This window comes from Rhamphochromis sp. 'chilingali' (genome assembly GCF_963969265.1).
Source record: "Rhamphochromis sp. 'chilingali' genome assembly, chromosome: 6".
NCBI classification, from domain to species: domain Eukaryota; kingdom Metazoa; phylum Chordata; class Actinopteri; order Cichliformes; family Cichlidae; genus Rhamphochromis; species Rhamphochromis sp. 'chilingali'.
Window position 1 is genome coordinate 11,679,385 of NC_137933.1, and position 288,358 is coordinate 11,967,742.

A 288,358-nucleotide genomic window follows, 5' to 3' on the forward strand; every position below is an offset into this window, starting at 1 on the left:
TCGTCATGGTCCTTCAAACATTCCTCTGAGATTTTGGCTCATGTTGACACGATAGCATCACAGAGTTGCTGCAGATTTGATCTCTCACCACATCTGAAAAGTGCTCTGTTGGATTGAGATCTGATGAGTGTGGAGCCCATTTACAGGGAGTACAGGGAACTCACTGCCATGTTCAAGAAACCAGTTTGAGCTTAGTGATAACATCCTGCTGGAATCAGAAGATGGATACACTTTAGTCACGAAGGGATGGACTTGATGAGCCGTGACACTCAGTTAGGGTGAAATATTTAAACATTTAAGGGGCAATAACTTTGCCAAGAAAATGCCCTCACCATTACATCCCCCACCAGCCTGAACCATTGATACAAGCCAGGATAGATCCACGCTTTTATGATGTTTGCACTGGGTCAACTGACTCTTTTATCTGAACGTGGCAACAGAAATAGAGACTCATAGGTAACCTTTTTCCAACCTTCTGTTGCCCAGCTTTGGAGAGCCACAGCAAACTGGAGCATCAGTCACCTGTTCTTCGCTGACTCAGACCAGCCCAACACCAGCAAACATGCCATGTTCAGAGTCTCTTGCTTGATTTGAACATCAGCACATTGGCCATGTCTGCGTGGCTAAATGCACTGAGTTGCTGCCATGTAATTGGCTTACTACATATCTGTTTCCCAATGAGCCATGACAGTGAGCCATGATGCACAATATCCAGATACAGTTATGAGCTTTCAGCGGCTGCAGTTAAGTTGTTTTTATTAAATATAAGCCAACCCCTTCATGATAAGGGAAAATATCAGATACACGTAGTAGATTAAATCAGTAATTTTCAATGAAATACTATTATAAGTGCCGTCTTTCCAGTGAATCAGTTAAATTTGTTATATTCGCCTTTTTCTTTTCCATGACAGCTATTTTCAATTGGGCCAGCTGGGAAAGCACAGGTGAACAAATTTCATTCATGGTGGATCAGTTCCATCGAGTGTCTCGGAGAGCTGTGACACAGAGCCAGCATACACAATACTAAGACGCTGGAACAGGCTCAATGAAATGAAATGCAGTCATTTTTAATATTATCAGTTACACCTGTGCTTTTGCTGTGATGAGATGCTGCTGTGGGGGAAAAAAAAGGTCTAGGCACCCTGGCCAACTGGGACTGCTGTCATAGTGAAGTGGAAATGTCTGGCAGGTATGAGGCTCAAATGTGAGGCAGGCAACATCACAGACAGCGAGAAGCACTTTAAAATGATAACACACACACACACAAATACACTAGACGAGTTAGCATCAATAATAAATGTTAGTAAGTAGTCGCTGAATTTCTAGCAAAGATGTGTAAATAAAAATCAGCGATCAGAGAGCAGTATTAAAAAATGAGGAGGTTCTGATTTATTCATAAATATCTGTGACTCATCAAACTCACCACTTTCTTCATGAATCATGAACTGGCACAGAAATTATATAATAATGACTTTTTTTTTTTCATTAGTCGGTGCCTCAACATCACTTTTGTACCCCGGAGTCAAGTAATACATCACAGTGAGTTGACGCCAAGTGTTACCTAATTACTGCTCGATTATCTTACTATTATCATCCCCTGTAGGAATGTGGATGAACTGGAACATCAGCTGTGAGCCAGCGAGTGAAAGTGGGCCATGATTGGGCCAGAAGTAGCATCTCCCCCTGCAGCCAGATTCTAAAATAGAAAAGCAAATGGAGAGCCTCCCAGAGGAGTGGAGGATGATGCAGCAGCAGGTTATTTCTTATGGTTTTGGAGCAAGATCATATGTAGGTGTAATGTTTGGGTGAATGAATGCCGATGTGAGATACAGAGGATCCTAATCAAATCACGTAATCGTGGAGGTTTTTTTTTTTTTTTTAACACTTTGATGCAACACATTTTAACATCTGGCACGCAGAACATTTAATTCAATTCAGTTTTATTTATATAGCACCAGAGCAGAACAAGAGTTGCCTCAACGTGCACTATATTCTTAAAAACAAACAAAACAAACCCTAAAACAAAAAACGCCTGTTTTATTTAATTATTAATTTTTAAAGCTTTAGTTTTTCACTCTGTCAGTTTTCTTTTTCTTTGCAGTTTGAGGATAATGATCACCACCAAGGTTAGAATACTTTCTAGTTTCTGTATGGTTGGAGGTTCTGAGCCATTTTAGGCAAAAACGTTCAATAGTACAGAGAAAACCCCAACAGTCTTGCACTTGGTCACAATGGGAAGGAAAAACTCCCTTTTAACAGGAAGAAACCTCCATCTGCAGCCGTCTGCTACCACCAGTTGGGAGTGAGGGGACAAAAGACACCCTGTGCTGCATCATATTAGTCTGTTTTGGATTTGCATTTTTAAGAATTTAACAGCCTGAAGTTAAACTTCATTTATCTTACTTTGTTCTCTGGTGATAGAATATTTTGGATTGTGCCTCCTCTTTCTTGGAGGAAACTTAGATAAAGGTGTCAGAGTCTGGCGGAGGGAGACTGTATGTATTGTGAAGAGTGGACCCAAAATACAGACTCCAAGGAACAGGGAACAAAACTTGAATGTTAACAAAAAGCGAGCTGTTTAATATGGCTGGTAAAAAAGGTACAATCAAAGGGCAAGGCAAACTGAAGTAAAACTAACATTAACCTAAACTGGGAGAACTAAACAAACAACAAGAAAAACCTTGACATGAAACTTGGAAGCATGGCGTGGACAACTGACGACCTGACAATGACACACTGAAAACAGAGGACCTAAATACACAGGAGGTGATTAGGGGAAATGGGAACACATGGAGGAACAGCTGACTGACATGAGCCTAATGACAGGACAAGGGAAGTGAAACTACATACAATGAACAAAGAACACACGACTCCTTCAAAATAAAACAGGAAACACGAGACAGACATAATACAAACCTGATAACATAAGACACACAGCATGAAACACAAAGGGTGAGGGAAACTTAAATACAGGGGAAGAAAACACAAGGAGTCGAATAACCAAATGAACTTTGCTAATCTAATGAACTTAAACATAAACAAAATGCAAATAAACTAAAACTTAAAACGCTGGGTCAACAGACCCAGGAACATGACAAAAGGTTGGTTTCTCTAAGTGTGTGACAAATACAAGGACTTCCTTTTGCTAACCAAATTAGAGACGCAACTCACGCTGGTGAGAGATGGCCTGGATTGTAGTCATTTTCTCCCACTTTGAAAAGGCCATCCTGTTTTATCACCTCAGCGGGGACTCAAGGATTTCGCTCTGGGAGCGAGACAAGAGGATTGAGGGGTGTAGGGAGCAAGCACACAGGTATGTTTTATTGATCAAGCACAAGATGGGAGAAAGTCCACGAACATGAGCGTGAATAATGCATGTGAAGGTTTGGGGGGGGGGCAGAAGTGCTAAAATACTGAGGTGAATTTGTGAGGAAACAGAGGGACGAGGAGGTGAAGAGGCATTGGGGTTTGGAGAAGGCTTGCTGTGTTGAAAGCAACCACATTTCTCTGCTAATGGAACTGGCACGTCGCACCACGCTTGTTTTAGCATTGCTACACACACCTGTGGGCTTTTTGCAGCTGCTGATTTGTCACTTTCTTTGTATCCAGACTATTGCAGTCTGACCGTGGACAGAATGTGACACAATGGGCTTCACAAAAGCCCTTGACTCTACTACACAGGTGCAAGAAAGTGAAAGAGACACACACACACTAAAAAAAACAAGTGTTTTCTGTCTTTTTGATCACATGTCCCTCGTCTGATCCTCTGACGTGAATTTGTAGTCATTTTTCATTTATTTTTGTGTGTTTTTTCCAACTGAAACCTCAAAAAAGGGCTGTCTATCCCCTGATTTATTTTGTTTAAAGTTTTAAAGATTTAGTTTTTGGAATTTAAACCTAGCTCAGCATGAACCTTGCTTTTACACTTTACCAACACACTGTCTTTTCTTTTTCGTTGCGGTTTGAGGATAATGATCGCCACCGGGGTTAGAATATTTTCTATTTTCTGTATAATTGCAGGTTCTGAGCCATTACAGGCAGGGAGCGGGAATTTTAATATCCAAATTGTTTGTTGAAATAAGGTTTCAGCCGTGGCTGCTTTCTTTCACCGAAGGACCGAGGACTATAATTTTCATGTACTGTTTGCATTCATTGTTGGTCCAATAAAACCTACAAAAACAAGGTAATAAAGGTCCAATGTTTATAACTGACAAAGCTGAAATCAATGTGTAAAAAATCTAGGGATATTTGTTTTGATATTAGTGAGCTGAGGAAATTCCCACACATGTCTAACCAATTTAACAACATCTTCGTTCTTGTAAGAGCAAGTCAGGCAAAATGTTAAGGAGCGGCTGTGTGCAAGCAGGAAAAGGACCCAAAGTGCAGACTCCGGAGACAGACGTGAACTCAAAACAGCTTTAATGCTGAACTCAAAAAATGTAACAAAACTGAGACTCCAAAAACCAAACTCAGGCAAACAGACAGAACACACAGCATCGTAAATGGTAGATCACAACACAGGCAAACTGAAACACAGGGCTTAAATACACAGAGGAGTAATCGGGGAATGGGTAACAGGAGGGAAACACAACTGGAGCAAATCAGGCCTAACGAGACAAAGGAAGCACAACCAGAAGCATTTACATGAGACAAGGACTTTCAAAGTAAAACAGGAAACATAACACAGACTGAACTTACAGACATAGACTCACAGGCAGGCACTGCAACAGAGGGAACAGAGACGTGGGACCAGGGCAGACACAGAGACATAAACCATAAGATAGAACTCTAACAAAGAAACCAAAGACTAGAAATGATAAATGATATAATAAACTCAAAACACTGGGTCAACGACCCCGGCATCCTAACACACAAAAAAACAAACAAACTCAAATACAAGCCCAAGATATGAGATCTTACTGTGGTCCACTGTTTCCAAAACCGCAAAATTTTCAAACTTACATAACACAGAATCCCGAACCGCTGTGTGCTGACACCATTCTGAGTCTCCTTGTATTCTCATATGTATTAAATTTCTTATTGAAATGTCACATTTGCGTGTCTTTGACATCCTGTCAGTATTATCGGTGTCCTTGCTGGATAGTTAAGTTCAATTACATGTTCTAGAAAAATGGAAGTGCTTGTTGAAAGTGTGCTTTGTATGAGATTTACTTGAAAATGCTTCAGTTTAACAGGGATATACCACATGAATAATAAATGTGTGAATGTGTGAGTGAAAGCTGCTTCTGTCTCTATGTGGGCCATGGGATTGACTTGTGATTGTTCCATCGTGTTTCCTGTCTTTCACACATTGCATGCTTGGATCCAACACCGCTACTGGAGTGCATACTTTTGACATAGTTCTCATGCACTATTTATGTGTGAAAAGCAAGCAGCAACCTCCAGGGCTGGAAAAACAAAAGCTGCAGTTCCTCTAATGGCCACTAGAGGCTGACTCCAAAAGCAAGTGAGTCAGTCATCATAGACTTGCATGCTGTTACAGCATGCTACAGAGATAATTTTGGTCTCTGTGGCTAATTTTCTTCTTCATAATGACTAGCAATGGGGATTTTGTTAGAACAGAAAGTCAGGATTATGTCTTAGGGCTCATCTCCCCTAATTAGAGACATTGAACTGAACCTCTAATATGGTGCTTATCACTCTTGCCCAGATATTGGGTCCAAAAGTCAAATGTGGTGATGGCAAAAATGCTAATCTTGAGGCTTCAAAGTGAGGAGGGATCACTCAGTGATATCCTAGCTAATAATGTGTAAAACCCCATCTTTGCTTTCAGAACTGTCTATATGCTTTGTGGCATCTATTCCACAAGAGGCCGGAAACAATCCTCACCAGTCTGAAGTGATGTGAGCTTTGTATCATGATACGTTATCCTGCTGGAAGTAGCCACCAGAAGATGGTACACTGTGGTCCTAAAGGTCTGGCCACGTGCAGCAATGAGATTTAGTCTTTGGTGTTTAAACACTGCTCAGTTACTAACCTGGGCCCAAAGTGTGCTAAAGGAAATATCCCCACCACCAATACACCAACAGCAGCCTGGATTGTGGATACAAAGCAGCATGTATTCCTGCTTTCATGTTGTTTAGACTAAAATTCGTACCAGGCAACATTTTTCTGTCCACCCTCCTATTGTCCAATAGGAGATTGTTCTGTTCTTAGCTGCCAGGAGTGGGACTTGGGGTGGTCCTTTGCTGCTGTAGCCAAGCTGCTTCAATGTTCTGTTTTCTGCATTCAGAGATGCTATTCTCCATACCTTGGTTATAATTTGAGTTAGTTTAGCTTCTTTATGAGCTGGAAGCAGTCTCGCTTTTCTCCTCTGACATCAACAAGGCATTTTTGCCCAGACGACTGCCTTTCACTGGATATTTTCTCTTTTTCAGACCATCTCTCTAAACTCCAGAGAATGCTGTGCCGGAAAAATCCCCGTATATCAGCAGCATCTAGCACCAAGGACCATGCCACGTTCAAAGTCACTTAAATCACCCTTTCCCCATTCTGATGATCACTTTGAATGTCAGCAGGTCACCTTGACCCTGTCTGCATGCCTAAATTTATTGCTGCCATGTGATTGGCCGGTATATATATATATATATCAGTAATCAGTGAATATTGCTGTACATTCATATCAATTGGTAAAATAGCAAGAATTGTAGTATTTACATGCCATTTATGTGAACTTGGGGCAAGTAATGCACGCTCAGGTCCATTACATGGATGCAAATGGAAGAATGAAAAGCGAGCCATGACAGGACACCCAGTTCTGACATGCATTAAAAGGTCCACAATATACATTTTTGTCGCCGTATTACTTAAAGATTTTATTTCTTCTCAGAGCCTTAATGCTATCTTTAAGTTCAGCTTCTTCCTCTCTGTAAAATAGTGCCCGTTTATGCCTCTCAGGTGCAACCATTATCTGCAACTCTCTGGTGGGAAAGTGGTTTAACACTAAAAGCTGTTTTGAAGATATCTCCAGAATCGTTAAAGGCTCTGTCAGTTTATTGCATTTCCTATTTCCAACATTCCCATAATCCTGTACATATATGGTAAAAGAAACACTTGTGTATATGTCTGAAAATGGTCCATTTGGATTCATATGAAAACAGTAATGAGGCCTGTAGCTCTACCTAGCTGCTGACTGTAATTTCTTGGGTTGATTTCAGGAGGGCTATTTCCACATATTTGATAATGTTAGAACTTTTGCCCTTTGAGGTCATGACTTTGTAATTAAAGAAAATAAAAAGAAGCAATGGACCAGAAATCACAATGAAAGCAAAAAAGACTTCCAGCACCTGCAGCACTTTAAATTACAGATGAAAACAAGTCTTAAAGCGTTTTCCCCCTTTGGGGTTATTTAATCAAAGGTTGTCTCTGGTGTACACACTCGGTGTATTTCTTGTATTATAGTCGACGGTCCAAGGTGAGGAGAAAAAAGGAACTTAGGGAGTCATAAAAGGGCGAGAGGAGACTTTAAAGATGAGTCTTTGTCATTGGTGCGTTGATTGGTGCTGGAAGGGAAATTGCCCCAGGGCAGTCTCAAGGCTCCTTCTACTGTACTGTTCATTTAAATTCCTCCTTTTATTCCCGTGTCTCATGAAAAACTCCAGCCAATAAAAAAATAAAAAAGTCACAAGCTTCAGACTTGGTCACAGGTTTCATTAAAGTATCTAATTAATGCCTGATTAGTTAGGCGCTACAAAATGTTTTAATGCCGTGGCAGAGAGGCCAAATTAACAATTTTACGTGGCATTTTTTCCCTTTTATCCATTATTGCTCATGTTTAGTATCCAGGATACCAGGCAGAAAAAAGCATGACTACACATTAAACCAGAATGGTGTTTTCTGTTAAGGAATGACAAGATAAGGTTGAGCCAAAACATTTAATACACATCATTGCAGGAGACATGCACTTAAAGCACTTTACACAGTGCACACTGCTCAACTGTAGCTCTCGTTTTGAAAACACATACAAACCATAAAATAATTTAAAACCGAAACACAGATTTTAAAAAAGGGGTTACACTGGATTTTGTTTTGTTTTCTTTTTTATACATGTTCGTAATACTGTTTCATAAAATGTATCACAGAAATTAGCTTTCGACACAGAGCAAACCATAGGAACTCAGGTATTACACTGACACTGTGCTCGTTGATAGTTAGCAAGAAAACTGACCGGTGACATCCAAGAGCGAATGTCACAGAGAGGACAACCGCTGGAAAGAAGAGGGGGAAGGGGGAGCAGGTGGAGAGGCAGGGAGAGAGGAACGAGGAGAACAGGGTGGGTCTATGGCCGTTCCTCTCTGATGAATAACAATCCAAGTGCGCCAAAGGGTGGAAGGGAAGGGTCGATCGCTAGGCGTAGAAGGTCTCCACTTTCACTGCCTGACAGAACATTGTCATGGAGAAGACCAGACCCAGGATCTGCACAAACACAACAAAAACAGGCCGGCCATTAAAGGGTTCAGAGATCTGGGAGTGAAATATAAAAGGAACTTTTCATCTCACTTTTTGGATCGCTGTGTACCTGCTCAACCATACATGACAAAAAGATATTCTCCCACTGTTACAGCGAACTCTTAGTGTAGCTAACTTAACTTATTGGACAAAGGATGGTGAAGACAGAGCTGCTAGGGAAGAGAGAACGATCACAGATCACCTAGAGGGTTCCTGTGACAGAGAAGGATGCTAGTAATAGACTGAGGAGGCAGATGTGATGATTCGCTGTGGCGAGCAGCTGAAAGAAGAGGAAGTGTATCTCTGATAATGATAAGGAGACAGTCCCAACACTCAAATAAGTGTAAGATATGTTGGCTAAATATTCTGCTTTATCTTTTTTAAGTAAGACAAAAACAGAGGTTGAAAGTCAATATCACATATCGGTTATAATATGCTTATTCAGGCACCTTTTCCACTCACTGTGTGCTTTTACACCTCTCTACATTTAATCATTACTTATTATTAATCTCTGGCTCGCTTCCACAGCATGTCTTTTGTGCTGTCTTCCTCCCCTCACCCCAACCGGTCACGTCCAGTGGCCGCCCCTCCCTGAGCCTGGTTCTGCTGGAGGTTTCTTCCTGTTAAAGGCGAGTTTTTCCTTCCCACTGTCGCCAAAGTGCTTGCTCATAGGGGGTCACATGATTGTTGGGGTTTTCTCTGTTATATTATTGTATAAAGTGCCTTGAGGCGACTGTTGTTATGATTTGGTGCTGTATAAATACAATTGAATTAAATTAAAAATGATCACTTTTATTCTTCAACACAGTCTGAGCTCTCTTAGTCAAGTTTTGTCATTTCTTTAAGTAGTCTTCAGGATGTTGGTTGACTTTTTGTTCAGTTCTTTTTCAACACAATCCCACACTCCTTCAATAATCTCGAGTGTCGAGCTCTGGGAGGCCAATCCATGACTGATAGTGTTCCACTGTGTTTTTCTATCCAGCTATGCTTTTATTGTGATGGCAGTGTGTTTGGGATCATTGTCATACTGAAAAATGAAGCTGCTGCCAGATGGTATTGCACAGTGAATGAAAATCTAACAGTACTTATCTGCAATCAGAATTCAGTTTTGAAGAGATCATCAACACTACTGGCTGAAATGCTTCAGAGAACAGCTTAGTTGAAAGTCCAGTGTCAGCTATGTGTCAGATTTCTGCTGGATTTTTTACTATTCATTTAGGATTAATTATAAAGGACACACTGCATGCCATTCTAAGATATTTCAAGTTTCCAGCTATTAGCTATTTGGGAATCTCATTGTTGGAGTTGAAAATACTATTTCAAGTCTGTAAAACTATGCTATCTTTGGTATTTTTCATAGATTCAGCTAAAGAAATGAGAACAGATTATAATTTTTTGTGACCTGCTGCTAGTAACAAAGTGCCCAAAGATACAATTTAAAATGAGTTGTCTGTTATTTGTAGACACAGCACCATCCCCTGAGTTAGATGACTTATTTATTCTTAAATGTTCGTCTAACAAAAAACATTGCCCTGAAAATGGTCAGGTATAAGGACTGGACTCAAAATGAGTACAAAGAATAACTATAATAGAACAATGACTCGAAAGTTTGGCTCCTTGTGGGCAAAATATAAAGAAATAAGAGGTGGCTCGACACGTTTGTACATGATATCTATGATGCAATACATCATACAATATGTATCCATAGAGTCGTTATTTTATACAATACAATCTACAATTATAGTAACACAAATGATACTAATAACAATGAAACATCACAATAATTATGATGCGTTTGATACCAGTAAAAAGTAACGATCAATTTACAATTCACTGACACTGGTATAAAGTGTTATGCAACCTGAGATCACACACATTATCCCACACAGACTCATTATGATGCATTATAGATATGGCTGAACCTGTGTGGTCCTTTACACAGCGATAAAGCCAGTCAGCGGAAAGTTATTCAGCAAATTTAGGCAGTGCATTTGTTCTCAGCCTTGAAAGAAACTTTGAAAAAAAACTTTCAAGTTAGGTTTGAAAACCTCTGAAGTGATTCATTATTAAAGGACATAGTTCTACTTCTGATGACTTTGTTCTTGTACCACTAAAATCAAACTTGTGCATCTCAATGGTTCTCCACTTTTTTCAAGGTGTAACACATCACTTGAGGATGCAGTCTGTTAATTAAGTGGCAGTTGTCTTCTATAATGAATTCACTAAGTGTGAATTCACTTTAGAGCGGGAAACTGGCATCTAAAGTAAAATATCAGTGGATTCACTGGGTAAAAAACCTCACTTTTGAATGAGACTGAGTTGGAAAGACTTGATGATATTCGGGCACTGTTAGCGCTCGGTTATTTGTGCAGGTTTGCACAATTTTTCAAGTTTTTGAATCATTCACTTGGTAGTTATAGAGCCAGTATGCTTCTCATCTGCATGCCAATAAAAAACTAGTTAAAGTAAACAAAGGTGCCTTAATTTAAAGTTAAAGACTAAAATAAATTCTCGTGTTTCTATGTAGGAGGACGTCCACATTAAGCCAGGTAAATTGTAAATGTGTCTCTTTCTCTCTGTTTCAGCTCTCCGCCCAGACATTCAGACTAAAAGAGCCTTTTTCTCCCCTGAAAACAGACCTTTTACTAAATTGGTCTCTGGAGTGTTTAAAGCTTAAAATGCCAGAAAAGTCGTTTCATTGTGCACGGGGGACAAACAGAGATGTTGCAAAATGGTGGCATTCAGACATTTCACTGTGGACACAGAAATGACACCGCAATGCTAATGTGTGCGCAAATCACTTTGGCACACACACACAAAAAAACTGCTTTTCAGATTTAAATGGCTCAATGCAGATGCAATCCAAGTGTGCATTTGCCTGACTGCGAGTGAATTAAATGATGCAGCTCCATTAACATAGTTCGAACTTTTTAGAATAATAAATCAACATCGTTTCATTATACAGAACTGGCCCTTATTGTTTCTGATTTGTGGGAGAGTCATAATTCAGTGAGCTTGCTTAATGGCTGCTGTTACCAGTATCTGTAACCCATTTTAAAACGTTCCTGTAGACCCTGCTGTGTCGCACGCACCGTAGGAAACCCTGATTAAACACTTCTCTCGAGCCTTGACCATAAAACTTCCCTAAAGGTATCTTGTTTGCCGGAATACGAAATGAATTCCTTCCAGGTGTAATTTTGAAAAATTTCAAATGTCAAAATACTGAAATAATTTCTCATTGTGTTGCTGGGAAGAAAAAAAAAAGTGCACTAATACTTTTAGATTTTTTACACCCTGCAGAACTATTGTGGAATTGGATTACTAGAAGATTGCAGTGTTGCTTTCCTCTCTTGCCTTTCCAATACCACAATTATCCGTAATTGCGTAGGAAGATGGAGACGTGTGCGAACGCTGACAGGGAGATGTGAAGATTTCAGGCAAATGCACGGAACACATGATAGCCCAACTCAAAAGGAACGATGAGTGCTCCTCTGTGTACTAGTGATAAGAGCAGCCATCTCTTTCTTAAATTAGAGGCAGAAATGAGCACAGCTTACGCCGTGAAATTACACTGAAGATAAAATTTGATGGAAAACTGTTCTTGAGACCACTAATGCACGCCCTGCACAATCATTTCCGCCCGATTGTGTTAATGATGCAGTGCCTCTAATCGCGTTAACTTCAGATGGGACTGGTTTTGATGCTCGGGTGTACTGCATGAAATATTCAAATTGAGGTGCCCTACATTAGGCAGCAAATCTTTTTTTTTTTTTTCAGTTTATTTATTTATTTTTAGTTGACTGGAGGCAAGTGTCTGATAACACCGATTTTCTCTGATAACCATGCGGAGATTGTAATCTGGTAGTAGTCGTGCACTCGCTCAACAGCAGGGAGACAAACAAGAATCACACAGCTTCCTGTGGCGTTGGCTTTGTGTTCATGGCTGCAACCAAATTGTACAACAACAACAACAACAATAAAAAAGAAAAACTCCAGAAAACCCTAAGAAGGCTGAGTTTTCAGCAGCTTTAGCCCTCCACTGATTGACTGACTTTCTGATTTCTGCTTTATTATTCAACCCGAGAAGGACGCGACTGCTCATTCACATTTCAACATTTTTGTCAAGACATGTCAGCAAACTGGGGCATTAGGAGAAACGCTGTGGAAGCATCAAAGCTGGCATGACTTCTCCACCGGGAATCTTAAATGTCTGCACACATTTTCATTTTCGTCCATGCACTCATCGAGGTGCTGCAGTCTAAACAGCCCGGTGGAGATGGACCCTGCCTGCTCTGCAAATAAGACAATTCTATGAATTCATGTCTAGGAATTATTTTTTGTGACAAAAGCTGTGACCCCTTCTCACTTAAGGGTATATAAAAGTTTAACATCTGCCTTAAATTGTGCATGTGAGCCTGCTTGCACTCAGCTCAAGGGTCTCCTTAAACGTTTATATCAGATGGAAGGCAGTACTCAAAAACCTGAAGGTGCTCTGCTCATCAGCTAAGTATGCCAAACCTTTATGTAAATGATCTCTGAACCACATCATCTTAATATGTGAACAACAGGAAGTGAAGTTGAGACACATTTTAAGCCACAGAGCGACATGAAGAAAGTTTTAACCGCTTGCGACAGAGGAAAAGTTTGTTTTTGGTTCATCTTATATTGATTCTGTCGTCTGACCTCACTGCAGGATTTTTTTGGTGGGCCACTGGCGGTCTGTGCCGTCTCCAATTTATCTTCTGACACAGGTTAAAAATAAATAACTAAAATAAAGAAGTGCTTCAAAGATGTGTGGTTCTGAAATGGGAATCTCAGCAAATTCTTTAAACTGGAAGCTAAATTATATTTGATCTTTCTGTTCAAAGACAATCATTTAGACATTTCCAAGCTCCCTGCTGTCTGTAACATCCACTGTGTTCAAGGAACAAGAGAAAACTAGAAAATCCACTTACGTTAGTCAATCTATGCTCCTGTTACTGTATTTGTCACAAATTCAATTCTGTTCTATTTATATAGCACCAAATCACAACAGCAGTCAAGTCAAGGCACTTTGTCATAAGATAAAGAGAGAAAAGCCCCAACAATCAGATGACCCCCAGTGGGCTTGCACTTTGAAATAGCAGGAAAGAAAAACTCCCTTTTAAGAGGAAGGACCAGGCTCAGGGTGGGGGATGGGTAAGAGGCGGGACAAAAAAAACACACTAGGGAAGCGAGCAAACAACTAATGTTTAAGTGCAGAGTGCTGTGTGAACATATGAGAGTAGTAACAAGAGTAAAGAAGAAACACCCCCAGCAGCCATTGCAGAGTAACTGAGGGATAATTCAGAGTCCAGTCGTAACTATAAGTTTTATCTAAAAGAAATGTTTCAACATTAATCCTAAAAGAGAGTGTGTCTGTCTCCCCAATCCAAACTGGGAGCTATTTCCAAAGAGGGGCCTGAAAGATGAAGGCTCTGCCTTCCATTTTACTTTTAAATACTCTGCCTCTGAGAGTGAAGTGCTCTGTTTGGATAATAAAATACTATGAGGCCATTAAGATATGATAAGGCCTAATTATTCAAGACCTTGTATGTTAAGAGAAGGTTTTTAAATTCAATTTTGGACTTAACAGTGTCGCACGCACCGTAGGAAACCCTGATTAAACACTTCTCTCGAGCCTTGACCATAAAACTTCCCTAAAGCTAACTTTTGTGCACAGCCAAGATGGATGAAAATATGGTTTGTACACTCTCATAATTCAATTTTAGTCAACATGGTGTCTTAAAATATAAGTACCTTTAAAATTTCAGTTGCCTGTGTTTATATGAACTACTATTATGATAATCCCTCATTTATCCGAACTGTCTAGTCACTGGTTTGTTGAATTTATGGATATATTTGGGTTTATGTATAAGCAGATTCTAGGTTTTAAGTTGCTTTACTGTCACGATTCTCTGTCTCTAATGCTATGAGTAAAAAAATATCTTCTGGGGTTTATCTAAACCTCATCCACTCCTAAAATGTTTATTCCTAAAGTGCCTCCTAAAACACGCTGCACTTTAAGGGGTTTTCAGACATCTCTCTCGAGCTGTGTGCAAGCTGTGTGTTGCTAAATAAAGAGATGTCTGCGAGCCTTTAAAAAAACTATGCAAATCTTGCCAAACTGCAGCCACTGATGTGAATAATATCCACTGATGATTAATGAAAAATCTTGTGTAACATAAGCAGGCAAGCCTTTTGTTAGATCAAGCAGTAATATCATTAATATCGGTTGTGCTCCATCAGTTCATCTAATGTTTACTAACATCAACTATCGTAAATAATTATATGTACCCACAGACTGTAGATAAAAGATGGAGGTCTATAAACATGGAGCCAGTGGAGAACTTCCTTATGTGGCTTTGTGGTTGGTAAGAGCATGCAGTGCCTTCGGTTTCTCAAATCAATATGGTAACAGCCAAAATGCTGTAGCAAAGTCCACTGTTTATACTGGACTGAGATCTGGTGAATGTGGATGCCGAGAAACCAGTTTGGAATGATCTGAGCTTTATCCTACAGGGAGGAGCCATCGGAAGATGGGTACGCTGTGGTCATTAAGGAAAATGAGTGATCGTCATTTGGTTCGAAGGAGCCCAAAATATGATTTCATGATGTTTACACCAAATTCTAACCCTAACAAACTGAACTGTGTTCCAATCCTCCATCCGGTCGTTAAGTCTGACGTCACTAGCCGTGTCTGGGCCTAAACTCCGCTGCGGGTCCATATATCAAACGATCACTATGGCATTACTGAGAGTTGAAAAACTGTCTAAAGTCTTTCATCTTTAATAAAATGATCAGCGTTCTGCTCTACCAGGTGTAACAATTGAGTTTAACATCCAGGCATCCATGAAAACGGAATTTATGACATTTAACGGAGTTAGAAGTTAGCAGGGAGTTAGCTCGCTAGCTTCTATCTAAATACAATATAGCATGTCCTGACTGCGGGGTTTTGGAAACAAATTAAAACGTACAGCTCTGTTATCACTTCCAACATAAATGAAGACAGAAAACTAAACAGCAGTGACGTTTGTAGGGTTACTGAAGTTTGGCTAGCTGATATATAATGATGTGCTACGTGACCGCTAGCGACACAGCTATGTTAGCATAATATAAACAAGCTAACTTTTTTTCCACTCGATAAAAGTTAACGTGAGTGTTCTCGGTGGTCAGGAACAAATGTAATCGCATGGCAGGATGCTGTAAAAGGACCAAACTTCAGCCAGGAGAACAACTGAGATAATCCATCCACAATACGAGGTTAGTCATTCATATACTGCTGCATGGGCTGGGCTGTAGTTACATCCTAAGGTTTTAAAAACTGAGCTCTAATAAATGATTAGCGGTAATAAAAGCCGAGGGAGGTCAACAGTGATCACTGACTGTTTTAGGAGCTTTTTGAGATTAAATAGAAGAAAATATAAAACATTAAACATGTTAACAACACAAAAGCCATATTAAACGCAGACTACTTTAGGCCCGGAAGTAGGATTCGTCACGTCATCACTTAATGACCGGATTGCCCAGTTTTGGTGAGTTTGTTTGTAAACTGCAGCCTGTGGTCTTCTGCTGCTGAAGCTCATCTGCTTCAAGGTTTGATGTGTTGTGCATTCAGCGATGCCCTTCTGCATGTCTTGGATGTAATAAGTGGTTTTCTGAGCTACTGTTGCTTGCCTTTCAGCTTGAAGCAGTCCACCCATCCTCCTCTGACCTCGGACGTCAATAAGGCTGTGTGTGAAAATCCCACAGGAATCACTGAAATCACTTTTCTTCCCGATTCAGACGCTCGATTTGAACCTCAGAATAGAGTTTGCTGAGTTGTGGCGATGTGATTGGTTGATTACATATCTGTGTTAACGAGCAGTTGAACAGGCGAGCGTGGAGTCTATGATTACACCACAAGTCTCTGCACGTTCTGTTAGATATTCACTCGGTTTTTCACTTGTAAAATTCTTACTTGCAATTATTTAAACCGTAAATAACTCCTTGTGTTGTACTGTACCACAGATTATTTACGACAAGACCGGAAGCTCTTCATTCTTCGATCTAGTTTTCATTTTGCTCTGTGTAGGTTTATCACGTAGGATGTTGCATGCAGGGTTTTCAAGGGCACTGAGACTCTAATGGGTGACTAAAAATCAGCCTACAGCCACACAGGAGCCTCGTGTGATCGATGTTCTCAGGCAGAGCATATTTCTCCACCCAGATTGTGAAACCACATCACGTATCACTTGGCTGGAAAGGAGATAAAAGAATTTTATGGAAAGTCAAACCTCCCTATGTGGTCTTCAGCAGTAACACAAGAGGCTTATATGGGCTCAAGCTGTCCACAAAAATCCTGCGTTCCTACGCTTAATGCAAAGGAAACAGGCAGTATTAGATTTATTTATCTCAAAGTAGGAGCCTTTTTCTGAAGCAGTGCCATAGATAGCAAGGATGGAGCTAAAGGGTCTTGGGGAAAAAAAATAAAAATCACACAGCTTTCCAGCTGTAATTACCTGAGTAAGTGCTGTGCATAGTGCAAAGATCCAAAGTGCCACCAGGTTCTCATTAAGCCAGTCCTTTACCCGCTCGTAGCACGGCTGCGGAGACACACAGAAAAAAAATATGCACATGATGAGCAAACATTAGCCCCCAAAAGTAAACTCACTATTAAGATGTCTTGTAATAAATACACAGGCGAAGGAACCCTTACAACGACTCTTTTCCTACTGTATAAAGAAACCATGATAGAAAATACTCCTAAGCTAAAGGATCCCATGTGGCAACATCCTTATCTACTAATCCTTTCTCTCTGACCTAATATTCTTTGGGAAAACTTTTTAAATTCGAAGCCCTGCTGTCTCTGTCTCCCTTCAGCAGTACAAACAGCAGTAATGTGAGTACAGGAGCAGCACATATGCCGTCTGTATCACTTCGACATGAGAAGGGCCTGAATTTTTCATGTCTGACGTTGCTTGAATTTATTCTGAAGGCAAGTTGACAGAAAAAAAAGGAGAACCCTCTCTCTACCCTCTCACTGCTTCGCCGTTTTTTGTTTTTGTCTCCAAGACAGTTTCAACATCCAGACTAGATTTAAAAATCACTTTTGAATGTACAATCTTTGTGTACCTGAGAGGCAGGAAGAAAAGAAAGTTAATTATTAGTCTTAGTTATTCTGATGCTCAGAAGTTTACGCAAGTAAAGAGAAGGAGATGGATTATCAAAAGCAAAGGAAGTGGCTGTCTCTGTGCAGATGAAAGCGGACATCAGAAGTAATGGAGTGGCATTTGCAATGAAAGCTATGTGGGCACTGCAGACATTTTAAAGCCGGGTGGTGAGCTCTGTGTGTGTCAATATGATAGATACACAGGAGAAAAGCCTGCCTGACACACTGTAGTAAAAGGGTAAGTGCTATCATAACAGGCTACAGTGCTGTTCTAATTTAATTATTCATTTCTGCAGACTTAACTTCCTGATTGTGCTATTTTATAAATGTCCTTACATCAAGGAGCTGAGTCAGAGCCAGAGAAAGCAAACACAATCAACTCTGCATTTCACTGGTACCGAAAAATATATATATTTTTTTTTTCCTTGGTGTGCGGCAAAAGAGTTCTCGGCTGGATCAATATGGAAAGTCATGCAGTAAGCCAAAATTTCAGACATCTTCGAAGTTATTCATCAAAATGCTGCCCGAATGTAAACCCCTTGGACCAGAAAGCTGCATCTGAAAATATATAAATTCATATTTTTATTGTCTGACATCCACTGCAGACTCTCATAAAACCTAGGGGGGGGAAACCCCACGTTAGTAAACCTGAACCTGCCATGCCAGACACTAAACCCATCAACAACGTTCCAGGGCAAGCTAAAAAAAAAAAATGTAAAAGAAACCGCAATCAATGTCTTTGCAACAATTCTTTGGCTGTTGTAGCCACTACTTAGTGGACTACACCACGAATTTCACTTTCCTTGCTCTTAATGTGGGATTTGGCAGCTTTGTGGCTGCTTAGTTGGCCAACACAGAGGAGGATTTAGCAGGTAAAGTTATTAGAATAGAAAACTATGACTGCTCAGCTTAAAAAACACTTATATGTCCAAAAATCCTTTATTGCAAATTTAAAGCCCCATTCAACACATTTAAGAAACACTGTGCATAACAAGCACAAGTACCACACTGTCTTAAGTAACAGCAACAGTTTAGTTTAGAAAAATCCTTACAGTGGCACTGAACTGTAAGGCTGTGACCTGTACGTTCATTACTACCCATGCTGTAGTGGCAGGCCTGTGATATTGCCTGTGGGGATGTATGAGTGTGCCTGTGAGAGGCTCTAATGAAGAATCTATGGATAGTGTGTGTGTGGGCAGTCGTGATAACGAGAGCATTGTGAGTAAAAAGAGCTGGACTGGAAAAGTGATGCGTGTGTGATCACAAGTCATTGCATGAAAGTCCTGCCAAGGTCCACGTCACCTGCATTTTCCACTCATCCTGGTTCATGAATATCATCCATTTCCAGCGAGCGCTGCAGCAGGTTTACATTGATGTTGACAGACAGTCTCTTTTTCACAGCTCTGGCCTTTTCAAGAATTCTGTGGTGTTCAAGTGGTAGGTGTTAACTCTGAACTCTGTCTAAAAGTGCAGCGTGTGCCGAATTTGCACTTTCCGTCCTGGTCTCAATGGATTCTCATGAATCTTGTTTTGGACTGTACTTTCCCCTGGACCGCCTCCACCTTCATCTCTGCATCATTTTCCTCACTGTGAAAAGATGCTCTAACGTGTCAGTTAAAAAAGGACTCAGCTCAAATACGAACTAGATGATGTACAGCTGGGTTCAGACTTCAACTTCTGTCCTTAAAATAAAATCAACAGACTCTAACTGCCTTTCAAAAATTCTTTAACAGGGTAGAAAAAAAAGAAGAAGAAGAAATGCACATCTATTTTCAGTACATCTCTCAGGTACCCAAACATACTCTATGAGTAGTTTTCAATTTCAGTTGATTTTTAGTCAGTGGCAGGATTATTCCTTTGCTTACCAAACACAAATGAACTCACTTGTACACCTCAGAAATGGTTCAATTTACCATATTCTCAAGTCGATCTAAGAATACAAAAAACAGTATATACACATTATCATGTGCCAGCATGCTACGCCTGGCTGAAGTTAATCGAGGCCGGCCTATCGGCACGCTGGATGCTTGCATGCGTATCTGAGATGTAGCTGCAGCCTTGCATGTCGACGAGAGCAGCATCTTTGATCTGATTGTTCTTGGTGGAAATCTTACTGGACTTAGGAACCGAGACGAGGTGCTTCAACCTGACCTTGTGCCACTCTTATGGTTGCACAGCGATGTCACGGTAGCACAGGCCTTTTTGGATTGGGAGTATATCCAGACACTTCCTCGGCCACTATTTAGTCTTCTGTTGATATATATGATATTTTTGTATTTTCAGCATAAAAGTGATAAAAAAAAAAGTGATTTTCACAGTTAAAAAAAAAAAAAAAGAAGATTTCTACATATTATGACTGTAAAAGTTGAACTGATGTATTTTTGATTGATTTATGGCTATTAAATGTTTCTGCAATGGCGATATACCATTTTGCATTTTATGGTCTAACACCGTTCCCATTGAATTCTCACCGTAATTTTAGAAATACTCTTTACAGCCAAACAGAGAAAGTTTGGCAGTTGCACAAACAAGTGGTGAAAAAGTTTGCTTGCTGTAATTTTTCCTTCCCTTTGTACTAGCAAAAGAATATACATATGCATATATATATATAAATCCATTGCTAGTGTAGAATCATAGATGTGCCAATAACAGGTGTTAGCGGTTACTCAAATATGGCTTCTACCTTCTTTTGGTTCCTTTGGCTTTGAACTTAGTTAAAGCCTCTGCTACTTGTTTCCATTCAGTATTTTTATTCCGTTTGTGATTTTAGACCTCAGACCATCACATAAAACGTGTTTCCTTTTCTGGGCTTCTACAATGATTGTCTGAAGTTCACAATTTGTTGAAATTGCACTCCGGTGCTGTTGTTTCCATTGCCATGTCTAATAACCTGGTGGTGGTGCAAACAGAACCTGTCTATGCCAGCAATTCATTTACTGGCGACGGCCTCTGGGCTGGCCTCGTTGTCCTGTCCTTATTTGCTGTGTCTTTCAATTTCTTACAGGAAATTGGTGGGTGGAGCTGACCTGGTTAGAGATACAGCACACCTAAGCAAGTTGGGCTCAAAAGACTCTAAAGCATGCTGGTTGACTGACTGACATTCACACACTACTGTACACATTATTTACTCTGCATGATTAAAACACTGTGCAGTCTCCTTTATTTGTCACGTAGGTTTGAGTCTAACAGTGACATTAAAGAATCTCTGAATCCATTCATCCACTGGCTTCGGATCAAGCCAGTGGAGTGGATATCTCAGCCTGTGTGGCTGAGATATCTAAAAGATGACCCTGTGCCTTTGTAATTCTGACAAAAGCAGAGTTTATTCAACTCTTCGCCCTCTCGCATAAACAGTTGCAGCTGTGATGTAGTTGTCTACAAAGGTTTTCATAGATCTTAAAAATTTTCAGGGCTTTTAAAATGTGACTGCGTCTTTGTGTGTGAATGCTGTCGAGCCTTTGTTTGAACCTGTCATTCCAACCTCGTTTCTGTTCGCCTGTCAGTGAATGCATAGCGGGATTTTTTTGACATTGTTTGACACCGTGAACACTTAACCGCCAATGACAAGAGCCACAAAAATACAAACCAAGACAAAGCAGCAGACCTTTATTCCTCCAGTATTACATGCATTATTGAAATATTTACTGAACGGTACTAAGAGGCATTTATAAAACTTGAATGTGGGGAAAAGAAACACTCCCATCTGCTCCGAGACACTTGAGCAACGCAAACCTGCCGGTGGCCTTGAACAGCATCTGATTTGTACTTGTCGCTTGGAACCCGACAGAAAAATCACTCGAGTATAAAATGTGTGACTTCACACTGGGAAGCTGTTGAAACTGAATTCAGTTGGACAATACTAACACACTGAGGGCAACATCTGAGTACGCGTTCAATTGAAGCGAGGTATGCAACAGATATCCACATTCAGTGCAGAAGTGAATGCAGGTATTATTGGAAGAGAGAGCTGCTGTGCTTCACTGAGAACTACAGGGACAGAATCCTTGATCTGCAGACAAACATGAATCAAAATATAAAACAAGCCACATTAATTTATTGTCAAAATGCCTTTCAAGCCGCAGGCGCTAGTGAAATTCAGAAGGCCAACAAGCAGTCACCTGAAGGGCGTAAATATGCCTTATTTTAAAAAAAGCTTTCAGTGGTTTATGCAGAAGCTGAGCTCACAAAGAGAAATAGGAAAAGCTTTCAAAGGTTGCACGTTTTCATTTTGAAACGTGAAAACCATTGTCGTTTGTCAGCTTGGCCCTTTGTGCATAATGGCACCGAATTCAAATTCTGCAGTTTACGAGAGGAAACCAAGATTTATTGGTGACTGCTGAAGCTCATGTCTTCAGTTCAGTACCTGTCATCTTCTGTAAGAGTCTTTGTTTCACAGTTCACATTTGACAACTCTATCTGTAAATCCTCTTCCACTTATCCAATTCAGGGTTGCAAGGGAGGCTGGAGCCCAACCCAGCTGCCATAGGTTACCAGTGTGTCACAGGCCTGACAGAGAGACAGACAACCGTTCACACTCATGTTCACACCTATGGGCAATTTGCAATCTGCATGTCTTTGGACTGTAGGAGGAAGCCAGAGAGAACCCACGAAGACACAGCGAGAACACACAAACTCCACAGAGAAAGGTCCCAGCAGCAGGTGGTGGAGTCGATCCCAGAACCTTCTTACTGTAAGACAACAGTGCTAACCTCCAACATTTGATAAATCATAAACCAATAAATATAAATGTAATCTTTCTTAATATAATGACTATATTCTGTAGAATGATAACAAAACATTTATCTGACCATTTAGTGGGAAATCAGGAGCATTCTGTGCATTCTGGCTGGCTAATGTCCATCAGCACATTCATCTAAAAATTGTGGAAATTTAACGTTTTACAGTTTGAAAAAGTTCAGAAAAATGCTGGTTTGAAAAGCAATCATTTTGAGGAGCTCTTATAAGTACTTTCAAGGAATAAAAGGTTTAGATCAGAATATCAAAATTATACTCCTGAACTTGCAACACTAGCTATAGATACAAAATAAAGTCACCTCACAAGCTTTGAAATGTTCAAGAGATTCACAGCACTTGTTCTACAGCAAGAGTGGGTAATTCATTTCCTCAAGGGGCCACATGAGAAACCGGGACTGTTGTGGAGGGTCACACAAAGAAGCTTAAAGGAGACTAAATTAATACTGAGCAGAACTGAGCTCAGCCCTCCACAATAGTCCCAGTTTCTCGTGTGGCCTCTTGGGAAAATTTATTGCCCACCTCTGATCTCGAACCATGCAATCTGTGGCTGTTTCTGCAGGCAGCATCTGGCACCCTTGATATGATTTCTGAAACGGCCCATTTGCTATTTTGTTGCAATAACTTAATAACATCAGACGCCGAACGGAACAAAAATCGTTGCCATTACTGTTCATCGCCTTCACTCCTAATGATGTTGTATGACTGGCTTAGTGCTGCTGGACTGCAGGAGTCTCGGTGTGTGAGGTGACCGTAACGCTCTCTGTCCTTAATGATGACGATCAACTTCAAATCTTATTTTTATCTCCTCCATATAGGATGATAATAATCAGATGCTGCAGTTGGCACACCTGTTGTCTGCTGGGAGCTGCGCCTCTCTTTTCTTCTTTTTCATTAAACATAATAGCTTCATTACGCTTAAAGGCTCACACCTTATACAGCCACTGAGACACTTTGCCAGTGCCAATTATTCCATTTATATTATTTGACATTTTCTTCCCATTAAAAGCTACTGAACCCTTTCTTTTGCAAAGAGCGGGTGCAACAATCACATTTGATGGATATTCCAGAGAACATCGTGTCCACCGTGGAACGGTCAGACCAAAGTTAGGATTTTCTAAACATGGAGATGAAACGCAAAGAAAATGGTGGGTAGGAAAAACTTGAAAGCACTAGAAAGCGATGCCTGTTAATGCAGAAAGATTCAGTGGCAGCACCTGCTGTACTAACAGCAGGGAGATTCAAGGCAGCCAGGCTGCAGGAGAGGGGCAGAGATCAGAGATGTTCTACAGAACAGGCACAGCGGTAGGCAGGTGAAGTTAACTAACTAGCTTTGGGCATGTGTTAAGGCTGGTCTATTTATCACTCACCATCAATAATTAAATGCACAGTTTAGAAAAATTATGCAATCATATAAATCAGTGTGTTTCAAGTGTGGGGTGCTATACAGTGATCAAACATTCAAACCAATTTAAACCGCTGACAGGCTGATCAACAATGTAATGTTCTGCTTGGGTGGTGGCATGAATGTGGATTTTACTTTGACGTACACCACTTCATAAATATTGCAGACCCCACCATTCAGCAGGCCAGTGCGCCCCGGCACACCACAAAAACATCTCGAAGATTGCAATAGAGAAGCCGCTGCACTGATCCTTCCAGTCGAACAAGATCCTCTGGAACACGTCTGATGCACAGAAGTATATGCTGAAAACTGCAGGATCCAGGAGATCTGCTGCTAATGAGCTACATATTACTGGGCAGATGGTTTTAACACTGAGGTCGATGGGCGTACATATATAGAAATTCATGCTGTTTGCTAAAGTCTAGCCATTATTGTTTTAATCTGTGCAATCCAAAGATCAATTTGGGTCACCAAAGGTTACTAAAACATTAGAGCATGTGTGACAGGCTAATAATAAAGGCTAGCTGTAGGGGACAATTTGATGCATCATCCGCCAATAGGAACTCATTAGTCATCAAGATGTAGCCCGCTGAAAGACTACAAATTTAATAAAATTCAATAAAAAACAGTTTGGAATGAGAGATAATTCTGAAAATAAGTGCACGGTTGTTCAGGGATGAAATTTCTTTAATATAGGTGCACGACTGTTATATGTATGTATGTAAAAGAAAAGAGGCCAATTTTCTCACCAATTCATTAAACCTCCAGATTGATTTAACGATTGAAGTGCTGAGACTAACTGCGTTCAAGAACTGTGTTCATGGCAAATCTAACGGAAGAATATCAAGAGAAGAGGTAGCTGCTTCAGTTCAGAATAATTATGTTGCAATGACACTGCAGTAATGTAATGATACTGTAGTAAAACATTCAGTGGAGCACAGTTTTACAGGGTGATGAACAGGCCACAAGTAGGTGGGTTTGAATGAATGTGCTATTAATACCAGCTGTCCCTCCATATTATCACAGCATACTCAATTACCTCTCCAGAAACAACATCCAGTCTTGCTAAATCATGTGAAGCTTTGCAAACTGTCCAGACAATAACACGTGTTCCATTTTTATTCAGTCAAACCTGCAAAAATGATGTATACTATATATACTACTACTACTATTTACCACTGCAATCCCACAGCTTCCTCACCTTTCTCACCGGTGCACGGACAAGCATCTATTTATCGTAGTTCTGGCCTTTTGAACCTTTTGGCTTTTTAAAATCCTTTTTGTGTGCGATTTTGCAGCAGCCGAAGTGCAAAATAACACTAAATAACACTGACTTATACCAACTTTTGCCACACAATGCAGCTGCGTCTCTGAAAATAGAATTAGGAGAAATCCTCACAGTCGCAAGCAAAAAAAAGCTGGATCTCTGAAGATGAAAGAAAACCCTTCTTTTTGAATTCTTCCAGAGATACATGAATCTACTGAAAATTCCCCTTTGATATCAGGCAAAGACAGCCTTATGAAGCCAGCAGTAAAATACATTGACTTTTTCATTAAACCTTTCTTATCTTTATTACCTGCTTTTGTTCAGGACGCTACCAGCATGCTTAACAAGCTCAAACAACTGGAAAACACTCACACACATACAGACAATTTCAAAACCATGCACATTAAGTAATTGTACACAATTATAGATCATGTGCAGGGCCCAGCAGCACTCGGCTACTTTTTTGGTGGTCGCCATAATCCCATGACAATTAGGAGTGATGGATGTTCATCCGAGGTAAGCACATTATTTTTCAAAGCAACAATAGACCTAATCTTAAGCTATCTTTAGATAACAGCAAGGAGAGAATACAGCACTTACATCTTACCATCTTTGTACACATCTGTATTTAGAGTTTTCATCCAAAGTGGCTGGAGGAAAATGCCTCTTACGGTCAGTTCCATGGAAAATTTGCAACGTGGGTACAGAAATAACAGAAACTAACCTACAAAGAAATGTTCCCGAACCAACAGAAAGAATGTTATAAATTGGCACAAAGTGGGGGTATGATTAAAAAAGATGATGTATTGATCCAGATCTTACCTGACCCACCAGTTTTAGCAGGTCTTTGACTCTACAAGATGAACAGCTACACAGCTATCATGATTGGGTCTAACACCTAGGGGAGGGGTCCTACAAGTGCAATCAATGAAGTCGTTGCACAGACAGATCTCCATCTGGCACAGATGGAGATCTGTTGTTTTCTCAAAAGGAGTTTACTATTAATCATTTCAGTTACTGCAAAACCTCATCGATCATCTATAGGCTAGAATGTCCCAGCTGCAAAGTTGTTTACACGGGAAAAAAATGAGACATTTACAGGAGAGCAGAGCACAAACACTCCACATGCACGGGCAATATTAGTTAGCCCATGGCTAGACACTACCTGGACCTCCATATTAGTAACCCATCTATACTGTAGGCCTTTGGAAGTGATTACATCATTCTTTCCATACAAAGATGTGACACATAAAGGAGACTTAACCAAAAGGAAGCTTTCTGATTTTATAAATTACAGGCCTGGGTTAAATGACGACTTAGATTTTACTGTTTTATTCAATCTTATTTGAATCTTATTCAATTTAAATAGTTAGATTGACTAAGATTCAAGTTACACTCATGGTATTATAGCAGTATAATACAATTACACTAGTGATTTGCATTCGTATTCTTCTGAGCTTCAACACCTGGCTTAGGTTTTTAAGTTTGCCATTAGTGAAATCCCCCCAAAAAGGAACTGTTTCCATGAAATCTGTTCCCTGATGAATGCCTGTATGCTGAAATGGAAAGGAGCTTTTTCAATCTGAATTAAACATGGCCAAGCCGTGAGAGTAAAAGGACTTTGAATGTTATTTAAAGATGAGAGTACCTTGAAGTGCTTTGATTTTTAAGCTAAATTGCACTGCTGGCTTTAACCTGGCCAGAATGTAAGATCCCGATAAAAGAAATGCATGTGAAATGCATTTATTCTGTTTCATGCTTCTTTTCTTCTAATGTGCTGAAATCCACAAGGAAAACAAAAACTCTCTGTACGGTCCAGCTGCTAAGAATTAAAAATATGACACTAATAATACATTAGAAAAACATTAGTAGCACCAGCAGTCAAGTCCTTCTGGAGAGAGGTGATTAATTCAATAACCACTATAATGAACACAAAAATCTCCCAGGCCTCCTGTTTACTTGGTGAAGTGCTGGGCTGCTGAGGTTTAAAGGCTTCTCCTTTTTTAACTGCAAAATGACTGCTGACAATTTGTGAGTCAGACTGTTTTGAAGCAGATGAATTAGACGTTGATTGTGGTCCTGAATTGATTTCAGATTCGAGATCAAGCAAAGAATTGCCCGTTAACATCCCAAATTACAATTACTTACCAAGTACTTGGTATGCTTGGATAATCAAGCGTAGGTAAGAATTCTGATTGGATGCAAAAACAGCTTTATATGGATTGAACTTTTAGACATTTTAGTAAATGTGAGCTCAGAGGCATCATGAAAGAGGCTTATTATGCTTGTCCTTATTTTCTGTCACATATACTATATATACATACATGGGGATGCTCAGGCTGCTCTACACTCTCGGTTCCAGACAGTTCTGTCTAGTCTTGACTCTGTATGTCGGTGAGCACAGAAGCCTGTTGTTCAAACCTTCTGTTTGGGAGGGGCAGCCAATTAGAAAACAGCCACTTTTAAGGTTGAGTGAGAGAAGCTAAAGTAGTCCGTTTCAGAGAGCAAATGAACCGAGCCTTAGTATAAGGTCATTAATGATTATTTAGAACGATGAATCATGTAAATATAATCTAGTAGAGTCATTTTGTCTCAAATCAAACAAGCCTTCTGCTCGACAATCGCCGATTTGGATGACAATTTTACAGCAGAACATTTGAACATTTATGATGGTAGCTGTGAAATTTTAGTTTCATATATCAAATATTTTCAAGATACATTTGGTTTGAAAAATATCCGTCGACCCAATTTTTTTTTATTTTTTTTTTGAAAATGAATATATCAGAAACTATTAGAGACAAAAGCCTGACATTTTCATTGGTCTTTCTTACCATCAAAATGAATCAGAATCTGTAATTTGGGAGAGATGCATGAAAAAAAAAAAAAGTACTGGCTAGGTAAAATGTGAAGAAAAAGGCCTGCACAGTCCTGCAAAGACTCAATTTTGAGCACACACTATAACCCCCCCCCCCTGCAAATTCGACATGGTGTATTACAAAATGCTGTATTACAGCATGGTGTATTACAAAATGCTGTATTACAGCATGGTGTATTACAAAATAAAGCATGTAGAATCTTTTTAATGTGAAATTCACACATAGATGAAGAAAAAGTCGTTTTCAGTCAGCGTCCATGTTGGATTGAACGAATATGATAAGTTGTGCCACAAAAACAAAAGTATCAGTAGACTGCTCGGTCCAAACAGAGGAAAATACTGGAGGTACTCTTATTATAACTAAGAAAATTACACATTACATATGCTTAATAACGTTTTGAAGTTAAGACTATTAGCAAAGTAGGATATTGACTAGATATTTACCTGAATCAGAGAACTGTGACACGTAATTGCTCCTCTGAGTTAAGCAAAACCTCTATCATTAATACTATCTCCATCATTATCTAACAGTAGGCTGCAATGCTCTCAAGTTTTCCAATTTTCAAGTTTACAACACTACATTTAATTCGTCTTAAATCTTTTAAATTTTTCTCACGTGCAGTTGTGTTTATGATTTTGCAGGTGATTAAAATGATACGTGGCTGCGCTGACTCTTTACACACCAAATGTGTTTGAGGATGGGTTTAGCAAACTAAATATATCCTCTGCAAAAATAAAATTGTGGAAAAAAACACCACAAAAGAAGGAATATCAGTAGCACAATTTGAAGTTGTTGTATACTTGGGTTTATATGTCTGAACTCACCGCTGTCCACCATGTTCCCGGGTTGTCCAGGCCACAGTTGTCGCTGTACTCCAGGCAGCAGGAGTCTGGCACGCGGCTGGCGTTGTAAACCTCAAACCAGTCTGTGTGGTTGGTCACTCCACAGCAACGAAACTGCGCCGGGAGAAAAACAATGAGCCTTCAGAGTCTGACCTTTTGTTATCATCACACTGAAATCCTAATTCACGGCAAAAGAAATATACATCCTCCAGTGATGGGCACGAAAGCTGTTTACCTCGCACGAATTAAGATTCCTTGGGTAAAATAACCGATATGTGCTGAGCATATAAAACACCTCATCCGCCTGATATTGAGCTGTAGCCGTCTCAAAGCCTTAAAATAACTTTCTAACTCGCCCCACTTTTCTTTTAAATAAATATTTCCCCGCTTTGAGATTGGTATAGATTTTTTTTATATAAGGCATCGTGGCTTTCACCACAATTCATTTCATCAGTGTAGTTGAAAAGATTAAATGCCTCTGAAAGAGATTTTTTTTTTCATCTGGTGGACTTAAATTCCACAGGGGAATAATGCTGTCTGCGTGGGCACAGTTGGGGATTTTGTGTTAATTTAAAACTTACTCACTTCCTTAAACAATGGAAGCACTAACATGAGGAACTACAGAATTCAAATCACCAGAGAGAGCTGGGAAATAAAGATGTAAACTTCGGTCAGAACACACAGTCAGAATATTCAGATGTTATCACCTTGGAAAGTTAACGACCAAATGTGCGCAGCCAGTACAGATTTATTATACCAAGGATTCATTTAGTGCCTTTTGGAGCTCTTTCCTGCTCTGTCTAAGGTAGATCTACGTCTACATGCATGCATACATAGCTCCATAGGTGGCCATTAATAATATTCAGGGTGAACTTTGCTCCAGGGACATCTGCTGCATTATCCATTCAGTGAGTCAGCATATATGTAAGAGGCTTGGGAGGGAGTGACAGAATGAGAGCTGCCGTATAATGATCTTCATCTCAGCCAGACTCTGTGGAGACCCATACATACACACAGCGGCTGATCTGACAAAGGTGTGTGTGGGGGGAAATGCACGTTCACGCTCGTGCTCTAGCATTTTCAGGCAGCGGTTCATTCAGGGAGATTCTTCTTATGGCATGATCCAGCGTGCAGGAAGAAAATCAAATGTGCGCATTTACACCTACACGTATAAACACACCTGGATTTGCATACAGTATTTGCATAGCAATAGATTTCTTTGTCATCATTTATGTCTTATCAGTCACCACGCACACACACATTCACAGGTAAACACGCACTAGACACACGTATACACACCAACACAGAGCAGAGCCAAACAACCAGCATGCACCGCACATTTACTAATGGTACAAAACTACAAGCCATAACACAGGATCTGTGATGTAAAAAAAAAAGAAGGTCCAAAGAGCCCCTAAGTCTGCGATCTATCATTTGATGTCTCCCAAACGCATTTTCTAACAGCAGCATCCGTCCTCTGCAATCCTTAATTCCAAATCTGTGTTTTTCACATTGTGTTTTCTTTGGAGAGATATATAGAGGAAGAAAACACATATATATATAAATATTGCAACAGGAAAATGCAAATCAAAGTGAGAGCTGGAGACAAAGATTACCTCCGAGAGTCTATGATGTTTGCATTAATCTCTCTGAAAACATTTTACCACAGCATTTAAACCAGGAACGCTTTAAGTGTTTATTACTGTCAGTAGAGTCATTTCAAGACACGTCTTCTGGTGCCATTTCTCAGATTGGTGGTGTTTCTTTTATTAGCCGACTTATAAATGTCCAGATCCTATTAACGGCTAAAAGGATTGCAGTATTTTATTCGTATATTACCCTGAAAGGAGAAATGTAAAACGAAATGGTGTTTCCGCATTTGACTATTCACTTATAATTTAACGTGATCCCAGTGGCACAAAACCCCCCCAAAACAAAACAAGAAAAAGAGACAGTGAAACTCTTCCAATAGCAAAGATGCAATGTACTATAACAATGAATAATTGTTAGAGATTTTCTACATTATACATTATAACCAAATCTCTATAATACAATATAATCAAGTGTGCCTTATATTCTAACCAAGTATGCCTTATATTTTGTGTGTTCATATATTTTCACATAAACAAGCCTATTGTTGAAGAATCACCTAACCAAGTCTATTGTTAAAGGAAAACTGATGCATTCCTTACCTCAGTGTCTGAGATGTTTGACAGCATGATATAATGATGCATTCTTTTCCTTCAGTGTCTGTGATGTCAGATAAAGCATGATATACTTCTGTATTCTTATCCCAGTGTGTGAAAGATCAGATAAGTTGATTTAATGTTTAACCTCTTCCCTGACAGTTAAAAGAGGAAGTACTATGTAACCCATTTTTGCCTTATGAATAAAGCAAGCGAGCCTGTGCTCGGTGTGTTTTGTCTTCTCAGAGACATTCACCCGTGCGCACGTTTTCTAATTACACTCTGAGTCGGTCTGCAGTTGTCTCATTTCTCTTACTTGTGTTTGAACAAATGTCTACCCTTGACATTTAATTGGTCCTTCGAGCCGGATAACTGACTGTTAGTTTAACGTCTAGTTTTCCACAGACGGTCTCCATCGGATCCTGACGTCGTGACGCCTGCGCTGGAAGAAATCTGATCAGTAAAACGAAAAACCCGGACACGTGAATTCGATCTCCGGTCAGCGTTCGGCCTTCACGGCTCCAGGACCCGATGAGCACCGGATCAAAAAATGCAGCGCCACAGTAAGGTGAATATGAAACACTGCATTCCATCAAGCGCTAAAATACGTTGATATTGAGATTTTCCTTTAAAATAGTGTGTAAACCTGGTTAGCGCCGACAGATCTCAGTCCAAGAGGGGCTTAGAAAACTTCATCAGAACACTCTGCGGTGGTTGGATGCATCAGCAGGGATGATGAGACAGAGTACCGGGCTGTGGTCGACTCCTTTGTCACGTGGTGTGAGCAGAATCATCTGCAGCTCAACGTGGCAAAGACCAAGGAACTGATCGTGGACTTCAGGAAGACCAGGAAACACTTGACCCCTGTTTCAATCCAGGGGGTCAGTGTTGACATTGTGGAGGACTATAAATACCTTGGAGTACACATTGACAATAAACTGGACTGGGCTAAAAACACCACAGCACTTTACAGGAAGGGCCAGAGTCGTCTCTATTTTTTGAGGCGACTGAGGTCCTTCAACATCTGCCAGAAAATGCTGAGGATTTTCTATGAGTCTGTGGTGGCCAGTGCGATCCTCTATGCTGTTGCATGCTGGGGGAGCAGGCTGAGGGTCGCAGATGCCAACAGACTTAATAAACTGATCCGTAAGGCCAGCAATGTTGTGGGGATGGAGCTGGACTCCCTCAAGGTGGTGTCGGAGAGGCGGATGCTGTCCAAGATAAAGACAATGTTGGATAACACCTCCCACCCACTCCATGACATGTTGGTCAGTCACAGGAGCTCGTTCAGTGAGAGACTGAGATTACCGAAAAGCACCACTGAACGACACAGGAAATCATTCCTGCCTGTGGCCATCTCCCTGTACAACGCATCCACTTAACACACTGTTTGCTGCTACAACTACACATGTTTCTTTTCCAAATATTTATTTATAAGTGACTTATGTATGTATGTATGTATATATATGTATATATTGTACTATTCTTAGTTAGCGTATTGTCTGTCTTGTCTTAATGTTGGTTTAAAATGGAGCACTGTAACAAAAAATAATTTCCCCCAGGGATCAATAAAGTATTCTGATTCTGATTCTGATTCTGATTCTTAGGAGACAACAGGCAAGAGCGAAATTCTAGAAATCGCTATTAAAAGTTCCGGTCGCTCTGGGAGTGGCTGCAACGGAACAGGTTGAAGGTGTTACATGAAATAGGCCTACGGAAAATCTCAATAAAAATTATAAAAACGCGCTTTGTTTGTGTTGAAATAGAGGAGTGAGTTGTTTTTACGACCCAATAAGCGGTCGAACCACTTCTCAAACTGTTTTCCTGTGTACACTCACGTATTGGTTAAAGTGGAAAAAGGGTTGTGCTTCATCACATAAAATCAATAACCGCTCTCTCGGATAGCGGGAGAGTAGAAGCCTGTTATTGAAAACCCATTCCCACTTTTTCATGCCAAAGAAGGTGTCACAGTTCTGACGTAATTAGTTCAAAATGGGTAATTCTAAAACTAAAGTAAAATTAACAGCAGATGAAGAAAAGCTTGAAAAAAACTGTCAAAACGCAGGAAGAGTCAGTGCAAATAGGTGGAGAAATCCACATAAAATTTCTTGTCCAGCCTGGCAAGGCAAATGCAACCCAGAGTCAATAAATGCTTTAAAAACCACTTTGCAAAAAGAGCTATATGAGGAAAAAAGTCAAAAGAAAGTAAAAAGCAGGACAAAGAAGGGACAAAAGAGAGATTAAATGCTGTAATTGTGGAAAAAAACGGGCACTTTGCTCGAGACTGCAGGAGTGTAATTCAGGAACAGGAAAGTGATGAATGACTAGCACGAGAGGAAGGAAGTGAAACAGATGAAGTGGAGGTTTACAAAGTAGAACAACTACTGTTAGGTTCAGAAGACAAGCCAACAGTTGTAATATATGTGAAAGGTGTGCCGTTAAAAAATGTTTTGGGACACAGGAGCGTGTAGATCTGTTTTAACTGTAGAAGTCCCAAATGTAACATTCTCAAAAAACACTATAATTGTGAAATCAGCCTCAGGACATGTGACAAAACAGCATCTAACCGATCCCCTTTTATGTCACATAGAGATAGTGGCTGTGGCTGCAAAAATCAGTGCATTTATGACCCAAATGTTAGAGATTTTCTACATTATACATTATAACCAAATCTCTATAATACAATATAATCAAGTGTGCCTTATATTCTAACCAAGTATGCCTTATATTTTGTGTGTTCATATATTTTCACATAAACAAGCCTATTGTTGAAGAATCACCTAACCAAGTCTATTGTTAAAGGAAAACTGATGCATTCCTTACCTCAGTGTCTGAGATGTTTGACAGCATGATATAATGATGCATTCTTTTCCTTCAGTGTCTGTGATGTCAGATAAAGCATGATATACTTCTGTATTCTTATCCCAGTGTGTGAAAGATCAGATAAGTTGATTTAATGTTTAACCTCTTCCCTGACAGTTAAAAGAGGAAGTACTATGTAACCCATTTTTGCCTTATGAATAAAGCAAGCGAGCCTGTGCTCGGTGTGTTTTGTCTTCTCAGAGACATTCACCCGTGCGCACGTTTTCTAATTACACTCTGAGTCGGTCTGCAGTTGTCTCATTTCTCTTACTTGTGTTTGAACAAATGTCTACCCTTAACAATAATGCAGTCAAAATGTCACAGATTCAAGCTTGTGTTGTTGTATTTACTATTATCGGCACAGTTATATTATTTCTTTTAAAGCAGTTAAATCTAAAATAGATGCATCCCAAAGCATCGCCTACTCCCTCCGGTGATCTCACAACTTACATCAGTTTGTACTATCATCCAGGCGTTGGTCAAACCCACGTTGCCCTCTGTGCCAAAGAGCTGCAGACCCTTCTTCAGATCTCTTTGGGCGTAGTGGTCAATCTGAGAACACAGGACAGGAAACGCGGTTATTTAAGGCAGGACAACAGGACAATTTACTTTAACAAAACTACTTTTTGCTACTGTGTGGGTGAGATGTTATAAAGGACATCTTCTCTATACATTTCAGAGCAGCTGGTTTCCATTTTCATCAGCGGAGGACAAATGTGATTTAAACTCAAGTGGCAACAAATAACCACAGAATCAGTTCTCATTTGGGAAAAGCACAATCTGTCAGGAGTGAACCAGAACAGAGTGTTTTTGATACCATATATTTTGATTTTGACTTGACGAAAGACAGTACTAAAATGTTTTTTATGAATATATATTGTTCTATTGTTTATCGCAGGTTTTCTATAATTAAACATACTTAAAATAGAGAAGAGAAGAAATTGCTCCGTTCTTTCATCAATGCATGAATGTGTCTTTGTCCCACTTATAAAGGCAGCAAGTATAGTAAAATAACACAGCTATAATTAGCAATCCACCTACATACATACATACTGAAAGCTTACAGCACGGAAATACTCAGTTCATCCTCAGCTACTGCGTATGTGAGTGGTGTGGTAAAATTACACATAAGGCGTCCTTTGGTATTGTAAAGTAAAACCCTTAATAAATGGGAAGGATTACTGGTGTGAAGTGATGCATTTTAACCTAAACCGCAATGTTTTTCCAAACCAAACACCAGACCTAAACGTAATCAGCTGATTAAAGCTACTTAGATTTAGGTTTAGATTCTCAAACAAGATAAGAATCATTGTTTTCTAGGTGATAAACCTGCAACGCCTATCACTCCTCCAAACTAATGTGGACTTAAAAAGGTCTACAAAAGGGGGGTATTATCTTATCAACCAATATTTCCATGGTTGTACCTTCTGGCATCAGTGCCAACAAACACCTTGGAGTGAGAAAAAAAGGTAATATTTAATAGGATGAAAACACATTGTCTAAAACTACTGACTGGTACTGACTGGGGGGTTATTGAATGTCAAGAAAAAGCTGTACTGTTTTAAAGAGTTTCATTTGAAGGCAAAAAGAGTGCTGTGCTCACAAGTTAAACATCTGCCTACGACGTAGCCTACAAAAGTGGTCAACAGTACGCCACAGCTTATGAATGACTGACTCTTCACTGATGACCACAGGTTACGTTATGAGCCAAGATGGCTACCATCTGCGAAGGATTCAGTCATATTTTCCTCGTCCCAACCTGCCACACCTGCGTAACTCGTGCCTTTTGCTTTCTGTATGACAGTTTGAAGTAGAAAGTAGGAGGTTAATTTGGTTAATTTTCTACATGGATCACCCCTGTTGTATTTTGGTATGCTTGCTTTGTTTCTTTGTTTTTTCATGAGCCCCTAGACTGTCAAAAAAAGTTAGATTTAGGCACTAAAAAGTACTTGTTTAATTTTAAGAAATCATTGTGATTTAGCTTCAAATTTGTCACAACATTAACTATTTGTGAAAAAAATTGTCACGACAACCATCCATCAGTCATCTTAAACGATGGTGCCAGCAGGCTAAGCAGGGTATTCCAGAAGTCGTTCTCCACAGTGTGATCAGGAGATATTTTATTTTGTATTCTCATAATTAGTTATCATTGATTAATCATTTACCATTGTGGAATCTGATGACAGTATAATCTTTGTTTTATATCTATGGTAATCTGAGTAAAGATTAATGTATGCATATTATCATCATTGTAACCAAGTCTCAAATGGTATCCACAGCATTGTATTCACCGTCCATAACTGGAGGGTCCAGCAGGACCTTGTTCTAATTCATTTGCAGGCCTACATCAGAACATGCACATAGAGAGTTATGTAAACACGCACGTTCACCCTTATTTACACAGGGAGGTCATGTCAGGACATTCTCTAGTTGGACACACAGGCTCACAGAACTGCACAACATGACATGTCACACACTTGTTTTTCTCTAAAGTATCATCTGATGTTTGTATAAGGAGAACTTTGGACTATGGGGAGACTGTTATCATTTCCAGTAAGGTCTAACTGTGTGATGTCATCATGGGTTATATAAGGATGGGGAACGGTCCACTCTTTGGAGATCTGTGGCTGTACGCTTGTCTTCCCATGCTTCTGTCTTAGAAGTGTGTAATAAAATCACTATTTTTGTCACCTACACGGACTCGGCTGTTTTTCCTTCTTACCCAAACTGAACCAGACGTAACAACTTGGTGCCGAAACTCCGGTTGGGGAGGAAGGGAGCTTGCAGCTATCGTGTGGGTGACAAACAGGGGCGAAGGCCAGCAGCCTATCTGAGTGACGCCAGGCGACATAAGAAAGGTGAGTGCCACCTGTTGATTTTTATCCAAAGGCGCTATATTGGAAGTTAAAACTAAATTTAATTAAATAATATTCACTCAGTCTGGGTTTCTGGTGTTTGTCCATAGTGATTTTTTTTTGGGTAATTTGTGTTTAAAGTTTGGGGAACATTTGACTGATAACATTTATTGCTGTTCATTGTGGGAGCGAATTTTAAGAGGTTTAAGAGGTTATATGAGGTTAAAATAATACGGTTTAAGGTGTGTGGAAACCGATGTGGGTGGCTGGATGCCAGCAGTCACCTGGGTAGTGTAGGGGATTTGATCCAATCGATTAGCAGAGACTGGGTCTCGGGCTTCAGATAAATGAAACTGGATGGCAGGGGTCCAACAGTGAGGCTTTTAAAACAAGTAAATTCGTTTAGGACTGAGAGCTAGGCTCTCTAAGAATGCAGTTGTTCAGCAGGTGGCACTGACCCCTAATCGCGGACGCGTGGTTAGGTTTTAGCCCGGTTTGGCCTCCCGCTGGGGACTTGGGACTCCCGGTTAATTGGCCAGGTAATCTACGAGTGATTGCCTTCTACTGCATTGATTGATCGACAGAGTTGGACTCGGCCGGGACCACACAACGTCGTTGGCCTGAGAGTTTTAAGTAAAGCTGAAGGCGTGGGTTTGATACTAGCGCCAGAGGTGGAGCTCCTTTCCAGCTACGGGAAACGGTTATAAAGTAATTAGAATTTAGTAATCTGACCGTTTTCAAGGCGGCGTACTTGAAACGTGTAATTGACCAGCAAGGCTAGGCCTGGGCTATAGGTGCTTTTAAATTAGTCAAAAAGTTAGGTGTAACCTCTTCTGGCATATGACGTCTATGCGGGCCCGTGTGTATATAGATTATAAATTACCTGTGTGTGTAAATAAGTTCTATAAATCTGTTAAATCTGAAACTCCTGCTAAAAACTTCCTCCTCTTGGTATAAACTATAACTATAACTTCCTCTCTACAAACTCTTTTCTTTTCTCTCCCTCTTTCTCTCAGTTGGGATTCTGTGTGTGTATGTGTGCTGGAGAAAAAAAAAAAGGAAAAGGGTCTCTCTCTCTGTCTCTGTGAGAGAAAAAAGGTGGGGGCCGAGGGAGCCCGCGGGGCCGAGCGGGTCCGCGGGAGCGAGCGTGTATGCTGTATAGAGGAGAATGAGGAAGAAGGGAGTGAGAAGGAGCGAGTGAAAAGAGTAACCGAGTGTTTGGTGATTTTTTTATTATTTCAGAGGCTCTGGGTAAGAGTTTTGACTATATTGATTTAATTCTGTGGGTTTGGAGTTGGTGGCTTTAGCTGTGAGAGTTGTGAAAAGAGCAGGTTTTTCTTTTGTTGTGATGTTAAGTATAAATTCAATAGACTGTGAGTAATCGGTGTTTTTCTGCCTAGTGTGCTGCGTGGAAGACACAGAAGTGTAGAAATGTTTGTGGTTTATCTTTGTTTGACGTTTTATAAAGAGTTGGTTGATCCAGGGTGATTTCTCCCGTTTAAGGGAGGAGTTGGATTGTGGGTATGTTAAAGCTTTGCTGTAGGGGTATGAGTGTGAATTTGTGCTGGCTTCACATGTTTAAATGGATGCATAGAAGTTTGTGAGTGAGAAATTGTTATGGTGGGGTTTAAAGTTAGTAAAGAGTTAAATCAACCCTCCTCAAGAGTTCAATAATTTAGGCAGTTATGTTTATACGAATACTAAATGTATGTTTAGTGTCTTCATACAGGTGTTTTTTCTTAACCTGGAAACCTGAGTACGGCAGCAGAAGACAGGCCAAGCTTTGGCTAAAAATTCACGGCTGGACACCAGAGTTGTCCCTACCCCTCCCGGAAAAAAAAAAGAGAGAATGAAGTTTTAGGCAGGTTTTTCTCGCTGAACTGCTCTGGGTGCTGTGTCCCTGAATCTCACCAGTGTTAACCTCTGGCGGAAGACATGGAGAAAAGGAAAAGATGTTCCTGGTAAATGACTGAAACAAATAAAACCACACACAACCAGAGAAAGGTATGAGAAGTGTGAGGAACAGACACATGTGCGTGTTAGAGAAATGCCTCATTTGAGAAGAAGTTAAATTAACCCATACACTGCATTTCGTTGCCCTGTACCTGTGCAATGACAATAAAGTTGAATTCTATTCTATTTTATTCTATATACAGACGCACCCATACATGCAATGAAGAAACAGCTTACATACATGTGCACGTACATGCAAGATTAAAGTAGCGACACTTAACATACACCTGTTTTTAAATGATATAGTTTATACATGACTGACAAATAAACTCTCTGGGTTGCAAGACAACAACTTAACGTCAAAAGACAAAGACACTGGTCTGATGATTAAGTGAGGATACGACAAATTTAGTGGTTAAATTGGGATATGTTTTTGTTGATTGTTTAAGACAAATGACTACTGAATGGTAGAAAATTCCTTTTTAGGTTTCTAAACAGGATCTTAAGAATTTTAACACGTACCTGTGTTGTCCTGTCAACTTGAGGGGTTATGAGTTGATTATGTGGTGAGAAAAAACAAAAAAAAAAGGGGGGAAAGGAGACCTCGTTGTTTCTCCCCTCTCGGGATAACACAGCCAACACAGCACAGCCAACACAACATCATTTTCCTGTTCGCCTGTTTTGTTTTGTTTTTGTTTTTTCTGAAAGCCGAAGCTGACCTGGACTCCTACCCTCCCCTCTACCATCGTTGCCCTCTCCGCGACCATCTTTGACCCTTTGACCCCTGAAGGCCACAGCAGCTGGACTCACAACAACAACTTGAGGATGTCAACAGTGCTGCAAAAAAGCGATCTCATGCAGCAGAGACGGAGAGCACTAAACCTAAAGCCCGTTTCACTACACGGGGGAAATTCCCAGACTGCGTCAGCTGACAGAGCTGTGACGAGACGCGCATTAAGCCTGGAGGAAAAGGGAGGGTGAGCAAAAGAATGCTGACCTCTGAGAAGAGCCGAACAGCAGAGCTGCAGAAGGCCGTGGAGCAGAGTAAGGACAACATAAATAGACTCTGATCTGACGTGGAAGGAAAAGACTCTGAGGTCTTTGCCAGAAATTGAGCATGGCTCCGGAGGAGCTGGCTGCTAATTGAACTCATCAGTCAGACTTGGAGTTTCACGTACAGGACTTGTAATCAGGCGGAAGCTTGCTGGAGCAGGAGGTCGTCAGACTTGACGCAAAGTTCCAACAGCAGGAGTAAACCCTGAAAGAGCTACAGAAGCAAAAGGGTCAAGTTACAAGGAGAAGATGCAGGCAGCTGCAACAACGGATGAAAACAGACCCAAAGAGGAGGGGAGGACCCCAGGGCATGCTTCAGGCCGCTGGTTTACCTAAACTACAGAACAGGAAGGTGATGAACACAAACATACACCAACACACGAACACACACTTCTGCAGGCGCCGACTTAGAATGAAGAGAAACACACACATGAACACTTATGCACTCGTTGAGGGAGTGAAAACTGATACATACCCATGCACCAAAATCAAAATGTTGATTTAATTCACTAAGAAGTGACACACAATGCTCCAGCTGCTGCAATGAAGAATGCTTTACTGACAAAGGCTCAATGCTGCACACGACAAAGTCAAATACAGAATTTGTTACAATAATAAGCCCAGAGGGCATTTGTGTGGTCTGGGGAGCAGAGTCCGGAGCGGTTTGGTTATGAAAACGATGCCTGTGCGAGATATCTGGGGCTTAAGGCCTCGACTCAATTGTTTACTGTACACCAAAAAGAAAAGAAAACAGCCTGAGCAGTGATGCAGAGTGAAAACGATGAATTAACAGTGTGAGTCTTATTTCAGAGCGCCACATCATTGTGATGGAGATTTAATAAAAGGAGGAACACACGGACAAAGAAGAAGAGAAAGGGGGGGCAGCCCTTGAGCACGATTGCCTGAGGTATTAAAGTTCTGTACTAAATTCTGGTTTCCAGTGTGAGAAAAGTCACGCAGTGCCAGTAGTAGAGCTAGGTTGAGTGATGATTCTAAATTACTGTAAGTAAATCATCGTACACCCGTTCAAGTTTCATGATAACGGGGATCTAGACTTTGTTGAACCCTAGGCAATTTGAACAGGTAAGATTTGAGTGAATAAAAGTTATTGAATAAGTGTTGAGGTAAACTGGCAGAATTAAGAGAACTAAAACATTTCAAGAGCTCAAATTACTTAATATGGAAACGGTTCAATTTTGTTTCACGAACACAAAAATATATAGGTGTATGAATATGAAAAGGTTGAGGTGGTGTTGATTTGACTCTGTTTAGGTTTAGGTTTGGCATTTTTACTGATAGGAGGAATATTCAGTGACAAGTCCTAAGACCTGGGCGTCTGCATTTTTGTTTTTGTTATCTTTCATTTTATTTTGTTTTATATTTTGAACAGTGCACTGATTTTTGTTTGTGAATCTTTTCTTTAAGCAGATCTGCACATCGGAAATTACAAGCGTTACACGTCGGCGAGAAAATTGTTGTAAGTGAGTTTCTCCGCATTGAAATTGGCTCTGGAGGAAACCACTTATGGGGACAATTAGAAAATGAGAGTCCCTGCCCAAAAAAGGATTCAGCGAGGTAATCCGATCTCAAGTTCTTCTTTTTCTTTTTGAAATGAGCTCATTTTGCTGAGGGCGGAAATCTAAATGCGGCGATGGTTTCCGCTATCAGCAAAGAAAGAAAAATGGATGAATGAATGAATGGATGAAAAACTGGAAATAAAACAAACGGACTGACTGGTAAAAGCTGACAAGACTTGACTACGACTTAAGGTTAACCTCCACCGAGATAGAACAAGAGGGTGGATGAATTTATGTGTGATTCTTTTTACAGGAAATCTTTTTATAGCACCTCTGGAATGTGGATGGGCTGCTAATGTTTGCTTTGCTGTGTTAAGAATGTGTGAGGAGGGTGCAGTAGAAAACAGACAAGTGACATGAAAACAAGTAATAATAACAAATAACTAATTTGGGGACAGTTTGACAGAGCTCACTAACTGGCCAATTAGGGAGCTCTTGGTAGGGATACACAAGTGGAGTAACATTGCCCAAAGGGTGAATAAAACAAATTGTGGCAATAATAGTGATTTAATGATCAGAGAAATCCTGAACATGATACTTGTCTGTTGTGCTGAATCTTTTATTACTCTTATGATTTGCAGGTGGTTGTAAATAAGCTGTTTGCTTTAACAGGTTTGCTTTTTAGCTGAATTGCAAAATACAACTAGAACAATTAATTGAGACTAATTAAAACTAACCTGACACTGAGGAGGTTCTATATAAGGAAGAATTAAAACAGGTATAAAGTGCATTTGATCTTTAATTGCAGGTGTGACCATGAAGATTTTTGGTACGTATTGCAGGTTGTTGCTCATTATAGAATTGTGCTCAGGTTCATAAAGGCAAAAGCTATATAGGGGGTCTATGATTTGGTTTGTGTTTTAATAATTTAGGTATGGCAAAATTAAAGGTTTTTAGACAATTTACGGGACCAGTGAGAAGCATAATTAGATGATCAGAAACTGAGTACTACACTTAAGTTGGAATTAAGAATGCCCAATTTGTTTGAGGTCTGTTGTTCACTTTTATACACACATTGCAAATGTGCTTATAAGGAGACGGGATGGTCCAGTTGACGAAGGATCGGATTGATATATTGGAGGTATTGACTTCAAGTGAAGAGGGTTAAATGCATGCACGCTTACACACATAGAATCGGAATCAGAATCAGAATCAGATAAATCAGTCACATAGGCATAGCATAGGATTGGAATGAACAAAGTCAACAACATTAGGTTAGGAGAGCCAGCGAGGGAGATGTGTTGGCTTTCTGTCTCTTGCAGAGAAAGGAATAGACACCAGAACAATGAGGTCTCGGGGAATGCTTGGATGAGACGTGAGCGGAGAGGCGTCAGGGATCATCTTGAGCAGAACAGCGGAAATGGCACAGAGAGCTGTGCTACTGAGCTTCCAGGAGAAGGAGGGAGCGTGCCAAGCTCCGGAAGTAATAGTTCTGTTTCCGGTGGTCTCAAGGTGAATGAGCAGAGGGGAGCTCAGGGAAAAGCTCATTCCAAGTCACAACACGGGTGGTAAAACAGAGGCAGAATAATCCTCTGCAACGCGGCTGGCTCACTCAGTAGTCTACCTGGGGAGTTGAAGAAAGAAGAATCCGAGGGCGTTTCTTCGCTCCAAGAGGAGGTGGCAAAGAGGCCTGAAGCGTGACAGGCTGAGACTCGAGTCTGAAGCTAAAAGCTCAGCTGGGTTGTGGGGAAATTGGAAAATAAAGGGGGAGTTGACATGTATGAGTGTTGCTACATGTTTGGTTGTTTTTGACAGACGGGTGAATTGCCCAGACGCAGAGGTCTACCCGCTCGAGAGTCCAAATTGATTGAGTCGCCGGATGGGATGGCTCAAATTGCTAAAGAACAGCAAGTAGATGATTGACACAGTTTACTGAGCCCGCTCCTCTGTATCCAGAGGATGACTGGGGTTATCAGTGTATTTTGAAATTAACTAGAGAGGCTGTGGACACAGGTAACTGCACCACCTTATCAGGTTTATATCCGCGAATTGACAAACGTACGCAAACACGTCGATCCACGCCTAAACGAAAATATTTACACATGTCTTGAATTTGCGACGGACGTGGTGAAAAACACTTTAACAATGTATGTACATCCAAGTGTGAACACGGCGCTGGAGGATCGGATGACGTCTGTTTTTGGGCAATGAAAAGGGAGTGTTTATGTCTGCCATGCTTTCTTTTATGGTTTTTCTAGGAATGTTGATGATCGGGTGTTGTTTCATTCCTCTGCTAAGGCGTGTCTTGGTAAAATTGGTAAGCAGGGCCCTAGACTCTGGTCCAGCTGGGTCAGCTGGTCCGGAACATATGATGCCGTTGCTTGGACGGAGGAGTGACACAATATCTCTAAATGTTGGCCTTTTTTCTAAAGGCCAAAGAGGAGGAGTGTGATCAGGAGATATTTTATTTTGTATTCTCATAATTAGTTATCATTGATTAATCATTTACCATTGTGGAATCTGATGACAGTATAATCTTTGTTTTATATCTATGGTAATCTGAGTAAAGATTAATGTATGCATATTATCATCATTGTAACCAAGTCTCAAATGGTATCCACAGCATTGTATTCACCGTCCATAACTGGAGGGTCCAGCAGGACCTTGTTCTAATTCATTTGCAGGCCTACATCAGAACATGCACATAGAGAGTTATGTAAACACGCACGTTCACCCTTATTTACACAGGGAGGTCATGTCAGGACATTCTCTAGTTGGACACACAGGCTCACAGAACTGCACAACATGACATGTCACACACTTCTTTTTCTCTAAAGTATCATCTGATGTTTGTATAAGGAGAACTTTGGACTATGGGGAGACTGTTATCATTTCCAGTAAGGTCTAACTGTGTGATGTCATCATGGGTTATATAAGGATGGGGAACGGTCCACTCTTTGGAGATCTGTGGCTGTACGCTTGTCTTCCCATGCTTCTGTCTTAGAAGTGTGTAATAAAATCACTATTTTTGTCACCTACACGGACTCGGCTGTTTTTCCTTCTTACCCAAACTGAACCAGACGTAACAACAGCAATACTTTCTGAGGCATTCCCAGATGAGGCATATAATCATCTGGCCTGGAGGGAGGCACATCCAAAGGGAGACTCTAGCACTTCACCTGAACTGGCTCCTTTCGACATGGATGAGCAGCACCTCGACTCTGAGGTCTCTCCAGATGTGCTTATCAGCCTATCTCTAAGGCTAAGCCGAGTCACACTAGAGAATAATTTGCTCAAGATTTTTTTTTTGGTGAGCATCAGACCGTTGATGACTGATAAATCAAGAACTTTGTCTCTTAGCTTAGCTCCATTTTTAGTCTGCATGTCTCTCTGTCCCAACCCAATGGAGAACTCCACTGTTTTGCAGCAGAGAAAAACATTGGCATGCTACTGCAAGTAAGAACCACCAAACTAATGCTGTAACTTCATTATTTTTGATATGAGAGGACAGCTGGTGCACATCTCTGAGACACCAGTGGCTGTAGTGGCTGTAGTTTCTGAGACCGCTGGAATGATCCCACTTGTTTTCTAGTCTTGTTTGTTCACTATATTGATTGGACTGATTAAAGTGGTTAAACTGCTGCATGGTTAAAGGAAAAACATGATAGGAAATTATAGTTTATGGAAGACCGGTGTTGGTAGTTGCATGCTTTGAAGGAATATCACCACTAAACATCGTTTGGATACATGAACTTTGAGCACTGAGCTGCTGCAGTCAGATCCTCACTCTCAGGCTATATTCCACACCACTTTTCACATGATATTAAAAGTGATAAACTGTGGTCAGCAGTGAGAGGACTAGATTGGATTTGGACGGCAGACCACTGAGCTGGTGTTCGGTAAACAGGCTCCATGCGGGTTTAGTTTAGAAGGTCTGGCTTAGCAGAGTGAACCTAAACAAACAAGATAAAAACCCTGAACAAAATCAGCTTTTGCAGTGAGCTTTGAATCAAGAGAAAACAAACTGGGGGCGTGAACACAGTCACAGAGGTAAACATGATTAAATACCCTCAAGCCTTTGAAGTTCATAAAATCTGAAGAAAAAAGAGAGCATGTGCGCTATACACACTGCGGGCAAACAAAAACTCCAAAGCCGCTCAGCCTTATTTACACATTTAGATGGTGGACCCCATCAAACATCAATCACATTGATCTCCACTGACCTCGTGCTTTCCTACACAGTAGCCTTTTAGCATCTGCTTTGCTCCAGACACATAACCCTTACATCAAGCCTGACTCAAAGCACTCAGATACTCAGTGAACACGGTCTTCATTTGACCAAACGACATTTAAACGCTCAATGTGCTTTGCTCCATAGCTCTTCTGGCTTTCTGTGTGTTATTATATCAAATATGAGAATATTTTGCTCTCTCCACAGACACTCTCTCCAGTTTGACATTTCCACGAGAAGAAAGTTATTTTAAATTGATGGCAAAATAGATAAGGGCCATACGTCAGTCTTTTAACGCTGTGCCTTCATCCAGCTGCATTTAGTGGCTGATTTTCTCCTTAAATACTGTCTGAAACTTGTTTAAAAATAGCAGAATGTCATCATAATCAAATGCAGATCCTATATTCGAGGATTCATTAAAGGTCATTAATGCCTGCTTGGCTGATGACTGTGTGAAGCTGTTTTATCAGTCTAGTGGCTGTGGGGGGGAGAGAAATGTGCCACTACCTCCGGAGCAATGAACCATGTGTTTTGCTTATAATCTCGTCATTGTCGTTTACAGTCACCCCTAACATCGACACAGATGCTATTTTCAGAATGTAGTAAAACACAAAGAGGCTAATGTTGTGGCCAAAAAATAAATAAATCAGCTCAAAGTGAAAGGACATGTGCATAAACAGTAAAACACGGTTAATGGTGACAGCTTAATATATTCACAGCGAAATTTTGCTCAGTAAATCTGTCACACACAGCTTTGTGTGGGGGTGGTGAGTATATACCAAATCCCCGAGTGCCAACAAGATACTTTACCAAAAATAATTACTTTCTTTTTTTTTTTTTAAATTAATTTATTTTTTAATATTATTTTCAAGTGAGCGCTGCACTCACAAATAGTCCCAGCTGTTTCTTGGTATGATCTTTTGGACCCCTTAACACATAACCATTATCTGTTACCATGGGGACAACAATCACAGAAGTGAAGTGCATTTTTATAATACTTAAAATTGTGACATCTTCACAAATTAAATGGGGAAAGCAGCCCCTCCTGCTCCTGTCATGCAGTAAACTGCATCTTTTTTTTTGTTTTTTGGAATCTGCATTATGTTGTGTGGCAGAACTTAACTGGAAACGTTTGGTTTCACAACATGCGTTTTCCATCTGGCCTCTCTCATTCAGCCAGCATTCGATGTGTCCTCATCAGACAAGTGAACTTTACTGCTGACCTCTCATACAAGTGGAAATCTCAGAAAAAGAGAACAGCAAACCAACAGAGAAAAACAGAGTAAACCTTTACATTTAACATTTTACCCCTGCAGAGCACACAGGATGCCCTAGTTCTGAGAAGTAGTAACAGAAGACCTCAAAAGACACTACCAGAAAGGAACTGCTCCTTCTAACTCAATAAGCTAAGAATTGCTCTGAAAGTACAAAAGTATTAAAAGCGAAACAGGGACACTAGGAAGGAGAAAATCTAGCAACAATCTGACAAACCTAAAGGCCTGAATTATTGTTGCCTCTAAATAATTCTGTTTCTAGGCCTCCTGATTTATTCTACTTTATCATTTATTTGGAGAGGACAGAGAAACGCCTGTTTCACGTAGTTCAAATGAATCAAATTTCTCCCTTTATTTTTTGCCCTGCTTTGGTCTCCTCCAAACCTCTATGTAACATGAGCATTTTGAGGCTACGATGTTTGACTTCCTGGTAGCAGATACCACACTGTTCTTTTGGATTTTTGCAGCATTTCTTGAAGACCACAGCTTTCAGTTGATGATAAAAAAATAACAGAATGATTCACACGGCAACAAAAATGAAAAGTGGGAACAGTTATAAGCAAAAGAAAAAGACACAAAATAACATTATATTTTTAAAAAAAGGAATAAACGGCTTATATTTCACAGGGATAAAGACATAAAAAATACACAATGGACATCAGTCGCGCCTTCTTCGAGGTGTAGTGATACAAATATACCAACAGACCAATTATAGCTTCGCTCACCACAGGTGTGCAATAATATTTACATCAATCATTTTCTTTAGTTTCCAGGGTCAATGGTCCGTTTCTCTAGCCTTTAAGCGCGTCACCCAGGAAGTACATAGTAGTTTTTTTTAAAATACTAATATTCACATACTAAGAAATACTACCAAAAAACAAGAATTCGAGCAAAATTTGTAATATATAAGTACCAACAGTGTTGTCTTCACCTCCTCCAGTTGACCCACAACTTTACACAGCACCACTGCAGATGTCAGACAGTAAAAAACACATGGATCCATTGCAGAAAAATCTTAAACCTGCATTTTATCTTAAAAAAGCATGGTAGAAACCATTGATGTAGGCTCATGTCTTCAAAACTGGGTGATATAACGATAGCAACATCGACCTTTGATACCATCTATGGGTATGTATGATGCAGCTAGGCAGCAAACGTTATCAGTCCTGCTAATCTGTAACAGACAGCGTTTATTTATCAGGATAACAAAAGAATTTGTGTCTAAAAACATCAGGATTCGCTTAAAGTCCCAGTCTGAATCTGAGAAAGGTCTGCCAGCAACTAGGCCTGTCTTACCCGCTCTGTTTGATCAGCAATAAAAATAAGAAGCCTATTCGCCAGAAGCACAGCACTACCTCTGACAAGCTTACAATATTGTTGTCTATTCTGTTTTTCATTTCGCGTACTCTCTAAGAGAATACCTGCCATATATACTGTGTGTATATACACACCTTACAGTATTGTTACTGCATTTTTCGATAAAAAATCATCAAAATGACAAAAACAGCAACTCCAACTGTACCAAGTTGCTGACAATAAATGCTCTGATAACCAGAAGCGATGAAGTAAGAAAACATTAAGAATGTGAACAAAGGAGTTCAGTGAGATGTGCCACTTAAAATGACTGATTCTCTTATTTCTGATTTATTTTTTTTGAACAGGCAGTTTCCTAATATTGTTCATTTGGGTGTTTCCTTAATAATTGGTGGCATCCTTCTCTGCAAATGACATTGCTCAGTCACAATTAGACGCTGCATTAGGATCCGTAAACACGTAAAAAAAAAAAATCTTAATTCGGATGCCTCAAAGATATGAAGATGAAAGAGAATTCTGAATGAAAAGAAAAATGACAACAGATGTAATTTCTTGCAACAATAAAGAAGCGCTGATTTCTAAATAAACTGGTGCCACAAGCTACAACATGACATCACAACAACAATGTCTAAAGTGATGTAAGAATCCAGCGCACGGGGCCTTTATGTCCCATTTGAGTGGACTGAAGTGAGCTGTGAGTCATCTGAAGAGCTGCAAATTAAAATAAAAAGAGAGGGGAAAGAAAAAGAGAAAACTTTTTATTCAAATTAGCATTTTTTTTTCTAAGTAGGTCATTAGTAAAGAGGGACTCTGGTTAAAGTTAGTCAAGCAGAGAGTGCACAAGCCACAGCTGCACTTTTAGCTTGGTATTGATGTTGTCCTCGGTACTTGGGTCGCCCTTTGACTACACCAGTCGAGTCAAGGATGGGCCATCAATAATTTATATGGCAGCAATACAAGGAGAGATAAGAGATGTATATTGGGAGGAGAGCAGACACAAGATGAGCCAGAAAGATGTGGATTTGAAAAAGAGAAGCGAGATGAAGGCAGGCAAGATATTGGGTGCAGGAAAAAAGTAAACATGGGAAAAGAGGGAGAGAGAATGAGCCAAAAGGGCACAGCGCAGGTTAGAATGTGTGCAACGCAAATACACTGTGGGGAAGATGAAGTGGTTATATGACTGTTGGACTCTGGATGGCAGGCAATACAGGAAGCAAAGAAAAGAAGCTTTCCATCAGTGATAGCCCAGGAGAAAGAAATACAAGACAGGGATTTCAGAGGAGGGGAAATAATGACAAGAGAAATGCCTCAATTCACTTGCTCCCTCCAAACAGTGGATATCCATTACCTGTGCCATGAGGGGGAAGACAGAGTCAGAATGCAAAAAAAATAAATGATAAAGGCACTAATAAAAAAGGAGGAAAGATCAATGATAAAAGTCCCCAGGGATTTCCTATGGCCACGTTATTTCACTCTAAGATGCCAAACTGCATAAAAATGCCCTACTTTATCTTCCACAATGACATTACTTATTCTAAAAAAGAAGAATTTCAGCTTCACTGATCAAAGTATAAGCTGTGGACTTGAAATCTGGAAGTCATAGTGACTCTAGTAGCTTCATACCTCAGGACCATCCCAAATGCAGGTTCTATTAGTTATGTTTCAATTGTTTCATGTCGGTGTGATTTAGTAACCTGTTGGTCTCTGCATTGTTGGCATGTGCCTAAATGTTCCACAGTATTTCTTCCTTCCTCACCTATCGACTCCCCCTAAACCCACTGGCAAAGGCTTGTTTACTCCAAATACTTCCATTTTATCCTTCTGAAAAGGGAGTCCAAATTACATTCCCAGGACCAGTGTTGGTCAAGTTATTTGAAAAAAGTAATCAGTAACTAATTACTGATTACTTCCCCAAAAAAGTAATCCCGTTACTTTACTGATTACTTATTTTCAAAAGTAATTAGTTAATTAGTTACTTAATTACTTTTTAAAAACACGATTTACAACCTGAAGAGGTGATAAAGCGATAGATCTCTCAGCCCAATTCTACTTTTTCTACATAATCCATCATACAAAATGTAATCAAATGGAAAAGTCCCTTTTTAAAACTTGTTTTACTTTATGCATCAAGCAAAAATGTAATTATATGCAACATTCACTGACTGGAAGAAATTTGTTTAACATTTAAACCTATTTTCTGCACATTCCAGCACATAAATTTTTTTTTTTTTTGTGTTTACACTCACTCTTTCAAATAGATGCAAGTAAAACACAGCAGAAAATAAATAAAGTCAAAGACTAGCAGTCCTTTTGCTCTATTTTCACCTGTAAAGCAGGAGTAGGGTAGGCGGAGGTTTACCCTGGTGCAGGTGTGCCGCAGCGGTCAGTGGAAGGATACGGCAGTTTCTCTGTGAATTTCCCATTATGTGGTAGCGCACTCGGAGCTTGCTTGGAAGTTTAGGGGGGGGTTTTCGCTGTAAAAAGAAGTTTTCTTCCCACGCACGATGGACGCTAATGTTTTTGTCACTTTTTATGGAATCAAACTTAAAGTAAGGTCAGTACTTCCACGCTTTAAACGCTGCACGCTCATACTCTCTCCAGTACTCGATATATGATCCACTGTTGATCTGCACACAGCTGTTGTCACAAACGTCGCACTCGCTTACGTCACTGTCATGAGACATTCTCGCAAAAAAATCACGGTTTTAGTAACGCAGTAACGCAGCGTTCCTACGGGAAAGTAACGGTAATCTAATTACCGTTTTTGCAATAGTAATCCCTTGCTTTACTCGTTACTCGAAAAAAGTAATCTGATTACAGTTACTGCCCATCTCTGCCCAGGACATCCATCAAAAATGCGCCAAAGTCAGGTTTTCCAGAGCATTTCTTTTGACTCCAGAAGAACTTGCTTCCCCTAGAATATGAGCTTAAATCAAAGCGTTACACTGCATTTCGAAAAGGGTTTATAGGGAGATGCTGTCCTTCTGAAGAATCGGTTTACGTTTTGTCTGTGCCTCGGGACAGATTGCTCAATATTGTAGGCAACCTTCTTCTCAAGCGCGAAAGCCAGCAACCAGGACACGCAGGTCTCACATTTAAAGCTGCTGACGGAGTTTTTCTTGTGTCCAGGGAAGCAGTGATGACATATGTTAATTATTAAAGCGGGTGGCAAGCCCCTTTAAGTGACTAATCTCTGTCCTTAGCTGAGGCAAATCAAATACAGCCCCAGCTCTTTTCCATCCACTGCTTCTAATCAGTTCCTGATTAACACTTGGCAAACGAGTAGACAATCAATGCCACTCTCAGAAAGCAGCGAAGCAGTGGAATCAAGGTTTTGAAGGATGATACTTTAACAGCTTCAATCATGGCATTAGGCGTTAATACAAGATGCTGCACAATGAAATTCAACTGATATATAGGCATTCCTCTGGTGCCTGGTTTCAGCGTTGATGTTCTAAAAAACCATGTGAAACTATTCTGATGTGCAGCTGAATATCTCTTAAAGCCTTTTGCCTGCAGCTATTGACAGCAAACAGAAGCATTTTTCTGAAGCTGTCATCCAGTGCCTTCAATCTGTCCTTAACAGTTTTACATCACAGAACTATTCTGATCCTTTTTCCTGAGGTCTTATCACCTTTTAGCTGCTGCATTTCCTTCACTATAGTTCAGAAAGCCTGCTGTGTCTAAACAGAGTGCACACAGTGTTCGCACTGACGTCACGCCTTTGCCATTGTGACTCATCACAATCAAACAGATAATGATGAAAAAATAATAACTTCTCTGGAGCACTGACTCTGAGCCTCACAGGTGGATACTGTAGTCGAGGTTGGGTTATTGAAATGCTGCATGCACAGCACCAGCAGCATCAACAAAGAAAAGCTTTCAGGTCAGCATTGTGGCAGCAAAAGAGAGCAGCACAAATGCCTTTTATATGTGCTTCGGTGAGAGGTGCATGTGCAGGCTGACTGCTGCGGCTATTATAAGTTGGTCTTGTTTGCTGAGGCTTTGACTCTTTTGTTTATTTAAAAAAAGTCATTAATTATTTAAATGACAAAAGTTGCAAAGAACACAGCTAATTTAGCCATGTCTGTATAATACTAAGGTTTGGCATCCCAGTTACTCTGGTACGTTGGATTGTTTATTCTAAGATTCAGCCGTAGGATAGCTCATTTTATGTGTTCCAGACAGGAACAGCCAGTGACAGACTGCAGCAAGAATTTCAAATTTAAAAAAAAAATGCTGAGGCAATGATTGATACAAACCCCTGGTAGAAATTGTGCTGAGAATTTTAAAATCTGAACACACCATCCATCCATCTATCTATCTAATACTTTTTGCTTCAAACTGCCTTATATCTGTGATCACACTAATTTAAAAAGGTGCTGGAAACAAATCACAGAGCTGCTGCAGATTTGCTGGCTTCACCTCCATGATACCAACCTGATGCGACTTGAATCCATCCCATTGAGAACTGGTGACAGTGGAGGCCATCTGAGTACAGTGAACTCATTGTGATGTTCAAGAAACCAGTTTAAAATGATTTGAGCTTTGTGACGCGCTGTGTTATTGTGCTGGAAGCAGCCATCGGAAAATGGGTACCCTGTGGTCAGTAAGGACATGGTACTCAGGTAGGCTGTGGCATTTAAACGATGCTCAGTTGGTACTAAAGTGTTAAAGAAAATATCACCATCACAAACCTAATCCGTCAATACAGGCAGGTTGAATTTTATGATTTCATGTTGTTTACAACAATTTCTGAACTTACCATTCGAAAGTTACAGCAGAAATCGAGACTCATCCAATTGCTGAATGTTTTTCTAATCTTCTGTTGTCAAGGTTTGTTGAGCCTGTGTGAATTGTGGCCTCAGTTTCCTGTTCTGATCTGACAGGAGTGACCGGGTGGGTGCTGCGGCCCAGCGGATCAGCAGTAAACAAGTAATTTGTGACATACTCACACCAGTCTTTCTAGCACCAACAAGCATGCCGCATCCAAAGTCACTTTAATCACATTATACCTCATTCTGATGCTCGTGTTGAAATCCAGCAGGCTGTCTTCATCATGTCGACATGATTACCCATATAAACATTGCTGCTGTCATGTGATTGGCTGAATAGATATTGACGGTAACAATCTTTATTCATTAAAAAAAGGTGACATCTTTTAGGGACAGATTCCTCCATACTCTAGGGCAAGGGTTGGCAACCTTTAACACCCAAAAAGCCATTTGGACCCAGTTTCCATGGAAAAGAAAACACTGGGAGCCACACATACTTTTTTGCATGTAAAATGAAGACAACACTGTACATATATGTATGTTATCTTACTTTTCTCCATACTTGGCCTACCTGGGGTTGAAAGGTATTTTAAATGACACATTTTTTAATTTCATTCAAACTGTGAGTCTTTGGAACAAAACTCCTTTACATTGTGTGCTTTTTATTCGTACTGTTGGATTTCCATTTCCATTATAATCATGTCTTGAAAAAGAGTTGTTTAGTGTGACTTTTGGAATTGATTGGGGGAGGTAAGCTGCACAAATTTGCCCAAACTAATTTGCATCTTAAAAATATTTTTAATCTGACAACCAGCCAGATTGGGCAATTTTCATGTTTTTTCAGCACAGCCCAAATGAGTTTTTCTAAACAAGCCTAGTAATGTCACACTTTGTGCCACTGTGATTTTTCCAACAAAATAAACTCTCACACTATCAGAGCGCACACCCAGCTCTATATGTTGTCCTAAAGAGCCAGTGAAGCCTTTGTAATATCACAGATGTTCACCTGAGGCTAACAGTGCTCAGAGGGATTGTAAACCTTTGCAAGAAGCCTTTTTGGATTTTATGATAAAACCCCTCAACTGACACTGTTTTATCAGACACGAGGTGAAATACTCTCTACAGATAAGTAACCACACTTAGTTTCTATTTTTCAATCCATAACACCAGAACCACTGATGTAGGCATTGCATGTACCTAAGACATTAGGCTAGCTCTTACTGTGCTGCATCTTAAGAAAATAAATATATAATCTGAGGCAATAAAATATACCTAGGAGTCCAACTTCAAGTAGGCTTGAACTTGTTGAATTAACAGGAAGGAAAAATGTAGTTCAACTGAGAGGTGAAACTGAAATTAGAATCCCTCTGACGTGCAGGCATGACTTGAAGCATAAAAATGATGCACCGATAGAGCAGGAAAAAAACTAGGTTTAAAGACGTAAAAACACATACGCAATCAGTCACGTTGACTTTCAGATTCTTTTGCCCCGTCTTTTACCTCAGAGTAGAAACACGCTGTCCTGTTATGTAAACTCTGATGAAACCAGGTTTCTTCAGTGTAAAAAGAATTCTTGAGGAGACTGAGATGTAAGTTGTAGAATAATTTACTGTGTTAACTCGGTACTAAGCAGAACTGGGGCAATCACACGGTTTTCCACCTCATATTCTGAGACTATCCTTCCACTGGGACCATTTGAACATAGTTCAGACAAATATTCTGTTCATCCTCTCATTCAGATAGGATACTTCCTAAACTTTTTCCTATGGCTCAGCTTTCTGACTTTCATCTGCCTGCAAACACAAGTAAACACACTCTAGGCAGGTGCCAGAGAAAGGGTTCAAGGTCACCAATACAGACAGGCACCCTAAAGAGGTATTGCTATAGTGCAGAGCCCCTAGACTTAACCCTAGACCTTTTGTTAAAATCCCCATCCTGCCATACTTTACTTGTGGATGTTGATAATGTTGGTAGTGGTTTATGAATGTAATACATGGAGACCCTATTTACAAATCAAAAAACACTTCATCTTTTTTGCTTGTTTTTAGGAATAAAACTCCTCATTATGTTAATTTTGTCCTTATTAGAATCCTCAATTATAAAGCACCGTGATATAAATGCAACATTCTTCATCATATCGGGTTTCAATTACAAGTTGACGAGATTTAAGTATATTTTTGCCTTTTGCCTGATTGCAATTCAAATTACCTATAATAACCATGTTTGGAATTCCTCAACATCATCTGCAGTAATCAAACTGCATATTCCCCCGCTGCACTTATTCCGCACTCCACAAACAAATGTCTTGTCGGTTTGCCGATCATCTCAATTTGTCTCTCATATAAACATCGCCCCGACGTGGGTGTATTTTAGTAACTTGATTAGCCAGGGGTGTTTACTTAATTGCATTACTGCAGTCAGCATGAAATGAAAATTTCTCACGCTTGAAATGTATTCTGACAGCGGTGTGGCATTTTGATATCTTGACAAGCTAAATTGTTTTGATGGCTGATGCCAGAACAGTAATGATGTGGAAAAAGTGGAGCTATCACACGTTAAACAGGGTTTCAGTGGGTTTCATGTACCGTAGATTCCTTTACTGCATGAACGGTTGCTCTTTAGCTGTATATGAAGTACGGTAGATTGTTTACAAGCAGATACATTTTCTCTCTCCCTCCCCGTATCAAGTTATTTCCCAATTTTTCACGTTAAGGCGAACAAAACTGGAACATGGCCAAGAAGACGAGACACTGATGTGAGAGCGCCTGACAGCAGAAACAGGTGCTGGATCTCATGAGAAATGATGCGTGTCAGCAAAATTTACCACGATCCATTCTCTCGCTGGAAAAACTAGATATTAATTTCAAACCCAACCAACAAGATGAAAGGTGTTTCACTTCATTGTTCACAGAGGCATGAAAGTTCACTTAGGATTATTTAATAATGCTTTGCTTTAACCCATCTATTTAGCACATGAATGATTTACAACACAATATATTGCAGCTATGGGTACATAGGAAATGTGTTCAGCAAATTTGTATGGACCATCTGTTCTCTGTAGTCTTTAGAGGCTTGTAAAACAACCCTTAACCGTAGGCCTCCCTCTTAATGAAACATTGTGATGCTGATTGCACCTATGCATTCATTCATTAAAAGAAGTAGTTTAAGTCGCTTATTTTTTTTTGAGTTGCTATAAACCTCTCCAATAACATTCGATTAACTTGAGTAAGCACAAAAACACCCCCTCTTTATTTTTTAATAAGAGAAAGGTAGGACTGGGTAGCACTATAATTCCTTTTCTTTGGATATGTATGAATAACATGGCATTGCTACTAATTGATTACACTGATGATTCTCTCCTGTATCTGTGCTAACATGAAGCTCAACCCAGCAACCCACTACACTCATGGTGTCACAGCTTTGCATTCTTAACAAAAACCAAAAACAAAGGAGTTTCCATGACAAACTCTCTCTGGCATGTACAGCGATAAGAAAAAAGCATTTTGTACTTTTAAGTGGAGCCTGACTTGTTCCTCAAAAATAGTTCAATCAACTGAAAAAGGCCAAAAGACTAAACCATCCTATGAACTGAAACATAAAAACATAAACCAAAAGTACAACTTACATTTTAAAACTTAACACATTGCAGACTGACAGTAACAGCCTATTTAGTCCATCACAGGCATGATTGAAATTAGGGCAGTTGCCAATGTCTACGTTTACTACTTTGCTTGGCTACTGTGACAAACTGCACCCCATTCGCACACTGTCAGGGAATCTTTCTGGCAGCTTAATGGTTAATAAATAAATGATTGGTTTCCAGATTTTGTATTTTTTTTTTATTTTTTGATGTGTGCACTATTCCTCTGCAGGTCTCAACTACAGCCTGGTTTCCTAAATTGACACTCGTTCATGAAAGCTTTGAGAATATCTGACTTCCTCTGTCATCTGTTTTAAGTTTGGCATGACTTCATTTGGTAGTTAGCCCTGGGATCAATGGGAATAACACTGGTTTTTAAGCTATTTGATTGTAATCCAGTAAATATAGGAAAATTCTACCATCATTACCAAACCATGGAAAATGTTTAAGAGAATCCATCTCATTACTGTTTTTATATGCCAGTTTATTTTACTGTCAAAATAAAATGAAATGTAAGCTAAGTGGTTATGTACATTTATAAATGTAAATATGTACAACGGACATCAAAGTTTGACTGGAAATCAGTCAGTCAAGATCCACTGATTGAATCTATTCCAGTGATTTTAGTTATATCTCATAGTACCACATTTTTTTATTAGGTCTGATTGGATCTGTTCATTTGCATAAGGAAAAGGCATGAATTAATATTTATAAAGGATATTTAATATTACATGTTTTGTACATCAAGACTTCTTTTTTTCTACATCAGTGGCTCATGATTTAGCTGCTTGTTTCCAAACCATTAACTAATTGTTTGTCTGAGATTAACAGTCGCAAAAACATGTGGCCAGTATTTCATATTAAGCTTTTCGATGTTACAGTACAACAAGAAACAGGGACACTATTATATTTTAATGGCCAATACCCTTTTGGTGTAGTGGGTAAGCCTGGCCATAGCTCTTTGTGACTTCCTTTTTACGATTGCATTAGCTCACCTTGACGGGTCCCAAAGTGCACAAGCGAATATGTAATTACTGCTACCCATGACAGACACCTACTGAGGAAATATCTCATCTTGCTCTTACCTCATGAGTACCAACGTGTAGAGCTGAGGACACAAATGATCCTGACAGGATGAGCTACACTCTAGAATGATGCTCATGTTATGATGAAGCCACAGCAGAACAAAGCCCAAATCGCTTGCTTTTTATGCCGCTTATCGGCTTTTTTGATTTTACGAGAAGGCTGAACAAAACTCCTAAGAAGAGGCTTCATGCAGTCACCAAACATTACAGTAAATGACAATGAATGAAAGCTTTGTGATTCTGACAGCAGAAATACGTTTCTCAAATCCACTGGTGTTGCAGTTTTGTAATCGGGCATAATTACACAAGAAATTTGCTTGAATTCAATTTATTTTCCACAGATAACAGAAAAACAACTAAATGGAGAATTATGAATGAGGAAAGCAGTTCATATTAATGAAGTCTATAAAAAACAATCTGTTTATACCGTAAACAACTTAAAAAGCAAATTTTTAGTAGTGCAACTTTTTCATTGCTGAATTATGCAATCATCTAAATGCAGATCAGATTTGCATGATTTATATTTTTAGTGACAACATAAAGGCTTTAGTTATTTAAGTTCAGAGGATTTTAATAGAACATAACTGAATAAACAATAGTAGCACTTGTAGAGCTGTGTATTATATCATATGATTAGCAGTTCACCAAACTGCCTGTTTATTCCTCACCTTACTGAGAGCTGTGAAGTTTGTTGTTGTCATTGTCGTGTTCTTTTTGTCTGAACTTTCATTGTTAATCCCTCTAAGAGTATGGCTTCACAAGACAAGTTGCCTTTAATGGTCTTAAGAGATATACTCTTGACTTAAAGTTCTCACTATTATGTTAATTTTCCTTTCTCTCAACCCCTCAATTTAAATCTAAACTCCTAATGTCACTATTGTCGCATTTTCTTAGCAGAAGCAGACGGAGCACGCCGAGGTGAAATCATTCCAGCTGAAAAGTGAATATGATAAGTGTTCCTAAAAAAAGAACATCACAGGCTGATGACACAGAGCAGTTTAAGAGTATCTGAGAGCAGAGTTCTTCTTTTCATTTTAACTCATATATGTCAAAATGAAACATTTTTGCTACAGGGCCTTTGTTGCAGACTGTGTTTGAACTCAAAAATCCCAGCAGATGCAGAAGTCTGCTGGGTATCAGTGTTGGTGTCAAGCAGATATTGGATTTGAATCTTAAATCAAAGAGCATTCTTACTTCATAGATATGTCTATTTGATTGATTTCATTTCAGCCGCTCACACAGTAAAGGAGTCTGTGTGTGTCTCTGCACTCACAACCAAATATTGATATGTGGTGGTTTCATTCTGCAGTGGACGGCTGTAAAACCAATACAACTGTACAATCTACTGCAGTGTACAGGAAACTAATGTAATAAGCTTTCTAAATCAGTGTACACAAACAGCTTTTTCATTATTGATTGGTTAGGACGAGAGGTCCTATCAATATAGTTGTGCAACAGCTTTATATGGACCCTGGGGGTAACTTATCAAGAACCCGGAGGAGGAACGGCCAATAATTTGAATCACTTGTATTGACCTTTTCAGTGTTACCACTTTCCAAGTATTTACTCTATTACTTGCACTTTGGTTGAGACCTTTTAACACCCGTTTCGCATGTCTGGAGATTAAAGTCTACAAACTGTTGCTTACAAACACCTCACATTATTCTCGATGCCTCCAACTTGAAGGTTCTTCCTGATCAGCAGCTTGCAGGTATGGTTTAAATTATGTGTGCTGAACTCACCGCTGGGACGTATTGGAAATTGTGTTTGATAAGGGCCCCTTGTTTTGTTGATTTTTTGATACTGGGCTTGTGAATGACAAATAGAGAAAGACTGATTCTGGGGTCTTGAAGCTGCTGCTATAAATGATAAAAGGTTTGAAATGAAATTCTTTCAACTTGCCAAACGGATCCTGGAATGTCCACTTCCCCTTCAGCTCTCCATGCATGAATGTTATTGGTTGAACTGGCTTTCTCCTGATATTTCCTTGTTTAGGATACTTTGGAGAAGCAATACACTGTCCACACACCAGACGTCATTTAAATATGTGATTAACACTAAGCGCTTATTTTCTTGGCATATTATTGTGCTAACAAGCACTGGATTAACTGACTACACTTAAGAGGTGTGAGAGGCTCATTAGCCTTTATACTTAATTTAATGCAGAGACCTTTGTTGTTATGAGATTAGATTTTCTCTGCGGCTCAACTAATAATACAGCTACTGTGACGTATGATATTATTGGTAGCAGTATGCATCACATTGTACTTCTAATAGTGCTGCCAGTCTCCTGATCCCTAAACAAAATAGTGCAAGTGATCTGCTGTTTCTGTTGCTTTGTTGGTGCTTGTCCGATGGGGTAATTTTCCCGCGAGGTGATAAAAATGCCAAGAGGACAAGGCAGTAAACCCACATGGAGATAGTATAAAGCACCATACATCAATTTTCAGTACCACCACCCCACCCCGAGTCAGACTTATTTTTATTCCCTTTGACATTCTGAGCCACGCTGGGTCCACTGAAGTTAACCTCACAGGACCTTTTCATCATCCTTAGTAGCCAACAAAGTGAAACAAACGATGACCATTTCAGGTGCATGCAAGATGTGTGGGCTGTTGCAAGTAGCTTGCAGCTACATCACAGAGCTTTTTATCAGTGCTAAAGCAGGTGTAATAAAGCAGACCACTAAGCGTGACCATCCCTGAAGACGGGGATGGAGTTCATCAAAATGCACCTACTGCTGCACTCGGTTTAAGTTATGGTAACTGGAGGGCTTTGCATACGGGAGGAAAGACATTGTCTTGTACTCCCAGCAGCTTCCAGGATGTTATTATAGTGATGGAGGAGGTGTTTGTACGTCTGTACTCAATAACATTTCTGTTTGACATCATAACACAGTAAATTCTCCCCAAATAATAAACACCCCACAGTGTTTCTTTTGGGTGGAAAAAAATCTATATTATAACAAGACATTTCAGACTTTTACACTATGTTCTCCTACAACTAAAAAACCTACTACTTGTTTAGGTACAGCTAACTAAAACGAGCAATGACCCTCTTGCACTGTGACAACGGCTCGGCAGCCCTTAATTGGATAAGTGGATGGATGGATGTCAAATATCTTGAAACTGCTTAAAGCTGTCATGTTCCCCGTGGATTCCCCATCCTTTGTTGTTGTTTCTAGTGTTATCTTATTCCCATTTCCTTGCTCGCTTGTCTCTGTCGTCATGATTAATGTTTGTCTTCACATTTCAGTGTCTTCATGTTTCTGTTACTTATTTTTCTTCTGGTCACATCATGTTTTTTTTGATAAATTTTGGTTTTACTTCCCATTTTTGTTCCTTTCCCTCCACTGTGACTGTGACTTTCATCTGCAGCCGTCTGTAACTCCTTTGCACCTGTACATATCTAATTACCATCTGCTTGTGCTCTGTGTGTTGTCCTTGTACTTTATTTTTTTCCTTTTCTTATTGGACTTTGATTCTTCATTTGATGGCCAATAGCAGCTCATTTTATCAGCTGTGCCTAATCTGGATTCTGTGTTTGGTCTTTCTAGACGCAGCACGTAACAAGAGTGTTTTTTATGATTTAATGTTCAGTCAACAATGAGACTCAAGCTTGTTATAAGTAAAATCAGTAAGTATGCTACCCTGTAGGAAAGTGCATTATGCTCTGAGCACCAAACATGCATCTATCATTTGCTTTATGCAGGTTTTTTACCAACAGCAGCAGTGAAGCAAATTGTGCATTAACTAACAGGTTTGTTTCCAAGTTAGAAGACATTTTTCAATCTGGAAACTGGAGCTGAACTTCCACCTGGAGCCATTTCAGGTTTGTTTTGACCATCTATGCTTGATTAAGAGTTAAAGTAATGGTTTGTGTCAAAACAGGCCCTTTTATAAAATGTCTAAAAGCTCGATTTTCTAGATTACCACAGAGCTGAGTTCCATCCAGTATTAAAGTGACATCACACGGATGAAAGAATAACTAGATCATAAAAACAGCTTACACAAAAATGACTTATGCGGTCGTTTCCTGAGGGGGACTTTGTAATATTCAAATTTTTTTGTAATCATATTTTCCATTAGGGTACAGTTTCTACTATATAAAGATACAATAATACTTTTAGGTGTCCTGCGTCTGGCTGTTTAAAAAGCGAGAGAGTTCACCCTGTTAATGGCCACCCATTCTTTACTGTGAATGATTTCCCACAGTGCCCAAGCTCTGCAGAATCCCTAACATTTTTTTAAAACTTTGTTCTGTCGTTAATCGCCTCCTGGGTAGACAAAACTGAATTATTTAGAGGTTGAATAATGGGGTACACTCAACATTAAGGAACACAGATACTAAGGTGAGGCGTGACACAAGACAACATTCATTAAAGGCTAAACAGAGTACCGCTGATTGGATGAAAGCCCAGAGGAACCTGCAAGTCCACAAGTATTCAGAGAATTAGAGTACCAGAGACAAACTGTGATGGAAATATGACACATTAAGCAATTCTATGATCGTGCCAGAATTATAGCAGCGAAGACATAAAAGCCAGAACAAAGTAGACGCAGGTCCAAGGTCTACGGCTGGAAACATCATCCGAATAAAAACACAAGGAAATATCAAAGTAGGTTGTTGTTTACCAAAATCTACAAAGAAATTACTACCAGGGTTGTCCTTGGCCTAAGTCTTTGGTGGTAGCGGTCTCTGTCCCAGCAGATGAATAATGTAATGGAAGCAGTTGTGAAATTTCCAGTAATTAATTACAAGGCTCTACAGTTTGCGTCCACTTCACTTGCCTGCTTCTCTTGATGATTAAATGATTAATGATTTCAATCGATGAAATCAAAGGCATAAAAGAAAAATACGAGCATAATTTTCTCATGAAAATGGTCCAACTTCAGCTTGCTTGAGGCGTTTTCTTAATTTTACATTACAATGAAAAAATGCTTTTATTTCTTTTGTTTAGGAACTGCTTGTAAGACGAACAGTCTCTGTGGCTTTCAATTATTGCTACGAGTAATGATAATTTATTGATTAAAAAAAAGCTGAATGAAATCAAGATTTTTATCTCCAGTAATGAAATAAAAATACTTTGTTGCATGTTACACAAAATATTTAAAGGGGGAACCATTAAATTATACAAAAGCAAATTGTTTTTATTGTTCACTGCAGTTTAATTTGCCCACTCATTTCTGTTCAATTTCTAATTGTAATTTTAGTTGTGATGACCAACATAAAGGAACTGCGATAAAAAGCGCTATATTTTAAAATATTTATCCATTGATTGCATTGACCCAGACTTACTCTGCAGTGTAATTCGCTGAGTAATCTCACTAATCTCATCAAGTCTGATTAAAACCCACTGTCAACATGATGTCTGTTATTCTCAGTTTGATGGATGTTTGTGGACAGAACGCAGAGAGTGTCGGTGCTTTCATCTGTGTCTTTACCGTTAAACAAGGCATAAATCAAGCTCTTTTACTGATTGTTAAAATTTCATACCTATTTCAAAAGCCAGCCCTCAAGCCCATAATTAAAACTAATATGTGAGGAATTTAACATATCCGTTCAATGCATTAATAAAACCTCAGCTGAAAATGTGAAGGGATTACAAATTCATATTAGCAGAGGGATGGCTCATCACCTTATTTACTCTTGTCTGACTTGTTTATTTACAACGAAATTCCTCCAAAATAGATGAGCAGAGATGAAATATGATTTATTAACAAGGAAAGGAAACTGTGACACAGACATCTCTCCAAAGGCGCGTGTGCACCAGCCCGAGCCCCATTGAGCCATTGTTTATGCAAAATGTCAGCTGACATACGCAGCACTGCTTGTATGAACTTCAAAACAACCTTGCTACTGAGCTGCATCATTTTGGATGCCAGCCCCACTTTGAAACATCGACAATCTCTCTGACATATGAAGGGCATGCAATGTATTGGAGAGTTTCTTCTACAGTCATTAATATCTTGCACAGGTGAGGAAAACCCATAAAATATAACACGATGAGAGTAATAGTGGCAACTTACCTCATCCTGGTAGATGAAGAAAAGCATGATAGACAGAATTTCCAGGAAGAAGATGAGCAGGAGCAGGATAAAGAACTGTGGAGACACAAAGTGGAGAGTGAAGACAAATGAGTCATTGAACTCATCATTTATCAGTACAGTACAGAAGGACAACAAAGGAGGATAATAGGAGTCTTTATGTGGAGACTAAATGAATTGGACAATAAAAAGAAGAGAAAACCAGCGTGTTTGAGAGAAAAGTAAGGAAAGCAAGAAATGAGCAGAGACTGTCAAGGAAAGAAGAGTCAGCCAAATAGGAGCGATTGAAGCCTTTATGTTTCTAACTGACAGGTCAAGAGTACAGAGAGAGGCAGAACGAGAAGGAGATGGGCTATCAGTAGCACAGCTTGGGAGAGGTGATATACAGTTTTCTTCTACTTTTAAATTTGTTAGAGGAGCCCCATTTTATTCCTCACCAGTCCCTGCCATCCTCTCCTCTCTATAGAGGCCAGGCGTAGTTGCTTGATGGGCGATACATCTTCTTCCTGCGGGTCCATTTGAGTGCTTAAAACAGTTACGAGCTCATCCATCACCTACTCTGCTAGGACATGGCTCTGTCTCTCACACATGGAAGTGAGTGTCTGAAACGCTGAGGAGTGAAACATTTTGAGAGGCAACTGTACAATGATCCTGAAGGTCATAAAACTATCTCAATGAAACGGCACCACGATTATCGGCTGATCTCTGGGGACAAATACATGTACACACGTCAGCGTTATGCAGCAATTGAAGATTGAGACTGGTCGAGCTATTCTAGCTGGCAGGCTGGCTTAAAGGTTGCAGGCAGTCAGCTTCCCTGCACACCCTTTTAAAAAGCTGACATACACTATATCGCGAAAAGTATCCACTCACCCATTCAAATCACTGAATTCAGGTGTTGCGATCACAGCTGTGGCCATAGATGTATAAAAATCGAGCACCTAGGCATGCAGACTGCTTCTGCATTTATGAAAGAATGGGTTGCTCTCGGGAGCTCAGTGAATTCTAGCGTGGCACCGTGAGTGATGAATCATGCTACTCTGTCTGACAATCTGAAAGATGAGTCTGGGTTTGGCAGTTGCCAGAAGAACCGTACTTGTCTGAGTGCATCGTGCCAAGAGGAGTTTGGTGGAAGGGGGGATTATGGTGTTGGGCTGTTTTTCAGGAGCTGAGCTCGGCTCCTTAGTTCCAGTGAAAAGAGCTCTTAAAGCTTCAGCATATTAAGACATTTTAGACAATTTCATGCTCAAAACTTTGTGGGAACAGTTTTGGGATGGCTTCTGAGAGAGCATCAGTGCACAAAGCAAGGTCTATAAAGACACGGATGAGTGAGTTTGGTGTAGAAGAACTTCACTGGCCTGCACAGAGTCCTGACCTCAATCCTTTGGGATGAATTAGAGCAGAGATTGAGCGCCAGGCCTTCTCAGTATCTGACCTAACAAATGCGCATCTGTAAGAAAATTCACATAGACTCCTGAACCTTGTGGAAAGCCTTCCCAGACAAGTTGAAGCTATTATAGCTGCAAAGAGTGGGCTGGCATCATCTTAAACCCTATGGATTGAGAATGGGATGCACGTCAAGCTCATATGCGTGCGATGACAGACGAGTTAATACTTTTGGAAATAGAGTGTATCACAACCACCTCTAAAGGAACTCGTTTTAAGGAGAGGCTGAGCGTGCGACTGCTGTGGTGACCTCAACTGCAACAATTTTAGAGCCTTATTTATGGGACAATTTAATGTTAATGGATATTTTTCCCTCATTCTTAAATCAAATTCACATTTTCTTGGAACTTTGTTTACATAAAGTCACTTTCTTGTTACTTTGCGACCTGAAATCTAAGCCTCATATTTGTCTGCGTATATTTGTTGACACCCTTAAACGAGCTGAATGAGCTGTCAGCTTTCGTGTTGGTGATGCTCTCAGATGTGCCGTCAACTATATCTTGTTTTGATATTGAAGAAAGTGTAAAAATAATTTTCATGCAGGGTTTGGAGTTAAAGAGATTCTTTTATGGGTATCTGTTTGCTTTATTTGATTCATGTAAGAGAGCTGACTGAGCCATGAGGGACAGAAATGAGCTTTTAAGTAAATTGTGACAAGCAGCAAGCAGAATTTGTTCTTTTCCTTTTCTTAAATAGGACACTTGAGAGGTTCGGGAAACAAGTTAAGAGCCGGCATTTGGACTGTTAGTGCTGCTTCGTACCAACCCTTAGGTAAGCATTTTAACAATATCATTATGCACTGAACTGAGCATGGGAGCATACTAACCTTAGCATGTGGCTCAAAGCACTGCAGCGCAGCATTACTTTACACTCTTGTCTGGGTTTTTTCAGCTCAGACAGAAACACTGAAAGAGCATCACAGGGGGTTAAAACACAGTACAAGTAAAGTTTTCATGGCTCCTGTGTCCTCTGTGTATTCCAGGTGTTTTCTTGACAGCGGATGTGAGTGTTGCTAGTTCACAGGACTGGCATCAAGTGGGCCCCTAAGGTCTTTTGGCAGCACCTGCATGAATGAATCACTAAGCGTGGAAGGGATGAAAGTCTCAGTGGCAACCCTGGAAGGTGATAGACCGACTAGGTATCAAACTGATGGCAGCATACAACCCACGGTGCGTTTGACTCACTTGTGCTCTTCTTCAAGAGGCGCTCTCAAATAACCATCTGAAATCAATTTCTATTGTTCTGTCAGCCTTCATTGTCTGAGCGATAAAGACCTGCCTTGTGTGAAATTCCAGTAAACACTAATGTTTTTTAGTAGCTAAAGAAGTAAAATAACATTCTCTGATGTGGATTCAAGAAATTCAATATTTTGGGATAATATGATTTTTTCTCTCTCATGAACTACAGTTTTGCAAAAAAATATATATTAAAAAATATCAACAGACAGTTTACGTGTATAATTAACATACACTAATAAATAAAGCAAACACACTCCAGCAAAACTATAAAAATAGCAAGGATCAAGTCTGATTCTCTGCTATTTTGACTTTTGCGATAGTTCTTGGTCTGTTTTGATCCTTGAAGGAAAATATTTTCCCCTATCGAGCGTTAAGTGAGTAGAGACTGAATAACTGTAGGCTAGAAATTCAAATTTACATTCGGTGCAATGGTCAAACTTCCAGCGCAGACTGATTTTGCCGCAGGCATTCTTCCCACTGTTATAACTGCATTTACCAATTCTTTTCCACAAGAAGCCAGACGGAGTCCAAATATGAACAGAAAACATTTGTTTATCCCAATAGCAACAGAATTCGGTCATTTTTAGACTTGTACAGAGACACATATACACGCTAACTGGTGTTAAGTAGCATCCATCCATCTTCTTTCGCTTATCCGGGGCCAAGTCGCGGGGGCAACAGCCTAAGCAGAGAAGCCCAGACCTCCCTCTCCCCAGCCACCTCCTCCAGCTTGTCCGGGGGAACACCAAGGCGTTCCCAGGCCAGCTGAGAGATATAATCTCTCCTGGATCTGCCCTGGTGGGACATGCCCGTAAGGCATCCTTGTAAGGGTAAGTTAAGGTAAGGTTTATTTATGGTTTGGGCATCCTTGTCAGATGCCCAAACCATCCTTGACTGGCTCCTTTCGATCTAGAGGAGCAGCAGCTCTAGTCTGAGCCTCTCCCGCATGGCTAAACTTGATTGATTGATTGATTGGTAATTTATTTCAACATGTGAACAATATACAAGTACATTTAGAAAAGAAATGAGAGAAAAAAAAATATACTATACAAATTACATACAAAAAAACATTCTGATTAATTTACATGTTGAAAGGGAGTGGGAAGAAGTATACACTTATTTAATCCCACCCCTGTCCCATAAATTATCAGTGAATATTTAGTCAGTTTCCTTACTGATATAATTTGTAATAAAAATAGTGAACAGATTTCTGATATACTATAATATCACATCATGAATTTTTTGTTTGTTTGTTTTTAAATAGAGACATTCACTTAATTTAAATATTTTCCTTTTCTTTATAGATCGAGAAGATCATATTTTTATAACTCTTTTTGAACAGTTTTATGTTTGGACATTGCTTTAATTCCATATTCAGTTTGTTCCATAGTTTCACTCCTTGAACAGAAACACAAAAGCCTTTTCTTGTAGTACGTACCTTCATTGTTTTGAAGTTACAAAAACCCCTTAAATTATAACTTCCTTCTTTCAAAAAAAACATACTCTGAATATTACCTGGCAGTTCTTTATTTTTTGCTTTGAATAGAATTTGTGCTGTTTGGAATTTCACTATATCGTCAATTTTCAATATTTCAGACTGCAAAAATAGTGAGTTTGTATGTTCCCTATAACCTGCATTGTGGATGATTCGAATTGCTTTCTTTTGAAGAGTAAAAAGTGAATGTAATGTGGTTTTATAGTTATTGCCCCAGACCTCTGCACAATAGCTTAAGTATGGTGAAACCAGTGAACAGTAGAGAATATGAAGTGATGTTCTGTCGAATACCTGTTTTGCCTTGTTTAGTACTGCAATGCTTCGTGATACTTTGGAATGAATATATCTTACGTGAGCTCTCCAGTTAAGTTTTTCATCTATTATTACCCCCAGAAATTTATTTTCACTGACTCTTTCAATATCAACACCATTTATTTGAATCTTTGCATTTGTATTTAAACTACTATTTCCAAATAACATAAGTTTAGATTTATTCAAATTTAATGATAATTTGTTTTTATCAAGCCAGAACTTCACTTTACTTATTTCATTAGTCATATCCTCCAATAAATTCTGCAGATCATCACCAGAGCAAAAAATGTTTGTATCGTCAGCAAAGAGAACCATTTTTAATACTTTGGACACTTTACAGATGTCGTTAATGTACAAGTTGAAGAATTTTGGACCCAAAACTGACCCTTGGGGTACACCACAAGCAATGTCCATACATAAGGAGCAACCACCATTTATTTTCACAAACTGCTTTCTGTCACTTAAATAACTCCGGACCCAATCTAAAACTACCCCTCTGACACCATAACGTTCCAGTTTTCTTATTAATATATCATGATCTATAGTGTCAAATGCCTTTGTCAAGTCTATGAATAACCCAGCCACATATTGCTTTTTGTCTATGGAATTTGTGATGTATTCTATTGAATCTAATAGTGCCGATGATGTTGATCTGCTTGATCTGAATCCGTACTGACTCTCAGTGAGTAGTTTATGTTTATCTATAAAATTTTCCAGTCTGTTTTTAAACAGTTTTTCAAGAACTTTTGAGAATTGAGGTAGTAAAGAGACAGGCCTGTAGTTTGTGAAATGGTGTTTGTTTCCAGATTTGTATAGAGGTATAACTTTTGCTATTTTCATTCTGTCTGGAAATCGACCAGTTTGAAATGATAAATTACAGATGTATGTAAATGGTTTTATAATAGCCTCTGACTCTTTTAACCACTATCATATCAATATCATTACAATCCAAAGATTTGTGATTTTTACATTTTTTGACAATTTCAAGAACTTCATTTTCATCAACGGCTGTGAGAAACATAGAATATGGATTTCTGTCAATCAGTGTATCGGGTTTTTCCTGTGCTTTCCCAGGATGAGTGATTGTTCTTGCTAAATTTGGTCCAGCAGTTACAAAGAATTCATTGAGACTATTTGCCACAACATCCATATTGTATTCTTCATGGTCATTACAAATGAAATACTTGGGATAGTTCTTTTGTCCAGTCCCACATTTTATAACACTGTTCAGGATTTCCCATAATCTTTTATTATTATTTCTATTTATATCTAATTGCTTCTTATAGTATTCCTTTTTACTAAATCTAAGTATATTAGTTAACCTATTTTTATATCTTTTGTATCTGATTTCAGCATCTTTAGTTCTCGTTCTTAAGAACTCTCTGTATAGAGCATTTTTCTTTATACATGCATTTTGCAGACCTTTTGTTATCCATGGACAGTCCATATATTTCTGTTTCCTACTATATTGCTTTATTGGACAGTTGGTATTGTACAGTAATGTAAATATTCTAAGGAATTTATTATAAGCACTATTAACGTCCTGTTCCTGATATACTTCACCCCAGTTTTCCTTCAATAAATCTTTTTTAAATGCATTCATTCTTTCTTCTGTTCTTACTCGTCTGTACTCTTTTTTACTGTCCATTTTATTGATCTTGTAATTCCTATCATAGATTGTAAAAATTGGAAGATGGTCACTTATGTCGTTAATCAGGAGTCCACTTACAGTCTTATTTTCAATGTCATTTGCAAAAATGTTGTCTATGAGAGTTGCACAATGTGATGTAATCCTGGTAGGTCTAGTAATTTTAGGGAATAGATTCATACAGTGCATTGTGTTTATAAATTCCTCAGTGGTTTTATGTTTATTTGGGTTTAGCAAATCAATATTGAAGTCTCCACAAATGAACTTTTTTGCGAGCTATTTCAATAAATGTTTCTTCTATCCAGTCTTTAAATGTCTCAATACTACTACCTGGAGCTCTGTATATACAGCTAATGATTACATTTTTACTTTTTTCTTTACAAATTTCAACTGTAATACATTCTAGTACATTATCAATCACCATCGTCATCTTTTCCACCACATTAAATTTCAAGGATTTGTCCACATACAAGGCCACTCCTCCTCCTCCTTTGTTTCGCCTAGTTATAAATGTGAATTCATAACCCTCCAGTTCAAAGTCTGTTCCTTTTTCCATATTGATCCAAGTTTCTGATAAGGCAATGACACTAAATGGATGTGAAAACTGGTTAAGATATTCTTTGATATGACTAAAATTAGCATAGAGACTTCTACAGTTAAAGTGGATAATTGATAATTTATTCTCAGTTTTAATCCTCTGATTGTAGTCTTTATTTGTATAGTAGCAGCAATTGTTATTGTTAGATGAGAAAAAGTTGTTGTCTGGATCTATTTCATATTCCAAGTCGTGTGTATTGTGATCCATATAGTTAAATGTTTTCAGTTCCAATTGATCATATTCTGCAACTGTCTGACTGATGCAGCTGATTCTTCCAGATGTATCTGAGTTCTTCCTTCCAGTGTGTGTCATAAGTGAGTGTGTGGTTGTCTGTTACCTTGTTTGCCGTCCAGATCGTGTTGCTCACTGATATTTTTCGAGATCCGCCATATTTTTAATGGTCAGAACTTTGGCTTCCTCTGGTGATCCGTTTAGTTTAATGAATATTTTGCAGTTCGTCGTCCAAGTGCCTTGGATTTTTCCCAGCTTCTTAAGGTGTCGCGCTTTTTTGGCTATTTCAGCGTTGTGTTTGGTTAGATGTTCATTGATAAAGACATTAGATCCTTTTAATTTTCTTCCTTGTTTCAGCAGCGTAATCTTGTGCTTTCGATTTACAAACCTTAATATAATAGCCGGTATGTTGCCGTTCCTCCTGGGAAGAGGGTGGCATGCTTCGACAGAGTTACAGTCCAGGGCAATCCCTTTGGACCGCAGGAAAGCAGCCACCTGTTGTTCCGTGGAGCTAATGTCAAGCTCTCCAGGTTCCTCGTTGCTGTCAGCGGTCACCGCCTGAGCGTATGACCGGGGTTTAATATGGAGCCCAGTGATGATGACGTCGTTTATCCTGGAGTATTGTTCCAGGTCAGCGACCTTACTTTCCAGGTATGCAATCTTTTTATCTTTTTCGGCATTTTGGATGCGGAGGAGCTTTACCTCCTCCACAATTTCAATGATATTTTTCTGCTGCAACCTGATAGTAGAAATTTCCTCCATTATGAAGTCAAGGGACTTTTTAATGTCCTCGACTTCCTCAGCTGTCGGTGTCCTCTTCGGCCCCATTTTATCTGGTTACCCTGGTAGCAGGTTCAGTCAGCTGATTCCTCAGTCAGCTGTTAGCCTGGTAACGCGTTGGCTAGCCTGCAATTACCTCGTTAACTCCGTTAGTCCAGTCCAATATCCTGTATCAAAGTCGTAATCCAGACAGGGTTGTACCAAAAGTTCCAACAATGTGAGTAGTCTTTGCTCCAGAAATTGATGGCCAAATTTCAAAAATCCACAGGACACGATCAAAACACAACTTCCAAACAAATGGCAAACAGGAAGTGACAAACTTCTCACCCTATCTGTAGGAGAGAGGCCAGCCACCCTTCGGAGGAAGCTCAATTTTGCAGCATGTATCCGCAATCTCGTTCTTTCAGTCACTACCCACAGCTCGTGACCATAGGTGAGGGTAAATTGAGAGCTTCCCTTTTACACTCAGCTCCCTCTTCACTATGATGGACCGGTACAGCGTCCACATCACTGCAGCTGCAGCACCAATCCGTCTGTCGATCTCCCGCTCCCTTCTCCCATCACTCGTGAACAAGACCCTGAGTTACTTAAACTCCTCCACTTGGGGCAGGAACTCATCCCCGACCCGGAGTGGGCACTCCACCCTTATCCAGCTGAGGACCATGGCCTCAGATTTGGAGGTGCTGATTCTCATTCCCACCGCTTCACACTCGGCTGCGAACCGTTCCAGTGCGAGCTGGAATGCTAGGTAGCATATGAGGAAAATTCTTCATTCACCAGGTTACTTGGTCTGTAATGTACACACACACAGCAAGGTATCTTATTTGTTAAATAATTGTATTAGTGCTCCTAGTGGCAACACCCCCAAATTATAAACCCATAATGCAATTCAATTGAGGGAGTTGTAAAAAAAGAAATTATACCAGTTTTTTTTATTTCTGCTGTATTACTGAATATTAAATGGAGGAGGTGTAGAAACTGACTTGCCAATCCCAAGGGGGCCACTGGAAGAACTGCAGTTTTCTGCACTTCTGCTCCAGCTTGATTATTTATTCCTGGAGGTCACAACTTGTTTACAGCTCCTGCTGCTGCTGCTGGAGCCGCTTTTCAGTTTTTACAAGTTTTTTAACATTTTTCTATTTATTTTTTGAAAGTCCTGCATCACAACCCCGATTTGGGAACACTGCATGTTTTAGTGAAGAAAAACGCAAAAATGCTATTTATATCCTCTCTTCAGTCTTTCGGTGGTTCTCCGTGTTTTGGGGTGTGTCTCGCAGTCTGTGAAATTACAAGCAAGCAAGCGGACATCGTTTAGAAGGAGAAACCGGCACTCGCCAGCGCTCGCAAAACAAACAGACTCATCCCCTGTGGCGCTCTGCATATTTCTCCATCACTCTGCTCTTAATAGGAAGTTTTTAACTTCTCCTTTAGACCACAGGCAAAAACCACACTCAGTGGAATCGTTCCACTGCAGAATACTGCTTTCTGCTTTTCTAATATAATACAAGAAAGCTATTAAATAAGCTTGAGGAATTTCAAGCTGCTGCTTTCAGTGGGTTACTATTATCAAAGGGCTGAAGAAATTAACTGTAAGTGATGAAAATCCATTTGTGAACTGCATAGAAATACTAATAATAATAAAAGCAATAACAGCGTGCCAGTTACGTCGAGTGCAGAAGTATCAAGCAGTTGCTATCTTGATGACATACAATTCATTTAATAGGACAGAGGCAACTTCCCAGTACTTAACTTTCATAGCAAAATGTATTTTTCTGTGTAAAAGTGTTGTTTTAATTCAGACGTAAAATAGGAACTTTTTTTCTTTCCAATTTGCTCTGCAAAGATGTTGTCTAAGAACACTCAAATGTTACATGCAGCAGGCAGTGGAGATACATTTTTAGATCATCATGCTTTAATTGTGCCGTAGTAGCTTGAGCTCAGACTTGTAATGATGTATGTGCAAATGACGTGTAAGCAACACATCACCACCAAACCTTAAAACTGAAGTGGGGTTGTTTTGTTCTGTCTGTGCACTCGCAGCAATAAATTATTAGAAACAAAGACTTGGATCCCATTACCGAAGCAGACTCAATATGTTTCCCCTGAAATGTCATTATTCAAACTGAAATAGGTTATTCTGTTTACAGCAGTGGCTTCCAGCCGCATAAGTACAGGAAAAAAAAAGATTTATAGAAGATCAAAGTAAAAGAAAGCAAAATGAGGCTTTTATGGAGTGAAAACATTACAGCTTACAAATTTGTCGTCAAACGAGGCTGATTTTTAAATAGTTACTCTGATTCTTTGCTTAAGTAAATAAGTCAGTGCATTAGTAGCACTGTAGCCAGTTGAAGAGGATCTACGGTTAACACACACAGAGACATGAAATCTTATAAGCAGCCCTGTGCATTTGCTGCTTTTGTAAGGGGTCACAAAGTGGGATGTCATATAAAATTTACCCTTAGGAGTTACAACAATGGAGCTTAAATGGAGGAGGAGTAAGACATTTATAATCGATAAGCACAAGTACCTCTATAAGCAAGATAAAAGTCAAATGGCTTTATTCCAGTTGTGGCAGGCTGGTGTCCTGCAGGTTTTGCTTCCATTACAGTTTTTCGTTCCATGCGAGCTAATGAGCCACAGCTGGCTTGTATCTCGCTGATGCCTTCAGGGAGCAGCAAAAAACTGCAGGACACCAACTCTGGATAACAAGAATAGATGTCTTTTTTTTTTTTTAAGAAAAAAAGTGTTGTATTTAAGTAGAGTATTTCAAAGCACGTGTTGTAATTACTCACTTGAGATCTGGGATTTATTTTTCTCTTCATTTAGCTCTAATATAGCTGAAGAACAGTAGCTTTTATTGGTCTATAAAGACTAAAAGTGAATCGAACACATTATGAAAATTTATGTAATGGACTCCAGAGGGTTCCTTGCATATATGCTCGTGTTATTTACATCATGACTTGTTTGGGCAGCACTGCTGATATGGCTCTGCAGCACTGAGTGGCGCCTTAGGATGAGCTGTTCTCAAAGTCTAGGCACGGCGATCAATGCATGCTGTGATTTCCTTGCAGTATGAAAGCGTCAGTAGCTCTTTGTGTCTTGACAGACCAGCAAGACTGGTGAAGCAGTCACGTCAGCCACACAGTCCATGAGAGCCTCCAAAATCAATATCTGAGCCCTTTAGGCCTTTAGCGTACATGGAGGGAAGCGTTTGAGGTGATAGCCTTGTTGTTTTCATGCGGTGGGTCTAAAATTTTTACAGTTTCTATCCCTCAGACCCATGTGAGGGTGTTCAGTGCAAACAGCCTGCGTCCACTTTCATGCAGTGATCTCACCTTTCTTGATTATCTGTCGGAAGAACCGCCACATTTCTTTAGTGCCCTTTGATTCAAAATATATTGACTTTAGAAACTGACTGGTTTGAAACATGGCTTTAATTACCCATTTCCTTGTTGAAAATGGAAGCGTCCCCAAATGGCTCATATTTTCAAATTAAATGGACAGGGTATTGGATTTGTGTGCAAATCTGTTTTAATGACCAGAGTTCACATGAAACTCCAGCTAAAAACACCTTTGTTATCAATAAGTACATTTGTCTATCTGTAACATGTTTTTGTGACTTAGACGCAACAATTACACAGAAAAATTAATCATAAATTACTGATCATCTTAATTCCTGTTTGTGATTGGTGCAAGGAAATGTGATATTCCTATTTCAACAAAAGACATGTTTATTCCTGGTATCACTTATAAATGTCAGTGTTATAAAACATATTTTATTTGCTCATAAGCTGGAGGGCAATGCTCCATTTTTGCATGCACTACGTCAGTAGAGTCAGAGGAACATGAACAACAATCTGACTTGTAAGTGTTCAAACTTTGTCCAACGCTTCCCTCTGCGTATGCTAAATACTAATCTTGTACAGCAATCTCACTTGATAAACAAGTTTAATTACCTTGTTTTGCTATATTACTTAGCAGCTCTTCACCAAATCAAAACAGCTTACAGTAGGGCGAATGGATTGTGTTTACTTCTCTAAAGTAGTTTTATTTCATGTAACAGCAAGTGGTGGCGCAGACACCACAGACAATAAGTTAACACAATGGTGGGTCATGCAGGGAGATTTCTTGTTATTTCACAACAACCTCCAATCCAACAGCTCCATTTTTTGAATGGCCGCTTGTGGCTGGTTCAAATAGTGAATGAAGATGTTTATAGCCTGGTAGAAATAGACTTTATAGCTACACTGACCGGCCACTTTACTAGTGATACCTTGCTAGTATCCGGTTGGACCCGCTTTGGCTCTCAGAACCTTTTTAATTCTTTGTGACAAATTCAACAAGGTGCTGAAAACCTTTCTCTGAGATAGTGGGCCATATCACTAGGAGTCCCAGGCTTCTACCTTTCTACCTTTAAAACCCACCACCAGCCAAATGGCTGGTAGGCTTTTAGCTAGGCTTTAGCTTCAGCCAAGTGGAAGCTAAATTGGCTAGTCATTCATATGTAAATTAGGTTGTTAGCTGGGAATTCTGGAGGGAGGGGAGTGGGGGGGTGTGGATGAGGGGGTGGGGGAGCTGCTAAAAGCTGTGAACTTCCTTTTGTGTTTCATCTTGATGCATTCTCAATCATCCAGGGAAATAAATCTCCAAAAGTCACCAACTTGGAGTGTTTCAGTTTGCCATCTTAGGGAGAAATCAACACACATGGGTGTAGGTCCTTTGTTGCTGAGATTTATTGATAAAAACAGTACAAAAAACCAACCATTTGTACACATATTTACAAATAATAATAAAAAGTGAGTGAGTACATTTCAACATTTTCAGCAATCACTCACAATCCTGGCACTGCCATGGTATCTGTAGTCTGCATTTACCACATGTGTATCTGTAGCAGTGAACACATCGCACAGTGGCATGATTGTTCTTGCATTTGTGTTTGACCTGACACATGGCTCTTTTTCCAGGACTAGGTGTGGAGGGTTGTGTCCGAAGCAACTGTTCTTTTCTTGCCTTCTTCTCAACTACATGAGAGTGAGCCAACTCTCTTGCAAGCTCCACCACATTTACATATGAATGACTAGCCAATCCACTAGTGGATTGAGGAATTTCCCTGCGAATCTTGTTGACTGAGCCGAGGATGGTGGTTTTCAGTCTAAGAAGTTTTTGCGCAAGTGAAAGCGATGTGAAAAAATTGTCCGTGGTAACATTTCTGCCCTTGTCTAGGAATGGTTCCATCAGCCTCATTACTACATTTTCAGAAAGTCTCTCCCCAGTGGGACGATTGGGGTCCTTGCCAAGATATGGGAAGACATTGCAAATGTACTTGGATTTTAGGTCGCAAGCCACCCAAAACTTGATCCCAAACTTGTCAGGTTTACTTGCAATATACTGCAGGAAACAGCACCGAGTCTTTGATGGGAAAAGCTGTTCATCAACGGTGATATGTAGACCAGGGTTGTAGCACGTGATGCAGTTGGTGACCAATGATCCCCACACACTGGAAATTGCAGCGAACTTATCAGTCTTTGCTCGATTTGCTCCATTGTGGCATCAATCAGACCACTGGTATAATGTTGAAATGTACTCACTCACTTTTTATTATTATTTGTAAATATGTGTACAAATGGTTGGTTTTTTGTACTGTTTTTATCAATAAATCTCAGCAACAAAGGACCTACACCCATGTGTGTTGATTTCTCCCTAAGACGGCAAACTGAAACACTCCAAGTTGGTGACTTTTGGAGATTTATTTCCCTGGATGATTGAGAATGCATCAAGATGAAACACAAAAGGAAGTTCACAGCTTTTAGCAGCTCCCCCACCCCCTCATCCACACACCCCCACTCCCCTCCCTCCAGAATTCCCAGCTAACAACCTAATATACATATGAATGACTAGCCAATTTAGCTTCCACTTGGCTGAAGCTAAAGCTTAGCTAAAAGCCATTTGGCTGCTCTCCGGGTTTTAAAGGTAGAAAAAGCCAAATGGCAGTCCGTGGTGATGTAAGTGATATTGAGTTGATAGCATCACACAGTTACTCCAGATGTTTGGGCTGCATGTCCATGATAGAGATCTATTATTCCACCACAACCCAAAGGTGTTCTGCTGGACTGAGTTCTGGTGACTGTGGAGGCCATCTGAGTACAGTGAACTCATTGACATGTTCAAGAAACCTGTTTGAGATGATTGGAGCTTTGTGACATGGCACATTATCCGGCTGGAAGTGGCCATCAGAAGATGGATACACAATGCACAATTGTTACCAAGGTTCACAAAATGTGCCAAGACGATATCAGTCACACTAGTACACCACCAGCACCAGCCTGAACTGCACCATTCAAATGTTACAGCAGAAATTAAGACTAAACAGACCAGGTGATGTGTTTCCAGTCTTGTACTGTCCAGTTTTGGTGAGTCCATGTGAACTGTACTTTCAGTTTATGTACTTAGCTAACGGGATTGGCACCATCTATTTGAAGGTTCAACATGTTTAGAAGTGCTTTTCTGGGAGTTGTTTTCTACGTCACTGCTGGCTTTCTATCTGCTGAAAGCAGTGTGGCACCACCAACTATGCCATGTTCAAAGTCACCTAAATCACATTTTTGCCCCGTTCTTGTGCTGAATTTGAACTCCAGCAGATCGTCTTGATCACGACTTACTGCCATGTGATTGGCTTGTGATATATTTGAATTAGCAAGCATTTGCACAGAAGTACTTAACGATGCGCAGCTCACAAAAACTGTACAGGAATATAATAAATCCACAGCAGACCCAACAATTTGTTCATGCTTTTCAGCATACACTTTCTTTATTCACAGTTGTCGTACTTTACACGGTCGACTGCAGCTTTTCAGCTCGCAGCCGAACACACACCAACAACAACAATCAGTCAGGACCCAGCACTGGCTTTAATGCTGGTGCGACGTGATCGCTGATGCCACTCAGGTGTGTCCGCCTCGCTGCAGCCACGCCACAGACCATGCCCCGCCACAAGGAGGTTATTTCCTTAGAGAGTGTCTGCCTGAATTGTACTAAAGCTTGAATTCATGCATTATTTCACAAGTGCCTGCTGACAGTCTCCTAGGCCTCATATTAGCTCATTTCGGTCACTGTACCTATTAACTGTGTTTGGTGTAATTATCTAATACATGTAAATAATGATGCTGACACAATATTAAAGAATTCTTGCTCCAGTTTGGATGAATGCAACTCATGTAATCAATAAAATGCAAACGATTGCATTGTGGGATTGCTACCAGAAATCTTTCCACACAGTAGCAAAGAAATGGATCGATATTTACTGTCAGAATACCGATATAGCGGTGGACAGCAAACAGAGTCCACCATCTAGGGAATAAGAACTGATTTTAGACATGAAGCTAAAGTTTTTCTTGACTTGGTGTTGTGACTTTCTGAGGTCTTTCCTGGTTGCTTGGCAACATATCTGTGATGACAGATCTCCAGTAACCTTTTCTTTGTATTGAGAGGGAACCATTACACTAATTACACTGAAGTGACGAGTTTAGTCAGAGTTTGCACATTATCTGCATCTAAACTAGGGTTAGATAGTTCATCAGCTTACTACCCAAACTTTAAACCTAAGCTTTACCTCACTGCGCAAACCTTGATATTTCACAAGTGTTCAAATTCATTCTAAATCTCAAACAGTAACCTCATGCTTTCTGTGTGGGTAAAAATATTTTTTAACAAAATCGTATTAGTATTAGTTTAAAGCTGAATTAAAAAAGATTTAATTAGGAGCATTACAGACTGTTTTTTCGAGTTTCCTTAATAAATTTACTCTAGTTAATTGAAGTAACTTTATCCAAAGCATTGTTAAACATGGAGGGCACATTAGGAAAAAAATGGTTATGTACTAAAAAAATATCAGGATGTAGTTTTACATTTATATGAAAAACAAAGATATCACTCTTGCCTGAATTAAGGAACAATAAAAGCCTTGTGTTTTTTGGAAATTATAACTGATGTTTGGTGATACAAATTAAAAAATGTTTGCAGAAAGCAATGATGTTTATTCCAGCACAGAGTGCAAAAGTAATTCCTCAAATATCTCACAGCAACACTGCAGTGCTCTGGGTCTCTCATCAGCGATCAATATGCTAATTAGCTCTAAAATTTGAAGCGAGATGAATCTTTTCTAATCTCCGTGAAGAACGTGCTGTTCTGTCACTCATTGATGAAGGCTTATAATTTGCCTAGCCTCGTTTTATTGACACGGAGCAGGGATCGGTCTGGTCACTGTCGGGAAAATGTCATGGATCACGTTAACGATCGACACTAAGACTCATTCCCGCAGAGCTCATAATTGCTTTCTCCTGCTGGGCAATTTTCCTAATGATTAATTCTATTTTTTACCCACATAGAATTATTCTTCCAGATAATTCTGTGAAATGTCTGATGTGTTTGTCTGTTTTGTTTTTCAATATTTATCAGTCCTTCAAGCATCTGGGTTGAAGGATACCTGTTCACAGAATCGTAGCTCAAGTTAAAGTTTGTTTATATCATAAACGTGGTTGATATTTGATGATTTCATTGGTATGATAGCACATTTGCATGTAGCTCTCTTCTAAAGCAAAGATAAATCAAGTGTCAGAAGCCCCAATTGTAAACTCACACTTGGTTAAAATGCATCATGGCACTCGGCTTTTAAAAGAATTATGTTTTATATCTGTATAAGTGATGGTAGATTATAATATTGATCAGGCTGAAAGTTAATTGTAGTTAATATTTGGACATCTGAAGTGTGCTTTGAAACTGTTGACATAGCCACAGGGAGTTTTTAGTTTTTATCGATTTGAATGCAGGAGAGTGGGCTAATCTGCCATCTAGTACTAATATAATTTTCTAAAATAACTACTACATGAAAAGCCAATTACAGTTTGAAGCACATGAAACCACTGAAGGAATAAAAATCATTTCAACTTCCAGAAAAAAACATTCCACTTTGGATAGTATCCTGTCACTGAAAAAGTGATAAATGATATTGTTTTCTTGTTTTAATATATGATGCGTAACTCTTTCTGTGATTACAACAGTGCCCCAACAATATCCACAGAGCTTGTTTTATTGGGATTAGCAAGGCTACTAAAAGTATTTCTAGGCATTAAACTGAAAAAGATTAGTAGGATCCCTGACAATAAGTCTAGGCCCCCATATGGCCCATAAGCTAAAGCTGAGATTTTTCTTTTCCTGCAAGTTCAGGAAAAACCAGGAGCTCCTTATTAACAGTATAAATTTCATTCACGTTATTAAATTGTTTATTACTGTTATATTACGTGGTTCTGTTCATTTTTGCTGAGTTTTAAAAAAAACTTTTCTGTATGTAAACTATCAATGTGTCCACAGACAGAACATTCAACCTGCAGCATGTTAGCAATGTCACAGGGACTCCAGTGACCACAGATACTGAATGTTTGCTCCAAGTGTGTCTCGGCCTGGTGGTCAGATCCCCAGCTGCTGAGGCTGTTGGGACATGGAACGCTATCTTTCTGTTGGGGGATGAGCCTAAGTTGGTGTGTGAGGCTGAGAAATATCAACTAAAGATAGTCGGGCTCACCTCAACACACAGCTTGAGCTCTGCAACTAGGGTCCTGGAAATGGGCCAGACTCTGTTCCACTCTGGAGCCACCCTTAGTGAGAGCCAGCAGACAGGGATGGGTATTCCTTTATTCCCTGTCTCATAACCTGTATCTCAGAAGAGGGTTTTTTTTACCTGCCCTTTGGCTCAGGGGGTGGTTCCTGACATTTATCTGCACTTATTCACCAAATAACTGTTCAGAGCACCCAGCCTTCTTGGAGTTGCTGGGTGGGGTGCTGTAGGATGCCCCACCTCATGACTCCATTGTCCTAATGAGATCATTTAATGCTCACATGGGCAATAAAAGTGAAACCTGGAAAGGCGTGACAGGGAGGAGCAGCCTGCCTGACCCGAAACCGAGTGCTGTTCTGGTATTGGACTTGTGTGCTAATCACAGCTTGTCCATAACAAATACTATGTTTAAGCATAAGGGTGTTCATAAGCGCATGTTACACCAGGACAACCTTGGTCACAGGTCAATGACTGATTTTGTGATTGTATCCTGAAGTCTTTGGCCATATGTCACGGACACTTGGATGAGGAGACGAGCTGAGCTCGACTCATCACTACTTAGATGTGAGTTGAATCAGTTGGCAAGAGCGGATGTTGGGGATGTTGGACAGATATATTTAGGGTGCACAGAGCTGTGGCTGCAAGTAGGTGCCTGTCATGTTGACACTGTGGTCAGCAGCACAGGAGCACCACAGGGAACTGTGCTGTCCCCTCTTCTCTTCACCCTGTACACCTCTGACTTCTGCTACAACTCTGAATTATGCCATATTCAGAAGTTTGCAGATGACACGGCCATCATGGGGTGTATCTGGGATGATCAGGAAGAGGAGTACAGAAGTCTGGTGAGGAACTTTGTCGCATGGAGTCACACAAACCACCTGCAACTCAACACCTCAAAGACTAAGGAACTGGTTGTGGACTTCGGGAGGTCCAGAGAAGGTCCACTGCCGGTTCAGATAGAGGGGGAGGAGGTGGAGGTGGTCAACAAGTACAAGTACCTCGGGCTGTGGGTGGACAATAAACTGGACTGGTCATGCAACACAGAGCACCTGTATAAAAAAGCCCAAAGCCGACTGTACTTCCTCAGGAGGCTGAGGTCTTTTAACATCTGCAGGAAGCTCCTGAGGATGTTTTACCAGTCAGTGGTTGCTGGAGTACTTTTCTATGCTGTGGTGTGCTGGGGGAGCAGCACAGCAAAGAGGGACTCATCCAGGCTGGAGAAACTGATCAGGAGGGCTAGCTCTGTGGTCGGCATGAAGCTGGACACTCTGGTGACAGTGGCAGAGAAAAGGACATTAAAGAAACTGATGGACATTATGAACAATGCTGGGCATCCTCTGCACACGGCCATAAACAATCAGAAGAGTCTGTTCAGTGACAGGTTGCTTCTCCCCAAGACAAGAACTAACAGACTTAAAAACTCCTTTGTCCCACACGCCATCAAACTGTTTAACTCCTCTCTGGAGGGGAGAGGGAGGGGAAACAGGAGGACAAAGGAGGGGGGAACAACTAAGCTGTAGTGCCTCTTCACCTCACTGTACAATACCTTGTGCAATACTTTTTGTAAATAGTCAACAGTGCAATAGACTCAATACTTGAAATGTGCAATTCACTTGTATTTTATTTTTTATTCCTATTTATTCTATTTATCCCCTTTGTATATTTTATTTATATATTTATATATATATATATATATATATATATATATATATATATATATATATATATATATATAACAATTCTGTAACTGTAACTTCGGTCATTGCTGTGCTTTTTGGAAGTCGAATTTCCCAGAGGAACCCACCCGAGGGATTAATAAAGTTCTATCTTATCTTATCTTATCTTATGTTGCGGTAATCCCCGAACCAAATGGTGAAGCCATAAAGCTGAAGAAGCAGACTTATCGGTGTAGGCTAACTTGTGGGACAGATACTGCCAGACCAAGTGCAATGTGACTCAGGTGGTAGCTGAAGCAAAAACACAGGTCTGGAGGACTTCAATGAGGCAATGAAACAAAGTGATTTTGGTAAATATTCACCCGATTCTGGAGTGGAAAGCTATACTATACTCACACAGTGTACAGTAAAAGTAGAAGGATTGCCACTGACTTCAACTGAGGATATAGCTGAGCAGTGGAAAGAATACTCTAAGGATCTCCTCAATCCTGCTGACACACCTTCTGTAGAGAAGGCAGTCTGGGGACAAGAGGATGACTGGCCCCTCACTAGTTGTTACTGATGTAGTTACGTTTGACTTGAGGGCCATCAGAGGCCAGGAGAGAGAAGAGAAAGCTAGCACGGCCAGCGATGAGACAGAGGCTAACTATTATAGCTGTACACTAACATGACTGGGTACTGGATTGACTTTGCTAGCAGTGAGAACTTGCAGACAACAGGAGTGATTGTAGAGCTGATGTGATGCAGCTCCTGCTCCTGTGATTAGACAGTAATCAGGACACAACTAAGAACAAACAAAATGACAAAGACACAACTGCATGAAGTCAGAGTCTGAAATGCAGAAAAACGGAAGAGATTTGAGATTTAAAGCACATGTAACAGAAGCTGTTTAGCTTGCAGAAGGCAGGCAAGAAAATGATTGGGCTAGAGCGATGACAACAAAATTAAGTTTGGCAGGCTGGAAAAACGGAAGTGAAGTAAAGAATACACTAACAGCCTGGACGGGAATGCAGGCAGAGGAGTGAATGCAGATCTTCTTTATTGAACTTCATAAGCTTTTGTGGTCTAAAGACCCAGAAAAACCCTTTATTGTGTAAATCAGTCTATTGTAGCTATGAAGCCTTCCCGTCTGTCAAGCTAATGTTAGCATTAAAACAGCATCACTGTCATCACTATTGTTAACAGTTGTTGTTAGATATTTGCAGAGATATTCCCCTTAAAAACAAGACTTTAAACCCCAAAGCATACTCTGATTGTTGTGCTCCACGTGCTCTTTGCCTACCTCAGATATAAAATGAGTGTGACCAATATAGTTTGCTCACCAAAGCAAAACTAGGCAACAGTGGTTCACAGCACTAAAAGCATTTTTATGAAATGGTTACCTGTCAAATAACCACAACATCATATCAAAGTGTCCCAAAACTGAAAATCATGCTGTCTAAAAATGCAGCATGATTTTTTTAGACCTGTTGCTTTATGAAAATCCCTTATTATAGTTGTCATAACAATAATAACCCTAAAGGCCCTCTTGCAATCGGATCAAACAGAAGCACATAAAACTGTACTTATGTTATGCACGGGCGCGCGCGCACACACACACACACACACACACACTAGACAATTCAAAACAACGTGAGCTATGGTGCTCTGTAAAAGCTGTAATCTGAAAATATGACATCATCGCAACTTTGTGTTTAAAGTCAGCAGGTGAATCCAAAACCATTCTGCTTACTGTCAGCAGCAGAGGACGGCTCTCCTTGACAGCTCCCACACAGCCGAGGCAGCCAATCACCATGATGATCGTCCCCACTGCGATGAGCAGGTTGGCTGCAGACAGGGAGGGAAGGGATGATGACAGGGTGGCGAAGTTCCCTTGGGTCACTGAGAGCCAGACCCCGACGCCCAGGATGCCACATCCTCCCAACTGCAGTGGAAACACAAATAGATGTAAAGCTATCAGTGTGCTGGCAGTACAGGCAAACATGGTAAAGTCTAAAGTATTTACAGATATGTTGTTATTTTCCACTTAGTTTTTTTTCTCAAAAGAATAAATTAAAAACTGGTTGGAGCATGCAGATTAACGAGGGAAAGCCAGATAGCGAGGAAGTGAACAAGTCTGAGGAATGTCTGACAAAATCACCACATACAAGTTAAAGGCTGTGCTGTGATTTCAGCTATGCTCACATGTAAAATGATTAGTCACAGAGAAAATTAGGAGTGACAATACACCTTTTTCATTTTTTTTCCTCACACAGTGAATAGCCTCTGCAAGGGAAAAGCCCACAAACACACAGCACGTGTACATCCAGCTCATCCACAGATGCTTCTCACTGAGCAGGGAAGACAGAGAGAGAGAGACACCCGCAGGGTGACAGCAAGTCCTCACACCAAAGGGGCAGTGCTGGCAGCCATTTAACCAAAAAGTAACTAGATTTGATCTTATGCATTCCTTTTTAGTAATTTAAGGGATATAAAAGTTGTTGCTAAATCTAAAAAACTGGCAAAGGGGAACTTAAGTGTGATGAGGACTTGCTCTGAGTGAGAGACTGAGATCATTTATATTCCCATGCTGAAAAGTTAATTCATGAATGGTCACATTTAGGCACAAATTTATGTTCACCAGGGTATAATTGTACATACAACACAATAGTGTCTATACTAGTTGATAAAAGAGTAGTTCACCATCGTGTGATGGATATTTGTGGCTAGACAGTGGTGTTCTGATTTAAATCTTTGGGGCAGAAAATACTTCCCCTCCTAGTAACATGTCCAAAGTAAACATACAAGGAGACTCTCTGTTCCTGTTTTTTTTTCCCGTTGTTGTTGTTTTCTCTGTGGGAGAGAAATGTCAGAGAACTTCTGTTAGCAGAGATATGATGAAATGCACCCAGGTGTACGTGGCGTGGTCAATATCAGAGCGAGACACACTGTGATTGCAACATGTTCTGTTAATCTTTGATATATTTATTGAAAACCTTTTTGGTTTTGTAAGACATCTGGGCCTCAAAGTCTCCTAGCAAAAGTGAACCTGCAGCTCACTGCCGATTTCCATCACATGACCGACTGCAGTCAGTTGGGACGAGCGTTTGAAGAATTCAGTTGCTCTGCTGCAAAATCTTCACTATTTTCAGTCCAAAGCCAACTTGGCTCCTTTGAATTTTTGTCCTTAAGACCCAGAGCATGTTTGCTTCAAAGACACAGAATGATTGTGGGTAAAGAAAGGTTTTTAGATGTGTTTTAAAAATTGGGTAAAGGGAAATAATATACACTCTCTATGGCCTCATGACAGAACTCCCAAAGGCGATAAGACTCACATGGCTAAATACATGATTATTGTTTCTCCCCCCTCCTGTTTTTTCCTATTTCTAGCTATAGCACAAGATCTTATTTAATGAGCTCTTCAGCCAGAAGTAGGGCAAAGTTAAAATTAAAAAAACAGTCAAGTGGAGCTCCAATCACTGAAAGCAGCTTTCTCTTCAACTATCTACCAAGGCTGGGAGGTTTGAGCAGCTCACAGATGAAGGGGCGTTCGGTCACTATTGCTTGCAACAGACCTTTATTACACCCCAGAGTGTGTTCTCTAATCATGATTGGCTGCACTGAGAAGGGCAAAGGAAGAAAAGGAAAAGCTGATAATAGATGGTGGTGGTGAACATTTTAAGGGCAGATACAAAACCCTGCTAGAGGATGTGAATGCACTTTATTTCAGTTCAGAAAAAAAAAGAATACTTTGCCAAATTACTGGTATCTTTTGCGTAAGTGTACTCAAACATGAAAGAACAGGGACAGAAAGAATCTCATGTTTGACAAATGTGCAAATACACTGTGTTGGCACTACAGATGGCAGTTGTTATAGATATGCTGGGTGGTGCTTTCACTTGGTGTAGGCCCTCGCTGCTGTATTGTATCACTTACTGTTCTTCTTAAAACACAGTGTTGTAGCTTTTTAATTCTTGTTCTGTGCTTTGTAAATTTTATGTGTGTTAAAAGCACTACATTAATAAATTGTACTTACTTATTTAATTACCTGGTTACAATGGGGTGAATATGCTTGTTAAATTAATCAAGTCATACTAATTGTAAGAATCCTTGAACCACAGGCCAAAGAGAAGAAGTGGCAGCAATTTTTCACTCCAGTATATTTATTAACCAGAGAACTGGACATTTTTTTTTATTAAATCAGAAGCTTAACTCTTAGCCTTGTACACTGTAATTGAAAAACTTAAAAAATATTATTTTTGTTATCATCCAGCCGGCCTTTACTCAAAAATTCTATTTAATTTCGCAGATTTTTTTTATACTGATTTAGTGCTCAGTTCAGATAAAATAATTATTGTAGGTAATTAATGTAGATGTTGTAAATAACAGCCTCAACACATCATTTAATTTTGTATTAGACTGAAGTGGCTTCTCTCAAAATGTAAATAGGCCTGTCAACTCTTTAATCACACTTTGAATCTTGCCCTGAACTGTGGCATAGAACTTCATTCACCAGTAATTCCTGAAAAACCCTCTTTTGTTTGAGCATTTCTTAATAACAATAAAATTACAATAATGGATTACACTGCAATAAAGAATACATTTCATTACAGAAAATGTCTTTCTGAAAGTGCTAGAACTAAGGTTAACGAAGTGATTCCATTGTTATTTTCTTCAGCGTTGTGTGCCAACACAATGCAGAACAGCTACCAAAACTTTACTCCTACAGAACCTGATTATTTTGATAATAGTGTAACATACGAGAAATCACAGATTCATGACTGTCAAATCTGGACCTTAAAGCAGACGACACATAAATTAGAGAGGAAAGGCCATTGCACTCACTGTGTGTACAAGATTTTTGTTTGGTCTGGAAAATATAGACAATAAGTCCTCTATAAAGGATTGATCAAGGAAAACATGAACAGCCCCAGGTTGCATCACAGATAAAATTTTAACACTGTTAACACTAAAAATACTGTTAATAATGAAGGACTGCAATGCACAAATTGGAGTCTGAAAGATAGCAATTTGTGCATATAAATGGGGAGTCTTCCTCACACACAATTAAAGAGTTCCATGTTGGGACCAATCATTTTTTACATTACACGTTTCCTTAGACAACGTTAACAGAAAACACCGCATACATTTTTTCCTATGTAGATGACGCCCAGCTTTTTTAAATCCATGAAGCCAGATGATACGAATCAGCTAGTTAAACTATGGGCATGTCCTGAAGAAAAAAATGCCTGGATAATCTTTAATCTTTCCTATTTCTAAATCAGCTCCTATTTTGGATTCGAGAGACAGACACTCTTTAATTTTCAGATTAGAATCAAAACTTTACATTTTGATAAAGCTTATAGCTAGGGCTGGATCAGCTCACCCAGAATCCCCCCTTAGTTATGCAGCATTAGGATCAGGCTGTTGGGGTTTCCCATGATATACTGCTACTTCTTCACTCATATCTTTTCATTCTCTGTTTTCATAACCCATTGCTGTATTTATTCATTGGCAATTACTAACCTCTGAATCTCTCCCCTATAGAGTGCCTTTTTCTCTTTCTCTTGCGGCAGAGCAATTTGTTGAGCGTGGCTGGAAGTTTCTTCCTATTGCAGGGAGTCTTTCCTTCCCATTGTCGCCAAGTGCTTATAGGGTGTCGAGTGATTGCTGGTCTGTCTTTCTAATAGTTTAAGATCTTCACCTTACAACATAAGTGTCTTCAGGTGACTGTTGTTTGATACTAAACAAATAAATTTGAATTAAATTAAATTTAAATGAAGATGAAAAAGTTTTCTGGTCTTTCACATGCTTTGTACTTTGAGTATACCAAAGGACATTTTCTATTCATATCTCTTGTGCATATTTGACCCTGTGCTCCTATCTATACATTTATATGTATATAAATATATATGATAAATTTATAAATTTATAAGATTCAGACTTGCATCTTGCTATAACTTGTGCAGAAATGTGAACAGCTCTAAACCACAACATTTCTGTTTAAATGAGACTATTTAACTAACTCAGGGACTTGGATATGAGATTGATGGGTAAAACTAACCTTGAATTGTCACAACAAGGTGAATGACACTCATTAAATGGCTACAGTTATAGAATACAGAATAGTTTTAGAAAAACTGATAATCAAACCACCATCATTTATGAGAAGCAAAGGTCACATCTTACATACAGTCTAAAATTAGATATTCCATTTAGAGTTAGCTAATAGAGAGAAAGACGAGAAAAGCATTTTCACTTGATTAGCAATGTTATTTACCTGTCAGTTCAACCTAATAATAATAGCATATATAGCTGAATACTGAGTAAAATATTTAGTATAGTCTTTAATTAATTTGTGCAGCAACTTCGACAAACTTTCCCTCCATCTAGCAGCTTTTACAGGCAGTTTTGCGTATGCTGTGATCAGAAGTCATCTTGATTAGCACCCATCCCCCAAAACAGCAGCTTAAATCTTTACAGTCACACCGATTTGCAATGTTGGAATTGATGCAGCCATCTGGACTGCCTCCCTCCCTAGCAGCTACTCTCTGTATTTGTAGTAGAGCCTATGAATCTGGCAGCTGAACCAGGTCCATGGCTGTGGATGATCTGAATGTGAGAACATACAGTTTTCTTCAATAAACACCTATTAATTAAACGCCCCTGATGAGATCTGAAACATGAAAAACAACCTATGTACAGTGGAACAGATGTATCCACACTGATCCACAATGATTGTTTGAGCTCACGATGAAAGAGTGTCTGAAAATTTCTTCTAATAAAATATACATGTGCTGTGGATGTACTTGACTCCTGAGTTTTGAATTCAAAATACAAGTGCATGTTATAATGATTTTTCTCACATATGAATATCCAATCTCCTTGCACTTCTGAGCGCTCTATCCACAGAATAGATCACGAGTTCATATACTTTAAATTAAATATATCACTTTGATTTAAGCCATTATCTAAATTCTCTTACATATATGAATAACATGTAAAGTCTCAAGGGCAACGATTAGCCAGGAGAGAGATTTCACGGCCAATGTGCCAAAGGATGTCAGTTTGAATTCACATGCTTCATGTATTATATATTCTGAGACACTTTGATGTGTGAATCATGTATGCGGTTTGACCGAGAATCCTTCTTGCTAAATCTGCTCTCATAGTCAAAGCCTAGCGGTGAGCTTTAAAGGTTGCCTGTTCAAAATGTGTCTTACACTGTTGGTCTGTGTCACTTTATCACATTATTTGATTTATAAAAGTGGGAGTGGAAAACCTGGAGTTAGGACTGATCTCTGCACTACACTTTCTCGATTTACCAAAAAAAAATGGCCACTGTTCGAGGTAACAATATTCATTATTGGAAAAACATTAGAAAAAGCCTCAGAGTCAAATCCTAGATAATTCTGATGACGCATATTCTTGCTTGTGGAAAAATGAGATAATCTCAGTAACATTGTTGCAATTGTGTTTTAGAGGATTGTGATGTGACTGTGCAACCCAGGATGAGGTAACACAGATACTGGATATTGACTTTGGACTCTAAGTGTTTAGTCAATGTTTCCTAAATTAGATGCATGGCACTGCAAACTTTGATGTAAAGAAGTCGTATTTTTCATGTGTGCATTGGTGCAGTATTTGTGTTAAATCCATGATTTCTTTTCAAATGCAAAATTCAAAAGTGATCAAGCTGTTGACCCCAAATCTCCCATAAATGTTCAGTTGGCTTGAGATATGGTGACAGTGAAGGTGACAGGATATGACTCAAAAGTGCATTCTGATCATCTGATAGCGTTTTCAGTGAGAGAAATGTTTTGTCACTCACCCAAAAGACTTCTTCAGTCTCAGCTGACTGCAGGTTTCCCCCAATCTTATAAACAGTACATTTGCACAATGATTGAACCTAGCACCACTGAAGGAACAAATCTTGTGTATACATATAAGACAAATTTGAATCTTTTAATCATGTCCTTTAATAACAAATACTAAAATGTATGGCAGTTTGTACTAAAACCACATTGGTTTTCTGAGTGTGCATTGATTTCTTGTTTACTCTGACACAGCTTACATGCAACCACATGCAGTGATTTGCTGGTATATCAAAGCAGTGAACATGACTGCATGTTGATTGTCTAATTGCACCACGCACTGCACTTGTGTAAATCAGTTGTATTTGGTGTATTTGCAACAACATTGTTTCAGCATTCATTTGTTCCTGTTTTTTCCTGGACTTTGAACATCTGTAGAGGAATTAGCTAAAACAAAGCTACAGTACACTAAATAAAAAACATCCCAGTTTCTTACCAGTTGCTTACAAATTGCCATTGTATTTTGCTCCAGTTTTATACCACTGCTTTTTATCTATCAAAGACAGATAAAAAGTATTATCAAAAAATTGGCACTAAACAAAGGAATAAATAAAAAAGAAAGTGAAAAGAAAGTGAAAAATACCATAATGCTTCACCTAGTCATAATTTTAAAATACCCCTGTCATGCAGGTTTAAAGAAATCAATAGCCATTATCAGCTGCCAATGAATAATTAAACTGGATGTCATCGTGTTTTAGGGCAAAGATGAGGCACACTTTGGTGTCAAACTATGCAGCAAGAGCAGCACATCAGTAACCACAAATTACTAAGGCCATTTAGTAGTTGGATGACATCAACTTTAAAGTTTTCATATTTTGGACCCTTTGGTGTCACATTTAAAGCAGGGGTGTCCTTTTTCAGTCTGTAGCATTAATGCTGTGAAGAGGCAAATCTTAATTAAAACCATTTTTTTCTAGTCCTTTTAAATCTGACCAAATAATTTTCAATAAAATCAACAGAGTAAAATTAAAAAGTAAAAAGTAAGTGAAAGAAAAGCACCAAACTCCAAAATGGGATACAAAAATTTTGTGGCTTATTCCATCACCACACCCACCATCCAACATGCAGACTTTACGATTTTCACAAATGAACAAGTTTTAGTATTGATGTGTTTCTGCAAAATGCTGTTACTCTACAAAATGTAGTTCTTCAATAACAATTTTAATTTAAAAAATCGAAATAGTATCCAGGTCAAAATGACCAGGCTCCAAATATGATTGTGCCCTAATTGACCAGATTAGGTTGTTCTTTCCAAACAATATAACCAGTGTTTAACTCAGACATGTATAAGTCTGTAAAATATCAACATAACGTGCCTTAGTAAGGTCTCAGTACACTAATAGAGGGATGAAACACCATTCTTCCATTTCATCATTTGTGTATTGCTGATGATCATGGTTCTAATGTCAATACAAGAGCCTATTTACATGATCATAGGACTAGTGTTCTGGTGATAGTCAAGGATATAGTATATGATTCACATTGTTGTCAGGTTTATGGAAGACGCGCCTGGCCGATCATGGTTTGAGACTCAACATCAAGAAGACCGAGTGCATGGAAGCTGGCCCCCAAACTGATGGCACCATTAACATCGACGGGGAAGACCTGAAGAAGGACGACCAATTCAAGTACTTGGGACTGATGATCAGTGGCGACGGGGATATCCATGCGGCATTGACCCGTGCGAGCAAGGCACACGATGGAAATGCGAATGCTCAGGTGGTGTCTAGGCCTCACGCGTTGGGACCAAGTCATGAATGAAGACATCAGAAAACGGCTCGGCATCGCACCAATCATGAAGAAAATGTGCGAGGCATGGCTACAGTGGTACGGACACGTATTACGCTCCGAGGACAGCTCAGTGGCGAAAACGGCAATGAGGCTTGAGCCTGGTGGCCAGCGACCCCGTGGCAGTCCGAAGAAACGGTGGATAGATAAAATAAAGGAAGACACGAAGATCGTCAATGCCACCCCAGAAGACGCCTTTGATCGTGCCAAATGGAGACGGATTTGCCGCAAAGCGGACCCTGACATGCGGGATAAACACTAGAAAGAAGACTTGTTGTCAGGCTTATTGATCCTCAAGCCCTGTTGTTCTGATCACCTTGCCCCAAAATATTGATTAGCGTTCCTAAAACTGAAAAATACAAGTCTTCATTATTGCTGTGGAAGAAATGCAGAAAACTTGATGTGATGCGACAGACTATTGTATTTATTTATTGCATATTTAGAGTATATTGTAATTTCATTCAAGGCTCAGTATAGCCTTTCCTTACTGTTGGTAGCGTTATGAAGAAACTCATAAACTCAAGTACGACAAACACCCACTCAGAGGATGTCAGTTCAGTCTGTATTTGTAGGGGGAAGACTAAGGTTAGGGCCTTATATTTGTCCTCTCACTTTAGGTGTGTGTTTTCTCTGAGGGATGTGCCACTCAGGCTCTTCTCAACTTTGCTTTTGTATGCCATAGCAGCTCAAATACACACACACACACACACACACACACACACACACACACACACACACACACACACACACCTATAAGCTGCAGTGAACTCATTTGAAATAGGCAACAGAAAGTACACTGATGAAAACATAAAGAGCATATGTGGCCAACACAAAATGTAAGTGTCAGAACTGAACATAATGTTGGACTCTTCTTTGTGACTGAATACAACCACACATCTTCCTCCTTCACTCCTGGAGAATAAGGGTCACATTTGCTATGAGTGATAGAGGGAGAAACCTGCCATTTTTCTCAGGTGAACCACAATCTCTTGGTTCTGAGGATAGTAGCTTGCTCACTGACTTTCTCCACAAACTACAAATTTGCTTTGACCCTCTATCTGTTGGGTTGTGCAGGTGGTGTACATTTAGGCTTTGTTGCGTAAAACACCTGCACATGTGGTGGCTTTTTAAAAAATGTTTTAATGCAAGTCAGGGAGAACCAACCACATCATTTATGTACAAAATCAACATGGAAATGTGTTCATTTTTTTGTCTATATAGAGCTGGGTTGGGTGGTGCTTTTTCAAAGCATTCTGCACCATAGCAGTAGCTATTTTACTTAACACAGAGCGAGTTGTTATGTAACTTAATGGAACTTTGAACTGATTAGCCCAGAGAGAAACAAAATGAAACTTTAACATTTTAGACTTTAAAGCCATATGACCTACTTGCAAGATTAATTGGAATAATATCTTGGATAGTTAATCACGCCATCTGAACTGGCCAAAAGCATTTTTGCATCATTTTTAGGGTCAACACGTTTCATTTGGTTCGTATTTACATGTGACATTTTTATCTACACCCAGCCCACACACTTCTCTGGTGTCAGTATTGAACAACTTTTGTGAACAAGACACGAATGCCAGCATAAAACTTGCTGCCATGTGGCTCCAGATTGTGGAAACTGCTTGATAATATTTTGTTGTACAAGAAAAAATAAAAACCATTGGGGCATCAAAGTGTGAAAACAAAATCTTGTGCAATCTGTGCTAAAAACAAGTTTCCATGCGCACTTAAAAAGAAGTCAGCTTGCAAAGCACGAAAAAGGATCAAAGTTCAATTAATCCATGGTAACATATTCGTGATGTGCAACCCTTACTGAGGTCACATTAAGGTTAAAAAGATTGGAAATCACCGTAGCCAGTAACAAAGTTTAAGGTAATGTGTGTTCCTCTTCATTCTAGAATTGCATTATGTAATAAAAATAATTAATAAATAAACATCCCCCTGACATTGTGTTGGCTGATTCCGCTGTTAGCCTTTTCCTGCTTTAATTCAACTAAATAAATAAAGCATCATTTTTTCCCAGCAGACTAATATTCCTATTATTAAGCCTGTGCTTTTGAAAGATTACAGAAGAACTATATATTTTTCTGTCACTGAATTAGCGATTTTTAAAAAATGTATTTATTGAGGGTATTTGGACCGTCCCGGGCCATGATTCCAATGTCAGCAACAAATTCTAGTCTGTAAGCACAAATCAAACCTTATAGAATCTGACATTGCAGTTAACATTGTGTTAGAGTCACCTGTGCCAAATCACAAAAACACCTGTTAATGGTGTCTGTGTATCTTCTCAGTCATCCAGGTCATGGTAGTTCAGCTTTTGTCTGAGGTTGTTGCTAAGTCTGAGATGCACCGGGATGTTATGCTTGGAGAAAATTCTTACAAGTTTCTCTGGCACATCTCTGGTTTCTGACATTCTTTCCTTTGCATTTGATGATTTAATGAAGGCCCAGTTAGAATAAACATGTATTGTATGAGCTTTCTTTATGTGTGTGCTCCTTTTCTTTCCCTTCTGCCTCAGAGGGAACGCTCTCTGCCCGGTGTTGCAGCGTCCTGATCACCCTCAGTCAAAACCAGGTTCATCCCAAGGACAAAACACCCAGACACAAGCTAAACAGTATGCTGTGCAGTGAGGAGTGCTTTGACCCCTACATGCAAGAAAACCCACTCCACAAACTCATGGCACAGCATAAGACAGTCCCCTCAACAGGACAAGAATCAGCTGTAAACCTGCACCTAAAGGACAAAGGTCACTCTTTCAAGCATTCCAGTTTGGACCAAGAAGACAGATGGTTTGAAAGAGGAATAAAGGAGGCTAACTGTGTACCGGGATCAACCATCATTGAACAGACGTGTTGACTTACAGTGTGACACCAGCTCACAGCCACCTTCAATGCAGTCCTGAGATCTCTTCGCAGACCCTTCAGCTCCCACTCACAGCTTGCTTCAGGTGACCTTAAAAGTTTACATGATCGTAAGGTGAGCCGATGTCTCGCAGAGCTTTCACCAGTGACAGGAATGACCCACACGTTTGTTCACATGATTAATAATGACCGTCAGAACCACCCCCAAAGGGGACAGCAGCCATTAGAGGTTTATTACGTGAGACTCACATCCAGCTTTTCAAGTACTGAAGTGGCCTCTTGAACGAGCAGTGAAACGTCTTCAGAAACCTAACGAAGCCCAATTGCTTTCTTTTCAAGCTCTCAAGACCTGTTAGTGGTCTGCAGTCACGCAGCTTTCAGTTGTTTAATTCTGAGTTTTTGATATAAACAGTTGTTGCCAGATTGCCGGTGAACTTTTTTTACTTCCACTATATCCTTTAAGAATAAAATATCTCAGCAGAAAACTCTGTAGTAAGAGCAGAGGATCACTGTGAATGACCTGGATGCCACTCAGTCTGCAGCCAAATACCAAAGAGTATCTTTCCTTTTCACATATTTGGCCATGAAGTCTCTGAAAAAAACATGTATATAGAAATGTTTCTAAGACAACAGCAAGTGAGGGTGATGAATCTATTACGGTCTACTGTATAATAGCTGGGTTACATTACATTTACATCAGCACTGTGGATAATCTAAAGACTCGTGCTCAGATTCCTTCATCAGCCTTTAACATCACTTATCCATCTGTGATAGTTGAGAGCGTTTAACTCATCTCAACTGAAACGTGAAGCCCACTGGCTGGATAGAGCATTTTCTGACTAACCGCATCCTTAGTTACTGATTTCATCCACTGGTTCACCTGAGGGCCGTGCAGTCTCCTTTCATGTTTTCATACAAACAACAGTACCAGTCAGCAGGAAAACAGTTCTATCAGCCCTATTTTAGTTTGTTACAGCAGCTTTTAACTCTTTGTAAACTTCTGTGGGTGCAGAAGGTGGACTGTCTCAGTTCAGGTCTATTGGTGGCCTAGCACTACATCCAGTAGACTCATTCTTTCGTGAATTTCTGAATGACGAAGCATCCTGGTTACCGCGGTTTGCCGCGACTGCACTCTTACTACGTCAGCCATTGTGAAAGTGATATTTATGTATCTAAATGAATAAATCTAAATTGTGTGTGAGTCGCAACAAACCCGTTTCTAATTTGCAGTGATGTTAAGACATTTGTTTATTTGCCTGTGCAGCACACACAAACACAGATCGTGATCTTAGTGATAAAGATGGCGAGAGGTGAAATTTCCTGTTTGTTTGTTTTTTGGTTTTGCATTCAGACAAATCTGAATTAAGCTGGAAGGAACATTAACATAAAAATGACCTTTGAATGACAATTTAAAAGACTGTTGAAACCAGCATGAATGACCAAACGGGATTTTTGAAAGCACTCGGTAATTATGGGGAAAATGCAAAAAGACTTTTTTAGTCTTGGTGGTAAAATGCAGCAACAGGCAGAAGAGATTTATCAAGGCTCTTAGTCTCAGCTGGCTAAAAGTTTGTGCGAGGCGTTTTGCCCAGCAAGGGAAATGTCAGCGCTGATTGTTGTTGTCTGCCCCATGTAGAGAAATTTAAAGGAGCTCAAAGTGTTGCTTTGTGAGAGATTCTTCATAAATGCAACAACTAATAGGAACAAAAAGTACTGTATTGTAATATACATAAAAATAATATATCAATCTTTAGCACTTGGCATACAATAATTATCATCTTTCAGATTAGCTTTGTTATTAAGTTACTTTCAAATCCACATTTTTGCTAAAAGTGTTTTGTTTTTCATAGCCAGTCATTGTGTAAACAGGAAACCGTGCCTCTCCTTAGGCTGTTTGCTGCCTTCAAACTGGGAATTTGAAGACGTTGAACATCCTTGCTGCTCAGGAGAGCACTAACATCAAGCTCCCCTCCAGCAACGCCTTCTCTGGTTCTCTCAGAGCTCCGGTGCAAAGAGACGCTTCAACACACTTGAACCCATTAAGCTATCAACTCATTAGATTGCTGCCACTGGTGGAATATACTGCTAATTAGCTCGGCTAATTAAATTATGACATACGATCGTCTTTAAACCAATGCGGTTTAACGTATGTTGTCCAAATAAAACTGGTAATTGAAAACTGCACATTTCTTTGCTTCCTCCTTAAATTAATGGGAGCTCATTGGCACCACTCACGTCCTTTTTTTCTTTTTACATGCAGCCCATCGGACAAATTAATTCATCAGAGCAAAACTACCCCATGTCAGTTTTTCATTTGAAATGATTCAAGCATGCGTCCCCCCTCCTCCCTCCTCCACCCATTTTTTTTCATTTTGCCAAACATCTTTTACAGGCAGTTTCCTGCAAGAATGCAAATTGCATGTTGTTCATGACTCACAGGAGCATGGTCCTACATTATTGTTCCACATATCAAAGAGTCAATAATAATGTGCTGAAATTCATTCAAGTCACATTGATCTGGATTTCAGCAGAAGGCAGCCTTTTATGACTACTATCATATGGTGTGGACTAGAGATGGACCGATCCGATATTACGTATCGGTATCGGTCCGATACTGACCTAAATTACTGGATCGGATATCGGAGAAAAATAAAAAATGTAATCCGATCCATTAAATATCACGAAAGCACCTCACAAAACTTGCAACACGCCGTAACTCACCTCAGAACGTTAGCACGTCGGAGCAGTATGCATCACGTGATAGAGCGGCTGTGGCATGCGGGACCTGTCGGTGGTCTGGATAGCATTTGGAGCTTCGCTAGCAACCCGGCATTTCATCTCCGACAAAGTTATCCCCGAGAGAAGTAAAGCACGTGTGTAAGTCCATCTCTGAATGTTTGTAAAGCATTCCTGCGTTAAGCTTAACGAGCGACTGCCTCTCGCTCTCCGGCTGCTACTTCAATCATGAAACTGCTTAACGATCAGCTGATCGGCTTTTCTGTCGCGAGTCCCTGTCTCTTGTTTGCTTTTGGCCCACTTTGCACCAGACAGAGGAAACCAGCGGCTGAACAACAGCAGCACGTTTAAGCTTGATCAGCTGTTGTTAGAATTTATTTATTATTACTTTCTACTCGAGGATCTTTTTCTACGTAGCTGACGGCTGGTAACTGTGCAGGGGCGGATCTAGCAAAGTTTAGCCAGGGGGGCCGATAGGGCATTAACAGGGAAAAGAGGGCACAAAGACATACTTTTCTTTCTTATTCTCATTTAAAATGTCGAGCTTTTAATTATTTAATATTTATCTGAATCTTACACCCAAAGTTTTAATCTGATGTAAAATGTATAGAAGTCCATTATTGTATATAGTAACTGTTAAGTCTAATATACCCTAGTAAGCTATAGTACTTTTTCCTTTGGGAAGGTACCATCTGTGCAGTCTGCAATTTTGTTGAAGAAAGATGTTGAATCTATTTAATATTTCTTGAAAAATAATTGATTTCTGTGTATTTTTTTCACACTGCATCAAATTAAGGTTGATTACGTCGATTAAGCATCATGAGGTGGAGCGTGAGGGGTGGTTCCCTATTTTTTATTTATTTATTTTTGTTGTTGCTGGGAGTTGGAACCCTATTAGTTAGGTTGCTTAATATTTATGCTAAGTACTCTTTAAAATACCAGAATAGGGAGGATGGTGTAGGTTTAAGTTTATTAGATTGATCAGTATTGCTGAACTATGAAATATTTTTTTTTGCATACAGGTATAACAGAATAGCTTTAGTGTAGTTGTTGTTTTAAACTTGAGTATGAACTTATACAAAATGCAGCAAGATATTTAAAAAACAGTTTTGTTGATTAAAACACACTATATCGGATTCATATCGGTATCGGCAGAGATCCAAATTTATGATATCGGTATCGGTATCGGACATAAAAAAGTGGTATCGTGCCATCTCTAGTGTGGACTGCATAAGAGGCCGTCATGACCTCACTGAATCCTGATAAAGATAATGGACGACCTGCTTTGTAAACTTCAGACACCAAGGACACTTCAAATTAAACTCTCCAGTTTAGAAACTGTGCACTCCACTCTGCATTTCATCCACACGCTTGCGACCATGTAAACACTCATCCTGAATGCTTGCTTTAACAAGAGGGGACAAAGTATATTTTTCCTGCTGTGGATCAGTCATTGTGAATATCTATGGCAGTTATGTCACATGTGGTATGAAAAACTTACCAAATCCTTATAATAGGGACTGAATGTGTTTGCGCTGCCAGATTTCTGCAGCTTGTTTCAGCAAATAGCAAAGATTAGAGCCCACGGAAAATCTTGCATCTCTCGTAGGTGGTTTGTATGTCATTGTGACACATAAACCACCGACATTCAGAAAAAGCTTTCCTCACCTGTACTATACCTCCACCTTTATGTGTCCTCTAATAGCAGTTTAATTATTATACCCAAAGGTTAAAGATATACTCACAGATCCCACGATTATTATTTTGTTAATGTAAGTGATTTCTATTATTGGGCTGTGGGACGCGCTCCAAAGGTCTGTCCTCTGCTTGTTTGTCCTCTGTTAAACCTAGATTCCAGTTTGCAGCTGAGCTTTTATGTGGAGGAGTTTGCTGGCAGGTCACAAAGGTACTACAGATTTCACAGATTACTTGTTTTTAAGGGTGGTGGTTAAGGGTGGCGCGAGCTTTTGTGTGCTTTACAGAAGAACCTGCCAATGTGACAGTGCCACACAACGACTGTGGGTTTATTCTGAATATTCCTCAGATGGTGTGCAAGTTTAGCTAATCTATTTCCACCCCTGACGGAGTTGTGGAGATAAAATATAATAAAAGCCAAGAGGATATAGTGTTATACAATCAAATACAGTAGTCCCTACTGTCTATAATACTGATACAATAAACTTCCCGTGAAGCTGAAGAGCAACATAATATGATAAAGAAAAATCATTAAAGTCACTATAGATCTTTGAATGACACGTCATAAATTACAAGCCTGTAGACAAAAAAGTGTAATTCAGTATCCGAGCAGGAGAGAAGATCAGTTTGATCCTCATTTCTTTTTCAGTGGGACTCTGGGTAATATTGCCTTCAAACCCCTGCTGCATTTACGATGTTACATTAAAAATAGTAGTTCCCCATTGTGTGTGAAATGGAATTTCAGTGATATAGCAGACATTATAGATACGATGAGGACAAAAGGCCACATCTACAAAGTAGAGCACAAAAACAGAAACCTTTCCCATTTTCTACTAATAGGCATTTAGTACTTCTGTTTTTTTCTGTGCTTCTGTAATTGATTAAAAACAGTATTGAAGTCTAGCTTATTCAAAACTGTCAGCTAACTTTGCAATCTTTAGTTTTCATTTGAAAGTTTGATCTTTCAAAAAGTAAGCAGTCCTCAGTACCTCACATCACAGATCTTCTTCGCTATTTTTTTCCCTTTATTTTCATCTGATTACATTGTTGATGTTTGTGCAGTTCAATCAAGCTATATCAGTGACGGGATCTTATATGAGCACCGTTTCTTGCCAAACACGAGGCAGTTTGGGTCCAACTTGGATGTTGTTGTTTTTTTCATGAATATTTGACTTTGTAGGTAATTGTGGTTCGACACCAAGCAGCATCAATGTGTTTCAAGTCCGAAAAGCTGGCATCAATATTTGGTCATTCCTTGCTTACCTTATGCTTGACTTCTCCTTATTCAGACAGAGTGTTTGTTTATCCCTTATAGAAAAATGTAATCACTTTAGGGAGAAACATCATCTTAGTAAAGTTCTTTAAGAGGCGAAAACAGCGTTTTAGAAAAATCCTGTTGATTTGACTCTTTTTCATTAAAAAAAAGAACTTTTATGCTGCCCATATTCTTGACACATTTCAGGCTGAAGTGCTGATATTTTGCATCACGACTGTCAGAGACGGCTAGTTAAATGTAACAAGGCTATAGTCTGACAGGCACCACTCTAACTGCCACCTGAACAATAAACCGCTCTTAACAAAAGCTGCCTGATCTGCTTCACACAAAGCAGAAGGCACGAAATCGAACTCAAGTTCGCCTTACCGTGAGGCCTCAAGGTTAACCACGAACAACCGTAACAACCTACCATTATGAAGCGTATCAGTCATTTTGTAATGGCATTTCTTCTCATATAGTCAATAGAAACTCATTAGTCTCAGACATTTGGGACTGAAAGGGGACTTCCTGCATCTGTTGCAGCCTCATTAACCTGTTTCTAACGAGTAGCAGAGTGAGTGATTGTGAGTCAGTTGTGTCTTCCCATTAACCGTGGAGACATATGCAAGCTTGTACACAGCATATGCATCAGTACATGATTGGCCAATACGTCTCCTGTTTCAGCTGCTGATTGGCTCTTTCATTACCTTCTCAACAGTGCCCTATTGAGTTCAGTCTATCAATCCCAATAGTTCAATGTCAGTACTTGAAAAATCTAATTAAAATATAAGTTGTAGTTATGGCAGGTACTTAGGAAATCCATGCAAGTAACTGTACGTGTTTTCTGAATAATTTAAAATGTTGGTTGGAATCGATGAGACAATACGATTTTCTACATTACTGTTTCTATTCACTGAAATATTATGCAGTGGGAGAAATAATTATTTGATGTCCTACAGAATTTGTAAGTTTTCTCACTTAAAAAGAAATAAGCAGTCTCTAATTTTTAATGGTAGTTTTCATTTTAATGGACAGAATGAGACAAAATATCTGAGAGTTGCAGACAATCAACAGCCTTACCTCTCTGTGCTCATGTTAGCCATTCCATACCTGGAGAAAAAGGGCACACTTGGCACTCTCATGCTGACCTACTTTCCACCATAAAGGTCTGACAGCCTCTTCTCAGACTGGAAATCAGTTGTTCTCCTCTTAAAGGAGGAAGGAGCTTTATAAGTTGTGCAGTCTAGTCTGGTCAGCACAACAAGGGAGTTAAAGAATGTTGGGAAAAGAGCAGGAAGTGCCCGTGAGAAGAGTTTTGTAGTGAGCAATCAGATCTAAAGTCACTCTAAAGTCCCAGCACCCTTTTTCTTTCCATTTAGCACATTTCCCATTCCAAACACTTAGATGACAGCCCCCTCTAAATTTAGAAATGGTAAAAAAAAGAAAAAAAGGTAAAAAAAAAAAGAAAAAAAAGAAAGAAAATAAAATAATAATTAAAATGAAATAAATCTAAATTTAATTACATCAGAATTCACAAACAGTCTGTTTTTTTTTTTTTTCATTTAAAACAACAACAACAAGAAAACAAAAAAAACCCAAAAGGTCCACTTTAGTGTCTAGCTATAAATCACAAAAGACATTTAACCTGGCAGGTCAAACTGTGCTGCCGGCAGTTTATTCCTACGATGCTGCGCATGTATTAGAGCATCACATTCTGTTTATCATCTAAATGAAATCTCAGCTCTTCAGCTACATCCAAATATCCATTACTGAATACATGCAGAGGGGAGGCTCTGTAAGTAAGAAGCCTGTGTATGTTTCTCCTCCAAAAAAATCCATACTAACGCATTTGTTATGGGTAGAGGGCATATATCTGTATATCTCTTTTATTTAATGAAGCACATAGATATTTAACCCTGCTCTACTTGAGCCTAAAGCATCTTCACAAAATCATCTATCCGTCATCTATTCTGAATTACAGAAAGAAATCTGTCCTCAGATACTTAATATCTTCCAATCTATTATGAGGGTGTAGTGGGATAAAAGAAATAGACACTCCCTCGGGGGTTTGATGTTCTGTGATAAAATCATATCGCAGCAGCTCTCACACAGTCAAAGATGTGAAATACTGCCATGTAGCCTCCACTGTGCTGTATAGCCTCTTCCTATCATCTTCCCACCCCCACTCTGCAAGTCTGCGACATGTTAAAATACTCATTTGGGCTAGGGATATTGTCTAACTCTGGCACTGGTTGCCAAGATGTAGAATAGGCAATCTCTAAACCTGCAGGGTGTTTGGACAGCTTGCCATTTCTCTTGACAGGTACAAGGCTCGACAAGCTCCATTCAGTGCAATGGATCAGATGTTCTTTCTTCTTTGTGCGTTATTTTCTTTGCTCTGCGGTAAGTAGGGGGCTTGCACATAATAGCCAAAGAAGTATTTGATCATCCTGCTCATATATTGGTTATCCTCTCTTGGTTTTATCAAAGTTCACTATGTATGAGTATAAGTTATAGACTGTAACAGGACACAGAAGTCTATTTATATTTAACACCAGTAAAGACAGGACAAAATTATTTTCTCATGCTTTATAAAACAGCAACTAAATAGCTGAAAAATAAATGAGTTTTACAAGTTACAATGCTATCAAGCTGAGGGACCATCAGATGGTTTTTAGCAAGTAGGAGGACATATTGTCAGCGCTAACTGCAATGCTAGCAGCGGCCTCTTTTCATCAAGGCAACGATAGCGTCAATCAAAGTTTACCTCTCTTATTTCTGTTACGTGCACAATTCACTATGTTTAACTTGAGATAACACTGCAGTCACTGTATGTACAGTACACAGTGCATAACATTATACATTTTACTCCACTGAAGTGTAAATGGCAGGAAATGGAAGTCAGCCAGATTACACCTCCAGAATAGTTGGAGGAGGTGGACGGGGAGAGGCAGATCTGAGGGTCTCTGTTTATACAGGTGCCCCAGTGACCCAGACCCTGATAAACAGCGAAAATGGCAGGAATTTTTGCTCCCATAGGAGAAAGTAATATTCAGAGGCTTGCAGGCTTTGAATTTGACCATATGCCAATTTGGAGAATTTGCTGAAACAACTTATACTGTTATTTTTCATCAGAGGCAAATCTCATATTTTCAGCTCATATTGGTTTGGAGCATGAGATTCAAGAGCCCGAGTCCATGTTATGCTGTAGGTCTGCATTTATGGCAGACCTCCAGAGCTGATGCATCCTGGTGTAATAAGCCTACAGCAAATCTCTATATAAACTGCCAAGTCTAAACCAATCCCACAATAGACTTCTACTATAGATTTTCAATTACTATGCACTACTATGCACTACTTCTATACATTGCAGTAACCCTCCAAATCTCTTTGGTCCATCATGCTTGTTTGGAGCAGATTCAGCAGTTAAGATGACAGCGTGTCATTCGTTTAGTTTACAACAGCTGTGAACGAAGAGTGGACCACAGAGTCATCCACAAAAATTCCAGCATGCTTTGCCATTTCCCCAAAGACCAGGTCAGTGAATTCCCTCAGAAAGTTGTGGGTTTTTGCAAAACAGCTGTGTCTTGCAGCTGGAGCTGTACACTCATCCCCTAGACTTGAGCCTCTACTTTATCTAGACATTGCATTTCCCTCACGTGCCAGATATGAAATTTTTCCACATAAAGATAAAACATACTTTATCCATAACTTGCTTTAGACTATGTTCAAGGTTATTCCAAGGTAATTTTGCCAAATTTATATCAGTTGATTTGTAGCTAGATTTGAGAGAGACGAGAAAGAAAATATGATCTGTCACACCCACGCGATCTTGATATATGGTCTGAACAACAAAATGAGCTGGGGTTTGAACGACTCTCTGTAATAGCTGCGAATACATATTTTTAAAAGAACATCATGTTCATGCTCAATGGGAGACTAAACTTTGATATCATATATGCACCTTTTGCTATTTCAAGCCAAATTTCCTAAGGCTTTAAGAGAAAAGCAGTCACGAGAAGTCTATAACACACTGCAGAGCCAAAAACAAAGCACTCTCCCACCCTCTATAAATATACTGGAAGAGAATGGAAGACTCGAGGAAGATGGAAAGAGGAAGAGGAAGGGAGTTAGGGGAGGAGAAAGGGGTAATCAATAAATCTCTAATCTCTAGTGTATCCTCTCCACCTACCTCCTTCCCTTACCATAGTGAAACAAGAAGTGCACAGACATACCCACCTCAAGCCGCCTGCAGGTCTGGCCTCATTATATTGACTGCGATTGGGAGGAGACTGATTTGTTGCAGCGGCTCCCCAGTTTGTCAGAATGGTGACAGCAGTCATCAAGTCCCAGGGCAAAGTCAGAGTGGCAGGACCGGCTCGCACACAACTAATATGCTCCAGCTTATTTCCCTAATGCCAGGTGCTAAAACTGCCCATAAATCATGAATATGTGGACACTGTAAAAGTAAATCCAGATGGCAGCTTCCAGAAAAGCCAAGCAGCCTCATAGAAACATTGCTTCTGCCGTTGCCTTTTTTTTTTCTTTGTTTGTTTATTTAATGAAATACATGCTTTTTGAGTAAATTGGTGCATGCCTCTTTTCTGAACATGGTAGAGAAGTTGTTTCGTTTGACCCGCAGAGATTGCTTTTTCATGCCCTCAAATTGATGACTCAGTATCAAAGCCTTAGAACTCATCAAGGCCCTCATTTTTGAAATTTTCTCAATTTCTGAACAGTCATTTTAGAATTCATTATGGAGGAACCATAGTGAAGTGAATTACCATCAGTCCCCAGCCCCCTCAAGTGTTGTTTGATCTTAATGTGGCCTCATTTGAGACCAGGTTCTTTGTACTCAGGTCACACTGGCATATATACACACGAGTACTTAAAACTCCCAGAGGACAGTGAGGCATCAGATAATGGCAATAACAAAGGTAAGAGCCACACAAGCACTCAAGAAGGGAACCGTATAGACTATAGTGGCTGACTAATAAAACAGCAAATATGCTTTCTGCCTTTAGGAGCACTTCAACTCTTAGGTTGCAGTTAGCATCAACACTCCACTTTTTGTATGTTTTATCAGTTCCATTAATATAGTTATCATTTGCAAGACACACTTAGGTGCAATAAAATGCCAACCATGTAAAAACCATACATTTTAAGCAGCTTTGAAAAATAGTAAACATTTTTGAAATATAGAAAATCGTTTCTAATTTATCTTGAGTATTTATCACGATGAGCAGCCTTTATTCTTAGAATTGGCATTTATACGCAGCAGAACATTTTGAAGGTGGCCACTGGTATTTTTTAATTTTGTCACAAATGACTATTATGTGACAAAATTAAAAAATACCAGTGGCCACCAGTGTTGCCCCACAGCGTTATCACATCCACAAGACTTGGAAAACTTGACCTCGCACCGTGACATTGAGTTCGAGGTTACTCAGATTTGAAGTCATCCAGTATTTTTAGTAGATGCACCTGTAGTATCAATTTCAAAATCCTACATCTCCTTATTCTTGAGTTATAGATTTGATCAACTTGGGTGTCCACGCCAATAGCCCATGGGCCTATTACAGCTGTGGGTAAAAACTATGTGTAGACAATGAAAGCATCAATAAAACTGCAAATGTTGTTTTCCACACAGATTGGAGTACTACTACTCACTACTAAGTTATTTCCTTAATATTCTTAAATGTTTTTATATCACATGCTGCATAAATGGCAGCCATTGCTCAAGGTTGAGAAAAGACTGCTTCTGTGGGTTGACCCAAAACTCTATTATTAAAAACTCTATTATTATGATCATTGTCATTATTATTATATGTATATAAGGTGTAAACATAAATCAACAGAGAAGCACTCAGGCAACTTAGGTAAATATGAAGGAATAAGAAAAAACGATACAACTTTGAGCCATAAAGTGTTGACACCAACCAAAACAGTTCATTTAAGTGATTATAGACTAAAGAGGCTGTTAGTGGCAATAGAGAAAAAATACAGGAAGGAAGGAAAAATCCTCAAAAACATCACAGTGATTGGAGTGCAAGGGCCAATGTGGAGATAATAACTGTTAAAACAAAGCTAAAAACAAGCCAAAAAAAACCCACAGCAAAAAGAAAAATGTGAGTGTGGAAGACACAGTTTACATGTTGAAGTTGCCAGAGGCACTGTGTGTACAACAAACTTGTGAGAGATTAACCCTTTAAGACCTACCATAGAACCAAGCCCGCCAGAGCTGATATTATATTTTTACATGTTGTAGTGCAATTTTTGGGAGCATTTCAAGTTGCTATACATCAACACAACTGTTATAGCCCATATTTTAATAATGTGTATGCATTAAGTCCATAGTAACTACATTAATTGCAAAAAAGTGCAATAAACTACAAAAAAATTGAAAATCGTTTCTTTTTTTTTTACATATATTTCTACTTAGAGAAATTTAAGAGGTTTATCCCTCAAAACTTTAAATACAAAAAGTTGCAAAAAATAGTTTACAACAACAGGAAATTTATTTTGAGTGTCTTCATAGTTTTATTTTTGAGATACAGCAATTTTTATATACTGCAGGGAAAACAAAAAACAATCATATGATGCAAATTTGCAAAGAAAACAGCATGTGCATCAAAATAAACTATTTCCAGCAGTGCAATTCAAGTTGTAAGCATCCCAGAAACTATTCAGAAGTCAAACATGACTTATAAAAACACCAGTATAGGCTTTTAAGGCCTACAAGTAAAAAACTACATTTTTCGCGAAAATGACATCACTTCCGGTTTCGGGCAGGAAATGGCGGACATGCGATCGTTCGCGCTGACGTCTTTTTCAATGTGGGAAGTGTTACAAACAGCTGATCGGATCGGCAAAGCGTGTTTCTGGAATATTATGTTTTTGTTCCTGCAAGCGCTTTTTATGCAATTTTTGCAAAACTATATGTGGAAGGAAACCGTGACCGAGGACAAGCTGATGGCATAAGATGTAAGTACAACTCCTCCGGTTTCATATGCAAAAAAAAAATATTGCGCTAGCTTACAGGGTTCCGGTTCTACAGGGATTTAAAAAATAGTTACGCAAAACGGAGCATGCCCACTCTGACCGGCTTTAAAGGGTTAAACAATAACTAATGTAATCCAAGACAAAAATAGCTAAGGCTATGTTTTTTACTTTAAGCTGTTTGGAGGAGTCTTTCCTTTTGAGTTTAATAAAGTTCTCTAGCCTCACAGGGTTCCTTAAATATGCTAGATCCATTTGTGGCATCAGAATTTTGCCCTAAAATAAATGCTGCTGGAAATTTACTCCACAAAAAAAAAACTTAATTAAACAGAAGCAAAAAACAGCCATTATAGAAACATACGTATCCTTCACATTCTTTCATATTTGATTTGTCACTACTGCAACAAAATAAGCATTCATTGGTGTTTAGACTTTAAGAAGCAGTCCTTGAAAGGCACGGCGTATCCATTAAGCCTCACATTAATTTAATTGTTTAAAAATTAAATTGGTGGGAGTTGATGTCTGTGGAATCCAAGAACATCAGTAGGGAGTTTTATTCGCACTTTAAGGTTCATTGCAGCTAATGACTCCCACGAGATGGGCGCTGAGATCTGCAATGATCCACTACCACGTTTAAGGCAGGCAGGATTAACAAAGTTTTCTGCAAACATAAACCCAACCCAGCTGATCCTTGCAAATTAATCGAGGATAGGCTCCATCCGCACCATCATCCTATTTAGATAAACAGTTAAGAAAATGGATGCAACTACAGGAAAAATCCATCTATGCTCACTATTTTTATACTGCAATGTTCAGGCTTTGTCTATTAGCTTGGACAGATTCATTAAGTCTGAGTGGCAGTCCAGTCATACATCAGTCCACACACTTTAACAGTAGGCGGGTAAAGCTATGTGTATTAATATCGAAATGTTCAGCAACGTTCACCACATTTGGTTTGATGTGAGATTTCTATGGTTACCAACTGCAACAGAGCCTTAAAAGCATTAGTCAAACATGTATAATATAATGCATTACCTAATAGTTTAGGTAATGCATTATATCTTATTGAGTTTGAGTTTTAATTATAATTCCTATGAGGCCGAGATCTGTGACCGCTCTGGTCTAAACTCTATAGTTCTGTCCCTCTACACCCATGAACAGCTCACAGAGTAAAATAGCATAAAAAAAAGCCTCTGGTCATAACTGTACTACTGTATTATAATAAAGTTTTGTTTTGTTTAAACAAAACTGCTGAGTCCTCAGTGTTGGCAAAAAGAGAGAGAACAGCAGTTACTCTGTGCCATTTTTAATGCTAAAATTGCACCTACACAACCTCCAGGTCTGAAAACTGGGGCCAGCATTCAAGTGCTTTCCAATGGTTTTCAGTTGCTAGCTGGGGCAACTGTTTGGGTTGCAAAAAAGGCACTTGCCTGTCTGCACTGAAACCTGTGAGTATGACTCTAATTCTCACTTGAATTATTATTATTTTTGCAGGAAAGATTTGTTTGTTAAGCTACTTAACACTGACCTTGTAATCATTCAAGCACAAAAAAGTCAGCTATTTTAAGGGATGAACCAGTGATCTATCTATACATAACAGACAATTAACAAAAATAAAGCCAGGAATTTTTAGGTAATTTGTTACTAGCAGCCTGTTGCAAAAACACCATCATTTGTTCCAATTTCTTTTTGCTGAATCTGTGAAAATGCCAAAGATAACCGTTTAACAGGCATAAAACTGTATTTTTGCACCAGTAAAGTGATTCTCAAAGTGCTGTTGGCTGAAAACTTGGCGTATCTCGTCATAGTGTGCAGTATGTCTTTAAAAACATTTGAGGAAACTGGACAAGGGAAGGACAAAAGATTAACAGTATATGAAAGTTAGGTTCTTGGGAAATAGGAAAGAAATGGGGCAAAGACCTGACACAGGACCTGAGAGATACATCTGGTCCTTCGGTTGATCCATTTACGTTTCACTGAAAACTCCTTAGAAATGGTCTCAAACAAAGGATAGCTGTCAAAGGCTATTCTCAAGGAAGGGAAACAGAGACAAAAGGCTGAGGTATGCCAAATTACACAAGAACTAAACTGAAAATCAGAGACAACAGGTCTTATTGAGGGATGAAATTTAAAATTTTTGATTCGAACTGTCATCAGTATGTACAGAGGAGGTCAAGAAAGAGGTCCAATAGCAAGAATCTGCCACTATCTGCAAAAAACATCTGACTGTCATGGTCTGGGACTGCGTTTCAGTCAGTGGGGAGCTTGTCAAAATTCAGATATTTATACACCATGCAGTACCACCAGGAAAGCTCGTGGAAATGGTTTGTATTTTCATGTATTTTTGAACATGCTTCAACCCACTGCATCCATTTTCACCGTAAAACATAAAGAAATGAGCGCTAGCTCAAAGCTTTTGAACAATACTGTATGTACAAGTATAATCTCTTGTTCTTGATGGGATGCATCCACTTGTCACTTTCAGTTTATCTGCAGTCTGTGGTTAGTAGACTGTACCTGTGGTTAAACAGTACATTTATCTGGTGTGACTGCATTTGATGCAACTATCTCGCCTGTTAGCCTGTGTTTTCCCATTCTGCTGATACTGCGTGAATACAGTATCTCGCCACCTAAAGTAGTTTCCCAATGAGCCCTTCACTCTTAGTACCAACAGCTTTGCAAGCACACACAAATTAATGTTGCTGTCACTTTTTTTTTTGTGCCCACACTAAAAAGTCTTTGCGAACAATACAACAACCTCATGCTAATTCTGGCTTTGTTACTGGAGACAGTCATTACTTTCACAAGAACAGTCATTAAAGCGCAAACACAACTCATTTGAAGTGTTTGATCAAATAACTGGTGCTGTCATGTAGCGCCCTTCAGAGAAACCAGTGTCATTCCCTTCATGCAGAGGTTACCTGTTCTCTTAAATATCTTCTAGGAGATTAAGATATGAAGTGATTTTACAGTTTCTGAAAAACTAATTAGTCTCTTTGGAACTCTTTGAAAACTTGCATACTAAAGAGAAAATCTTTCCACTTCTTGTAAGGACATTGCCTGCTAATTAACATGGAACTGATTTTCTTGAGTAGCTGTGTGTGAGTTACTGTGATTTACAGACTTCAGAGTAAGAATTCCTTTGTTATTCTGTCGTATTTTCATGAACTGGCCTCTCACAAATACACACAAACGGGCTATGCAATAACGGGAAACAGGAGTGCAGTATTTCACAAAATGTATGCCTTCTCTGTTTTCCAATAATGGGCCCATATTCCCCTTCAGTCTTCTGAATGCCTTCTGGTGCATTCAGCTGTTACTAATGACAGACTGAAAAGGCAATACCTTCAGTGTGTGTGCAACACTGGCTAAATAATTCTCCCTGAACCAAACTATGGACCGACTCAAAGCTGTTGGCCTCACGTGCAGCAATCCGATGCTGCTCACCCTTTGTGTGCTCAGCTGATAAAGGCTTTCCAGATAAAAAAAAATAAAACACCTTAGCAGCACGCTGCAGGGAGAAACAAATCTCTAACAGCGAAAGTATGAGATCAAACAACATAGGGAAGGAGTAAAGAGTGAGAGAGGAGTGAGAGAGGGTAATAGAAAGCTCAGACAGTGACCAATGAGACGTGTACGAAGGAATGGCAGTGGCATAACAAATCAGAAGTGAAGGAGAGAGAACTAGAGACCAATGAGAACAAGCCTACAGACCAGGAGAGACATATCAAATTATTAATGGAAAGCAAGCGGCGGGGAGGAGAGAGAGCACCGAGGGAGTTAAAGGGGCAACGGGTAGAAAGAGCAACAAAGATTGTCTCGTGAGAACCGCATGACAAAATGCAGTGGCAGGAAGCATTACGACAAACACAACAAGGAGACAGGAGATATAACACGGAGAGGCACAGGGAGGAGGGAGGGTGGGCAGCAAGATGGAAATAATAAGAGTCTGTCAACAAAGAAAGGAGAGGGAAGGAGAGGTGACAAATAAACCGGCTAGCTGAATCAATCAGAACATTGTTAAGCAGCGGGCCGCTCTCATGAGGCTGCATTTCCACACATTTACAGTAACGGATGCTCCACATACCACAATCCCCCAAAACAAATCTACTCCGACGTGTGTTGAAAATCACTGCCAGCATAGCTGCGATCATATCAAATGATTCCACGGCTTCTTTCCGCAGCGCGTCTTTTCTGCTGTCTCCCTCCCCTCACCCCCCAACCACTCACGCCAGAGGGCTGCCCCTCCCTGAGCACGTTTCTACCGGAGGTTTCTTCCAGTTGAAAGGGAGTTTTTCCTTCCCACTGTCACCAAGGGCTTAGTCATAAGGTCTCGTCTGTATTATTGTAGGGCCTTTACAATAATAAAGCACCTTGAGGTGACTATTTAAGATTTGGGACTATATAAATAAAGCTGAATTGAATTGATCCGCTAATTAGTTTCATGAATGCTTGTTTCCTGGTAAAGAGTAGTAGTAGAAGGCTATAAAGGGGGGCCAGGCTTAAGGAACACAGGGAATTCTGTCGTTTTCTCCCTTCTGTGATTTAGCAATGACAATAAAAATAGATGCAGCTATCATCAGCAGCTTGCATTTCCTGGCCTGTTGGACTTTCTGTTAGTACTCTCTCGTATTTCTGAAACAACCTTGTTGAGTACAATATTGTCTTGGCTGATATGAATAATGTATGAGCCTTTAAATTAAGAGTCTTGAAGGCAGGGCTCTTAGAACAGAATCTGCCCACAAAAAGAGTCTAATCTCACTTTGTAAAGTTGCCAAATAAAATTCACGGTTATTACTGTGAATTACTCTATAAGCGTAGAAAGGCACCATATGGCAATTCAGAAAATATATAAAATGTTAAATACTACTGTTGTTCAGTTCCAGAATACTAACAATGTGAATGCTTTGCACCTTTAAACAGCCACTGGTATCTGCAAAGCCTAACGTACATGTAGTGAGACAGATTTTTGAAACTGCTTTTATTTTCCTAATGACATCATCCATTTGAAAACAGATGGTTCAGTTAACATGAGTATTTCCAGTGCACTTACATTTCTTTGCCATGAAAGAAAAGTTTTAGGTCTTATATAAGTTTTTATGCAAGGATTTTATTCAGCTGAGCCACTTGAGATCAAACTGGATTGTATGCAACTGACAAATGAACTAAATGAGCTGGACACCCCTGACTTAAGGCCTTTATAACCACAGTCACATCAGAAAGGAACGTTTTTGCTTGTTCTAGTTTTCCAAATGTCAAGTTTTGTTTAATGCTTGAGCACTGGGAAACAGTTTTGGGTGCAATATTAATTATTTCTTGCCACTTTTTAAATGAAAACATGCAGTTCTCTCAGTCATGTATGTGCTCACATTGTTGTCTCAGCCTCCGAGCTCGAGTCTTCGCAGGTGTTCGTGTTAACGTGTGTTCACGCTCCAGCTGCATCGACACACACCGAGGTCACCCATAAACCACTTTGCACTCCTTCAATCTGTCTTGCTGTCTCACTCTTTCTCCCAGACGAATTCACTGACATTTTGATTCCTTGTTTCTTAATTGTGCTGCTCTTTCCCGTCTTTCACACATTTACCTCTCGTCTCCTCCTCACCCACTCCGATCATTAACACCTCATTCCCTTAAGCCCCCCAGCTCTGTTACACCCCAGCATCCTCCTCCTACCTCCCTCTTCCTCTCTTTCGATCATTAGCTGTCTCTTTTCCCCACACGCATCTATCATTTTTTCATCGCCCTCCTGTCTATCCAATTTTCTTTGCTTCCCTTGCTATCACTACTATCTCACCCTTTGCCCCATTAGCCCTCCCTTTTACATCAACCTCCTCCTTCTAGCTCATCCTCTTCTACCACCTCTGATCCCACATCTTCCCGTTACAGTCCCGTGTTTGAATCACTGCCATGTTCACCTGCCTCTTCAATATGGCTAATGTAACTTGTGTGAAACGGGCTTAGACTTAGAGAAGGATCAACCGGCGCAATGCTGCCCAGATGAGCGTACACAGAAGACTGCGTTATGAAAAAGATTAATCAAATAAAAGGAGGGTTTTCAGTTTTCTCATCTCACATACATACTCCCACTGCAGCTGCATAGCAGGGAGCCCCCTGGCACTGTATATCTCATTGGATACGCAGGTAATAAGACGGAATGGTTAGCAGTGAATACTTCAAAAGGCCTGTGCATCAAGTAGAGCAGGGCGGGCCAAAATATGGGGGGGGGGGCTTGCGGAAGTTAAACCAGTGCACAGGAAGAAAAAGGAGGGATCAAACGCAGCCCTGTTCCTAATAAGGAAAGAGAGAGAAGAGTGCAGCTTTAATAGTGTTGTATTATGGCTCCAATCAGTCCCTGTGATCGAGCAGCAGCTAGCCGTTTCAATTAAAGGTCGGTGCATTAAAACTAAAACCGGCTTTAGAGATATTAGATTTGGTTTAATAGCTTCTTTACTAAAAGGTCCTTCACAGCGATCAGGAGCAGACTCAGGTTTTCCTAAAAAAATCCCCTGTGATGAATTATGAGCCGCTCACAGCTCGTGGAACTAAAGTGAAATCATTTGATAAAATAACTGATACTAACAGACATCACACCAGAGAAAGAGGAAAGCTGTGACCAATTAAAAATCCAGACTTAAAGACATCTTTAGCTGAACTGTCCTCAGTGTCATCAGTGCAGCTCCATGAATGTCAAGGGGCCAATCAGCTAATTGAAGAGGCTTCGCCTGACTGCCCAATTATTCCGTCTACTTCTGTAATTATTCAGATTAGGAAACCGCTTCAGTCTCAAGTGAGCTTAACAGGTGCAAATAAACCCCTTAAGTCTCTACATGTTGCCGTGTTGATGTTTCAGCCAACTTCATTTTTCACTGCTGTTATTCAGCAGTGCACAAAAGTTAGGTTTTCGCCCTTTTATAAACACTCCGTTGGGGTTTTGCAGAGTCACTGATCAATACTCAGAAATTACTTCTTCTTGCTTCCAACACCTCAATTTGCAAACCCCCCACATTTTCACTTTGTAAAAAGGAAAAAGAAGAGAGAGGTAATACAGCTGGATAAAACCTCAGTGACAATAGCGGAATCAGAGAAGAAAAGCAGAGCAGAGCAATCTAGGGGGAAAAATACAGGATTTAAAGATCGTAGACAACAGTGACTTCAATAAGAAATATGTTGCTGATCTGCTGCTCACACTCTGCTAACAGCTGCCACATACCAAACATTATTTTTTTTGTTATTCTGTGTATACCGTGTGTATTCTTCTTGTAAGCAAACTCTCTCTCTCGTATTTACATTTTCGGCGCCCTTTTTTAAGCATCAATTCCTTAAAATGAAATAATCATGTTTATAAATGCCCCATCAGGACAATACATGCTGCACACTTCCGATCTGAGGCCCCTTCCAGCAGGATGACATTATGTGTACGTGTCCAATCATGAATCTTATGTCTGATCTGTCACCAGAGTGGCTACAGGAAGGCGCTGACTTATTTGCTATGACTGAAATTGCAATCCACATAACTCATCATTGAAAGCTACACAAGCAGCCGGTTAGGTTAGCCTAGCATAAAAGCTGAAAACAAACAGCAGAAAGAAAACTAAATCTGCCTACCAGCAAAAACGGCTCTAAAGCTCCGTGATTAACATGTTACATCATGTTTGCTTAATCTGCTTAAAAACCAAAGTGTCGGAACAACAATTTATTTTAACTGCAGGGTTCTGTGCCACACTTTTTCTTGGCTTTGCACAGTTACTTCCTGGAGACTCCAGGAAACATTACAGCATCCTTAAAAAACAACTAATTTTTGACATTTTTATTTGGCTTGAAAGGAGAAGAAAAGCATGAGAACCTACACAGACACATGTTAATGAATGAGCTTTAAACATCTGCCTGTTTCCAGCTCCGGATTTACCATTGAGATAGGAGAGCGGTATCAAGCTCGTTGATAAAAATGCAAAAAAAATAAATAAATGTGTTTCTCAAGAAGTATTTCTATATGTTTGGTAATTAAAGAAGACAGAAAATCAGAAATTAAAGAATTATGTATTTCTATATAAGCTGTAGGACATGTGAATACAAACATACAGTCCACTTTTGACCTTCATCCATTGATCACATTCAGTTTGAACTAAACAGTGGAAACTACACTGAAGTGCCATAGTGTCAAAGGGGAAAAAAGCCATCTGAGATATACAGTTTTTCAAAATACACAGTGACTAAACTGGCTAAGTTTCAAAAGTAACAGGAAAGTTGTCAGCAAAATTTTCCTGCATTTGTTTTTTTCACACACACAAGTTTGAATGCGAGTCTCGTCAAGGAGCAGAGAGGTGTTTGCGTGCTAAAGAAAAAGCCCTTTGTGAGTGCTCAGCAAGTCAGGGATGCTCTCCGGGATGCAGGGGAACACGCTGCTTTGTCAACAACCAACAGAATAGTTCATGAGCAGAAGCTCTGAGGATGCAACACAAGATGAAAACCTCTGGTAAGCCTCAGAAAATGAAAGGCCAGGTTACAGTACACATAAACATACCCCCCACCCCACCTCCACCCCGAAAAAAGAAGAAAGAGCTGGATAGAGTTCAGCAGTGAAGCTCTGTGGGATGATAAACTACAATTCAACCTGAAAGTGAAGGGGAGAGGAAAGTAAAAGGAAGCAAAGCAACAGCTAATGACCCGAAACATCACCTCCGATTGACTTGACTAGTCAAGTTGATCACTTGATCTCAGTCCAGCCGAGACTCAGCCCACAAACTTACAGACATAACTAAAGGGAGAAAGACCCCACGACAAGAAGGAGCTACAGTGAATGTCTGACTGAGAGGGCATCAAAGACTTCAGGCAGTCATTATCGCCAGCTGGGTTTTCATAAATGTTTAAATAAATAATTGTTTTCATGTGAATCTCTCTAATTACTTTGACCTCTACAATCTAAGGAAACGATATCAGAACATCTGCACTTCTGTTGCATGCTGTAGTATTCAAATAAAGTCTGTGACTTTTGTGGTGCTTGTTACTTTATTTCAAGTTATTGAGATCCTAAAGAAGAAATGTATATTCACATAATTTCTGCCTGGGCTGTGATTGGGTGCGCTGAATGATTTGATCATTTGTACTGTAAGTTATGGAATTTAAAGGCAAATTAAAAACAATCTCTTATTAAACTTTGGCAAAGACAGTCTGAGCAGACATTAGCTTCACAGAGAATCCTGACAGGGGCCGATAACTCATAACATCAGTTAATGGTGTCTCCAATTAGAAATCTTGTCATGAGGACATCTTCCTGATAAACACTGGTCAGTGCAAGATTGCTGAGAAACGGCATGCACCGGCATGTATCAAAGCCTCACTGTGGCGGGTGTGCACCGCATGCCTTAATTGGTTTCCCGGGCACGGAAAAAAACAGATCTATAATTAAAACCGGTGATCTCCAGCTGCTGCTTTGTCAGTTAGCCAAATGGGAGTCTAAGCAACGTGACAGATGGTATACTAGTGCAATGTTGTTGCTTTTTATTCTTAAAAAAAAGTTAATGTACTTGTATGTTTCATTTAGAAAAACAGAAACTGGATTAATAACAAATCAAAATGAGAATTTCCTGCTGTACTGTTTCATATCAAATGTGACGTCTGCTGAAAGACTGTCCTGCTTCCTTTTGTTTTTGAGGGGTGGGCTAAAGGATATATACTTGGGGAGCCCTTCTATATGTCACAAACTAGACAGAATGCAGATATAATATGCTGTCAGAAACATATGACATATCTGATCTGAACATGTGTTGCATGTTTTGTTTTGTTCTTCATGGTTCACGATTCGCAAGCTGCTTTCACGTGTGTGTTTTCGCCTGTGTGTAATTGTAGTGTGTGGACCGGGTGTGAGCTCTGCAATTTTCCACCAGGACAATTTTGGCACATATCTCAGTTCAGCCCTGCAGTGAAAAGTTGAATATTTGTTGAATAACAAACAACGTTAAGAAATACCCTGATAGACTCTAGCTTGTTTTATAAGTATCGGTCAGTCACTGCTAATCAAATACACTTGATTAATTGATTATCAGAAAGTGTGAACAGCTGTATAAAAGCCGTAGTTCTAGCAGTTTGTTGGTGTCTATCATTCAGCTTGGGTTTGCAAATTTGCATCAAAACTGCAAGACTTCTGCAATAAGTCTGGCTATAATTCACAGAACCACATTTGGAGAAACCCAAACACAACGTGTGAGCAAACACAGATGAGCAAACACAGAAGCACGGTGGTGGAATTATGATGATTATGATGATTTGAGCTTGTTTTGCTGCCACAGGAGCGGGGCACCTTCCACTCATTGACTCGACCGTGAAATTTTCCGTATAGGAAAGTATTCCAAAGTCAAACGTGAGGCTGTCTGACAGCTAAAGTTTGGCTAAAACAAGGCTATGTGAGAGGACAAGCTTCTACTTCTTCTTCTACTCTCAGCTGCATCCTTTACAGTTGCCACAGCAGCCTCCATCATACCTTATCCCGTTGTCACATGAACCTTCTTCATGTTCTTCTTCGTCACTACATCCATGGACCTCCTGCCTGGTAGCTCCATAATCAACATCCCAGTGTATCCACTATCCCTCCTCTGCATGTGTCCATAGCTCAGCCTTGCCTCACTTATTTTCTCACCAATATAAAAGGGCCGTGATCCCAGCAAGTCTACAACAGAATGTCTAGAAAAGAAAAGAACCACTGCTGCAATGAGAAAGTGGAGACGTCAGCACGACTGAAAAGCTATAGCAGAACCTGAAACGAATGCCTGGAAACCTCAAAGTGAAACAACATTTTAAGGAAGAGTCGGTCAAATTCCACCACATAACTGTGCAAGACTGATGAAGTCATACAGAACAAAAATTAATTCAAGTCAATGAGAAAAAACTATTCTTGCTGCACTACACCAGGTGGAATAGGCATGTGAAAATAAATCATATTCAAGCACATTATATAAAAGTAATTACTCGTTCACTGTAGCCCTCACTCCCTTTATAACAACTTCTCCTAAAATTGATCAAAAAGTCAACCAGCAAGCTTTCAAATTAATATTTGTGTACTGTTACAGGTGAGTTCAGTTTTAGACGGTAGGAAGAACAAAACAAGCAATTAATGGATGTCACTGGCTGTAATGTAATTTTGCAATGTTCTTCCATTTCAGAGTTTAGAAATTCATTCAAAAAGTCCTTTTAAAATGTCATCTTCTATTAACTAATGCAAAAATTAATGAATAAATAAATAAAAGATGTAGGGTTGTAGTGCTGACTGCAGTTTTTTTTTCCTTAAGCGGGAGCAGAGCTGTATCAGATGAAACATTTTGTAAAGAACATTTATATTCATATTATAAAAATGGAGAAAATAAGCCCACCGGTGGATTCTCATGTTCTGGCACTTGCTACACGCATCATGTTTTTATAGACATGCCCCATATCCCTGTGGAAAGATGCATATTTCATAAGGGTTTGGACTCCATGTTTATCTTGCCACTTTTTAACAAAACTGCCTTAAAGGCTGTGGTATCACTTCATATCCTATTGTGTGACCACAAGATGTTTGCTTCAAAGAGTCAGACAGAGCATGTAGTGAGAATGGATTTACTTTATTCTTATTTTTTTTAAAAAGGAAGAAACAGAGGGACCGGCCTTTGATCAGTATAAGACGCTGGGGATTTACGCTACAAAAAAGACTGGACAGAGGCGCCTCTTGAAAATACTCAGAAGAACCTTCCTTTGTGAGACTGACTGGACGTCGTCTCCTTAGAGAGGCAATTTCTCTGTCTGACCAGAGCATATTATTGTGTCTTTTCTCTTTTCACCAAGACAGACTAGAGCGTGGTGAAGATGAAGGTAACGATAAGCCAAATACTCCGGCAAGACACTTGAATACTAAGGCATCAGTATGTGTCAGGTGCTGAAACGCCTGGCCGAACTCGTTGGCGTGTTCCCATCATGGCGCGAAGAGACAGATGGCACAAACCTGATAAATGTGTCAACAATATTAAGCAGTATCAAACTTATTCCAGACCATGCAAAAATTATGGGGAAAAGAGGGGGTCAGAAAAGGGCTACGTATTCTCTTTTTCCATTTTGTGTTTTATTATAGCCAGAGGAAAACAAACACATCACCGTGTGAGAGGCGATTTTTACAATCAAGCAGCTAAGGCTTTGGGAGAAAAAAATAATAAGATGGAAAAAAAATAATGCTGGAAAAAGCGTAATACAGACTGTTGCCAAATTTCTGTTATTATACTTCAGCTTGCATCATTACACAGTTGTGCAGCGGTTAGCATTGTTGCCTCACAGCATGAAGTCCCATTGGGGCCTTTCAGTGTGAAGTTTGTATGTTCACCTCGTCTGTGCGGCTTCTCTCTGAGTACTCTCGCTCGCTTCCTAGTCCAAAGATAAGCATTAAGTTATGTTAACCGGTGATTCTGAATAGGTCACAGGCGTGAAGAACAGGTGTACCCTGCCTCTTGCTTAGTGACAGCTGGGAATGTCTAACCATACATATGTTCTTTGTCTCTTGATTAATTTACTATTGTACAACAGAGTGTTTAAGTATTACATTTAATCAAACATCAGTAAGCCTAGAAGGATTATGCTTGGCTGTACCAGGGGTGGAAACAAAGGGTGGCCACAGGTGCCCACAACACCACTATATGCTAAACAAGTTGATTAGGGGACTACGAACGCAAGTATAGAAACAAACTCAGATCCAATAACCAGGTGACAACAGGGTGTTCCATTGGTTAGTACTGTTGTTTCACACTAAGAAGGTCCTGGGCTCCACACGCTTCTGTTGAAATCTCCCAATTCTTTGAATCTTTGGGCTGAAGGAAGGACAATACTCGGTGTATTTATGCTCAATCAACAATCATTTATTTCCATACAATTCAACAGTCAGAGCATTACAACGTCCGGACGGGAGAGATGCTACCAGAGGGTCAGGCACATGTCTCAAAATGGTGACGGGTTGCTCAGCTTTTTATACTCTCTAGTGGCCCCCAGCTAGTCGTAAAAGCCAAAACATCACATTTTTTCTCTGTTACAGCGCCTAAGTTATGACCTCGGCAGTTGTTTCTCTGCTTTCTGTAAGGTGGGGGTGTGGAATGTGGTCTGTCTATCTCCCCTGTCTTAGACACAGAGTCTCCTGCTTACAATCTTCTCTTCATGATTCAACAATTAAGCATGTCAAGAAAACAGTGTAACACATTCCCAGCAGATCAAGGATACAGAGTGATGCACATTTATCTAATGAACTAATATGTGAATATGTTCTGTTAACTCAAAAGTATAACGAGAACTAAACTACATACAGCTCACACACTCTATATTAAAGGGTATAATGTGATCTACAGCAGTATTCTAATTCAACTATTTTGATTACATATATAAGGTAACATATAATAACAGAATAATCTAACACTTCTTATGTGGAGTTGGCAGGTTCTCCCCATGTCTATGTAGGTTCTGTCACGGCGAGTGGGATGAGCCGTGTGAGGGATTAAATGAGGATCCAAGTGCAGGCACTCGCTGAGATGCAAAGGTGGTTTATTGTAGAACAGAGCACGAGGTGGAAAAGGCAAAACGGAACAAAACTAATCTATACTGAGAAACTAAACTACTGAACAGCAAACATGAACATGAAGGAGGATGAATGGAGGCATAGGAAGGTGGACGGCAGGGTAAACACACAGTAGATTCACAGTTGATAGACGGGAGGTTAACAGACGGACCAGCGACTAGTACATGAGAATACACACAGAAGAACACAGGAAGATTACACACAGGTGGGGAACACACCTGTGTGTAATTGACGAGACAAGGGAGGCAAAACTGAATACACTCACATGAGACACGGACCTTCACAATAAAACAGGAAACAAGAAACAGCTACACAAAGACAGACTAGACACAGAACTAAACCTACACTAAACATGAGACACAAACCTAACCTTGTCCCTTAACAAGAATAAACAGAAACATAGAATTCTAATAATAATCAGCAAAGCACAAGAATCAGAGTACAATCCAAAATTAAACCAAAACATAAGAACTAAAAATGCTGGATCATAATGACCCAGAACCGTGACAGGTTCTCTCCAGGTACTCCGACTTCATCTGGTAGTTCAAAGACACACGTTGAGTGAGGTTAGATTAACTGGTGATTCTAAATTGGCCCTAGGTGTGAATGGTTGTCTGTTAGCACAGCAGCACATTGCCCTATTATAATGGATACGCTCCGACCCTGCACTGGATAAGCAGATAAAAATGAATGGTTAACTGCTATTACTAGCAGAGCAATTTTGGAGAACCAGTTCTCTATGGCTGCTTCTGTATTGTTTTCACGTGCCGACATGCATTTTAACCACCAAACTGCCTATTAAAATTAAACTTATCTTACAGTAATCTTACAGCATTAGCTTATCAACTGGTGACAAGTTCAGTCTTTTGGAAGGGGCTTGGCATAGATCCACAACTGCTCCACATCAAAAGGTGCCAGTCAATTTGGTTTGGGCATCTGACCAGGATTCCTCCTGTACACCTCCTAGGTGAGGTGTTCCAGGCATATCCCATGCGGAGAGTCCCCTGGGAGGAGATTACATCTCTCAGCCAGTTTGGGAAAACCTTGTAGTTCCACTAGAACGGCTGGAGGTGGTGTCTGGGGAGAGGAAGTTCTGGGAATCTCTGCTTAATTTGCTGAACTATTAGCAAACAATAATTATAGACAAAATCACAGATTCTTTTTTAGTTAGTTGAGTGGTGCCTTAAAAAACAAAGGCTAATGGATGCTTGTCCTCCCAGTGTACTTCCACATGGCAGTCCCATGTACTAGAGTGAATGATGAAAAAAAAAAACAAAAAAAACACCATTTCCCCTAGAGATACGTGACAAAGAAAAAATACACAACTTCAGGCTCTGTGCCAGTAAGTAGTGGTCTTAGTCTAGCCACCCTAATAAAAATTTGCCTGGCTCCACAACTGAGCACATAGGTCTAATCAACATACATCTTTCTGCCTCCACAAGCCTGAGATTGTTGGCTTCACTTCCACCTGACACTGACACAAGCCACATTTATCAGACTCAAATATGCACTTGAGCAAGTAAACAGAATTTCATGTGTAAAATTAGCTAAGGTCCCCTTTAGGTTTACCAGTTTTTCCAGCAGTCAACAGTGCATTATGTTCTGGGAAGAGAGCACACTTTTTAATAAATCTGGGAGGTATGGTCTTTTATGTTCATCTAAAGAAGAAAAAAAAACGTGTCCAGTCCCTCATCATCACACTACCAAGGCAAGATAGATATAAATTTCATGCTCACCAGGGGAATCAACTGCAATATCATGCTCTGTAAATTATCAAGGTTTTTAATTTCATGTATTTTTAGTTAATTTTCCACATTCGGGTCATTAAAGCATCATCAAGGTGCTTTATGAAGCAGCCTGTCTGGGCTCTTACCACGACGGTTTTTTTTTCTTATCCCCTCACCACCTGCTGTTTTACCACCTGTTCCTGCAACCTCCACGTCTCCCCTGCTACCTCCCTCATCCTTCACATATCCCCAATCAAAACTGGCCCCACCCCCATCCTCTTTTACCCTCCTCCTCCCCCACCAGCTCGTCTGGCTCTGCACCACTCCACCTGCATTCAGCACAGGTCCCAAGGTGTACTTGCATCTTCCAGTGTTTCTTTCCTTCTTTATTTATTTTTATCTTCCACACTGCTACTGCAGAACCTCGCTTACACGTACAAGGGCAGTAAAGACAAACCCTCACCCCCATTTTCTCCATCTGTCTTTCCCTAGATTTCTAACTCTCTGTGGCAGTTAGCTTTCTTTCCCTTTCTCTCCATCCCCCCCCCCCCCCCCCCCCCCCCCCCAACTCCACAAGTACCATCTGGTCCCCTTATTGTCCATACCCATTTTACTTCTGTTTGGCTTTAATGCCGATGCTCACGCCCATTCCTCCCCCCTCCCTATAACCAAAACATCACCTTTTCACTCTCTCCGTGTCCCTTGCATTCCCCCTGCCCAGCGACATCCTTATGCAGCACTGCAGCAAAACTCTCCCACCCATCTCTATTTCTGATGCCGATAAAAAGATGGAATATTTTTCAAAAGGCTCTGCTTCTATAGCCACATGAATGAGCAAGAGTTCATCTTCACATTCTCTCACTGCTGTTAATGGGTCCGACCGAAAAAAAACAAACAAAAAAAAACCCATTTGAGTGTAGTATTACAGAGTGTTTGTATGTGAAAGGAGTTCTCATAGGGCAAGACAAGGAGAGCAGCTGTGGATAGAGTCACTGGAGTTGCTTTTTACGAGATGTATCTAACAATATGTGGCTAACAAGTAATTTCTGGCTCGATGATAAACGGCTTGCTGAAACACGTAAAGACTGAGCAAAGGTTGAACGCTTAGTGAATATTCAGTGCACTGCTATTGAAGAATAAACAATGGAAGCAGTAAGTCGCTGAAATACTGAAAAACTACTTGACTGCAAAAAAAAGAAAAATCCTAAGTTAAGGCATACTGTGACAAGCTATTTTTTAAGTCCCTCAAGAGCTCATTTGAACTAGTTTTATTTTGAAAGGGCATTATTTCACTATAATGAACTGCGACAAATTTAAAAAAGGCTACTCATTACATGTGGCCATGTCAAGTGAATGCAAATGGAAACGTCTCACCTTTTCTCTGCATTCTGACTGTGGTTTCGAAATAGCTCGACAGCTCTTAAGCCGGCGCTGAAAGCAATAACAACCTTAACCTCGTCAGCTTAATCTAATTAAACTTATTCACACTTTTGGCGTTGGTAAAACTTGCATCATAAGCTCTCCTGACATGAAAGACGTACGTGTGTGACTACCCATGGCATGACAGATTGCTGTGCCATGCACTCCCTTCAAAAGGTGATTGTAAGGTGTGAGAGTGTGCTTAGGAAAAAAGCACGTTTTTGATTTGATAGGGATTTTCACTGGTGGTGGTGAAGTTGATGTGGGTGTGTATGTTGTACTGCTGCCAAACCTACGAGGAAGGAGTTGGTTTGCCGACTTTACACTGACTCATTCCTCACACCGCCTTTTCGTGTCTATGACACTATGTCTTATGCTATTTTCTACTGTGAAGGTGATTTCTTTGGTCTCTGTAAGTGGATTCAGAGGTTTGTGTAGGACTCTTCCTCTACGGGCACTTCAAATTTAAACTTTCACACCATCCCCCTGCAGTCTGTGGTTTGGTGTAAGAAACAAAGGCACGGATGTTTTTGCACAGACCAGTGCAGTACTCGCCAGCAGGCAAACAATAGCATCCTGAAAAATAAGGTCAACGTGGTCAGGCTGAAAGTTAGGGGCGTGGCTGCTTTGACTGACAGTGTCGATACAGGCGTCTGTAACCCACGGCTATCTGTGAGGCCTGACCTCTGCTAATTCAATGAAATGGACTCCTTGACTGTGTGGACTGTGATTAACAGACAGGTCAAGATTAACCATCTGTACTCACAGAGAGCAGTGCACTGTCAAAGTGATAAGGACGCCTTCACTGTGCTTTACTTTCCCTGTCTTAAACTTACTGTGCTCAGTAAATTTACTAGACCACCTGTCATTAAAAAAAAAAAAGCACAAATACTTTGTAGTTTTTTTTAAGACTTTTAGACAGATTTCTAGAATTCACTTTTTCATTTCTGAATTTGAGGTGGTACATTGGACGTCTCAGAGAAGTCGTAAATTAATCAAGTGTAACATCTAAGCAGCACGCTGAAACCGATTTTTCTGTTCGGCGGAGCAAGTAAATAACTGTAATTTGGCTTCTTAATAAAAAATAATAATGTGTCTTACTGTTTTATAAAAATGGAGAAAGAAATATTAAGTTTGAAAATTCATGGATAACAACAACAATTATATTTTGGCACTCTAGGTTTTAGAAAAAATATCTTAAATGTGAAAATAAGTTGGCAGCATTAAACCTTATTCTGTATCTGATTTATATGGTTGTGAAATATAATTAGTAATACTAGAGTTTTTCAATTGTGTGTTTGTGGACACGATCATCACAGTGTTCTTGGTCATTTTACTTACCGTATTTTCAATTTCCATTGTCTGTTGTCAGCTAGGTTTCAGATGATTCTTGAGTCTGGGCTTTCTTTTTGAGATGCAGTAAAGCCTTTCAAAGACCCTCAGAACAACCTTTAACCACTGTTTTTTACTTTTGTTTGTTACCATAGTTCTTGGAGGTTACTGACTTAAGCCCTGGTATTGGATTCCTATAAGTTCTTGAAAAGGTGACAGCAGATAAATTGCAGCATTAAGGCTCACTAATATAATCCTCAAAACTGGAAAGTCAACTTTAGAATGGCAGCAGGGTGCTTCTGTGCTGTCTTATAGGATCTGATACAGAGGGTTGTAGTGCCACTGGTGGAGCCGCCTTGGCATTGTCTGATCTTACATGTATGCTATCTGATATGTATCTGAACATATAAGAAAAGGAATACATTTTTATTTGTTCATCAAAACAAAGCAAGATAAACCTCATTCTAAAATTAGGGTACCAATGAGCGACAGTTATTTTATTGCAGGTTTAGGCTGAGCATGAATATGAGCAGATTTAGCATTTATATTAATTTCAGTATTTGAAACTGAGCTGTGTCACCCTGCATTCAGTATTTATGTATGGCTCAGGGTTTACCTAAGCCTCTAGTTCTTATTGACTCTAAACTTGGAATGATGGCTGAGCCTTTCAAAATATGCTTAAAAATGTAATATAAGAAACACTGGACATAAGTTATTATTCAGAAAGTTTCATGAATGTGAACAACACACATGAATTTCAATACTTGTCTGCTATGCTGAGGCTTGACCCAGGGCCACAATAGTCTATAGTAACAAAAATCTGTCCGGTACATTTTTATTATTATTTTCAGGTCAAAGTGACTTGCAGGTCACATTAAAAATTCACGTCACGATGCTGTTTGAAATGTTTATTTACATCAAACTCACACAATTTTCATATTGATGTCATTTTATGACAGCAGTGTCATTGTAATGTAAATATCCTGTCAGTTCATATATTTTCTCATATTAGTTTTATTCTGGGGTCTTCTACAAACACCTACTATACAAGCCAAAGATCCTTGCATCTAAAAATCTGTTAAGACACAAGTAAGTTGTTTCATCACCTTCAGACTAATAGCAACTAATCTAATAACAATCAGTGCTGTGCAGAGATAAAAACTGTATATAGTTTTCACAGTTATATTTCAGTATTTTATTTCATTACTGCTATACCCTTGAAATCAAAATAGACACATGTTGGTAACTTTTATTTAAGCAATTTTTGCAGGCCTAAGGCTTTATTGTTACTTTAACTTTAGATGATGTTTGTTTTGAATTTGTGAATCAAATAAGGAAGGCATCACTAGCATAATTTAAAAAACAACAAAGGTTTCATTCATGACAGTTCAAGAAAAAAAAAATCTTTTTTTTTTTGCTTTCACAGAGGGTGCACAGAAGGGTTTGCTGTCGGAATTGTGGGATAAGGAGCCAAATGAAGACTCGGGAGGGAGGAAGAGTAAACAAAACTGCACCTTTACTGGTGGAAAGCCCATAACAAAGCCACAGTTAAAATCCGAAAGGAACAACAAACACAATCCAGGCAGAACTCTCATACAAGGGTAGCAGTATGACAAAGCGAAGACAGCGCTCTTTATGCACACATGACACACCAATCAGGGGACTGAGGCACGGATGGGAGGAAACCAGACACAGGCGTACACAAAACACCCAATCATAGGGGAGGAGCTAAAACTGAACACAACATGCAAAAGACAACTAATCAGCAAAGTAAAACAGGAAGTAAGTAACAATGACTAAACAAGGACACACAAGGACTTTAGCACTGGGGAGAATGAGACAGGAAACAGTGAGGGAACACACACAAGCTGTGCTAAAATATGAGCAAACTGAAAGACTCTTCCCAATAATATCAATAACCCAAACTCACACAGCATGACATTTCCAACCTAAGCAAATGTGCTTGTGCGTGCTCCTTCAAAAACCCGCATCGTTCGACGTGAGGGTCACGCTGTGATGTATGTTGAGTGGTTGAGAAGTGGACAATAACAGGAAGTGAGTGATACAAGACTTCACCAGAAATGGAAAAAACACAAATAATAATAACAGCATGAGACACTAGGGTTTCACTTTTCACCTTTCACATGATATGATTTCGGTCTTATCAATGGCTGCCAACAACCAACAACAGCACAAGCAAGAGTCGCCCTCAGACTGGTTGTTTGTCACACTGCCACCTTGTGGATGTAAACAGATGACAGTAACAACATATACAAAGCTATGCATGCGTACGACCGCCACAGAACCATGTTTTCCCCTTTCGAGGTGTCACTTTGGAAGTTTTGGGGATATTTTTTTTTACAAACCAAACAATCAATGATTCAAGAATCACCAAATCAGTTTTAAAAAGAATCATAAAAATAAGGATGACATATAACCACAAAAGCTGTTGTTTAATTCTACACGTGTGTGACTAATATTAATACAACAGACAAAATATTCATAAGCAGACAATACTTACCTTTATACCTGCAACACTTGACTTTGGTTATTATACAAGAACATTTTTGATTGATTAACACGATATTAAATCTTGGATTTAAAAAAATCTTTTAACAAAAAGAATAAATAACAAAAATTAAAGTTGTATTTTTGTGTACTAGGATGCCCCTGGTTACACAGTAACCCGAGAGTCTAAGTAAGGCCTGAGTCCCTGTCCACACCACCACAAACCTTTAAAGATGTTTTGTTGGATACTTCTCTGATCTTTAAAAAGCAAATCAGCAGAGTTTTGAGGGGCAGCTTTTATCGGCACCATAGCCAAACGCCATAGCAATTTCCTGGGAATAGGTTTTCCAATTCAGCCGTTCCTAGAACTATTTCCAAATGTAGCTGCTGGACTCAGTGAAATGCAGAATCGATTTCAAAATCAGTCTTTCTGTAATCTGTCTCAAAGTCACCCGGGTCATCTCCTAAGCAGCTCCTGTCAGTCCCCCTTCTTAAAACCAAAGGCAAACAAGCTGCAGACCCACATATTCTACTGTCTCCTGTCTGAAGTGACCCACGGTTTGTTTTCTTTCTGCAACTTTTATCCATTATTTTCCTTTTAGACATTCGCGTTTTTATTTTACCCCTTTTCAAATAACAATTTGTATTAATTACATGTATTTCTGGACCGCCTACTTGGGTTTTTAATCCATCTGCTACAACTGGGAAGCACTTTGGGTCTACTTCAGTTGCTTTTAAATGTGCTATACAAACAGATGTGACTTTAGATATTGGATGTGGGCTGATCATAAAAAAATATATATTTGGTTTCAAATGAAACTCTCCAAGACTCCACTCCTTTGGTTGAGCCATCACAGTGATGTTAACTGTGTAATTTCATTAAAGTTATATCATACTGACACATTTGGAACAGCAACTTTTATTACATAATTAATCCTGTGCAAATCATAATTATACACTTGAGAGCTTTATTCCTTCTCGAAACAAAACTGTCCATATTTCCACACTAACAACAACGCACAGCCACATCGCGGTGCACTTCCTTTCTGTTTAGTCAGGGAGGCAGATGCATGGAGAAGTATAATTGATTTGTTTATTTGATTTTTTAATTATGCACAATGATTCTAATGATTAATAATGGTTTTAATTTAGAGGATTCTGTTATCCCAGCCGCAGTTTCCCCTATAAGACGAAAGATAAGCTGTTAGAGAGGGAGGTGAGAGGGCTGATGAGAGGTGAGGATGAAAGAGATGACTGAAGCGCGGTGGGAGGATGGGGACAGGCGGCATTACAGGTGGGATTGTGAGCGATAGAGGAATGACAGAAAGGTAATTCCTATCCATCAGTTCTTTCTTTCCTCTTCCTTTTTTTTCCCCAGCAGATTTTTTTCCCAAACCCACTTTTCCTCTCCACTTTCTCTCTCTCTTTGCCACCTCCTTTCTCCGGCTGTCCTCCACAGCGCTGTATTTTGGGATCCAGGCCTCGTCTTTCTAAAGTTATTTTTTGTGAACTTTGCAGAGAAACTCCTGCTGATGGTCGCTGGACTTCTCGGTTGCTAAACAGAGCTAGTCCTTCTGCTGTTGTTGTTTTTTTCTTTCTCTCTCTCAGCGGTATGCCCAGCGTTATGCATTCCTGCTGGTACAATACTGCGGACGACAACAATATCAGGCACCGAGTTTAAAGCAGAGCAGGTCAAATGTTGTGCTACTTCTGAAGCTGGAACTACACAAAGACAAACAGATTCCTTGCTTTGTTAGGCGACGTCTCTATTCAAGTCTATTAAAAGTTGTGCCAGCGCCTCGAACTCTCGAGAATAACATAGTTAATCAATCACCGAATAAAGAAGTCAGTTAATTTCAAGCAGCGAAGCTTTGGGCTGACTCAGACAAGATAATCTCCTAATACACCAAACACTAGTGTTATTTGTTGGAAAAAGTGCATAAAGAATAATTACATTTGTTACATTTAATGGACTGGCAGAGCCTCACAGGACTCACTCGTACAACTTCAACAAAGTACAGGATCAGCCGGATGTGGTATGTAAATGTGGCACCAGCAAATTGAATTTCTGGATTTTTGAAGCAACTTTCTGGGAAACTGAAAGAAAAGAAAATCATTTTCTTCTTTTATTCTCTTAAGCCTGTCTCTGTCAATTCTAATGAATTTTTAAAGTTTTTTCCATGTGAAGCCCATTGTGTTTTCCTCATGCGTGAAATGTGGTATATAAAGGTTTGACTTGGCTCGCCCTATCTTACGCATACAAAGCCTCACAACCAGAAATATTTCCCGACAGTATGGCGAGCACAGCTTGGCTTCTCCTCAGAGGTAATAGAGACCATGGAGAATATCACTAGAAAGGCACTTTTGCACAGGGAGAGAGCGCGACTACCAAGTGCGTGGGAATATCACAGCCACATATCAGACAGAAAATCTGCTTCTATTCAAATTGACATTACTTATCTACCATTGCTTGTTCTTTGGCACAAATGACTTGTAACTGTAGATTTGTACCCACCCCTTCCATCCCCTCTTGATCTCTTTTGATTTTTTGCATGAAAGTGTCTCACTGCGACTACAGCACATCCTTAGAAATAATCGGAGGGGGAAAAACAGCAAAAGGAACGTGTTAGTATTGTTCTTCAAGCACCAAAGGATCCCCAGGTGTTGCGGGACACCCCGAGAGCTATCGATAATTAACGCCGTCTTTTGTTTTCTTTTTTTGCGTCACGTATCAAGAAGTTTTGCTCGACACCTTTTAGCATCTCCTCAGCTGCCGCAGAAAGATCCGCTCAGCTCTGATTAGTGTCACCTGGCTGTTTATGCATTCCACTTGGGACTCTGCGGCACCTTAAACTAAAGCTCCTTCATGACACCGCGCTGTCAATTAGGTGTATCGAGCTGCCTCTTTTCTTTTTTTTCCCTCCCTACGTCAGCAGAGTCGGTGGGGTGTTAGAGCTCACTGCCTCCATCTGGTCTCCATCTGTAATGAGACAGACCAACGGGGATCTCTCGCTCATGCGAAGGTTAACAGCCCGCTGCTGTATACTAACACACAAAATCTCTCCATATGTGCAGTCTTAGATACAGTACATCCTTGTTTTACATGACGGAGTCTCCATCTCCCCGCCTGCTTTGCAGCGGAACTTCTCCACCTTTCACTTGTGCCTCGTGCGACTACACACAGGCGAGTAAAACAAACCAGGAATCGGTGGGATTATACTGATGGACGAGCACTTGATTCTGAGTAAATCTCATTTAAACGGATGATTATTCAAATCAGTGTATTCTCCAACTTCCCAGTGGGCTTAAATTCCAAGTCTGCCATCTTAATCCTTTAATGCTAACCTAAAAAAAAAAAAAAAAAAAAAGATATATATATATAGAGAGAGAAATGACCCACCTTTAACAGTGTAAGGCTAACCTTTCACAGCTCTGCAGATACATGCTGTTTTCACCCTGTGCTGCACATTGCTTTGACACATCCCAACTTCAAGTGTCCTTTATGAATATTTTAAAATTTCATGACTCAGATCTGTCAGCTGTAATTGCTCAGCGTATATTAATTTTGACACAGTTGCAGCGACCGCTGGGATTACAAGACGCACACATTTTTGAACCTGCTGGCTAGTGCATGGGCTGTTTCGTTTATAAACGGAGTATTACATCATTATTATTGTTATTGCATTTAATTTTTCAAATATGTCCACCCAACTGTTTGAAGAGATGTTCTTTATTGACATCAGAAGGTCATCGGTGTGATGAGCAGCTTCACTGCAGTCATGCCAGACTGATGCAGTGGATGAAATATTCACTGTCAGAAAACTGAGCGCACTGTAAGTACTTCCACTCAGTCTCAGGGCTAATCTGGAGATGTGCTGGAGGGAAAGGAGAGCTCTTCTTCATTAATTAAGTGCCACTGATACTGAATTCCGATTTAAATGGATTACTCAGTAAAAACATATGCATAGGAAGTGACCATACAGGGTGGCGTACTAAGCGATTATCTAATGGCAGGAAGCTTATTTAGCAAGGTGCGTTCAGCGGCTGCATGGTTACATCGCACAGACACTTGCTAATCACTCCGAAGCAACGTGCCGTATAAATAAAACCTTAATATTTCACCACAGATGAGCTGTACAGTTAACCACACAACAAGCCATATTAGATGTTAGATATTTGCTTTAAATCACTTCAAAAAGCTCCAACACCACAAACACAGTCAAATGGTCAATTCACTGACTCAAAATACCGGAGGTGACAGTCTAGCAGAAAGCTAGGAGCCTGGTTGGAAATCATTTCCCACTCAGCTGCGTCATAAAACAAAACATTCCGCCTGTAAAGTTGTTAACAAAGCTGAAATTGCCTTCCGAGACCGAACAAAAAAGGAAAAATGTGCATTTCAGCACAAATATGGAGAAAAATTTATGGAGAAAGCCTCGAGTGGCCACTGAGGAACTGCACTTTTTGGCCCTTCTCTTCTGGCTTTGTTTTTCACCCTCAGGGTTCCTGCTTAGTGGAAACAGCTAGCCTGAAGCTGAATCCATAGTTCTGCTTTTGTGTCAGTTTGCGTAGGTATTCGGCTATGCAGAGTGAATGATTTTGGGTATACAACCTACACAAACGTGCTTGAGCTCAGGGGTGACGCTATGTGTAGACTCAATGCTGCATAGTTGAAATATGAGCTTGAATAGGGAAAAGGAGCAACAGTGGCGTTCACCACGAAGAATGAGAAACGTGAAAAATAAATAATCAAAGATCAACAAGGCAACAGCAAAAGTACAGGCAGTTTTTCTGTTTTTTTATTTTTAACACTCGGTTTTGCCTTCAAACCTGAACTGGATAAGCCCCCAAAAAAGGATGGAATCACTTCACTACAGAGAAACTCTTTGTTTTCTATGACTTTGGGTTTCTCTGCAGCAGGTGCTAAAGGGCTAAAGGATCAACAACAACACAAGCAAGAGCAGCCCACAGACTGCCTGTTCCAGATATTTTCATCACTGCCCTCTGCCCCCCTATTGACAGCACAGAGCTCCAGCATGTAGACCATGACCTGCAAAGATCTGTGTAGGCTCTAAACAGGATCAATGCACAGCCATGCCGGACCTTGAATCTGACTAGAAGTACTTTTACCTTTCAGTGATTAACATGCCCAATAGTTAATTTATTGAGGAAGAGATTTATTTGTTTACCTTGGGCCAAGCCAAGTTCATTGCTTATCTCTGCTGCAAACCAAGTTTTCCATTTGGAAGCTGCCATAGGTCTTGTCAGAACCAGTTTTGCACTGATGAAAGATGTGGGAGTTCTCCTTTCATATAAATTCAGAACAACTTGCATACTCACATCTTTCTTATTCGCAGTTGTTGCCATTTTTCTGTCATTCTTAATTCTACTTACTAACTCTGATTGGTAGAGTCGTTCTCTAACTACCAGAAACAACCTGCAAAAAGACGTGCATGGAAATTCAGAGGTCTGAAAGCATGCTGACCATGATACTAACACACAAACTGTTGCTGTGTATTTTTATGTTTACATGTCTCTGAAGAACACAGAACTATAAATTCATATTTCAATCAAGAGGAATGATCACAGAGACAAAGTGTGTTTATCATTACAGGAATCTTAGAACAACATTTTAGTCCATTTCTATAACCGCAGGAAGTGGCCATGTATTTTGGTAAGAACAGTAAGTATGGATTATGATTTGTGCAAAGTTGGCAGCCTACAAAGGGCACAATTCATGTTTTCTATCAAAACATTTTTCAACTTTGTTCAGCCACTGAAAAGCATCAGCAAAACAATAATGCATTGTTTGAGTGTGCAGGGAAGCATGCAGGAGAAGCTCACCTTCATGAAGACAGAGTTTAGCTTTTTAGTCGGGTTCATTCACTGAACTGAATCCAGGTTACTCGTTGGTTTGGATTTTTTTATTTTGTTTACTCTGGGCTTCCCTCGATGCCTTGACAGTTTTTAAGCAACTTTAAACATCACAGATTGAAAAGCCATAAAGCCTAGTATAGCCCTGCTCAATCACACGAGACAGAGAGAAGCAACATCGTCTAGAATTTCATTCACTGATTTCATTTTTTATTTGCTTTTTGCACATAAGGATGTGGAGGAAAGGCTTTGCACATTAAAGTAATGCAAACGAATATTTTTTTTTCTGCCACTATTACAACTTAAAGAGGTGGAAGGATAAACATGCCTGATTTATTACAGCTTTTAATCTAGAATTCCATCATCCCTAATCATTGCAAAGTGTGCCATTCCTTTCATTACATAAGAAAATGAAACTATGCATAAATATCGCTGCTATGAATGAAGTCATGACTTCAAACTGAAAAATTCATGTGACGGTTGCTTTTTATAACCATGGAGACATGAAGAAAATTGGATTTTAAAAAGCTAAAGAATGCCTCAAGTAGGTCAGTGTTATGGCAATGCCAAAATCTAGTGTCTAAAAAAGCTGAAAACTGGAATCAAAGAGGTTTGAGTATTAAACTGGCAGCGGTGATAAAGCCGGAGCAGCTGTGCAGAGGCACCACCTAAGCCTCTTTCTGAGTCAATAAAAACCCCGGAGGGCTTTTATTAAAGGGTATCTTTGAAGGAAAATCTGTCACAACATAAATTTACTGTAGTCAGGTTATATTTGACTGAGACTGTGCAACACTAACTACGCACCACAATGCTACCTACACTACTAAAAAGAAAGATGTGTCAGACGTGATAAAACTTGATTTTGGGTAAACACAAACACATAATTACAGTCCAAAAGTCTTGAGTAAGCCCTCATTTCTTTTGCTTCCAAGGAGTCAAACTTTCCTGTAATACTTTCTTGCTCAAAACATGGTGAACTGGCACAGGCAGGACTTTTACTTTCCATAAAGAACAACTCCTCATACTTTCCCACAGTGTCACACCTTATTTTCCAGCTCTCGTTGATTGACAGATGATCGCTGCTCAAACTCTTTTATGCCTACTGCCTTAAAAACTACAGTGTGATTTCAGTGCTTAAAACTTGAGCTTATATAAAATAATCTCCAAAAGTCTTGAACTAACGCTCATTCTTTGTGTTTTGTATCAGAGTTGCCAGGCTTGTAAATTTTTAGTGGTCTTTATAAATAGTTTTTTAGGTTTTCTGCAGTTTAGTCAAAGTTTTTCTTCGGCTGCTTTGTCACTCATTTTGAGTCCTTGTACTTGACCATTTTCAGAGAAATATCTTTTGTTAAACCACTTAACACTGACCTATGAATCATTCAAGCAGAGAGAAGTCAACTAACTCAAGGGATGACTCAGTGTTGTGTCTACACATAACAGACAATTTAGCAGGGAACGCATTTTAAATTAGGACTTTTTTTGGTGTCTTTGTATTATAGTTCTGTTCTCCTGTTCGATAGGTTTTATGGTTCATTATAGGTTATGATGAGTTTTGGGTTGCAGCTGGATACTCTTCTGTTTGTTCTTTTCTCCTAGTGCCTCTGAGTTTCATTATCTCTATTTCTGGTTCACAGTTTCTTGTTTATATAGTTCCCCATTGTTTCCAGACTGTGTTCCTTATTAGGTTGGGCCAGTGGTTCCCAAACTTTTTTTTGCTAGGCCCCCCTTTGTTTTACAAGAAAAATGTTCACACCTCAAACATTTAGCAAACAATTAAGCAATTTGTGCCTTTTTTCACGTCACGCTGTGCGCACGTTTTTGTTTATGTGAGATGAATTGCAGAATGGCAGATAGAGACAAAATACTGTTAATCTGACTATCTGCAGGTTTTACACGCTTACATACACACACACACACACACAGTTACTGTCCCTCTATTTAGAAAGAGAGATTATTTAAGAATGTAACTGAAAATCACTTTTAATTGTTGTTTGTATTGTTTTATGTGTCTTGTTTTGTGTATTTAAATTCCTTGCACAGTAATCAAGTGGAGCACCCACAATTTAGTTCTACTTGCACACTGACAATAAAGGGCTAGTCTGTTCTACTTCAGCCAGTAGTTTTGAGGATCTTATCAAAACTGGTGTAATAGTAGAAGAAAAGTGCCACAAGATTTTTATCAACCATGAAATGCCAGCTAGAAAGCACTTAATTGGCAATGGGTTGATTTTTTCAGTATGACAGCGATTCCAAACACGCAGTGGAACACCATCAGTCATGGATTGGCCTCCCCAGAGCCCAGATATCAACATTATTGAAGCGGTGTGGGACAGAGAACAGGACAAAAAAGGCAGCCAACACCCAAAGAAGAGCTTTGAATGTCCTTCAAGAAGCCTGGAGAACTTTTCCTGAAGACTTAAAGAAATGACAAGAAAGCTTTGCTCAAAGAGCTCAGACTGAAGAATAAAGATTAAACCAATTATTGACATTTACATTGCTAAAACTGTACAATCCCTGCTGTTGCTTTAAATACTATATTTCTGTGTATGTTTGCATGTTTCAATAAATCACTGCATCTATTTCCCATTTTTCCTCACAAAATCTAAAGAAACGAGGGGTGACTCAAGACCTTTGCACAGTACTGTAGGACTTCATCTTTGAACACAATGACATATAGAAAAGGAAAGAATGGAGAGATTCCCTACTTCTCTCCCTATTTCAAAAAGTTTCCACACAATTAAATGACTTTTCTGCCTGTGAGCTGTGTGCACAAACATGCCATACTCAGCAAATGCAGACTGCAGACCTATTATCTGAACTGCTCATGCTGCGCACGTCCCCTCCGGTCCAGCTGCAAATCGATGGACTGTGTGGCAGCAGAGCCTGGGCGGGGCGGACAGATCTCAAATCAGTAGAAAGGCCATTTCTATTGATCTGGCTAAATCACTGGAGACAGATGCAACCCATTCAGAACTCTGGCAATCTATGGATCCTCCGTTGGGCTCTGACCTACATTACGATGACAAGTAAACACAACTTCAGAGGACACATCTTCCGTCTCTTCCTTCTGCCTCTTCTCTTCCTATCCCTCCTCTGTCCCAGGCTCACCCGCTACTGCTGCTGCTGCTGATGCCGTGGATTCCCCCCACCCCTCCCTCCCACCCCTGCAGCATGGAAAAGACACGTTTGTGCTAACAAGATTAATTAAAAAGTGGCTGTAAATGAGTCTTATTTTGGTATTTTGCAGCTGTGGGATGTATTTTCCCCCCCTAGCTCTGTGGTGGTTTCCGCTCAAGACGATTAGCTGTTGTGAATTGTTGCATATTTTTCCGAGATGCCCATTTTTGCATTTTTATGGTGGAGTCATTGCTCCTACATTTAGGGGATAATCAGCATTTGTCCTGGAGCACAGAAATCCGCTTCTCTCTTTTTGTATAGATTTGTTTGACATTTTGTCTGCGAAGAAGAGATACCCAGGCTGCTCCCCACCCACACAGACGTAAACGTACGAGGTCAGAGCGCCGAGCTCGTTTTCACACACTTACAGTAATGGGAATTAAAACAAGAGTAACTGACTGTAGCCCTGAGTAAGTGAAGAGTCACTGGATTCCAATTTCAAATGGGATGTGATAGCAACTGTTGGCTTCATTTGCACTAAAGTATGTGACATATACTAGGTAAGCACACATACACACACACAGATCTTGTGTTTTCTTTTTATGCAGTGCTTAGAAAAAGACTTGTTTCCATGACAATCTGGAAGCTGATGCACCTTTTAATGGCATGAAAGTATGTAATGAGAATTCATCCTAATGGCTTTGTTACACATTTCTGCTCTGTGAGAAAGAACTAAGAGACTAAAAGATAAAAAGTTGTAATAATACATAGTAATAACAGTTATAACATTACAGGCTAAATTACTCATATCTCTGTATGTGGAATGAAGAGCATAATTAGGACCTAATTTGTGTTTTTCACCCTCATTTTCTATTCTCTTTCTATTACCAGAGCAACGTCTGAGCTGACAGATCTGCAAGAGGATGCTGTCTCATGTAAACAGAGGTGATAAAACTCTCAAATACAGACTCTAAGTCAGTTGCTTGGGGAAATAAAATCCGAGAGAAACTAAGAAAAAACAAAAACAGGAGACTTTTGAGTTCAAATAAAACAGAACAAACTGAGAAATTGGGGAAACTTACCTTCAAAGATCAGTAAGTTACAAAAAAAGCATGAATAAAAATTTGGCCTGAGAGTGACACATGAGCTACAATAGTGCAGTTTGATGTATGTGCCCCGCTGTCCTCCTGTTTCAAAGCTCTACCAGCCTATACTGAGCGGGATGCCACTTATCCCACCAATAGTTACTGTTATCATCTGTACCTCTTACAACCATGCTCACCTCCTTCATCTGTGACAGACCAGCAGGTCTGGCCTCTATCATTACAGCTATTCTCACAAACCCATTTCAGATTTGTCTTCTTGACCTCTTCCAATTCCCTTTTGGAACAATTTGGTTTTTGATACCAACATAGGCGCAAAATCCTGACGGCTCTGCTTGTTCTGCCATGACTCTATTGTCTGAGCGTAAGCACAGCCACGGTCACTTAAAAAAGTGAGTGTGTCCCACTTCAGTGCAAACCAAAGAAAAACAGGAAAGAATAGCATGTCTCAGCAACAGAAAAATATGTTATCTGCAACTGAGCATGAATGCCCGCTGATCGACACCATCATCAAACAGACACAAAATCTTTTACATGTTTGAGCAGCCACGTCAGAGCAAGTTTTCATTTCACGTCTCTCTCTCTCACCCATTTTAACAGCCACAGTAACAAAAAGCACCCGGGCCTCTTCCAGCACAGTTTGGTTCTCCTCCACCTCCCGCTGCTCTCGGACCTGCACAGATGATTGTCAGTTTCTGCCCACCACAAGGGAGCCGTGTGATAACAAGCTGAGAATAAAACAGAGCAAAGAGGTCTGCCTTCAATCTTTGGCAGTGTCGTATTCATTTGACCTGAAAATATTCCTCTGAGAAACTGTGCTGGGTTACACACCACAAGGCCTGCTCTTCAGCTTTTTTAACAATCCTGATTTCAGTAAGCAAGGCCAGACACCAGCAGAGGCGGTCTGACAATATTTTGTCATATTTTGGGACAAAAAAAAAATGTTTTCGGTACCAAAAAAAACCCAACAGTCAAGACGTCCAGTCTGCAGGAAAGGTTTGAAAAGTTTCTCCTGATTTTTTTTTTGTATTTGGAAACACAGAGAACTGTCACTTAAATGTCTACAGTCGCTGCTCTTTAAGGACAAAACTAACATCCAGAGAAACATTTTCACCTTGCAATTCACTCAGGTCACTTTAATACAACAAAAAATCACCTTGGAAAAGGTGATTTTTCTCAAGGAAGCCACTTTCGTTCCTAATTAAAATCAAATATGTTGCAACAAGGGGTCACCGCTTCTTTGACTGGGTAGATTTCTATGCCAGATGCCTCTCCTGACACAACCAGGACGGGATTTGTGTCTGTTTCTTTGTATCTTTCGCTGGCGAGGTGAATGTGTAAACCACTAAACTATGGAAACACTGGAAAAGGAAAAGTGCCAACTGAGAGCACTTCTTTTCTCAAAATAACCCTTCTTAGCTTGTAACCTCCCTGAAGGTCATCACAAACATATTCCAAGATAATTTAAATAGAGTTTATAAAAAGAAACACTGTACTCTCACACAAGACAGTGTGACTTCTCACAGTATGCATGCTGTGGGTTTTTTTTATTCATCTCCACCTGTCAGAGAAAAGTGGTTTAAATTTAACTCTCGTTGTGTTAATTAATGTTAAAACTTTTTCTGTTTATATGAATCAAAAAGGATATCATCACATGAAACTTTTTGTTTAGCCTCTTTCCCAGTCATCAGTGAGTCATCTGTCTCTGTCTTATTATATGCTAAGACATCATATTTTAATTATTTAACTTCACTAACATGCTCATCAGTAATGCTCCAGTACCACGTTAAACAGTCGTGGGCACAGTGGAGTATGTCCGTAGGTAAGGAAGAAACTGATTGGTGCTGTGCTGAATTGTTAGATGAATGTTTAGTTGGCATTCTTCAAATACAGAATAAACCCCTAACATTATATAAGGTATTGTGAGCTGTTACAGATGATATGTTTTGTCATAGTCCTCATCTTTCATCAGTGTGTTTTCCTCACTCTATATTCTCATTTTACCTTTGACGCACTGGAATTTACCGTTTCGCTCCAACCTCATTTCAAGGAAAGTGGGGTAATTAAATGGAAACTTTATCGCCCGCCACCTTTTATGGAGAATTATAAAAATGTATTTTAAAATGAGAGAAGTGCTCTTCACATGGTTCCTGTCGTTCTCTGTAATACTTTAATTGTTTTTAAATGGAAGACTATTTCTCTGCTAATTGAAGAAAATTCATATCTGAGTAGCTCGATGTAGAAGTATATTAGTGGTGCACTGAGATGCAATGTAGAAAACTTGTTATTGTTGACAGCAAGCAGCTTAATATGCCTCAAAGTTGCATTTTATTATGAAAAAACCCTCTGATGCCCACATTAGGAACAAGTGCCAGTTTAGTAAGAGAAGACGTATTTTGTAAGGAAGGATATCGAGGTGGATGGACAGGTTGACAAAAAAACAACAAAAAAAAAAAAAATTTTACTGAAAAAAACCTTTAATACTCAAATTTTGACTTCACTGGAGAACTTTTGTTCATAAATCTAATCAAGCTGTTTATACCTAATTCGAAATGGTAAATGGACTGGCACCTATGTAGTGCATTTTTACTACAAGGCTCATTCACCCACTGACACACAGAACCCTTTACTATACCTAAGCTCACTCACATAGATGCATCAGAGGGTTCGGTATCTTGGAGCCAGCGATTTAACCACCAACCTCTGCCTCCTGACTTAAGTCTAACCAAACCTTTAACATCATTTAGGGACAAATAACCTGTTTCATTATTTCCTTGGAGGAAAACACTTTAATTATGGAATAAGAAAAAAATGTTAAAGTCTGCATTTTTTTTTTTTTTTTTTTTTTTGCTGATAGGGTTCAAAACAATGACAAAAGCTGTAGTTTGTCGATGTTGTGAAGTACCACAGCGTAGGGTCATGGAAGATGTTTTCACTTGATTGTAAGTTAAAAATGTATCTGATGTGACTCTGGCAAATCACGTACACTGACACATTGACAAGGTTTAATTCAAAAAGCTCAAACGTTTCCAAAGAAACAGCAGAAAGTAGTGTTGGCAAATTCAATATTAGTTGCTAGGATCAGATCAGTCAACTGGCACTGGCTGGCATGGGTAAAGGAGATATGGCCCCATTCACTGGCAAATAAAAATGACTGTTAATAACCCCCAAAAAACCCAGATTTGATATTTCTTCAAAACATTTTGGATAATAAAATTACTAAATATAATTTGATTCAAAACACCGGTCTGTTCTATTACGCCTTTAACAACGTGAAATAACTTTGTCAATGGAAACATCAATGCCAACCACTTTGCTGTCAGACTGTGGCAAATAAGCAATAATGCCACCTTAAGAGATGATTTCCTCAGTGGATCAGTTTGTCAAGCACTGTGCAGAAGCCTCAAGTCTTGGTGCATTAAAAACGGTGGGTAGCATATTAACACCGCTATATTAACACGGTGGGTAGCATATAAATATATTAACACCGCTCAGTGAAATACGACCACACCTTTCTTCTCACTGCACAGAGCTGCTATTTATGTCGCTCTATTTGCACACATTAGTCTCATATATTTAAGTTTGTTTCGACACCTGAAGAAACCTATGCACCTATAGGTTAACCTATAACACTTATTTATAGAAGTGTTAATGCCATGAAACTTTGAGACAAATAATTTCCCACCTCCAGTTCACCTGGTAATCTTATAAATATAAATAGTCTACTGTAAGAGAGGGAAAGAGCTATTGAGAGCTTTGTTTTCAGGCAGGATGTAAACTGTCACATTGTTTTTCCTTCTGAAAGTGAAAGTAAAGGGCAAATATATTTTCATCAGGACACTGTTCATACAATCTATGCAAGGGGTGTCAAACATAAGGCCCTGGGGCCAGAATCATTCTGGTGACAACTTCAATTTGGCCCACTGGAGGGCTTTGGAAAAAGCATGAATATTAACAGTAATTTCCTACATTTTACAGCTTTTTCAACTGGTAAAGACCTCCCCCAAGGCCATTCATGCTACAGCAAAGTGGTTAAGTAATGAATAAACAACTAAATGAGAGAAAAATTATTGTTTGTTTTGTTTTTTTCTCTATCAATGAAAATAGAGCCACTGTGTAAAAATAGAGCACTTTCTGTGAACTAAAAAAAAGCTGTGAGCAATGAGCTAACAGAGCTTGTGCCATGATTTTACACATTAAATTATTACAATTTAAGCCCAAAGACTTGTGCTGCCACATTAATTTACTGCAGCAGCATTTCTTTAACATATCGAAAAACTGAGACATATCATTGAAATTGCATATTTATAAATAAATATATAGTAAAAAGTTCTTTACACCAACCGAAAGGGCCAGTTTCACTTCACTTAAGATTAAAGTGGACTGTATGTGGCCCACATACATTGAGTTTGACATCCACATTACAATGTAAAAAATATTCAAATTTAAGAATCTGAAGTATCCCCTTAAAATTTAAAAATCATCTGCAAAAAGTTTGGGACGAAACAGTCAAAATGTACCATCCTTAGTTTTAAATTGGCAGAGCTCTTCTGTTCTTACCAAATACAACTGGCTTATCAGAAACAGGTTATAGCTACCCTCGGTCAAGTGGTCATTATTTATCCCCAGTGGCAACACACACACAGTCACACATGCACACTGAGTGCTAATAACAAATACCGCGACCCTTCTCTGACAGCCGTTTATAGCTGACTGAAGATGTAGAGGTGAAAAGGTCACTCATTCCTTGAGGGAGATTGCATCTTGGCAGCTAGATTGCATTTCAGTGCCCAAGGCCTCATCTCATTCTGTTACCAATAAGAGCAGACGTATGACAAATCAAAGTAATCCCAGAAAGGTAACCACAGAGGCCAAAAACCCCATAAAGCTCTCCAAGAAGTTGCAAGTGAGTGCACAACAGGCGTCTGCGAGGGAAAAAAAACAACACGAGCTTGAAATCTTTACAGCTGGGGAACATGACAGACTTCACAATGAAAATGCAAGTGATCGGTAACGGGGGCTATCAGAGATGGATCGAGACAGGCAGACACAGCGGAGCTCAACCCTCAACCCACAGCAAAAAGATACGATCAACTGAACTGAGCAGACTGACAGCAGATGCCTTGGTGAACTAAGAAGTGCTGCTGTATGGGGAGGAGGGCGAGGCAGAGGTAGGTGAAGAATTATAACACAATGGTAACTCTGTGATTAACTAGTGTACACATAATGCAAGCTCCAAATGTGTCACAGCTTAACACGGCAAACAATGCAGTGCACACCCACACTCAACGAACTGTATAGGGAGCAGAAAAGGCTCCACTCACCCACACAGTGGGCTTTGTACACATGATCTAAATGCATGATCTGTCTCTTTCTCTCAACTCTGCCCCCTCCTCACTCCTCTAACATCACTGTGGTTACAAAGACATGCATAAGAGAGCTCCTTTGGAAAAAAAAAAAAACGGGGTAAGAAAAATCTGAGGCGAGGAAGCAAAGTATCACTTTCAGCAAGACAAACAGTCTCCCCTCTTCAAAAGTCATGCACAAGAATACATATATTTATATATATATGTATATATATGTTTACATATATATATATAAAAATATATATATATTTTTTTTAAAAGACAGAACTCACCCAGAAGAGGAGATTGAAGAAGACCATTCCATATCGCAGGGCCATCATGCAACCCTCAGCCATCCTGCAGCGCCGCAGTTCTAGGAGGAATATGAAGGAGAGGTCCAGGTAAAACACCACATACTTCTTGCCCTGGGCATAGCGTCCCTTGGATGTTTGCGGCCCCTTTGTCGTGTGAAAGCCGAACGCAAACGGTGGCCGCTTATACTCGAACTCTCCGCTAAAGCGGTGAAACCCAGAAGTGAACGGCGGCGTGTCGGGTTTGCTGTCCAGAGATGGACTGCGCCGATATGGAGTCTCGTCTGTGCTCGAGCGTCTCATAATGGAAGCTGAATGAGCCTTTAGGAGTCTTTAATAGTCACTCTGTGCACTTCAGGTCTGAACAAAGTCCACAGCGAGGGACGAAGAGGTATTCCACTGAGGGGGGGCTGCGAGATGGATTTCAGTAGTATTTCTAACCTAGCCTCAAAATAATTAAACTCCTGAACTACTGATTTAATTATACCCAGAGTGGGATCACACGTGATCTGATGTAATCTGAGAGAAAACAATATGCTGCCATTCACTTCAACCGACTTGCTATTTTTGAATCTTATATATTATATATTCTGCAGGACAGTTTGCATAATCCTGCCACAACATCTGTGTAAATCTGAACATTTAGGACATAATCCCAACATACACGTACACATCTGCACATCCCTATCTCTTTAATCCCTCGCACACAGGTGTGATGCTCCCAGATAAGCTGATCTGCAGTTTCATCTCATAAAGGTTCAATCAGGTAAATGCTTGGAGAGTTTGACCTCTCTAGCGCCTTGGGCTTGCCAAAATGATCCAGAAATGGTCCTACCTGGTCTCATGAGAAATTCCTGAGCAGGTGCTTCCTGGCTGGCAAATAACAGCACCCCTGCTTTGGTTAATCAACTTCTTTTACTCAGAGACAGAGCGCATGTCCGCTGAGAATGAAACACTACTCTCTGGTCTTAGTTGCGTCTGAGTGTTCGGCATGTGACTGGCGATGTGCTTTTGCTGACATGCACGGAGCAAAAAAAAAAAAGAACTAAGATAGAAAAGGAGGCGAGCGGGAAGAATGGTGTTATGGATGTGAGAGGAAGAATGGAAGAAGGCATGAAAGGATGAATGACGCTGATGAGCAGACCATTCTTTGGCTTCTTCAATTTGTATCCCTGTGGAATTCCTGCCTTGCCCAATTTCCTCCTTGCTTCTTTAGTTCCTGCCCTAACTTGAACCTTTTGTCTCTGAAAAGTGTCTAGGGGTTGTTCTGCGTCTCTCCACTCTCATCTAACAAATCACTCTCTTCAACTCCCTCTTATTCTAATCCTGAGCCCCTCTCTGCTCTCCCCCCCCCCCGTGCTGATGGTGGTTAATTAATTTCCAGACTCTCATCAGAGAAGCAAAGTGTGCGGTTGTCCCCTCCTCTCGTCTCCCTCCTCCGCTACAGCGTTTTCTCTCCTCTTCTCTAGGTGGGCAAGGAGATCAAGGTGTCCACCAGGGTCATGGCCAAGCAGCGAGAGAAGAAGCAGCAAGAAGGAGAGACAGGCAGCGAGAAGAGAAAGACAGCTTCCTCAGAGAAGCAAAAGAAAGACTGCAGTGTTTGAGCGGTAGTCCAGCCTCGCTGCCTGAAGCTCCCTCCCTCCCTCTCTTCACAAGCTCCTGTTCTCTTTCTCTCTCTCTGTCCTCCTGCCCCCCCTTTCCCTTTTTCTTTCCTGCCTTCTCTCACAGGCTCCAATGCTCTCTCCTCCACACACACAGTCTCACACACCCCATCCCTCCTCAGAAACTGTCCCCAAAACCTGGCAGCGCGAAAGGCAGGAGCAGTCATTCACATTCTGGCCACACCCTATGAGAGTGCACAACCAATCAGTGCCTCGCAGCTCCATCCTCCCTCGTGCACACGGCAATCATACCCTACCATCTACTAGATAACTCTCTCTCTCTCTCTCTCACGCACACACGATGTACGTGCACACAGAGGCGCACACAAAACCTGGCGTGTTGTTAACATACCAGTGCTGAGAAGCTTGCTGCACTTGCACTAGTGCTTCCTCCTCCTCTCCTCTCTGCCTCCCGCCTGGAACTCATTCCACATGCAGAGGTTGTTCTTGCTCAACACTTCAGTCATGTTCCTCTCTCCCTCTGTCTCTCTCTGGACCTGAACTTGGGTCATACAATATCTGTGTGCGTAGCCTCGCACTGCACGGATTTTCACACGACAAACAACTCACCTAAAGTGTGTCTCTGTGTGTGCGAAGGCACACACGGCCGCTGACATTCACACAAAATAGCGTAACTGCATGCTCCCCACAACCTGGGAGCCATCTGGGTCACTGGTTTTATGAGTCCACAGAGACATTTCAAAGCTTCAGAGGTACTGACTTTATTCAAGGCTGCATCAACTATTTAATGGATTTTTGTTTTGTCTCCTGTGTGTATTTTGGTCAGAGCGCAGAGGCAGCGGCAGCCTATGCTAGGAGAATGAATTTGGCTTACTGAATGACTGACGTTGTTGAAAAGATTTTTGGGCTACTAGTGTTTTCATCAAAATTTTGTCAGGTGTGAAAGAGTAGGAAAAAATACCCTTTATCCATGAAAAGAAAAACAAGGGCAGACCTTGTTAAGCAACATGAAGTAAAGCCAAAGTGCAAATATCATATCTGAGTTGGCTGCTGTTGTAAAAAAAAATATATATATATATATATTTTAAGCACTTCATCTTCACATCCGAACGTTGCGATTTTAATAACCAGTGCAGCATAAGGAATGACGTTCCAGTCAGTGAAGCTTTAATTACTTGCAGCTGTTGATGTCACAGCAAAGTGTGCCCTCTATCTATACATGCTATCACATGACTGTCACGTGATATTTTACGTTTCCCCTTCCATCTGCTTTCAGCAGGGGTGGCAGGCTCACAATAGTGGTCACATGCTTTCTTTGCTTGGTTTTCATCTTCACCAACAAGATCTACACAAACACTTCTGCTGCAACTCTGATGATCCAACTGCATTTGCATTGCTGTGGAGTTATTCATCATCTAACAGAAGATTTCCTGGATTTGTGAGCAATGGCATTTGCTAAAGCAACAGACTATTCCAAATGCATTAAAATTCACTGAATATAATATATATAATAGTCACACAGAAAGGCAGGACGTGGTCCCAGATGCAGGACTCGGGAGACAAGGGATGAACTCAAAAATCCGAACAGAACTGAAAACTAGGAAACCAAGAGCAGGGAGACACAATCATGAGGGAGTACACGAGAAAGGACAAAGGGACACTCGGACAACATACACTTACAAGATATTGAGATGAGAGAGAACAGGTGAGAACATAGCCGAGAGTTACTAACATGAAGACTCAAGAGGGACTTAAACTGAACAACACTTAGCAAAATAAAACAGGAAGAGTGCAACACAACTGATTGAAGAGACGATTATTTGACACAACAAAATGAGGGAACAAGACAAAAAGACAAACACAGACAAAAGACTGCAGAGGAACAGAATGGGGAAACAAAGGGGGATTAACAGAATGAACCTAAGGATCTACAAAACAGAAGCTCCGAACTGAAAGGATGAAATAACAACACCATGAAGAACTTGTATCAGGCATAAGAAAATAAACAACATATAACAGAAAGATAAATTGCAGGAGAATACAGAACCCTACTCCAAAGATAGACAAAAACACAAAGCTAGAAAGAACCTGGACAATAAAACTAAAAAACATCACAGTGACAGATGGACATTCATGTGTCGTGCTAATGTTGTAACACACGATCCAGTAAAATGTCTGTAGATGAGGTTTTACGGGTTCAACAAGAAACGTATAAATTCATTTCTTTTTTTCCTCCAAATATAAACTACCACATCTCTCTCTCTCTCTCTCTCTTTGAGCATATTTATACCATTTATTATATATTTATCAATCACAGCATGTAAGGGGAAAAAATATTTACACAGGATGTGGTTCATCTTACTTTTACGTCAGTTATCCCACTAATTGGTGCAATCTGCTGTCACTTTCATTAAATATACAGACTGAAATGAATCATGCAGCAGGAAACTTCAGCAAGTGCAGCAGTAAAGTGGATTCCACTTCAGGTCTATATTTCCACTTACAAACAGCTTCATCGTAGACTCACTGGGTGCATTGGCACTACAGGGCTCACGGTGACTTTGAACTCCTCACCATGTACGAATGCATGGGGAAACAGAAGCATGGCAAGCAGCATGATGTAATTTAAGACAAAAAAAAAATTAAATGAATGAGAGGTAAAACTTGAGGGGGTAGGGACAAATAAGTAAATACTTCAGCCTACTCCTTTTCAAACAAATAATGGAATGATATTTTGTAATGATTGTGAAGGCACATGTTTGAAATGTTTGAAATAAAAATGAACTGAACTGAACTGAACTAATTTAGCTTTATTCAGACTGAAGGTTTGTAGATGGGCCCACATTAAAACGCTTTATGGATCGTTGTAATGTGAAAGCATAATATGAACGGACAGCCTTGCTCAGTCAGATGCACAAAGTGCGCTGCGCTGCACTCCGGTCTCCGTGCAGCCATAAAGGGGTAGGAGTCTGGCTTGCTTTCCCTTGTTTAAAGCTGGAGTATGAGTCTCCTATGAATATCTCCACTAAATGACAAAACAGTCTACAAGGATGACTGCAGTGCGCACAGAGCAGTAATATGAGCATATGAAATGAGAATGGCCTTTCCAGAAGCCTGGCAAATTATTTAGAGCTGTTTGCCTGGTAGAATTTAAGCTTATGCAATCACAAAAAACATTTCACTTCACACTTTTAAGATAATGCAGTTTTTGGACGGTCAAACTTTCACACTTTTTATTCTTACTTTAAAGCAGCCTGTTTATTTTCTTTAAAAATCATTGAGAGTTTACAAAACAGGGCTCAAGTAAATGTGTGAATGAGATGCAAAAATCATAATGTGCTTAAAAAACATCAGTAAGGCTAAAATCAAACTGGACACAAAAATTGTCATTATTAAACAGAAACCAACCGCTGGGGTTAAAAAGTAGATCATTGACGTGCCAAAAACTGTTGTTCCTTGAATGGGTACTTGAAGTTGGGTCCCTATAGGCACCCTATGTTTACAGCCTGGTCTCTTCCTCTAATTTTCCTGCTCACGAGGCTGTGATTATTTTTAATAACCTCTCACTTTAATCAGGGAATGGGTGAGATGTGGGTGCCAACTAGGCTGCTTGCTGTCTGCTAGGATTTACCTGAACTAATTCAACAGTGTTTGTAGCTTTGGTGCCTTTTGTGCCAAAGCACATGCAAAATGGTCTCATGTGTGGTATAGGTCATCCAAGAAGCCCATGGTCCAGTTTTGGTGAGTAAAATTCTATTTAATTTTTATTTACCCGTAATTGACAAGATTTCTGGTATCTGGATTCAACTCCAGGACCTTCTTGCACCACTGTTCCACCCTGGGCCCTGGGAGAGCATGCAAAGTCATCCCAAAAAGGCCCTAAATAGCCTGGCATGGATGTATTCTAAACACATGCTCGCTGGGTTATCTGGTGATTCTAAATTGGCCATAGATGTGAAAGTTAGCATTAGTCCTTTGACTGGTGATCTGATGAATAGATGGATGGATGGATAACATATCCAAGTAATGCTCTCATGCAGTATAGATGCATCTTACAACCAGATCTTGTGAGTGTTTTGATAATGTAGCACCTCTTCCAAATGTAGCCACTTCAGATGATGCCAAGCAATCATGCTAACATGTAAAGCCCCTAAAAAGGGCTTCACAAACTACAGATACGCGCTAAATGGCTATTTCCATCGTTTATATCCTATTGATGTAGTTTGACTGCTGTAGCTGAAATACAGCTTAAATAACTGAAAACGTGTTTTTTAGGTTAAGTCCTGATAAAAAACTTAAAAAAAACTTAAAAAGTAGCTTTACTGTATGTCTGAACCGCAGATCCTGCAGATTTCTGTTCATGGGTAATGTGCAGGCCTAAATATCACACTATTATTAGTGTTTAATTATCACATACTGAGAATATGCATGGCTCAGGTGCTGTCAGGACATCACTGTCCAAAAACACAGCTGTGAATGTGAGGCATATGAGCTGACTGAAAGCACATTTTCACAACATCATGACACCATGACACCATTGAAGACTCAGGGAAATGAAGATTAATAAGAGCCGCTCCTGTGAGAAATAGCCATGTTTTTACCGAATCAGCTGACTAAGAGGGATTTAAAATTTGCTTTGCTGACAAAGAATTACAGACAATAAGACAAAATATATGCATCAAGATACGTGACTAAAGGGTTTAGTAAAAGCTGAAACCAGCATTGCAGAGTAAAAAAAGCAAATCACAGAACAAATAGAAAATAAATTATTTAGGAGCCTTGTAGTGGAAATGGTAATCGAACATAATAAGAGATACTATTTAAAACAGAATTAATGGGAGAAACAGATTATTATATCTGCTTTTGGTCTTCAGATTTCTTCCAAACACACTGGGGTCTTTTTTGTTTGTTACTTAGAGTTTAAATAATAAATAACACCTAAATATGTAGACGTAATCTGAAGCACAGCAACAACAGCACACAAAACAACTTTCTCTGGATTCAGGGCTGAATCTACAACCTTGAGCGTGTCTAAAATCACCTGAAGGAAAGAACAGCTTGACATTTCTTCTTTCACAGTCAGAAATCTAAATCGGCTGGTTTGTGTTTTGACAAAAAGATAATGCTGAATTCTGTTATCAGTAGAAAGTTTGCGTAACCGCTTGAGGAACATACTAATAGATCCAGCTTTGCCTGCAGTCTCACTGAGATCAAGATTTTTTTTTTTTTTTTAAAATAGGCATAGACAGATAAATAGAATAGAAAAAAAAACATTTAAAAACAATTAGAAAAACTACAAATTTACAAGTACAATGAAAAACACCCCAAAGAAATACAAGCTATGCAAAATACATACAAATAAAATAAAAAGAATCTGAGCTTCAAAAGGCTATGTACATATTTTCACAATTTACAATTTAGAATACTCATTATCTGTTAAATCCAGAATCAAATCTAAAATCCTTCTCATCACATACAAGGTCTTGAATAATCAGGCCCCATCTTATCTTAAAGACATCATAGTATCACATCACACTAATAGAGCACTTCGCTCTCAGACGTCTGGTTTACTTGTGGTACCTGGGATATTTAAAAGCTTTCAGGCCCCTCTTCTGTAGAACCTGCTCCCAGCTCGGATTCAGGAGATAGACAAGGTCTCTACTTTTAAAATTAGACTCAAGACTTTCCTTTTTGACACAACTTAGTTAGGGCTGGACCATGTGGTCCTGAATCCTAGGCTGCAATAGACGTAGGCTGCTGGGGGCTTCCCATGATGCTGAGTGTTTCGCCTTCTCTAAACCCTTTTTACTCACCATGTGTTTATAAACCACTTTGCATTTAATTATAAGTTATTATTAATCCTTGGCTCTATTCCACAGCACGGCTTCCTCCTGTCTTCCTCCTCTAACCACCAGCCAATCTCAGCAACTTCCTGTGAAAAAGGAGTTTTTCCTTCCCACTGTTGCCAAAGTGCTTGCTCATAGGGGGTCCTCTAGTTGTTAGGATTTCTCTCTATTATTGTAGGGTCTTTATCCTACAACATAAAGTGCCTTGAGATGACTTTTGTTGTGATTTGGCAAAATATATTTAAACTGAATTGAACTAAATGTGGAGTAGACCAAGAGTAGCGAGTACGCAGGGGTTTTTAACTGTATAAGTAATTTAGCCTACTTCCCCTATTCCTTCTCTTATTGTAAGGCTCTGAAAGCTGAAACTGAACTTCACAAAGCAAAAATCAAATATGTATTTAGAAGCAATCTAACCAAAGCTTATTAGCAATTTTGAAAGGCAGGAATCATTTTAATGTCTACATAACTTTATCTCTCACATTAAAAGGAGCGCAAATAATTTTAACTTTAAAGTACTGCTGAAATTTTGGTGATATATTTATATTTATTCATAAAATATACACTTAGTAGATTTTTATACACACACACACACACACACACACACACACACACACACACACACACACACACACACACACACACCGCAGACATGAGCGAGACAGATAAATATGAAGGCATGCCGGCTCGGACATCGCCCGGATCAACAAGGTCCGCGTCAGGTGTTGAGGAACCAGGGCACCCTGACGAAAAGTGGGCTACTGGAACAAGAAGGCATCGGTGGGCAAGAGACGAAAACAGGGCGTTGTTGGAATGCTACTAAGTGACCCCGGCGGAAGGGGCTACATGAATAGGATGAGGGACCTATGGATTCTTCGATACCCAACATCCACAATGACGGCGAAACAACTAGTAGCTCAGTGTTCCAACATTCGAAAGAAGGGACTGCTCTCACAGCTAGAGATTGACGAGGTACAACACAAATGCTACGGCAAGGAGGAGTCAGGACGCCAGGTCAGGGGGGCGATATCATCACCCCCACCCGAGATTGGGTACATAGCCCCAAGTGCGATAGGAGAAGGATCGTTGAGTGCGAGAGGAACTGACCTGAAAAATAGGGTCATGGCCAAGCTTGAAACCTGGATCCCCCGTAGCCGGTTACCAAGATTACGTGAAGTACCCTCAGAAGGTCTGCTAGATGATGTTAATGCAGCACTACGGACAATACCTACAACCACGATTACCGACACTAACAAGCTGATCTACAATACGGCAACAGTGATCAGTGAGATGCTTGGCTACAAGTTGAACAGCGACAAGGGGCAGTACCCTCCATGGAGAAGGAGGCTAGAGGGCAAGATCAAAGTAGCACGGAGGGAGGTTAGCCAACTAACGGAGTTGCAGAAAGGTGCGACAAATAAGGTGCCTAAGAAATACAGCAAGCTGTCCATACCTGAGGCCTTGGAAACTGCCAAGCAAAGACTCACAGCCTTGGCCAGCCGCTTGAGGAGGTACACCAGAGAGATAGAAGGCAGGAGAATAAACCAGCTGTTCTCCACAGAACCAGCAAAGGTGTACTCTCAGTGGCAAGGGAACAATAAGAGAACAGCACCACCAAGGCTGGAGACGGAGCAATACTGGAAGAGCATATGGGAGAAGGATGCAACCCATAACGGCAATGCTCAGTGGCTAGAGGATCTGAGGGCTGACCACAGCGACCTCCCTGAACAGGGTCCAGTAACCATCACAGTGGCAGATATCCAAGAAAGGGTCTCCAGTATGAAGAGTTGGACAGCACCAGGACCTGACATGGTTCACGCCTACTGGCTGAAGAAGCTGACTGCACTCCACGAGCGTCTGGCAGCACAAATGAACCAGCTGCTAGTTAACGAGAGACACCCGGAATGGCTAACTGAAGGCCGGACGGTCCTGATCCCCAAGGACCCCAAGAAGGGACCGGTCCCCTCCAACTACAGACCAATAACCTGCCTCAGTACTACATGGAAGCTCCTGTCAGGCATCATATCGGCTAAGATGAACAGGCACATGGGTCAATACATGAGCGGGACACAGAAAGGAATTGGCAAGAATACCAGAGGCACAAAACACCAGCTACTGGTAGACAGAACAGTCAGCCGAGACTGCAAGACCAGACTGACCAACCTGTGCACTGCCTGGATTGATTACAAGAAGGCCTATGACTCAATGCCCCACAGCTGGATACTGGAATGCCTAGAATTGTACAAGATCAATGGGACCCTAAGAGCCTTCATCAGGAACTCAATGGGGATGTGGCGTACAACACTAGAGGCCAACTCCAAGCCCATAGCACAAGTCACCATCAAGTGCGGGATCTACCAAGGAGATGCTCTGTCCCCACTGCTGTTCTGCATAGGCCTGAACCCCCTCAGTGAGATCATTAACAAGACTGGCTACGGATACCGACTACGGAACGGAGCAGTTGTCAGCCACCTCCTGTACATGGATGACATCAAGCTGTATGCCAAGAGTGAACGAGACATCGATTCACTGATCCACACTACCAGGCTATACAGCAATGACATTGGAATGTCGTTCGGACTGGAGAAGTGTAGTCGGATGGTAACAAAGAGAGGGAAGGTAGTCAGAACTGAGGGGATTGAACTACCAGAAGGCAACATTGCAGACATAGAGGACAGTTACAAGTACTTGGGGATCCCGCAGGCGAATGGGAACCATGAAGAGGCCGCTAGAAAAGCTGCAACCACCAAGTACCTGCAGAGGGTCAGGCAAGTCCTGAGGAGTCAGCTGAATGGTAAGAACAAGATCCGGGCCATCAACACGTAAGCCCTGCCCGTGATCAGGTACCCTGCTGGGGTAATAGGCTGGCCAAAGGAGGAGATAGAAGCCACTGACATAAAGACAAGAAAGCTCCTTACCATGCATGGAGGGTTTCACCCCAAGTCCAGCACCCTGAGGCTGTACGCTAAGCGGAAGGAAGGGGGCCGGGGACTGGTGAGTGTCAGCACCACAGTCCAGGATGAGACAACGAACATCCAAGAATACATTGGGAAGATGGCCCCAACTGACCGAGTGCTCAGTGAATACCTCAGGCAGCAGAAACCCAAGAAAGAGGAGGGAGACGAGGAACCATCATGGAAGGACAGGCCCCTGCACGGTATGTACCACCGGCAGATAGAGGAGGTGGCTGATATCCAGAAATCCTACCAGTGGCTGGACAAAGCTGGACTGAAAGACAGCACAGAGGCACTAATCATGGCAGCACAAGAACAAGCTCTGAGCACAAGATCCATAGAGGCTGGGGTCTATCACACCAGGCAAGACCCCAGGTGCAGGCTGTGTAAAGATGCCCCAGAGACAATCCAGCACATAACAGCAGGGTGCAAGATGCTAGCAGGCAAGGCATACATGGAACGCCATAACCAAGTGGCCGGCATAGTGTACAGGAACATCTGTGCCGAGTATAACCTGGAAGTCCCGAGGTCAAAATGGGAGATGCCCCCAAGGGTGGTGGAGAATGACCGAGCTAAGATCCTGTGGGACTTCCAGATACAGACGGATAAAATGGTGGTGGCTAACCAACCGGACATAGTGGTGGTAGATAAACAGAAGAAGACGGCCGTAGTGATCGATGTAGCGGTTCCGAATGACAGCAATATCAGGAAGAAGGAACACGAGAAGCTGGAGAAATACCAAGGGCTCAGAGAAGAGCTCGAGAGGATGTGGAGGGTGAAGGTAATGGTGGTCCCCGTGGTAATCGGAGCACTAGGTGCGGTGACTCCCAAGCTAGGCGAGTGGCTCCAGCAGATCCCAGGAACAACATCGGAGATTTCTGTCCAGAAGAGCGCAGTCCTGGGAACAGCTAAGATACTGCGCAGGACCCTCAAGCTCCCAGGCCTCTGGTAGAGGACCCGAGCTTGAAGGATAAACCGCCCGCAGGGGCGTGCTGGGTGTTTGTTTGTTTTTTATATATATATATATATATATCGATCGATATAGATAGATATATATACACACATTTATAAAGTAGTGTAAAAGTTATTAATAGGTCCATCCTAAATAAAGAGGTGAATATTGAGTCCAAGTCTGTTTTAAATGTGCAGATCAGCACGTCTAATTTTCACTTGGCACTGAAGAACTTGATTAAATTGAAGTTTAAAAAATGATGATGGTTTGAGTTAGAATTAGACCCTTTATTTTAAGGGATGCAGGGTGCCAAATTCTGCCCTTGTAAAGGTGATGACACTGTGCACATTTTACATACATTTATTCATATAGTTGCATAAAGGGCCTATATGGTAGTCTTCGGAGGAAAGAGTGTCAGTAGCTGACAAGACTCTTTGTTTTTATCAATAAGCAGACAGAAAGAGTCTGCTTATCTGATTCTGTTTAGGTGAGACTGTGCTGGCATACAGTACAAGGCAGAGTTGATGCATCCTGCATGGCTAATAGTGCAAATTAAGCACAAATCTAAAAATATAATAATAATTTTGACATTCAACCACCATGAATTCATAATATCACTCCACAAAGCCTGAGAGGAAAATGACTCATACCTTGGCCCACTATTAGTTCAGTGTGGCGACTTAATACCTTTGTACTTTCTGATTTAACAGCATGAGTTATGCCGTTAACTAAAAGGTTTAATTAATATAATGCCAGAGAGAGTGGGTTACATGAGAGGACACAAAACAATTAAGTAACCATGAAAAGCATGTGAGCCAGCCTATTGTTAATCAGGCGTGTGTCTGTGGATGAACCCACTGAAGTCTGCAGTTGTGAGACCTGACACAGCAAAATGCAATTATGCAGTGTGCCACGCTCAGAGCCAAAACACAAATACTCTCCATTCAAAGACCTGAACAGTGGGCAGAAGAATGGAATGGCTCTGCGCCTACTTACACTGAAGAAAACAGAAAAGAGATGACTGTTCTGTATTCTGTGCAACAAGGCAAAGGGCTGAAGCTTAAAGCTGGTCAGTTTTGTAGCGTAAAATAAATAAAAAAAGGAGTCTCTGTGGACCTGCCCTTCAACACCCAGAGCACACCACTGAGCGGTAAAGGCCATGCACTACTGAAAAGAAAAGGCTGATGTTCTAATATTTTCTTAAATGTAACTGTTAGTCGCTCAGTCTGAAAGTGCCACAGTAGCATATGTAAACCCTGACGCATCTCTTGAGCTGTTAAAGAGATTTCAGGCATTTAAGGCAGCCTATTCAGTGAGTGAAGTTTGGTCGGTTGTCATGGAGATGAAACTGAATGTGAAGCGTACTGTTACGACCCGGCTCAAAAGCCGCAACATATAAAAAGGAGACGAACAACAGAGTGTGGGTGAGAAGAGGTTTCATCCTAAAATGGAAAACCAGGTTGGCTAAAATGGCTGATGCCACCAAGGCAAAGACTAGTGCACTGCCGGAAAGCTTGCCTCAGGTATGCTTTTATCCACACCTGACTAGGTGTGGCCAATTAGCACCAGCTGAAAACACTGAGACGATTAGAAGCTGCAGAGGGACATAACACCTCCTCCCTTAAAAGGGTTCCTCTAGGACCCTTAAATTTATTAAAAGCCCCTCTGAAGCCTTCAGTTCCTTTACCCACAAACCTGGAATAAAAGTTAAAGGTAACAGAAGCACAGTGTTCACGTTATAGTTGGTATCTCTAAGCATGGATGGGCATGAGGATTTGAAGTTGCCACACTGAACAGACAAAAAGTAACATGTGACCAACACAAAGGAGCACAACAGTCAAACCCAAAATGATTACCTGATCTGCTACAACACAAAACCAAAAGTAGCAACAAATAATCACAACTAAGTGATCTGTTGTCTCCACCACACAAACAGTCACATACAAGTGGCCCTATACCACAACAAGTTACTTTAATCCAAAAAGTTCAGTAAATCAAGCATACTAGTGACCAACCACAAAATGGAGAGCTATGGCCACACAATGATCACATCAAGGGTGGCTCAGCACCCCACAGTGTTATTGCCATCACCTGGCCAACAACACTCACAAGTGATCCAACAAAATAGCCATATTCCCCATAACACTAAAGGTCACAGCACAAAACACTCACCTCACAAGGATCTCATTAGCATCCATCAACACTGACATATGCACACACAGGGTGTGCACACAATGCCAACTTAAAAACAGCCTACCTGCCTCAACTACAGACCATAATCATGAATGGTCTCAAACCTCCTACCGAGTTTGGTGCCACTGATTTACTATGTGCAACTCCCAGCCTAAAACACTAAAAACAAAAAAACCCTTACTTTTCCTACCCTAGTCTTCAGTGGTGTACCAGGCTCGAGGCAACTTTAAACGCGAACTCGAGAGCAGGCAGCAGACCAGAGATATAGTCTCCTACCAAACTCTGAAGCGTACCCCCACCCAGGATAGCCACCAAACACAATAAACTAAAACAATAAAGCAAAACAACAAACAAGTGCTTCGATGGAAGGGCAGCACAGCCACCCAGCTGAAACACACTAACTAAAGGGAGTTTGCTCAATTACAGTGACCACCATCACTCACCCACTTAAAAGCAAAACAAACTGACATTCAGTCTCCACTAAAATGTCCAAATATCCCGGACGAGCCCCCACTTATGTTAGGACCCGGCTCAAAAGCCGCAACATAAAAAAAGGACACGAACAACAGAGTGTGGGTGAGAAGAGGTTTCATCCTAAAATGGAAAACCAGGTTGGCTAAAATGGCTGATGCCACCAAGGCAAAGACTAGTGCACTGCCGGAAAGCTTGCCTCAGGTATGCTTTTATCCACACCTGACTAGGTGTGGCCAATTAGCACCAGCTGAAAACACTGAGACGATTAGAAGCTGCAGAGGGACGTAACACGTACACTCACCAGGTGGCCAGAAAAACTAAAATCTTTTAAAAAAAGGGATGCTGAGGGAGCAGACATGCTTGCCTTCTTTGCACCATTGAGTGCCGCTATTGTTCACAAACAATCAAAAACTCATCAGTGAACCATGCCAGTGCACTAGATAGCATGCGTTCTCCCTGTTCACCTTGAACAACAGTGAAAGATCCAGCTTTGTGTAAATGTTCAATGGCGCCACTGAGCAGGACTAATGCAGGAAACTTACACTCGAGCAGTTCGGCTGTCAAATATTAATAGGCTTTAATGCACTCACACAGATATATAAACTGACCACACTGTTATGAGTGTCATTATTAACCATCTCAAATCATTTTGTGTCATTTTCCATAACTCAAACCACTGTTCTCTCAGTTTACTGATCGCCTTCTCTTTTTTTTTTTTTCTTTTGAGGGGTTGCCATAAAAGATCCTCTTCCTCCGTCTCACCCTATCCCTAGCATCCTCTCCTGTCACATCAACCCTCTGCATCTCCTCCTATGATATAGTGAAGAGGGACTGGGATCCTCCTCTCTAACTCTTGCCTGGCAGCTCCATCTTCAACAGCAGCTATCTCTGTGATATAGCTGCCCCTCTGGTATACTCAGTTCTAATCCTGTCCCTCCTGGTCACTTCCCCAAAAAAATCCTAACATCTTACCTCTGCCACCTTCAGCTCCACCTCCTGTGTTTTTGTCAGTGCCACCATTTCCCAACCCAACAGATAAATGTAATAATAAAAGCATTTTTGGTAGGAAAAAAGAGAGAGAGGGCGAGGGAGAGTATATGAGTTGTAACCACTTAGTGTCAGATTTATTTATTTGAACTTCACTTTAAAATTCAACTCTATAACAGGTTAATGGGGAAGAGGTGCTGCTCATTTTGAATACACAGAAACACTTTACGATAATGTAATTACACTTTAATTACATGTTATTTCAACGTATCAGTACAGAATGAGTACAGAATGAGTTCAGCTTCTCAAATTTACATAAATCTTCGATCCCTAGCAGTGTGACTCTGAAGTGCTGTACTGTATGTTTGTAAGTTTTCTCCCCAACAAACACAACAATGTCGACGAAACGTTTTGCACCATCAAAGGCACCTGTGGGAGCACCCAAAAGGCAAAGGAAGATGCTACCATTGCACAAGAAGTTGGACTTCTGGACATGATAAAAGAAGGTAGAATTTAACGTATGAGAAAAGTATATAAAGTGTGTAGTGAGGGGTTTTACAGCCTTAAAACATCTATAATAATTGCAAAAACTAAAGTTGGCTACATCGCGGATCTCACCTATTGCGGGTTATTTTTCAAACGTAACTCCTGCAATAAACGAGGGCCCACTGTATTGCATTTATATTGATAAAACAAATGGTCAATTAAATAACAGAACATCCATCATGCACGTCAACATAATGATTCTTAAATAAAGATGTAAAAAAAAGAAAAATAAAGATGTAAAAAGCCCAGAGTAATCCACCCCACAACGCAGCCTGTGCCTGAAAAGTACAGTGAATTTACAGCAAATTGAAAATCCATTTAATTACAGGGGAATTACACCCTTTACATAGCATAAAGTGTTACCGAGTACACTTTCAGACCTTTGGGCAGCAGGTTAGAAGCCCATTTGTTGTACAGTTGCTAATCAGTTTTTCCTGTCACTCTCTCCGACCTTCCATCTGTTTGTCCACTGCAGCTGTCACATGTACAAGGAGTGAGTGTCAAAGGCAATTGCTTTAAAAGACGTAGCCCACTTGCTTAGGTCTGGTAATGGCATTGTATGACCTTGAATTTAATTGATTCTCTTACGCATGCATGCTATTACACTTGCCTGCTGACACATGAAAAAGGCCTCTCACTAAACTGCTGTTTGCAGTCACGTCTGTGGCTGCTTGCCTGGCCTTACAGCTCACAGCATGATGCTGCTGTTGGTTAATAAATTTACTGACCCTATGTAATTCCCATCTTAGCTCGACCCATGCTTAATACTCAGCCACAGCTGAAAAGAAGATTTAAAATGCGAGTTTGCAGTACATGTGTGTGTTCCCTAATAATCCACCCTGGATGACACACGGAGTTCAACAACTTATTCGAACAAGGAACAACGCTTTCAAATCCGGGGACCAGGAGGCATACAGTGCTGCCAGGGCCAACCTGAGAAGAGGCATCAAGACTGCCAAGCAGCAGCACAGGAGGCGTATCGAGGCCAGGTTTGAGAACAACACAAACCCAAGGCAGGTCTGGGAGGGCATCAGGGCTATCACGGACTACAAAAGAAGAACACCATCACCCTCAGCCGACAGTTCTACTCTGGCTGAGGATCTAAATCTCTTTTATGCCCGTTTTGACAGGGAGAACACCGACCCTGTCCTGTCCCCTCTCCCCTCAACCGACCCTGCTCCGGTCCTGAGCACTCATGAGCTGAGGCGTGTGTTCCGGAGCATTAACACCAGGAAGGCGGCCGGGCCGGATGGAGTGCTGGGCCGGGTGCTAAAAGACTGTGCTGCGGACCTGGCGGACGTCTTCACCTCTATATATAACACCTCGTTGTCCTGTTCACTGGTACCATCCTGTTTCAAAGCAGCAACCATCGTTCCCATCCCAAAACAGTCAAATGTCACATGTCTGAACGATTTCAGACCTGTGGCACTCACCCCCATTCCCGCCAAATGCCTGGAGAGACTGGTCATTAAACACATCAGAGCTGCTTTTCCACCATCCCTGGACTCGCACCAGTTTGCATACAGGGAGAACCGGTCAACCGAGGATGCGATCGCCACAGTGCTGCACACATTACTGAAGCACTTGGAACACAGGAACACCTATGCACGGCTCCTCTTTGTAGACTACAGCTCGGCTTTTAATACCATCCGGCCATACAAACTCCGTCCCAAACTCCACCAACTGGGACTTAACTCCTCTCTGTGCAACTGGATTGTGGACTTCCTCACTAACCGTAGACAGAGTGTCAGAGTGGGTAAGAACACCTCTTCCACCCTTGTGGTCAACACCGGTGCCCCTCAGGGGTGTGTTCTGAGCCCTCTGCTATACACTCTCTTCACCCATGACTGTATTTCCTCCTGCGCGTCCAATCTCATTGTTAAGTTTGCAGATGACACTACAGTGCTCGGACTTATATCCAACAATGATGAGACAAACTATAGGACAGAGGTGCAACAACTAGAGTCATGGTGCCACGACAATAACTTGGTCTTAAACACCAAAAAGACCAAGGAGATCATTGTAGATTTCCGGAAGAGGGGTCATAACAACCATCTGCCTCTCTTCATTGGCAGTGAGGCGGTGGAGAGGGTGAGCAGTTTTAAATTCTTGGGGGTAACTGTGACCGAGGACCTGTCCTGGGGCAACCATATCACCTCAGTTGTACGGAAGGCCCAACAGCGCCTCTACTACCTGAGGAGACTGCGGAGCGCACACATTCCCAGATCTCTGATGTTGAACTTCTACAACTGTGCCATCAGCAGCGTTCTGACGTATGGATTTCTAGTGTGGTTCCCCAGCTGCACCAAGGCCGATCAGCAAGCACTCCAGCGGGTGGTGAAAGAAGCTGGCAGAATTATTGGAACAAGTCTGTCAGAGATCAGTAATATCTTCCCCACTCGCTGTCTGAGGAGGGTGCACAGTATCCTGCGGGACCAACATCACCCTGCGCGCCACCTTTTCCATCTGCTGCCCTCAGGGAGAAGGTACAGGTCTATACAGGCCAGAACATCCAGACTGGCCAACAGCCTGTATCCACAGGCTGTGAGGCTCCTGAACTCTCTGCCCCCCTCTCACGGACAATAACCATATCCAACTTCTTAATAGCAATGAACTGGTCTGCATTGGTGCATCATATCTTTATTCTCTTCCCCCTCCTGCCCCCCCCCCTCTTTCTTAAATAGATAACTATCATATCTGATATCATATCTCACAGTACAATAATATTGAATGGGTTGCATTGTTGTATTTTGTCATGTTTCTCAGGTCTTTGTCTGAATTTCTACGAACATTATTGCTAAGGATTGTCTTATTGCATTGGAGTCACACTGGGTTAAATATGTACACTTGGGTTTTAAGGGGTATTTATTATTTTCTTCTTTTTTTTTGGGGTTGTATGGAAGCCCCAAACGCAATTTCATTGTTCTTGACAATGACAATAAATAAATAAATACTAAATACTAAATACATTAAAAAAACACAAAGAAGAAGAAATGTATTTGTGATCACTTTAAAGATTTATGCCTTCAGTAAGGTTTTGCCTGGAGGGTGATTGTCACGGATGAAAAAGGAATGTTGGAAGGCACAGAGCGGCAGCTAAAGCTTTATCACTTTGGCTTTTTCACAGGGTTTTATAGACAATGAGGGGGAAAAAGAGACTTTTTGCTTCCAAACTTTTGGCTCTTTTGTGTCACTGTGGGTCAGTAGAAGGTGAAAACAAAGGCGATAGAGCATTTGTAAGCATTTGTTTTGGTGCTTGTTCAGACAGCTTAAGGAAAAATTACCTATCATCAGTAAAGGTGAACTGAGGAAATTGAACTTAAATTATTAATGTAGTTTTTATAGCACAGGCTCCCCTTCTCCAAAGCCTCCACGGCAAAAACAAAAAACAAAAAAACAAAAAGAAAACTAATTAGGTTTTAAGCTGTTCTCAAATGAGACAACACCAGTAGCAATGCTTAGTCTAGCCTGAACTGAGTATCTAATAAGATTCAAGAGTGCAATTCCCATGTATTTTTAAAGGATGCTTGTAATTATGCTACAATCACTGACTCCAACACTGTCTGTGGTGAAATGCTGGAGAAAAAAAGCATCTTAAAATATTCATATATTTTAGCTGCAAGACACATAGCTGTCCTTTGCTCTACTGGGGCCAAGCAGCACTGACAGACGCAGGCTACAGGAGGCAAATTTCACTTTATTTTCAAAATGTCCTAATTGCATCTAAAATTTGTGCAAAACAGGTAAGAGATTAGTGCTAATTAGCAACACGTTCGATCCATAAGAGAGGTCATTTACAAACGAGTTCCCAAGAGGCCAAATCACTTGGGACCAAACTGAAAGGGCTTCGACCAAAATAAACTGAAAGACTGTAAAATGCCAGGGGGGAGCAGACTGGAAAATCATGACAATCTGCATCAGCAAAGAGAAAAACGTGCCAGCGAAATAAAAGAGGCAAAAAAACCCCTCTGATTGACATAATATAGCATTATTTTGAATTTTTATAATATACATATTACTGTTACAATCTAAAAACTCTTGTCCACACATTGTGCTCTCCCAACTATGGATCCTATTTTGTCTTTCTTTTATTTTCCAATCTGCTATTTCTTTGGCACAATCAACTCTGAATGACATGATTGATACCACCGCATGTGATAAACGTATGCTTTCCATCACAGACTAGCTTAGCCGAGCATATCGAATGGAAATGGGGAGAAAAAAGTCACGAATTTCTCAAAATTAAAAAAACGAATGCTGGCACCTGTGATTTAAGTATAATGGAACACAAGTTGAATCTCAGATAAAAGAAGATGAAAAAAGCCAGCAACCAGGAACTGCTAATTACATGTACTCAATTAAAAGATCATCAGAAAGTGTGAGCACCTCTATAAATACTGAAATTCTGGCAGTTTGCTGGTCTGAAGTGTTTATGTGTGTCAACACAATGTTGCAATCTTCCCAGGAGTGGACATCCCAGATAATCCACCGTGCAGTGCTTTGAGAAACTGCAAAAAGCCTAGGAGTTACATCTCAGACTCCACAGGCCTCAGTTAACATGGTAAAGGTTATATTTCATGACTTGCCACTTAGAAAAAGAGTGAACAAGTATGGCTTGTTCGGGAGTATTGCCAGGAGAAAGCCTCTTCGCTATAAAAAGAACAGGGCAGCACAGCTTAGGTTTGCAAAGTTGCATCTAAAATAAATTGGCAAATCCAAACACCTCATACAAACTGTCAAGCATGGTGGTGACGGGGTGTTGATTGGACTTGTACAGTAGGACAAAGGACCTGCACATTCCAGTCACTGAGTTTGTCATGAACTCCTCTGTATATCAAAGAATTCTGAATTCAGATTTGAGGTCATCCACCCAACAGCTAAAGCTTGGCCCAAACCGTATCATGTAACAGGACAAAGATCCCAGGCTCAGCAGCAAATCTCCCTCAGACTTGTTTTTCACAGAGCTGTGAAAGTTTTTTTTTCACATCTGTAAAAGATGGATGATTTTTTTTTTTGCTTAGCGGCCTGTGTGTCCCGCCATGGATATGCCTCCCCACACCATCACTGACCCACCACCAACCAGTCATGGTAAATAATGTCCACGTCCACAGCTTCTCCAAACCTTGTCACATCTGTCACATCTGTTCAGGCTGAACCTGCTCTGTGGTGGTGAACCTGTCAATTCTGTTCAACGATGCCAGGAACTGAGCACAGGGTTTAGTCAGAGACGTTCACACCCGTGGAGGTCATTTTGAAGGGTTTTGCTGCTAAAGATGGTTCTACAATCATGGGATGTATTCAGTTTCTCACAGTCTCGTGAAACAATTTTTTCCCCCACATCTGTTAAAGATGGACTAAAAGTTCTAAAAAGGAAAGCCACTGTGGAAATGCCTTAAACCAGCATTAGCAACTTTCCTGGCTCTATGATCTCAGTAAATAAGTTTTTCATCTTAATTGCTATTTTCATTGTTCATTTGTTACTCAGTGTCCCTCAGTATCACAATCAGATGTGCCCCCCGCTTGTGACATCAGCTCGTGACATCTAAAGTCCATGACAGTCACAACAAAAACACTCAGCTTCTTGCATCATAGCAGGATTTTAATAACTGATGGGTTTTGTCAGGGTGACTACATCCATCTTTTATATAAAGACAATGGTGTCAGTGGTTCCAATAATTATTCTACACTAAACTGACTGGCTGTAGCAAATGCATCACTGAGACGTGAGAAGGGCATCAATCCTCCTCTCTAATGCCAGAAAAGGAAGTGAATAAGACTATTGCAGATTCTGCCAATAGTGTGTTTAATGCATCCAACTTAAAAGGATAAATCTTGGAATTTACCATCAAAATGTTGCACTTAAACTGCCACAAAAGTGGTAATCTGCAGCTGTGGGCTGGAGTAAACGGAGATGTGACACATCTCTTCAATACATCATGCCTAAAATATCCATTCTGTTTGTCAGTTTGTGTGTAAATAATGGTACAAAGCTGGTGATTAACATATCCAAGCTGGTGAATGACAAAACTGGATGACTGCTTAATTATTTACACCGTGTAGCTCTTTCCCTGTTCCAGTGCATATGATATAATTACCCATGGACGATGATCACGCAAACGCAAACTACTGGCATCTCTGTCTTAATCGTTTCATTTTTTTTTTTACACTTGACAAACTGACAAGGATAACCAGATGCAGCAGTCAGCCTGTGACAACTGCAAACATTTTCAAGCCGCGCACAATAGTAACTTACAGCTGTGATTGCCTCCATCTATTCATCAATATCTCCATCGATTCATCAACTATTTCTCCCATATGGGTTGCCAGCAGTTTCATGCTGTCCTCTCCTCCTTGCCTCTAAACAGCCCACATAGAAAACCTCTCTACCTGCAAACAAGATGTATGCACACATGTCACATCTGCCATTCGCATTCTGCAGCTAATCCCTCCTAGCGTGAAGGTTATTACCCGGCTTGCCAGTCAAACGCCGCGGAAAAGCAGGCAAATACGGTGTCTGCACGGACATGTATTTATGGACACGAAGGAAAGAATAATCACCCCTGGAGGAGGGGGTGCGAGGCAGTGGGGGGTTTCTTTAAAATTATCACACCATTCTGCAAACAGGCTTCTGACACATGTAATAACTCACTGAAGCACACATGCAGCAACCACCCCCACTGCCTTAACGTGCAGCCAGGATGCTGCCAGTTCAATACCGTACATGACACCCACTCCCAGATTATGACCGCCTATTGACATGCGACGGCTTTTTAACAATATACTCCTTTACTCAAAATATCCTCCTATTCTTCATTTTCAAAGTAAAATTGAGTGAGCTGTGGTCCTCTAAGTGTTTTAAAGTATTTACTTAAAAGCGTGTATCCAATGAAGCTGAATGAAAAGGAAATTAGATTGCCCACATGCCCACACGCAGGATAGTCTGAAATGTGATTTGTGCAGCCAGGCTGCAACAGACGTCTTGAGTTGAATATCAAATCAATGGTTTAAATCTGATTTAGGAAAACCTATTTCCAAGTGTTGTTTTGCTTTTTCTGCTTGCAAAGCATGAAATGTCTAAAATGTTACTTGGGCTGCCAATTAAGCCTTTCACTGTCCCATTGGCACTGATCATTATACAGAATATTTGCAGCAAGTAAATTCATTCCCACTGCCAATGTAGTCGGCTCTTAATGGACTCTGCGCTTAAAGCCACAATGCATCTCTGAGGACAAATTGATATGCTCTCACCTTTTTATGTCTAAAAAATATCCTCGGACTGTTTAACAGATCGTATTAACATGTAATCAAATACAGACAGTGTCTTTGTGTTGAGAAGAAATACGTTATATCAATGTGGGCTAATGTAATGATGCAAATCATTTATACCAATCATATTTTGCAGAACTGATAATACACTGTTCAAAAACACTTTGAAAGCATATCAAACCTCAATGGGGAAAAAATCATGCTGGGTCTCTACACTGATATGGACTGGGAGATGTGTTAGGAATGAAAGGATGCCACATGGTTTGATGGAAATGAAAATTATCAACCTACTGAGGGGTGAATTCAAAGACACCCTGAAAATCAAAGTGAAAAAATGATTCAGCAGGCTAGTCTATTTTGTTGAAATTTCTTTGCAGCATCACACAATGGTTCTCAGTAGTTTGTATGGCCCCCACGTGCTTGTGTGCTTGCCTGTCAGCGTTGGGGCTCCTAATACGATGATGGATGGTGTCCCTGGGGATCTCCAACCAGATCTGGACCCGGGCATCACTGAGTTCCTGAACAGTCTGAGGTGCGGCCTGGACTGAAACATAATGTCCCAGAGGTATTTTATTGGATTTAGGTGAAACGAGAGTGGGGGCCAGGCATTATCATGCACCAGGAGAAACCCAGGACCCACTGCACCAGCGTAGGGTCTGACAGTGGGTCCAAAAATTTAATCCCAATACCTAATAGCAGGTTGACACTGTCTGGCCTGTAGAAGCCTGTGTGTCTTTCCATGGATATGCCTCCCCAGACCATTACTAATAAGACGCAGTCACAGACCAGTCAGATCAAACAATGTTAGAGGAAGCATAACATTCTCCACGGCTTCTCCAGACCCTTCCACGTCTGTCACGTGTGTTCAGGGTGTTCAGCACAAGATGCCAATAGTGGATCTGTCAGTTCTGGTATTCTATGGCAAATTATAATCAGGCTCCATGGTGCTGGGCAGTGAGCACATGGCCCACTAGAGGATGTCAGGTCCTCACACCACCCTCATGAAGTCAGTTTCTGATTGTTTGGTCAGAGACATCTACATCAGTGACCTGCTGGAGGTTCTTTAGTAGCTTTGGCAGTGCTCAGATTGTTCCTCCTTCCAGAAAGGAGCAGATATCAGTCAAGCTGATGTGTTAAGGACCTTCAATAGCTGTCCAGCTCTCCCACAGTAACTGACTGCCATTGAAATCTCCTCCATGCATTTAAGACTGTGCTGGGAGACACAGCAAACCTACTGGCAATGGCACATTTTGATGTGTCATCCTTGAGGAGTTGGACTACCTGTGCAACCTCTCTAGGGTTCAAGTATCACCTCATGCTTACAGCAGTGACACTTACTCTAGAGAAATGCAAAACTAGTGAAAAGAAACAGTCAGAAAAGTTGAGGGAAAAAATGTGAGTGGCCTCCACCTGCAAGATCATTCCTGTTTTGGTTGTCTCATTGTTGCCCCTCTAGTGCACCTGTTGTTAATTTTCATTAACAGGAAAGCAACTGAAACTGATGAACAACCTCTGCTACTTGACTGACCATGTCAACAGTCTTGATGCTACTAAAAAGTGCTCTATAAATCTATTAAGTTTATACACATATGAAAACATTATATTTCAAACAAATCCACAGTGTCACCTTTGTTTTTTATCCAAACCCGCATTCAGATAGAGATATCTGCCCTCTCTCAGTATTATGAGTATCACATCAAAACACATGCACACAAAAAAAGTGCTTGGTGGAAATCCCAATGTGAGTAATCTCATCAGGAGAGTGTTCAGACAGGTGGCTGTGTGTAGGCAGATCGGCTTGATCCAGGAGACAGTGAGCACCAGAGAGATAAACAGTGATAAAGTCCCCGGAGCAGACATGAAACAACTTGGATCAAGCCACATCTTTGTGCAGGTGTGTATTTGCATTGCCGTGTGTGTTAGTTAGCTTCGCATATTCTGAAAGACCATAATCTGCTTTGCTAGTGTTTCAACTAGACACCATCATATGTGATATATGATGTGAATAGAGATACTTTAGATGGGTAATTAGAAATTAAAAAGAAAAGTGCGGCAGGGGTATATAGCAGGAGAACCAATGACTTCCATACTTCCAATGACTTTTATTCTATACTCAAGAATCCCTTAACACCCGTTACCTAACTCGACCTTCATTTTGATGTGAACTGTACGGACACCATGCTACTGCATGGAGACACACGAACAAATGCCAAAATAAAACTTCCTGCTGCAACAGAAAGCACCATATTTTGCCACAATTACACACACACAGGCTCACAATGTGAAACAATACCAGTCACACTGTCACAGCTGGTAAATAGAGTACAATAAAACTTGCTGCAGTCCTGAGGGCACCCAGACATGGCCTTATCTAACCTGACAGGCTGTGAGGAGCTGAGCTGGTAGTGTCCAGAAATGTTAAAATCATGTACCTTTGTGCATTTTTTTGTTTGAAAGTACTACACTATGTTCCAAAGGACATTTGAGCGACTCGTTTACCCTTGTCTGTTATGCAAGGTGCTGCTACCTTTTGCAAGTTTTAGTTATAAAAGACAAGGCTGAAGTGCATTTACTACCACCAGGAGAGCCGCAATTCAATAACTACAAAATGATGACAAAGGTTTTTTTTATTCTTTTAGCTGCAGTGTTTTGTAGGGCTGCTGGAATAAAGGTCCAAAACTGTAGACCTGAAAAGTTCACAGTAAAAGTATCATAGGGAGTTTTCATGCTGCCAAAGTAGTAATTACTTATCTTTTTGTTGTTGTTGTTTTTGTATTTTGCTTTTAGACAATGAACCTCTTAATCACCAAAGTGGGGTGAAGAGAACTAGAAAAGACATAAATAGTTGAGTATTTGGAGCTGACCATACGCTTACAGCTACCACATACCTGTTTGACATATGTCGAACCTTTAAAATTTGGTCATGGGTATTAAAAAATGTCATATAACATGTGAGAACAGGTGAGATCGCTTGGCCAAAGTGGCGGAAGAAGCGTAGTAGACAGATGCTGTCGAGTGTAGCAGGTGATTCATTTACAAACATTGTGAGCAAAAATGATTTACAAAAATCAATTTTAAAATGTCAACTTGGTGCAAATAACCATAACTGAACATAAACCAACCAAAATTAATGTCACGTGCACTCAGCTACACTGACCTGGCCCTCACTTCCTGAACAACTGAATTCTTCTGTTTAAATACTCTAGAGCTATCCAAACAAAATCATCTCCAATGGAATAAGTAAGACTAAATATTACAATCAATCACTGATTGGTCCTGCTTCATACCCGCAACAAAAACAAACTAGAGCAGACAAAACCCTACATTTGACTTTTGTAAAATACAACAGTTTTCTTCCCCCTCTTCACCAGGTCCCTTCCTGTGACATCAACAAACACGGTGTTATAAATACAGGAAGTGAGGCAGCGCTTCCTCCTTTTGCTCTTGGAACAGACACGGTAAAATGCACAAATTAACATTTCTAAACAATAAATAATATATTGACTTAACACAACTTGTCAGAGTTGATTTAAACCAAGATGTTATATTGAGTAATGTGTAAGAGTCTGTTTTAAATTAGAGAAATTAGAACTGATGAAAATTCACCTTTTGGATTTTGGCTGGGGATCCCTCTGTAGGCCCACAACTGTTTTATAATAAGCTGGGAAAAAATTGATACACTCCTTAGAGCATTGTTTCCCATACACTGATATATTTGTGCCAGTAAGCCTTAATATCTGCACTGACAGCCACATATTGATTTTCTATTTTTGCTTTCACTATTGAAAATGAGTCAAATCTTATTTCACTGCAGGGTTGCACATTCACTCTCATGCACGCACACACCCAAACAAATTGGAAACAAACCCAGCTGTGAATAGCTCCTCCTCCCTGTGAACACTGTATGAATCAAAATATGAATGTGAGATGGAGGAAGGGTTGTTGTTGGTATTTCCCTGCAGAGAAGACAGCCGCCTGAATTTCTGAAGAGAATCAATCCAAAGTTCACGCATTTTTACACGTCTACACCAATTTTTCGAGAATCACTGCAGTCCAGTTTAACTGTGATTTTACATCAGCACTGTGAAACTCAGACTCAATTCTTTAAACAACTTATTAGCAAACAGGGTAGCAAGTGGTGTACTGGCAATCAAACATATGGGAACAATTCCCATGGGCTGCGGTAAAGTGAAATAGTGGATCTGCATATAAGCATTCCCTCTTGCCCCTCCTTCTTTGCTGAATGCAAATTAGCATCTTCCCATCCTTGTCCAGCATTGCTGCTTCTTGTCTGCTGCCTTTTTTCCCCTGACCTCTTGTCTGCTACATTACCTGACTGTGCCAGTGCCCAAGCCCCTTCCTTACTCAGCCTGCACCTGCAATCAACCACCTGCTTTAACAGCTAAGCTGTTTATCAGAGAGGTGTGAGTTCATGTGAGCAGCTTGCCAATGTGTCGTGTTTTTCTTGTTTCTGTGATCATTTGTCTGTGCTCATTTGTTTGTTCTGATTTAAAGGTGTTGCAGAGGTACCCTGAGTCTGGGTGAACTCTTAACTAATTAGCCAATTAGCCACTCGTAACCACGTGTACATTTTGTATAGTAGTTTCTATGTCTTCACTGAGCCTGTAGACTGTCCTGGGGATTACATTACATCTTCCACACACACACTTAGAGAATCTGTTTGGTAAACAAGAGCAGGTTCCTTGTTGATTATTTCCCTCTGATAGAGTAGGCAAGAGGCCTCAAATAACTGTTAAGTTAGGTGTTGGTTGCATTTATTCTTGTCACGATCCTGGGTCTTATGACCCAGTGTTTTGAGTTTTAGTTCATTTTGATGTTTATAGTATGTTTAAGCTTATTAGGTTACTTGTGGGGATAGGTTAATTGGATAATCCAAATTGCCACTAGGTATGAATGTGCGAGTGAATGTGAGTGTGAATGGTTGTCTGTCCCTATGTGTTAGCCCTGCGACAGACTGGCGACCTGTCCAGGGTGTACCCTGCCTCTCGCCCAATGACAGCTGGGATAGGCTCCAGTGCCCCCCGCGACCCTGAAAAGGACAAGCGGAAGCGAATGGATGGATGGATGGAGGTTTCCTATGTTCATTTGCTTATTAGCTCCCCCTTGTGTTTTCAACCCCTGTGAAGTCTCCCTTGCCCTTCGTGTGTTTCATGTCTGTTGTCTTATGTTGTCATGTCTGCCTCTCATGTTTTCTGTTTTATTTTGAAGAGATCTCGTGTTTTTATATTATGGATTATGTTTTGAGTCCTTTGTTGTACTGTTTCTTGTTTCCCTAGATTTCAGTTATGGTTATCATAGGTTTAGTTCTTTGGCTTTGTAATATGGCTTCCCTGTGTTCAATGTTGTGTCTACTGTGACCTCTTTGTACTATGTTTCTGGTCCCTATAGTCTGTCTTCTCAGTTGCTGTTAAGTTTGCATGTTTAGAGTTCAGTCAGTGTGTTTCCTGTTTTACTTTGAAGGTCCATGTCTCATGTGAGTGTTTCTAGTTTTGCTTCCCTTGTCTCGTCCAGCCTGATTACTCCCAGCTGTGCTCTCCTTCTGTGTCTCATTCCCTCATTATCCCTCTGTGTATTTAAGCCCTGTGTTTCTCTTTGTCAGTGTCGTAGTCTACCTCATGCTGTGTGTGATTCTCCCCGTGTCTCCTGGTATACTTTATGATTAGCTTTCACAATTTAGTTTTGTATTGCCTGTGTTCTATTTTTCTAGCAATTAAAGCTGTGCTTTTGAGTTCAAGTTCTGTCCCCGTGAGTTTGCGTTTGGGTCCTCTCCTGCCTGCCACACAGCCGAAACATGACAGAAGACTACGACCATTACATGGACCCAGCAAACCGCTCTCAGCTGTATGAGCGCCAGGAGGCAGCCCTCGCCCAGCTGGAGGAGGAGCTCCGCTGGAAGCCATGGCGCGCTCCGGATTTTGAGCACATATTCCGCGGAACTCGGCTGGCTTTTGGAGGTCCCCGGAGCTGCCGAAAGCCCCCACCTGCCGCTTCACCTGCACCCAAGCCTCGGCCGCTTCAGGTGGGAGTGCTCCGTTTTTCTTCGGATGCTTACGCTCCAGCCTCTGCATTGCCGTCCCGCACGTCAGAGGCTCAGCTGTATGCCCCGTCAGCTTCCTCACCCCAGAGGAAGCGACGCTCACGCCGCCGTCACTTTTCACTTGCTGAGCAACTCCCGGGGGTGAGTTATAATGACTGCCTTTCACACATCCCACCTGAAGCCATAACTGAAAAGAACAATAAACTCACCCCAGACACTGTTGGAATCTCTCTTTTGGACGATGACATAGACTGGGAAAAGTTTTCATTTTGCTCCCTCTGAACAGGGAGAAATCAAAGACAATAAGCACTCGCCAAAGGCTGTAAATGCTGTTAAAGGAAAAACTGTGAGCAATGTCACCAGGTCTAAAACACTCAGTTCAGGTTCTGTCAGTTCAGGTTTTGTCAAGTCTGGTTCAGTCATCCCCAAGTCAGCTCACTCTAAGACCGTTAACCCAAGGACTTCAAAGACTGCTAAAACAAAGACTGAAAAACATGGTGGGGAAAAATGCTAAATTCATTTTTGCTAGGTCTGTTTTTGTTGACCCAGTGCATATTAACCCTAAGCCTGCCAATTCTGAGACTGGTTTTTCTGAGCCTGCTCCTTTGCCTGTTTGTGTTTCTGCTGCCAGGGCAGCTCGGGCCCAGCGTACCCCTGCACCCATACCAGTTCCTCGGGTGAGGGAGGCTGAGGTCCAGTTGGTCCCTGCTCTGGTTTCCAGGCCGGCTGAGGCTCTGTCAGTTTCTGCACCCATACCAGCTCCTCGGGTGAGAAGGGCAGTTGCCCAGCCGTTGCCGGTGCCTGTCCCGGCTTCCAGGGTGAGGGGGGCTGTGAACCAGTCCACCCCTGCACCCATGCCGGTCCCCAGGGTGAGGTCAGCCAGGATACAGCCCGTCTCCGCACCCGTACCTACTCCTCGGGTGGGAGCGGCTAGTGTCCAGCAGGTGCCCGCACCAGTTCTTGTTTCTGCTGAAGGCTCAGGCAACCCCGCCCAGCAGTCCTCCCTGTGTTCCAGAGGCTCAGGAGAGTTCAGTCCACAACCATCGCCACCATCACTACTGCATGCTTTTCAGTCTATAGCTCAGTCATTAGCTCTGTTAGCAGCCCAGTCCATAGTTCATTTTCCTGTGTTTCCATTAGCTCAGCCCTTAGCCCACTGTGCAGCTCAGCCAGCTCCCCAGTGTTTAGCTCAGTCATTTGTTCCATCACCCTCTCAGCCTTCTGTTCAGCCAGTAGTCTCTGCACCTACTGGTCCTGCCACTGCGTCAGCTGGAGGGCCCGAGGAGCCCGTCCAGCCTCATGCCACGTCAGCTGGAGGGCCCGAGGAGCCCGTCCAGCCTCATGCCACGTCAGCTGGGGGTTCAGAAGAACCGCACCAGCCTCATGCCTCGTCAGCTGGAGGGCCCGAGGAGCCCGTCCAGCCTCATGCCACGTCAGCTGGGGGTTCAGAAGAGCCCATCCAGCCTCATGCCTCGTCAGCTGGAGGGCCCGAGGGGCCCGTCCAGCCTCCTGTCTCCGCTGGAGGGTCCGAGGGGCCTGTTCAGCCACCAGCTGCTCCACCACCAGCCTCATCCACGCAAGCTGCGGCCTCCGTGTCTCCGCCCACGCAGTCACCTGGTCCGGCCTCGGCCTCTGCTTCTGCCACGCCTGGTCCGGCCTCGGCCTCTGCTTCTGCCACGCCTGGTCCGGCCTCGGCACCTCGGGATCGCCGGCCACTTTCCTGGCCACCAGCTGGACGTCACCGCCGTCGAGGTCGGCCCCCTGAACTGTTTCTACACCGTTGCCGTCCGCACAGTCGGCCCCCTGAACCGTTTCCATGTCGCCGCCGTTGCCGTCCGCACTGACGGCACCCCGGAACTGTTTGACTATGAACTCCTGTGCCGTCAGCCTCTGGGCCAGCCCCCTGATCAAGTGAACTATGGATTTCTGGACCGTCACCCTCCGGGTCGGCCCCCTGAGGAGTTGTGAACTGTTCCGTGTGCTCCTGTGCTTTTGATGGACATTTTGTTTTTGTGGCCTTGTTTCTAGTTTTGCTTCCCTTGTCTCGTCCAGCCTGATTACTCCCAGCTCCTTCTGTGTCTCATTCCCTCGTTATCCCTCTGTGTATTTAAGCCCTGTGTTTCTCTTTGTCAGTGTCATAGTCTCCCTCATGCTGTGTGTGATTCTCCCCGTGTCTCCTGGTATACTTTATGATTAGCTTTCACAATTTAGTTTTGTATTGCCTGTGTTCTATTTTTCCAGCAATTAAAGCTGTGCTTTTGAGTTCAAGTTCTGTCCCCGTGAGTTTGCGTTTGGGTCCTCTCCTGCCTGCCACACAGCCGAAACATGACAATTCTGTTGTTATAGTCAGTGAGTGCTACTCATTCTTTACTATTGCTTGTAAAGACGACAAAATCTGCACCACGCCAACTTTGCAGACCCTTGCGCACTTACTAATGCATGAAGCGCAAGAGCATATGCGTCCATGAACCCAGGACTCGGGGGAGATGCAGAGCCCTTGTGGTACAAAACCTGATTTCAAATTGCCTGTGTGGTGCCACACCAGTTTACACTTTACAAGAAAGGCCCGCAGAAGGCAAAATTGAGCAAAGGTTGAATTCCCCGGAATGACAGAAAACATTTTTCTTTGTAGTGAGACCTTTGCCTGGTTTTCACTGTACAGAGGAGACGTGTTTTAGAGTCACGTAGCTTGTTCTAAGTAGCAGATATTTGTGAGCAACACGGCACATATCTTGTGTCTTAAAATCGTACAAAAAAAGACTGATCCTTTTTTGAGTTGCTTTAATAACAACTTATCAGAAGCTCGTGGTTTCTGGAACACCTTAAAAACTGGGTATTCTGAAGTGTTCCTTCAAGGGTGCAGGAGTCCTCTGAAACCAATGAAGTCATTAACTGAGCATTTGTTGTGTTAGGCTGAAGTGGTTTATTGTGAATTCAAGCTACAGAGAGGTGGGCATCTTGCTTTAATTAAAGGAAGAAAGAAAAGATCCATCTTACAGATTGTTTGTACTACATTTCTTATTTTATATCAATAAGTCCTTCAACAGACAGCGCAAAGAGAAAATTGAAAGCAGAGCAAAGTTTTGAAAACCACACACTTTTTACATAAAATGTCTTCTAAACAAGCAAAAAATTGATTTTCTTTTCAAACACTGGTTAACAGAGACCAAATTTGTGAGAGCTTTGTTACAGGAGATTAGCAGTAAGGCCTTGTTGTGTATTAAGAGCAGTCTTCAGCAAAATCTAAAATCCTTTTCCCCAGTTGCTCAGTTTGATGTATCTTGACAAATGTAATGCGTAAGATTTGCTGTGTGCTGTATCCAGTATAGCACATGTAGCTAGTTTTTATAAATGTATTATTTTATATTGTTGTATGTATTATTTACAAATCCAATGAAAAGACCAAAACCAACCAGTATCATTCCATCTCTCAGCAATTTACAACACTAACCCAATTGGGGTCATTTTTGTGACTACTATAACATGTATATTAAATAAAGCTGGTCTTAAAAACAACCGGTTTAAGTGATATTTCAGAGCAGTTCTTATTTTATTTTTTTTTATTTTATTTTTTTTAGAAAATGCAGCTGAAACACTAGTATATCAGTTCAGCAGAGTTCAGTGTATGCTGTAGTGCTGGTGCTGGATGTGAGACAAACAGTTACTTAAACCTGCTAAATGTATGGTCATTAAGGTGCATGTCAACCAGCGCAAAAATGGGGCAGTTCTGACATTAGTAGAGGTGTGTGTGTGTGTGTGTGTGTGTGTGTGTGTGTGTCTGAAAAATAGCCAAATCTTTGCATAACTGGCTTTTTTTTTTTTTTTTTTTTTTTGCCTTCTTTTCCCTTCTGTTAATCATATGATGACTCATCATGATCCATGCAGTGACAGACTGCTTGTTGGGAGCACTGGGACAGTTCCTGTTGGCCTGAGGGCTGTTTTGGCCCGCTTGAGAAGCAATATCATAGGAAGCAGCAAAAAGATGACGGAGCTCAAGTCCAAGTCCACCCATCAGATGCAGCTCTGTCACCCCTATAAATCACCTGCTCTTGTCACAATGAACCTGCACTCTCGCTCACAAGGCAGGAAATGTCTGCCTGCTTCTGTACACGTAACGATAGACGAGTGTCTTAATGGATAGTTAAAGGAAAGATGGAGGGGCGGGAGAGAGATGCAGACACAAACACACAGCTGCCTTACAGCTACTAGTATTAAACTGTTTACCTGTTCTTTTTGTATATCACACCTTTTGTAGTATACAAAACGTTTGTTGTTTTCATTTCTCTACTTGATACCCAATAATGACTTTAATTTTATTTATTTATGCCATGATAATAATGACGAAAAAATAGAAAATCTATCATTATGAGAGCCCTTATACATACATTTTGGCTATACAACCTGCTGTCTGTAGTTCTGCTTACAGTCAAAATCATAGCCTGAAATATTGTTTCAGTTCTGGATTCATCTATTTTCTTAACCGCTTAGGTCGCCAGAGGGCTGGAGCCTATCCCAGCTGTCACGGGACAACAGCTATTTTGTGACTCTTTGCAGGTGCCCAAACCTGCAGGTGAGAAAACACTGGTGAGAAATAAGCTGGTACATGTCAGTCTTAGTAATAAAGAATATTTTCTTCTTCTTTCAAAGAAGAAAATAAAGAATATTTTCTTCTGTAAGGGCAAAAGTGAAAACAGATACTATGACGATATTTCTTTTCTGTCCTTGGACTGTTTCATAAACATAGGTAGACGGAATGAAATGTATTAACTATCTAAACACCCCAAGCATGAAGACAAGCAAGTAACTGAGCTCTGTCCTTGCACTGCTCGATCACTTGGTGGCTCATTTAACCCCCAGTGGCCAACTTAAAAACTGCAAGTTGGCACTTTAGTCGCTCCAGTTTATCAGGGGGCAAAAGAAGTTATTACATCACATTAAATGCACCTGACTGCCCTGTGTTAACACCCCCACCTAAACAGAAAGGACCACCAACTCATATTTTCATAAGCAGCTGTTCACACATAGCTCCTTTTTATTCATTATTTATGAAATAATCACCAGTATTATCCTTCTGTGATTATTATAGTGTGCTTTAAAGGTTGTTTTCAGGCTCTGTGTTTGCTGTGGTTCATCAAGAGCCAATTTAGGTGTAAAAAGTAAAATCTCCAAAATAAAAATCAACCCTGAACCGGCCCCGTAGCGCATGAGCTGGATGGACAAGAAGAGGAGAAATATTCTGAAGCTTTCCTGTCAGAAAGCAGTGCTTCACTGAGAGTTACTGAGACACTGTCAACACAACTCTTCTAACTTCTCTGTAAAGTATCCTCCACCAGAGGAAGCAAACATAAGGTAACGTATTCCTCCTGACTTCCTACAGCTTTGTTTCCATGGTAACTAATCCGCAGGCTGTGGCAGTAAAGGAGTACCTTGTGAACTTCTCAATGAGAAAAAGTCACTGTGAACTGAGGAGCGTTAGACTGTGAATGTTAATTATATTACAGACCCAGATAGGAACACAACAAATAAGAGCAAACTGAGGCATTTTGTCCGTTGTCGCTTTTTATTGTGTGCGTGCGTCTTCCTCTGCTCTAAAGTATTTTTTTTTTAAAGGAAACATTTGAGGTCCTTTTGTCTCACGAAAGCAACAAAAACAATAGCACGCTTGCATCCGCATGGAAATATTACTGAACAGTGTTCGCTCTGCTCACACACACATGACAAGAGACATTGCTTTGTAGTCATTTTGTGTCCTTTTGTGGTCATTTTAAATGCCTTATGGTTGTTGGCATTGTTTACTAGACAAAGTGTTGTTCGGCCGTTGAGTTTGTTTTGCACTTGTATGTAGACATTTTGCATGTCCTTGTAGTTGTTTCTTCATCTTTTTATAGCCACTCTGTGTCTTTTCTTGGTCATCTTTTCATCTTTCGGAGGTCATTTTGCATGCGTTTGTAATATTTTTATTGATAACCTACATAAAGAGATGCAAACAAATGCTCTTGGCAGGGGGCCCTAAGTGTACGCATAGTCCCTGCGGCCAGCAGGATAGCTCAGTAACCTATTTATGTCTGTAAGATGATAAACAAAGCATGGATATGTGTGAGCTGTGTGTGGGCGGGCTTGACCAGGATGCAGCGGCGTTTACAAAGAACGCCATAATCAAGACAACAAAGGTCCCTACATGAGGGTTAATTACAGTGCAGGGAAAATTATTGCTGAATGAGGCTAATGGTGTGTGACATTAGCCACTGTGAGCTGATTGGGGATATAATTACGCAAATCATCCAAAAACAGCATGAAAACAAGATATTCAGTTAGTCAGCATTCTCAATATGACACTTCTTTAAAAAAAAAGACACAAGCGACATCCAAGCGAGTGAGTGTTTATTTACAGCGGTGAGAAGGTGACAAAACAGGAAGAGCAGAGCGGGGAGTAAACAAACCTAAACTGGGAAAACTAACGAACAAAACTTAAACCAAACACGCACGGGAGGAGGAGTAAAATGCACAAAGAGAGATAGCAGAGAGACGCAGAATGAGTACCGAGTAACATAGAATAATGCAGACTGGCATGGAATTAAACAGACGACTCATGAGCAGACACAATAACACCATGGACAGACAGAGGGAACACAGAGAAGTGGGAGCAGGCAGGCAAAGAACAGAAACCTAACAAATGGCAAAATCACAACAGAATACATACTCGGAATGAACAAAAGCATAAGGAAACACAAAACACTGAGTCCTCAGACTCAGGACCATGACAGTATTAACGCAATAATCAAGGTAAACTTTATAAAATAAATGTAACATCATCCCTGTGTCCACAACATAAATCAAAGCTTAAAAGAATGTGCAAATAACTCACATATATCCATGTCCTTCATAAGGGCCTCAAAAAGACCTAAAAGCTCCTCAAATTTCATTAAAGATAAAAGACTGTCAATAATTTACTGAATTTTACTTGCATGAGGGCAGCGCTGTGATTAGCACTGTTGCATCATAGTGCACCACAGCAAGACCTGAGTTCGACTCCATGATCTAAGTTTGCATGTCCTCCACGTGTTTGTCTGAGTTTCTTCCAGGTATTCCGACTTCCTCCCAGAGTCCAAAAATATACAGTTAGTGGTGTTCGGTTAATTGTGGATTCTAAATTGCCCATAGACAGTGATGTGAGGTTTGAGTGTGAATGATTGTCTGTCTCTCTTTGTTAACCCTGTATGAGGCCGGCGCCTGTCCAGGGCTTTCCCACCTGTTGCCCTATGGTAGCTGGGATAGGCTCCAGTGCCCCCCACGACCCTGATCAGGATAAGTGGAGGTCGATGGATGGATGCATGGATGAGAAACATGAGCATGACACTGATTTAGAAAACTCTAGTTAAAAAATGCCATTTTTGTGATTATTTTGTTGATCTGCCTTATTTGAAACCAAAACACAGCACATCAGCACAAACGCCTCATACCAGCTTTGAAGCACGGTAGGGGAGGGGTGATGATTTAAGCTCGTTTTGCCATCACAGGCCTGTTCACTTTGCAGTCATTGAGTCTAACATTAAGTCCTCCTCATACTGGAGCTGAAGGTGGTTGTAAATTTGGCTTGAATACTTCTTTTGTTATATTTATCATTTTTCAGTCAACTGTTCTATTTTTATACATCTTATTGTATATATTTTTAACATTGTGTACATACAATATATCTGTAATTTTAAAACTGACTTTTTTATTGTTAATGCCTACTCAATTTCATTTCTCCTTGTTTCATTTTTTTTATTGTCAAGAACCATCATCTAATACTGTACTATTAAAAAACAATACAAATTAAAATTTTGATTCATTTGCAAAATTAAATACGTTCTATACTTAATCTCTGTTGAAAATACTTTACCTTCTAATACAATGCTGCACTATAATTACTTCCCTAACTATGCCTGCCTGCCGTTTGTGTCGTAAAGGCTCCCAATCACTACTGAAAATGATAGCGATATAATCCACATTTTCCGACATGTTTTGGGGTCATTTAGGGGCGTTGTCATTAGGGGTGGGTTTTAATAATCGATTCATCGATTAAAATCGATTCTGGCTTGGATAACGTGATATCGATTCATTAAAATCCTGAATCGATTTTTTTATATAAATGTATTTTGCCCAAAATTCCAGAATCACAGGTGAAACGTCACAAAATTTTGACAACCACCAAACATTTAAAACAGTAAATGAGAGCAGAAACGCGGATTCTGCACAAAGACGTAAACACAAAGCACGACCCGCAGATCAGAATCAGTGAGATGTCGTCTTGCTCACCCGACGGCACGGAAACGGTCGGGGCTGAAAGCCGACAGCTCGCTGATTCTGATGTTTCGGCGGGTCTGCGCTTTGTGTTTACGCCCTTTATGTGCTGATTCTAAAGCTGTAGTTTTATCTCTCTCCAAACAATATTGACCGAACCAGCAGCAAAAGAAGATCCAAACTAAGCTTCACATAAACATCGTCATGGATTCACTCTGACTTTTGCTGTTTTGCTTCCACCACAATAAAAATCACACTTCATGCACAGCTCTCTCTCTCTCTCTCTCTGTACTTCACGAACAGTTTCCCGTCTAAAAATCTGTTTTCTGCATTATTCGCTTGCTTGTTACGCACAAGTCTACCGTTGTTTACAGCGCTGTCGGCCAATGTTTTTTTTTTTTTCCTTTTACTTACTTCCGAAAAGAAAACCTAATTTCTGCTGTTCAATAGGCTTCTGAACAAATTTAGACTTTTTTAAATTATTCAAAATGCAAAACGCTTAGCTGTGTCTCTAATAAAACCGCTGTAACTTCAGAGGTAATGTTCATATGTTGATTAATGGTTTTCTTTCGTTTTTGATGTACTGCAGAATATTTTTATAAAATCCCAGGCCAGGAAAATCACCTTTATGTTTTTCTGTGTTTTATCTTCAGCTACTTTGACACAAAGGCATCTGCTGTGATGCTCACACCTTTCATAAAGTCTGGAAAGTGTCAGCTTCCTTTTTATAGATACAAAAATATGTAAATGTACTGATCTGAATTATAATATTTCTGACTGTCTGAGGCAAAGTTTCCCAGATTCAAATCAAATTGAATCAAATCGAATCGTGGATCAAATCGATTCAGGACCTTGTGAATCGGAATCGAATCAATTCTAGAAATCAGTGACGACCCAGCCCTAGTTGTCATTATGATGCCCATCTCTATTTACAAGCTATTCATTTGAGAGCAACTGGAAAACAGTTACCTGGAAAGAAAGCCAATGAGAGAGAAGAGAGTGAACCAAAAATTGGACATTTGGGTGCTGGACAATAATAGCAAAAATGCTCTAAAGAGGTGAGGGAACATGTAGAACTTAATGATCATTCTTTGTAGACTTTGTATTACTATATTGCACATAGTCACAGTTATGAAAAAGGCCCCATATGACTATATGACTGCTGCAACCCTAACTTGGATAAGTGTTTGAAAAACTCATTCAAACTCATCTGAAGTTTTTACTAGATACTCCTATGGTACCAGTTTGAAACCCCTACATCACCTCTTCACAAAGTTGGGTGTCCACATCTGCTCGGCTGGGTTATGACAACACACAGTTTGTAATTTTTGTTGTCAGCAAAATTAGCAGCAAAAAGACTAAAACAATCTCTCAAATTCCAAGAAAGTTGGGTTATTAGTTATCACGGTTACTCATTGCTAAGACAGCATCAGACAAAGCCTGAAATGAGGTCAAAAACCTCCCCTTTCTGTTCCTGAGTTGTGGGATAAAATAACCTCCAGAAGAGGGTTTTAGCCGGAAATTACTACATCACCACCCTTTGCCTATAAAATGTCATTATTTCATCATTTTATTCTGTTAGACAAGCCTGTGAAATTTTGTCGTATGAATTCTTGAATTATGCCCAAAAACTCATTTTTGAGAGGTCACAGTGTCTCTAAGTAGACAAGCATGCCAGATGTAATGAAATTCCCTTCAGGCATCCAAAACCATGGCAAGTACAAGAATGAGACAGTTTGCTGGACGGACAGAAAATACCTCTAATGGTTGTCACCACTGCAGAGTAATCAAATGTAATGAAGCTGCTTTAAAGGTAAAATGGTATTTTTGCTTATGTACAGTGCCTGTACACAAAACAATATTTAATCACCAAGCACCTGATTACTTCGCCAATCATAAGACCAAACAAAAGTGAGTGGTTAATAATTTGTCGGACCAATAATAAAGCTTTTTTAACATTTCACATTAGCAGCTTCTTTATTTTTCATATACCTTCATCAGATCAACACATAGTGTGTTTGACAACAGCAAACTTTTATGCTGGTAACTGATAAAACTGTAATAGGCTTCAGCTCTGCTCTTGAAAAGTGCATGGGAACCAGTCGTAAAGCAAAGTAGAGAAGCTTCAGCATGAGAATGTCTAAGTGCTTGAGTGGCTGACAAAAAACGCAGACACACACACACTTGAATGAATCCCTATCAAAGTCTGTAGTGCCTTGAAGATAGCTGTTCACACAGGCTCCCTATTGAGCTTTAAAGAAACGTCGCGTTTTGAACTGGTAAAAAGAAAAAAAAACCAAGATGTGACAAGTAAACAAGGGCATCTAAGAAGAGTTGATGCTATAATTTATAAACCACAATTTGTGTTAAATGTTTAAAAAAAAACTAGGGGAGGCACAAAATTAAAGCTGTGTTCAGTTTTTCATTATAACCTCCTCTGTGTCGAATGTCAACAACAAATTCCACTTCCTTTGTATTCAGTCTGGCGCGCTGCAGGATGTCATGGGGTCTGAAAACTTTCTGAAGGCATTTTACTTCTACTTTTAGAAGACAGATAATCTCTATTTTAAAGTCATGAAAATTGATTTTCACTCTGAAGCTATAGAATGATCCACGTCTGGGGAGCCAACTTCAACAAAGTTAGACTAAACGTATTAAGATCAGCAACCACGAGTGGCTGCCAGAAATTAATGTAAATGAGAGGCATGCTCTTACCGAGACCTTTGCTCAATTCATATTAGGAAACAGAGCTGGTGGAGAGAAAGCTTTGCGAGAATCTTTGAATAAGGACATGGGAGCATGAAGGATGTCTACATGTTGAAGAATTGAAAATTACACCCTATGTAAAGATTAGTCTACAGTTGCACCACCAAGAATGCTAAAAAGATTCAGCTATATACAGAGCGTAAATTCTTGCTGCTATTTTTATCCTGTAAAAGGAAAGGCAAGCCATTTAAACAGAAAAATAGAATGTATGGCTGGGCATGTCGGGGTAAATGGAGTAAATTACGGTGGACAGAGGGAGATGAAAGGTGTGCGGAAAGGAGATAACATCAAGAAAAGCAGCGTGGGGGAAAGAAAACAGCCTTGTATTTTTTCTGTGTTAAACTGGGCGTGAGACCGGGAGTTAGCAGCACTGAAAAAGTGAGTTATGGTTTGTGGTTTTCACTCAGCGCTAACATCTCAGTAGAGCTCTCAATAAGGAGGAACAGACAAAATAGACCCTTCAGAATGTAAGAGGCCATGCTGGTGCCTCACAGCCGGAGAGGACAGGCAGGGAAAAAATAAAACAACTACCAAGTGGGATGTCGAGTGTGAGCTGTTAACTGAAAATTATTGTCATTGGTGACAATGGCTGTCAAACACACTCTGCCTCAATTTCCTTTTCTTATTGTTGACAGCAAACTTAAACAAATTCAATCCATCCAGCAGCAGTCCCACCACTTGTAATACTTCTGTTGTTGTACAGATAATGTAAATGAAAGTGCTTAGGTATGCTGGTGGACATTGTTTCCTTTGGGAACTGCCTAAGTCTGCCTTATGTTCCCTGATTTCATGCTAATCTGACCTAAGAGCTGCTTACTAGTTTTTTAGTTATCATATAGATAACTTCTCTTGCAAAACGAGCTGCTGCTTTAAGAAAAGTTTATATACACTGTGTGATGTGGACCTTTTACACAATGCTCTTATATTTAACATTCAGTTAAAGTAAAAAAATAAATAAATAAATAAGAGCCTACTGGTTTATTGATGACATCCATTTTTCACTTATAAATCCAGACTCATGGCCCAGTATCTATTACAGAGGAGATTTTCAATCATCTCTGAGACATACAGTCCTCCATCCAACAACTCCATATCACAACATCAATAACACAAAAAATGAAAGCACACAGGAAGGACAAAAGTAGCAGAAGTAGCTTCAAGCACTTTCAACACTTTGTTTACCTCTAGGCTTACTGCTGGTTTGTGTAGCTTTATTATGACTTTTGTCTTCTCCACAGAAAGTAACAAAGTTAAAGAACCAACAACACCACAAACATGAACAAGAGTGGCACATATTGGCTGCTGTTCGACACACTTTTAACAAATGACACAAGGAGTAATACCGATAGGTTACAAATTCAGCACCATGCCAGGACTGTAAGCATTACGTACAATAGGTGCTGTTTTTTTTATCTTGCAATAATATAAATGCAAGTCAGAGCAAAGCCTGTGAGCTAAAGTGCTGCACATCACATGGCTCACTCGCCTCACATCATATAGGAAGGCACACCCTCCCCATTTCACGATCTGTTTAACCCTCTCAGGCTTAAATTAAACTTTTTGTTGCTAATGCACAACCAAGTCCTGCAGTGGTACTTCTGAGTAAAAAAAACTCATAAAATATCTATGTGGGACAATCAGGTTGTTAGTTTTTAACTGTTGCAAATTGGCAACGCCTGCCTTGAGAGGGTTAAACATTTTAAAACACACAGCTACAAAGTGCTTCAAAGTTTGGATAAAGCCACATTTTAAAGACGAGAAACACTCAGAGAGCGCAGCCCGCTGCCAGGGCAGCTCACTCTCTGGGACTTATTTACTTTTAAGGGACATTACTGTATTTTCCATATATTTATTTTGGGGGTTTTTTTACTTTAAGAAGTTTGTGGTGCAGTAAAAGTTAACACATTTGGGTCAACTTCAAAGAAAGGCAGATGTGAAATGCAAACATGAGATCGGAGGTCAAATGCACTTTATGCCATACTTTTAATATGTTGAAAATAAACACCAGACTTGACACGAATCTACACCTCTACAGAGTTTTATCAAAATTCAATAAAAACCTTTAAAGCTATCGTGGTTACAGACAGATTGATTCTACCAAAAACCTCGTCTGCTTGGTTCCAACATACAGACACACAGTCAAGCACACGGCCTCACATTCATTCCTACATACTCACGTCAACACAGATTAGAAACCACTGATTCAGGCGTCCTGGCTTAGGAAGGCTGTTCGCAAGTTTAAAAGCTGCAACCTCGTGGCTTCCTCCGGATTTACAATAAAGAGCGTGGAACAGTTAAAAGACCCTGATCAGATGATCCGAGAGGCCAACTGCTGGTTTGAGGTCTCAGTATGTTGGCCTTTATATTTTATTAATAACACTTTAAAATAAATTCTGAATTTCACTGGAAACCAGTGAAGGTAACCAAGAATGAAAGCACCGGCTAGGTTTTGTCATAATGTTACTTTTAGGTTTAATATTTAAATGCGATGGCGCGATATGGCAGCCTCGCTTCTGTCAGTCTGCCCCAGGGCAGCTGTGGCTACAACTGTAGCTTGCCTCCACCAGTGTGTGAATGTGAGAGTGAATGAATAGTGGCATTGTAAAGCACTTTGGGTGCCTTGAAAAGCGCTATATAAATCCAATCCATTATTATTATTTCACTGAAATGCATTTTGAGTGGCCAGAATACATCATGGAAATATACATGGTTTATATACTTTTTAAAAAGGTAAAGAATTTGTGTATTTACCACAACCCAAAAGGTCAAATGTAAAAGTATTTTTAAATACCCTCTGCTGCCTTTACTTAGTTACACCCATCAGGGCCATTAAAGTTTAATGTCTCTGTATCTTATCTAGTAGTGTGCCTGTTTGGCCCGATAATGAGTTTATACTGGCTGTATCATAGCAATTTATAATTTGCTCTGATATAACTCAATAGTCTGCAGTGTTGCTTACTATTAGTGTTCATTATTCTGAATAATAACCTCCATCCATCCATCCATTCGCTTCCGCTTATCCTTTTCAGGGTCGCGGGGGGCGCTGGAGCCTATCCCAGCTGTCATAGGGCGAGAGGCGGGGTACACCCTGGACAGGTCGCCAGTCTGTCGCAGGGCCAACACATAGGGACAGACAACCATTCGCACTCACATTCACTCGCACATTCACACCTAGTGGTAATTTGGATTATCCAATTAACCTATCCCCACAAGTTGCATGTCTTTGGACGGTGGGAGGAAGCCTGAGTACCCGGAGGGAACCCACGCAAACACAGGGAGAACATGCAAACTCCACACAGAAAGATCCCGGCCTGATGGTGGAATTGAACTCAGGACCTTCTTGCTGTGCGGCAACAGTGCTAACCACCGTGCCACCGTCCTGCCACTGAATAATAACCTTTTCCCTTTATTTTTGAAACATAGTTTTGCTATCCTTCACCTTGATTTACCCAAGACGTCCCATTTTTTCTTCTGATATCAAGCAACATCTTGTTTCCTTGCAGGAGAAAGATTATAATCAGACACTCAAGAAACACCTTGCACGTTACCTGTATTCAGCATAATACTGAGTATTTAGTGCTTTGCTTCTTGGCTCTTTTTTCTTTTTGCGGGGCTGGAGAAAAGTGTGCTATAAGAACATAGAGCTGAAAACTGCAGGAATAAAATATACTAGGGGAACAAAGCTGCACCAGCTGAAATCTGGGAAAAAAGAAAAGAAAAGCTGTAGTGAAGGAACATAAAACTGAGGGAAAATTGGTAGAGTGAATTTAGAACAGAGCAGCGCATACAAGCACACACACACAGAGCTGCAGGCGGCAGTACAATGCAGCCTTGTTACATACACCTTCAGTACAGCCAGTGTTCAGGGCAATTATCCAGGGAGCAGCCACACCTAAGCCCACAAGTCGATCACAGAGCTAGAGTTGGGCAAACATCACCAACTGTGACTATTAAAGAAAGTGCTCAGCACCTCCTCTCCCAAACACATTTTCACAGCTCCAGTCGGAGCTAGGTGCCATGTGCGCCGTAAAGCAGTGAGGGAAATGCAGACAGCGAGAAATGTCAGATTGAAAATTCTAAATGGAGAGAGCAGCTTTGGTCTTGGACACTTTTTGCAGGCTAAACGTAAACAGTGGGGTGGCAGCTGCCAACTGTCCAGAGCCATCAGTTCATCAGTTTAGCCATGCTGGAGCTGATGGAATGTGTGAGGACACATTGGGGAAAGGAAGCTGCTTCCTTCGTTTAACCGTGTGCACATCCTGGAATATGTTATGGTAGTCTGACTGACTGTCACTGTGAGATGGGTAAAAGCAGGAGATTCCATGAGCAGCAGTCAGCTGCATAAAGAATGTAAGCATAACTTTTTTTTCCCCTTTTTTCTAAAAGGGAAAAAGTGCCCAAAACATGCCGATAGATTTACTGATTGCTCAGTGTAATTTACTGAGGTTCTGTTTAATATGTGTATGTTTGTTCTAAAGTTTGTCTTATCTCTTGTTTTTGTTACCACATTTACAAACTTGAATTATGCATTTTGGCAATCAGCCTGATGTGATTCATATTATACTCATTATTTTTCATTAACACTGGAAAAAAAAACGCACCCTCACTGGCCACTTTGTTACGTACTCCAGTTCGACTGCTCATTGAAGCAAACACCTAATCAGCCAATCACATGGCAGCAACTCAGTCATTTAGGCATCTTGACATGGTCAAGATGACCTATGAAGGTCTAAATCAGGGGTCTCAAACCTCCAGGCCTCGAGGGCCGGTGTCCTGCAGGTTTTAGATGTGTCCTTGATCCAACAGAGCTGATTTAAATGGCTAAATTACCTCCTCAACATGTCTTGAAGTTCTCCAGAGGCCTGGTAATGAACTAATCATTTGAATCAGGTGTGTTGACCCAGGGTGAGATCTAAAATCTGCAGGACACCGGCCCTCGAGGCCTGGAGTTCGAGACCCCTGGTCTAAATCAAGCGTCAGAATGAGGAAGAAAGGTGGTGAAAAGGTGGTACGATTGTTCATGCCAGGTGGGCTCATCTGATTGTTTCATAAACGACATACCTTCTTAGATTTTCTCACACAATCTCTGTAGAGTGAATGATCGGAAAAAGAGAAAATATCCAGTGAGCTGCGACAGAAGCTACAATTCAAACAAGCTCACAGAAGTTGCATCTCAACATCTACAGCATTCAGATGGTAGGGTCAGAATTTGGCATAAACCATGTAAGAGCATGGATCTATCCTGCTTTGTATCAACTGTTTAGGCTGGTGGTCGTGTAATGATGTGGGGAACAATGTATTGGCACACTTTAAGTCGTTTAGTACCAACTGAGCATCGTTTAAACGCCACAGCTTATCTAAGCACTATTGCTGACCATCTCCATCCCTTTATGACCACAGTGTACCATCATGGATAGCTGCTTCCAGCAGGATATGTCAAAGCTCAAATCATCTCAAACTGGTTTCATGAACATGAAAATGAATTCACTGTAGTCAAATGGCCTCCGCAGTCACCAGATTTCAGTCCAATAGACCTTTGAGATGTGTACAGGAGAGTGTCAACCTGGTACTGGAAACAAGTATCTAATTAAGTGGGTAGTGAGTGCAGTGTTTGCATTTTGGATTTAAGTTAGGTGCTGGAATGATTATCAGAAGAGGACAGGACAAAAGCATCACATTAGGTTCTTCACAATATTGTCAGGGACGGCTATGTGGCAGCAGAGTAGGACCAAAATGCAGGACTCGAAAATGAAGCTGTTGAACAAGGCTTCGTGTGATCTGTGTTTTGGCGAAGGAATTGGCTGGAAAGATTCAGCACATTCACGGGGCTTCATCACACCGTCACTAGTGCTAAACTTACATTAACAAAACACAACATACGAAAATAACTCAGGTGAGGAAAAACCAGGAACTAGACTATAAGAAGGAAACTGAACACAACAAAGAACAGAGGGAGACTCAGACAATATGACACACCAAGTAATTAAGGGGGTGGGAAACACCAGGGAGCACAGCTGAACAGAATCTGACTGACGAAACAAGAAGAAGCCAAACAGAACATAGAAGATACTATTGAGACAGAGGTAGTACAAAAAATGAAAACTAAATATCACATACCCTAATGTTTCCACAGACTGGAAAAAAAGGGAAACTCAGTCATGAGGAAATAATATTCTACTGAAAGGATGAGATATAGAGCTAGAACATAAATCATATCTCTAAACCCAAAGGAAAAAAATCGTGAGCTCACAGAAAGCTTGACCATGGCAGATACAGCCATGCTTTAGGTCAGCTTGTGCTGCTTTTGAATAGCATTATGCTGCATTTTGTGTTTCTAATATTCCATCCTTGACATTTATATCAGTTGTCAGTTATATCAGGAGAAATAACTGAAAAGCCAGTCAATGTCAACAAACTGCAGCCTCCGAGCATGCGCACAGTATGCATGAACACTTTGGTCAATTCATTTTGAATATGATAGCCTTCGTAAAGGTAACATTGCTGTTTACAGAGGTGCACCTACTGGAATAACTGGCAGCTGCATGGGTGCATATTACAGTGTTTAATCTGTTTTGTTTTGTTTTTAAAGATGTGGGCAGTAGTTTAAAGGTCTGCGTAACACTAACTAGCAACTCCAAAAGGAAGAAAATGACCTTCAGATCCCTGTTTGTTTAGCACAGCAGCTCTATAAAGAGTGGGAGTTTTTTCTAGCACAGATTTTTCCTATTTAAAAGTCCTATAGCTGCATTGGATTGTGGTCACAACAACAGTGTGGCATCTGTTTGTGCGCATACAACTGGTTTTCTCACTCTATAATAATGTTTATTTACATGTGTGACTTTTTGGCACACATGTAAATATGGTAAATATGTTTTTTTTCCAACAGTAAGAATAACACAAGATGGGCCCAGAGGTAAAAGATTATCTCCTGTTTTAGACCAGATTTCCAGAAGCAATTTAACTCAATCTCAGTTGAGATTAATGTTTAATGTGCCACATGAATACTGGGGCAGCTTCATATGGGAGGATTTAAGACCTCTGCTAACCTAACATAAGGGTTGTATTGTATGGCAGAGAATTCCTCTGCACTTTGCCAGACCAGCCACAACTTTGAGAAGTTAGCGAGGCCTTAAGTTCCTCTAACCCCACATGGAGAAAAAAAGGAAAACTAATGGGAGGGGATAGCTTCAGGAATGGTTGGTATTTCGAAATGTTGTTCTTCTCCACAAGTTTATTTTTGTCTCTTTCATCGAGACCCAGGAAACCCTTTCTCTGCCAATCAGAGAGCTCCATCCCCAAACATCCCCAGATATCCACAGTCACAACATACAGGACAGCTAGTATGGACAGTGGCTCACAAGTATTAAAAACAGACAGGCCAGTGTTAGAAAGAGGTTTTTTTTTTTTCCCTTATTGGTGATGAGTGAGCTCAAGTATGATTAATCTAATCCCACCTTTAAGTAAACGGAGTGCAACGTTCATTAAACAATTCGCACAAGATAAACGGCACCAGGATACGGTTATCACCTCTAAGTAGACAACCTCAGCCCATGAAAGCTTTATATTTATCAACGTTAAATCTCTGTAACAAGGTCACTGACATCTCTGTTGGAGCTAGAAAATCGACGGAACATAGAAAGTAGCAGAGAAGAGGAGAAGTTAGAAGTAAGAGCCTAATAGTTATGACAAGAAAAGTGACTTACCGCTCACTTCTCTCACGGCTGTCTCTCTTCTTTACTCAGTCTATGACAAAACTTCTCAAATCGGTCCCTTAACCGCACTCGGTCTCGCCCTCTCTCCCTCTCCCTCTTTACATGGACGCACATGTGACAGCCGCCGAGCAGCGAAATGGCGACATCTAGTGTTCACTAGCGCTACAGCACTGAAAATCAATAATCATCTTTTGTGGAGCGGAGCGCCCCCTGACAATTTCCACAGGTTATTTATGGGCTAATTTAGTCTGACACAGTGGGTGATTTCAAAGAAGCATCCGATGAATACAAATAACTACATAAAGTAAAGACATTTTTTTGTCCACGCACAAACATATTGATGGTTTCCAAGCTAATACTTGATTTAAAAAAAACAACAACTAACACTGATATTTCCATCACATACCTGCAAAACACTGATTTTCAGAGCTCACAGTGTTTTGATAAATATATATTTGTCCAGCAAATCAAAAGAAATGTAAAGAGTCTGTGCCTTGCAATACATTTTCAGCATAACTATGTCTGCTAACTATTTAACCGTTTCTCAAGCTTGGCAGTAATTTCCCATTAAAATTCATCCATACTTAAATAAAAATGTCAGATGTCACATTTCAAAATATCTAGCAGTTATGCTGACATTTCACTAGTGACGCCAGTAATAAGGACACAGAAGGGAGGTTTTTGGCTCAACATCACTGACTTCCAAGGTGTAGAAGAGCTGGGGTGTAAAGAGGCCGAAGCTCTGGTAAAATAAAGAACAGTAATTAATGAAGCTGTTTTTACACTACCAGTGTCCCTGATGCTAGAAGAGAGGTCATAAGGACACATCACCAGGAAACCTTGAATAAATTTTGCTCTATTCCCATGTGAACTTTGACCTCCTGGTGGCAAAAGTCAGAAGATCTCCAACATCAGTAGGAGTCAACCTGTACAGACCATCTGCACCACAGGCTCCAAGTGCTCAGCACTATCAGCAGACCGAAGGCTACTCCACCTGTGGGGTTCAAATATTTGATGTACTTTTTCTTTTCTAAAGTGCTGACAAATTGAATGATGGCAGCACAAGCTGAATGACATGGTTGAGAGATTGTGATTAAGTGTGCTGAAAGCTTAAAAATGCTCAAACAAAACTAGAAAACATGCTGTCTGCTCTTGTGGAAAAAGTGTTGTATATTTCAAAGTCAAGTATGTAAGATGCCCTCAAATACTGATGGGATCCATTTTTGATGAGTACGACGAGTAGATTTTGCTACACTTTAAGAAATTGGACACGTGTTCTCAGTAGATCTCACACACAGTGTAGATGAAAAATTTGCATGCAAGCTCTATAAAGATTGATCCTTTATTCCTTCAGCCCTGCAGTCATTGGAAAAAGAAAGCTTTCACAGAACTCTATGCAGCCTTATGAAACTAAGTACACACCATGATTCAGTAGCTTGCAAAACCACCTTTAGTGGCAATAGCTTGAAGTAACCATTTTTTCTATGACTTCATCAGTCTCTCTCATTGCTGTGAAGAAAATTTGGCCCAGTCTTCTTTGCAGTGTAGGGAGTTCTAGACTTTGACTGGGCCATTGCAAAATGTTTCTTTTTTAGACATTCTGCTATACTTTGGTATACAGATAAATTCAGGGTTGACTCAATAATTGCAAAGTGTTCATATCCTCTAAGAAGCCCAAACCATCACCCCTCCACCGTTGTGGTATTTTGTGTTTTTGCCTACATGCTGTGTTTGTTTTGCGTCAGATGTGCCACTGTGCATTATGGCCAAACATCTCCACTTTCATCTCGTCTGTCCAAAGCACATTTTTCCAGAAGAGTTGGGGTTTGGCTCAGATGCATCTTTGCAAACAGAAGGTGTGCTGCCATGTTCTTCTTAGAGAGAATAAGCTTTGTCCTGGTAGCCTTTCCAAACAAACCATACATGTTTGGCTTTCCTCCAATCATATTGTCATGAAAGTTAATGTTTAACATGCAAACTGAGGCCTTTAAAAGTCTATATAAAGTCCAGTGAATACATTTTTTCTTTTCAACATGAATGTATGTCCAGCAAGGACTTTACCGGAGGTAAAACACAAAAGTTACATCCTAAATGAAAAAATGTAAACTTTATTTGCCCTTGGGGTAGCCATTGTTCAATAAATATGCTCAATGTATTTTATTTGTGGTTTGTGGTTTGATATCACATGTCAACTGTGAGGTACCCCAGAATATAAATCTTCCAGTCAAGCAGCCCTACAGGCTATTAAATATAAGCGACAATATTATTGCTCTGCTAGAACCTGGGGATTGACGTGCTACTTTTGAATACAGACAGATTTGCTGAAAGGCAGGAAGGGTAATCACACCAAATGTAATGGTTTCTAAAATGAAATTGTTCCCATATTACTGCAAATCAGACTGAGCTACAGGTGGCTGTTACTGGAGGGCTCAAAGATTTGTCAGCAGCAGGTGGCCCAGCGGAGTTACAGAAGTAATCAAGCAATCAAAATCACATAAGGCCATGGCATATTGTTAAAGTGCAGAGCAGACTCTCTTGCCATAGTGTAATTAAATATTCAGAAGGTTAGACTTTTCATCTAATATTCCATAATTCACACAGTAGTTTAAATGTTACTGCACAGTGGGTAAAAGGTTCAAGTCTGTAAGTGAATTTTTTCAATACGCTTTATTGCACCAAAGTACTATAAAGCCGCAAATAAATGAATAACGATTTAGAATATGGGAACCCGTAGAAACGGTTATGCTAGCTATTTATAAGTCCCCCATAACTGTGCATCATCTTATATGCTCCTTATAATGCAAAATAGAGAGGATTAATATGTGATCCTATTTGGCAGAGCGAACTTTCTCTGTGAAACTAGGGGAGTTTGTATCCTCTACTGCTTCTCTTCAATGTGGGGTTCCACAGGGTTCAGTTTTAGGCCCGCTTCTTTTCTCTCTATATCTCCTACCCCTTGGGTCTATTTTCAGGAAACATGGGATTTCTTTCCACTGCTACGCCGATGACTCCCAGATTTATTTCCCACTTAAAAAGATAAATGGCTTCTCAGTAGACCCGCTGCTCAGATGCCTTGATGAAATAAGGACTTGGATGGCTTTGAACTTTTTACATTTTAATGAACAGAAAACAGAAGTGATGGTTTTTGGTGGCGCTTCTGAGGCCACTATTATAGATCTTGGTTCACTGGCACAGTATGTTAAACCAGTCATCACTAATCTGGGAGTTAAAATAGAGGCAAATCTTAAACTTGAAAGCCAGGTCAGAGCTGTTGTAAGATCTAGCTTTTTTCATTTGAGGGAATTAGCCAAAATAAAGCCTATCTTATCGAAACAGCATTTTCAGACAGTAATCCATGCCTTTGTTACTTCTAGGCTGGATTATTGTAACGCACTTTATTTTGGGGTTAGTGATGCGTCCATTAGGCGCCTGCAGGTTGTGCAAAATGCTGCAGCACGTCTTTTAACTGGAACAAAAAAGTTTGAGCACATTACCCCTATTTTAATTTCACTCCACTGGCTACCTGTACATTTTAGGATTGTTTTTAAAATTCTCTTATTTGCTTTTAAATCTCTTAATGGCCTGGCCCCCCCCTACCTCTCGGAGCTACTACAACCATATACACCTGCCCGTTCCCTTAGGTCCGCCAATCAGCAACTCCTTAAGGTACCGAAAACTAAGTATAAACTTAAAGGTGATCGTGCTTTTGCTGTAGCTGCTCCAAAGTTGTGGAATGATCTGCCCTTGCATGTTAGGCAGGCCTCTTCTCTCTCCGAATTTAAAAGTCTTCTTAAAACATATTTATTCGCTGAAGCCTTTGGCATTGATTAGAGGGGTTGACTCAATTTGTTTTAACATGTTTCAATTTATTGTATCTATTTATTTTATCGTATCTCATTTTAATTTTCTTTACGTATGCTATTAACATGTACAGCACTTTGTGAAACTCTGGTTTTATGTTAAAGTGCTTTAGAAATAAAGTTGGTATGGTATGGTATGGTTGTCCTAAAGAAACTCTCTGGATGTACAGATGCATCCAGATACAAAGTGAATAGCAAGTCTCAACAATACTTCCACCAGTCATTTGACCGGTATGAATCTGTAGACATACCTATGTGGAATGAAACTTAAAGCGACCGTTTTTATTGCTGGGAAGATTTTTTATAAGAAACAAAGTTGATAAAAAAAAACAAAAAACAAAACAAAACCAAAACCTCAAAAATGAAAACTAGAAGCTAACAACTAAGAAACACAAGGAAAACAAACCAGAACAGGAACTTTGAACTAGAATTAAGCCAGGACCACGAAGGGTGAAAACACAGCATGGAGAGAAACAACTACAACTAACAGAGAGAAACACAGTGTTTAAATACACAAGCAGGACAACAAGAGGATGGGGAACAGGCGGTAACACAGCTGGGACAAATCAGACCTAAAGAGACAAGGGGAAGCACAACCAGACACACTGTATACAGGACAGGGCCTATCAAAATAAAACAGGAAACACACGACAGGCGCTGACGAGACACTGAACAGAGGGAACACGGAGCACAGGGACAGGAGTAACAAATTACGACATGAGACACGACTGACTGGTGCAGCAAGAAAATAAACATGAAGACAGAACTAAACCTATACTAACTAAACCTACATGAGGGGCAAAGGAACAAAACCCAAGAACTATAAATCACAAAGCAAAGAAGAATTAGAGAAATACAGAACTATAAGCCAAAAGACTAGTAATGATAAACCATGATGAACTCAAATATTAATAATAACACAGAACACAATACAGTGGGTCACCGACCCAGGACTGTGACAATATTCTTTTAATCATTGGTATGGGAGCAAAAACACCAAAAAGAAATACAACACAAGGTATAGAATTTCTTCAACAATGGTGGAGGTAGTCATAGATTTTAAATAAACAAAAGTACTAATATTGCTACACAAAAATACAACATCACAAGATGATGTTGTGCATTAAAGTGTAATTAAGTAAGTTTATGGAGATTAAATAAATAGCTATCAAAAGTACACACTGGTCTGAAAACAGGCTCCTATTGTGGAGGTATGTAACAACGACAGGAGAGGTCTCAGTGTCTCACTCCAACAACTTTATTAACTGACAGAACTTCACATATAGTCAGCGCCAAAATCTCCACCCCCACACTTCCTTTCAACTTGTGTGTGAGTGGAGCCACCTGGTGGTCCGCCACACATACCCCCCCTTGAACACACAGTCAGGTCTCCATTCAGTCCAGGACCCTGGGTCTAAGCAAACGACCCGCACGACTGAACCTGGGAGGGAGAGAACAGGCAGAGGAAGGTCCATCCTGTGAACGAGGCTGGTGAAGGCGAGCAGGAAAGGCAGGAGGAGGCTCAAACGTTGGTGGTCCGGGGGTAGTCCTGGGGGGAAAACCAGAGACTGTCAACCCCAGCGCAGGAGGTCGGCCACGGCGAGGGGCCTGGGCCGGCACTACATCACTGTCCGGAAGAACATGTGCTGGTTTAAGTCTGTCAACACACACAGTCTCCCTTCGACCCCCAAAATCCAAAACAAAATGTTTCTGGCCCGGTTCAATAACCCTGAACGGGCCGTCATACAGCGGCCGCAGCGGTGTCCTGTGGGCATCGTGCCTGACAAAAACAAACTTAGCAGTCTCTAAAGTCTTTGGAACAAAGGTGTCAGGCACGCAATGGTGCACCGGACCAGGAACCCGAAGCGAGTGCAAAAGCGGGGTGAGAGAGAGCACCGATGGATCGAAGCAGGGAGGAGGATTTTCAGGCAAGAATTCTCCAGGCACGCGGAGGGGCTGACCAAACACTAGCTCAGCTGGGGAAGCGCCGAGATCCTCCTTAACCGCAGAGCGCAGCCCAAGCAAAACCCACGGGAGGCGGTCAACCCAATTGCCATCCTTTAAGGAGGCGCGAAAGGCAGCCTTCAGCGACCGGTGGAACCGTTCACACATCCCATTAGCCTGCGGGTTGTATGCGGTTGTGCGGTGGACTTTAGCCCCCAGTCCATCAGCCATGGCCGACCAAAGCTCGGAAATGAACTGGGGGCCTCTGTCTGACGTAATGTCCGCGGGTGGGCCGAAACGCGAGACCCAGGTCGACAAAAACGCCTTGGCCACCACTGCTGCGGTAGTGGACGCCAGGGGGACCGCCTCCGGCCACCTGGTCGTCCGGTCAACAACAGTCAAAAGGTGCGTAAAACCTTGTGACTGGGGCAAGGGACCCACCAGATCGACATGCACATGATCGAAACGTTTGCCGGGTATGAAGAACGGCTCCAGGGGCGCCTTGGTGTGTTTATGAACCTTCGCGCGCTGGCAGGGAATGCACGCCGACGCCCATTCCTTAACAGATTTGCGAAGGCCTGGCCAAACAAATTTAGAGCTGACCAGTTTAACAGAGGCCCGGACCCCTGGATGAGAGAGAGCATGTACCGAGTCAAAAACTTGACGACGCCAGGAAGCGGGAACCACAGGGCGAGGGCGGCCGGTGGAAACGTCACAGACGAGGAGGGGACCACCGTCCTGCACGGGTCTGTCCTCCAGTATGAGGCCCGTCTGGGTGGATTTAAGCGCGAGGATGTCAGGGTCACCGCTCTGATCGGCAGCCATGGCGGAGTAGTCTATGCCGAGAAAGACGGGAGAAACCAGCGCACGGGACAAACAGTCAGCCACATGATTGGATTTACCAGCCACGTGCCGAATGTCCGTGGTAAACTCAGAAATGGCTGCCAACTGGCGCTGCTGGCGTGCACTCCATGGATCGGAAACCTTGGACATGGCAAACGTCAAGGGTTTGTGGTCCACGTATGCGGTAAAGTGACGACCCTCGAGAAAAAACCGGAAATGACGAGACGCCAGGTGGAGCGCCAGTAGCTCCCTGTCAAAAACGCTGTAATTGCGTTCGCTGTCACGTAGCGTACGGCTGAAAAAGGCGAGCGGTTGCCAGACACCCGAGATTCGCTGTTCCAGCACCGCACCCACCGCTATGTCCGACGCATCAGTGGTCAACGCAATCGGCGCTGAGGGGGATGGGTGGGCCAGAAGGGCAGCATTAGCTAACGCTGACTTAGCATCAGAAAACGCTTGGATGCTGTCCGGAAACCAGTCAACGGGGTCATTAGCTTTTTTACCCTTTAACGCCCCATAAAGGGGCTTCAGCAGATGTGCCGCTCTGGGGAGAAAACGGTTGTAAAAATTCACCATCCCCAAAAATTCCTGCAGTGCCTTAACAGTCGTGGGACGCGGAAATTCCGAAACAGCTCGGACTTTGTCAGGCAACGGAACCGCGCCCTCGGCGGAAACACGGTGCCCAAGGAAATCGAGAACGGGCAACCCAAACTGGCATTTAGACGGATTAATAATCAGTCCATGCTCCGCCAAACGCTGAAAAACCTGACGCAGATGGAACATGTGCTGCTCCTTCGAGCTGCTGGCCACCAGTATATCATCAAGATATACAAAAACAAAGGGCAGCCCGCGCAAGACCGAGTCCATCAACCGCTGGAAGGTTTGGGCGGCACCTTTCAGGCCAAACGGCATGCGCAGAAACTCGAAAAGGCCGAAAGGTGTAATTACGGCGGTTTTGGGGACATCCTCCGCGCGCACGGGAACCTGGTGATATCCCCGTACCAAATCGATCTTAGAAAAAACCGAGGTCCCCGCAAGATGGGCGGAAAAATCTTGGATGTGGGGAATGGGATAACGATCGTTCTCCGTGACATTATTAAGACGGCGGAAATCCCCACAAGGTCGCCACCGACCATCAGATTTAGGCACCATGTGTAACGGAGAAGCCCAGGCACTGTTCGAACGCTGCACGATGCCCAGACGCTCCATGGTGGCAAATTCTTCCCTAGCGACAGCCAGTTTGGCGGGGTCGAGGCGGCGCGCGCGCGCGAACACCGGGGGCCCTACTGTAGTTATGTAATGCTCTACCCCATGCTTCGTCACCGTGCTCGAGAAAGTGGGGACAGTGAGTGAGGGAAACTCAGAAAGCAAACACTGAAAAACGTCACCCGAATCTACTGAGTTAGCATGCACCACGGGCTGAGCACCCCGAGTCAAACAGGGTAATGAGGAAAAGGACACAGCATCAATTAAACGTCTGTTAGCCACATCAACCAGTAGTCCGTGAGCACAAAGAAAATCAGCGCCTATTATAGGCACAGAGCTAGCAGCAACAACAAAGTTCCACTGAAAGTCACGGTCGTGAAAGCAAACAGTCACCAACCTTTCACCGAAGGTTTTGATGGGAGAGCCATTAGCCGCTGTTAGCAATGGCCCGCAACCCTCAGCTAGCCTGTCCGAGCCAGCCGGGGGAAGAAGGCTCTTCTGTGAGCCGGAGTCCACCAGGAAACGCCTCCCCGAGCGTGAGTCCTCTAAGAAAAGCAGCCTTTCCTTGTTGCCAGCGGTCGCGGCTGCTACAGAGCGCTGACATGCCCGTTTCCCTGGGTCTGGAAACTGCAAGGCGGGAGGCAGCGCCGTGCCTTCGCTCCAAAACGCTGGTGATAAAAACAAAGCCCCTTTCCGCGGTGCCGCCGTGCAGCGATTCCGGCCACAGTGGACGAGTCGGAGGGCCCGTGGAGCATCGGTGAGGGGGAGGGGGAAAACGCTGGTGGGTCCTGAATAACCGTCTGGACGCCGAAAGTCCTGGTAGCCAGGAGGATGCGATCCGCCTCTTCCGCAAGGGAGCGGTAATCCTTCGTGGCCAATAGCGGGGAGTTGGCAAGGCCAGCGCGCACTGGAGCCGGCAGCTGTCGAAGAAAGAGGTGGGTGAAGAGAAATCCTCCGTCCTCCGCGCCCAGCAAGGACAGCATGCTCTCCATGAGCTCGAGGGCGGTGCCGTCGCCCAGGCCCGCGATGGAAAGGAGTTTCTCGGCCCGCTCAGCATCAGAGAGGGAGTAACGCCGCAGCAGCAGCCCCTTGAGGGCGGCGTACTTGCCCTGGGCTGGGGGATCCCGGAGGAGAGTCATCACACGGCGGGTTGACAGCGGGTCAAGTGAGGCCACCACATGGTGGTATTTAGTGTCGTCGGCTGAAACTCCACGAAGAGCAAACTGAGCTTCTACGTGCATGAACCATGAAGGAGGATCGTGAAGCCAAAAATCCGGCAATTTAAGCGCCACAGCAAACGCAGCCATCGGCGGAGTTGAAGGTCCGGCGGCCGCCGATGCTTCCAGGCCAGAGCTGGCTTCGTCGTCGAGCCTTAGCATGTTCACTACAGGGGTCACCAATGTGGAGGTATGTAACAACGACAGGAGAGGTCTCAGTGTCTCACTCCAACAACTTTATTAACTGACAGAACTTCACATATAGTCAGCGCCAAAATCTCCACCCCCACACTTCCTTTCAACTTGTGTGTGAGTGGAGCCACCTGGTGGTCCGCCACACTATATTTGGGAGGTTGTTTTTTTTTTTAACTTTACCACAGGTCGAGCCAGTGCAACAGATTGCGAAAGATATAAGAAGTATCTGAGCTCTCCACCACTGAATGAGAAGTATTTTTTTATATTTGGTGTTGTTGTTCAGCACTTTGGTCAGCCTTGTTGTTTTTAAAAGTACTTTATAAATAAAGCACTGGTATAGTATAGTAAGTAAGGAATAATATAATGAATTGCCCGACTGGTTTCCATTTTTAAAATAAACTGTAGACAGACGTTATAAGTGAACTTTTTTTCTGCGCACTTCCTCTAACAGGTCTCTGCGCGCCCCGGATGACGCCTTCCTCTTTTACGCCGCGCGCTCCCGTCCTCTTACGCTGGGCGCTGTGACATTCCTCCCGGTCTCACGTGTTTTGTGTGTATAAAAGGGTCCCAGTCTCGCCTCATTATGTCTAGCGGGTCACCAGACAAACGGCGAAAGATGGAGTCGGCGCTGAACCAGCTGAAGAAGCACACTGTGGTGGTGGCAGACACGGGAGACTTCAACGGTAAAACCCGTTTTATCCCATGCTAACGTTAGCTGGTTAGCATGCTAACTAAGTGACAAGGAAGGATCCAGCGTTGAAGTGAATGACCGCGGCGGTGTCGATGTCATGAAGTGGGTGTGAGCATCGAAGTGACTGTGTTTAGTTAGCCAGCTAACGTTAGCTATATAACTGTTTCATGTCAGTTGGAAATTAGTTTTCCGGTTAACTACTGAAGTAGATGATCCTATTACTGGTTATTAACGTTACTTAACAGTATCTACGTACTATTAGCTGCACTAGCAAACAATGCAAACTGAATAATAGCACACCTCTCTTTTAGTCTAATAAAAATGTTGTTATCTTTATATAATAGAGTATGTGTGCGGTGTGAGCGCAAAATTGATTAGGCAAACCAAAGTTGCAGACTACTGTGTGCACACTGCCTGTGTAAGTGGTTGTAAAATCAGACTATCCTTCCTCGTTTGTCCAGTTCTTGTAACAGAGGTAAAGCTCATGTTTCTCAATAGGTCAGAATGAGGAACAGGGCTGGAAAAATATTAGATTTACACTGTGATGCAAAACCAGATGGTTCGTCGTGCACCGCCTGCGCAGTCAGGATGACACGACAGAACTGGACTCATGTTGCCAGGCATGACTCTGGAAAGCTGATACTCCCAGATCCGTATACTTTTTATTTCTTTAGCCTTTTGCTGAACTATAAACTTAGTTTATTGCCTGTAATTTAAACAAATATGTTTGTGAATGCCTCCATAATAAGAATGGGCATAACAAAAATGCTGTGCAATACAGTCCAGTCCATTTATGTTAAAATTAGAGTTTTACCAAAAATTGGTCTGTGGTGAGAACATTAAGAAGGCTTTGGCTTTAAGTATATATTAATCTGATTATCACCAGTTATTCATAGTTGTCTGTACTTTTAGATTTAATTGTACTTGGAGAAGTATGTATTTTTCCTAGTACAGTTTGCAGATGCTTTACAGCAGGAGTGTCACGTTTCACTGGTCTGTTGAGGCGACAGTTGTGATTTGATGCTATTTAAGTGAAATTGAATCGAAATGGTCTGACCCACTTTAAGATCAAAGTAGGCTGTATGTGGCCCATGCTATGAAATGGGTTTGACATCCCTGCTTTACAGGAAGAATAATGTAACCCAGCAGTTTGTACTAGCAGGAGTAAAAAAGTTGAAGAGCAAGAATTTTCCAGAAAGAAGCAGATACTTTTTGTGATCAGCTGTCTCTGTCACTCAATGCTGATATACACATGTTAATCTTAACTGCTTTGAATACCTCTGTCACTACCACCATCAATAAAAAAACAAAGATGTTTTGCAGAGGGTTGCGATAAGAGAAGTGGTCAGTCGAGATTTGCCCAACAGCTCATCTGTCTTTTATGAAATGCATTTCTCGTCTTTCACCTGTTGCAAGTTTAGACATGCGTGTTGCAAGACCAGGTCAAGCAGAAACATGTTTGCTTTCACATGAAGACATGGTGAAACACAGTTAACCAACACAGTTTTGCTTAATTTAATGAAGTGAGGGGATAAAAAGTTCTCAGCAGTGGACTAAAAGTTAGTGGAGGTTGCTCTTATGAAATTTGGCTACTTAACTAATTAGCCGGCTTGGAATATTGACGTTTTAAAGGAAAACGTGCATTTTGTTAGGGTTTCTTATTGAACAAAGACTCAAAAGTTTACATAAGAAATATGTGATTTGTCTACCAGGATCAATACAGACTTTGAGTTGACATTGAGATCAAGGCAGTAATGTTTATGTATTTGCAGGTAGGTTATGGATATATGTTTAGTATACAAACGTGTCTTTATGCACACAACGTTTTAACTGACCAGTCAAATTAAACTCATTCACTGATTTAAAACAATGTTTTTATTTTCTTATCCTGTGGGTAATTAGATGTGATCTCCTGTGCTTTTAAATGTCCCTCACCTACCAAGTCATGCAAGTGCCATCATCAGTTTATTTGTAGGAACTCTGAAGTATAGTGTGTGTAAATGTAATTACACTGGCACATATACACAGTCTTGTTTATGATCAAATTTATGTCGAAACTTCACTGTATTTTACCTGCTTAAACACCTTTGGCAGTGGAAGTTTTTTGGATTCCTTTTTTTTTTTTTTTTTATGTCAAACCTTAAGTATTGGGTATGTTGTCATAATCAGCAGTACTTGAGCAGTTGATGACGAGTGTCCAGTTCAGACCTGCTGACCTGTAGAAGGAGGGGGTTGAGAGATAACGTGCAACAGGACAGACACAGCCTTTGTTCTGTGGATGAAGAGTTGGCAGCTCTGACTGAACCATGCTGCTACTATTCAGTGCTGACATAAAACCCCTGTGGTGTGTGAAAAGGCCCCACCACTCATGCATTTCAAATAAAATTTCTGTCCTGTGAACTGCAACAGGTTGTTTTCTTTAAGGCCTGTAGACTGGGGCATACATTTATTATATACCTTGTGAGTTAATGTTTTGCATCAAAGACATTAGGTTCTTTTAATTTAACTTTTTTGGAATTGTAGTAAGTTGATGTTGAATATTAATTATTAGATTAGGTTTGCACAACAGCCCTGCAGTATATTGGTAACCTGTCCAGGGTGTACTCTGCTTGGCCTGGTACAATTTAATAAAGTCTTATTCAATGTAGAATATAAAAATAACAAAAATCAGTTTTCTCTTTTTTTTTTCTTTTTGGAGACTGTACATGTTTGCACAGTAGATGGCACCATCTTCTACCTGCAGGTAGCAGTATGTTGATTCAGCATGAGTGAGTTATTTTCTTGTTCTGTCAGTTCTTTTAGTCCTCTTTAACACTGATATGAATTTTAGTTGAAAATAAGGAAGATCTAAACTAGTTGTTTAGTGGGATAACCAGTCTTAACTGTGCTATTGACACACACGAATACACGTGTCCTTGTTGCAATACACTGTGTCTTTGTTGGCAGGTCCTAGCTGTTACTCCTGATGGCCTAGCTTGGAAGTTAAAATATAAATTTGTATGGCAGGTTTGGGTATTTTTAATATAGATCTGATGTGTGGAAAGGCTGGTGTTTATATAAGGTAATACATTTATTATTAAGCACAGCAGCCAAGAGTTTCTTGTCCTTCTGTTTTGCCCCATATGATCCTGAGAACATTTCCAGGTAAAATGTTTCCATAGGCCTTTAGTTTTAATTATACGTTGTAAGCTAAGGTGGTGGAATATTTAAAATTATGTTTTTTGCTTCATGTAGTATTTAGCAAACTTTATTACCATTAGATATGTATTGGCCATCAGTGGTACAGTTTGCAGGTAAGTTGGTGGATACTTTCAGTTGCATCATTATTTCCCCAGGGGTCGCCACAGTAGATGGATCCACATGTTGATTTCGAACAGATTTAAAAAACAAACAAACAAACACAAAATGAAAACACCACATGCTCTTCCTGACACAACTTTGATTTATCGAGGTTTGGGACCAACACCAGTACAGTAGGTTGTGCTCTCCATCCTCAGGCTATATTTTTGGGTCACCTTCTGACCTCAAACCAGGGCTCTTTCATGTGTTAGATGAATGTGTTAACCACTGTACCACAAAGGCATTGCTTTTAGTCACTCAGCAGCAGTCTTTAAAGGGCTACCAATTAGCATAGCATTATTTCAGAAGGGGCTGCGTCTGAAACACCATCCCCCCTGTGGTCAATGCTGTGTTTGTTTTGTTATGTTTCATCTGTAATTTATTATTGCAGATTAAACATATTTAAACACATGGTTGGTACTTCTCTGTACTCCTGCTTTAATCTAGCCTGGCTAACGGGGTGTTTATGTGACTGAACTGTTTTGATCTGTGTTCCAATACGGCAGCCATTGATGAATACAAGCCTCAAGATGCAACCACCAACCCATCTCTTATCCTGGCTGCTGCTAAGATGCCAGCCTACCAGCAGCTAGTGGATCAGGCCATCAAGTATGGCATGGCCAAGGGCGGGTAAGTACAGTGCACAAATGGGTCAAACACACTGTGGCTAAACTGTCCTTTAGTTAAATAGATGTTGGACTACACTGGGGGATATTTTGTGCCTCTTAGATGTCTGCACATTACACAGCTCGTCTGTGGAAGCTCTCAGGACATTCCTTAATTTACAGCAGTGAATCCAATAAAATGTGCATCTTTTCTGCTTAAACCTGATATCTGATGGATTTTTTTTTTTTTTCTTTAATATGTTGTCGATTCATGTGGCATGGAGTTTAATTAGACATTACACACCTTAGTATTTAAAAACACCTTTCGTGCCTCTTGGAAAATATGATGGGTGATAGGAAGCGCGTTTGTCTTGTTTTCCCAAAGCTACATGGTAAACTGAAACACTGTGTGAACAGAACATGTTAAAGACATAGTAAACACCTAGACATGTGTCTATGATTTTACTAATGTGGACTTCTCAGCCATTGTGTAATGTGTTCTAAAATTAAACAATTTGAAGAAATGTTGATTGGTTTTCTGACTTGTTGTCATTGTAACTGAAACGTGGAGATGGTCAGCCTTTTTGTCTCTGTCTCCATTAAGATCCGAAGAGGAGCAGGTAGCAAACACCATGGACAAGCTGTTTGTGAGTTTTGGGCTTGAGATCCTCAAGAAGGTCCCAGGCAGAGTCTCAACTGAAGTGGATGCCAGGTACATGCAAACCTATAACAAAGTGCTATTAATGACACAAGATGTGAAATGTTTACTGGCTTGAGCTTTTCAAATCTACACAGTAGACAAAGAGAAACTTTAAGCAATGAGGCAAATTTCAGAGGAGTTTCAGATAAGATGCCATTCTTGCACAAAAAACCTTTTATTAGAGGGCAGCACATAAGTGTTTCCTAATATATTAGTGTCATTCAGAGCATTAGGGAACATTTAAGAGCCTGAAATTTGAGATTTTTAACCACTTGTGTTTTTTTAACCAGCAGCTAAGTTGTGTTATTGATAATAAACAACTGGTAGAAGCTAATTAACTTTCTCTGAGAAATACAAATTGATTTAGCAAACTCTTATCATTTATGTGTTCTCTGTAAAACCAATGGGGGGGAAAAGTACCTGAATGATTGAGCTACAGAATATGGCATTTATAGCAATCTCTTAAAAGCTGTTTAGCATTTAACTTGTTGTCACAGGAAACACAGTCGCAAAACAAATAAAGCAAAGAATACTTGCTCTTAGATTTTAAAATGCCAAACAGCTGTGTTGGTTCTCATTTATGTCACAGGCTGTCTTTTGACAAAGATGAAATGGTTGCAAAAGCCCTGAAGCTCATTGCGCTTTATGAAGAGGCAGGCATTAGCAAGGAACGCGTACTCATCAAGCTGTCATCAACATGGGAAGGAATCCAAGCTGGGAAGTGAGTATGAAGTGTGCTATACTCTCGGATGCTGCACTTGCGTATGTGTGAGTGAGTGTATTTCATTTTGAAAGCATAAAGTCTTCTAGAGAAGGAGCAGCTTTTTTTTTTTTTTTTTTTTTTTTTTTTTTTTTCAGTCCTATTACTGATAAAGAGACCCCAACATATATGAGCCCTTTAACTGACCTCAGATTAAGCACTGCTTTCCAATATTTGTTAAATGAATTATAGCAAACATGTAATGGAACATCAAAACACGTTCGCATAAAATCACAGCCGGTGTATTTCACTGGTTAGTCACGTCTGTGTTTACTTCTCCCCACAAACAGGGGCACATGCAGCATGAGTGCAATAACAGCTACTCAACAAGTGTGAAACCCAGCAAACAAACCACTATTTGCTGTTAAATCATCACATTTTGTTGTAAACCAGTGTAAAAAAGAACATGATGTAGCTTTTTACCCTGACAACATGGCTGCTCATATCTGGTGCGACAGTACCCACAGGCTAGAAAACAAAGTGAAAGAAAGAAACCCCTCAGAAGTCAGTGGGCTAAAGAACAACATGTTAGTGTTTTCATGATGAGCTTGAGCTTGGCCCTTTGAGATGATGTTTGAAACGGGAGCTGGTATAACATTGTGTGTAACTTATTTCTGTTATTAATGTGTTCTAAATAAATGTTTTTGTTTGTTTTGCTTGTTTGTTCAGGGAGCTTGAGGAGAAGCATGGTGTTCACTGCAACATGACGCTGCTGTTCTCTTTCGCTCAAGCCGTAGCCTGTGCCGAAGCAAAGGTAACACTTATATCGCCCTTCGTTGGACGCATCCTTGACTGGTATAAGGAGAATACAGATCGCAAAAGCTACGAGCCACATGAAGATCCAGGTAAAAACACTGCAGTTATCAGACGATATTGTCAATCACCAGTTTATTTGATACACATGGCTAAAACGGACTTGCAGTAAATCTTGTGTTTTACTTTATCCATTGACTGTATCATTCTGTGGTTGCTTGTGTTAGAAACGCAACAGCATCACAAAGCTATTCAGTGAAAAGAAATGTTTAATCACAACTCTGCTCGTCAGATGAGAACGGTTTGATTTGTGGATGGGTGTGCATCATATCCCTTTTTTCTGCATTATTGTATTCTCACAGTTTAAAAACAGAGCTAATAGAGATAATTTGTTTAAAAAGAGGTGTAATTAAAATAAATGAAACTTCATCGAAGCTTCTGCAAGTGGATTACAAATTACTGAAGAAAATGGTCAGAGACACAGCAGCTCACTTATAATGCATGTGTTCAGTGTTGCTTTAGCTTTGTGGCAGTGCCAGATGATATGCAGTTAGGGAAAAGCATTTATACAGGCTTTAGTAAGTTGATGAGACATCGATTAAATTATAACTTCTACAGTGACACTGTGTGACAGCTTACCTGTCTGAGGTAAAGAATGTGATTTGATGTTTGGATCGATCACCTCTGGGATAATTAATTAATGTAATTACAGTTTCTGATGTTGCAGGTGTATTGCGTGGCAGTATTGTGTAATATAATAATGAGTCAGCCATGTAGCTGAAAATTGGATGGATTGACACCATTACCTTAAAAATCAAACTGCTACAACAGTTGTATCTTGATCAATTGGTGACCTCTTCTTCTTTGGTTGTGTATTTCTTCTTCTCAGGTGTGGTGAGTGTGACCAAGATTTACAACTACTACAAGAAGTTTGGCTATAGCACTGTTGTGATGGGGGCCTCCTTTAGAAACACAGGGGAAGTGAAAGCCCTCGCAGGCTGTGACCTGCTCACAATCTCCCCCGGTCTGCTGGCAGAGCTCAGCCAGGATCACAGTGCTGTCACGGAGATGCTCAGTGTGGAGAAAGGTAGTGCTCTCTGACTTTAAAAAGATGCAGAATATTGCTCTCTGAAGTATTTTTGCCAGTTTTGTGTTAATTATGTTAGGGTGGATTAAAAAATGAGAACTTGGTCTACCCTAGATTATTGTGGTTTGAAGCTTTTAACTGGATTTTACCAAAAACATATTTTCATTTAGTTTTAAAATCATTTCTGGCTAGAGTACATTCTGTGCTACTGATGAGAACAATGTGGTTCTCACACCTGTTTAATTTACATGTAACAACAAAAACGTGTGTGCAAGACATTTCCTTGTCAACAGAAAGGGCGTTTGCTCTAAACTAAACTCTAGTACCACAGTCACCTTATCTAAAAACTAAACAGACCTAAAAATGCACTTTGGGTTTTTTTGGACCAGTCACAAGTCTGCCACACATCCCATCTTTTCTGGAGAGTTTCACCTAACCATTTAAAACAGATTAAAAGATCAGAAGCACAAGCACAAGCTTTCTATTGCTCTGTACAAGTAGGACTTGTTTAATTATCTTCTGGTTTATGTTTCCCCAAAACCTAGGGACACTTTCCCTAATGCAGAGAAGAGTATTCTAGATGCATCAGGACAGCTTTTGATTGAAATCTGTAAGCAGCCTTTCTCTGCTGCCACATTGAACCTGATGTTTTTGATTTTTGCAGCCAAGGCCTGTGATCTGGAGAAGGTCCACCTGGATGAGAAGACTTTCCGCTGGGAGCACAACGAGGACCGCATGGGTGTGGAGAAACTGTCTGACGGCATCCGCAAGTTTGCTGCTGACGCCGTGAAGCTGGAGACCATGATCAAAGTAAGATTGTTTGATTAAACAAATAAATATTACACATTCATTATGCTGTCTGCCTAAGCTATCTCCAAGTTATCCTTTTTCTTGATTTTATTTATTTATTTATTTATTTATTTATTTTTCCTCTCTGAAGGAGAAAATTCTGAGTGTGAAGAACGGGCAGTAATTGAAACACATGTGGTGTGTCATGCCCTGTGACAAGAGGTATGAGGAATTGGGGACCAAGGCAGTTAAGAAGGTTAACTCCTTCTTAAAAGATCCAAAGCAACGGTGGGCCTTCCCCTCCTCATCTGATCAAACTCCAGAGATCCTTCTCCCAAATGAAAACCTTTCCTCTCGTGGGCTGGTACTGACCAACAAGCTTGTTTATAAAATTGTCTGATTATTAACAGAAATTTTTACCTGAAAGGAAAAATAAACAGCTTCATTGAAAAGATGTTATGAGGCTTAACCAAGTCTCTGTGAATGATGTCATGTGACTACTAGAAGGGAACATGGATGTTTGTTTTTTGGCAAGACAGGACCATAGTTTTGGCACTAACTTTATTTTTTTTTTTTTTTTTTTGCCCTTGACCATGTAACAATTACATTTCTACCAATCATTCCTCCTAATGTTTGATCTTTCAATAAAAAAGCATCTCAGTCTTCAGAGTTGTGTTATTTTGTGTGTTTGTTGTGTTATTTTTTTATTTTTGGTTTTTCTCTTGCTGTATTTAATATAAAAGACTGCAGCAGGTGTCATATATACGGGGAAGGCGTACCTCATGCAGGGCACAATAATCAGAGCTTAGTCACTTCAGTTACGCTTCTCTTGGCATGCAGTAATTTTCATGTTTTCTTTAGAAGCTCTGGTTGAACCAGTTCAACTTCATTCTGTCGTTGCTCAAATTTAGTTTGCTTACATCTCAGCGCTCAAGACTGTATAGAAAGAGAATGGAGGCTGTAAGCTCCTAAGTTGGACTTTTGAAAATGAAGAGCTGACAACTGATTACGGTAAAAAAATATATCTGTTCCTTGTCTGACATTTTCATTTCAGAGTGCGCGTTTTCTATATCTGGCTTTTATTCTGTGGAGGTTTTCAGGGCAGAACTGCCTGAGTAATTGACTGGAGTTTCATTTGTTATTCACCAACATTTAGAAACCTGATACTTTTTAACAGCATACAGTTCAGAAGTTTACCTACATTCAGCATGGGCATGAATGTCATGGTTATTTGGGCTTTTAGTTAAGTTTTTGTTTCCCAGGATTGTACAAGTTACATTTTTAATCATTTTAAAAAACAGTAATTGGATGTAAAAGTTTTAATTGATTTTGGATTTTCTGTAATCAACACTGTGAAGAGCATACATATAGGCTCATAGATAGACTCAGATCTTTTAAAGGTTCTCCAGTGTCTTTTGACTTGGCTAGCCCAAGAACTTTGGCTTCTCATTGTGTAAACCTTATGTAGAGGTGCTTAGAGAAATGTATATTTAGCCGGTGTAGCACATTGTAGTCTGCTGCCATGTCTCAAAGCAGTTGCATAGTGCAGTTCACTACCTGGACAAATTTGTGACTGGAAAAGACCTAAATATTTTCCACGGGACACAAGATTTAAGTTAATTGTAATGTCTTATGTTTTCATTACATACACCTGTCAATATAAAAATCAGTTCTGTTTTTTCCAAGTCAGTTTGCCTCACAATATCTTTGACAAACATGGATCCAGCTCACTGGATATATGTGGACTAAAAAGAAGACCATACATTTTTGGACTTTTGTGTGTTTTCTCATTAGTTTTGCCTTCTTACTGACAAATAACCCTCTCAAGCACCAAAGTATGAAAATATTAGTGTATGCACAAGGAGCTGATGGGTTTCTTTGTAGTCAGCAGCATTTCTTCACATAGTGGAAAAACTGAGATGCATCTTTAAAAAAAGATTTCTGAAGATACCTCAGGGTTTAAATGTGTAGCTTAATCTTTATCCTGGAAATAAAAGAAACTTTAAAAACAAGAAAACTGTTTATTGATAGGCAATAGCTTTACTGGTTGGGCCCACTTTGAATGAAACTGGGCTCTATGTGGTCCATGATGTAAGATGAGTTGACATCTCTGATTTAGTTTCTAAAACTAGAAAATCTGTCACAGAGCCTTTTAAAAGAATGGAAATAAAGATATACACCATAATATGTTGAACTATTTCTCCAGAACAGATTTTTATCACACCATGGACTTTTAAGTACAAAAGCAATGTCCCACTTTGCACACAGACATCACAAACAAATAAAAAAAACAAAACTCCTGTCATTAGAACATTAGTGAAGCTCAGAAAAAAAGCTAAATAACGCAAGTCACTACCAGCCACTTCCCCCTCCGTGGCCACTGCCTGCAGGTATTGCTGCTTAAGAGATGACGCCGCTGCCTTTGAGCCTCCAGCTTTAGGTTCTTATTAACAATTCATGTATTAAAAACACCACCAAACCATGCTGCTCCCACCAACCATGTTTCATGTCAGGAAAGAGTTTTTGATGTGAATCTGTAGTACTGTTTTACATCCAGACATCGTGTTTTGCATTTTTGTATCGATACAAGTCATTTTTTATTACTTAATTCTTTCATTTTGTCCCACCATTCTCATTTAGGGTTTTGCACATGGTGGGCATATGTTTGCTGGCTGTTTTATACTGTTGCCACACTTTTCAGTGTTAAGAAGATTTATTCTGCTATGATGGGTGGAACCTAAGAATTTGAAATGTGTTCCTTTTTTCCATTGTATTTATTTATTTGATTGATTGCTCTATCGGGTTGTCATTTATGATTTCCAGAGGTTGTTTGCTGTTGTCCTCAGGTTCTTGTACCCCTCTCTCAGGATTACTTATTGTGATTGGTGGGGGATTCCCAAGTGCAGAAACAGCAGGTATGTCATGGTCTTTTCATTTTGATTCAGGGCGGGGGGTTGCAGCTAATGAAAAGTGAGTTAGTGCTCTGACTCTTGACTACTTCACCTTCCTGTCTTTGTATTTGCCAAAGGTTCAGACTCGCTCCTTGCCTGAGAAGCTGAGATGCTGGACAGATTCAAAATGCATATCTTATTGCTGGGCCTGGCTCTGTTGATGCTAGGCCTGGCCTCTGACGCCTCTTCTCTTGGCCTGACTGTGCATGTTGTGCCCCTGGACAGTGATGGAGGAAAAACAGTGAGCAACATTTTCCCTCTTTAATTTTTTTTCCTAAAATCCAAGATCTCCCACACTCTCAGCTGTTCCTCATTATACATTTTTACTATCATGTTTTAGTCATGTGTTGAGATTTTCATAAACTCAAAATTATAGCAGGTAAATAATAAAAGACATTTTCCATGATTCATAAACCATATTATTTTATGCCTCAGCATTATTATTTATTAGAATTATTTATCAAAACTGTGCTTCTGTAATTTTACTTTACTAAAATTATACTTTCCTTGAAATATCCTAATGAACGTGTTTACCACTCAATTAGTTAAAACGTTTCAGGATTCACTGCAAGAACGGAAAAAAAAACATTAAAATTGACATGCTTCAAAGTGAACCCTTCCCCTTCTTTCTTTATTTTAGTTGCTACTTACTTATGTGTGCAAATAATTGATTCTTTTAATTCTACAAAACAAATTCAGTGTCAGTCATTGTGTAGTGTGTTAGGTCTGTTGTAATCTAGTTGGGCATTCTTCTATGCAGTCCTGTCAGCTGTGTACGTCTTAATTACTCATGGCTCCATCTATCCTCAAAAACGAACCCTTACTTTCATATAGATTTAATAGCTGAACTAAGGATAATGTTGATATTGTTGTTGTTTTTTCATAGTTGTTGTCTCCCATTGTTACATCACACTGGGCCACAAACATCCCATAAATTAGTGCTTCAACCCAAATTCAGTTATTTTTAGTTGTTTCATTCGGTTGATGGGAATTGAAGTGTAGCATCCTACTAATACTCAACATTAGTGGGTAAAATAAAAGTAACAAATACTTTATTTATCTCAAAGGGTAGGAAATTACGCTTACTAATAACTGTCAATTAATAGTCAACATACTAGTTGTGTGGGTCTCAGATTGATATTTGGTGCCTGATGAACTACATGCAAATGTTTGTAATGTTTGTTTAGTGCAGACATGAGGGAGTTTGTCTCTTTACTTCTTGCAGGTGCGGGCTCATTTCACTGTCATTGCTCCTAGTCCTTGTCCGTCTTTGTCTGAACTCTGTGCTCCAGGAGAGGACTGTCTAGTCCACACCACCCCGTTACCTTTCATTGGGACCAAACCCTCTGACTGGTGTGTCCGCCAGTGGCAGAAAACTGTCCCCAGTGACTACAGAGCTACCATCAGTTTAGGGTATGAGACCTACAATGCGAATACCCTTGACCTCAGACATGCTAAATTTTGTATATTAATTTTTACATTTTAAGTGTCAGCTCCATTTTTCATCTTTTTAAAAGAAATTTGCGCAGTCTATTTGGAAATAACTCTGAGATTATTCCAAGTGACATTGTTTTGTTTCTTAGACAACTACGGAGGACTTTTATTTGTATTTATTTTTTTTGTTCTACTAGATCAGCTTTGCATAATTTAGAGTTTTTTCTCATTTGTTGCCCCTCGCAACAAAGAATGGGTGAAGCTGGGGCTTCTATGGTCCCAGCGAGAGGTTTGTGCTTGAGATAACCACATTAGTGATATCCCACAATATCTGAAATCATAAAGCGCTAAGAGTACACAAAATCATTTAAAATTGACTATTTCAAGCAGTCTGGAGCCCAAAGAAACTGACTTATGATTCTTCAGTCCTGTGCGAATCAAACCGTTTGCTATGGAGCATTGTGTTTACTATCTGTGACAAGATCAATGATGTTATTTGTTAAATTAAAGGAAGAAGCCATTAATACAGTTTTTTTTTTGTTTTTTTTTACTGTTTTAGGTCCGGAACAGAATTTTTTGTGTCTATAAATGCAGGACCAGTGATCCGGGCAAACAGCGGGAGACTCAACCACCCTGCTTTTGTGGCTCTCCCTCCTCCTCTAAGGTAGTGTAAACACCTACTCTCTGCTCTCCTTCCTCCCGACTCCTGTATTCAGACATGAGCTGAATTTGTGTTAATTAAATTAAGGACATTTAAGCTGTCATAAAGAGATATAAGCTACATATATCTGAACAAAGAGCCATACAAGATTTTACATGAAATAGATTTTTAAAATGTCACTTGGTTATTCGGATGATTTAAATCTGAGTGTAATCTTTATTTTTTTGTTAAAAAGTCCATGTAAAATCAGAGTGAAGCCTGAGTCTGCAGGTTTATGCGATCAGTTTCCGCTGATTTGTTTATCTGTTACTCATGCTCACCACTCGCAGTGGCTTTTTCAGCTCCAAAAGCCAGCTGTTGCTGGAGGCCAAGTTTAAGATCAAAGAGGCAACACTTCGAGAGCTTATTGACGTCAGCCAAAGTCTTTGCTTCTCAAAGACTTCTTCAGAGTGATGCCTTGCCCTTCAGCTGTACAGACTGCACCAAATCCACTTTCATTTTTGTTTTCTCTCTTGTTGTGATTTATGATTCAAGAAGCTGATTATCTCTTTGTCTGCATGCCACCAAACAGGGCCCGTGTGAACTGTCCTCACGACTTCCATCTGTCAGTGAAAGACTTGGATGGGGACAAGGTCCGATGTCGATTTGCCAGTTCTGACAAGGGAGAGTGTGTCAGCTGCACCCAGCACTCTTTCATAGAGCTGGATGGGGTGAGTTGTATTTCACGAGTTCAAGGCTTTATTATTGTAGGCACTGAAATCTATTTTATTCTTAATTAAAAACATATTTTACTATTTTAAAGATGATTACAATTAAACATAAGTGCGGATTAGACTAACATAAATATTTAAATATGTTCAGCACCAACCAACACCCAACCCACTCCATCTTTGGGGTTTCATCAAGACAGAAATCTGGCGTAAAACTCTGCCAAATCAGACATGTGGAAATACCTGCTGTGGTGAATGATGTGTCTTAAATTTGTGAAGAAAACCCCCCAAAAACCAGGGAAAAAAAGCAAATCTCAGCTTGGGTGAAAAAAGAAAGGCTAGATACAAAGAGGTTGCAGGTGAGCTGGGAGGAGCTGTAGGTCACATACTGGCAAGGGGAAAGTAAACAGCAGGGAGTGTTAGACTGAAATAACAAAAGCACAGTGTACACAGTGAAAGAACAAAACATGTAACTATGACAGTGACGTAGAGCATAAAAGTATAAAGGAGCTTAAAATTTAAACACAGTAATAAAATATTTTACATCCTTGCTCTTTAACAGAATGTTATCTATTGCTTCCTTTACCCAAAGTAATCTACCTCCTCTCACCAATGAGAATCTGGAATTCTCATTGCCCATAATGTCAAAGCTATTCTACGGCTGAAGCGTGTTGAAGACATCAGGTCACTCTGTACTAGCAGAAGTCTGCCTTTCCAGTAATCACATTCCAGTTAATTTGGAAGTGCAACTGAATTCTCTTTGGTCTTTGATCAGTGAAATGGTTTCCAAAGTAAAAACTTGTTTGGTTTAGCCATAATTTGCTTAGTTAAAAGCACCATTGTGTAATATCGTTTGCATACAGTCTGGAAACAAGTTTAACCACTCAGTTTTTTTTGTTGTTTGTTTGTTTTTTTGCCTTGTATTGATGTCATTTACAGTCAAACATTGCCCACACATACCATTGTGGAACTTGTTCATCTCTGTTGTTGACATTGTTTCATTCTTTTACCAGGAGAAATGCATTTTGTCCTTCACTGGACAGGCACCTGCAGGACAGTATTTTATTTACCTGATGGTGGAGGACCTGATTCCTTCGCCCAGAGTAAACCATGCCACAGATCTGCCCCTCAGCTCTGTCCCTGTCCATCTCTCTCTAACTGGTGAGGCTGACAATCGCTTAGATGACATTTTGGTTCAAGTATAGAGAATAATAATTGCGCTTTCTCTCATCATCTGCCAAAATGAAAATAATAATTTTACCAGATTAATAATAACTTATAGCATAATGTAATAAATGGTTTCATTTTGTCTTTCCAGTGGAAGAGTCATATTTTAGTTGCTCTGATGAACCAGTGGCCATAGACAGGACCCCAAAAGATGACTCTGTGCTGTTTCTTCTGCCGTACCAGGAGGAGAAAATCAACACTGACTATAGGTCGGAGGAGGAGAGGTGAGTCCTGGTGGCTCTTCCTTTGCCATCCCTCCCACTGCTTTTTAAACATCCCAACATGGTTTATTCTTTTATTTTCTGTTGCTGTTGCTGCGTTTTTGCTGCTTATGCATGTATAGGAATGTGCATATGTACAAATATACTTGTATAGAAAAGTTATATAAGAGTCTGCTTGTGTGTGCATATATATGGATGTCTGTGAAGGTTCTCAGTCATCCAGGTCATCGTAGTCAAAGGAGCTTGCAAAGAAAAGCGTCTGGACTTCTTTAAGTTGCTTGAAGACGTTTCACCTCTCATCCGAGAAGCTTCTTCACTTCTAAGGTCAAATGGCGGAGAGTCCCAGATTAAATCTAGGACTCTGGCGGGGAGTGTTAATATAATGGTTTGGTCAAATGAAATTCATTCAGTTGGTATATATTCTATTTGTACCAAGTGGATTTTCTTACATTTCATTTTATATATTTCCGTTGCATTTTACTAAAAAAATATATTCCTTCCTGTTTATTGAGGGTTGCGAGGGTGAAGAATTATTGTGCCTGTGTGGCTTTGCAAGAAGTGCGAGAGGTGTGAAGTATTTTTAGGTGAATCAAACATTATTAAAGGTTTCTCTCAATATTTACAGTGTTTTAGAGTTTGCCGTGGTTGGGCCCCCTGACCTCTACAGGACTGGCTTCACATCAGTCGGCCCCCTGGCCACTATGGCCATGGCCTGGATCCGCTCTGAAAACAACCTGACTCATCTGTTGCCCATCTGCTTTGCTGCAAATACCAAGAGGTCAGCTGATGCTTTATTAAACCTGTATTTATACATTTGCATATATGCGCTTCAGATGAACCTGTCTGATCTGAATGTTTTATCCTGTCAGTTTACAGTCAGAGCCAAGATGTGTGTGGCTATACCAAAGTAAGAGCTTGCTTAGAAATATCTGGCAAAACAACTTCTTTCTTTACAGCAGGGTTTTATCTGAAAATACTCACTGCTTACATGTTCCTTTTCAAACTTTTTCAGGGGAAACCAGAACATTACCTGCTGGAACAGGTAGAAATTCAGGTCTTGTGTGTGAGATTCAGGTGATTTCGAGTGTGATAAGTGTGGTTGCGTGAGTTATTATCAATAATTAACCTTCTGCTCCTGGTCAGAACTGAAGTGTGAGAAGACAGAGATGACTCTGGTGCTCCCCATCACCTCGCTCACAAACATCAACCTTGCCGAACTCCAGCTTAACAGCCCCACCTGCCCCGTCAACTACAACAACACACATGTGACTGCAACCATCTCCTTGGACGGCTGTGGCACAAAGACTGTGGTAAAATACTACGCAATTATGTCTTCCTTTACTTTTTTGGTAGCTGTGGCTTTCTTCTTTTATTTTAATATGAAAGGCTTTTATTCAAGAAAGGAATCACAGCAGTATTTAAAGAGCAGCTTAACGTAAACTGAAACTCTTGTCTTTGCTGACACCATGTGGTTTCCTTTCTCCTTGTATAGATGTGTTTCAGGAGTCTTTAGAAAGCAGTTTTAACTAAGTAACGAATCAATAACTATGAACTATGAGTTGATGAATATCAAAATGGTGAAATAAAGCTTAGCTGAATTAGCTCAGTCAGCTCTGAGAATGTTCACTCTGAGTTAAGCTTGTAAGAAGAGTTCAGAGATTTAGGCTCAAACATGCAGCCTAAGGGCTGTAGCCTTGTGATTGTACCTCCGTATGGACTGAATCAAATGTAAGACATTAAACAGTCATATCATTCAGTAACAATTCCAGCGTAATGTAGCTTTAACCCCCAGCAGATTGCTCTTTCAGCACACATAAATGTCCTCTAGCCTAATATATATTGCCTACTGGACTTGACCTCTGTTCAGCTAAAAGAAAAAGAATTTGCCTCCATCTATCAAGACACATCCATGCTGTGTAATATTAGTGCTGTAAGGCTGGATAATGCTGTTCAGTGAAATTATAGTGGGATAAAAAAAGAAGGCTGTAAAGTTTAATTAAGTAGTCATCAGAGAATAAGAGAAATCCTTCTCATGTTTGCTTCAGGCTATAAAGGAGGGAGACGATATGTAAAAACTGAGGTGTTAAAATAAACTTTCCAGCGAGCAGTGTCACAGAGTCACCTGCAGTAGACCAAGAGTTTAACTTATCTGTCTTTTCTTAAAAAAATAATTTCCCTTATTTGAAGCTCTGTCATCTGGTTACACAGAAGATGAAACTTATTGGAAACCTTTTATTCAAAATAGATTTTCTGGCCTTATATTAAAAATGATTTCTCAAACGATAAGATATTTTGCAGTGATAGATTATTTGTTTGGATTTTCATTTTCTCTTTTCTCATTCTCAATTTTTCCCAGCACTCGGGCCCAGAGCTGGTTTACACCAACACCTTGAAAACCGTGCGTCCCTACTCTATGATTAGCCGCCAGCCCTTACTTATCCTGCCTTTGGCCTGCCGCATCCCAGGAGTCCAGGTCAAGGGCCCAAATGCTTCAATTGAGATGCCCACAGAGAAAGAGACCTTTGGTGAGTTTCGTGTTTGGATTGAATTTTACCTCCCAGGAACAGGGCCCCTGGCACAATTCACCAGAAATCCCACGTTTCGCTCTAACGTCAACTCACCACAAAGAGTGCGTAGAGCTGTTGACTCGGAAACAGGAAGCAACTCCAGTAACAGTACCAGTGTAAGTGAAGAAAGTGGATCCAGGATCAAACAACTGGACCTCTACGTCAGGTCCAATTGCAGTGTGGTTCGAGCCGAGATGATAGTAAACGACTGCATCGAGTCTGAGACTGAGGACTTTGCAATAAGCCGTCCTATTCTAGAACAAGGGTCAGTAACATTCAGCTTGTGTCCTGTCATTTTTTCAAAGTTACCACTTTGGAGAGGACAGATGCTCTTAGAAAATCTTCTCAAAGAAATGTTGTTTTCAGTACATGAAGCATATCATACAAACTGAAATAGCAGTCGCATTTCTCTCTTTCAGGTGCTTGGCATCCAGCAACACCTTAGAGATTATTACTACCCAAAATAATTCCAGGGTTTACCGCCTTGATTTGAGTACAATACAGACCAATGGAACAACTGTAAGTGATGTCATATAACACACACATAAGCATAAGTGTCACTTTGCTGTACTCTTTCTGTGTACCAAAGGCTTGTTTCAAATAAAAGTTGAAACTGAGAAAGAAATCATTTTGACCAGCAAAATACAAAAAGTATTCAGGGTCATTCAATGTCAATTCATCAAATCACTGTTAAAGATACATTTCTTAAACGGCATTATGCAAAATTTCAGCATTACTGTGGCTGTTTTAGACAATTTTCTAAAAACTACTTGAGTTAGCTTTTTTCACAATTTCTGTCTCTAAGAACACTTAGGAACGCAGCTCAAGCTAGGAGAGCATGAAGGATGCTTGAAGTCCCTTAAATATTTGGATGTCTGATCTCCGACAGCTGATTTGTATTCCAGCAGAAACCACCGTTTTGTACGCAGGGGGTGATATTTTGTTTACAACTAGTCAGATACAAGGAGGATGATATTATTTAGTGCAGTTCAAGTCAGGTGAAAGGATCTAGCTCAAGTAGTTTTCTAGATAATTGAATTTTAAAAAGGGGGCTTCACAAAAACGGTGCTAGAAAAACATTTAAAACAGCCCTGGTGTTTTCCCTTCAAATACTTATCTGAGAGCAATAGTGGCATGATGTTTTTCATGATTCCTATTAAGAGTGTATTTTTGCCCTCAGTTTTGTTTTCAAACAAATTTGTGATGGTCGAGTGGGAAGTTGACAAATGAGGTGCTCCTTAAAAGTGATGCAAGCCCCTGTGAGTTTTGTAGTGTGTTGTAGCCACGGGAGTCATAATAACTCATAATAACTGTTTACTTAATTAACAGTTCTAGCATTTGAAAAATGAATTTTACAAGCTTTCCAAAAAACATTGTGTTTAAATTAAAATTACGATTTATTTTTATGTATGTTTTACCTTATTTATGTTTTAAAATAAAGTTGATATTTTTAGTTTGGAAGCCAGTTTTAGGGAAATCCCTACAATTTTTCTCCTGTTCAGTTGCACATATGCTGTTTTCCGCTTTTTTAAATTTATTACATTCTCAGATGCAAAAATAAACAAATAAATAAATAAAAATTAAATGTTGGTGTAGCTGGTTCTATCCCACTGGGCCAAACAGATTTCCATGAGACTTTGTTTTATGTAGCTAGCACCATCATCTGCTCAATGTTTGAACAATATGTTGATTAGTTACCAAATACCTCTAAAGCAAATTGCAGATTTTAAATTAATTTTACTAATCAGTAAGTGCTATCAAGCATGCTATGGAAATGTACTGACCACTGCACACATCATGTGTGGTGGCTGGCTTGTTCTGAGCAATTTGTCTTGATTGTGCTTTAGAATTGTTCCAGTATTAATGCTTCGTAAACAGCTGTAGTGCTCTATGTGGCGATAGTGTGAAATACTTTAATCTGAACACTGCTAAGTGTGGCTTTTTGTGTTTACAGCTGTATGTCCAGTGCACAGTCAATCTGTGCATTACCACCATGCCCTCTCTGTTGTGCCCAAATCTATGTACCAGCTCCAGGAGTCAGAGCACCCTGGTTGGCAGTGTGTTCACCAGCAGCTACACAGTCAAATCAGGACCTGTGAGCCTTGTGCTCACCACTCCTGCTCCAACCACAACAGCCGTGGCAAACACAACAACCGCAGCAAATACAACAAGTACTAATGTAACAACCGCTACTACAGCCACAGTTACAACTACTCGTACAACCAATACTGCAAGTACATCAGCAACTCCAGCTGTTACAGCTGCAACTACTGCAACCAGTATCACAACCAATACTGCAAGTACATCAGCAACTCCAGCTGTTACAGCTGCAACTACTACAGCTGTCCATAACACCGCAGGAAGTGGTAAGACAATTTATTTTAAACAAGACTTAACCTCTCCTCTGTTTTTAAACATTAATTCACTAACATGTAAAAGACAATATTAATGAAAATAAAAGTCAGTTTTAACCTTTTGGGTTTCCTGCAACAGTGGTTTTGATTTTCAGGAAAGTAATGAGCAGTGGCTTATTTCAGGGCCACTGGCTTATTCATTCCTGGCCAGGTGCCTAAATATAAGCAAATTAAAACATGTAGGTCACACTCAAGTCAAAGATGACAAAAGTGCTTTACAGGCTATGCAAATTATACATTTAATTAAGCGTTGGTCAACTTTTAATATTTCCATCGTTTTTAATACATTTAATTAAGAAAATGTAAATGTTCCTGTGTCTGAAGTACTTTGGGTCAACTTCTGTTGTTTAAATGTGCTACAGGCTCTAAATAAAAAAAGTGTGAGAGTCAACATAAAAAGATTTTAAAGTTTTTCAAGTTGCATGTTTGATGTACATTTTTTCATTTCCATAAAACAGTTCAGTGGGCTGCATACTGAACTTGAAGGATAGAAACAAAGTATCGATCCTATCACACTAGTGTCAACCTTACACCGATACAAGTGTTGGAATCAATACTATCAATATTTTTGATTGATCCGCCCCTCTCTACCTTCTTTAAGGAGTCCCAAAGAGATTTGTATCCCTTCCAAGTGTCAAACTGGTGATCTTTCACTTGTTAGGCAAATGTGTAAAATATTACCATATTCAATTATATAATCTTGCTTTTAATGTTTAAATGTTAATAAGTGCACAGTGTTAACTGTAAACTTAACTCACTGACCTCATCTCTCTTCCACTGCAGCTCCATATCAGGCCTCATCTCTGGCAACAGGAGTGATTTTGACAACTTTCAGCATATTTCTTCAGAAAATGCTCCTTTGCTGATCCTGCATCTGGAGTTATCTGTCACATTAGGGAGCACCTCATTCGTTTCCTTTGGACATTTAGAGATAGAATCACACAAATGATTCCAGTGTGTATTTTGAGCTGTTTCAGATTCCCACATTAAAGTGAGATCACACAAAATACTGTCAAAGGGAAAAGAAATAGATTGCATAGAATTTTCTTAATTCCTCTATCCTCTATCTATGTTTTTAGAATAACATAAATATGTTGCTAAGTAGTTATTATTATTAACCATGTTTCTAATAATTTTTCCTTTTTACAGTTCTATTTTATTAATCTATTATAAGGCCTTTCAACTGTGTTTGTTTGCCAATATGAATAAAGCATGAATTATTATTTGATGAAAGCTGTACTGGTATTGGATCGATTTCCTAGCTGTTGTAGGAGATTTTGTGAAAAGAAGCCACTTTTTTCCCCTTAATCAATCTCTACTGATGCCAAAGAAAAATAGAAAAAAAAATTTTTTTCCAGGAGCACTAATCAAGGTCCTAGGTCTAATAATAAGATCAGTGGTATTAGAAAAATCTCCAGGGTGGTTTTAACAATGAGGCAGAGAACAGCAAGTAGGAGGGTTATACAGGTATTTTAATTGTGAGTATGTAAATATGTCCTCATCCTTGGAGATCAGTATGTGCAATTTAATTATTTAGCTCTAAGGTACACTTACTAGCCATATCTTATTTTATCAACACATGTGTGGTGTCATATCAGAATCAGTTGTAGAATAATACATATATAAGCCTAAATATCAGTGCAAATAAATACTTATTAAATGCACTAACTGTATACGTTAGTCATTGTAACTGACAAGAAAGTTACTGAGCTTATCTGTTGAATTCAGTATATTGTGCCGTACACGTAATGCCATGGAAGGCGTGCTGCCGTCCATGGCATGCTGATGACCCTGCACTTGGCATGACCATAGACGCCTTTAACCAAAGGTATGGAACAGGCCTGGCCCACAGCCTTAACTGTATTTGTTTTCATTCTGTAGTGCTGACCAATCCCGGTTCAAACTGGGAGGAGACCAACCCGCCCTTCCCAATAGACACACCTCTATGTTCAAGGAACAGCGCTTCACACACACACTGTTGTTAGCGACGTAGCCACTACGGCCAGTTTGATTTTCCACATTTCCAATTACGGCTACTTCTTAAAACTTCGCTTTTTTTCCACTGTCGGGTGAATGCACGAGTAGCGGCGTGTTGGTCGAGATCCCTTCCACTGGTGGGTCAAGTTGTTGCTGGTGGCGGTTCCCCGAGGTAAGTTAAAGTGGTGTTAGCTGGCTAGCCGGAGAGTCTGTAGTGATGAGGGGGGTTGGTTGTTGTGCTAACATAGCAATCAGTTAGCTACTAAATAACCTTGTCTAGTCTCCAAATAGTGAGCCAACGCGGATTACTTTCTGTTGCTGGTGTAGTTTAGTGTTATAGCAGAATAGTGTGGGAGTTTATTTGCGGTTGCGTTAACTTGCAGTGTCGACAAGTCAGTGGAACCAAGTCGCTGGTTAGGTTAGCAATCTAAGAGCGGCGACCATGAACTAGCTTACAGGCTAACCTGACAACATGTATTTTTGATCACAGTTTGTTCTTGCTACAACTGATTTTTATTGCTGGATCGGGGTGATGTCAAAGTAACGTAACTGACAGATAAGTAGTTTTGGCTGGGAGGAAAAAAGATCATTTTTGCAACTTCTAGCTTAACTTGCCGTTTATGCGACATTTGCATTAGCTGTGCGAAGTGTTAGCTTGTTGGCTAGCTGGTGTTCTTCTTGAGCTAACCACCTAGCATAGCCAAATTAATTACTGACCATGAAACTTAATTCAACTGCCCCAATTGTACCGGTACCCCGTACGCTACAAACTAAGCCACCGACTGTGTTGCCGCGTTATCTGATGCGATTAGGCATGGCTGTTTTCTTTTCGACGTCTTCTACCCAACGGCAAGGGTAACGTCAGGTAGCCAGTATGTTTTGCTCGTCTAATGTTTTACTTAGACTCCCGTTTACTGAGGGCTGTTAACGAAGACCCGGCTGTGACAAAGTGATATGTTCCGGTTTTTTCTCTAACATTTAACTGTCAGTCTGCACGAAGCAGAGGGTAACTTGCTTTCCACATAACTTTGAAGCTAGAACTGAAGTCAACGTCAGCCATCTGACTAGCGAAAGCGGTCAGCTCACCGAAAACCGATAGCCTTACAAGCTCGGTGTTTGGGAGAGAGGGGGAGGGGATACGGCAGGGCTACAGCCAGCAAGAGAGAGACAGCGCCTACATGCCTGCAAAACGTTGACTGTCGGCGAAATTTCAAGTTTCTTTTAGTCCTACTTAATCAGTTTCGACACAATTTACTATCTGCCGTATTTGCGTAGCGCTTCGGCATAGAAATTCTGAAGCTGGATAGGCTACAGACACGATCTCGGCGAATGAAGACCGTACGCTCAGTCACCGTGTTTTCCGAAATTGGTTGTGCGCGGCAGTGAGGCACAATGTCTCCTCTCCTCTTAGCAAATGCGGTGACGTTTGCTTAGGAACCGTCGATAAATTTCTTTACTGTATACTCATGGTGGGCGCTGTGCTTGCAGCTACAAGTTTAACTTGTTACGTTTTCTCAAACGTGTTTTTTCCACACCCCCGTGTATTTTTTAAGTTGTAAAATATACAAATAAAACGTAAAAATATTCACTTAAAGTCTAGTCATCGGCGGTGTTCGCATATGCTTAAAGTCTTACATGCGACGAATGCTTACAGGAGAATGAATGGCATAACCAATAGGTTTGTACCTGTGTTATAAAAAAAAATATTACAGGAGAAAAAAAATGCACATAATACATGTGCATTGAACGTTATCATTATCATTTGTCTCACTGAGTCGACTCAATGACAGCTCTGGCAGCGTCACTCTATCTTAATGTCTTTTGAAAGACGGCCCCTAGCCAGCCGCCACAGTCAGTCTGCTGAACATGATGGCATGTCTATTTACGGACAACCTTAAATAATCACTTTTGCTCATAGCTTTGTTTTTTTTCTACTACTACTTTTATGGTGGAGTGCGTTGGTATCTGCATTTGTTTTTATTATAATAACTCAGTAATAAATAAATACAGAATTATTTAAGTTAATTAAAATATGTCACTGTAATGGTTGATGAATTAATCTATCAGTTAAATCAGGACTATTCAGCCAAAAAATGTACACAGACTATATCTGTCAAAGAAGGTGTGTTTTCACACCACTGTTAGTTCTCTCAGAAGACCACCAAATATCATTGGGTTTAACCTATCTAGCTTAAGTCCTGTAAAGCCTCTGTGTACACTGAGGAAGCACAATGAAGCAAAACAGATTGGTGTCACATTCGGAGCTTAATTATGTCAAAGGAGTGTTGTTTGGAAGCCACTGCTTAAAGCCCAGCTCTTAAGCCACTGTGCAACAATTGTCCTAATATTTGTTGCCATTACCTATCTGTGTGACACTTGTGAGAAAAGTTTTGCTTGAGTTGTGAAACTCAAATTTAATTTGACCATTGTGAATGAATGAGTACTTACTGTTGTTGTCACTGTTAAAACAATGCAGGCCAGTTTATTATCTATTTAATCACATGCAGTGGTATGTTAGACCGCTTTGGAGATCACTGTCTAAATCAATCAGCTAGCCAGAGAGAAAAATGCTAATCAGCATGTTGCAGTTTCCATTTGTAAGTTGCATTTTATATATATATATATATATATATATATATATATATACACACACACACACACACACACACACACACACACACACACACAAATAAAATGTGGGTGTGTTTAAAAAAAAAAAAAAAATTGGCAAATGCTAACAGCTTGTAAATTGTCCATTGTTGTTTACCCCCCTCTAGCCCTTTTGACTATGTGTATATAATGAAGAGGCGTGTGGAGGACCAGGAACCAATACTTGCGCCTCAGCAGCAGCTATTACGCCGACCTCAAATACAAGGAATTACAGAAAACTTCCAGCACCGGGCCCTTGCCCCGGCCCCTACTGTAATAGAGGCACCTGCAGACAAGATGCAGCCATCGACCAGCATCCAGTACTCTCTTCCCCAGGGCTACCAGGTATGATAAATCTGCACAGATACCTGAAGAAGTGTTTATATTATATATATTAGGGCTGCTCGATTATGGCAAAAATTATAATCACGATTATTTTCACTGAAATTGAGATCTCGATTATTTGACGATATTTATTTAACAATAACAATGTATTGAATAATGACTTTAAAGATTGTCAAAAAATAATATAAAATAGTGTGCAAATACTGATAACAGTGCAAATGTTTGCAATATAAAAAATAAATGAAAAATGTAAACATCTATGTTTAGTGAACTTTGCAGTGTTGCTCTGTGGTGCAGCTACGACACTGTAGCAAAGTTTACACACTATGTCTACTTGATCCACGTCTGACTCCGCCAACCCATAATGTTTCCACACCACTGAAGTTTTTTTTTACCTCTCTTTTCAACCAACAGCAGTCACTCTCCTCTCCAAATAACTTCTGCTTAGCTTTCGGAGCTTCCCTCGGGTCCTCTTAATTGTTGTGACACGTGTTCGAAATGCAGAGAGGTGCACTCGATTTGCCACACGGAGCAGCGCGAGAGTAAAGCACGAGGGAGGTGCTAATAATCGACTCAGTCATTTATAATGATCGTTGAAAGCCCAGATCGTAATCGTGATTAAAATTCGATTAATTGAGCAGCCCTATTATATATATATTATATTATTTAACAATGTGTTTAAGAAGTAGGTGTCATTTTGATTTGATTTTCTTTACCTTTATTTTGCAAGAATGTAATCTGTAATATTTACAATACTGCTAGTGACATGGTTAATCTTGTCTAAATGTCTATATTATATAAAATATCTATTTGTTCCTCAAAGGTTTCTGCAATGCCTCAGAGCACAAGTGGACATGGGCATGGACACAACAATACAGCACCACACGTTGGTCCTCACTCACACGCTCTAGCAGTGCCGTCACAGGGCCCTGCAGTGGTCCAAGGTCATGTTCATCCACCTGCACCCATGCCTTCAGCCACAGGACAGCAGCAATTTCAGCGGCTGAAGGTATCTGTACATCACCACATATATGAAAACATGAGGACCAGAATAAACCAAAACAGCTGTTCATCCCAAGTGCACAAAGGCAAAAAGCGAATGCCTTTAAAATTACATTGTGTCTGCATGCTGAAAGGACAGAGTGAGGAGTATGTTTTGTAGAGCAGCAACAAGCATCATCTTTCTACACAGGAGGCATTCAGATACATACACATTGTTCACCCTTCGTTAGAGGTGAACAAAGTCCAATAGACAACGGCTAAAAAGGGAAATAGTCTTGAAGCTGGCGTGCTTGTTATATATATCTTTTCATCAACATCCTAAACCTTTTCTACTTATCAACTTATATGGTTGGGCGATTAGTCGGATTTTAATGCCAAATTAATTACCGCTGTGGCTTCCAGCAGTTTAAAAGAAATCAGATGAAACAATTACTTTTAACATTCATTTTTGCAACATGGACATCTTTTCTCTCTCTCCCTCTCCCTTATAATCAAGTGCACCACTTCCCTTTTCACCAGTGAGCATTTTTCCCCCCTCTCTAAAAGCTCAAAGTCCCTGGTTAATACAGCAAGATGAGAGATTATAGACATGGAGCTAAAAATTCACAATATTTTTGAAGGTTGACGCTGTTAAAGGATTATTAAAAATTGCCTGCAGCGACCTTTGTCTCTACGCCTTTGAAGTCATATACCTAGACCACATTGGGTGATGCACAGCAGGTAACACATCTGCACAGTTGAGTCAATATTGAGTCTTCTGTTCGGGTCTTCTGGGACACATAAGTCTTTTGCCACCTTGTTATCATATATCCCAGTGTATTTTTCGGTCCAGTGAAAATCAGCTGTTGCAGAAAACAAAGCCTAGTCAGGGCACTTCTTTTCAATTGATTTTTGTTTTTCAATGGAATTATATTTAAAGTTAATGTTTAGTTAATTTAGTCAATCATTAAGTTTTTGGTATAGTTGAGCAGCTTTATATGATTTTGCCATTTTAGAATAGAGTAGCCCTTATATTTTCATTGTACCTGTACAATAGGGCTGCCACAAATGATTATTTTGATAGTCAACTAGTCACCGATTATTTTTGCAATTACTTTAATCTCAGCCAAACCGATTTACTCAGGAACAAATAAAATACTAAAAAAAAAGCCAAACAATAACATTTTAAGTTATCTAAGTGACTTATATATCATGTTTAACCTGAGTAGCAAAAGATGGCGGTAGGTTTGAAAACAATTTTTCAGGAGTCCGGTGTTCTCACCGGTTCTAGTGAGCCTTGTCTCCGGCTAGCTATCGAGCTGGTGGGTAACAGATGTCTCCGAAAACGTCGGAGTGCTTTTGAAAATATGTGGCGTCCTGATAAACTGAGCAGATATTTGAGGCTTACACAGCTACATTCTCGCCTGAAAATATGTTAAACGTTTATTTTGTGACCCAGAAAGAATAATAAGAGTAAAGTTAAAACTAACTAGCTGCCGCCATTGTTGGAAACTGAGCTGGGCCACGCTATGAATTCTGGGACACAGCTTCTTCTTCTTCGGGGTTTAACGGCAGCTGGCATCCTTGTACATGCAGTGCTGCCATCTTCTGTTTAAATCCGTTATTACACTCTTAAATCCTACTACTTATTCCTGCGTCTTTTGGGATCTTACAAAGCTTCAAACGACGCGTCGACTATTAAATCAGTTGTCGACGATTTTGATAGTCGACTAATCGTGGCAGCCCTACTGTACAATAAATAATGGGTGCTCCAATGCCAACTGTGCAGGATAAAAAAATATACATAGCAACGATATCAGGAATGAATAGCAAACAGAAGAGTCAAACTAGAGGAATATGTACAAAACAATAGAAGGGCACACAATGGAGAGCATAGTGACTGGAGGTAGTGCAAAGAAAAGACTCGATCTGAATAGGGTCCATATGTGAGTGGCCTGAGTGTTGACGGTTACTCAGACCATGTCTCAGATTGGTGAGGCGGGGGCCTGTTAGTGGGTCTGGAGGTGTGGGACCTGATTGTCCTGAGGCACCGACCACTGGGCAGAGGGTCAAACGGGTGGTGGGCGGGGTCCAAGGGGTCACCTGTGATGGCCCTGGTTTTTCTGAGACAGGAGGCTCAGAAAGGTGGCATAGGGTGTTAATTACCCTCTCCACAGCCTTACTGTTCTCAGTAGTGGCCCATGCGTACAAAACACCCAGGCAGTAGGAGAGCACGCTCTCCACTGAGGAGCGGTAGAAGGCCAGCAGCCGTTTCTGGTCCAGATTATTCATCCTCAGGACAGCCGCTGTTGGGCCTTCTTTACCCAGGCGTTGGTGTTGTGGGTCCTGATGAGATCATTGGAGATGTGGGTGCCCAGAAACCTGAAGGTGGAGACAGATTCCACCCATTTTCCATTTATAATAACAGAGGAATGTCCGTGCCTCCTGAAGTCCATTATGAGCTCTTTTGTTTTAAAGATGTTCAGCTTCAGGTTGTTTTCTGAGCACCAGCGGGACAAGTTCTCTGCCTTTGCCCTGTCTTGCCATTTTGGTGGTGATCATCTGACAATCTTCTCCATTCTCTTTTTGTAGGTTGAAGATGCCTTGTCTTATTTGGATCAAGTAAAACTGCAGTTTGGGAATCAACCTCAAGTTTATAATGACTTCCTTGATATCATGAAAGAGTTCAAGTCGCAGAGGTGAGTTTTTGTTTTATTGCCAGTTTTTCTTAACATCTGATAAGAAAAACTGGTATTTTACCATGACACCTAAGTGATCTCTATGAACCCAAATAACAGTGTTTCAGAAACTAAAGTACCAAAACTTGTTCTGTTACTACAGCATTGACACTCCTGGAGTCATCAACCGTGTGTCTCAGCTTTTCAAGGGCCACCCAGACCTCATCATGGGTTTCAATACTTTCTTGCCACCTGGATACAAGATTGAAGTTCAAACCAACGATCTAGTCAATGTGACCACGCCAAATCAGATCCACTACATCACACCACACGGTGTTTCTGTTCAGAACATCCCTGCAAGTGGAGCACCCAGCCAGCCTGCCCCCAGCCACCACCAGCACCAGAGTCTGCCACAGGCTGGCTCACTCACTACTACCACCCAACCACTTATCCCTGCCCAGCCTGCTCCAAATAAAACCAGCAAGGTAGATAACGATGTTCTTTATTTGTTTACATCTAGTATGACAGATGCATTAAATGACCTTTTTCACTTGTTGTTCTTCTAAACAGCCAATTCAGTCTCCAGCCCATACACCCACCAGCCAACCCAATCCATCTATCCCATCTTACGCCTCGCCCCGCTCTCCTTCAGTTCAGTCCCACACTCCTGTCAGCAGCACACCATCCAGTGGGCCACCTATCCAAAACAACCAACCCGTGGAGTTCAACCATGCTATAAATTATGTCAACAAGATCAAAAATCGCTTCCAAGGTCAGCCAGACATCTACAAAGCTTTCCTGGAAATCCTGCACACATACCAGGCAAGGAAATATACACAGCATTAAACTGTTATTAAGATATTATAAGATATATGCAGCTGCAAAAATAAACGTGAAAGTAAATTTTAATTATATCATATCTTGTATATTTATAAAAATATATATTTTTAGAAGGAACAGCGAAATGCTAAAGAAGCTGGAGGAAACTACACCCCAGCACTGACTGAACAGGAGGTTTACACTCAAGTTGCAAGACTTTTCAAGAACCAAGAGGACCTGCTCTCAGAGTTCGGGCAGTTCCTGCCTGATGCCAACAGCTCAGTGGTGAGTCTCCAGACATCACGGTCAATTATTTTATTAAACGTCCCTGCAAATATACGTGGTATGACTAGGAGTTACTGGATCCTTGTAACTGTCTGTCTTTTGATCTTTTCCTTAAAACCACTTGTTTGCATTGGATATGAAATTGATTTACAGATGGGTGCCAAGTTAAAAGAGAAACCAGCATAAAGTATTGTAGTATTGTGTTGGGCCACCACGTGTTGGCAGATCAGCTTTGGTGCACCTTGGTGTGGATTCTCCAGGTCTTTAAAGATCTGGACGGTGCATCCGTGCTTCCAAAAATATTCCCGAATACTGTTTCGAGCGTAGGGAATTCACTAAGCTCAGGTCTAGGTTGTTGCAAGGTTTTGTTCTGTCCTTCATAAGATTTCTCACAGTGCAGATAGTGTTTTATTCTGAAAACTCATTAGCTGTTATATGCTATTCTTGCGTTTGGCTTCCTGCTTTCAGGAGGCACATTTCTGACAGACTTATGAGCTCTTAGTAACTACAATCAGCTTCAACTCCACAGAACTGCTTTTTAGTATGTTTACAGTTTTCTTTTGTTTTTACAGTGTTTGTGCAAAACAAGCAGAAGAGAGTTGGTTTGAGGAGCTGGTGCTAAAGGGCTTGAGTCACACAATAGGTGCACAGAGGCCCAGTGTATGATGCATTATTTTTAGCTCAGAATCACACATCACTACTCCGGTAGAACTGAAGCATAAAAATAGAGCTTGGAAGGAAAAGCACTGGTTCACTTAATCGAATCAATGGTATTTACACAGGGCTTGCAAAATCGCTAGCCCGATGTCCCGGAGCTAGCGATATCTCCAGTCGGGCGACCAAAATCTATCTCAGCCCTGCCCCGCTATATGATAACCCAACGGGCGGGGCTGAGATAGATTTTGGTCGCCCGACCGGAGATATCGCTAGCTCCGGGATCGGGCTAGCGATTTTGCGAGCCCTGTTACATAATTCTCTTTGCATACTGTTAATTTTGTTGTCTTGCTTTGTTGAGATCATGTGTATTGCCCTTTTTTTTTAGCTACTGAGCAAAGCAACACCAGACAGGGCAGAGTCGGTCCGTAATGATCATGGTGGCACAGTAAAGAGACACTTCCTGAACAACAAACAGAGACTGAGCCAGAACGGCCTTCCAATCAGGAGACCCTCAGGCGTGGGTACCACACCACCTGTCAAGGTATGTAACCATCTACTCTCTGACTCTGCATATATTCAGCTGTTTGTACTTTAAACCAGAAAGGTAATATTTCATATATTTTGTATGCATTACATGTAGGGGGAAACAGGCCTTTTTTGTTTCAATCAGTGAAAGCCTACAATTAAGAAGTATGGACAATACATTGACTCCAGATATCAGCCCCCAGACAGTTTTGACAAAAGCAAAACATCTGTAATTTCATAAAAAGAGGATTTACTACAGAACATGTTTATTAGATTGTGTTAGTAGTACAACCCAAGTTCATCAGACAAACTGGCAATTAGGGTTAGTAAAATCTACCCAAGACTCAGAGATATGAGGGCCTCCAACAGTCAACATCTCTTTACACCATTGCAGAAGAAACCTAAAATAACAGGGAACGTCATGAGTGATGTGAGCAAACACAGCACCAGCACTGAAACGATGTTCTTCGAGAAGGTCAGTATTGTCATTTTGAGTGTTTGTATAAAGACTTGCACTGATCTGTGATGAAAATAAGGCTACGTCCACACGTACACGGGTATTTTTGAAAACTGAGATTTTTCGTTTTAAAAAATAATCCCGTCCACACGTAAAGGCAGAAATGAAGGAAAACGCTGCTAGGAACATGCCAAAGCAACAGGTGGCGATATATTCCTAACCATGTAGAAATGTTGACCAATCAGAAGTCTAGAAGCCTCGGTGGGAAATGGTAAACAAAGATGGGGCATAGAAGCAGAACCGAGTCCTATGTGTGGAGGGACAGTAACGGTGTGTGTATATGTAAGCATTTAAACACTGCAGAGAGTACAAGTAACAGTATTGTAGAAATTCATTTCACCGAAACAATAACGTGGCGCAAAGTGTGACGTCACAAAAGGCGCACACCTTTGACGCTGCGTTTTCTCCGTTTTTCTCGTCCACACGTAAACGCAAAAACTGAGTTTTCGAAAATATCCACCCTGGCAGGCGTTTTTAGAAATCTCCGTTTTCAGTGACCGAAAACGCAGTTTACGTGTGGACGAAAGGTGCAAACGCATAGAAAAATCTGCGTTTTCAAAAATACCCGGGTACGTGTGGACGTAGCCTAAATCTCATTTTGCTTTATTTGTCATGGCTGCAAACACTTTAACAGGTAAAGAAGGCTCTTCGAAGCTCTGAGGCATATGACAACTTCCTACGCTGCTTGCACATCTTCAACCAGGAAGTCATTTCACGCACTGAGCTGGTCCAGTTAGTTATCCCATTTCTTGGGTGAGTTTAAACATACAGTTTTTAGGTACTGAATGGGGCATACCTGTAGTCCAATTTTGTAACTGACTGGTTCAGTACTTAATTCTTGAGTTTTTATCTTCTTCTTCTTCTTCTTGCCAATAAGTCAGATTTGAGTTGAAATCAAACAGTTTTGATACATAACATTACATAATGAAACTTTAATCACCCAAATGTAAACCAGTAAACCACCTGCATTTGTTTGAAATATGTTGCTAACATTTAAACCCTAACCGCACCAATAACTCTGTATTTCACATATGTTGTGCCATGACTGACAGAAAATTCCCCGAGCTTTTTACATGGTTTAAAAACTTCTTGGGCTACCGAGAGTCCAGTCACGGAGAGTCGAGCCATGCAGAGAGTTTACCCAAGGAGCGTGCCACAGAGGGTATCGCCATGGAAATCGACTACTCTTCCTGCAAGAAGCTGGGGTCCAGCTATAGAGCGCTGCCAAAGAGTTTCCAGCAGCCCAAATGCACAGGAAGAACACCGCTGTGCAGAGAGGTGAGTCGTTAAAGGAATTCGGTTTAATAAAGGTATTTGTCTTACAGTGTACATTTTATCCTTTGTCCTCGGGCCACCAGGTACAACAACAAATGTATTTGGCCCACACAGGGTGCTCTGGAGCAGAAACTGATGTAAAGTTCAGATGGTACCTGTAGTTAAATATGGCTTGAGCAGACAGCAGATGCCAGCAATCTTGTTCTTAGTCGATCAGTGAGTTGGTGGAAGTGTTAGCGATCATTGAACTGTTTGGCTACATTTAATGTTACCTTATTATGTTTAAGTGTCTAGATAATAAGTTAGGATATGATCTGCTTACTGAAAAACATATTTTTAATTTTATAAACTACATGAACTGTTTTTGGCTGTAACTAGCCATTTAAATTTAGATAATGAGTGATTTCTTTGATCAACTGATGTTATTGAACCCAGTGTTTCACCACACAATCAAGACATTTTTAACTACATTAAGTTTCATGCATTTTTATTTTACTACTACATAAATATGAAATGCATCTCATATTTAGAGTCACAATAATGTGTTTTCACTGCATGGTGTAACATCCTGTTGCAGGTTTTGAATGACACATGGGTGTCATTTCCTTCATGGTCTGAGGACTCCACATTTGTGAGCTCCAAGAAGACACAATATGAGGAACACATTTACAGATGTGAAGATGAGCGCTTTGAGGTAAAACATACTCAGTCCACCCACGCTCCAAATGAAAATAAGACCCTTGGATGTAGAAGAGGTTAAGAAGATGGAATAATGGAGGTTCTTTTACATAATATGTATCTTTTACATAAATGTCTGTGTGATGCGATTTGCTCAGGAGTCAAAAAACCACAGGAAAAGATCTCACACCACATGAACTGTCCAGGTGCCCATTTCAAAATCTGGTTCTGTTGAAATTATTCATTTGAATGTGATTGTTCCTTTTGTAGCTGGATATTGTGTTGGAGACCAACCTTGCCACAATCCGAGCCCTCGAGACAGTGCAGCGACGGCTCTCTCGTATGTCAGCAGAAGAGCAGCTACGCTTCAAGCTGGACAACACAATGGGTGGCTCCTCAGAGGTCATTCACCGCAAAGCCATCCAGCGGATATATGGGGACAAAGCTCAAGACATCATTGAAGGACTCAAGAAGAACCCTGCTGTGTCCGTCCCCATAGTTCTAAAAAGGTAACAGTTAGATTTTAGTGTGTCCTCCTCAGCTCACACCTTTAGTTTTATAACATCTGTTTCTTCTGTTTTCAGATTAAAAATAAAGGATGAGGAGTGGAGAGAAGCCCAAAGGGGCTTCAACAAAATCTGGCGGGAGCAGAATGAAAAGTATTACCTGAAGTCACTTGACCATCAAGGCATTAACTTCAAGCAGAATGACACCAAAGTATTACGCTCAAAGACCATGCTCAATGAAATTGAGATGTTATATGATGAAGTAAGTAAATTGTTTTTAAACAATATTATTATTTGTTATTTGACATTTATAAATGCAGAATAAATCTAGACTGATTCTAAGTTTATGGCCGCAGTTATCCTTGAATCAAACAATAATGCTCCACTTTGTTATGTATTATGATTCTCTAATTGTAAATAAAAATCAACAGGTAAATGGTTTTAATGTATTTTGCTAAACTGTAAATTTCGTAAAACATTACAGTCTAAAATGCTCCTGTATTTGTCCTGTAGCGCCAGGAGCGGGCATCAGAGGAGTCTGCTACACCGCCACCAAATGGCCCACACATGACTCTGACCTACGACGACAGCCAGATCCTCGAGGATGCCGCTTCCCTCATCATTCACCACGTCAAAAGACAGGTCGGCATCCAGAAAGAAGACAAGTGCAAGATCAAACAGATAGTCCACCACTTCATCCCCGACCTGCTGTTTGCACAGCGAGGTGAGCTCTCTGATGTGGAGGAGGAGGAAGAAGAGGACGAAGACACGGAGATGGATCAAGATGATAGCAAGAAACACAATGGCCTGCCAGGCAGAAGCCCAACCAAGTCCAAGCTCCTGTTCAGCAACACGGCAGCTCAGAAGCTCCGGGGAACTGACGATGCCTACAACTTGTTCTACGTGAACAACTACTGGTATGTCTTCCTTCGTCTTCACTACATCCTCTGTTCTCGTTTGCTACGAATTTACGGGCAAGCTGAGAAGCAGATCGAAGAGGATGCTCGTGAACGAGAGTGGGAAAGAGAAGTGTTGGGGTTCAAAAGGGAGAAAAACGAAAATCCAGCCATCCAGCTGAAGATGAAGGAGCCAAGTAAGTGAGAAACTGACTTTTTTAACTGTTACGTTTTGCTATGAACCCTCTCAGTCATGGTGCGTCATACTCCTCAATTCCTCCATGTATTACTCACTGTGTGTGTGTTTTCTGTCTGCAGTGGATGTTGATGTGGAGGACTACTACTCAGTATTTTTGGAAATGGTTCGCAATCTTTTGGATGGAAACATGGAGCCGGCTCAGTATGAGGACTCCCTGAGGGAGATGTTTACGGTCCATGCCTACGTTGCCTTCACCATGGATAAACTCATCCAAAGCATTGTCCGGCAGGTCAGCACATTTTAAGATTTTCTCATTTTATTTCATCTATTTGTTTACCAATTTGTTTATTTGCTCGTCTTCAAGGTAAAAAATACATTTTTAACCTTAGAGTGGCATCGCGAGCTGTAGGCTCGTTCTTAAATTTGGAGAAGAAAAAGGGGGAAAATAAAATAGACATGCTCCTCACGTCAAAACTCAGTAATGCCTCTAGTCGATGATCAAATGTACGCATCTATAGTCACTGAAGGTGCTGCTGTTTTGATTCTACATGCTGATGTGGACACACCCGTTGCATACTAACCTACTCTTACAGCTCCAGCACCTTGTCACTGATGATGTGTCTGTGCGTGTGACGGACCTGTATCTGAGCGAGAGTTCCAATAAAGCCACGGGGGGCACACTGCCCACACAGGCATCGAGGGCCACCGCAGAGGGGGGATACCAGCGCAAAGCAGAACAGCTTATGCCGGATGAGAACTGCTTCAAGGTACAACACAGCACGGAAATGAATAATTATATTTTAAAACAGGCTGACTTTATTTTGTTTTTCTCCCTCAGTATTTTTTTCTAATTCTGTGTGTGTTGTCTGGTTTTATCCAGATGATATTTGTGAAGAACCAAGCCTCTGTCAGTCTGGCAGTAGAGCTCCTGGATACAGAAGAGGAAAACTCTGATGAGCCTGCAGAGGCAGAAGTAAGACTCACAAAATGCATTTCATGTGCACAGCAGTTTATTAAGTAGACATGTAGTATATGTGATGCTGGGGTGGCATTGCTTCGTGTATCTCTTAATATGTTTTGCCCTTCAAGAATTTTTAGTATAGCACTAGTTATCAGGTAATAGTTTGATATTACAATTTAATAAATAGGCAAGCACTAGTCATCTTGGTTTTAAACTTTTTAATCATATTCCTGTATTATAAATTCCTTGTACTTGGTGGTTTACATACACATGTACCTCTGCAAACTAGTGTTGGCTATTAATTTGTGCACCTATGATTTTAAACCCTCCGACACTCTGAGGAGTGTCACATGGTCCAGAATTAAAGGCTATAACCTCCAACCTGCTTTCATACAGAACCTAAATGTATGTCTTTGTTATTTACATGGTTGGTTGCTGTTCTGCTCTGTCCTCCACAGAAGTGGTCAGACTACGTAGGCAGGTACCTGAACTCAGATTCCTCATCCCCAGAGCTGCGTGAGCATCTGGCCCAAAAGCCCGTGTTCCTCCCCAGGTGAGGCTCCAGCCATGTCTCCCTCTTGTCTGCACACTTTAAGCTTCTGTCCCGAGGCGAGGCTCTAGTCAGCTGAGCAGCCACTCAACTGTTGCCGAGCCAAACCAGCTGCCAAACACAAGTCATTTTTGTCAAGATAGAAACAGAGGCACCTCAGCACAAGCCTGACTTTGAAAGCTAATTGAGAAAAAAGAAAAGAAAAGAGGAAACTGTGTGGATGTGAGCGTGCTGCCTGTTTTTTGTAAGAGGAAGTTTGAGGAGTTATTAGTTGTGCTCGCGGTGCCTGAATGTCCGCCTGCTAAGAATCTCACTGGCCGTAAATTTAACTTCTTCAGTTTGTTTTGTGACCTCTGCCTCACATGGAAGCACTTTACACGATCATCTTTTTTCTTTCTTTTTTTTAAAGTGAATTTATTTATTTATTGATTCCTTTTAATGGGAATTTTATTTATAGTAAGTAAAGTTTTTATAGATGGTTTTTGGCTTGATTGTGGGTTTTGAACTTTTCTCCCCTTAGAGTGCTAAAAGAAGAAGAATCATTAGTTCGATTATTCACATTGTATTGAACTGAAGTGATGAATGATTATGTGACGCACGAATAGAAGTCGATAAATGCAAAAGCTTAAGGCAAAACAAGGATTTGTTCCCTTTTTATTTTCCTACGATGTTTTGACAAAAACAGATTGAGAGAAACTTTTGTTAAAAGAAGAGAAGGGACGTCATGGTTTCCTTATCATGCCCTTTGTGATTGTATTCAGATCAAAGGTCCTGTATGTGACTTAATCACTGTTTGAAACTGTAAATGTTCAAATGTTCACTTGTTCACAACTGTTATACCCAGTGTTATGTTTGTAACAATTTTCAGGGGAAGCAGTGCACTCACGTTACAACTTTTTGTTGTCAGTGAGATTTTTTTTTTTTTTTTTTCCTGGTTTGAAAGAGATTAGTGATCTTAGGTTTTCTGTTTGGTTTTTTTTGTTTGTTTTTTAACTCTGGTTAAGCACATTATCTGCAGCACTTGTACAGAGGAGTAGGGTTTGTAAATAAAATGATTGTCTAAATTGTATGCTCATATGTTGGTGTATTTCTTTCCTGACACCTCAGAGCTGTGCATGAAGGCGTGAAGGCTGAGTGTTGCACATGAACATCTTTTGAAGCATCTTTTTTTGGTGTTTTTTGTGTTTTTGGTTTTGTTTTCGTCTCGTTACTTTGAGATGGCTGTCCATTACCATATACGTATCAAACAACTTCTTAAAAAGGCAAAAAAAAAAAAAGCTCTTGAGTTTTCTCTTTTTTAACCCATTGCATAAATCTGACTATGATTTCCTCAGTGGGCTCACCCACATCATGTCTTCTTTTTTCTTTCATCAAATCTATGAGAGATCAGCAGCACAAGAGATTTAAATAATAATAATAATAATAGTAATAATTGGCCTTTCCTCACTCAAAAAAGAAAAAATCAATTTTCACTTCTGTTGGGTCTTCATCTCATTTTCATGACACTCTGGTCAAAGACATTGAAATACCCTCTGCTCATATTTTTTGGATTTGGTATCTGGTCAGGCAGCAGTTTCCTTTTTTAGTGTTTGTGATGTGACCGTTTTTACTTGAAATTGGCCTCACTGTCATGTCTTTTAAGTGGAGCCCTGAATGCAAAAAATGCTTCATGGTTTCAGTCTTCGCTCACCTTTACCCTCTGTGGTAAGTACACATTTAAACCTTTCATTCAGGTGGGGTGAATAATTGCATTTTTTTTAAAAAAAGAAAAGAAAATTGCCTGCACAAAATCGGGATGAATCCAATTGTTTGCCAAGCATAAGATTTGGAAAAATGTGGCTGTGCAATGGAAGTGCACTGTACAGAGAAATGACCGCTGCCTCTGCTGCTCTTATAGATCCACATTTCCCACGAATGATTTGACTCCCTAACTAATTATCGCTGGTTCTTGGTGAGTTGGATTGCATGGGTTTAAAAAAACTACAATTCTTTTAAAGGGACAGTCCTCTCAAATTTGGAAATACTGTTCTTAAATTTGTGTACGTGTATCGTCTCTGACCTTACATCTTAGGCTTTAAAATTGACCAGTAAGTACTGTCAAGCACAAAATCGTACCATAAAACTTTCTCAAGTGAAATTGGATATTTCCTTTTGTTTTAAAAACAAAAAAAGAAAAAAAAGTGATGTATTCTTCTGATGTGTGGTGTAATCAAGAAATTTTCTGTAGCGTCGGTCAGTATTATTCATGGCTCTCGATCTTTTTTGGCCTTTAGGAATTTGAGACGGATAAGGAAGTGCCAGAGAGGTTGGGAGCAGCTGCAACAGGAGAGAATGACCAAAGGCTCCTCGGACAAGTCGCAGGACGGCAGCAGCGAGCTGAAGATGGAGTGCATGTTCAAGCTGAACTCCTACAAGATGGTTTATGTCTGCAAGTCAGAAGATTACATGTACAGGCACACAGCGCTCACACGGGCTCATCAGGTAAGGACGAAAATTAAGAGGCATGTGTTTGCCATGTTGTTTTAGTCTTGTCCAATAAGCTTCAGTGTTAGAATTGTATGGTAAGTAATCATAAAACAACCACAAGTATTTAAATTTGCCTGTGTGGTCATGCAGCAGTTTTTTGTGATGGCTAGAAGTACAAAGATATTTTTCATTTATTTTATTTGTTTTAATTTAGATCAGTCTTATAAAGCGTATGTGGAGTACTATGATGTACTCCACATTTTTCTCATACAGGATAACGTTCACTTGATTTGTATCCAATTGTCGATGGATGAGAATAATATGAAAATAATAATTTTTATAGTCTTTTGAGACATAGCTGTTTCCCCCAGACTTTACTTGGGCAAGACGCCCAAGTACATTTGGCAAATTTCTCTCTTTTTTGTCTTTCTTGTTTTTTTTTTCTTTCCCCCCTATATCGCTGACAGAACATCCGCAATCGGTTTTGGCTATAGGACAGCCCTTGCAGTTCATGTACACACAGTTTGTGACGTTCCTTTGTGCCGTGTTCCTGTTATCTCTTTCAGTCCCACCAGCTTGTGAACACACGCCTGCACAGACGCTTTCATGCCTGGCTGGATACTTGGGCCAAGGAGCACGTGACCAGTGACATGGCCGCTGAAAGCCGCAAGTGGTTCATGGGAGATGGACAAGAAGGCCTGTTGGCCTGCACCACGACTTGCAGCCCTGAGGTGCTCCATTATCTCAACATTAACAAGTACCGGGTGAAGTACAAAACACCGTAATACTTGTGTCTCAGCAAACTGGCTGTTAACGTGTCCACACAACAAGCTGCCAAGGATGAATTCTCAGAGCTGCCGTTACTGGATTCAGTTGCCAAACTTTTTGTGAGGGTTTTTCAATCCATGATCCAAACCGGATCTAAGTTTTCCTTTTTTCTTTTTCTTTTTTTTTTCTTTTTTTTGCACCTGTTGCAGGAATTTGTCTGTAAAGCGTATGCTGCAAACTCTGCAGCAGATGTAATATGGAACTTTTTTTTTTCAAAATTTGCTGTCAGTATATTTGAGTGGGTGGCAGCAATTTATAATGTTAAAGGCAAATTTTTACATGAAATGACTATACAGAGGAAAAACACTCAGAGCATCTGTTTTCATGGTGCAATTCAGTGTAAAGGTTTTCCTAACTAAAACTCAGCAGCTTAACAGTGAAAAGTGTTTGATAAGGAGCAACTTATCATTTTACAGAAGATAAAAACAAAACGACCTCAGCTTCTGTCTTTAGGTAGCAAAAACAAGTTCAAGTTACCTCTGTTAAAGTGTGTGGACGTGGAACTTAATATGGGTTCCTGCTGTAAACTTGTGTAGCCTGTGAATGTTCTCCCTTTTGGTGGTAAAGGTGCAATGGTGCACTCTATATATTAAAAAAAACATCTATAGTGATTGCTGGGTAGATGCTCGGCATTAGTTCCAGCATTGTGTATCGAGTACCGGTACAATAACTTATGACTGCCCAAACACTTTGTGTAAATATGTTTATAAAAGTAGTTTTTTGGGTTTTTTGTTTGTTTGTTTGTTTTTTTTAAACAGATGTCACTGAGGTGTAGCGTACATCAGAGCGCACAGTAATCAGTCTTTAGCTGGAAATTGAATAAAATTTTTTATTAAGAAATACAAAATTTTACCTTTTTTTTTTTTTTTTTTTAAACCAAAGGCTCATGTTCTGCTGAACATGTGATCCCTGAAGTCTTTGTTTCTACATGATTGGATCAGTTCTGTGTATTTCTACCTTTTAGTCTTCAGACATCACTCGTGGTTTTAAGATGATTGAATGTAGCTGAGCAACAATTTGTCCTTTTTTTTTTTTTTATATATATATATATAATTTTTTTTAAGTTCAGTATGTATGTATATGTATATAGTACTGAAGTCTCATCAGTACTGTCTGCTTTTTGTGTATTTAAGCAAAATGGTTAGAATCTGTAAGACAGGTTCAGTGATGTTTTGCCACCTATGAAGACTATATCTTTTTTTCTTGTGTAAGGTAAGTGCTAACGACAAACACTGACTGATGTATAGTATGAGACTGTCAGTTATGTGACTTGTGTACAGATTAAGGAGCAAGGAAAAAGCAATAATTCCTTCAGTCACAGTTTGTCTGTTTGTATTTGTGGCTGAAGTACAAATGTGAATGTTGTATGCCCTTAAAAGAGGGATGTAAACTACGCATTTTGCCTTTTCCTCTCAGCAGTTTAATAAAATTGGAATTGGCCCTGTAGATAATGTAGGTGAGGTTAGATGGAAGACGGATATCTATCACATTAAATGCTGGAAAGCATGTTTCACATTAGAAATATACATATTCTTAATATAAACTTCAACACATTCAGTTCTTCATTGTTAATACTTTTCACGTGGATCATTACATAAGCAGGATGGAGGTCCAGAGAAGAAGCTGCCTGGCAACATGACACCCTTTGACACTTTCCTTAGCTCCATTAAAAGCAGTGGTCAGTAACCTAACCAGCTGCAGACAATCTTGGAGCAGTTTATATATTACTGTGTTTAATATAGAATACCACAGGAAGCCCCGGGGAGCTGATTGTACATTAAGACATTGTTTGTACTGCGTTTAATATGTCTCTTCTCTTTTATGATGTTGTACATGATTGTTAGTATGGTGTTTTGGCATTAAACTATCCTTTGAGTAGACAGAAGTTCAGTTCACGGTGTCCTTTTTCATTTCTGGCATTGTCACTTATGTTTAATCCTATGTCCCAAGCCCCAATCCTATCCTTCATTCTGGGTTCAGTTTTGCCATAAAAGCCTGTTAGTTACTTTTAGATAGTTGATTTACCATCACTGGGTTATTAGGTGCACATAATGAGCTATTTATTAATTTAAGTATGACATGACAGCATCTCAGTGTGTTAAGGAATGTAGACACGGGCAAATTGAGCATCTTTGAGCTGATCCGTTTCTGAAACTGACCTACTGGGAAGCATCTGAGCTTTTTAGAGAATGGTCTGATAAAAAAATCTCCAGTGAGCAGCTGCTACAAGCTGATGGGGGTGATGCCCAGTGTGGTCTTCTGCTGCTGTAGCCCATCTATTTCAAGGCTGAATGTGTTGTGCATTCAGAGATGCTGTTCTGCATACCTTTGCTGTAACAAGTGGTTAGTTACTGCTGCCTTCCAGAAGAGGACCTGAGGCAAAAATTTGCATGAGCTTGTCAAAACTAGACAATAAAAGGAAAAATGTCGCCTGGTCGGATGAGTTTCAATGGCTGGGTTGGAATCTGTTGTAAATAACGTGAAAGCATGGCTCCATTCTGCCTCCTATCAACAATTCAGGCTGTTGCTGGTGGTGTGATGGGAATATTTTATTGTATATTTTTTTGAGCACACTAGCAAGGTGTACCTAATGAAGTGGTCGTGAGTGTATATTCTCTGTCTAAAGCGACTCTCATCCACAGAACCCGAGGGTGTTCATGCTGACCTCGCTTTTAAAGCAATTACTAAATTATGCCCCCCAAGAATTCAGTGTGCTCCTTGAATATTGTTTTAAAAAATTTATTGAGGGAAAGTTTTGACACTAGCAAGTTCTTCATTACGTTTTCCCTGTAGTATTTACTATGTGGCCTACTGCTGCTGCTCTTTTTTTGTATAAAAGAAATCATACTGAACGTTCACTTCGCTAAAAACAAAAAATATATACAAAAAATGGCGGTAGAACTAACGTCTAATATCCTGCTAAGATAGAGACTTGCACAAAAATGTAAGATGCTATTGAAAACGGATTACTGGCAATTTCTCACACTGACAGACTATTTGCTGAGCGAACTTTGAATTTGGACAATCGTGGTCCTCTCCTATGCGCGTACGTAGATCCGTGTGCAGATCACATCATCGGCTCCAAAGATCTGAAACAAGATTTAAAAAGCAAAATTAGATTTTGTTTCTAAATTTGAGGACACATCAAAATAAAACCGCATCTTTCAGCTCTTCTTTAATACACTGTGCTTTTTACAGCCCACTTATCATCTAAAAAAACAGCAAATAAAGCCCTTCTTCAGAACTGTATCTGAATGAAAGTGCAGTGTAATATGACAGGACCTTCAGCTTTCTCTATCAGTGTGGCTCATTACTGGAAAGAAAACCCTGTCTTCTAATCAATGTACTCTAATGTCAGGCAGGTGTAAGTCACTTCGGTGAAGTGTTGTTTGATTATTATTTCTTTTCTCTTTTACTCTTAGCCGCGTATTGTGTAGTAACTATGTTTCATCGTCAAAGTGCTCATCCTCTGCCGCACATCTATGGCATCATTTTTATTTTGATATTTTGCTAAAAGAGACAGATGCACAAACACTGATATCAGAATAGAGGGTGGGCGTTGGGGCGGTTGATATTGGCTGTAGGGGCGTGTGCCTGTGCGTGACAAAGCCCAGTGATTTATGGGAGTCCCTGGGGCGTAGCATTATGGCCAGCTGCAGCGCTACACATCATCAATATCCCAGGCAAAGCTGTGTGGCAGGACGGCGAAGAAGCAGAGCTGTGAAAAATGAAGCCGAGGAGACTCCATCTGGCGCGTGGCGTGATGCCGAGGGAGACATTAATGGAGGTAACACCGGGGTTCATTGGCACTTCTCCACAGCGTGATCAATGAGACCAATTAACCCACATGAGGACACATACAGATCCGGAACCCCCCACCAGACAGCCTTGCAGTTTCTCCCAGCTCCTAAACCATCACAAATGAGTCGATGCAAATACTCTATTCATCTTTCCTAATCAATATTTATTGGCTTTGAAGTGAAATAAGAGGACATACGTGAGGTTCCTCATTTTTTCCCCATCTGCATTTTACACTAGACTGCCCTGATTATAGTCCACTCATATTAGATGACAGTAAACGCAATGAGCCACCACATGGAGTCTTCATTAAGCTCCACTTTCATCCATCTCTCGCCTAGAGCCTCATTTCCTCATCTGCTGCACGGTGCTTTAAGTCAGCCTCATGTGTATGTTGTTGGGGTATTTTGTGTGTTTACACTAAAAGGATCAATCCTCTGTGAAGTACAAGATGGGATGTGGTTGCTTTTAGTTGTCCACAAAATGAGCTTCATGTTTACTGATGGGCAGCAGAGGAGGGTTTTGACCTTTTCCCTTATTTGGAAAAAAGAAATTTAAAAAAAAAGCCTCAAGTGTTAATTTAATGAATTCAATGAGATAAGAGGAAAATAAATGGACGTGAAGGATTAAAAGCATGAAATATTTACAATGTCTGATTGATCTGCTTCTTATTGATGTGACGTCTTCAAATCTCTTTCCGTCTGGCAAATACTCCAAAAGTGAAAGAGAATCATTGCTGACACAAAAGTAAATATTCACATTAAGGAAGCTGGAGCCACCAGATGTAAGGACGATTTGTCTGACAGAAAGGACAGCCTCACGGGGCAAAGCCAAAATGCAATGTTATTGCTTCAAACTCATTGATTTCTTGACTAAACAGTCCTCTGCAGCTGTACCCCAGACCGCTGGCCCTTGAGGAAATTACGTGAGTGTGCAAAGCAGGAGCTGGATTGTTTCACAATTATTTAACTATAGACTCTAAAGGCTGCTTTGAAGCAGCTACACTGAATTTAGCGCCATTTTGTTCAATATTTGTCTTTATCGTTCCCTTTAAAACGCCCAGAAATATACACACCTTTAAATGGGATCGACTTCTGTTCTGCCCATGTGTGTACAAGTAATCCCTGTGTTTCCAAAGCTGTAGCTGTAGGCAGAACAAATGTGCATTCACAATATACTGAGACTCAGTATAATTGAGAGAGCATACCTTATATGGACAATTCTGCCTGTATTCATATTGTAGATTTATCTATAATGTTTCTCAGGGTAATGACTGTGTGGTTACAGCCATTGAGCTCATAGCCCAATTCATATTGTAGGTTTTATTTTACAGTCTATTTTATCTCTCATTATTATCTGCTCCAACATCAGATCTTCACATCTAAACAATCCATTAGCTGAGATGAAATATGTAGGCGTTTTGCTTAAGTTACTGACAGCAGGGAATCTGTCTGATCTCCCCCTTCCCACCGGTATCACACATAAAGTCATGATCTTTTCTTTGAAAAATCACATTTTTCTCCAGTGATTCATTCCCACATGCCTATTAGGTTACAGTCCATCAATCCAACGTGGACAGACATGCACGCCCTCATCTTGAATAAAAACAGACTTGGCCCGTTCAAAGCTTTTTGTTATGCCTTTGAAAACCTGCATTCAATCCAAATAGCAGGCCATCTCAAAGGTTTTCATGATTGCCTCTCTGCAGAGTCACAGCCAGTAAAGAGGAGCTCTCCATCAAAGCCAAACTGGACACAGCTTTGTTGTCCATCTGGCCAATAAACCCCAGGACCAGATGTTTACAGGAAAACTGCTTTGTGTTAGTGATTTCAGATTGCCAGGGACGGGAGGGAGAAGTGTTTCTGATAGAATGTATGGCAGTGAAATCTTAATTTGCCCCTTTGAAATATACAGTAAGTATGTGATATTTGAGTATATGACTATACGATTATTTGTATCTATCTGAAAGGAAGAAGAAAAGAACAGTTTTGGTTTTAGGTAAACCGTTCTGGGTGGCTTTTGTTTTGTCCTTGATGCACATACATCATTAGTCATGCATCATTATAATGGGATGTCTTAAAGACACACCCTTCTAAAGGGAAAATGAGGAATGGATGGTTTCTCCAACTAACCATGGGAGCTTAACCTCTTAAGCCCCAAGCCTACCTGATCTCCTGCCTTTTGCCCCCGTATCAGGGGGCGTTGGGGCTTAAAAGGTTAAAGACATTTCCCATGAACTACACAGTATTTTAGAAAACTGGTAAAAAATTGTACATCTGGTGTCACCACCCATTTCTGAACTCCCTTGACCATCTGCCCGGTTTGGGCTTCTGCTCTGTTTTTCTGTGGAAAATGACTACTTTCTGAGAGCTGAATAAAAAGATTGATACTATTGTTAACTGTATATACTGATTTTCATAATAGAGCTACTAATTGTTTTTACTATTAACAGATTGATCTGTTGGACTTCTGGGTAGTCCCCAAAGTCAGAGCTAACAGCTTTGGATGATTTGTTTACTCTAATCAACGCAAAAGCCAATTATATACAGCATGGTATCAAAAAGGACCAAAGGTAAAGTCTGGCCACCTCATATCCTCTTTGACTCTAGAATACTTTGGTACAGAGAGGAGTTCATGGTCCACTCTGGGACTATAAGGTGCCCAGATCATCACCCCTCCACCACTGTGCTTGACAGTTAAGTGTGTTTATGAGTTTTTGATGGTTTGAGTTTTACCAAATGTGGCGCTGTGGATCATGGCCAAACAACTCCACTTCTTTTATTTGTCCAATGGACATTGTTCCAGAAGAGAGAAGAGGCTTTCACCTGGCAACCCTTTCATGCAAAAGCAATACAAAAACCATAATGCCAAATTTCTGCTTTCATAGAAGTGCTCACACTTGCTAATATTTAGCCAGTCATGCTCATTTGATCGGCAGAATCTGACTGCTACTTTCCCTCTGAAATCCTATGAAAGCAGCAAGAGTGTACTTAGTTTTTTACAACTGCATTTTCATATACAGTCTGTGATAGAGGTAAATATTAACCTTCTAACTCTTGTGAAAAAACTCTCAAAATGGTAAACTATTCCTTTAAGAAAAATGTTTTGCTGAACTATTTGAACTGTGGTTTTGATTTTTAAAGCACCCATGTGAATAAAGACCTCCAAATTTGACAAATTTGAATTTTCTTCTACAATGAAAAACAAATGTGATCATCTCAAAAAAGACAAATGCCCATAGTATAATGCATTCCCTATACTCCACAGCTGCACACACTGTCGCCACATTTCAAGTTAGAGTATAAACTTAAAAATTACTCACCAATATCAGTTCATCTCCTTTGAGTTCTCGGCTCCAGAAGGTCTTTGGGCCGTTCCCGCTCAGAAGAGTCTGTTTGCTGTAAATCTTGTTTTCCGTTTCCCAAGTGGCCAAACTCTGTCGAAAAGCATAATTTTATTGAGTTTCCTGTATTTCATCACTTTGGCTTCACCTGGCTGTTAGCACAGATGTGAGGGTTGTTTATCTATGTCTGTCACACTAATGTCTTGGTTTTTTTTACTACTTCCTGTCACTTTTAAGGCTTTGCAGTTTGTTTGTTTTCCCCCCAGCATCCATAGCTTCAGCATAGGTACATTTCAGAGTTCAAATTTTGACAGGTCAATTCACTTACCTTACACTTTCTGCCATCCACTGTCTCCTCATTAAACTCTTCGCCAATACAGAAGTTGATCTCCGTGGTGCGCACTGTGGTTGAAGTCTTGATGTAGAAGTGCTCTCCGTTCTGTCTTATCTCCACATGGGGCTTGGATGCGGCTGCCACGGCTACCTTCCTCAGCATGGCATTTACACCTGAAAGCATGCACCAATTTCCCAATGAGGCACTTTGTGGCTCACCTATCTCCACAGCCAGTCATACAAGTCCTCCAAGGAAGTCCTCCTCTGCCTGCTCCACTCTGTGTGTAGGGGGAGGGGCACACACAGGCTTTTTGGTTGGCTATCTTTGTGATGACCTTCACTGAAATCAGTGTCAGTGAAGAAACTGCCAATCAGTGCCATAGTCTTTGTATAATTCATGGTTCTGTTATTTATTCGTTTGTGTTTTTGAATGTTGCTTCTTTAATTATTTTTTTATTTTAATCTTTAGTTGTAATTCTCAATCGTTTATTTTTTAAGTACCTTCTGTGCTGCCTTATGTCTGGTTATCATTGCCTGTGTGAGTTTGGTCCAGGTCTTTTCTTTCTTTTTATTTTGTAGTTTAGATCCTCCTGTGGTTTTCTGTGTTTCTTATTTTCCTCCTTTGCTCTTTTCCCACCATTGTTCGTGTCTAAGTTCACCATCTCTTATTACTTTTCCCTCATTTTGTGTGTTTACTTTAGTGTGTTTTTGCTGTAGCCTCTGTCAGGTTTTCGTTGCGTGCTCTGTTTTCTCTCTGTGTTTGAGATTCATCTTATTTGCCAATTTGTTTTTGTTTTTTATGCTTTTGTTGTCCAGTAATTTGTAAAACCTGGTTTTCAATATAACTTTTTCAGCTCTTCTATCCTCTACATTTAACTATTAAATCTAAATGCCACACCCCTACATAGTTCTAACCTAGTGTTCTTTTTAACCTGAAAAACTAGGTTTTAACTCTAAAACAGGCCTTAAGAAAGAGAACCAGGCAGAAAGGTCCATCTTTGACAGAATCCCTCATGACACTGATGGTCTAAAACTCTATTTGGTACCAAGTGGTTTTATTTATTTTATTGTTTTGTTCGCAGCTGTCCTCTTTTCGAAAAAGAAAACATAACTGTAGTATGATTGTACCTATAAAAACATGGTTACACTCTCTGCACAACTACAGCACATAACAGTGGTGTTCCATAAGGAGAGCATCTATTAAAGCAAAGTGATCTCTGTCCTTGCATATCTGCTTTATTGTCCCTGCTTGCCTTTGTTTAGAAGTCACCCCATGCCACTGATATATACATACATTAAAGTGTGTCAATGAGCCTGTAGAGGACTAAATGAATACATTTCGGATATCTACTTCTTACTGCTTTCTCTATATTCTATTGTCTGGTGTTGACTTGTCACCTTACATTTTTTCTGCTCCCCTCTAGGGCCAAAAAGATGGTAAGAAAAATATCTGAGCTCATGTTTCTAAGTAAAGGTAGAAGATGCCTGTCCCATCTATCTCAGTCAAACGAAAAGTCATCACCTTTTAGCTGTCGGGAGAAGATGTTAGAGTCTAAACTTGATGGTTTAATTATTTAATAATCGGAGCGTTCAGCGTGTACAACTGAGATTTTTATCACCAGATGTTGTCAATTTTGAGAGTGCAGTGCCAATGTGATGACATGGAGGAATGCTTATTTGATTTGTTTAGCTGTCCTGCAATACGTGATAGATTCTGTCTTTCAAATTAGTGGAAAAACCATTAACCAGATCTGTTGAAGTGCAAACAGTCAGATGACAGAATTCTTCAGCCTGTTTCCACTCAAGTGCACCTCTAGAGCTTAAGTGCGGTGTTTGTTCCAGTGTTAAATTTGTCTCCTGTCACTATATTTTCCAATTAAAAAAAATAAACAGCAAGTACCAGACTAAAATTAGGCATATGTGGATTAGCAAATGACTTCTATTTGTATCAATTTAAACAGCCTTTTGTTTTTTTACATTTATAAACCACAATTTCACTGAACTTGCCTTTATTTCAAAGTAATGCATTTCAATTTAATTGGGGTAATAAAAGATAATAACCCACTAACTAGAATACTGAATTTTCAGTTATGTTTGAAATAAACCTTTGAATAAACTCACACCTTAAGGTAAGAAAGAGTCATTTGTCCTCACCCAAAGCTTTGAGAAGCTCGTCGAAGTTCTCGCTGCTTTTCATTTTCCAGGTGCCTGTGAAATTCTGCATTTTGTGCGGTTTTGATTGTGTGTCAGCCGAACGCCTCCTTTCTTCTGTCTCCTCTGCTGCCTTTCTTCAGGCTTTCTCTCTCCGCTTCTCTCCGTCTGTCCCTGTGCTCCCTCCCTTTCTCCTCCCTATGTGTAATGATCCCTCATGGCAGACCAAACCCCCTCGACCTCTGCCTCCTCTCCCCCTCAACAGACACATTTATACACCTACACACACACACACACACACACACATATCTCTGATGGTTTGTTCTGATTAGAGAATTCTTTTCATGACCTCAAACTGCTGTTTAGTTTCAAGGTTTTCAGGTCTCATCTCATCTGCAGTGGAAATAAATTCAAATCTTTTTCGCTAAATTTCTCAGAGCTGATTAAACAAAGAGCGCTATCATGTACTGAATAGCAAATCCGATTTTAAAGGATGTGTTTGAAGTAGCAGAAATCGTGTTTTTGCTTAGTTTTTGAGTAGTTGGAGGGGTTTCCACCTCTACAGAGGTGAACGTGGTGCGTTATAAGTTGTTTTCTGGATTTGTTACAAGACAATAAAAGCTGTCCATATGAAGACACTGTTTCCCAAATTTTAACACCTATGTGGAGTTCCCTTGCAGAAGCAGTGTCACAATCTGTTGCATGACCTTTATTTTTGCTTGAAATGAGGACTGATTGAATTAGGACCCCCATCTTATGTCTCCCTTCTGTTTGTTAGGCTGCAAAGGAATCACTTTACAGTATAAGGTGGAGAGGAGAAAAGATTACAGCGGTCTTCTAAAGATGAAATTTTCATCCACACAATGAACACATCATCATCTCATCACTTTCGCTGAAGATGAGACATAGACTTATGTAATAAAACTCCTTTGTGGTCACTATTTGCCCTCTCTTCACATATCAAACAACATTCTTGTGTAATCGTCTTTTCAATACCACGCTCATGTGGATGCTTTCAGTGCACCACACACCCTACACAGCTTCCACCAATACATCCCATGAGAATGAGGGGCCCTCCCTTTAACCCTGGCCAAGTCAGATTTGTTCTCCGTCTGACGGCCCCTCATCAATCTTTTTGACAAAATGCCTCCCAGACATGGCTTGATAATTAATGTATAGCTCAGAACAGGGAGCACTCTGTCATCCCACCAGGAAGTGTCAGCTCAAAGGAGGCCTCTGCCGTCTTCACTCGGCCTCCTTGTTTGTTTCATTCATCAGTAGATTTGTCCGTTGGTCTCTGGGTGGCTTTATTTTCAAAGGGAAAGTGAACGTTTTGTTTGGCATAGAGAGACAGTTGGAGGATGTGTGACAGGCTCAGAGGGAAGAGTGTACGCTGTAAGAGCATTGCCTTTTGCCATCTGTTGTCCAGCTCATGCAAATTGAGCTTTTTAACGTACGTGTCAGTTGCGTTGGTGCTGCAATCTGTTTAATCTGATCTTAAAGAGTCAGGGTTTTTCACTCGTGTAGGTCTCCAGTGACCTTTCTGAAGAACTGAGAACGTGTGACTGTACACTAGCACTTTTATTATTATGATAACAAGGATTCCAGTCTTCACACTAAAATATTTGCAAAGCTATTCTATTGGGAATAACACCATTTAAACCCAGTGGACTTTGCAAAGTAGATCCTTTCATCTCATTATCTAACTAACATAATGAGATATGACCTTTGGTGCCAGAGCGTCACCTTGGATAAGATCTATGGATGCCTTACGGTTAGGTGAACATCAAGGAAACACATTGTCCCATCAGACCCTCTTATCTGCACGTTGAACTCCCCGAGGACCGTACACAGGAATGCACAATATTGACATGCACCCTCATTACAATAATAATTAAAAAGATTTTAATCTCAGTGAGATTATTTCCTTGAATAACTAAGATAAAAAACAATAACAACACTAAAGCCAACACTGAAACTAATCAAAAATTAAACTGGAAATAAATAAAAACTGAACAGAAACAAGAAAACCCAATATGGAAACTACTGGATTAAAAGCAAAGTCAAAGATTCAAGTAGAAACACCCCCCCCAAAAAGAAAAAACTATAATAACTGACAGACTCCTTTTTATAGCTCTTATGTTTTATTGAACAAATACCTGAAGACACACTGACACATGATATGAACCCAGGTGTATTCTGCGTGACATAATCAGGTTTAGATTTACAGTAAAAGACAAAAATATATCACTTTCATTAGTCACTCGAGGCTGCATAAATGAAAATGGGAAAAAAGTATTAATCTTAAAAAACCATTTTGCATGAATTCCCAGCTCATCCATATGGAGTCTTAGTTTTGGTTCATTCCAAAGTCCAACTGGGATCCCGTGAGTTATTCCAACACAGCAGACGTACGCGTAACTTAACACATGGACAGTTATGGCTCCACCTAAACGTTTAGACACGTTACCTTCTCCTGTCTTAGAATCCTTTCTACAATCTGACCATTTCAGATTATTTAAAATAAATGTTTTGTTTTGTAATTGACTACCTTCTACAAAGTGCAACTAAAAACACCTCTGTGAGCCCAAAGTTACTCCTCTTAAGCAAATGTTAGTCACCATATTCCCCAAAAATAAACCTGAAAAAATAATAATTTAGGTCTTTTTAAAATTCACACAGCTTAGAGGAAACATACAAATACATTGTGCTGAAATGGACAAAGCATTCACATTATTGCACATATACTGTCACAATAGCGAAACAGCAGTTAGTTCACAACCAGGTTAGAGTCACAGCCCGAGCATAATGGAAAGATTTCACTTGTAGTCGCCTTCCTGTTAGATAACAAAACACTAAATGAGCCTTTTACTAACCAGCTTGATCACAGTGATATTTTCAACACTGCTAATAAAACCCCTCAGTAAAGTCAGTAAAAAGTGTAAATAAAACATTATACGGTATATGTACCATGTTTTGGATCGTGTCAAGTGCATGAGGACTTTGAATCAAAATAAAAATCTGTCACATTGTAGATTCTAAAGTGAAATGTTTGAATGCAACCTGGCTGATGCACACAGCTTTAAAAAGCATTCGCATTAAAAAGGCAGGTTTTAAAAAAAACAACAACAAAAAAAGGCCAAGAAAAAGGAACTTCAAACGGAGATAAAAGCCAGTCTGGTGAACATAAGGACACAAACACTTGGGAAATATTTATTTACTGCTGATGTGAATGCGTCATCGCCAGTTAAATGAACTTCATCCAAACCATCATCAAAACACATCTTGGCTTTTTTTAGAAGAGCACAAACACAGGTTACTACAGTAACCATCTGGTTATTCACACAAATGATCAAACATAATAACTGTCAGCAATCAACTCTCCACAGCAAAGGTCCTCAAACAAGACTTTCAATCATCAAAATGCCAACACATGAGGATCAAATATATAAAGTAAATATATAAAGTAAGTCCCATTAGGCTGCATTATCTTCCATGCCCTCGCCATTACTGAAACAAAATGGCATCACCCCTTTAATTCGTACCAAACAGCAGCAGGTTCTGTTAATCGGCAACACATAAAAACTGTAAACCTGGTTAATATTCTTAATAACCAGGTAATTCATGTTAAGGTTACTGGTTTGTTTGTTTGTTTGTTTGAAGTTGGTTTGAAGTTTGAAGATTAGAATTCATAGTGTGTATTTAAATTACTCCATTTTGACCCCAGGGCTGTTAAATGCAATTAAAGCAAATCCTTTTTCACTCAGTACTTACACACAAAGTCTAAATTAGGGTTGAGGGCTACAAGTGGCACAACAAACTGGTCCTTATATTGTCTCTCCAGATATCTTCTACCAGTGTCTTGAATCCACCAGCTCTGGTCGCAAACTCAGTTTCTTTAGTGTCTCATAGCCAACCACCATGACGATGGCGGTGGGTGTGGATGAAATGATGCGTGCAGACAGTCCTTTGGTCAATCCCCAGAAGCCCTCCTCTTTGATCAGCTCCCTGAACGTCTCAATGATGGAGTTCCTCCCTTCAACCTAAACACATACAAATCCCATTACCATTTAGAACCACACAAACATCACAGCTAAGAGTAGGGCTGGGTAATGTGTTTAATCTAGTCAGTCAAGGCAAACATTTCCTTATTTTCGTTTAGTAATGTAATATTTACGCTTTAAGGGAGAAACTGCGAGTTAGTTCAAAAAAATAAAAAAAATAAAATTGTGAGTCATTGTCAAAATAAAGTTTTACTCTTTGGTCATGTTTTTTTTTGTTTGTTTGTTTGTTTTACAAGCTGGACCTGGGCCCTATTTCAGGAAGCCGGTTTAGAAAACTCAGAGTGAAAAACGATACTCAGGGTTGAGTAACCCCGAACTGTCCAACTCTGAATATTCGGTTTCAGAAAGGCTGATAACAATTAGTTCAGTCAACGCGGAGTTGCTTTAACCCCAAGTTAAGCGCACGCACGAGGATACATAAAGCCCTGATTAGTGGAGCACAGATTGAGCGAGTCACCATGGAGACGGAGGGAAAGAAGGCGCGGTCAATGTATTTTACAGCGCTTGAGGCCGAAATTCTGATGGCAGCATATGCCGATAACATGCAAATTTTGCGGAAAAAAAGTAACACAGCCTCAGCTGCAAAAGAAAGAGAGCATGCATGGCAAAACATAGCCGACAGAGTCGATGCGTGAGTGTTAATTTAAACATTGATCTAGGGATTTCCACCCATTTAACACGTTATTTCATTTTATTTTATTTTATTTTGTATTTCATACATTTGATTTTGTGATGTGATGTGAGCGCAGGTGCAACCCAACAGGCCCCAAACGTTCCTGGCAGCAAGTAAAAATGAAATATAAAAATATAGTCCAAACAGGTAAGGTGTAATTGTATTATGAGCCATAGTGCTTGGTCTGTTTGTCCGATGTAAATCAATTGCAGTTAGAGGCTACATTAATTTCCCCTCTGTAAGCACTTATTGAAATTATCTGAGCACATTACAAGTACATATTTGCTTACTCTGTATGCTCAAATGTGACCCGTTATAGCCAACAGGAAAAAAAAGCGGAGGCCCGAAAAACAGGTGGGGGTCCTCCACCACCACCACTCACAGAGGCTGAGCAGTTGGCTTCCACATTTGTGATAATGTTGGCAGCATCACATATGATCTTCACAGTGCAGAGAACACAAATTAGCATCCATTACTATAATGAAATAATTTGTTAGTTTGAAATGCTACAGGGAACTATGTACCTGTACATTAATGCTGTGGAAAGACTTCCTGTTCACATAGTCTCCTTCATTTACTGAAGGAGCAATGATTGGAATGTGAGTGCCATCTATACAGCCAATCACGCCTGGGAACCGTGAGAATAAATGCAAAATGTAAGTAGTAGTTCAAGTATCACCACATCATGAATTAAGTTTCGTTCATCCTGATACCTGCAATTTTGTGGAATCCCTCTTTGATGAATCTTGTGGGTCTATGACCGGGGAACACCACAAACGAGTACAGGAGACGTTTCAGTGCAACTGTAACATTCCTGACTGCCCGACAGACGGTAGCCTTGGAAACGTGCTCAGCGTCACCAATATTATACAGAAAGCTCCCGTTTGCAAAAAACCGAAGTGCAATACAAATAATATGTACAGAACTGAGAGAATGTCGGCGATGTGTCACATGAGCAATATTAGGCCTGAGGATGTTATTCAAATAAATTGTAGATTGTGCTGAAAAACTGTAACGTTCACACAGAAAATCATCAGGAAATGATAAAATGTCCAAACGCGCTCTAATCACTCTCTCCCGGCGGAGAGCTCTGCGGAGAATTTGGGCTTCAACATCTGCTGGCTCTTCAAGGAAGGAGCACGCCATGTCTGACACTTCCTACAGTCAGGTTTCCGACAAAGAGGCGGAGAAGGTCAGGGTTAGTTGAAGTAAACCTGCTAGGGGGCAGGTTAGCTTCACGGAGTGTGTCGTCATAGTAACTCACTCAGAATTAATCTAAACTCGCTTTGTGAAACCGAAAACCCAGAGTTTTCGTTAACTCAGGGTATACTTACTCAGAGTTTGCACTAAACCGGCTTCCTGAAATAGGGCCCTGGTCTTGAAGTAAGGGCTACCAGATCATCTATGGTTTAGAGAGAACTTAAAGAAGAATAGCACCGATCCAAAATAAATAAATAAATAAATGACATTTCCTGATCATGTTTGACTCAAATGAGACCATCCATTAAAGGGTGGTGGAGGGGGACGACGCCTCGGACAGGTTGCCAATTTGTCACTGGGCTAATAGCTGATTTTGACTTCTGCATTGAAACATCACTGTAGGTATGTCATAACCACAAACACCTCTGAAACTCTACACTATCACCCATGGCATAACCCGACATGACATGCACCTCTCTGGAAATGTAACTACACGTCACATCAATGGAGCAACCAGTGTAATCGGCCTTTTCTGTACTTTCGATCCCTCCTGTGCATTTCTGGCTACATTTTCTCTGCAGTTCTTCAGTTTATCAGTGACAGAACCATCACCACCTCACCTAATAATCACAGCATTATTTATAATGACTTTATAGATTTGTTTCTATCAAGGCTGCCATCGCATATAAGACACCTGGACATAATTACAAGGTGGTTAACACCCGCAGGTATGAATGCTGGTAACAGCCTCGGCCACATGTGTACGTTACATCACAGACTCTACAAGGATTCAACTGTAACACACACACCCAGACAACTCTTCACATTTACACTTACAGCCAATTTATAACTACTATTTATGCTAGCATGGGTGTTTTTGGACTGTGGCAAGGCAGCCATGTGGGCAAGAAGGCCACATAAGCACAGAGGGAACATGCAAGCTTCACATAGAAATGTGCAGTTGACTTATGCACATGAACTCTTGACTTCAAACAAGTGGATTGTGTTGGACTCTGTTGTGTATATAAAATGTTTATGTTTGTTTAGTGTAACACTGAGGGCCGTGGGAGCGCTGCAATTTAAAATTCCTGTGTATAATCTGTACATATGGTTTTTGAAGATAAAGCTAACTTTGACTTTAGTGCCATTTTTTGCAACACATTCAACTTGCTATACATAAATATAACTTCTATATCCTAAATTTTAATCATATGTTTGCAATAAGTCCAGAGAGACTAAATAAATTGCTTAAAAGTGCAACAGACCACCAAAAAGCTTAAAATGTTTTTTTTAAACACATTATTCATAACTTCATTTTGAGGTACTCTTGCTATAACCTGCAGCAAAAATGAAAATAAATGTATATTGTGGCCAATATGCAAAACGTATGCATGCACATCAACACAGACTATTTCCAAAAGTGCATTCAAACTTCTAAGGCACAAAAGTCAAACATGACTTTTTAATAACACAAGTGAAGCTGTGATAAGCCTTGGAGAGGGAAAAAAGGGGGGGAGGAATTACATCTTTTTGTTTTCGCAGTTATTGGCACTCATGAAAACATTTAACAGTTTATGATGAAAACGTGGTGATATATATTGCGACACAGGAAGCGCTGTGAACAGCTGATCATATTGATAAAACACCTGCATCAGCATTATAATGTTTTTGTTGTTGCACATGCTTTTCACGTGATTGACATTAGCAGAAGGAAACAGCGGTCTGGGACACGCTGAAGGCACGATATAAGCACAACTCCTGGAGTTTTATATGCAAAAAAAATAATGCTCTAACTTATTTGGTTGCATTTCTACCAGCATTTAAAAATGGATATGCAAAGCTGGAAGCACAGGCAATCCTGCTGGTGATAAAGAATAGGAAGGGTCATTTTCACACAGACTTCTTTTTGCAACCAAAGGTGCCACCACCTGTATGCCATACGACAGGAAGCAGTTTTCCCTTATATACAGTCTATACTTCCAACATTTGTATTTGGTGAGAAATATAATAGCTTACCTGGACTTGGGGCTGCTCGATTATGGCAAAAATTATAATCACGATTATTTTCACTGAAATTGAGATCTCGATTATTTGACGATATTTATTTAACCCTTTAAGACCTACTATAGAACCAAGTCCACCAGAGCTTATATTATTTTTTTTTACATGCTGTAGTGCCATTTCAAGTGAGCATTTCAAGTTGCTATACATCAATACAACTGTTATAGCCCATATTTTAATAATATGTATGCATTAAGTCCATAGTAATTACATTAATTGCAAAAAAGTGCAATAAACTACAAAAAAATTGAAAATCGCTTTTGTTTGGGTTTTTTTTACATATATTTCTACTTGGGGAAATTTAAGAGGCTTATCCCTCAAAACTTTAAATACAAAAAAGTTGCAAAAAATAGTTTCCCACCACAGGAAATTTATTTTGAGTGTCTTCATAGTTTTATTTTGGAGATACAGCAATTTCTATATACTGCAGGAAAAACAAACATATGATGAAAATTTGCAAAGAAAACAGCATATCCATCAAAATTTTAAAAATTTCCAGCAGTGCAATTCGAGTTCTAAGCATCCCAGAAACTATTCAGAAAAGTATAGAGTCAAACATGACCTATAAAAACACCAGTATATGCTTTTAAGGCCTACAAGTAAAAAACTACATTTCCTGCGAAAATGACGTCACTTCCGGTTTCGGACAGGAAATGGCAGACACGCGATAGTTCGCTCTGACGTCTGTTTCAATGTGGGAAGTGTTATGAACAGCTGATCAGATCGGCAAAGCCTGTTTCTGGAATAGGGCTTTGGAGCGTGATGTCACGGGGGTGGGCGTGGAAAGGATTTTGGCCCGATCCGCCATTTTGGGGGTCTAAGTAAGGAGCGAAAGCATAGCCATGGTTCGTACTTGCTGTGTGCTCGGCTGCAATGTTCGATCTTACGACCGGCACGGGAATAAGTTTGGATTGTCTTTTTATGCTTTCCCAACCTGGAAGCAACATGAAGGAGCTCATGTATCGGATATTACCAAACGAAGGCGTCTAGCCTCGATAGCAGCCATGAGACGAGCTGATATCAAGTTCTGTTACGTCTCCAGATATCAGCTGGTGTGCTCAAGACATTTTCATTCCGGTAAGTTCTAAATATGTTCACATCACACTTTATAGCTGAATAATATTATCGTTGGTGGTCTCGGAAGTTATAGAAATTGCGATCAAACATCGAATGGAGTGACTTTGCAGACATATGTGCTATGTAAAGATTCGCAGGAGGAGACAGGGAGGACACAAATTGGCGTTAATAATTTGCCCGATTATCAATGTGTTAATTTGCATCTACTTTACAATTATGGGCACATAATATGATAACGATATTTTAGCAGTTTAATGATAAATGTATAACATTAATTATGGTGGGGGGTGGAAAATGGCTATTTCACTCGATGCACTCCAGCTGACTTACCTTGGTATGAATGATGACGTACTCAGAGTTTGGCGGCTTGAAAATAGCCAAATCTTGCACCCAGCCATTTGTAAATTGGATATGCGCCTCCAGTGACTTGTAATTACGAAACTGGTTCGCAGTGTAAGCACTTACTCCACAAACAAGATAGGTGAAGATATCGGGGTAGGACAGTGGCGGCAAGTCGTCTGGGTCTTTACTCCACTGCCGTATTTCATATGGGTCCAGATTTGCGATGCACTCTATTTTTTTCAAATACCGTTGCTTCGCGCATATGCAAAACAAATTATTGCACTAGCTTACGCGGTTCTGGTTCTACAGGGATTTAAAGGGTTAACAATAACAATGTATTGAATAATGACTTTAAAAAATAATATAAAATAGTGTGCAAATACTGATAACAGTGCAAATGTTTGCAATATAAAAAATAAATGAAAAATGTAAACCTCTATGTTTAGTGAACTTTGCAGTGTTGCTCTGTGGTGCAGCTACGACACTGTAGCAAAGTTTACACACTATGTCTACTTGATCCACGTCTGACTCCGCGAACCCACAATGTTTCCACACCACTGAAGTTTTTTTTTACCTCTCTTTTCAACCACCGGCAGTCACTCTCCTCTCCGAATAACTTCTGCTTAGCTTTCCGAGCTTCCCTTGGGTCCTCTTAATTGTTGTGACGCGTGTTCAAAATGCAGAGAGGTGCGCTCGATTTTCCACACGGAGCAGCGCGAGAGTAAAGCACGAGGGAGGGGCTAATAATCGGCTCAGTCATTTTTAATGATCGTTGAAAGCCCAGATTTTAATCGTGATTAAAATTCGATTAATTGAGCAGCCCTACCTGGACTCGGGCTCTGACCACATCCATTGGATTGGTGACAGTAGAGGCAGTAGCAGCAGCTAGTGGTCCAGCCATGGCTTGTAAGATCAGATGAGGACAGTCGCTGGGAGCCAGTTTAGAGAGTTGCTCTGCAGAACATTACACATGCAGATATGGTATTAATCACATGTTGAGGCCATGAAGCATTCATTCACACTACAAATTTACTAAAATAATGAAGACACAAAAGATAAGACAGACTTACAGCCTCAAAGTCAAGAAACTGCACTATAGCTTCCACTTACCAGCATAAAAGTGATAGAAAGGCCACCACACAGCACTGTTCGGTATATAGGTGAGTAAAGAAGCCACATATCCCCTGTAGAAACCCCTAAACCCATCAGCAGCAAAAATCTGAGCAATAATGTTCCTGGTTTGGCCAAACACTTTCTTTGGCTTTCCAGTCTCAGTGTTTGAGTCAAGCCGAAAGCGTGTGAGGTGCTGCCCTTGGCCCTGCATCATCAGCTGCTGAGATATGACGTCAATGGGAACAGTGATGCTCTGAGCGACCAGGGAGGCCGAGCCCCCCGCCACCAGTGACTTGACGGTGTTGTCCTCTGAATACTGCGAAACGTACTTCCTCACCAGCTCATAGGTGGTTATGTACGCTTGGCCTGAGATGAGGGTGAAGGTGTTGACCATGAAGCCACGATACAGGCCTCGTACGCCCTCCACCCGCAGGATCTTGAAGAAGGCATCGAAGGTGCCGCCATAGAGTGACTTGCCCTTCTGCACTTGTAGTCGAGTCCGGATCAGAGTGGCCGGGTAGACTGTGGCCCGGATTGTCATAGTCATGAACAACCCGAAGGAGTAGAACTTCTTTTTGTCGAGGTCCTCCCATTCGATGATCTGGATGTTCCTTTTCTGCTGCATCCTGACAGCTGTAGGTGCCCCCTCATCAGACGGATTCTTGTCTAACACACGGAGGGAAAAAAAAGGAAAGAAAACAGAACTGTCTTTAAAGTGGCAGCTAAAAGAAACTGTGTGGGGGGTTTTTTTATATTCAAAATGAAAAACTGGCAAACATTTTGTGTTCTGAAACTCTTTTAGACACTGTATTCTGGAGATGAAGGGCAAGTGCAGAAACTTCATGAAAATCCTCCTGGATGCAATAATAACCTCTCCAATTTAGGCGATCTTGTACCATTTTGTCATTCCTAATATTACCTAAATATATTACGAAATGCCTTTAATACAAAACTGGTTGTTACTTCTCCTTGAGCAGTAATGTTTAACTTACATCCAGTTATCTACGAATGAGTTCAAGGGTCATGCTGACACTAGCAAATCAAAGCTAAAAGGCTGTTTCTAAAGAAATAAGTGTCTTAAGTAAAAACTGTACTATCATGCTCTTACAAATGTCTGATTATATATGTACACATTATAGGAGAATGTAGCTGACCCCGGTATCAGAGGACACCGCGTTTCTGAGTAAACGTGGAGTCAACTGAAGCGCCAGTGTTTCAGCTGAAAACAACACGTAAACCTAATATAGCAACTAACACACTGAGCAAGCCAAGAGCTTCACAAAACGTGCCAGTTGCCACCTACTGGTTTAGCGTTGTTAGCTAACATATTTTAGCTTAAGCCGCGCTAGCCCCGGGGTAAACGATGTTAGCATTGGTTGAACGTTAACTAGCTTCGTGACTACTTACCTATTCGGACATGTGTTTATTTCAGAGTCATCTGCTTAGTGTAAGTCGAGCATGAAACATCGCGTCAACAAACGACTGGGAATGTGTAACTAAAGCTAGCGTGGGTGAAAGACAAGAAAACACGGAGTTGGCTAACTTCCAAGCTAGTCGGCTAACTCTCCGAGATCTTCCTGCTCCCATTCAAACGCCATGCTGTTCAAACAGCCAATCACATGCAAAGTGTCTTCTTCGCTTTCTTTTACTTTACGCTTCCGGATATTTCAGCTGTCTCGTTACTGTCGCGCACCACCAGGGCTGGAGTAGTAAATGTATTTCAGCAAGTTCAAGAGGCAAGAAAGGGCAACTTACCCGAATTTTGTTTTGAATATATACTTTATCAGGGCCCAGTTTCTGATATTAGTTTAAGTAGCGTTTATTATAGTGAACGCGACTTGGTTTAATTTATTGACCATCCATGGTATAAAATATGTTCCTAAGGATATTATAATCTTGGTGTTCCATTGATTTTTACCAAATTAATAAAAGCAAATATTTACAATCTAAAGAAAGAAAGAAGGAAAGAAAGAAAGAAAGAAAAGGGGAAAAAAGTATAACTGAAAACAGAAGAATAGTTCAACTCAATGACAACAATGACCCACAACATGTAAAAACATACCTAATGACCTTATGACTCTAAACTGTGTCATGTGCCATGGCTCAGACGTCATTTAGTATTTTTGCTTCTGCACAAGACAGTGACTATTTGTGAGAAAAACATGGCAGCAAAAGTGAAAGGGTATGTTTACAAGATTGCTGCAAAACAGTGTTGCTGACAATAAAGAGATGGAGGTGGCAAAGTTTACGTTTTTCACTGGGAGTGACCAGAATGGACAGGATTAGAAATGAGTACACTAGACGGTCAGCTCAGGTTGAGGACAAAGTTAGAGAGGCAAGGCTGAGATGGCCTGGATATGTGCAGAGGAGTGACAGTGGGTGTATTGGACTAGGAATGTTAAAAATAGAGCTGCCAGGCAGGAAAAACAGAGAAATTCCTCACAGGAGGACATACAACCCATATGCAAAGGGTTGGTGTGACAGAGGAGGCAGTTTATCCGCTGTGTCTACCCCTAGAGGGAGCAGATGAAAGAAGGAGGAGGATGTACTTTTGCTTCAGTAAAGTTGTCATTTTTAAAAGTGCCATTAGGGGGTGTTCAAGTACATCACTAACCAGCAGTCAGTGAGCTGTGCACTGTGTTACAGACTGATCGGTCCTCCCACTGAGAGGTGGCGCTGCTGAGCGGCTACTTCACTGACGCGGTACGCCGGTGTTTGTGAGGAAACGCCAAACTGAAAGTAGTGGACCTCTCATCCTGGGCAGAAGTACGCCAACTTAGACTCGTTCATCCGAGGTAAATAATACACAATTACTATATAGTCACTACAGTACTTGTTATTCTAGCATAATTTTACATCTTTACTTCCTTTTGTCGTGGAGCAGCTTGGCGACTTCGTTTGTTATGAACTAGCTCGTTAGCATGCTAGCTAGCATGCTGAGATATTGCAGATTCATTCTGCTGCACCAGTTAGCCGACTAGCTGCCATGGGCTTATTAAAGCACGCGTTGTTTTTGTAAACCAGCCTCAGAAACTTTTAGCACCTATTTTGGTTTCTGACTTTAGCTAAATATATGTTCACTTTCTTTATCCCTGAATTCAGATACGTCTTGTGTCAATTTTAAAAAGGCATCGTTGTGTGGGTCTTGTCTTCTGCAGCTTACGCCTGTCTGTAACTGCTGCTCTTTTTACCTTTTCCAGGATATTGCCAGCGACTTGAGAAAATGGTACGTAGCTGTTATACTTTTTAAAAATCTCAAAATGTTGTTTGTTTATTTTTTTTAACTAGTATAGGCATTCATTTTGTGTTGTTGTTATTTTTTAGTCTCGCAGATATGATTCCCGGACAACCATATTTTCTCCAGAGGGTATGTTTTATTTCTTATCTAAGACTTTGTAACCAAATACTGGTCAAAATAATCCAACACAAGAGGCCCAATACTATCATTCTATTATTACATTATTACAATATTACAATCTTCTGAGTTTTTGTTATTTTTATCCCTCTATGAACTTCAAAACAAATACAAACTATCCAAATACACCAACTCATGACTAGTACTTAAAGCAGGAACATGTGGTTTAATGAGCCTAGTACAACCCCCAAGAAATAAACACTCTGGGTCAACGCATGAATAATTTGAGTTTAGTATTTTACTTCAGGGGCTACCTGTGAGCTCGTATCCATGGTGAAACTGTTGTAAAAGTATTTGTCTTTAGTATTTTATATAGCCACTGTTTTCCAAAAACTGGTCTTAAAGGGGTTTGTTTTTTCAGTATTGTTCACCTAAAAACCCGACTGTAATTTACAGGACGCCTGTATCAGGTGGAGTACGCAATGGAAGCAATCGGTCACGCTGGAACGTGTCTGGGTATCCTAGCAAATGACGGGGTGCTGTTGGCAGCAGAGAGACGCAACATCCACAAACTGCTTGATGAGGTTTTCTTCTCTGAGAAGATCTACAAACTCAATGAGTAAGTGAGCTTCACTAGATTCTTACCTTCAAAATGTAGTCATTCATTTTGTTTTTTGGTTAACATTGCGTTTGTGGTCACATTTTCAGAGACATGGCCTGCAGCGTTGCTGGGATCACATCAGATGCTAATGTACTGACAAATGAGCTGCGGCTAATTGCACAGAGGTGAGTTTCAGAAGGAGACACATTTATGGCTGTAATTAGAAACAAAGGGATGATGGTGAATGCAGGCTGATATAACCACCACCAGCAGTTGTTTTCATAGCCATAAATAAAGAAAAGCCTAAATATGTGTAGACTGGTGCACTTTCAAAATGAATCTTATTACTTGAGTTATTTTATCACAAAATGTGTTAAATAGTTGGTGATCTGAAGTTTGAGATTACAGCCTTAAACATGTGTCTGTAGTTTCTAACCATTTCTCTCATTTACACCAACCACTAACCAGTTTGAATTCTTCTTAGGTATTTATTGCAGTACCAGGAGCCAATACCCTGTGAGCAGCTGGTCACAGCTCTGTGTGACATTAAGCAAGCTTACACACAGTTCGGAGGTAAGATGCACTGTCTGTTTTAATGCTCACAGCCTTTTACATTGCTCACCATGGCAAATCTCCTCAACTTATTGTCAGTCCTTACTTTTAAAGTGTTTTAAATGGGGATGTGCTTGACTGGTCAACTAGACATTTAAACACTGCTGCCCTTGCTCTTTAACACCAGAAACACTAGTTAGTTAAACATCCATTCATCTGCTTATCCTTTTCAGGGTTGCGGGGGGTGCTGGAGCCTATCCCAGCTGTCATAGGGCGAGAGGCGGGCTAACACACAGAAACAGAAAATCATTCGCACTCACATTCACAACTATGGGCAATTTAGATTAATCAGTTAACCTATCCCCAATAAGTGCATGTCTTTGGATTGTGGGAGGAAGCCGGAGTACCTGGAGGGAACCCACGCAAACATGGGGAGAACATGCAAACTCCATACAGAAAGACCCCAGTTTAATGGTGGAGTTGAACTCAGGACCTTCTTGCTGTGCGGCAGCAGTGCTAACCACCATGCCACCGGTTAAACATAATATTCTTATTTTATTATTGTACAACTGTAGTTGCCGGTTCAAAGTCATTACTGTGCCAGCAACTGCTAACCATGGCTATAGCCCCTGAAAGACAGCTGCACCACCCTCGCTCTGTCTGTCTATGAAGGGAAGTTTTGAATGGGAAAGAGGTGGGAGTAAAAAGAGGACAGCCATGCTAACCCGTGTAATGCTGCAGTACTTTGATTTTAGAAAGAATTAGCAGGTGTATGTCAGCTGTGTATGGAAACAGCAACCAAAGCCAGGTGTAACCACAATCCACAGCAAGGTGTGGAGGCTAGCATGTTGCTGTTGCTGCTAGCACTGCTAAGCTTAGCAAGATTCTTCAAACTAATCTGACACTTTGTGTTTTTGCAGTGTTATACATCCATGATACAAAGTGAGACACATAACAGCAACATTTAAAACATGATTTGATTAACAAGAAACGTGATTAACAGTTTCTTCTAGCTACTAAAATACACCAAATATTTATCTACGTCCATTAACGTGCATGCAGTTTTCAGTGTTTTCTCAGTGTGTTTTGTATTCGAGACTAGTCAACTAGTGAGATTTTTTTTTCTGTCATTTAAGTGACTAGTAAATTTGTTGCCAGGAACATCTGTAGCTTTAAATGTCTCTTCATAACACTGACTTTTATACTTTTTTTGTCAAACCTCATATCTGTGAAGCTCTCCTCTCTGCTTAAAACACAAAAGATGTATTTTAGCATTTTCTAATAGCTGTGTGGTTTGTCTTGACAGGTAAGAGGCCATTTGGTGTTTCTCTCCTCTACATGGGCTGGGATAAGCATTACGGCTTCCAGTTGTACCAAAGCGACCCCAGTGGCAACTATGGAGGCTGGAAGGCAACCTGCATTGGAAACAACAGCGCTGTAAGCCTGAAAATACTCTGATAATGAAAATCTGTGAAATGATCTCATTACATACACCAGGTAGTGGGAAGCAAACCAGATTGTAGTCTTAAATCTCAGAAGCTCGTGATAATCCTTTATTTACCTTAGTTTCTTTGATTTTTATTTTATTTCTTTATTTTTTTTGTCTTGGGTTTGGTTAAACCCATATAGTAATGGATATTCTAAATGTTTTTGTTTTTTCTAGTGAAATTCTAGAGGCCTAAGTGACACATGTATACACATATTTTTTTTAATACACTGTTCTTGTGGCGTTTGACACGTTCACTTCTTTTGCTTCAGGCTGCCGTATCCATGCTGAAGCAGGACTACAAAGAGGGAGAGATGACTCTGTCCTCTGCTCTGGCTTTGGCTGTCAAAGTCCTCAACAAAACAATGGATGTCAGCAAGCTGTCGGCAGAGAAAGGTGAGGCGCAAAAGGACTTTCTTACTGTTATTTCCATTTACTATCAGTAGACCAAAATTGGGTCCTGCCTTGTTGCCAATAGTATACGATAATAAAACCCTGTTTCGCACCGACTGTTTCAGTGGAGATTGCCACCCTGACACGGGAAGATGGGAAGACGAAAATAAAAGTGCTGAAACAGAAAGAAGTGGAGGAACTCATCAAGCGCCACGAGGCCGAAGAGGCGAAGGCTGAGAAAGACAAAAAGGAGAAGGAGCAGAAGGAAAAGGACAAATGAGCAAAATAATAACTTTCTTTTCACCCGTGTCACCAAAACCTGTTTTGTTTTGTCTTTTACATTAAACATTTGGAAACTGATAGAAATGTTGGTTTATTTGTACATGTCATACACGTGATCCGTGTTTTATTTACACAATAAAACACGCTTTAGAGCAATATCAATGTAATAAGCAGTATGCTGAATTTTGAAGTTAATTAAAGGCCATCTGTATGGCTGTGTTGTCATAAGCTCCCTTTGTTTTTTGCCACTTGATGGAGCCATCGGTCTTGTGGATGAACACTTTTTATTCAACATAAGAGAAGCTAAGAAAACACTACTGCTTTTGGTAGTATCGCAATTAATTGTGAAACTGTCACTTCAAAAATAAAAAAATCCAGCATGTTGAAGCACGCATCTAGTCACCAAAATCGAGATCACAGTTTGACTATTAATTCAAAGAAATAGAAGTTGTTATGTGCTCTGTTTTCCCAGAGAGGCAGATAAATATTTACCACATGTCTTGCATAACCTTCTCTTCCATGACACTGAGCGTTAAAAATAAAGTTTCCTCTGTTTACTGTTGGCCCATTGAGCCTCGCATCCTTCAGCCAGCTCCATCTCACTTCCTCTGTAATGTGATCTGCTTACCACTTAATGGCGAATGTGTTCACCTTTCAAATATACTCCAGCCAATGTCCTGGTCTGTGTTAGGGAACACATGTGCACTTAATTCTTCTCATAGAGTCGTAGCATGGCTCTATCATTTTTATCTCAAAACACTGCTCAGTTTGCACCATAAACTATGAAAAATAACCACCACAATTTGGTTAACAGTCATCAGTCAGCGAACAAGACGTGCTGAATACAGAGCAGTGGAGCCAGACTCACAGATGTAAAAGTTTAAAATAAATCACACATAATCCTAAGTGATCGGGCAATAGTTGTCATTATGCCATCAATTTTGTGTACACAAACACTCAGATATGTTGGATAGCATGGTATAAAGAGCAGGTGGTTAATATGAACACAACTCCGTGCCTGTATCACTGGTGTGTGATCAGTAAAGGGAACTTTGTTACAAACGATGTAGGTGATCACTAAAACCAGCTGTTGTTAACACTATAGAACATATCCACTAGAAGGTTGAGCTGACCGACACCATCACTTCCTGTATAGACCGAAAATATCTCAGCAGAGCTCCAATCAATAAAGCAAATCTTCTGGTCAGTGTTTGTGTTTTGGACTGTTCATTTCTATTTTTCTTTACAGTCTTTGCTATAGAACTTTATATATATATATATATATATATATATATATATATATATATATATATATATATATATATATATATATAGATAGATAGATAGATAGATAGATAGATATTTATGATATATATATATATATATAGATAGATAGATGGATAGATAGATGGATAGATTTTATATGTATCTTTTTAGTCTTTTCACATCACCTGGAAAGATTATGTTGCACTAACCTAGTTTTTAATACAGCTGTTGATTGCCAGTTTCTTCCATCATATTTGCTAAAGCAAGGTTGTGTATATTGCATTGTGCTGTCAGCAGTACACAACAGAATTCGTTCACGAGTGCTTTTGCACATTTTTATTTATAATATAGGCTCAAATTCACAAGTGTTTGGACAGTGGCACAGTTTAGGAAACCTTGCGTCTGCATACCAGCGCAATGAAGCAATCAACACTGTTTAGTTCAGATTTGCAGCTTTATTTTACTGGGTTTAAAAATACTGCAAGATTTCTATAAATAGAGAAACAGTGGAGTGACGGCATCCTTCACAGAGAATGGGGTTGTCCCATAAATTTGCCCTCCCGTTGAATCTGTCGGCTTTCTCTTTGTTCATAATGAGACTCGAGTATGGCCTCCTGAACTGCATTGTTAAAGCAAGATGGCAGAGTGCTGTCCAGGGCTTTCAGATTTTCATGTTTTGGTTATAAAGGTCTCAGACAAAGAGGAATGACAAGAACAAAGTCGATATTGCTCTGCCTTTTCTTGCATGGAGAGCTCTCGGAGCTACTGAGGGTCTCTCAAGTTTGTCGTGGTTTCTGTTGGTTTTTTATTTTTGTTTTTTTGTCTTTTTTCTTTTCTATCTTTTTATTCTTGATAACAACACAGGATAGCAATTAAATGAGACATATCCATGACAAGGACATGGAGGACTTGCAAGAACAACAGAAACTAGAAAACAATCATTTTAATACAAGGGACGGTGTAATGCACAAATAACTGCCGTGCAAGTAAGTTTAACTATATTCCCGTCACTGATCAAATAAAAGATAGGATTAAATAAATGTTAATATTAAAATTAATAACATTAATAATTATCATCTTTATCCCCTATTTGCTCTGATGAATCTGTAATGTTACAGATTTGCCTTAAAGCGTTACTTTTTGATAAAGCATATAGTCAGGGCTGGATCATGTGACCCGGAATCCTCCTTTAGTTATGCTGCAATAGGCCTAGGCTACTGGGAGCCTTCCCATGATGCATTAAATGTTCCTCCTTCTATCACCTTTTTTTACTCACGTGTTTATACACCACTCTGCATTTATCATTAGTTATTTATCATATTCCAGAGCATGTCTTTTGTCCTGTCTTCCTCCCTTTACCTCCAACCAGTTGTGACAGATGGCTGTCCCTCCCTGAGCTTGGTTCTGCCAGAGGTTTCTTTGTGTTAAAAGGGAGTTTTTCCTTCCCTCTGTCGCCAAAGTGCTTGTTCATAGGGGGTCATCTGATTGCTGGGTTTTCTCTGTATCATTGTACAGTCTTTACCTTACAATAATAAGTGCATTGAGGCAATATATAGATAACATTGAACTGATTTGAAATGAGAAACATTTGGAGTGACCACTCAACAATTTGGTCTATTTTCTAAATAAATAAATAAATAAGTAATGCACTGGGCCAGCTCAGCAACACAAAAACGCCTTTAAGACTATGAAAGTAAACTAAAGCAGACAATGGTGAAACTCTTTCCTTGGCCTCCCTAGGCCAAAGCGAGAACACTTGAGCAGACAGGGTTATCATGGTCAGCATCTCCAAACAAGAGACACTTCCATGGATGTAAATACAAAGGAATTTAAAAAAAACAGGCTGCAAGGTTAGTGTCACACTGGTGGCCCTCAGAAAAAGAAGTGTCAAGTTAGATTAGGGTATGTAAAAAAGCCTGTTCAAATCTGGACTCTCAGGACAGATTAACCAGAATGGGGAAAATAGAGAAGTATGGAAAGGAAAGGAACAGCTTTCTTACAAACATCTGTCAAACATGGTGGAGGCAATGTTATGGTATGGGCAGCTGCCAGTGGAACTGAGTCACTAGAGTTTATCGATGATGTGACTGTTAATAGAAGCAGCAGGATGGTCAGTGTGCAGGGTTGTACTCCTTGCTCAGATTCATCCTGTTGCTAAAACTGATCAGATGGCCCTTTGTAGTGCAGTTGGATAACGACCCAAATCATATCATGATGAGTTTATTAAAGTAAAGGATCAGAAATGAATGAGTCAGTCAAGACTGTAGACAAAACTGAAGGCGGCAGAGGATGCCTGGCAACAAGGATTTTCTTTGAAAAATGATATAATACATTTTTGCTGGGACTGTAAATTTCTTTGGGATAGATAGATAGATAGATAGATAGATAGATAGATAGATAGATAGATAGATAGATAGATAGATAGATAGATAGATAGATAGATAGATACGATGGAGGGTTCTAACCCCTTGGAATGAATTATGGATTTGACGGGGAGCCTCAGTGGATGGATCAGCAGTGCGGATACCTGAGAGCTCCTTGAAAGGCTTGTCAGTAAATGATTCAGAGATTATTTGCAAAGACAGAGGGAGTAGTGAATTACAAAGGTTGTCAGCACTCGTCTCCATCTCAGCCCCTGAGACACAAATGGGTCTCCTCGCAGCTGTGTTCCTCAGCTGAAAAGAAGCAGGAGTAAACCAAACACTTTAGATGCCTGGTTAAATGTCTTGCAAAATAGATAATTAAATAAATGAATGAATAAATAAATAAATAAGTAAAATTGCATTGCTTTGTTTATGCTAATCTTGATTGTTAAACCAGATGTCAAAGTGAATATTATGCAGAAGATAAACTGAGAGTAGATGAAAATATCTGCCTGGTCACAAGTGCCAGCTGCTGGCAGAACATAACTAAGAAGGTAACTTCAGGTAAACTAAGAATGGAAAAACACACTCACACAAAAACGCAATGTTTCTTCTTCTTCAAGACAGCTTTCTAACAGCAGAGTTTGTGCGTGTCCCATTAAAACTGATGCACTTGAGCTAAATCCACGATAAAGGCTACTGAATTGAAAACTTGTTTTTGCTTGACGTCAGTCTTTCAGGTTGGATCTAACATGGACTTAAAATGTAAGTCAACAGCACTAATTCATTTAAAGGCCAGGCGTGGTGTGGCCACAGTGTTGAGTGGGAGGGTTCTTGGCATCTGAATGACTGTTGGCCGCTTGGGGACTTCCCCTCCTGGGCCCAGGCCAAAAGAAATTGTGTAGCAAACATGTCCAGTGACCTCCCCCTTTTTCTAATTCTGTAAATCTAAAGTTTTGAAAAAAGGAATTTTAACTTCTCAGTTTAAAATTTCACTTTTACGGAGAGCAATTCATCTTAAGGGTCACCGAAGCTTCGTTGAACTTGCATATCCTCCAAAACAACCCGAGCATGTTGGGATGACTCTCGTGGAAGCCAACCACTGTGATGACACAGATAGGGAGACCATGGCAATCTGCTGCAGTGTAAACAAAGCACCAGAAAAGCACTGGAATGTCTCTGCAGTGGGAGCTGGAGTAGGAGGTCAGCCAGAGGCCAAGGCAGGTGGTATATATCAGAATCGAGGCTGACATCTCAGCATTAAGTTATCCAAACAAGAGGCAGGCGGTATGTTATCCTGCTAGCGCTGGAGGAGGAGCGGCAGGAGCAGGAGGAGGAGATGATAGAGAAGGAAGGAAGAGTCAAAGAGGGGGGGAGGGGGGGTGAAGGAGAATGAGAACAAGGGGGAGTGACCCTATAATCGTCTTCTCATCTCTCCCCCAGTCCCAGAGGAGAGGCCACACCAGTTAGCATAAAAGGCTAAACATAACATGAAACTTGCTGCCTTTTTGAAGCCTTTAATCCCATCGCTGATCCTGAGAGTCTAAGCCACCTATCACTGGCATAAAGTCCAAGATGGTTTACAGCACAGGAGACCCCCAGCCATCCAGACTTTGGACTTGCACTGGTGCAGGGCTGGGACCACGTGTTTGACGACTGACGAAATCAGTTCAGTGCTTCTTCTAGGCCCCCCTGGATCTGGCTCAGAACGGGGTAGGCATGGTTTGCAGTCATGCCATGCAGCTCATCTCTGAACCTGAGCCATGCAAAGATCAGCTCTTCTTAGATGGCTAGATTCAAAACAAATAAGGACACATTTATGTTATTATTGCCTTAATTGAGTCAAAGCGGTTTGTGCTTTTATTTTTAGTGTAAGCTTTTTGTTCTTTTTCTTCCTTTTTTTTTTAGATAGGAGGAAATAACAAGATGACGGGAAATGAGGAGCACACAACAAAGGTCAGAGGCCAAAGACAGAGGAAGGCACCAGCATCTTAACCCCTAAACCACCAGGATGTTCCAGGTCTGACTTTTACCTAAGAAGGATCAAGACTTTTAGCACAAGTACATAAGCACAGTGTGAACCCAAGGATCATTTATTCTGTAGTGTTGGGTTAAATCTCTAACAGCCATTTTTATTACAGCCCTAAGTCTTAATCTAGAAACTGAAGGAGGTTGGCTTCAGGTGCATGAAGTAAAGCTCAAAGTTCAGCATTTCACAGCAAATTAAACTCATTCAGCTACTGAACTGGATCTGCTGCTTCTTTCTGGATAAGATGAAACATGTGGCTATAAAAGACTCACTGGCTGTGTCATATAGCTTTGTCATCTTTAAGGTAATAACTTCAGCACAGCATCCAATTTGAGGTATTGTAGGTAACTCCTGTAATCACAAACCTGCGCTTACACCAGGTAGTCGTCATCTTTAAACTATGAAACTATGTCTTTAATCAACATTACCTCTTTTACTGACATTTACCAGCAGGCTCCAATTTAAAGCCAAGGCCACTCAGCGATGTGTGAAATTCTGACCTTACTGGGATTCAGGAATTAAATAATCTTCTCATCCGTGACAGTAATTTTGCGAGCAGCCCGCAAATCCAGGAGATTACAGGCTCGCCGCTCACCACCAGATCAAGACAGTTCACCATAAATGGAGTTGAGGAGCAGTAAACAATAATTACAAGCCGAGCTCCTGATATGACCTATTATGGAGAGGCAAATGAAGCTATGTTGCTGCTGGCACATAATAGCAGGCTTTGTGGGGCATTATACTATATTGGCATAGGCAGATATTTTGGGGAAAACATTTACATGGCCTTGAAATAATAATACATGGTTAATGTAAAAAAAAAGAAAGAAAAAAAAAAGGTTAAAAAACCAAAACTTTAGTCATTTTTCTATTTTAATTTCAGTGACTAGACTCAGGACTCCTCAGTGAGGCTTTCAAGTCAATTGTCAAGTCTGTAAAATATGTGCCGATTCTAATCAAGCTTATATAAATTTGTGATCTTTGAAAAAAATATCAATGTCACACAGTTTACACTCAGACAAACACCACAGTAGTTTATTTATTTTAAAGCGTTTAGGTGGTCTCTTGTTTTCATTTTCACTTGTTTTTCACCACAGTTAGATATTATTCACATGTGCCCCTCTGTTTCTGCTTCCAACACCAGCCACTTTTCTCTGTTTGCCTAATAAGGTCCTGAGAATGAGCTCCTATTGTTCAGCGAGGCGATCCAGTTACAAAGGTAGGCTCCTGAGACGTCTGTTTTTATTACTGCAAAAAACAATTTCTGCTTTTGTCAAACGTGTCACGTGCTTATTTCAACACAGAAGAAAACTTTACACCTTATTCACACCTGGAGAAAACAATCCTTAGATATTCAGTCTGTAGTCAAGGTTGTAAGTTTTAGCAAGAATAAGCACGAATGTAGTTTTCATTATTTGCCCTCTATTTCTGTGCCACAGCCTTCATTAAAAATACAACAAATGTAAACTTTAAAGTTTATAGTAAATATAGAGAAAATCTAAAGCAAATGAAATCTTATATAACCAGGTCAGTCCCACCAAGATCTCTTTTAGCAGGGAGACCACGCCAAGAGGGCAGCAACATAGATACACAGAACACACATCAAATGAATTTAACAACTAGAACACTTGCACACAGACAAGGTTAACTTTAATGATCCCACCAGAACTTTGTTCATCAGAACAACGTCTTAAAATTAAGTTCAGATTGTAATTTACTCCCAGCACTTGGTGCCAAAACTCAAAATGCTTTCTCCCCCAGTTCAGTTTTTATTCTGTGGATTATAAAATGCAGAACATCCGTAGATCTGATATCATGACTTCCATGTTTCCTTGTTAACAAGAATGAGAAATAAGACGGAACAATAACCAAAATAGTTTTAGAAATAACCTCATACCAGTGACTGAGGCTTCTAATGCATGAAGATGTCCAATTGACTTTAGAATAAAGTACACATTGGTGAGTAAGGGGACTGCAGTTGGTGATGAATCGCAGGCCTTGTGATACACTCAGTCCAGCATGTGAAGACAATGAACAGAAGCATTCAGAAACAACACATCTCCATAATCAACGACGGGCAAAAAAACGTTGTCTCCACCGATAAAATCTTAATTAAAGTTTCTTTTTTTGTTTTGTTTTACAGCATCTTGAATATTCTCCTTTAAAGACAAAAGATCATCCTTTTTAAATCCAAGATAATTGCAAACAGACACAAGCTCAATTTTGTTGAACTCAGGCAATACCGATTTGAAGCTGTAAACAAATTACATTTTGCTTTGTCTACATTTAAGACAACTTGTAGATGACAAAGTTATACTTGTATTCTATCAAATGAAAGTTGTAAATACTCAAAGGCCTCAGCAGGAATGGGCGCTGCACAATATATGACAATATCATCTGCGTAAACGTGACATTAAAATTGACTGGAAGCAACAACAATGATCAGCAAACCATGAAAAAAGCAAAAAGGAAACTCCACTAAACAGTACATTTTAGTTGCCATTTTCTTCCACAACACTGTTCAAAAACCCAGACACCAATCTGGGTTCATTATTAACCGCAGAAGTAACTCATTCAGTGGGGAAATGTCAAACGCAGGCTGAATATGGAGTTAAAGCAGACACACCTGCACTCAGATGATCTGAAACCTGCTTTCTCATGTAAAGAGTATATCCTGAGTATGATCAAGACCAGGATACACTTTCACCGGATTTTATGTAAACTCTACTTGATGCATTGCCTGGCTGCTTTTCAGCTTTTAGAAACTGACAGACCCAAACTAAGCTAAACCTCAAAAGAATGTGAGTAGCTCCGAGCGCTGGGCAGCGGAGGGGTCTTCCATTGTGTTTCTTCTTGGTTAGATTCTGATTAACCACTAAAACAACATAGCTTACATGCTACACTTGCGTGCAAATCTACAGCAATGCATGTGTGCTGAGAGAGAATAAAAGCACCATGATCACTCCTGGTTCACTTCATATCACAAGCCCAACATGATGTATAACTCATCCTGCTTTCTGTCCTCTTCTCCCTATAGAAAGTAGACCCAGGTACATGAGAAAATGTGTATTTACTTCCATCTGCCTGATTGTTCACATTGCCCATTAAAGCTATTTCCCCCCTCACATCAGACCTTTAAAATTTGTGCATTAAATGCTTCAAGTTTGTTCTTTGTAACAATGTCAAGCTTGTGATTCGCAGTTGTTCCGATCATGGATCAGACCAACTCTGCTATCCTCAATCTGTTTATGAAAGCTGCTACAGCCACCAGCTAGTTACTGAGGTCGTTACTGAGGGTCCTTGGATTTAAAATCATTTGTAAATGAAGGGCACTCGTATATTAGTGGCATTAACACTGTTTCTGATTTAATAGATAAATAAAAAGATTTTTATGGAATAAAATGGCTTTTTGTATTTTAACCTTTATTAGAATTCCACAGTGACGATGAAGTGAAACCAAAGAAAACTTCCATCTACACATCCCACACAAGCATATCTTTTCTTTAACAGAATGAAGACAGATAAATTCAGCAGGTGTTCTCCTCCTGTCTTAAATATTCCTCTGTCTTTCTCTCCTTGTGGCCTCACTCACCTTGACCTTCCCTGGCTGCAGATGGCCACACCGGCTGTGTGAGTTTCCTCAATGGGCCCTTTTGTTTCTCTTTATCAAATACATTGAAACAATACTCTCATTTATTTAATGTGGTATACTTTGATTCCCCCGTTCATGATGAGACAGTGTTTCATGCTTAGTCATTTAAAAATATGTCATGTGTACAATATTACTCTACATAGGTCCACAATTTATTGGACAAAGATGATTTTTTTTGTAGTTTTGCTTCATCCACTGTCCCCCACCATAGTGACTATTAATATAAAATGGCATGGACATCACCACATCCTGCATTGCCTGCCTTGAGATGCTCTGCTTGGTGTTGCTGCCACCTTCAGTTGTTGCTTGTTTGTGGGTCTCTCTGCTTCCAGTTTTGTCCTCAGTGCCTGAAAAGCAAGCTCTGTTGTGATGAGATCAGGTCCCTGACTTGGCCATTGAAAAATGTCCTAATTTTTGGCTTTGTGAAACTCGGTTTGCTTTTGCAGTTTGCTTTGGGTCACTATCCGTTTGCTCTGTGAAGCTCTGTTAGATCAGTTTTGAAGGATCTGGCTGAATCTGAGCAGAGAGTGTAACCCTTTACACTTCACAATTCATCCTGGTGCTTGTATCAGAGGTCACATCATCAATAAACACTAGTGACTCGGCTCCACTGGCAATTCTGTCATCATACACTTCAGTTGTCTTCTGTGGTCTTTGTAGCCTTTTAGTTTTGCTGCACTGGCTGGTGCATTTATGCTTTATATGAATGAACCAGATTGTGGATTTGGACACCAGTAAAGTTCTTGCCATGGCTTTTATATTGATTGTTTGTTTAAAAATCAACTGAGGTATTGTATTTTCCAACAATTTATGGCACTCACTATGTCAAGTAATGATTTCAGATTGTACAGAAAACCACAAATGCAGCAAAAAACCTTCGCTTTTTAATAAAGTACAACAGATAAGTCTGTGCAAGCTTAGTCTTAAATATAATTCTGTTGTTGGTCATTCAAATTAATCTACACTGCTTTTGTTTTCAAGGTACAGCGTATGTCTCTGTTCCTCGTCCTTCAGGCTTTATGAGCTGCACACATGTAGGCAGCAAAACATGACATCATCACAGTTCGGAAAAGTTGCACAAAAAAAGTTTGGGAAGTTTTAGCTGATGTCTCAGGCCATTGTCTCAACTAGAGCATCTTCCATTGCCCCCTTTAGATAAAAGTCCCCCAGAAACTCTGTGTGTTACATTTTTGATAAGAGATGAGCCCTGAAAACAGCGGGTAGCATCTAAATTATGCAACTGTTTGCATCCTCTTAGGGGCAAAAGTAGAGCTGGGCTGAGTTGTCGAAGGGAACGAGCCATGACAGGCCGGGTTGTGGGGAGGAGGGTGAGTATGCATTATGAATGGTGCTAAGTATGCCTCAGCTGGCGGAGCTGAGTGGGGGTGATGGAAAGCGATGGGATAGTGCCAACCTATTGGTTGCCCGTGGGTAATGCACTTTATCTTACCTCCAAAAACATTTTCTCTGATTCTGTTCAGCCATTAAAGCCCCCCACCCACCCACCCGCCCACTTTTCTACACATCACCTGCTCTGAGCCTAAAATGTTCACCGGAAGAACAGAATCGCCACTTTCTCCAAATAAAATTCATGCAGTTGCTTAGTGCAAGAACAGCCAGGAAGATGACTAATAGCTTGTAACAAACGGCACTTTCTAGGATTGAGTTGGATGTTCAGACAGCTGTTTTTTAGATAACTTTAACAACTTTGCATCAACGAAGCCAAACTACCTTAGTGCTTAAAAGTTCATCATATATCCATATATATTTTAGGTGTTCTTGGAACTGATCCAGAATGTTGACCAAAAATGAATAAAGTAAGACATAAAATATTTCTATCAATCAATCAAAGCCAAAAAATGAAATAATGTCCACGATATGATGTTTTTACTCAAATGTTTTTAGCTGGATTTGATTCAAGAATTTTCAGCATTTTTCTTGTTATTTTTTATTGCCTCGTCACTAAATATTGCCAATAAATATACCAAACAGAATTTATATATATATATATATGTATGTTTTGTATTAATTACTTCTCAAAATGGCAACCCTCAGTCCTTCCTGTATGAAATGTCCCATGATCCTTCAGCTTTCCTCATGCAGTCAGCCTTGGGGGAGAACTCTCTCTGGAATTCTGCAATGCTCAGCCGAGTCGCTAAACCAAGTTTAATATTTGATGAAATTAGTTCTGCTCACTGATTCTGCACTCTTACTTCTGCTGAGTGACTCCAGCCCCAAACTGCAACCTGATTTTTCCTTTTTGGTTTTGATTGTTTGTGACGTTTCACACCTAATGTGAGACAATTTAAAGCTATTTGAAAAGAAAAAGCTCCATTTAGAAGAAACCAACTAAGCAAGAACTTAACCTTTATGTGTGACAACCAGTCTCTAGACTGTAAACATATACTGCATGTGACAAATTATGTTTTAGAGCATAGTAGATCTCTATGTTTACATCATCTCTAACACGGAAGAGATGGAAAATTCTGAAAAAGGGACTGTCATATGTTAAAAGCATAGTTCTTACAGTAACCGTCTTCAACAAAACTCAAACTCTGTCTGATGAAATTTGGGGACGTTTCCTCCTCTGAAAGGTCTCTGTGTGATTACACTTGTCATAAATCTGTGTACACATGTGCCTCACCGTTACTGCCTATAAAAAAACTTTTTCATTTTATAGATACTATGAATGGAAATTTTAACAAAATTATTAACATAGATTTTTCTTGTCAAATTTTCCAAAAGGAAATATAAAAAAGTCAAGAAGTGCTTGCCACGTCTGTCCCATTAAACCTAGAAACCAAAGTATTTGTGCACGGCCACATATCCCCGTGCTTGCCGGAACACATTTGTGCACATAAAGCAGATGTTTCCTCACAAGGATTTTTTGACTGGCGCGTGCCTTTTTTGTGCATAAGACTAATTAAATGCCATTAAAAAGTAATTTCCTTGTTTTCTTGTCCAGAGTGAACACGTTTAGTTCACTGCTAGTACTGAACCACAGTGTACACTAATGTGAAATGATTTTTTTTTAATACCACATCTTTATAATTCATAACATAGGCTCGATTGCCCTGCTACTCAGTCTCCCCAAACTGTCAGCTCTCACTCTCTTTGCACTAAACCTATATCAGCTAAACTGTAATTAATTAAGCTTAATATAATAAATGAGCTAGCACATTTAAAAGAAAAGGGGTTCATTTTATCCTGTAATGTGTCTGAACCTTGGAAGACGTTTGAACTTAATCAGAAAATTACAAAATTAGTCGGTTTTTAAGAAGTGCAAAAATTTGTGCAAAAAACGATTTTTTTAAAAGTCTGAATTTAAACATTTCCCTTTTTGTCTGAAATATGCTGAATCCCTAAAAATAGCTTCTCCTAATTCCAGGAAGGCATGTTTAGATTTCACGGAAAAGAAAAATGATAACCAGGAGAAATGTGGGGAAGAGCAAAGATATTTCAACTCACAAGTGCACTGACAGCACAGTCTTACTTCTAGGTAACATAAAGTCTTCATCCGTTTGTAGCTGGATTGTAATAAATTAGAGATGTTACTTTCCAAGCTCAGGCTTCAGGATGAGCAAATGGCGTAAAAGCCTGGTGTTTATTTGGGACAGATTGATTTAGTGTCTCTGAGTGGGACTGAACTCGGTCCTGCTGCTCTTAACTGCCTTGTTATTGTCCATTAGATGAGAGCCATGCCTGAGATCTGTGGCACGGAGAAGGAACAGGAGAATGTGCGTTGAACATGTGTTTGGACTGGAGTCCAGTGATTGATGCTCTTTGAGATTTACCCACCATCGCTACCAAAGGACTTGCACCGTACTCAAGCCTGGGCTGAGGACACAGTAAATGTGGCAACAAAGAAGAAGTAAGAAGTATGTGCAAACATGGTTAAAGAACATATGATGTTGGGGTTTTTTGAGATACTTCCTTTTTAACTTTCTAACTGCTGAGCGTCTGATTCTGAAAACCTCTGAAATACAACTCTCAGGCATATCTATGCTTGGCCCCACTTATCTCAAAATGCATTGAGGAGTAGATCTGACTGAACAGCTAAGACACTGTGAGATCATCTTGGCAGCAGCATCTTGCTAGCATGTTAACAGTGACGAGTACTTTTGCATATATAATGTCTACGTATAGATTGATAGCATGCTGACATTTGCAAATTAAACATTGGTAGAAATCACACACTTTATAACAGATGGAAAACTGAAATTAACTAACCGCCAGTAGCTACATGTAGCCTTCACTGGGCTTTTTGGCTGTCACCATCTTGCTGTCTGGAAAGTGGATCTGACCGAGGAATGAAGACACTTCATACATACACAATACAATTTTTAAAATAAATTAAAACTTAAAACTAGGAAAATGTTTTCTGATGTAATAAATCAGGATAATTTTCTCATAGACATGTAAACAATCACCCCTGCTGGCATCTAGGAAAGAGTACAATGTTTGCTAAAAGTGTTTCTCACAGATCTGGAGGTTTTAGTGGGGGTTAAATGTTCTGTCATCCCAAAGAAGGCACACAGAGTAATTACCTTATATAAGGTCTTTCTCTCCAAGTAGTTCATTTGCAAACACTTTGTGAAAACTGTCACTGATAGTATAACCAGCTGCCTCTCCAGGCAGTCTTTCCTGCTACAGATGGACTCCAACTCCACAGACTGCACTTCGTAGTTTCTACTCTGCAGTCTTGCTGAGCTCACCACGGCAGTTGTCCACCTGCTGCAGGTTTTGTCCCTCTAAGTCATGGAGAACAACAAGGACTAGCATCACCAGCTGTAATCCAAGGCAGTGGAACAAGAGAGAGAACCAGGTTAGTCATGGGAAAAGGCAGGAAATGAGGCTGATAGGGCTGATGACCAGCACGTTAGCAGCAGTTGAACTTAGTAGTAAATCAGTTGCAGTTGGTGCTACAAAAATGGCAAATCTACATGAATGAACATTAATATATCAGGTTAGGCAATCCAAGTGAGTCTATTTATGAAACGGACTGGTGAGAAATGGCAACAGCTTTATAATAAATGGAGTTGCCTGCTGCCTGCTGAATAGAAAAAAATCAATCTTTGCTAGCAGTGTTTCTCACAGGTGAACAATTTTCAGTTGGATGTTGGATAGGTTAAAATTATTTTTAACCTACAAATTTTATAGAAAATGAAGACTCCAGAGATTGCCAGACGTATTATTATTATTAGTATTATTATTATTGATCTATAAAAGTGACATGAATGTGACGCTATCCAAGAGCTTTCAAGATTTTTCATCCCTATTTAGCCAGTGTTGTACAAGTTCAAGTTTTGCAAGGACAAGTTTAGTTCATATTGTTTAAAAGGAACAAATTCATATTCATAGTTCACAGTTTAGAATTTACAACTAGGTTGACCAAAAGTATGGTTTATTTCTGCATTTGTTTAACTGAGCTGCTCTGAGTTTTTCCTTTTCAGTAGAACGCACGTCAGACTCTGACAATTCCCAAACTAAAAGAGCTGTTTCAAACTACTGAAGAATCATAGACAGAATACTTTCATAAGAGAAGTATGCACATGCATTCATGTTGCTTGCAATTATACTATAGAAACACAACTATTAGGTCACACCTCTTCATCTTTATATTCAGGCATTTTCTGTCCCATTACCACAGGTGTATAAAGCCAGCCACCTAGCCATGCAGCCTGCCTTTACAAACATTTGTGAAAGGATGAGGTGTTCTAAAGAGCATAATCTGACGTCACCATTGCAACATGTCAGGGTTTGGTTTTTTTTTACATTTCTTGCTCTTAGATAAGTGGTCTTATTGGATGAGTGGGAAGATTTAGGAACCACAGCAACTCAGCCATGAAGTGTCTGAACACATAAAGTTACATAATGAATTCATTAAACCCAATAACTGCAGAGATCCAAAGGTCCTCTGGCATAAAACATCAGCAGAAAAACTGTGCACCAGGAGTTTTATGGATTGGGTTTCCATGGCTGAGCAGCTCCTACAGGTGTAATATTTAGGTGGTCCACTACTTAATCATTAGTGTATTTCCCAAGAGTAGCCAAATGCCTCAACTCAATGAGACATTTCAGACTGGCTGCCAGTGTGGGTGACATCCTGACTCATGCACGTTAGCTTTTTTGTGTCAGGATGTCTTCTGATTTTGTTCTTAAAACTCCTTCATTGGACTGTCTGAAGTGCTATCTGTCTGAAGTGCTCTTAGCAGTAGCTACAACAACAGGTCATATTACTCTTTACCGTCCAATACATGTGCATTGATCGCTAGAATGTTCTTTAGTAGCAAGAGCTATTTGCTCAGTTCACTGACAACATGAGCACATCTGGGCACCATAAGTAAAAACACAAGTAAAAAACATAAATGGCAATCCACTCAGAGGGTGTTGCAAGATTTCAGTCTGGACTTAAGTTGGACTTAAGATGGCTAAATAAAATCCATTGATCCAAGCTCTCTGGATAAAGTCTTACAAAATGAGTCGCTTTTCATTCTGTGATAATATTATGTGTATTTGTATATTGGTATGAAGTCAAAAAGTGCATTAGATTTTCTCTGTTTTCAGGAAACCTGAAATGTGGTTTTGAATTTCACTCCTTTTTTTTAGAGTCACAAACTTGCTTGAGCTTCTGCACCTTGCCACGCTCAACGTCACATATTTCACCCATTTGTGCCGGTTACAAACCAGCACATCACAGGTTATAGCCTCAGTGATTTGCTGGAAACTTTCATATCATCTCCACAGTTGACTCATTCATCACACCACAAAAATAGAACACCGCAGCTCTCGGCTTGCACTGGCGGTAGACAGAGGCCCGTTTAACTGTCGTCACAGCGCTCTGAAAGCCTCTTAGAGCCTGTATAAGTAACATTGTGGGGGGAAAAAAGTATATGGGCTGCAAGGGGTTTACATTTGTTCAACCATATTTGGATTTTCCATCTTTGAACAGGTCAGCTTTAAAGTTGTCAGAATTATAACTCAGTTTGTGTTTTGAGGTTGGTTAGTTTGGCTAACTCACAAAACATCTGGATCATATGAAAGTGACTAAAACAGAGGGGAAGGGGTGTTGAGAAAACACAAACGGTTTTAGTTCAGTGGCTAAAGTCTACAGAATGTTTACACAAACCCATACAATCACACACACCGCTAGTCTAACAAGTGGAAATGAGTTTATTAAAGAAATTCCCTGTGAGAAATCACTAATAATAATGTTATCGTTCAATAAATGACTGCAAATGTGATGAGATTTACAAGTGAAAATTGAGATTTAACCGTATTTCATTAGGCCCCCTAACACTGCTACACAGCTGTTATGAAGTCTTCTGTTTATGAGTGGGCAGCGGGTCGTTTACATTCCAGAGGCGCTGCCCAAAAACAGAACATTATCATGTCTCACAGCTGAGAAAAAAAAAGAAAAAAAAAAAAAGAGTTCAAACACAGTCTAAATGTGCGGCACAAGATGGTCTGCTTGTTTTGGGTGCTACAAAAAGTACCCACAAGTGAAGGAAAAGGGTGAAGGGTGGGGGTCTGATTGTTATCTAAAGGTCTTCCCGTGTTGGAAATCCCTGTGATGAGGGAATAGTTATCTGCAGCTACCCTCTACCATCCTCCTACTAGCATTAAATATTACATGCAGCAAAGATTTTAACAGAAAATCCTCACAATAAAACATCAAGCAAGAGATCCCAGCCAGTTTTTCTGTCATATTTTCTCTGTCATTCACGCTACGCATTCATCTTATTTGGTCTCTGGAGAGACTTTGAATAAGAGCGCATTCACTTTATTTACAGATTGGAGATTGGGTTAAGGAAGCAACAACATAGTTTAGTTAATGTGTCTTTCCGCTGCTTGGAGGTCCATCCCTGAAGCCTGTTTCATGAAACCCTTTTCATTCACTTGTCTGCTTCCAGCATGATTGTTTTATTTACATATTAAGCTTTAGTGGATTATTTATAAAATTTATATGCTTCATTCAGTAACAGGCAGACAAATGATTTTGAGTTTTAGTGGAGATCTGGACCAACACAGAAAAAACAATGTAACCATCTTGGTGAAGAAACTGTTTTGTTTTGTTTTCTTTTTTTTAATTGCACATTTGCCAAAAAGTAAAATAAATGTGAATTTCCACATGGCTCTTCTCTTCCCAGCTGAACTTTGGGGGGGGGGGGGGGGGGGGGGGGGGGGGGGGGGGCTCCATATGTTTTACTTCAGTTCCTTTATTTTAACTTTTCCCACCCGTTTTTCAGTCCCTTGAGAAGCTGGCAGCAGACTTTCAGATTCCACCAGCCCCTGTTAGATGGGAATCTGCTGCCCTTTGGTTTAAATAGCATAACCCTCCATGTCCCATACTCCATACACAAACAGGAAGTTAAGGCCTTAATTCTGTGGGAGGATGTTGTGAAAGTGTTTGTTTTTCACTAAGTTCATAGTAACGTTGCATTTCACAACAGCACCACCTCTAAAGTGCAGTAGTCAGGCAGTTTGCCGTGTTCAATTTGCTGACTTTTATTTTGGAGTATGATTCAGAAAAGCAATTTCATTCACATTTTCCCATGATGAGGAAAATCTCAGTGGACTTTTCCCCCCCTTTATCTGCAAGTTTGACTTCATGAGAAAATTACTATTTAAATGGTCCCGGCGGGTTATTTCTTCTGCACTTCCTCTTGCTAGGAATGCTCAAAGTGGGAGTGTTTCAGCATAATAGGAAATACCTTATAAGATTAAGAACATGATCATCTCTGCTCTGTCATTTCTGCAAGACTGAAAAACGAGTGTGAGAAAAACAGAGACCAACAGACTGCCAGAAGAAGAAAAAAAAATTTGTTTTTTATTTCAAAGCTGCAAACAATATGTAACACACGGTCTCGCAGTAGTCCTGTGATCTGGCAAATCTTTCGGAACATTTTTTAGCTCACAGTTTTGTTTTCTGCTTTGTATGAAACAATAAACATAGTCACTGCTGGCACCAACTTTGTTGTCGTTTTGGAAAACATAACAATTCTGAGATCCAAGAGTGGTGGAGGCAATGAACTGGGGTTACAGTGTGTAGCAATGATAGAATATCATATTTGTTGTGCCACGAAGTCCTGATGTAACCGAGACCTTATTTTTCTTAAAAGGTGATTCATGCTGACTCTTCAGTAATTTACAAATTCAAAGGCCCCTGCAGTAAAGCTGTGAACACAGGGATGTTACCACAGTGGTCAGTGCTGTACATCTGGAGAGATGAAGAAAGGTTTGACATCTAAAAATAATAAAGAAAAAGAAACCAGCAATGCAAAAAGTCTTGTGTTTGTCTGCTTTCATTCCTCCACTGCAATGAATTATAATAGATGTTTTTAACAGATACTAAATATAGCTGCAAACAGCAATGATGGGACCAAGCAACTTAGCAGAGCTCCTGGTTGCTATGTTAGCTCAATATGAAAATGCTTAAACCATGGCTGTAGGGCCTTTTGGAAGTCCATACACCAAGTTTGGGCAGCTGGATACTGTAGTGGTAAGACTACACACTTTTGGAGCGAGAGTCACACGTTTGAGGGTCCTGGCTAGACCACCCATGCTAAAACCAAGCCCTGGAATGGCGCGGCTATGTCCGGAGCTCTGACACAAGCTACATTTTGTACCGTGTCTGTGACAAACAAAAATTTGCATTTAATTTGGTGTCAATGCATTAAAATGGTTGCTGAGAAATGACCTCACTTCCTGTTTGGTAGCATCACTGCCCACTTCCTGTTTGAGTGGTTTGCTGGTTGACCATTGCGTTAAGACTGGTTAAAAATTTAAAAAGGACTTTAGAATCATCAATTAACCTAACCCCACAGTGCTACAGTGGCTAGTAACACCCACCGCCATGCTGTACTCGACCTCACACCCTATGGTAGCTGGGCCAGGCCCCCGACTCTGAATTGGATGGATGGACAGACAGGAGGATGGACGGGACTTCTTCCACCTTGATTTCATCCAAGAAGCCAGTAGTACGTCATTTCTTATATATATAGGCATAATCTTCAAAGGCTGTGTGCATAAACGAACCTTCAACTTTGGAAATGCTTAAGGAAACTTCATGAAAATGATAAGGTGACTGTCCACAATCAGTGTAACAAAGACGTGCTGCACCTTGGAGAGACAGTGAGGTCTATCAATTAAACAATAATCAATCACTGTTTTTGTCCTTGTCACATGACCTGTAAATAGTGTCTCTGTATGTTTTTACTAACTTGTGTTTAACACCAACCTGCCAGAGGGTCTGCAGATGGAAATTAGCCCAAGGCTATAATCTGGCATATTTACATTTGTTAAAATGTTCATTAATATGTATTGCCCCTCTTTCTAAAATAAATAAATAAATAAATAAATACTCTTGTAAACAATGTTTTTATTACATGAACAAGAGTCTACTAAACAAAATTAACACGACACTGTGCCCCTTTATCATGTGTTAATGTGAAGAATTAGAGACCCAAACTAACAAAA

The 288,358-nt window shown here is 40.4% G+C and overlaps 7 protein-coding genes across 12 annotated transcripts; 4 read left to right on the plus strand and 3 right to left on the minus strand.

Annotated features, from left to right (window-relative positions):
* Positions 1-7,981: 7,981 nt before the first annotated feature.
* tspan4a (tetraspanin 4a) lies at positions 7,982-191,878 on the minus strand. Of its 2 annotated transcripts, XM_080884908.1 has the most exons (8): positions 191,771-191,878; positions 144,103-144,182; positions 84,339-84,530; positions 63,555-63,629; positions 34,279-34,380; positions 28,763-28,894; positions 16,989-17,072; positions 7,982-8,436 (listed from the first exon to the last, which is right to left on the minus strand). In XM_080884908.1, exons 2-8 carry the CDS (start codon positions 144,163-144,165, stop codon positions 8,368-8,370), a joined length of 717 nt encoding a protein of 238 aa, XP_080741034.1. In that variant the 5' UTR covers positions 144,166-144,182; positions 191,771-191,878; the 3' UTR covers positions 7,982-8,367. The 2 variants fall into 2 exon arrangements, with proteins under 2 accessions (XP_080741034.1, XP_080741033.1); XM_080884907.1 differs by lacking the exon at positions 191,771-191,878 and having other exon boundaries at positions 144,103-145,819.
* A 9,655-nt stretch (positions 191,879-201,533) lies between these two features.
* On the plus strand, positions 201,534-210,335 carry taldo1 (transaldolase 1). Its single transcript, XM_080884783.1, has 8 exons — positions 201,534-201,727; positions 205,581-205,704; positions 206,284-206,391; positions 206,969-207,100; positions 207,809-207,984; positions 208,782-208,979; positions 209,644-209,789; positions 209,920-210,335. The coding sequence occupies exons 1-8, from the start codon at positions 201,628-201,630 to the stop codon at positions 209,950-209,952; spliced, it is 1,017 nt and encodes a 338-aa protein (XP_080740909.1). The 5' UTR covers positions 201,534-201,627; the 3' UTR covers positions 209,953-210,335.
* A 212-nt stretch (positions 210,336-210,547) lies between these two features.
* LOC308398250 (uncharacterized protein) lies at positions 210,548-223,386 on the plus strand. 3 transcript variants are annotated; one of them, XM_080884780.1, is made up of 16 exons: positions 210,548-210,779; positions 212,592-212,683; positions 212,797-212,960; positions 213,945-214,132; positions 214,713-214,817; positions 215,386-215,524; positions 216,538-216,685; positions 216,843-216,975; positions 217,598-217,750; positions 217,842-217,879; positions 217,985-218,014; positions 218,116-218,282; positions 219,329-219,804; positions 219,959-220,058; positions 221,494-221,905; positions 222,737-223,386. In XM_080884780.1, exons 3-16 carry the CDS (start codon positions 212,829-212,831, stop codon positions 222,817-222,819), a joined length of 2,304 nt encoding a protein of 767 aa, XP_080740906.1. In that variant the 5' UTR covers positions 210,548-210,779; positions 212,592-212,683; positions 212,797-212,828; the 3' UTR covers positions 222,820-223,386. The 3 variants fall into 3 exon arrangements, with proteins under 3 accessions (XP_080740906.1, XP_080740907.1, XP_080740908.1); XM_080884781.1 differs by having other exon boundaries at positions 212,615-212,683; XM_080884782.1 differs by having other exon boundaries at positions 212,636-212,683.
* Positions 223,387-223,892: 506 nt separating this feature from the next.
* On the plus strand, positions 223,893-244,823 carry LOC308398778 (paired amphipathic helix protein Sin3a-like). 2 transcript variants are annotated; one of them, XM_080885569.1, is made up of 21 exons: positions 223,893-224,102; positions 226,708-226,924; positions 227,748-227,933; positions 230,498-230,604; positions 230,747-231,068; positions 231,154-231,405; positions 231,535-231,687; positions 232,730-232,885; positions 233,264-233,344; positions 234,021-234,139; positions 234,439-234,664; positions 235,239-235,355; positions 235,610-235,848; positions 235,924-236,107; positions 236,359-236,938; positions 237,060-237,229; positions 237,534-237,707; positions 237,821-237,913; positions 238,360-238,454; positions 240,725-240,932; positions 241,484-244,823. In XM_080885569.1, exons 2-21 carry the CDS (start codon positions 226,730-226,732, stop codon positions 241,700-241,702), a joined length of 3,876 nt encoding a protein of 1,291 aa, XP_080741695.1. In that variant the 5' UTR covers positions 223,893-224,102; positions 226,708-226,729; the 3' UTR covers positions 241,703-244,823. The 2 variants fall into 2 exon arrangements, 1 of the variants encoding a protein (XP_080741695.1); XR_013972020.1 differs by lacking the exon at positions 241,484-244,823 and having other exon boundaries at positions 238,360-240,402; positions 240,725-240,863.
* Positions 244,469-251,583, minus strand: LOC308398779 (cellular retinoic acid-binding protein 1). Its single transcript, XM_080885570.1, has 4 exons — positions 251,374-251,583; positions 249,215-249,393; positions 248,866-248,979; positions 244,469-244,834 (listed from the first exon to the last, which is right to left on the minus strand). The coding sequence occupies exons 1-4, from the start codon at positions 251,441-251,443 to the stop codon at positions 244,784-244,786; spliced, it is 414 nt and encodes a 137-aa protein (XP_080741696.1). The 5' UTR covers positions 251,444-251,583; the 3' UTR covers positions 244,469-244,783.
* A 1,896-nt stretch (positions 251,584-253,479) lies between these two features.
* slc25a44b (solute carrier family 25 member 44b) lies at positions 253,480-263,528 on the minus strand. Its single transcript, XM_080885696.1, has 4 exons — positions 263,308-263,528; positions 261,898-262,566; positions 261,614-261,741; positions 253,480-255,413 (listed from the first exon to the last, which is right to left on the minus strand). The coding sequence occupies exons 2-4, from the start codon at positions 262,523-262,525 to the stop codon at positions 255,222-255,224; spliced, it is 948 nt and encodes a 315-aa protein (XP_080741822.1). The 5' UTR covers positions 262,526-262,566; positions 263,308-263,528; the 3' UTR covers positions 253,480-255,221.
* Positions 263,529-264,593: 1,065 nt separating this feature from the next.
* On the plus strand, positions 264,594-269,131 carry psma4 (proteasome 20S subunit alpha 4). 2 transcript variants are annotated; one of them, XM_080885697.1, is made up of 9 exons: positions 264,594-264,695; positions 265,101-265,126; positions 265,225-265,267; positions 265,712-265,874; positions 265,964-266,041; positions 266,341-266,429; positions 267,715-267,845; positions 268,167-268,290; positions 268,413-269,131. In XM_080885697.1, exons 2-9 carry the CDS (start codon positions 265,124-265,126, stop codon positions 268,565-268,567), a joined length of 786 nt encoding a protein of 261 aa, XP_080741823.1. In that variant the 5' UTR covers positions 264,594-264,695; positions 265,101-265,123; the 3' UTR covers positions 268,568-269,131. The 2 variants fall into 2 exon arrangements, with proteins under 2 accessions (XP_080741823.1, XP_080741824.1); XM_080885698.1 differs by having other exon boundaries at positions 264,632-264,695; positions 265,059-265,126.
* Positions 269,132-288,358: the final 19,227 nt, after the last annotated feature.

What these genes read in the sequence shown, in the direction of transcription:
- tspan4a (XM_080884907.1), bottom strand. Translation starts at nt 144,423, where the DNA reads ATGAGACGCTCGAGCACAGACGAGACTCCATATCGGCGCAGTCCATCT. An exon ending in TCTTCAATCTCCTCTTCTGG is followed by an intron (nt 84,531 to 144,102) that starts GTGAGTTCTGTC and finishes TTTCCACTGCAG; the next exon opens with TTGGGAGGATGTGGCATCCT. An exon ending in TCTTCATCTACCAGGATGAG is followed by an intron (nt 34,381 to 63,554) that starts GTAAGTTGCCAC and finishes CTGTGTTCTCAG; the next exon opens with ATTGACCACTACGCCCAAAG.
- taldo1 (XM_080884783.1), top strand. Translation starts at nt 201,628, where the DNA reads ATGTCTAGCGGGTCACCAGACAAACGGCGAAAGATGGAGTCGGCGCTG. An exon ending in AGACACGGGAGACTTCAACG is followed by an intron (nt 201,728 to 205,580) that starts GTAAAACCCGTT and finishes CCAATACGGCAG; the next exon opens with CCATTGATGAATACAAGCCT. An exon ending in TCAACTGAAGTGGATGCCAG is followed by an intron (nt 206,392 to 206,968) that starts GTACATGCAAAC and finishes TTTATGTCACAG; the next exon opens with GCTGTCTTTTGACAAAGATG.
- LOC308398250 (XM_080884780.1), top strand. Translation starts at nt 212,829, where the DNA reads ATGCTGGACAGATTCAAAATGCATATCTTATTGCTGGGCCTGGCTCTG. An exon ending in CTTTCATAGAGCTGGATGGG is followed by an intron (nt 215,525 to 216,537) that starts GTGAGTTGTATT and finishes TTCTTTTACCAG; the next exon opens with GAGAAATGCATTTTGTCCTT. An exon ending in TTTGCTGCAAATACCAAGAG is followed by an intron (nt 217,751 to 217,841) that starts GTCAGCTGATGC and finishes TTATCCTGTCAG; the next exon opens with TTTACAGTCAGAGCCAAGAT.
- LOC308398778 (XM_080885569.1), top strand. Translation starts at nt 226,730, where the DNA reads ATGAAGAGGCGTGTGGAGGACCAGGAACCAATACTTGCGCCTCAGCAG. An exon ending in AGCAATTTCAGCGGCTGAAG is followed by an intron (nt 227,934 to 230,497) that starts GTATCTGTACAT and finishes CTCTTTTTGTAG; the next exon opens with GTTGAAGATGCCTTGTCTTA. An exon ending in GCTGAAGATGAAGGAGCCAA is followed by an intron (nt 236,939 to 237,059) that starts GTAAGTGAGAAA and finishes TTCTGTCTGCAG; the next exon opens with TGGATGTTGATGTGGAGGAC.
- LOC308398779 (XM_080885570.1), bottom strand. Translation starts at nt 251,443, where the DNA reads ATGCAGAATTTCACAGGCACCTGGAAAATGAAAAGCAGCGAGAACTTC. An exon ending in CGAGCTTCTCAAAGCTTTGG is followed by an intron (nt 249,394 to 251,373) that starts GTGAGGACAAAT and finishes GCATGCTTTCAG; the next exon opens with GTGTAAATGCCATGCTGAGG. An exon ending in TGGATGGCAGAAAGTGTAAG is followed by an intron (nt 248,980 to 249,214) that starts GTAAGTGAATTG and finishes GCTTTTCGACAG; the next exon opens with AGTTTGGCCACTTGGGAAAC.
- slc25a44b (XM_080885696.1), bottom strand. Translation starts at nt 262,525, where the DNA reads ATGCAGCAGAAAAGGAACATCCAGATCATCGAATGGGAGGACCTCGAC. An exon ending in TTTCTATCACTTTTATGCTG is followed by an intron (nt 261,742 to 261,897) that starts GTAAGTGGAAGC and finishes AATGTTCTGCAG; the next exon opens with AGCAACTCTCTAAACTGGCT. An exon ending in TGGTCAGAGCCCGAGTCCAG is followed by an intron (nt 255,414 to 261,613) that starts GTAGGGCTGCTC and finishes GTATGTGTTTAG; the next exon opens with GTTGAAGGGAGGAACTCCAT.
- psma4 (XM_080885697.1), top strand. An exon ending in AACCATATTTTCTCCAGAGG is followed by an intron (nt 265,268 to 265,711) that starts GTATGTTTTATT and finishes TGTAATTTACAG; the next exon opens with GACGCCTGTATCAGGTGGAG. An exon ending in CTGCGGCTAATTGCACAGAG is followed by an intron (nt 266,042 to 266,340) that starts GTGAGTTTCAGA and finishes AATTCTTCTTAG; the next exon opens with GTATTTATTGCAGTACCAGG.